At 43.1% G+C, this 279,045-nt stretch overlaps 5 protein-coding genes and 1 long non-coding RNA gene across 9 annotated transcripts; 2 read left to right on the top strand and 4 right to left on the bottom strand.

Moving 5' to 3' along the window:
* Nucleotides 1–24,996: 24,996 nt before the first annotated feature.
* Nucleotides 24,997–34,389, bottom strand: LOC144481935 (interleukin-23 subunit alpha-like). The gene is made up of 4 exons (XM_078201104.1): nucleotides 34,237–34,389; nucleotides 28,704–28,805; nucleotides 26,701–26,853; nucleotides 24,997–25,212 (listed from the first exon to the last, which is right to left on the bottom strand). The coding sequence occupies exons 1-4, from the start codon at nucleotides 34,387–34,389 to the stop codon at nucleotides 24,997–24,999; spliced, it is 624 nt and encodes a 207-aa protein (XP_078057230.1).
* Nucleotides 34,390–74,801: 40,412 nt separating this feature from the next.
* pan2 (poly(A) specific ribonuclease subunit PAN2) lies at nucleotides 74,802–190,570 on the top strand. Of its 2 annotated transcripts, none has more exons than XM_078201177.1 (26): nucleotides 74,802–74,911; nucleotides 77,817–78,136; nucleotides 79,278–79,447; nucleotides 82,552–82,672; nucleotides 83,625–83,702; nucleotides 88,564–88,831; nucleotides 90,146–90,488; nucleotides 91,769–91,865; nucleotides 99,804–99,923; nucleotides 101,335–101,454; nucleotides 103,145–103,273; nucleotides 108,550–108,749; nucleotides 109,318–109,466; nucleotides 112,352–112,458; nucleotides 114,755–114,853; nucleotides 118,099–118,172; nucleotides 122,858–122,999; nucleotides 127,867–128,004; nucleotides 128,737–128,796; nucleotides 130,228–130,318; nucleotides 133,935–134,092; nucleotides 139,350–139,493; nucleotides 146,185–146,364; nucleotides 149,960–150,053; nucleotides 150,872–151,075; nucleotides 153,438–154,830. In XM_078201177.1, the coding sequence occupies exons 2-26, from the start codon at nucleotides 77,825–77,827 to the stop codon at nucleotides 153,458–153,460; spliced, it is 3,621 nt and encodes a 1,206-aa protein (XP_078057303.1). In that variant the 5' UTR covers nucleotides 74,802–74,911; nucleotides 77,817–77,824; the 3' UTR covers nucleotides 153,461–154,830. The 2 variants fall into 2 exon arrangements, with proteins under 2 accessions (XP_078057303.1, XP_078057304.1); XM_078201178.1 differs by lacking the exon at nucleotides 153,438–154,830 and adding an exon at nucleotides 190,441–190,570 and having other exon boundaries at nucleotides 74,815–74,911.
* Nucleotides 108,780–122,212, bottom strand: LOC144481974 (uncharacterized). Its single transcript, XR_013495818.1, has 3 exons — nucleotides 122,047–122,212; nucleotides 114,783–114,855; nucleotides 108,780–110,086 (listed from the first exon to the last, which is right to left on the bottom strand). It is a non-coding gene; the product is annotated as an uncharacterized LOC144481974 (long non-coding RNA).
* inpp1 (inositol polyphosphate-1-phosphatase) lies at nucleotides 160,603–176,182 on the bottom strand. 2 transcript variants are annotated; one of them, XM_078201182.1, is made up of 6 exons: nucleotides 175,798–176,182; nucleotides 169,459–169,689; nucleotides 168,539–168,599; nucleotides 167,423–167,623; nucleotides 164,950–165,121; nucleotides 160,603–162,120 (listed from the first exon to the last, which is right to left on the bottom strand). In XM_078201182.1, the coding sequence occupies exons 2-6, from the start codon at nucleotides 169,660–169,662 to the stop codon at nucleotides 161,625–161,627; spliced, it is 1,134 nt and encodes a 377-aa protein (XP_078057308.1). In that variant the 5' UTR covers nucleotides 169,663–169,689; nucleotides 175,798–176,182; the 3' UTR covers nucleotides 160,603–161,624. The 2 variants fall into 2 exon arrangements, with proteins under 2 accessions (XP_078057308.1, XP_078057309.1); XM_078201183.1 differs by having other exon boundaries at nucleotides 169,459–169,692; nucleotides 175,798–176,032.
* sarnp (SAP domain containing ribonucleoprotein) lies at nucleotides 190,466–222,261 on the top strand. Its single transcript, XM_078201184.1, has 11 exons — nucleotides 190,466–190,596; nucleotides 191,690–191,789; nucleotides 195,730–195,776; nucleotides 202,005–202,096; nucleotides 202,976–203,027; nucleotides 207,513–207,586; nucleotides 208,923–208,948; nucleotides 211,111–211,136; nucleotides 211,933–212,001; nucleotides 221,082–221,165; nucleotides 221,882–222,261. The coding sequence occupies exons 1-11, from the start codon at nucleotides 190,558–190,560 to the stop codon at nucleotides 221,921–221,923; spliced, it is 651 nt and encodes a 216-aa protein (XP_078057310.1). The 5' UTR covers nucleotides 190,466–190,557; the 3' UTR covers nucleotides 221,924–222,261.
* Nucleotides 222,262–240,521: 18,260 nt separating this feature from the next.
* On the bottom strand, nucleotides 240,522–272,081 carry LOC144481959 (growth/differentiation factor 11-like). 2 transcript variants are annotated; one of them, XM_078201154.1, is made up of 4 exons: nucleotides 272,061–272,081; nucleotides 269,405–269,786; nucleotides 243,965–244,338; nucleotides 240,522–240,902 (listed from the first exon to the last, which is right to left on the bottom strand). In XM_078201154.1, the coding sequence occupies exons 1-4, from the start codon at nucleotides 272,079–272,081 to the stop codon at nucleotides 240,522–240,524; spliced, it is 1,158 nt and encodes a 385-aa protein (XP_078057280.1). The 2 variants fall into 2 exon arrangements, with proteins under 2 accessions (XP_078057280.1, XP_078057281.1); XM_078201155.1 differs by lacking the exon at nucleotides 272,061–272,081 and having other exon boundaries at nucleotides 269,405–269,801.
* Between the last annotated feature and the right edge of the window lie 6,964 nt (nucleotides 272,082–279,045).

The following is a 279,045-nucleotide window of genomic DNA, read 5'->3' as shown; positions in this document are numbered from 1 at the left end:
TTTTTCATCCTGATGCCCACATACGCACATTTCCCATTGGCAGTCTGAGGACAGCAATCAGGAATGTGAACTCTAGCTGATTGTATCCCAGGAACACTGAGACTAGTTGAAATGTTCCAACTGTGAACAACTAATAGAGTTTAGACACAGGAACTTATATTTCTTTAACTTAATGCAGTACTGAGTAGTGTCTTTGCCCGGCAGGCAATTTCGATATAGGGAGAGAATTGGTCAGTTTTTCAGCTTTTCACTGTAAACAAGAGTTTCACTCTGTCTTGAACTCAGCAGGTTTCACTGCTTTTGTATATTGTATCATCAAAGGAAAAAGTTAATGACTTTTCAGTTTGCGTTCAATGGACAGGAATGAGATAGAGAATCTGGTGAAATGGTGCGGCAACAATAATCTCTCCCTCAATGTCAACAAAACGAAGGAGATTGTCATCGACATCAGGAAGCGTAAAGAAGAACATGCCCCTGTCTACATCAACGGGGACGAAGTAGAAAGGGTCGAGAGCTTTAAGTTTTTAGGTGTCAGATCACCAACAACCTGTCCTGGTCTCCCCATACCAACACTATAGTTAAGAAAGCCCATCAACGCCTCTACTTTCTCAGAAGACTAAGGAAATTTAGCATGTCAGCTATGACTCTCACCAACCTCTACAGATGCACCATAGAAAGCATTCTTTCTGATTGTATCACAGCTTGGTATGGCTCCTGCTCTGCCCAAGACCGCAAGGAACTACAAAAGGTCGTGAATGTAGCCCAATCCGTCACGCAAATCAGCCTCCCATCCATTGACTTGCCTACACTTCTCGCTGCCTCGGCAAAGCAGCCAGCATAATTAAGGACCCCACGCACCCCAGACATTCTCTCTTCCACCTTCTTCCTTCAGGAAAAAGATACAAAAGTCTGAGGTTATGTACCAACCGACTCAAGAACAGTTTCTTCCCTGCTGCCATCAGACTTTTGAATGGACTTACCTTGCATTAAGTTGATCTTTCTCTACACCTGTGACTGTAATAGTACATTCTGCACTTTCTCGTTTCCTTCTCTATGAACGGTATGTTTTGTCTGTATAGCGCACAAGAAACAATACTTTTCACTGTATGTTAATACATGTGACAATAATAAATCAAATCGAGATAGTTAAGTATGGGTTAGACTAGATACATTCCAGAAGAGTTGCTATGTGTCAAAAAGGTTTTTTGCCGAAACCTCAGGAAAACACTTCCCACTGCACCAACCTGACCTGTTCCTCATTATAGCCCCATTACCATTTTTGATTCTGACCATGAGGTGAGGGAAGTTTGTGTTGATTGTGACTTCATGTTGACTGGGAGCTGAGAACATCTGAACTCATGTAATTGAGGAATCTCAAGAATCACCAAAGAGAAGAGACCTTAAACCCATTCTTCTGGGATTGAGTCTGAATGAAATTCAAGAAAGCATAGAGGGGAAAAAGCAAGGAAGTCAGATGGTTTAGTTCTTTCAAAGAATCAACACTGGTACAATGGACCAAATGGCCTCCTGTGTTGTATGATTTTATGAAAGGGCAATGGCCATGGAAATTTCACCATCATCACTTACTTAGCGGATGCTTTTAGGAAGTATACTCTGCATTATTACCCCCAACCATCAGAAATTAGCAGGCCAAACTAGTATGTAGAGTAATTTGTTTGGGTGCACAATCACAATGCAAAGCACAAACCAAGAAATTACTTGTGTGCACAATGTTCAGCACAATTCGCAACTCCTCAGATACTGAAGCAGTCCATGTTCAAATGCAGTAAGATCTGGACAATATCCAGGCTTGGGCTGACAAGTGGCAAGTAATATTCGTGCCACACAAATGCCAGGCAATGACCATCACCAATAAGAGAAACTCTAACCACCGCCCCTTAACATTCAATGGTGTTACCATCACTGAATCCCCCACTGTCAACATCCTTGGGGTTACCATTGACCAGAAACTCAACTGGACTCACCACATAAACACAGTGGCTACTAGACCAGGTCAGAGGCTAGGAATACTGCAGTGAGTAACTCACTTCTTGACCCCCAAAGTTTGTCCACCATCTACAAGGCACAAGCCAGGAGTGTGATGGAATACTTCCCACTTGCCTGGATGGGTGCAGCTCCAACAACACTCAAGAAGCTTGACACCATCCAGGACAAGGCAGCCCACTTGATTGGCACCACATCTACAAACATTCAATCCCTCCACCACTGACGCTCTATTTACAAGATGCACTGCAGCAATTCACCAAAGATCCTGAGACAGCGCCTTCCAAACCCATGACCACTTCCACCTAGTAGGACAAGGGCAGCAGATACATGGGAACACCACCACCTGCAAGTTCCCCTTCAAGCCACTCACCATCCTGACTGAGGGAGGAATTAAACTGTATTTAGGATCTGGGAAAGAATGAGTTAGTGAAGGAAACAATGCAAGGGGTCTTCATTTCAATACAGTGAGAATGCAGGGACTTTCATCTTTAATATAATCAAATTACCCAAGCCTCTGTAATGACTTCAATAAGGCCATTGAGGTTGGCCTCTTAGAATATGAACTCCCTGATTGAGCTCTTGACTGTCTGTCCCTCTACTGTGGCTATATTCGCGGCCGGATGTCCCTGAAGAGGGAGCATGCGGTGTCCGAGGGCACTGTTAATACCTTCCATGCCTGCTGGGCACTGCAGGGACTGGGGTGTATTATTGACCCCCTTAATCACATTATAATTTGATAGAAACATAGAAAAGCTACAGCACAAACAGAAGTTGCGCCGAACAATTTCCTTACCTTCTAGGCTCATCTATAACCCTCTATCTTACTAACCTCCATGAACCTATCCAAAAGTCTCTTAAAAGACTCAATCGAATCTGCTTCCACCACCACTAGCGGCAGCCGATTCCACGCACCCACCACCCTCTGAGTGAAAAACCTACCCCTAACATCTCCTCTACACCTATCCCCCCCAGCACCCTAAACCTGTGACCTCTTGTGACAACCATTTCAGCCCTGGGTAAAAGCCTCTGAGAATCCACTCTATCAATACCTCTCAACGTCTTATACACCTCTATCAGGTCACCTCTCATCCTTCGCCTCTCCAAGGAGAATAGACCTAGCTCTCTCAACCTATCCTCATAAGGCATACCACTTAATCCCGGCAACATCCTCGTAAATCTCCTCTGCACCCGTTCTAATGTTCTGATGTTTTAAGTTTCCTTTCCACTTTGTTTTTTGTTTCAGACGGTTTCCCTCCTTTTAGGGAGCTGCCCCTTTTGAGTTGTCCCTAAATTAATTTGGTTTCATTTATTTGGTTCAACAGGAAAAGAGGTCCCTGATTGCTCCTCCCAAAAACAAAGGTCCCTGATTGAGCTCTTCATTGCTCGTCCAATCAGGGAGCCTTTGCTGTGTGTATAACTGGAAGTGTCAGGTCTCTTGGCACTCCAAATGCTGACTCAGAGCTTTAACACTCTATGATCTTAAATAGAGCTTGTAAATAAAAGGGAATCTAGTAAAGGGATACTGGCCTCCGCTGACGTATTTCAGCCTCTTCACAGGAATATTGTCAAACAAAATTTGACACCAAGCCACAAAAGGAGATATTTGAACAGATGGCCAAAAAGGGGTATCCTAAAGGACAATGGGTAGAGAGGCAGAAAAGTTCCAGAGCTTAGGGTACAGTTGGCCAATAGTGGAACAATGGAAGTTGAGAATGCACAATGTTAGAGGAAATTAAGATAACCTGGTACTATATCAGGGTAGACTAATTTAGAAATGAATATCGTACAGAAAAGTACAAAGTGCCTAGGATTACAAAGGTACAGTTGCATAGAAACACGATCACTGTTAGAGATTTTAAATATGTATTTTTGAAAATATTCTGTACAATCTTGGCCAAATACAGACTGCCACAAGGCATAATGGGATGAAAGCTAAGTGAGATGAACCACATTCTTTAAGAACAATACGGCCACAGAGCATAGTTTTTATCAGTATAGGTTACAAGTTCCCAGACACTAAATGAATGGGGCAATTCAATTTCTACTGATAAGAAATGCTTAGCAGACTGTGAGTACGGGAACTCTTGAACTCTACGATCTATGTAATTGAGAGATAGTGGGAAAGGTTCCTTTGAACTCTATTGCCTACGTAATTGAAGTTGCTACAAGACAAGAAGGTGGGAGCTTCTGGATTCTACCCACCAATGAATTCTCATGCTGCCAGAGGGTAGGATGTAATTGGCCAAGGTAAGTAATCCATATTAACATCATTGGTCCATCCTATTAAGATGGACAGAGTAAGCGAGCAGATGATTTCTGAAAAAGTATAATTACAGAACATTTTTAGAATGTAATTAGAGTAATTTGAGCTATCTTAAATTGCTCTTCCTCACATGGTGGAACCAGGCCTGGGCAATAAAGTAAATCTTCAACCAGAATTTACTGTCTCAGTGAGTTCTTTGCATTTGCTGAGCTGTATTAATAAAGAGAAATTTCCTGCATGAAGCCAGAAAAATTCATAGGTCTCTAAAAAACTCCTGCACACAAGGAGCATGAATTGGAAGAGTGCAGAGATCCCAGATGATGTTAGGGGTGGAGGTGGTGGAGAAGGGGCGAAGGAGGAGGCAGGAATTTGAAAACAAGGATGAGAATTTTAAAATTGAGGCATTGCCAGAGTGGGAGTTAATGTAGGTCAGGGAACACAGGAGAGAAAGGTGAATGGGACTTCTGCTTCAGAACTAGCTGTGCCCCTCGCCAAATTGTTTCAGTACAACTACATTACTGGAATCTACTCGACAATGTGGAAGATTGCCCAGATGTCCACAAAAAGCAAGACAAATCCAACCCAGACATTTACTGCCCCATCAGTCTACTCTCAATTATCAGCAAAGTGATGAAAGGTGATGTCGACAGTGCTGCCCAATGGTACTTAAAATGGTAAATAACCTGCTCACTGATGCTCAGTTTGGGTTCCTCCAGGGCTACTCGGCTCTTGAAGTTATTACAGCCTTCATCCAAACATGGACAAAAAACTGATTTCAAGTGAGCATGACTGCCCTTGACATCAAAGCAGCATTTGACCGAGCGTGGCATCAAGGAGCCCTAGCAAAACTGGAATCAATAGGAATCAGGGGGAAATCTCTCCATTAGTTGGAGTCATACCTGACACAAAGGAAGATGGATGTGCTTCTTGGAGGCCAATCACCTCACCCTCAGTTCATTGCTGTGCAGTTCAAGGATCTGAGCACCACATTTCTCCACTCCTATCTTTTCCTTTCCACTATCCTCCCCTGATAATATCGTTAATGCTACTGAGATAAAGACAAAACCTCACCTCAGACCCAAATATTGAATAACTTTGTCTGGTGCATGCCATCTTTAAGCTATGGGGAAACAGGAGGCACAAGTTTCCTGTGCACCACTAACTTAATTTTGAAGGTAGGATTAAATGTGGGTGTTTCACCTTGCCCGAAGGACGTCTGTGCAGCAGACCATCCGAGTTTGGTCAGGGCTCCCTCGGAGAAAGGTGGTGCTGACTTCCTGGCAGCTATCCCATTTAATGGAGCTCCCCACTGATTGCATAGATTAAATTGACCCAGGGCAAGCGATTCAGAGGGACATATAAGATTATGAAGGGAATAGATAAGATAGAGGCAGGGAGGTTGTTTCCACTGACAGGTGAAACCAGAACTAGGGGGCATACCCTCAAAGTAAGGGGAGCAGATTTAGGACTAAGTTGAGGAGGAACTTCTTCACCCAAAGGGTTGTGAATCTGTGGAATTCCCTGCCCAGTGAAGCAGTTGAGGCTACTTCATTGAATGTTTTTAAGGCATAGATAGGTTAGGTTGATTGACCATGCTAAAATTGCCCTTAGTGTCCTGGGATGCGTAGGTTAGAGGGATTAGTGGGTAAATATGTAGGGATATGGGGGTAGGGCCTGGGTGGGATTGTGGTTGGTGCAGACTCGATGGGCCGAATGGCCTCTTTCTGTGCTGGAGGGTTTCTAAGGTTTCTAAGATTTCTAAGAGATAGATTTTTGAACAGTAAAGGAATTAAGGGTTATGGTAAGTGGAGCTGAGTCCACAAAAAGATCAGCCATGATCTTATTGAATGGCGGAGCAGGCTCGAGGGGCCAAATGGCCTTCTCCTGCTTCTAGTTCATATGTTTTTATGAGAATGGCATGAATCATGTCTGAAAGAAAATTGTTAATGAGTCTCAAAATTCTGGGACCGGCAGAATTCGCACTGTTTTTTTCACTGGAACTGACACTTTTCCCCTCACTGTTTTTCCTATTGATCTTCCCTTATTTGAACTAACCTTCTCAGAAGTAACTCTTAATTACCTTTATTACATGAGTTTACCTTTTAGAATGTAAGTGTGAAATTCACCCCCCATCTTCTCTTTTGAACTTTTATCATCTTTGCTTTAATTTATAATACTTTATTCTCTATTGTTACCAATTTGCTTCAGGTAAACATTTGTTTATTGTGTTGCTCGGCTAATCAGCATTTCAAAACATTAGTTACCCCAAACCAGCCAACCTGTTTTTACCACAATTTCCATTTCAACACAGTTTACATACAACTACTAGAATACATTTCCAATTACAGAATTCCTTGCTTTTTTCATTTTATCACAATTTTCAACTCCTCCACCCATTTTTTAGAAATGAAGCATCAAAATTGAAAAGACTATTTCATTTCCCAATCATTTCCTACTATTTCTATCCGATCTACAATTACAACATCAAAATGCATGCATTAACATCAAAATATACCCCAAAGTTCCAATACAGCCCATGACAGTCCTTTCACACAGATTTAAATGTCCAGTTTCTTTACACTTTACATCCTTGACAGTGCATCTTCAATTATGTTTTCTCTTCCAATCACACATGAATAATTTTTAAGTTGAGTGGTTGAAGTAACAGACTCCATCAAAACAATCTGATATTCTGATCTCAAAAGTTTTTCCAGAAACCTTAGTGGGTTATGGTCCATACAGACAATTAAAGTTTATTTATTAGTCACAAGAAGGCTTACATTAACACTGCAATGAAGTTACTGTGAAAATCCCCTAGTTGTCACACTCCGGCACCTGTTCGCATGGCCAATGCATCCAACCAGCACGTCTTTCAGACTGTGGGTGGAAACCGGAGCACCCGGAGAAAACCCATGCAGATGCAGGGAGAATGTGCAGACTCCGCACAGACAGTGACCCAAGCTGGGGATCGAACCTGGGTCCCTAGTACTGTGAGGCAGCAGTGCTAATCACTGTGCCACCCTATTGTTAGCAACATAAACTTCAAAATGCTGCAATGCCAAAACCAAACTTATCATTTCCTTCTTGATAATAGAATACTTCTGTTGATGATTATTTAACTTTCTTGAAAAAAACTCCCACAAGCATGTGCCATTCTCCTGCAGTAACACAGCACCAATGCCAAATAAAACCATAAAATCCCTACTTTGCAGAAGGAGGCCATTGGCATTTTATTCTTTAGTCTCTGGAATGTTGCGGGTGTATTTTTCATTCCAAACAGCGTAACTTTAAACTGACAAAGTCCATTTGGAATTACAAATGCTGAAATCTCCTTTGCCCTTTTCAATAAAGGTACTTACCAACATCCTTTTCGCAAGTCTATTTTCGTAGTGAACTTTGACTGTCCACTTTTTCAATACAGTCCTCCAACTGTGGAATAGGAAATTAGTCCCTCTGGTGATGGAATTCACTTTCTTGTAGTCTACATACAGTCTCTAAGTTCCATTCAGCTTTGGTACCATCACAATAGGTGAACTCCAATGACGAGAGCTCAATTCAATAATATCATTTTGGGGCATAAATTCAACTTCATTTTGCACCTGTAATAACCTTATTGGATTCAGCCTGTAAGGATGTAGTTTAATTGGAACCATATTTCCCACATCTACATCATGCATAACTACCTCCATTTTACCTAATTTGTCCCCACAAATAGATTTATATGACTGCAATAGCTATTTCAATTCAGCTCGGTTCTTATCTGGAAGATAACTTCCAAATTTGTATAAATCTTTAAGTATTCCCTCATTATCCAATTTAATTCAAGGAAAGTCACTTTCAGAATCTTTTAACTTTTCTTCCTTTCCCTGATTCATCACTACCAATACTTCTTCTTGTGTTTTGTCATCCATCTGATCAAAATATGTCACATACCCTGTGGGATTTTCTTCTATCCGGAGTTCTTACTAGATCATTCACTTCACTAAGTTTCTTCTCAATGTGGTATGGTCCGCGAAACCTGGCTTTTAACGATTCACCCGATACCGGCAACAAAACAATACTTTCCCCCCTTCTACAAAATGTCAAGTTTTCTTGTTTCTATCTGCTTCTGTTTTCATCACCTGCTGTGATATTTTTAAATACTCTCTCACCAATTCACATGTCCTATTTAACTTTTCCCTGAATTTTGATACATAGTCCAAGGGTGCAGTTTTTGAATTCTTGCTCAATAACTTCTCCTGAATTATTTTGAGTGGTCCTTCCAGCTCATGACCATATACCAATGCAAAGGGACGAAATTTCATAGAATCATTTGTTGTTTAAAGTTTATTTTATTAGTGTCACAGGTAAGCTTACATTAATACTGCAATGAAGTTACTGTGAAAATCCCCTAGTCACCACACTCCAGCGCCTGTTCGGGTACACTGAGGGAGAATTTAGCATGGCCAATGCACCTAACCGGCACGTCTTTTGGACTGTGGGAGGAAACCCATGTAGACACGAAGAGAAAGTGCGGACTCTGCATAGACAGTGACCCAAGCCGGGAATCGAACCCAGGTCCCTGGCGCTGTGAGGTAACAGTGCTAACCACTGTGCCACCGTGCCGCCCTTGGTGCATCCCTAATGACCAATAATAAGAATAGAATTCCTTTATCCAAATCTTCTGACAATACATTGTTTTCAAAGTCTGATCCCACCTTGCCTTCTTTTGGTAAGCTATATCGAGTAAAAGATTTGGTCAATTCTTCTACAACCCTATTTGCTGTAATTTTTTAAATGGTATGACTCTGGAAACCTATTGGACACATCCATAACTGTCAGCAAGTACTGATTTCCACTTTTTGTCTTAGGAAGGGCTCCCACACAATCTACCAGAACTCTCGTGAAAGGCTCCTCAAAGGCTGGAACAAGAGTTAAAGGCACCTGTTTTATTGCAGTTTGTGGTTTTCCTATCACTTGACAAGTATGACAAAACCTAACTTCATCTTTGTGTAGCCCAGGCCAGTAGAACTGTTTCTGTATCTTAGTCTGAGTTTTCCTTATCCTTAAATGCCTCACGAATGGAATCTCATGAACTATTCGCAGAATTTCATTCCTGTATCTAGGCGGTATGATGTAGTTCTGCCCATTTCTCATCTGTTTGAACAAGAGAAGGTCCCCACTTTCTCATTAATATAGTATTCTTCAAATAATAACATTCAGGAATACACTGTACTTCTAATTCTGAATATGCTGTTTCATATATCTGTTTTAATTTTGCATCTCCTTTCTGCAACTCTATCAATTTCTCTGAACTAAACACTTCACCACCCCTTAAGTTCCTCCATTTCATCTTGAACCATCTCATTAAAGATAGTATCAGCTAATTGTACTTCACTCTTCCTATCCTGTTTTCTTGACTCCTCCTGTTCATCTTATGTGCCTGTGATCTCATTATCACACAGCCAGGAAACAATCTAAGCTTCTCTATCTGTAATACTTCTGTAGATTGGCTTTCTATGGGCTGTTCGACCACAGTAAGCATCACTATCAGCTGTGACCCAGCTATATCATTCTCCAAGATAAATTGACTCCCTGCAATAGGTGATTTATCTACTATTCTGATAATCGCTTCTCCTGCTTTCAAACTACTTTTCAAGTTTACTTTAACAAGTGGAATTTTCTTTGCTTCCTCGTGAATACCACTTACTAAAACTTCCTCTTGCATCCATATCCCACAACATTAATGATTGGCTTGCTGCAGTATCTCTTAAAATTTTAACATCTTTACCCATTCCACTTTGTAAACATGAAAAGACTTTTCCCTCGCAAACAACATCCTTCAACATATCTGTTCCCTGCTATTCACCCTGAAGGCAACTGGAATGCTGGCTTTTATTTCAAGGGGACATTGCTGCAATTGTACAAGGTAAGAGTGAGGCCACATTTAGAATATTGCGTACAGTTTTGGTCCCCTCATTTAGGAAAGATATATTAGCCGCCAATCTCCCATCCCGCTACGCTAATTTTTTAGCGCAGTGGGCCGGAAGAATCCTGCGGCGGCCAATTCGCGGGGTTGGCACGAGCGTTCACGCCCCACTTGCGTCTTCCAGTGCTGGATTTCCGGCGGCATCTGCTCCGCGCCGGAAATTGATGGGGAGACACGGAAATGATTTAAATAATCATTTTCATGTAATTTAAATGAGATTAGCGGGCCTGGGACTGAAGTCTCCGGGCCCGCCAGAGTGTTTCACTCCAGCGGGGATTACAGTAGCTCTCCACTTTCAGGGAGCTGGTGGCCCAACCCCGCTGGAGTGAAAGGGAGGCAATCGGGGCCTCCCTAGAGGGTCGGGCAGCAAGGGGTTGCCCCCTGGGTATTGGTGCCCTGGCAGTGCCAGCCTGGGCCCCCTGACACTGCCCAAGGGGCAAAGTGCCAATGCTCAGGGAGCACTTTGGCACTGCCCATTGGGCATGGGGCAGCACCAAGGGCGCGGGACCTATTGGGAGGGACCTCGGGGTGGGGCCTGATGGGGGCAGGGCCTTGGTAGTGATCAGTGGGGGTGGGGGGGTCCCGCTGCCACTCTGCATGTCTGCGATCGGTGGGGGAGGTGGGTCAGCCGGGAAGGGGTGGGGGGGGGGGCGGTGTCGATACTGCAGGGGGTGGGTCGGGACTGCATGGGGGAGGTTACTGTCAGAGGGGTTAATCGGAAGGGGGGGCTGGAGATCGTGGCAGGCCATGATGAGGGGGTCAGGGCTGGGCCCAGGAATGATCGAAAAACTCGATCAAGTTCGTGAGACACGACCTTCCCTTCACAAAACCATGTTGCCTCTCACTAATACGTCTACTCATTTCCATGTGGGAATAAATCCTGTCTCGAAGAATCCTCTCCAATAATTTCCCTACCAAGGCTCACCGGCCTGTAATTACCTGGATTATTCTTGCTACCCGTCTTAAACAAAGGAACAACGTTGGCTATTCTCCAATCCTCTGGGACCTCCCCTGTAGCCAGTGAGGAGGCAAAGATTTATTTCAAGGCCCCAGCAATTCCCTCCCTTGCCTCTCTCAGTATTCTGGGGTATATCCCATCAGGCCCTGGGGACTTGTCTACCTTAATGTTTCTCAAGAACCCTAATACGTCCTCCTTTTTGATCTCAACATGACTCAAACTATTTACACATCATCATCCACCAAGTCCTTCTCTTTGGTGAATACTGATACAAAGTACTCATTTAATACCTCGCCCATTTCCTCTGGCTCCACACATAGATTCCCTCCCTTGTCCTTGAGTGGGCCAACCCTCTCCCTGGCTACCCTCTTGCTCTTTATGTATGTATAAAAAGCCTTGGGATTTTCCTTAATCCTGCTGGCCAATGCTTTTTCGTGACCCCCTTTAGCCCTCCTTAGTCCTTGCTTAAGTTTCTTTCTACTTTCCTTGTATTCCACACTTGCTTCATGTGTTCCGAGCCTCCTAGCTTTGACAAATGTCTCATTTTTCTCTTTGACTAGTCTCACAATATTTCTAATTATCCAAGGTTCCCAAAACTTGCCGTACTTATCCTTCATCCTTACAGGAATGTGCCGGTCCTGAATCCCTATCAACTTACACTTGAAAGCCTCCCACGTGCCTGATGTTGATTTGCCCTCAAACACCTGCCCCCAATCTACATTCTTCAGTTCCTGCCTAATATTGTTGTAATTAGCTTTCCCCCAATTTAGCACCTTAACTTGAGGACTACACTTTTCTTTATCCATCAGTACCTTAAAGCTTACTGAATTATGGTCACTGTTCCAGAACTGCTCCCCAAAGGTTGGTGGATTTGCGGATAGCGATGAGGACCATCAGAGGAAACAGCAGGATATAGATCGGTTGGAGACTTGAGCGGAGAGATGGCAGATGGAATTTAATCCGGACAAATGTGAGGTAATGCATTTTGGGAGGTCTAATACAGATAGGAAATATACAGTAAATGGCAGATCCCTTAAGAATATTGATAGGCAAAGGGATCTGGGTGTACAGGTACACAGGTCATTGAAAGTGGCAATGCAGGTGGAGAAGGTAGTCAAGAAGGCATACGGCATGCTTGCCTTCATCGGCCGGGGCATTGACTTTAAAAATTAGCAAGTCATGTTGCAGCTTTATAGAACCTTAGTTAGGCCACACTTGGAATATAGTGTTCAATTCTGGTCGCCACACTACCAGAAGGATGTGGAGGCTTTGGAGAGGGTACAGAAAAGATTTATCAGGATGTTGCCTGGTATAGAGGGCATTAGCTATGAGGAGAGGTTGGAGAAATTTGGTTTGTTCTCACTGGAACGATGGAGGTTGAAGGGCGACCTGATGGAAGTCTACAAGATTATGAGAGGCATGGACAGAGTGGATAGTCAGAAGCTTTTTCCCAGGGTGGAAGAGTCAATTACTAGGGGACACAGGTTTAAGGTACGAGGGGCAAGGTTTAAAAGAGATGTATGAGGCATGTTTTTTTACACAGAGGGTGGTGGGTGCCTGGAACTCATTGCTGGGGGAGGTAGTGGAAGTGGATATGGTAGTGACTTTTAAGGGGCATCTTGACAAGTACATGAATAGGATGGGAATAGAGGGATATGGTCCCCGGAAGGGTAGGGGGTTTTAGATAAGTCGGGCAGCATGGTCGGTGCAGGCATGGAGGGCTGAAGGACCTGTTCCTGTGCTGTAATTTTCTTTGTTCTTTGACTGGAGGATAGCCAATGTTGTTCCTTTGTTTAAGAAGGGCAGCAGGGATAATCCAGGAAATTATAGGCTAGTGAGCCTTACATCAGTGGTAGGGAAATTATTGGAAAAAATTCTTAGGGACAGGATTTACTCACATTTGGAAACAAATGGACTTATTAGTGATAGAAAGCATGGTTTTGTGAAGGGGAGGTCGTGCCTCACCAACTTGATCGAGTTTTTCGAGGAAGTGACGAAGATGATAGATGAGGGAAAGGCAGTGGATGGTCAATGCATGGACTTCAGTAAAGCCTTTGACAAGGTACCTCATGGTAGTCTGGTACAAAAGGTGAAGTCACATGGGATCAGAGGAGAGCTGGCAAGATGGATACAGAATTGGCTTGGCCATAGAAGACAGAAGGTAGCAGTAGAGGGGTGTTTTTCTGAATGGAAGGCTGTGACTAGCGGTGTTCCACAGGGTTCAGTTCTGGGACCTTTGTTGTTCGTAGTATATATAAATGATTTGGAGGAAAATGTAGTTAGTCTCATTAGTAAGTTTGCAGGCCACACAAGAATTGGTGGAGTTGCGGTAGTGAAGAGGATTGTCAGAGTATACAGCAAGATATAGACTGATTGGAGACTTGGGCGGAGGAATGGCAAATGGAGTTTAATCCGGACAAGTGTGAGCTAATGCATTTTGGAAGGTCCAATGCATGTAGGAATTATACAGTAAATGGTAGAACCCTTAGGAATATTGACAGACAGAGAGATTTAGGGGTACATGTCCACCGATCACTGAATGTGGCAACGCAGGTGGATAAGGTAGTCAAGAAAGCATACGGCATGCTTGCCTTCATCGGTCAGGGCATTGAGTTTAAAAATTGGCGGGTTATGCTGCAGCTGTACAGAACCTTAGTTAGGCCTCATTTAGAATATTGTGTACAATTCTGGTCGCCACATTACCAGAAGGATGTGGATGCTTTGGAGAGAGTATAGAAGAGGTTTACCAGGATGTTGCCTGGTCTGGAGGGTATTAGCTATGAGGAGAGGTTAGATAAACTCGGTTGTTCTCACTGGAACGACGGAGGTTGAAGGGTGACCTGATAGAGGTCTGCAAGATTATGAGTGGCATGGACAGAGTGGATAGTCAGATGCTCTTTCCTAGGGTAGAAAAATCAAATACTAGGGGACATAAGTTTAAGGTGCGTGGGGGCAAGTTTAGAGGAGATGTGCGAGGCAAGTGTTTTACACAGAGGGTGGTGAATGTCTGGAATGCGCTGCCCGGGGAGGTGGTGGGAGCAGGTACGATAGGGGCATTTAAGGGGCAACTAGATGAATACATGAATAAGATGGAAATGGAAGGATACGGACTCCATAAGTGCATATGGTTTTAGTTTAGGCAGGCATCATGATCGGTGCAGGTGTGGAGGGCTGAAGGGCCTGTTCCTGTGCTGTACTTTTCTTTGTTCTCTTTGTTTTTAAATAGTCTGGGTCTGTATTCCTTGGAGTTTAGAAGAGTGAGGGGGTGACCTTATTCAATCATATCAGATCCTGAGGGGGCTTGGCAGGTTAGATGGTGAGATGTTTTTACTAGTGGGAGAATCTCAAACAAGGGGACATAACTACAAGATAAAGGTCTGGTCATTTATAACTGAGGTGTGTAGAAATGTCTTCTCGCAGTAGTGAAGCTCTGGAATTCTCTGCCCCAAAGAGTAGTGGAGACTGGATCATTAGAAGTATTTAAAATGGAGGTGGATAAAAATATGATAGATCGATGAATAGAGGGCTGTGGAGAAATGGCACAGAAACAGAGTTGAGGCCATCATAGATCAGCCATGATCTTATTGAATGGTGGGGAAGACTTAAAGGGTCTTGTGCCCTACTCCTGCTTCTATTTCTTGTATATGTTCCTGTTACTTGATCGCCATCCAGTGTCTTCTACTAGAAAGTGCATGTGTTTTGGACTGAGGACAGATTTGGACTCAGCTGTGGTAGTCAGCCATGAGAAGAAAGGGTGATGAAAGCAGATTCAATAGTAATTTTCAAAAATGAATTGGATAGATACCCAGAGAAAATAGCAATGCTCTGGGGAAAGAACAGAGAAGTGAAACTAATTGGATAGTTCTTTCAAGGAGGCTTCCTTCTGTGCAGTATGATTCTATAAAAGAACATAATTTATATGGCACCTTTTGCAACCACAGGACCTTCCAAAATGCATTACAGCCAATTAAGTACTTTTGCAATGTTGACACTGTTATACTATAGGAAAACGCGGCAGCTAATTTGTGCACAGCAATTTGATGATAACCGGATCATCTGTTTCAATGATGTTTGCTGAGATATGACTATTGCGGAGATTTCCCCTGCTCTTCTTCAAAAAGTGCTGTAGGATCTTTTCCATCCACTTCAGGGTCTCAGATGATTTTTCATTTGTTCCAAGAGATTACGTAGCTCTGGATAGGCTGGGAAATGTTTGCATTGTAGACACAAGTCAGGAGTGTGATGGAATACCATGTTAATGGAGCTCCAAAAAACACTCAAGAAGTTCAAAATCTGACAAAGCACTGTATTCACCACCACTCCATTACTTCCACCATTAGTGCCATGTGGCTGCAGTGTGTACTTCCTTCAAGTAGCACTGCAGCAACTTGTCAAGGGGTTCTTTGGCAAGATGTCCCATGCCTGAAACCTCCATCACCAACAACAAGGGCAGCAGACACATATGAGAACACCACCACCTGCAAGCTCCCCAACTCCAAGTTACATATCATCCTGATTTGGAACTATATCACTGCTCCTGAATTGTTGCTGGTCAAAATCCTGGAACACCCTCTGTAACAACACTGTTGGCCTTTTGGCTAAGATCAAGCATCAGATTAAGCCCAAGATAGAGTGCAATGTCTTATCTTGTCAGCTTGGATCTTGTTTGTCTCTCTTGCCGGGACCCTCAGTTGGATTTTAAATTTGGTTCTGGAGCAAGCAAGGAATGGATTTGGGCTTGCCTGGTCCACGCTGAGCATTGGCTTGTAACTTTAAGGATGGGGTTAAAAGCTTTTTTAAAACAGCACTGTGGGCGTACCTACTCCACATGGACTGCAGCAATTCATCAGCACCTTCTCAAGGGCAACTAGGGATGGGCAATAAATTCCAGCTTTGCCAGCAATGTCCATATCCTGTGAATGAAATTAAAAAGCGCATTATGATTATATGGAACAGGCTGGATGGATCAGTTGGTTCATACTATGATCTGTCAGCAAACAAGGAGGAAAGTTTTATTTAATTTATGTTACTGACAGCTGGCCACTTTCCAGATATGAGCAGCCAAAACAAGCAATGCAGTCATGTTTTTATTGAAAGCTGGATGTTAGTCTCATACATCCAGCTCTCCTCAAACATACAAGCATGATGTGATAAAGATGGGATAAAGAGAACAGCAGTGACTTGAATTCAGCCTCATTGTGCTCTCACATTCTGCCTCTCCCTTTCCCTGTCTTCTGCTCCCCGCCCCCTGTCCCCCTCCCTTTCTCTGCTGCCTTTCCAGAATGAAGCATTACCTCGAGTGGGCCTCCAACTGAAGCCAGGACTTGGAGTTGCGCTGCTGCCCAGTATGTGGGGGTGGAGCCTCAAGTGATCTTTTGTAAATCATATGACTGTCTAACTCAGTGGTTCCCAAAGGGTGCGGCGCGCCACACTGGTGCGGCGAGAGGATGGCAAGTGTGGTGGGAAGATTCAAGGACAACCAAAGAAACATTTAAACATGGATAGATATTTTTCCAAAGTGATTGTTTTATACTTTCTGGATGTCCCATGATCATATTATAAAGTAGTTGTGTTCTATGTTATGAATCAAGCACAGCTAGGAGTTGTTTTTTTTAATTTTTGAATGTATTTCTTATCAATAAAACATTCAGTGTGGCGCGAGCAAATTTTTATTCCGAAAGTGCGACCCAGTGAAAAAAGTTTGGGAACCACTGGTCTAACTAAAGTAAATAACAACTGGCGCTCTGAATTTAAAGATTTTGAAAGACTGCGCCACCCTGTCCCATGACATGGTACCCTACGGTCAACTCAGGAAAGGCTATGAACCAAGAATTTTGATAATTTTTCACAAATCTCAAGAGGTAGAAAATGCAAACAGATTATTTGTGATTCAAGCTACTCTGAAGAATTCTACCCCATCAAAAATGAGTTAATGAAAGCAAAAAGTTGGGGGAAACCCATTTTTACTTACTCGAGTCATTACTGAGAAACTGTACTGTTTAATCACAAAGTGAGCATTTAATTGAGTCCTGGTTTTAATGAATCTAACAAAAGGGCAAGGTTTGGAGTGATCAGCATGGCAGTGTCGTGAATAGTACAGAGGGATTTGAGTCAGCATAGATCCATGGAATGCTTACTGTTGCCATGATGCTGGAGGAGAAAGAAAGAGGAATTAGGAATGCAGAGGGGCATATGAAGCACCCAGGCCCAAGAATTCTTAATCTGGCTCTGACCAGGGGCCTCCTTTGCTGGAGATGCTGAGGGCTTTAAAGATAGAGCCTACTGCTGCTGTAAATAAAGAGTCCTTGCGGGCTCTTTATTTACAACAATACCATCCCAATAGCTGTATTTTCCTCTGCTTCAAATGTTTATACACTTGAGAACATATGCTCCCAATCCTTATTTTTCCTCCCAAAAAGTATTACTCGCACTACCTCACATCAAACTGCATATGTTGCCTGTCTACTAATCCTCCCAACTGATCTGCCTATCCCTCTAACCTGTCTTCCCATTCCTTGCACATGTCTGCTTGTCCCCCAACCCATCTGTGTCCTGATGAAGTCTCTTACAATCCTCTCCTGCCTATCACTCTAATTTTGCAATGTTAAAAATTCCAGTTATAATTCCATTATAGGAGGGATGTGATAGCTTTGGAGAGGGTGCAGAAGAGATTTACCAGGATGTTGCCTGGGCTGGAGAGTTTTAGTAATGAGAGATTGGATAGACTGGGATTGTTTTCCTTGGAGCAGAGGAGATTGAGGGGGACATAGAAATCATACAGTACAGAAAGAGACCATTCGGCCCATCGAGTCTGCACCGACCACAATCCCACCCAGGCCCTACCCCCATATCCCTACAGATTTACCCACTAATCCCTCTAACCTACGCATCTCAGGACACTAAAGGCAATTTTTTTTTAGCATGGTCAATCAACCTAACCCGCACATCTTTGGACTGTGGGAGGAAACCGGAGCACCTGGAGGAAACCCACACAGACACGAGGAGAATGTGCAAACTCCACACAGACAGTGACCCAAGCCGGGAATCGAACCCAGGTCCCTGGAGCTGTGAAGCAGCAGTGCTAACCACCGTGCTACCGTGCCGCCCCTGATTGAGATGTATAAAATTATGAGGGGCATAGATAGAGTAGACAGGAAGAAACTTTTCCCCTTGATGGAGGGATCAATGACTTCGGGGCATAGATTTAAGGTAAGGGGACGGAGGTTCAGAGGGGACATGAGGAACAACTTTTTCACTCGGGTGGAGGAAGTCTGGAATTCACTGCCTGAAATGGTGGTGGCAGAGACCCTCATAACATTTAAGAAGCATTTAGATGTGCACTTGCAATACCAAGGCATACAAGGCTATGAACCAAGTGCTGGGAAATGGGATTACAATAGTTAGGCGATTTGTCTTTAACTGGCACAGACATAATGGGCTGAAGGGCCTTCTCTGTGCTGTATACCTCTATACCGCTATGACTCTATGTTCTCTGTGCCCAAGCCTAAATTATGGCCTGAATTTCACACTCCCTTGCGAGGGGGATTTTAGGCAGGGGGCGAGTGTGAAATAGCATGAATGAGATTATCGTTGGGTTTCCACCCACCCTGACCTCTCAGCAATTTTACACTGGTTGCCCCAATTGAGACCCTTAAGTGACCAATTATTGACCACTTAAGGACCGTTCCCCACCCATGCTCACTTTTTAGGCTGGCGGGAGGATTTCCCAGGTATGGGGGAAGCCTGAAAGTAATTGAGTTTAGGCTTCAGGTGGGAAGATGGAGGCATGCCTCCATCAAAAGATCCCTTCTAACTTCAGGGCTCCCCTTCAGGTCTAGTGGTAACTGGGTCTTCCTCCCTGCCGCCCCTGGCTTCTCTCCCAACGCACTCATCCCCTACCATACAAACCTCCCACCCCCACCCCAAGGCCTTCCCTCCCCACCCTGAGATCCTGAAAACATAGTTTTTTTCTGCATTACCAGGATTTACGTTCCGTCGACTGCATGATGTTCAACTTCTGGCGCTGCAGGGCCCAGAAAACTGCCGATCAATCAGCTCTTATATTGCTGTTTATGGGAGCTTTCTATGCCCAAGTTGTCTACCAATGTTTCTCTAAGTTACAACAGGAACTACATTTCTCAAGTAGCTGGCAATAAAGCTCTGTGGTGGAGTGGCAAGATCTGGTGAAAATAACATAAGTCTGAAGACAAAAGAAATAGGAGTTGAGAGTAAAGGTCAGATCAAGGGAAGGGACAGTCAGGGAACCAATACAGTAATGAAACAGATGTTAAAAAGGAATACTAAAAATCAATTATAAGGAGCAACTGTAAAAGACAAATAAGATTACCTCATAGAATCATAGAAACCCGACAGTGCAGAAAGAGGCCATTCGGCCCATCGAGTCTGCACCGACCACAATCCCACCGAGGCCCTACCCCCATATCCCTACATATTTACCCGCTAATCCCTCTAACCTACGCATTACCTGTATAGCACTTTACATAGTAGCCAAAATAAAACGGAGGAACTGGAGGCAATAATCTGTACCGAGGAACTAGATGGAGTAGGCATATGTGAAACATAGCTACAAAAAGAACAGGACTGACAATTAAATGTTGCAGGATATAATTTGATTTGATTTATTATTGTCACATGCATTAGTATACAGTGAAAAGTATTGTTTCTTGCACACTATACAGACGTTCATAGAGAAGGAAAGGAGAGAGTGCAGAATGTAGTGTTACAATCGTAGCTAGGGTGTAGAGAAAGATCAACTTAATATGAGGTGGGTCCATTCAAAAGTCTGGTGGCAGCAGGGAAGAAGCTGTTCTTGAGTCGGTTGGTATGTGACCTCAGACTTTTGTATCTTTTTCCTGACGGAAGAAGATGGAAGAGAGAATGTCTGGGATGCATGGGGTCCTTGATTATGCTGGCTGCTTTTCCAAGGCAGCGGGAAGTGTAGACAGAGTCAATGGATGGGAGGCTGGTTCATCTGCTGCCCTTGTCCTTCTAGATGGAAGTGGTCGTGGATTTGGAAAGGTGCTGGCTAAGGATCTTTGGTGAATTGCTGCAGTGCATCTTGTAGATAGTACACACTGCTGCTACTGAGCGTCGGTGGTGGAGGGATTGTAGATGTGGTGCCAATCAAGCCGGCTGCTTTGTCCTGGATGGTGTTGAGCTTCTTGAGTGTTGTTGGAGCTGCACCCATCCAGGCAAGTGGGGAGTATTCCATCACACTCCTGACTTGTGCCCTTGTAGATGGTGGATAGGCTCTGGGGAGTCAGGAGGTGAGTTACTCGCTGCAGTATTCCTGGCCTCTGACCTGCTCTTGTGGCCACTGTGTTTATGTGGTGAGTCCAGTTGAGTTTCTGGTCAATGGTAACCCCAAGGATGTTGACAGTGGGGGATTCAGTGATGGTCACACCATTGAATGTGAAGGGGCGGTGCTTAGAGTGTCTCTTATTGGTGATGGTCATTGCCTGGCATTTGTGTGGCACGAATATTACTTGCCATTTGTCAGCCCCAGCCTGGATATTGTCCAGATCTTGTTGTATTTGAACATGGACTGCTTCAGTTCTAAGGAGTCACGAATGGTGTTGAACATTGTGCAATCATTGGCGAACATCCCCACTTCTGACCTTATGTCGGAGGGAAGGTCATTGATGAAGCAGCTGAAGATTGTTGGGCCTAGGACACTTCCCTGAGGGACTCCTGCAGTGATGTCCTGGGGCTGAGATGACTGACCCTCCACAACCACAACCATCTTCCTATATACAAGGTATGACTCCAACCAGCGGAGAGTTTGCCCCCTGATACCCATTGATTCCAGTTTCGCCAGGGCTCCTTGATGCCACACTCAGTCGAATGTGGCCTTGGTGTCAAGGGCTGTCACTCTCACCTCAGCTCTGGAATTCAGCTCTTTTGTCCATGTTTGAACCAAGGCTGTAATGAGGTCAGGAGCTGAGTGATCCTGGCGAAATGCAAACTGGGCGTTACTGAGCAGGTTATTGCTGAGCAGGTGCTGCTTGATAGCTCTGTTGATGACCCCTTTCATCACTTTACTGATGATCGAGAGTAGACTGATTGGGCGGTAAATGGCCTGCTTTTTGTGTACAGGACATACCTGGGCAATTTTCCACATTGTTGGGTAGATGCCAGTGTTGTAACTGTACTGGAAGAGCTTGGCTAGGGGAGCGGCAAGTTCTGGAGCACAAGTCTTCAGTACTATTGCCGGAATGTTATCAGGGCCCATTGCCTTGGCAGTATCCAGTGCCTCCAACCGTTTCTTGATATCACATGGAGTGAATCGAATTAGCTGGAGACTGGCATCTGAGATGCTGGGGACCACTGGAGGAGGTTGAGATGGATCATCCACTCGGCACCTCTGGCTGGAGATTGCTACGAATACTTCAGCCTTATCTTTTGCACTGATGTGCTGGGCTCCTCCATCATTGAGGATGGGGATATTTGTGGAACCTCCTCCTCCAGTGAGTTGTTTAATTGTCCATCACCATTCCCGACTGGATGTGGAAGGACTGCAGAGCTTAGATCTGATCCGTTGGTTGTGGGATTGCTTAGCTCTGTCTATCACTTGCTGTTTTTGACATTTGGCATACAAGTAGTCCTGTTTGGTAGCTTCACCAGGTTAACACCTCATTTTTAGGTATGCCTGGTGCTGCTCCTGGCATGCCCTCCTGCATTCTCCATTGAACCAGGGTTGATCTCCTGGCTTGATGGTAATGGTTGACTGGGGGATATGCCAGGGCCATGAGGTTGCATATTGTGCTGGAGTACAATTCCAGATGGTCCACAGTGCCTCATGGATGCCCAGTCTTGAGTTGCTAGATCGGTTTGACGTCTGTCCCATTTAGCACGGTGATAGTGCCACACAACATGATGGAGGTTATTTTCAATGTCAAGGTGGGACTTTGTCTCTACAAGGACTGTGCGGTGGTCACTCTTCCCGATTCTGTCATGGATAGATGCATCTGCAGCCGGCAGATTGGTAAGGATGAGGTTAAGTATGTTATTTCCTCTTGTTGGTTCCTTCACCACCTGCTGCAGACCCAGTCTAGCGGGTGGTGAAGGAAGGTGGTTTGTTAGCTGTAAAGGACTTTGGGACATTCTGAGGTCATGAATATAAATGCAGGACTTTTCTTAATGATTAATCCATTTTTATGTAGAACACTGGGTTATGAATTGTTGTGGAGAAGGATTGTGTGTACAGGCACAGGCTGAAAACCCCAGTGTTAGTAAATCTTCTTTCCAGGGACAGTGCAGGTAAAACTTTGATCTACCCACAAGAGGAAGCAGGAGTCTTTTGCTCTACTCTGACTCATCTAACTAAAGAAAAAAATTTCCCTTTAGGCCACAATGTGGTAATGTGGATTTCATCCGAAAATTGCACGTGCTTATACTAATCGAAGGAAGCAGGAACTCCCACTGACATAACACCTTGTCACGTCTCTGAGCACTTCACAAGCAATGAGGTACTTTTAAAATGCAGTCACTGGTGTAATGTAGGAAAATGCAGAAGCTAATCTGTGCCACAAACAGCAGATCAGTGAATGAGCAGATCAGCTGTTGTGGGGATGCTAGTTGAGGGAGCGTTGTTGACCCAGGACTCTAGAAAAGTCTGATAGTGCCGTATGGGACCTCAAAATGTCTCTGGATATGCTCTTGAGACAGGGAGAGGAATCCTTCATCTCACCAGTCTGAGCTGGACACAAACACAGCTTCTAGAGGTGTGTGGATAATCTGTTCATCCAGTGTGCCATTCTACACTTTTTCTACCCAATTGAACCCATTCTTAGAAACAGTTAGTACTATGAGCCTTCCAATTCTTGATCAGATACTTGACAGATGGCATGTAATGTGAGCTTTATTATAATTTGTTCATCACAAATTTGCCTTTTACAAACTTTTAAAGTAATTCTTAAGTATTTTAAAATGTTGAACAGTACAGTTGTAGTCCAAAAATATACCAATGGAACATAAGCATGAGCAGGATAAAAGTTTGAAATAAATAGGTATGAAATAGTATAAATACATAAATGCAAATGGAATATTTTGTACCAAATAGTTAAAAATACTCGGTTGTTTCTACTGTATGTTGAATTGATCAACTTCATTTGTTAAAGGGACTAAATAAACAAAGTAAGAATGCACAGGCCTTGAGGCTCTGATAACAAAGCATGGGGAAGTGTCATGTTCCCAGAGGTCAAAGCAGAATTTCTTTCAACTTAAAAAAGACTCTTTAATCAATTACCTTCCAACATTGTTAGTAAGTTAAACCACGGATGGTGGTGGTAAGGATTAGAAAACAGTGAGGACAAAAATAATTATTTGACAAGGTCTTCAATCAGAACTTTTCCAGAATGATAGTAGAAACATTGTTGATTTAGAAATAACTATTGTGCTAGTCATTGGTGTTGGTGCAATACCACTTTAAGAAGGGATGTTTCATTTTGTCCAGCTAGGGTTCAAACCTGCTTCAGAAAACAGCCTCACAAAAACATTAAGCTCTGGAATTGTAGGATCACGTTGGGGCGCAATCTTTCTGGCGCGCCCCCCGCTGCATTGGTCAATCGTCGCAGTGGGCCAGGAAGATCGCGTGCGAGGCTTTTGCACCAGGCGCGGACTGGTCTTGCACCAAAAGCCATCTTTGCGGCCCTGTTTTGTCAGTGCGATTGGCTTCACGCCCATTCTGGGCGCAAAGCCAATTCAAATGTTCATGTCATGCTTTGCAGAACACGTCCGGCACGGCCGTTTCTGGCCTCTGGAGCGTTTCCCCCCCTCGTCGGCAAGAGGCCTCGCCAACGAGAACCACTCATGGTCCCCACCAACAGGACCTGACATGACGACCACGCCGGGGAGATCGGAGGCCATTGAAGTCCTCGGATGGTTGGGGGCATGGCCGGGCAGTGCCCATCAGGCATTGCCAGCTTGGCGCTGCCCACCAGGCACCATAACTATGCCAGAGGCAGTGCCAAGGGGGTGGGGCCTGTGGGGGAGGGAAGGGAGAGCTCTGCGGGGGGTAGGCAAGGGGGGAGCTCTGCGGGGGGCGAGGGGGAGGTGTGAATCTCCCAACGGCCAAAAAGAATTGACAGGGTGTGGGAAGATTGTGCGGGGTGAAACATTCTGGTTTTTATGACACTTAGAGTGCGATCTTACCAGTTTGTCCTGCCAATCGATTGGCGAGGTGAGCCAGTAAAATTGGGCAAGAGGTGAAAAATCAGGTTCGGGCCTGGTTTTTCACCTCTCGTGATCTTACTAGCCCCGTTTTGCCGGCGAAATCGGCTTCGCGCTCGGAAAGGGTGCAAAGCCAATTTTAATATTCATCACATGATTACCATGTCATTAGTGAGTTCTGGACATTATTACCCAGGCTCACTTGTCCTTACCTGCTCACCAGTCGAGGTGCTCACTGGATAGGATCACGTGTAGTCCTCACCAACGGAGACCAGATGTGATGGCTTCGCTGGTGGGAATAGAGCCCATTGAAGCCTCCCCGCCCGGGTGGGCAGTGCTCACTTGGACAGTGCCAAGGGGTCAGGACCTGATGGGGGGGGGGGTGGAGCCATGACGGGGGAGGTGGGAGGGCGCTCCATGGGGGGGGGAGGGAAGGGGGAACTCTGCAAGGTGGGGGGTGTGGGTTGATCCAGTTGGCTGCATTTTAAAGCATTTTGTTGTGAAGTGGACCACAGTGTTCTACACAAACTGGACATTGTCTTTCCAAAGATAATTAAGTACAACCGTTTTCTGGATTGTGCTTTGTTCCTTGCCAGGCAGCCCCCTGAATTATACCTCACAATTCCCTGTGTTTTGGTGCTCCGAAGGGTTTCCTGAAGGATGTCCAAAGACACGGGCGACCAGAGATGAGAAGGATTGAAATCTCTCAAGAGTTCTAAACAATGTACAATTCAGCGTCCAATCTATGATCTTGTTTTTCTTTATGGGCCTGTTGTCTGCAGCCACATTGTTTGCGGTTCTGTCATCTGTGATGCTGTCTGAGCTCTAAAATATAAAAAGTACAGAGTATTGACAAGACAGCAAAAATTGTACATGTAGCACAGTCAATGTGAGATCTTACATAATTATATCACACAGTAAATGTCATTAATGAGTTCACCAGCTAGATAGTGAAAGGCTTGCATCTAATCCTGCTGCACTTCGGGGATCTGGGCTTAAATGCAGACCCGGTTGAAGGGATGAAGTATCTCCTCGTTGTCAGATTAAAGAGTTCTCTATTTGGGCAGTGCATGGAGGTCACAGTCTAAAAATGTTTCAAAAGCATTGACATTGAAATGGTTTCTTTTAGCATTCAACCTCCCTCCTCCTCTGGTTCACAGCCACACATTTTGAGTAAGTATGAGGCACTTGGTTATGGAGTATATGGAACAGAATCTATTGATGTCAAACTTGAGTGAGAGTCTTAACTAGACATAAGAATATGGCTTTCAGTTTCTGTATCTTTCAATCTCTCCAAAGATCTCCTGGTGGAAAACCAGGTTTCCTTATACACCACATTTTACCTACATTGAAGCTACATGTCACAGACAAGTGTGCATGATGTATCCATTCCCAAATCCTTTGAGCCTATTCATGTGAATAGTTCTGTTTGTCTACCCCAAACTACTTCTCTTGAGTCAGACTTCCTGACTCAACTGTTCTTAATCTTTTTGAATAAGTAGGCTTTATTAACTATTATCTTTCTATGCAATAGTTAATGGATTATTAGGTTTATTACATTGCTGACTTCCTTGCTGTCACTTATTTTCTTGCATAAGCGGTTTTCATACAGAACAATCAGCCACTAAAAGCAGAAGGCAAGTTATACTTTCTTTTCACAGCATTTCAAAGTCAATCTGTTTATATTAGAAAACCTTTGAAAGCTCTAAGATAAAAAAGAAGTTTGATTATTCGTATTTAACAAGATGTCTAACCTATAACTCCCAATATCCAACAGTTCCCTCCCTTAAGCTACTGTTCCTCATCCCTTTCAAGCCTGCCATCATCACTTCCCACCTCTAACAAAAACCCTGAATCCTCCAGCAATATTTCCTTTAATATGTTGTCGTGGGCGGCAGGTTTATTTTTCAGTGCATGGTCCCTTTAAACTTTGCACACACATGAAATGTCATGATGTGGAAATGCCGGTGTTGGACTGGGATGGACGAGATGAGAGGTCACACACACCAGGTTATAGTCCGACAGGTTTATTTGAAATCACAAGCTTTCGGAGCGCTGCTCCTTCGTCAGGTGACTGACTTCACCTGACAAAGGAGCAACGCTCTGAAAGCTTGTGATTTCAACTAAACCTGTTGGATTATAACCTGGTGTCTGTGACCTCTCATCATGAAATGTCACAGTGCAGGGCCTGTGCGGTACTCTGCAGGCTGCTTGGTGGCCACGCACCTGGACAGTTTAGCAGGAACATTGTCCTCCAGCCTTGTGAATTATTGCTTCATCTCCAACCTCCCAATTTATAGAAATTAATATTACCTTGATTGACTGGAGGAGATCCAGGATGATTTTTGAAAGATTTTGTGAAAATTTCCGAATGTCACTGTTGTGCTTCGACTCTATCACGTTTCCCAGTTGTCTGAACTGATTGTGGTAATAGGAAAGACCTTCCTTAATCTTCTTAAGGCACGTCTAAAAGAGTCAAAGGGTAAAGATACTTCAAGTGATACCACTGTTTGTGTTGTATACTTGTCTCATTGATACTGTACATTCCTAATCAAGTCCCAACTATCCACAGTCCGTGGACCTATTCATAACTGGCATTCCTCTGATAGGTCGGCGTAGGATGACACGGATGAATGGCCCAGACCTTCATGAAGCTGTAAGGATCTTTTCTCCTTAATAGTCTTAATCATATTTGGGTTCAATTTCGCGGGCATCACAAACTTGCTGATAACTCACCCAAGTGGCCACAGTATGTGTGCGAGGCGAGGCAGTGAATATTGGCAGACAATTTGACTGTCAACAGCACCATAGCCATGTGAAGCCAAGATGAGATGTTTTTCTCTTTTTCCTTCCTCCCAAACCCTCCCCCCACGGAACCAGCATGTAATTTGTTGCAGAGAGCACTGACCATCTTTCTGCTATGAACACATTCTGCCATCTGACCTTTAGGCCACTATTAACACCTTATTTAGTCTTCAACACTATCACTAACACTCCTTTTGCCTTGTTTATCAAATCTCCCCTGAGTTCCCACCTATCCCTGACCTTCTATTTTGCTCCACACCACTTCCACAGTATAAAATCCATCACATTTCTATCTCTCCATCTCTGAGGAAGGGGCATGCAGACTTGAAACATTAACTATATTTTCTCTCTCAACACAGATGCTGCCAGACCTGCTGAGTTTTTCCAGCATTTTCTGTTTTCATCTCAGATTTATCTTCGTAGCCCAATTGCACTGAGACAAATTGCAGCACCCCTGACACTATCCTGGCTGAGATTTTAAAAATGTTCTCGCAACGTGGGCATGTTAGGATTTATAGCTCATCCCTAGTCATCCTGAGAAGGTGATTGTGGGCCTTCTCCTTGAACTGATGATAGCAGTTTGATGCAACAAAGTGGCTATCTAAACTGTTTGAGGGGGAAATTAGACCTGGGATAGAAGCTGGGAATCTTAGTTTGTATGGTTCATTACAAGTAGCTGTAGTCATTTCTGCTGGGGCAGAGCTGGCCATGTCAATTTTTCTCCCTTGCACATTAAACTCAATCTCCACACAGAGCTCCCCACATGTGAGACTAGACCAAGAAATAGCAACGGTCACCAAATTAGAGGAATATCACTCAAAGGCTTAAAGTTCAGTATTGAGTTTCACAGTGAGAAGTTTGCACAACAAAGGAAGAGGGGTTAGAGCATTGGAGAAAGGAAGGAGAGGGTTATGATATCATGCCAGGTTGAAATAGAATCCTTTCCTTCTGTTGTGTCAGTCAAGAAACAGCATTCGGCGTCTCCACAAGCTCTGTGGGCTTAGCTATACTCAGGAGGTGGAGAAATGCCAACCGTTGTGAAGGTTAATTTGGGGATACAAATTAAATACTTGCAAGAAAGTAAAATTACTGTGTTTTTAAATCAAGGGATAAAGTGCAGTTAAATCGGAAAGTGAAACAATGGGACTAACCAACAAACAAGCAGGAATATCTCATCATCACCCAGTATGCAGTGGTTTTTAAATAAATTATCTGGCTTCTGGCAAATTTGGCATTTATGTCGACCGCTAATTACCCTCGTACAACTGAGAGACGTGCTTGGCTACTTTAGAGAACAGTTACAAGTCAACCACATTGGTGTGGGCCTGGTAAAGACGGCAGGTTTCCTTCCTTAAAGCACATTAGTGAACCAGTTGGGTTTTAACGACAAGCTTCATATTGCTTTTATCAGGTTCTCAAACTGCGACAGTGGATTTTATGGCACATTCTGATGGATTGTTAGTCCAGCAGCATAACTACTACACTGTTGTACATTGCCAGCTAATGCTTACCTCTGGAACGGTCCTGAGTGTGATTGGGTCACAGTTGTCATTGACTTCTATGCGTGGGATATCCTCACTGTCATTCAGTTTAAGAGAACTCGGGCAGTGCTCCTGTTGAGAAAATTATGGTGTGATCATATTAATAGCTTTAATGTATCATTAATTGCACATTGTCATATTATTTTAACTTCACTATTTGCCATTAATAGACATTTTATGCAATGCTTCACTGTCCTGATGCTCTCGTTACTCATTGCCATTAAATCTGTCCACAATTCCAAAGCTAATTTGCTTCAATAATAATAGGAAGCACTGTACGCAGCCTCCACGATTTTTCCCGAGCCCAATTGGAGCATCCGCCTAACACCATCCCAGCAGAACTCAGTATATTATATTGAACCTGGAACTTTGCTGTGCAAAGCCGGTTGAGAAATCAGACGATGGCTGGAAGTCGAGGAACGGGTCCCACTTTATCAGTCATGGCACATCAAGGGTTTAAATTCTTTGCTGGTCTACATCCGTGTAATAATTTTGCCAGAGGCTAATAGAATATGAGGTGAAATTCAAAAGCCATATATTTACATACATATATCATTTATTTCCTGTGTGTAAATATATTTTGATGCAACAGATTCTACCCTAGCGATTTATCTGCACCTTCTGTACGAACTCTAATTTACTTTGTGTCTACATTCTCCTGGATGATAACAAGTTCAGCAGTTTGCTTCTGGGGGCAATAAGCTTTTCACAATTGAATTGTGAAATTGAAAAGTTTTTTAAAAAAAAATTTTACTACCTCTGTGAATTTCTGACCTCTGTATTTACGGCTGGTAGTTCGACTGCGTTATGTCAGATTCATCGCCTGACATGGCCATAGAAGTTTAAGCTCACGCTCCACTAGAACATGCAGCCTATTAGCGGTCAAGCACCTCGAGCCACGATTTATTCTTTCGTCTGCTGGAGAATTTGCGGACAACGGACTCGAACAGCTGCTTGGGAGATCACAGAGCTCGGGGGGACAGAATGGAATTGGATCTTAAACTACTAAAACTGTGCACTTGTAATAGTAGTTTGCACAGCCCCAATATAAATTGTTGACCACAACCATCCAAACTTGGGAGGTGTGTGGGACAGGACAGCTGCTGTGTCGAATGTATCTATCTAACCAAAATCTATAATGAGTTGCAGAGGTGCCTTTTACCAGTAGAACGATACATCGTCACCAAATGGGCATAAATGGAATAAGAGGGACAGGAACAAAGTCAGAAAACAGAATAGTGATCAGCAACGAAGCAACTCACCACCACCTTCTCAAGGGCAATTAGAAAGAATAAAAAAAGTTAGGTGATGAGACGACTTTAAATCCTGCAGATCACGACTCTAAATTCCATTTATCATTAATCTTAAGGTGAGTCAAGGTGCATGAGTGAAAGGAAATACAAACAAAAGGCTGGAAATACTTAGATCATGCAGCATCAGCAATGATGAAATGCCATCGACTTGATATGTTAACTTTTTTTCTCCATAGATGCTACCTAATCTGCTAACTCCCATAACTAGCTAAGAAATATACAATTTCCCCTCCCCACACTGAAAGTTTCCATATATTGGGAATTTACTCATCCATTGTTCTTAACAGTGTGATGGCATGTGGGGATGCGTGAATTCTAAGCCACGGGCAGAATTTTCCCAAAATGTTTCTAAGTGTCATAACGGCGAGAAAACAGGAGTCCTCCATGCCGGTGTTTACGGCAAGCTCGGCACGGCAATCCTCCAGCACTCTTGTCAATTTTTTTGACAGCGAGCAGTTTTGTGCCAATACAATGGGTTGGAACCTAAATATGCAGATGAAGCCAGATTCAGAGCGCCGTTTCGCAGTGCGCCCCTATCGGCTGGTGAACCGGGAGACCTCCTATCCCCCCCACCCAGACATCAGACTCCTTCTCCCCCCCCATTGGTGGCATTGTTACCTCCCCGCCCCCAAACCGACACGGGTTGCTGGCATCAGGGCATCAGGACCCTCCCGCTGAGTTCTCTGGCTGACCCCCGACATGCCCCCCCCATCATGATCCCCTCCGCGACCCACCCCCGCATGAGCCCGTACCTGCATAGCCCCCGCACCCCCCTCCCCATCATTGTGCATAGGCCCCCTGTCATGGTGCATAGCACATCTGTCATATCCCCACCCCCACTTAGGCCCCACCCCATTGGCACTGCCCTGGCACACTTACAATGCCCAATTGGCAATGCCAAGGTGTCAGGTGGCACTGCGACGGTGTCATGTGGGTGCTGCCAAGCTCCTGATCACCTGGAGGGTTAAATGGCCTCCTATTCCCTTCCCCACCCTCACGTGGCCATGGTGCCTGGTCTCCCGCTGGTGGAGACCAAAGAACAAAGAACAATACAGCACAGGAACAGGCCCTTCGGCCCTCCAAGCCCGTGCCACTCCCTGGTCCAAACTAGACCATTCTTTTGTATCCCTCCATTCCCACTCCAGTAGTGATTCTCGCCAGTGTGACATATCGCCCACGAGATGGGAAGCATCCGGGAGGGGGGGAAGCTGGACTCACTAATGACATGGAGATGCAGGTAATCTTACGCTAATGAGCTTAAAGTCGTCTTGCCAGTAAAATGGGGCGCGTATCAGACTTTTAGCCTCTCACACTATGGGCCCGATTTTACCATTTAGAGACTGAGTGCCGGGTGCGGGCGTCAAATAGATCCGAGTCCGGAGGCCGCGCTCCAGCGTGCCCGTACGCGCATGCGCAGTTCGGAAAGAATCTGACAGAACGCGCCCGGGTGCGGAAAAAAAAGCAGAGCGAGGAGAGAGCCTCTCTGCCGTTCATCCTCTGGTCGGGGGCGGGGGGAGGGGGGGGTGGGAGGAAAGGAGGGGGTGTGACTTATCATCCCCTGGGGGGGTGGGAGGGGAGAGGGTGTGACGTCTCATTCCTGGGAGGGGGAGAGGGGGTGCAACTTATCATTCCCTGGGGGGGGGGAGAGGGGGTGTGACGGATCATCCCTGGGGGGGTGGGGGTGGAGAGGGGGCGTGACGTCTCATTCCCTGGGGAGAGGGGGTGTGACGTCTCATTCCCTGGGGGGGAGGTGGGGGGGAGAGGGGGTGTGATGTCTCATTCCCTGGGGGGCGGGGGGGGGGGGGGAGAGGGGATGTGACGTCTCATCCTCTGGCCAGGGGGGTTCCACTGCGTGTGTGCGGCCGATCCCTCCTGGCACCATCACTGGTACACTACCAGCCACAGATTCCTCTTCCCTGCAGGTGCGAGAGAGCGGGAGAGATGGCTGTGGCTGGTAGTGTCCCAGTGAATGATCCGTCACATCCCCCCCTCCCCCCCCACCGACCCCCAGGGGATGAGACATCACACCCCCTCTCCTCCGCCCCCCAGGGGATGATACGTCACATCCCCTCCCCTCCCACCCCCCCCCCCCCCCCCCAAGAGGACGATGTGGGCCCGCCCCCTCTCCTCATCCCCCCCTCCCCCCTCTCCTCATCCCCCCCCCCCCCTCTCCTCATCCCCCCCCCCCCCACCCACCAGAGTTGCAACTGGGCCCGCCCCGCCCCCTCCTCCGGCAGACGCCAGCGGACCCTTGTGAAGCCCGGTCACTTCAGCCGTGGCTCGAAGTCAGTGTCCAGGAACGTGCTGCAGGCTGTCGAAGGACTGAAGGTGAACGGGAAGGATGGTGGAGGGAGACCATGATCGAGGTAGGTTAGGGGTGTACCTGCCTCCCAGAGGGGTCCGATCCCAGGGGGGGGGGGGCCTGCCTCCCAGAGGGGTCCGATCCTGGGTGGGGGGGGGTGGGGTGGTCCGCCGGGGTGGTTAGAGGGGGTGTCCGCAAAGAGTGGGCCTCGGTGATTCCCCCGCCGAATAAAAGTACAAGTTGGACTTTTATTTATCAGGTCGGTAAAGGCGCGGACGTGAATTGGGCCGAACGCTGGTAAAGGGGGAATTGATGGTAAAGTTGGGCGCGCGCTTCATTAAGTCGATTTAAATGCATGCAAATGCATTAAATCGTCGCGTCAGCCAATTTGGGCGTGCACCGGAACGGCGCCCGAATCGGCCATTGGTAAAGGCACGATCCGCTAGGAATCGGGTGTGGATCGCGGCATGGGCCCGACGCCCAACTTTACCGCCATTTCGTGCCCAATAACGGGCGCAAAGTTTTGGTAAAATCGGGCCCTATGTTTCCGGCTCGCCACGCTGATGGACAGGCTGGCGAGCTGGTAAGATCACACCGATGCATGTTTTTAAAGGGACTTTAAAAGGACTAATGACCTTTAATTTAAAATGTTTGGCTGAGCTCTGTTGATAGCTGATGTACAGGAGTACCTGAGTCCTCCTCATAATGACTGGAAGTGAGTAGCATATCTGACACCAGCTAACTCAACACAGGCTGGCGAGGGAACCTGCTGTGTCTTGGACTCTACTACACCATTGTCATACTTCTCCATGGGTCTCATCATTTGAAGATTTAAGAATTAAAATTTGAAGCTGTTTGCCTCAGTATTTAATATTTATTTTCTAATCTGTCATTTCATATCAATCTGTAGGGTTCATATATAAATTATTATATTGCGCATTCTGTTCTTAACATAATAGCTGAAACTGGATACAAATACAGTTAGTTAGGGCCTGTGTTTGCTGGAAATTATTTCCGAAAATATATTGTTTTTAATGGTACAGTTACCACCTACATAAGAAACAGCTTATTTCATAACAAACATTGGAGGAAGATGTTTTCCCTAACCCTCCCATTAATAATAGTGTTTATTGGATATTTATTATAAGAATGTTGCCGAAGGTTTTGGTCCTGCATTCATCGGGGCAATGGCAAGAATGTCAAAATTGATACCGTCCCGACAATTAATATTACAGGACAAAAGGGTGCTGATTAAGGTGGTTTGAAATTTGCCTTTCTTGGCTTGTCCTGAGAAGTGCAAGACGAGCAGCTTCGGCGTTATGTCTCTTTTCAGCAATATTCAAGTTCGAATTTCCTTCCCTCGTGCTGGGTAAAGGTGTAGATGATCACAGTGTCTCTGATGAACAACTATCGGCTCCCTCGCACATATCAATTTTTAAAAAAAGAATGAGAGTCTCTGCCTCTGATGTTTCTCATTTTCTTGAAACAGACAATTCCGATCTGCTTTTATTTTGATGTTAGTTTGATCTATTTTCAAAACATTTCAACCGGGAATCTCTCATGTGAGATTTACTTCGTTAATATTTACTCTAAGAATAAATCACTGCACATAAAGTAGAGATAAATTGTACTGAATCAATTATTCCTAAGATTTAATCGCTTTTATAAATTTATTCTGTCCCAAACAATTCAACGATTTAAAATACAGTGTAGACTTTTTATAACAGTTTTATAAAATTTAATTATTATAATGTAAATATTTTACTTGGAGCTACCCAATGTGAAATTGAAAATTATTTCCCCTTTGGTTTGTTATAATTGTTTGTTGATACAACTTCAAATATATTGGAGGAGAGCTTCTTAAATAATAAACTTTGCAGTAACTCACCGGTCTATGTGTGTAGTTAAAAGTCTTGGAAGTGAGATTCCTGGAAAGAATTCGACACGATGTCCAACTTGATAGGTGATCCGGGACTGAGCCCATGATCCTGGCCACGTTGAGCAGCAAGATGAGCGCCAGTAATTCGCCGGATCTCTTCATCGCTCACTGAGAATGTTACACACCGTTCAACAATGAGCCACAGCAGATTGTCAAGCACAACCGACTCCAAGGCACAACATGCCTTTCCTTTATATAGGACTCGGTATTACAGCGGGATTTCCCACTTAAGACCAAAGCTAGAGGAAGAGCGTGATTCTATGCAAATAAAATACCTCGACCCGATTACCTTTCCAATGTCCACCGCCCACCTGAATACTCCACACAGGGCTCGCTTTTCAAATACAAATAAAAGTTCCCACTCGGGTATCATCGGGTCCAAACAGTTTAACTTCAGTGGTGGGAAAAAAATTAAAAAACCATAATCCAGGACAGATTTAACAAGTCACTTGGACAAATATGGATTAATTAGAAAGATCCAGCACAGATATGTTAAGAACAAGTCTGTTTAACTCATTTGATTGAGCTTTTGGATGAAGCAACAGAGAGGGTTGATGAGGGACATATGGGGCGAGATTCTCCGGCCTCCCAGCCGCGCGTTTCCCGCCAGCAGGAGGTGGCGCGGTTTGCTCGCGGCAGGATTCTCTGGTCCCGCCGCTCTCAATGGGAATTCCCATTGACATCACCCCACACCAGCGGGAAACCCCGTGGGCGGGATGCGCTGCCAGTGGGACCAGAGAATCCTGCTGGCATGAGCGGCTGGAGAATTCCGGCCATGGACTTCGACAAGGTGTTTGATATAATGCTTCATAACACACTTGTCAGCAAAGTTGAATCCCATGGAATAATTGTGGAATAAGCATGGATACAAATATTAGCTGGATCGCAGAAAACAATACGGATGAATGATTAATTTTTAGACTGGAGTGTGGTATACTTTGATTTGATTTATTATTGTCACATGAATTGGTATACAGTGAAAAGTATTGTTTCTTGTGCACTGTACAGACAAAGCATACCGTACATTGAGGAGTTCATAGAGTACATAGTGGAGAAGGAAAGGAGAGGGTGCAAAATATAGTGTTACAGTTATAGCTAGGGTGTGGAGAAAGATCAGCTTAATATAAGGTAGAGGGAGGCAATGGCCTAACGGTATTATCGGTAGACTATTAATCCAGAAACTCAGCTAATGTTCTGGGGACCGGGGTTCAAATCCTGCCACGGCTGATGATGGCATTTGAAACATTAACTCTGTTTCTCTCTCAACAGATGCTACCAGACCTGCTGAGATTTTCTAGCACTTTCTATTTTATATCAGATCTCCAGCATCCACAGTATTTTGCTTTTGTTTGAGACTAATTTAGATAGCTTACCAACATTACATAGCCAGACTCTAATTTATCCAGTAATTTATGTGCTGGTATAGGTCATAGAGTCATACAGTGTAGAAAAGGCACTTCTGCCCATCGAGTCTGCACCAACAATAACTACCACTAAAGGCAGGCTAATCCCATTTTAGGTAGTTAGCGATTTTCCAGAACTTATACAATCTTGCATTTACGAGCTGAGTGGTTGAGTATTTGTCTCTCATGTTAACTTCTGGGATGTGGAACGATAAACTTTATTCTGGAGAGGTATTGTCTATTCTTCTCATTCTTTGCTCTGGCTGAATCCACGTTACACACCAGTAACTGTCTCTATAGACTGTTGGCTTCAATCTCACCTTCTTTGATCTCAGGAATACAAATACATTTAAGTGATACACTTATCTCAATAGTTAAACTTCTACAACCTCTTCCCCTTTGTCCGGGGAAAGGGGCCTCTGTGGAGACATCCTTTGACATACACTACGTGAAGTCTACTACAAGGGAAAAAATAAAGAGGATGGAAGAAACAAAAAGAATCTTCAGAGCTTTGACAAAGGGTCAGCTGGACTCGAAACGTCAGCTCTTTTCTCGCCTTACAGATGCTGCCAGACCTGTTGAGATTTTCCAGCATTTTCTCTTTTGGTTTCAGAATCTTCAGAGAGATGTGCCAAGCACTATATTATATACTTTACACATCAAAAATACCTTTGCATTATTTGATTAAACCTGAATGATGTCAAAAAAGTACAATGACAAGAATTGTCAAATTAAATCAATTGATGCATTCACACCAGGAAACATCTACCTTATCTCGAAAATACTGAAGAAAATAAATCTTCACAGAAGACAGCATCCAAGTATGCCACAGAAAATTTGTTCATCAGAAAATACAGTTTTTTGAAGCTGCCCCTTAGCAGTTTATTTGTTATATAAATTGTCTTTGGGAACAAACATGCTTGTTATTGAAATGCTCAGGAACCAACCCCTTATTTTAAATGTTTCTATCTCAAGTTTGTGCACAATACACTATTGGAAAACTGACTGCAGTCCCACCTTTTAAAATATCTGGTGCTGACTGGCTCCAGATGATTTGGTTGGTTGATATTGACAGCTTCCAATGTCAGTGATATAGTTGATGATCCTTGTGACATGCTGACAACCTGAGACATGGGTTGTAAGTTTATGGCTGGGATAGTTAAGGAAGAATTTATTGTAGTCTGCACTTTCCTTTGCCCTAAGTGTGTTTTGTTTGTCTTGCTGTTTAGTTCTAAAAGATATTTTTAAAAAATTAATTTCCAAACATTGTGCATGGGGGAAATCACCTAAAAATATTGTCACACTGTCAATGCAAATGAAAATCAGGAGGAATGTATGACAGGCAACTGATCTAATATCGCCTGTTATACACTATTTCCCCAAATCAAAATTAACCCTGGTTGTGAATAACAACATTTGGAATAGCCACCAATTAGCAGTTCAAGGGTTCCTCGAGCACTGTTTGAAAATCAGGGAGCTTCTGCAGAGCTCAGGGCCAACATTCCTCCCTCAAACAACAGAAACAAAATAAATTAACTTCTCATTCATCTAATTTGCTGTTCATGGGATCTTGTTGTGTACAGATTGGCTGCCATGTTTGCCAACAGTGACTACACTTTAAGAACAGTTAGTTGGCTGTGAAGCACTTTGGGATACCCAGCAGATGTGAAGGGTGCTATCTATATGTAAGGTGGTTCTTCGTCAATGAGATAAATCATATCAATGCGCACCACTTATGGAAGAGACAGAAATGACAGAAGGATAAGTTCATCAGTACATTCTCCCAGCAGACAACCTTGCTGAAAGGGACATTTGTGCTGCAATGTTGTAATTCCATTGCCGACCTATTCAGTCTTTGAGTACAGCTCTGCTGGGAGTGCAGGTCTGCTCAGTTTACCCTCGACCTCTTCTCAGTCCCCAGTCAAAATTAAGTTTGCAAGCCACTTTTATGAGGAAAACAATGCCCCTTTAAATAAACATGCTGGGCAGACCAGTCAGCAAGAGAATAGGTTGGGCAGTTCAGATTGCTGCCTGTAAAGAGGAAGTGATGAGTGTCTTGATGAGTCCTCTGGCGAATGCTGAGACTTCGAAAGCTAGTGCTGCCAAATAAACCTGTTGGACTTTAACCTGGTGTTGTGAGACTTACAATGTTGAAAGACACAGTGGAATGTTGTGTGTTTATCCAAGAGGGAATCAAATCTGGGATGGTGACAGGAATGAAGGATGGCTGAAGACTAGTGGTGAATTGGATGGTGGGAGGTGCAAAGTACTCAAGAGGGGAGAAATAAAAGGTGCCATGACTGGAGAAGGGAAGGAGAAAGGAGATAATGGCCCAAAAATTGCCAATTAAAAAAAGATAGAAATTTTAAGCTCAAATCAGTAACTAAAATGTGCATATGTGTGAACACTGGATGAGTAATTCATTTATTTAAGATACAGAGATTGACAACTTGACTGTGTTTACCTGCATTTTTATAAAACTTAACCCAAGTGCAAACTTTTTTAGCAACTGTACCCACCTATTTCAATTGGGTCAAGAAGGGTGGCATTGGGTAACCCAGTGTCACCGGGTCCACAATCAGCAATACAAATGCCCCCTCATTAATGAACATGTGCTGGCTCACATCTGTCATTCTTTCATCTTAATCTTCACTTTGTCAGTGAGTTAAAAGCAAAGGTTTTCTATTTCTCTCTCTGTTACCATTTTCATTTATTCTGTCTCCTTTCTCCCTGTCTTCTTTCTACATTCCTCTTACTAATTTTTAATTCTTTCCCTTGATGCAGCTCCTTTTTCTTCCTCTCCTACGTTTCTTTCAAATACTTTTATTTTCCTTTCTTCGTTCTCTCTTTCTCTTATCTCTCCAATTTCTCCCTTTTCTCTGTCTCTTTCTATCTGCTTATGTTGAATCTATGACAATACTGCTTCTGTCAAGTTGAAACCTGAACATGCTATATAGAAAAATACATAGAAAATAGAAGCAGGAGCAGACCATTCGGCCCCTCGAGCCTGCTCTGCCATTCATTATGATCATGGCTGATCATCGAGTTCAATACCCTGACCCCGCCTTCTCCCCATATCCCTTGATCCCTTTAGCCCCAAGAGCTATATCTAATTCTTTCTTGAAATCACATATCTACTTTCTGTGGTTGTGAATTTCACAGATTCACCACTCTATGGGTGAAGAAATTTCTCCTCACTTCAGTCCTAAAAGGTATCCCTTATCCTCAAATGATGACCCCTGGTTTTGGACTCCTCGCCATCGGGAACATTCTTTCTGAATCTACCCTGTCTAATCCTGTTAGAATTTTATAAGTTTCTATGAGATCCCCTCTCACTCTTCTAAACTCCAGTGAATATAATCCTAACCAGAGTGGGAATGGAGGGATACAAAAGAGTGGTCTAGTTTGGACCAGGGAGCGGCGCGGGCTAATTGTTCTTTGTTTCTCGTTTCAAGGCTTCATCCTATGATCATCTTGCTGGTGCCAGTACAGAGCGAGACTGCGGATAGTTGGGAACCTGTCTCGGGGGCAGGGAATTCAGATGGTGTTCGTAAAGCAGAAGTGGAAATGAATAGGGTTGGGAAGCATTTTCTGATCAGGGCCAGTGTGATCTCCTGGACTCGTTTCGATCGCCACAGGGGGTCGGAGAGGAATTTCCCAGATTTTCTTTTTCCCCATATTGGCCCTGGGGTTTTCACTCTGGGTTTTCGCCTCTCCCTGGAGATCACATGGTCTGGAATGGGGGGGTGGGGGTGAGTAAATAGGTTGTGATGAACAAAGCATCGTAGCTGTGAGGGACAGCTCGGTGGAAAGGATATTAGGATGTAGATAGGCTGGAAAATTGGGCGGGGATCCTGGATTCAGGATTCAATCCTGGACCGGGGAGCGGCGCGGGCTTGGAGGGCCGAAGGGCCTGTTCCTGTGCTGTATTGTTCTTTGTTCTTTGTTGTTCTAACCGACTTAGTCTCTCCTCATATGACAGACCTGCCATCCCAGGGATCAGCCTGATAAACCTTCACTGCACTCCCTCTATAGCAAGGACATCCTTCCTCAGATAAGGACACCAAAACCGCACACAATACTCCAGGTGCGGCCTCACCAACGTCCTATATAATTGCAGTAATACATCACTATTCCTAAATTCAAATCATCTTGCTATAAAGGCCAACATACCATTTGCCTTCTTTACCGTCTGCTGTACTTGCGCACTTACTTTTAGTGACTGATGCACGAGGACACCCAGGTCTCACTGAGTATCTCATAGAAACTTATAAAATTCTCACAGGGTTAGGCAGGGTAGATTCAGAAAGAATGTTCCCGATGGTGGGGGAGTCCAGAACTAGGGGGTCATAGTTTGAGGATAAAGGGTAAAGGGGATAAGGGCGGAGGTGAGGAGGAATTTCCTCTCCCAGAGAGTGGTGAATGTTTGGAATTCATTACCACAGAACGTAGCTGAGGCCAAAACGTTGTGTGATTTCAAGAAGAAATTAGATATCGCTCTTGGGGCTAAAGGGATCAAGGGATATGGGAGAAAGAGGGGATCAGGGTATTGAATTTGATGATCAACCATGATCATAATGAATGGCGGAGCAGGCTCGAAGGGTCGGATGGCCCTACTCCTACCTCTAGTTTCTATGTTTCTATGAATCCACGTCTCTCAGTTTGCACCCATTCAAATAATAATCTGCCTTCCTATTTCTGCTACTTAAGTGGATAACCTCACATTTATCCACATTATGCTGCTTCTGCCATGCCGATGCCCCCACACTCAGCCTGTCCAAATCACGCTAAAGCATCGCTGCATCCTCCTCACAGCTCACCCTCCCACCCAATTGTGTATAATCTGCAAATTTGGCGATAACACATTTAGTTCCCTTGTCCAAATCATTAATATATAATGTGAACAGTTGGGGTCCTAGCACAGATCCCTACGGTACCCCAGTTACTGCCTGTCAATCGGAAAAAGACCTATTTATTCCAACTCTTTGCTTCCTATCTGCTAACCAGCTTTCTAACCATCTCAAGACACTACCCACAATCCCATGTGCTTTAACTTTACATAGTAATCTGCTATGTGAGACCTTGTCAAAAGCCTTCTGAAAGTCTAAATAAACCATATCCACTGGTTCTCCCTGGTCAACTACTTTCATCCTCAAAGAATTCCAGTAGATTCGTCAAGCATGATATCTCTTTTCTAAATCCATGCTGACTTTGTCAGTTTATATCACTGCTTTCCAAATGCTGTGTGATGAAATCCTTGATAGTAGACTCGAGCACCTTCCCCAGTACTGACATCAGGCTCACTGGCCTATAGTTCCCTGTTTTCTCTCTACCTCCCTTTTTGAATAGTGGACTAACATTAGCTACCCTCCAATCTGTCGGAACCAGTCCAGAGTCCAAAGAATTTTGGAATATGACCACCCAATGGATCTTTTCTTTCGAGGGCCACTTCCTTAAGTACTCTGGGATGAAGATTATCAGGCCCTGGAGATTTATCCGCCTTCAATCCCTTTAATTTCCCCCAAACCATTTCTCTACTAATACTGATTTCCTTCAGCTCCTCACTTTTGGAACAGAGAAAGTTTAGTTAGCTGAAGAACATGAAATATGGGAATAGTATCATGTTACTTTCTCGATAGATGTTCAGTGTCACATAACATGAGTAACCTGTTTCAGGACCTAATTTGTTATCTATGACTTTTGAAAATTATACTTGGTAATCTGACAGTTTTTAGTTGGACCAGATCTCATGTTCAAACTCTATTGTAAGGTCATTTCTCTGATTGTCATGACCAAAAGGCCGTCTCATCTGTGTTGGCCCATTGACATATTGCATCTGTTAGTTTATAATATCAGAGGCAAGAAACATATAGGGTGGGATTCTCCAGCCACGCTCGCCCCAGTGCTGGAAAATCCTGCCCAAGGTCAACAGACCTTTGCATGGTACGTGCTCCACCCGCTACGCTTCCCATGGTGGGTGAGAAGGGAAAATTTGTCCCATAGGGTGTGATTTTCCCAAAATAATGTGCCGAACGAGAGTGAAATAGGGAGAGAATCGTGCTCATTTTTTGGGCGAGCTCCCAGCTGCAATTGTATGGCACTTAGAAAATAAAATGAGGCAAAATGTGATTCTCGCCAGTAGGGGGAGTGGGTGGAGCCTATTCACACTGGAAGCCAGCTGCTGAACTCTAGGGGTGTCATCCCAATCTCCAAGTGCACTGGGAGATCTGCCACCCTCTCCCCAATTATACCCCTCCCCCGGACTTCGCTTCTCCCCTGATCGCACCCCCCCCTCGGATATCAACCCCCACCTATCGCCGCTCCCGGTTTTCTGACCATTTTTTTCTGCAAGGTCCGCGATTTTTCAGCACTCTGTGCCAAACAGGAGCCATCATGCGATTCTCGCCAGGAATGAGTTGTGGTGGGGGGGGAGCCTGAGCTCACTGGTGAAGGTGGCTGCTGAGCTCTTGGTGTGCCATTGCACAGGCGCCCCGATCTCCCAGTATACTGGGAAATCTGCTGCTAACCCTCGCTGGCACCGCACTCTCACCCCCACCCTGGACGTCTATAGAATCCATAGAATCCCTACAGTGCAGAAGGAGGCTATTCGGCCCATTGATTCTGTACCGACCACAATCCCACCTAGCCCCTATCCCCATAATCCTACCTATTAACCCTACTAACCTCCTGATGCTGGGGGCAATTTTTTTTAGCATGGCCAATCAACCTAACTCACACATCTTTGGAGTGTGGTAGGAAACCAGAGCACCCAGAGGAAACCCACGCAGACACGGGGAGAATGTGCAAACTCCGCACAGACAGTGACTCAAGCTGGGAATCGAACCCGGGTCCCTGGCACTATGAGGCAGCAATGCTAACCACTGTGCCACCGTGCTGCCCTCTGTCACCTCCACCCCACAGACATTGGGCCCCCCCACCCCCTCCTGCCGATCGCGAACTCTGCAGAGTTCTCCCCTTCATCCCCTCCCCGCCATCAGCACCCCTGCAGAGTTGCTCTTGCCTCCCCCCTCTACGTTATCCTCACTGGAATGGACCCAACGGGCACGTGACTTACCCACACTGTCTGCAGCTGAACTCCCTTAACAGGGGAGAGCTCCATATAAGCGCTAAGGATAAGTGCACAAGCAGTCACGACAGGAAGATGACACTAAAAAGGAGTGCCCCACGATTCAATGACGCAGAGCTGGGCTGTCTGCTGGACACAATGGAGGAGAGGCAGGCAATAACCTACCCCCCAGATGGGCGATGACCCAGGGATCGGGCCGGCAATGCGGCCTGGGAGGATGTGGTAGCAACCATCAGTGTCCGTGCACTGGCATGGAGGACCAACAACCAGTGCCGGAAAAAGATGAACAACTGCCCTTGGACAGGAAGGGTGAGTGTCCATCCTCTCCTGACACTGATCCCATCTGTCGTGCTTGCACTGTCACCCCATGGCCTCCCAGCACCTGCCCCCCCCCCCCCCCCCCCATATTCCTCCAACCCCTCTGGCCACCTCTGTCACAACCCCAGACTGCCACTCATGGTTATCATGACATTAAGAAGTCTCACAACACCAGGTTAAAGTCCAACAGGTTTATTTGGTAGCAAATACCATAAGCTTTCGGAGCAATGCTCCTTCGTCAGATGGAGTGGTCTCTGTTCTCAAACAGGGCACAGACACAGAAATCAAATTACAGAATACTGATTAGAATGCAAATCTCTACAGCCAGCCAGGTCTTAAATGTACAGACAATGTGGGTGGAGGGAGTATTAAACACAGGTTAAAGAGATGTGTATTGTCTCCAGACAGTACAGCTTGTGAAATTGTGCAAGTCCAGGAGGCAAGCTGTGGGGGTTACTGATAATGTGACATAAATCCAACATCCCGGTTTAGACCGTCCTCATGTGTGCGGAACTTGGCTATCAGTTTCTGCTCAGCGACTCTGCGCTGTCGTGTGTCGTGAAGGCCGCCTTGGAGAACGCTTACCTGAAGATCCAAGGCTGAATGCCCGTGACTGCTGAAGTGCTCCCCCACAGGAAGAGAACAGTCTTGCCTGGTGATTGTCGAGCGGTGTTCATTCATAGAACATAGAACATAGAACATTACAGCGCAGAACAGGCCCTTCGGCCCACGATGTTGCACCGACCAGTTAAAAAAAAAAAAAACTGTGACCCTCCAACCTAAACCAATTTCTTTTCGTCCATGAACCTATCTACGGATCTCTTAAACGCCCCCAAACTAGGCGCATTTACTACTGATGCTGGCAGGGCATTCCAATCCCTCACCACCCTCTGGGTAAAGAACCTACCCCTGACATCGGTTCTATAACTACCCCCCCTCAATTTAAAGCCATGCCCCCTCGTGCTGGATTTCTCCATCAGAGGAAAAAGGCTATCACTATCCACCCTATCTAAACCTCTAATCATCTTATATGTTTCAATAAGATCCCCTCTTAGCCGCCGCCTTTCCAGCGAAAACAATCCCAAATCCCTCAGCCTCTCCTCATAGGATCTCCCCTCCATACCAGGCAACATCCTGGTAAACCTCCTCTGCACCCTCTCCAAAGCCTCCACATCCTTCCTGTAATGTGGGGACCAGAACTGCACACAGTACTCCAAGTGCGGCCGCACCAGAGTTGTGTACAGTTGCAACATAACGCTACGACTCCTAAATTCAATCCCCCTACCAATAAACGCCAAGACACCATATGCCTTCTTAACAACCTTATCTACTTGATTCCCAACTTTCAGGGATCTATGCACACATACACCTAGATCCCTCTGCTCCTCCACACTATTCAAAGTCCTCCCGTTAGCCCTATACTCAACACATCTGTTATTCCTACCAAAGTGAATTACCTCACACTTCTCCGCATTAAACTCCATCCGCCACCTCTCGGCCCAACTTTGCAACCTGTCTAAGTCTTCCTGCAAACTACGACACCCTTCCTCACTGTCTACCACACCACCGACTTTGGTGTCATCAGCAAATTTGCTAATCCACCCAACTATACCCTCATCCAGATCATTAATAAATATTACAAACAGCAGTGGCCCCAAAACAGATCCCTGAGGTACACCACTTGTAACCGCACTCCATGATGAATATTTACTATCAACCACCACCCTCTGTTTCCTATCCGCTAGCCAATTCCTGATCCAATTTCCTAGATCACCCCCAATCCCATACATCTGCATTTTCTGCAGAAGCCTACCATGGTGAACCTTATCAAACGCCTTACTAAAATCCATATATACCACGTCCACTGCCTTGCCCCCATCCACCTCCTTGGTCACTTTCTCAAAAAACTCAATAAGGTTAGTAAGGCACGACCTACCTGCCACAAAACCATGCTGACTATCACCTATCAATTCATTACTCTCCAAATAACTATAAATCCTATCCCTTATAATTTTTTCCAACATCTTGCCGACAACAGAAGTGAGACTCACCGGTCTATAATTCCCGGGGAAGTCTCTGTTCCCCTTCTTAAACAATGGGACAACATTCGCTAACCTCCAATCTTCTGGTACTATACCAGAGGCCAACGACGACCTGAAGATCAGAGCCAGAGGCTCTGCAATCACTTCTCTTGCCTCCCAGAGAATCCTTGGATAAATCCCATCCGGACCAGGGGATTTATCTATTTTCAGACCCTCCAGAATATCCTGCACATCCTCCTTATCAACTGTAATACTGTCTATTCTACTCCCTTGCAACCCAGTGTCCTCCTCAGCTATATTCATGTCCCCTTGCGTGAACACCGAAGAGAAATATTGGTTCAATGCTTCACCAATCTCCTCCGGTTCCACACATAACTTCCCTCTGCCATCTATAACTGGCCCTAAACTTGCCCTAACCAACCTTCTGTTCTTGACATACCTATAGAACGCCTTAGGATTCTCTTTAACCCTATCCGCCAAAGTCTTCTCATGTCCCCTTTTAGCCCTTCTAAGCTCGCTCTTCAACTCCCTCTTAGCCAATCTAAAGCTTTCTAGTGCACTACCCGAGTGCTCACGTCTCATCCGAACATAAGCCTCCTTTTTCTTTTTAACCAACAAAGAAACTTTTTTGGTGCACCACGGTTCCCTAGCCCTACCAATTCCTCCTTGCCTGACAGGGACATACCTATCACAGACTCGCAGTAGCTGCTCCTTGAAAAAACTCCACATGTCGGACGTTCCCAGTCCCTGTAATCTCCTAGTCCAACCTATGTTTCCTAATTCTCTCCTAATAGCCTCATAATTACCCTTCCCCCAGCTAAAACCATTGGCCCGAGGTTCATGCCTATCCCTTTCCATCACTAAGGTGAACGTAACCGAATTGTGGTCACTATCACCAAAATGCACACCAACTTCCAAGTCTAGCACCTGGTCTGGCTCATTTCCCAGCACCAGATCCAATATAGCCTCACCTCTAGTTGGCCTGTCTACATACTGAGTCAAAAAACCTTCCTGCACGCTTTGAACAAAAACTGACCCCTCTAACGAGCTAGAGCTATAACAATTCCAGTCAATATTAGTCAAGTTAAAATCCCCCATAACAATTGCCCTATTACTTTCACTCCTAAGCAGGATTGACTCCGCAATCCTTTCCTCAACCTCTCTAGAACTTTTAGGAGGTCTATAAAAGACTCCCAACAGGGTGACCTCTCCTCTCCTATTTCTAATCTCCGCCCATACTACCTCAACAGATAAGTCCTCATCAAACCTCCTCTCTGACACTGTGATACAATCTCTGACCAATAATGCTACCCCTCCCCCTCTTCTACCTCCTTCCCTACTTCGACTAAAACATTTGAACCCCGGGACCTGCAGCATCCATTCCTGCCCCTGCTCTATCCATGTCTCTGAAATAGCCACAACATCGAAGTCCCAGGTACTGATCCACGCTGCAAGTTCACCCACTTTATTGCGAATACTCCTGGCATTGAAGTATACACATTTCAAACCCTGCTCCACCCCACCTCTGCAATGCCGTGCATTGCAGTCCCCATCCATGCATCCCTCACTTTCAGCCCCACTACTCAGGATCCCTCCCCCCCCCCGAATCAGTTTAAACCTCCCTGCATGGCCTTAGCAAATTTACCCCCCAGGATATTGGTCCCCTTCTGATTAAGGTGTAGACCATCCTTCTCATAGAGGTCACACCTTCCCCAGTACGAGCCCCAATTGCTTAAGTACCTGAACCCCTCCCTCCTGCACCATCCCCTCAGCCATGAATTCAAACCTTCCCTCTCCCTATTCCTCTCTAAACTATCCCGTGGTACAGGCAAGAGTCCAGAGATAACCACTCTGTCAGTCTTGGCCTTTAGTTTCCACCCCAACTCCATAAATCCCTGCCTAATATCCCCTTCCCCTATCCTCCCTATGTCGTGTGTCCCCACATGTACAATAACTTGTGGTTTATCTCCCTCCCCCCTAAGAGTCCTGAATACCCTGTCAGACACATCCCGGACCCCAGCCCCTGGTAGGCAACACACCAACCCTGAGTCCCTACCTTTAGTTCCGACCCTCCTATCTGTCTCCTTAATTGTGGAGTCCCCAATCACAAGGCCCAGTCTTTTACAGCCCCTAACCACCTGAGCTTTCTCACTCGGCTCACCCCCAGAGATCTGCTCTCTATGCTCAGTTGATTCCTCCTCAACTGTAGCCTCCAGCACCGAAAACCTATTATGGAGGGGAACCGCCCCAGGGGATTGTCTTCCCGATTGCTTCTTACCCCTCCTCCTGGCATTGACCCAAGCCTCATTTCTAGGAGTTACTATTTCTCTATAACTCCTATCAACTTCCACCTCCGCCTCCCGAATTATGCGGAGTTCCTCTACCTCCCCCTCCAGCTCCTTTACACGCTCCTCCAGAAGCTGCAATCTAATGCACTTCTTACAACTAAAATCTCCTGAAACACTACTGGATTTCCTCACCACATACATCCCACAGGAGATGCAGCATACTGCCTGAACTGCCATCCCTGAAGCCATTACCAGCAAGAAAAAAAGAAAACAAAAAACTTCCCCACACTTCCCCAACTGTCACTCTCCACTGCAGCCCGAGCAACACTCCCCATTCGTCCGTTGTCGTAGCGTCTGCATGGTTTCCCCAATGTACCTGCAATGCATCTCCACATCATGACTATCATGACATTAGCAGGGCCAGTATGGCCATTTCCGGCCTCCCAGACACGAGAGGTCTCATCGAGAATCACTCATGCTCCCCACCAGCAGTGACCAGGCACCATGGCATACCAGGGGAATTGGAGGCTATTGAAGCTCCTGGGTGGTCGGAGGTATGGCTGGGCAGTGCCCATCGGGCATTGCCAGCCTGGCAGTGCCCATCTGACACTCTGGCAGTGCCCCCCCATCCTGGCACTTGTATTACACTAAATGCCAAACGATTGCAGCTCGCAACTTGCTGAAAGAAACTGCACAGATAATTTGCTTGTTCGGCACTTAGAATGTTTTTTCATAAGATGAAGCCCTAAGTGTCAAATGAGCGAGAAAACTGGAGTCATTTGCGTGTTTTTTTCAGCGAGCTGTGCATTGCAATCTTATAACACAGTGCAATGAAAGAACCTCAACGCGATTCTCCCCAGCATGGACCCTACAGGCACGTGACTCGCTGGAATTGGCCGCTGCTGTACAGCATTAACAAGGGAGAACTGTATATAAGCACTAATGATGGACTCACAGGCAGTCACGCTAGGAAGATGGCACCTTGTAGAGTAGCCCCAAGGTTCACCAAGGGAGAGCTGGGCCATCTGTTGGATGCTATGGAGGGGAGGGGGGTACATTTTCTTCCCCCGGGACAACCCAGGGCCGGGTTGGCAGCGAGGTCTGGGAGGCAGTGGCAGTGAGTGCCGAGGCAGTGGCACGGAGGACCAGCTGCCAGTGCCAGAAGAAAGTAAATGACTTTGTTCAGGCAGCAAGGGTGAGTGTCCATCCCCTCTTGGCATCAGTCCCATCTGTCGCGCCTGCAAATGTCAATCCACCCCCTGACACCCCGCAGCCTTCCAGCACTCGACCCCCTAGCACCTGCCTCCAACACCTCTGGCACCCCCCGTCATAGCCTCTGCCTGCTAAGGCACAGCCCCAACCGACCCCACCCAACCGACCCCACCACTGACACCCCCGACACCCCATGCCATTCCTTCCAGCCATCAGGCTTTCAGTACCCCCACCTGTCCCCACAGGAGAAGATGGTCCATAACTGCCAGGAGCGGGAGAAGAAAGGTGGCCAGGGCCCTCCAGATCCCGGCTCTCCAGGGGACGCCCACCAAGGGCATCACAGGCTATGGGGTGCGGAATGCAGCTGATCACCTCCACCTCTGATGTGCATCCTGGGGGGCACCTAGATGTAGTGGTAGGCCTCCTAAATGGATGACCGCACCCCAACCATACCCAGAGGGGCTCAGGGCATCCTTCTGTGTGGGAGGCTCCCTTTGGCCCACTGGCGATGCGATTCCCATTTCCCAGTGCCTGTGCCAGACCCCTGACTGGCATGGGACTTCAAGCGCTCATCCCAAGCAGACTCAGCAGTGGGTGCCCTGTCGTGTCACACAGCCTGGCATGGCATCCCCAGCACCCATCAAACCCTGGGACAACCTCCCACACCCATCAGCTCCCCACTCCCGGGGCATTGTACCAGATAGTGCCGCCCCTGACCCTCACTCAGACATGGGCCCAGGCGCCAATGTGCGGTCAGAGAACAGGTAGGAGTCAGACTTGTATTGCACCAGGGCAGCATCACAGTGTGCCGCAGAGTGAGGCATCCTGCTGCCCCCCCCCCCCCCCCCCCCCACCAGACCCTTGCCACCTCCTGGTTCCTCTTCAACTTCAGGGTCTCCGCATCCGCCTGGTCCCCCTCCTCCTCCAGGATGTTTCTCTGCTGCTGCGCCAGGTTATCATAGAAATCATAGAAACCCTACAGTGCAGAAGGAGGCCATTCGGCCCATCGAGTCTGCACCGACCACAATCCCACCCAGGCCCTACCCCCACATATTTACCCACTAATCCCTCTAACCTACGCAGGTTGTGGAGCGCACAGCAGACCACGATAATACGGTGACCCTCAGGGGCTGTACTGGAGGGCATCGCCAGGCAGCGGAGCTGCATCTTCAGGATCCCGACGTACCGCTGAACAATGGACCAGGTGGCAGCTTGGGCCTCATTGTATTGGGGCTCCGCCTCGGTCCCTGGCTCCTGCACTGGTGTGATCAGCCAAGCCCTCAGCTGGTGGCCTGGAAGGACCCGATTGTGTAAAGGTTTAGGAACAGTGACCCTCACCGCCACCAGGAGCGGGTGTCCCCCTGCCCCTCAAAGTGTCAGGTCCACGAGGACCTGACACAGGTGCTGCATCATCTCCTTACTGATCCGCAGCAACCTGTGGCGGCGCCACATGGCATCCAGCAGCTCGGTGCAGGACATGCGTGTCCTGAAGAACTGGGGTCTCTGTCTCCTCTGTGCCCTGGCCCCCCCTCCCCCTCCTCAGGCCAATGGGCACACACCTCCCTCCCCCGACCAGTGCCCCCCTCATCTCCTGCTGCAGCCTCTGGCCCAGACTGGCCTTGGAGTGCGTAGACATCTCCTCCTCCTCCTCAACAGCTATCTTTGCTCTAGTCTGGGCAACCCAACACCACCCCCAGTGCCATGCGCCATCTCGATGGGTTGCCGACTGTCACTCTACCCTCGCCATGGGGGCACGAAGTGTGGCTGTGCAGTGTCCCCATTGGGAATCTTTGAAGTATAGACATAGGTCCACCCACCTGGACGTCTGGTGCAGTAGCTTCCAGGAATGGCTTGCAGTTCAGACATATGGGGGAAAGGCACACTCGTCACTAGCATGGGATGAGTTCCCATCGAGGGCAGCACTGCAGAGTCCATGCAGTGTGCGGAGCCATGTTAACATCAGCAGATCTCCCCTGATTGGGGCAACAGCTGCCAGGCCTGGTTCTTGTTACTCTTAGTGGGGCCTGGGTTGGGATGTCAGCTGTCAGCCACAGATGGATGGCAGGGTAACCATGGTGACGTCAGTGGGATTGGCAGTCAACCTCATATGCAACCCTTTGCGGGTTGTTCAGTGGGCAGGGGGAATGCACACAACATGAGACCCCAAACCAGCGGTGACCCCCAACAGCAGGACTCCCAGACTGGCACGAGCTCCCCACAAGCCCCTGCCCCCATGCAAGCCCCCACTCTATCCCGAACCATGGCAGCGGCTGAGACCACCCCTCCTGTCACCCCTGAGGTTGGTGCACAGTGGTACTCACCTCCTCGCTTGCCTTTGTCACGACTGTGTCTGAACCACCCCTATATAGAGCAGCTGTGATTGTTGCCAGCTTTTGGTCATCTGCCCTAATATCTCCTTGTATTATTGGTGTCAAATTTTGCCTGATTACCCTCCTGTGAAGCATCTTGGGATGTTTTACTATGTTAAATATGTAGTACATGTAGTATAAGTCAGTGAGACTGGTAATGTTACTGGACTAATAATCCAGAGGCCTAGGCTAATGCTCTGGGACGCAGAATCAAAGCCCTTCACTGCAGCTGGTGGAATTTAAATTCAACGAATAAAATCTAAAATGAAAGTGAGGCTCAGTACAGGTAACATCATCATCATCAATTGTCATAAAAACCCACCTGGTTCACCTTTAGGGAAGGAAATCTGCCATCTTTATTTGGTCTGGCCTACATGTGATTCCAGACCCATAACAATGTGGTTGACTCTTAACTGCCTTCTGAAGTGGCCTAATGAGCAACAAACGCTGACCTACACCCCACAAAAATAATTCTTAAAAAGTCAAAGGGAGACTTGGATTTTTATAGCGCCTTTCGGGACCTCAGGACATCCTAAAATGCTTCACAGCAAGTATTTTTGCAGCGTAGTCACTGTTGTAATGTAGAAAATGTGGCACAGAAGGCTCCCACAAACAGCAATGAGATGATGGCTAGATAATCTGCTTTTAGTGATGCTGGTTGAGCGATAAATGTTGGCCACAGGACACCGGGGAGAACTCTCCAGCTTTTCTTCAAAGTAATGTCAGAGGGTATTTTATGTTTATCTGAAAGGACTTTGGTTTAATGTCTCATCTGAAACATAGCACCTCAGCAAAATATTCCACTGTAAGAGGCATGACAACTGAATTCAATCCTGTCCTTACGTTACATGATGTGGAGATGCCGGCGTTGGACTGGGGTAAACACAGTAAGAAATTTAACAACACCAGGTTAAAGTCCAACAGGTTTATTTGGTAGCAAAAGCCACACAAGCTTTCGGAGCTGCAAGCCCCTTCTTCAAAGGTGGCTTGCAGCTCCGAAGGCTTGTGTGGCTTTTGCTACCAAATAAACCTGTTGGACTTTAACCTGGTGTTGTTAAACTTCTTACTGTCCTTACGTTACACACACATACACACAACTCACTTTCCAACAGGAGTCATTGGGGAAAGTCATATAACTGGAAATCAACTGGAAATTCCTCCTGACTCTGTACCCTCTCCTTCAATCACAAAAATTTTGAAGTTTTAACTACGTGTTGGTTTCTTGTTCCCACACACTTAAGCACATAAGGAAGGAGACAAGGACCGCACTTGAACAAAGATTCATGGCCTGTTTTTTTGAGGAAGTGGTTGCTGAGTCTGACTTAGCTGGAAATAAATTTCAACAATGCAATAAAAGAGTGAGTGAGCTCATTCCCCATTGCACTAACCTCTCAACAGGGAATCTGAAATTCTTTTCTCTGATGTAAGGACTAAATACACAATTTTCCAAATGATATAATTAATGTGATGATCTGTCCCTTGCTGAAGTACATATACCACATGGACTGCAGCAGTTTAAAAGGCTGCTCATCACAACCTTCTCAAGAGCAAGTAGTGATGGGCAACAAATGTTGGCCTAGGCAGTGATACGCTGATCCTATGAACTAAAATAGGTAGGAACTAAGAACAAAGAACAAAGAAAATTACAGCACAGGAACAGGCCCTTCGGCCTTCCAGGCCTGCACCGACCATGCTGCCCGACTTAACTAAAACCCCCTACCCTTCCGGGGACCATATCCCTCTATTCCCATTCTATTCATGTGATGTGCGATATAACACACGAGAGGCGTGATGTACTCGGGAAATAAAGGCTTTTATTGCCAACAATAACAGAGCTACCATATACAGTACACGATCCCAGACTAAAGGGTCACCAGGCAGAGCAGTGACCTTTATACCTCTCCCAGGAGGCGGAGCCGACTGGGGTGTACCATAACAACTATATTAACAGGTAGAACAGCCCAACCCTAACCCCAACAGTAACATATATACAGACTCATAGTACTGGCCAGACCATGGCTCAGCACTACCTAGTGGGAACCAACAATGGTTCACCACATCATGTACTTGTCAAGACGCCCCTTAAAACTCACTACCGTATCCGCTTCCACTACCTCCCCCGGCAACGAGTTCCAGGCACCCACTACTCTGTGTAAAAAATATGCCTCGTACATCTGCTTTAAACCTTGCCCCTCGCACCTTAAACCTATGCCCTGAGTTCATCATAACAATTATGATGAACTCAGCATACAGTTTCTTGCCTTTTGAGATTTATCAGAATTTGATTGTGCGGGACAAATCCCTACACTTGTCATGTGTAGTCCAATTTGCTGCTTATGTACTGTGATTTTGCATAGCGACCCCCTGAGACAATGAAAGCACTAGGCTGGCATTTTCAATTGCCCATGGAGGCAAGATTGATGTTAGTGGACTTTAAAACTAGCACTCCAGGATGATGTGGCAGTGTCCCAACGCCTCCAGGATGCACTGGAATTTTGAAAGTGAGGGAGGTGGGGGGAGGGGGGTGGGGAGAAGTCGGGAACCTGCTCACTTCCAACTTACCGTCCATTAAGCTCCTTGAGGAGCTTGTTAACAGGCTGGAGGTGGGGCAGAAGATGATTTTCAAATTACAGTCTGTTGCACAGTAACTTTTGGCCACACAAGTGTTAGACAATGTCCATCTCCGGCAAAAGGGAATCTAACCATCTTCTCTTGTCATTCAGTGGCACTGCCATTGCTGAACTCCCACTACCAACATCCTGGGGGGGGTTACCATTGACCAGAAACTAAACTGGACTAGCCATGTAAATACAGTGGATATCATAGGCAGATGGGTGGCACGGCATGGTGGCACAGTGGTTAGCATTGCTGCCTCACAGCACCAGGGACCCGGGTTCATTTCCCGGCTTGCGTCATTGTCTGTGTGGCATCTGCGTGGGTTTCCACTGGGTGCTCCGGTTTCCTCCCACAGTCCGAAAGATGTGCTGGTTAGATGCATTGGCCATTCTAAATTCTCCCTCAGTGTACCCAAACAGGCGCTGGAGTGTGGCGACGAGGGGATTTTCTCAGTAACTTCATTGCAGTGTTAGTGTAAGCCTACTTGTGACAATAATACTTAATCTTCAAAAACTAGGTGTGGTAAACCACTGTTAGCTTATTGCCTGTGTGTGTGTGACATGCCTGGACACGTCCCTGCTGGCCCTACCCGAGACTCCTCCCCCCCTCCCCTGGTCCAGATATAAAGGCGACTGCTCCCCACCCCCCTGCCTCAGTCTGGACCAGTTCATCGGCATGGGTGTGCTCCAAGTCTTTTGCTAATAAAAGCCTATTTGTTCTTGCATACAAACTAGTCTTTGCTTGATTGATGGTGCATCACTAGGAAGCCTGCAGCCAGCAACTCACCTCCTGACTTCCCAAAGCTTGTCCACCATCTACAGGGCACAAGTCAGAAGTGTGACGGAATACTCCCCACTTGCCTGGATGGGTGCAGCTCCAACAACACTCAACAATCTTGATACCATCCAGGACAAAGCAGCCCGCTTGATTGGCATCCTTTCTACAAACATTCACTCCCTCCACCACTGACGAACAGTTGCAACAGTGTGTACTATCCACAAGATGCATTGCAGGAACTCACCAAGGCTCCTTCGGCAGCACCTTCTAAGCCCATGACCTCTACAATCTAGAAGGACAAGGGCAACGGACACATGGGAACACCACTACCTGGAAACTCCCCTCCAAGTCACTCACCATCCTGACTTGGAACTATATCCTGTTCCTTCACTGTTTCTGGGTCAAAATCCTGGAACTCCCTCCCTAACAGCACTGATTGTACCGACACCACACAGACTGCAGCAACTCAAGAAGGCGGCTCACCACCACCTTCTCAAGGGCCATTAGGGATGGGCAATAATTGCTGGCCTAGCCAGTGATGTCCAAATCCCGTAAATGAAAAAAAAATTGCACAGCTGTCAGGTTCAATGCTGGAACAATTAATTTATTTTTTATGATGAAACATTTTTGCCACTGAGGATTTTTGTCCTGGCAATACATTTCAGTTGGCTGTTTGGCCACTTTTGGGTGTGGTGAAATTGCTAGCCCTCTGATGTGCTGTCTCCTGTCCTCCGAGAGGCAGCAGCAGAGGCCCTGTCATTGTTGCCACCTGTCTTTAAGGAAGCTCAAGCTTCTTGGCAGAACTCAGTGTTGCTGGTTAGGCGCTGAGCTTGCTATCTGTCCAATGAAGGTATTTACATTGAAAGATTGCATTGCATGAGCAATAGTTGGGACCTAGAAATTATCCCAATGTCAGGTTCATGACCCTGGATTAAAAATCAAACCCCTGGTATCTGAGGGGATCCAAACAGTCGGAAATAATTCCCCCCACTCACAATCTAAAAGGAAAAGGTGGAACTGATTTGCGGGGCCTTTGTATGAAGAAATACACATCTTTGATTTTGCTTTGTGGAGAAACTATTAGGCGAGTGAAAGAAAGTTGGAACCTAGAATCATAGAGATTACATGAAAGATTACACCCATTGGGCTCATCCCAGTACTAGCTGTCAGTTTATTCTCTCTACTCTAATCCCAATTCCACCTATTCATTTATACTATTTTCCAGGAATGAGAGGCTTGATATATGAAGAGCAGTTGAGGACTCTGGGTCTGTACTCGATGGAGTTTAGAAGGGTATGGGGAGATCTCATTGATACTTACAGAATACGGGAAGGCCTGGATAGAGTGGACGTGGGGAAGATGTTTCCATTAGTTGGAGAGACTAGGATCCGAGGGCACAGCCTCAGAGTAAAGGGACGACCCTTTAGAACCGAGATGAGGAGGAATTTCTTCAGCCAGAGGGTGGTTAATCTGTGGAATTCATTACCACAGAAGGCCAAATCATTGAGTATATTTAAGACAAAGATAGATAAGTTCTTGATTGGTAAGGGGATCAAAGGTTACGGGAAAAGGCGGGAGAAAGGGGTTGAGAAACTTATTAGCCATGATCAAAGGGTGGAGCAGTCTCGATGGACCGAATGGCCTAATTCTGCTCCTATATCTTATGGTCTATTTTCAAATACACAATAATCACAACGAGAGAGGAAGTGTTAGAGGAGTTGGAAATCGTTGAAAGTGGATAAGTCGCCAGGGCCGGATGGATTGTTCCCTAGGATGTTGAAGGAAGTCAGGGAGGAAATAGCAGATGCTTTGAGGATTATTTTCCAATCTTCACTAGACACATGGGAGGTGCCGGAGGATTGGAGGAATGCAAATGTGATTCCGTTGTTTCGAAAGGGTACAAAGGAAATGTCAAACAATTATAGGCCGGTTAGTCTTACTTCGGTGGTGGGCAGTGGAGCGTAACGGTGGGTGTTTTTCAGAATGGAGATCTGTAGCTAGTGGCATTCCACAGGGATCAGTGCTGGGACCTCTGTTGTTTGTAGCATTTATAAATGATCTGGAGGAAAATGTGGGTGGTCTGGTTAGTAAGTTTGTGGATGACACGAAGATTGGTGGAGTTGCTGATAGTGCCAGGGATTGTCAGAGGATACAACAGGGTATAGATAGATTGGAGGCCTGGGCATAGAAATGGCAGATGGACTTTAATCCGGACAAATACGAGGTGATGCATTTTGGAGGATCAAATTTAGGTATGAATTAATGGTAGAACCCTTAGGAACATTAACATACAGAGGGATCTGGGCATGCATAAGAACATAAGAATGAGGAGCAGGAGTAGGCCATCTGGCCCCTCGAGCCTGCTCCGCCATTCAATAAGATCATGGCTGATCTTTTCGTGGACTCAGCTCCACTTACCCACCCGCTCACCATAACCCTTAATTCCTTCACTGTTCAAAAATCGATCTATCCTTGCCTTAAAAACATTCAATGAGGTAGCCTCAACTGCTTCATTGGACAGGGAATTCCATAGATTCACAACCTTTTGTGTGAAGAAGTTCCTCCTCAACTCAGTCCTAAATCTGCTCCCCCTTATTTTGAGGCCATGCCCCCTAGTTCTAGTTTCACCTGCCAGTGAAAACAACTTCCCTGCTTCTATCTTATCTATTCCCTTCATAATCTTATATGTTTCTATAAGATCTCCCCTCATTCTTCTGAATTCCAATGAATATAGCCTCAGTCTACTCAGTCTCTCCTCATTAGCCAATACTCTCAACTCCGGAATCAACCCAGTGAATCTCCTCTGCATCCCCTCCACTGCCAATATATCCTTTCTCAAGTAAGGAGACCAAAACTATATACAGGACTCCAGGTGTGGCCTCACCAACACTTTATTCCATTTGCCTTCTTAATTACCTGCTGCACCTGCAAACCAACTCCTTGCAATTCTTGCACAAGGACACCCAGGTCCCTCTGCACAGCAGCATGCTGCAATTTTTTACCATTTAAATAATAGTCCATTTTGCTGTTATTCCTACCAAAATGGATGACCTCACATTTACCAACATTGTACTCCATCTGCCAGACCCTCGCCCACTCACTTAGACTATCTATATCCCTTTGCAGACTTTCAGTGTCCTCTGCACACTTTGCTCTGCCACTCATCTTAGTGTCATCTGCGAATTTTGACACACTACACTTGGCCCCCAACTCCAAATCACCTATGTAAATCGTAAACAATTGCGGTCCCAACACTGATCCCTGAGGCACACCACTAGTCACTGATCGTCAACCAGAAAAACACCCATTTATCCCCACTCTTTGCTTCCTGTTAGTTAACCAATCCTCTATCCATGCTAATACATTACACGTAACACCGTGCACCTTTATCTTATGCAGCAGTCTTTGGTGCGGCACCTTGTCAAATGCTTTCTGGAAATCCAGATACACCACATCCATAGGTTCCCCATTGTCCACTGCGCATGTAATGTTCTCAAAGAATTCCGCCAAATTGTTCAAACATGACCTGCCCTTCATGAACCAATGCTGAGTCTTACCAATGGGACAATTTATATCCAGATGTCTCGCTATTTCTTCCTTGATGATAGATGCAAACATTTTCCCGACGACAGAAGTTAAGCTAACCGGCGTATAGTTACCCGTCTTTTGTCTACCTCCTTTTTTAAACCGTGGCGTCACATTTGCTGTTTTCCGATCTGTGGGAACCACCCCAGAGTCCAGCGAATTTTGGTAAATTACCACTAGTGCATTTGCTATTTCCCCCTCCATCTCATTTAGTACCCTGGGATGCATTCCATCAGGGCCAGGAGACTTGTCTACCTTTAGCTCCAGTAGCTTGCCCAACATTACCTCTTTTGTGATAATGATAGTTTTTAGGTCCTCACCTGCCATAGTCTTCCTGTCATCAATTTTTGGTAAGAAGTCTAACAACACCAGGTTAAAGTCCAACAGGTTTATTTGGTAGCAAAAGCCACTTTTGCTACCAAATAAACCTGTTGGACTTTAACCTGGTGTTGTTAGACTTCTTACTCTGTTTACCCCAGTCCAACACCGGCATCTCCACATCAATTTTTGGCACATTATTTGTGTCTTCCACTGTGAAGACCGACACAAAATACCTGTTCAATGCCTCAGCCATTTTCTCATTTCCAGTTATTACATCCCCCTTCTCATCCTCTAAAGGACCAATGTTTACTTTAGCCACTCTTTTTCACTTTATATATTTGTAGAAACTTTTGCTATCTGTTTTTATATTCTGAGCTAGTTTACTCTCATAATCCATCTTACTTTTCTTTATAGCTTTTTTCGTGGCTTTCTGTTGACCTTTAAAGATTTACCAATCCTCGAGTTTCCCACTAATCTTTGCCAGGTGCAGGTCCACAGTTCCCTAAAAGTGCCAATACAGGTGGCCAAGGTGATTAAGAAGGTATATGACATGCTTGCCTTCATTGGCCAGGGCACTGAGTACAAGAGTTGGCAAATCATGTTGCAGTAATAAAACCTTGGTTAGGCCGCATTTCGAGTAACGTGTGCAGTTCTGGTCACCACACTATCAGAAGGACGTGGAAGCTTTGGAGAGACTGCAAAGAAGGTTCACCAGGATGTTGCCTGGTCTCAAGGGTGTCGGCTATGAGGAGAGGTTGAATAAACTAGGATTATTTTCACTGGAAAGACGGAGGCTGAGGGGAGACCTGATAAAGGTCTACAAAATTATGAGAGGCGTAGACAGGGTGGATAATCAGAGGCTTTTTCCCAGGGTGGAAATGCCAATTACAAGGGGGCACAGGTTCAAGGTGAGAGGGGGAAGTTTAAGGGAGATGTGTGGGTGAGGTTTTTCGCACAGAGAGTGGTGGGTGTCTGGAACGCGCTGCCAGAGGTGATGGTGGGAGCAAGCTCATTAGCAACATTTAAGAGGAATCTGGATGGGTCCATGAATAGGGAGGGAATAGAGGGATACGGACCGAGTAAGGGCAGTAGGTTTTTTTTAGTTAAGGCATCATGATCGGCATGGGCTTGGAGAGCCAAAGGGCCGGTTCCTGTGCTGTACTTTTCTTTGTTCTCTTTGTTCAAATTGTTAGAATCAATCCTGAGAGATTGGATAAACTATCACTGAGGAAGGCATGGATTAGTCAGTGATAACATGATTTTGTTAAGGGAAGGCCTTGACTTACAAATTTGATTGAATTCTTTGAGCAAGTGACAAGGAGGATCAATGAGGGGAGTGCAGTGGATTTTGTCGACATGGATTTTAGTAAGGCATTTGACAAAGTCTCACATTGCAGACTGGTCAAAAAAGTAAAAGTCCATTGGATACAGGGTCATGTGGCAAATTGGATCTAAAGTTGGCTTCGTAACAGGAAACAAAAGGTAGTCCATGGCTGCCCATGTGAAAGGAAAGCTGTTTCAAGTGGTGTTCTGCAGGTCTCAGTGTTGGGACCTTTGCTGCTTGTTATATATATTAACGATTTGGACTTGAATGTTAAAGTTTATTTATTAGTGTCACAAGTAGGCTTCCATTAACACTGCAATTAAGTTACTGTGAAAATCCCCTAGTCGCCACACTCCGGCACCTGTTCGGGTACACTGAGGAAGAATTTAGCATGGGCAATGCACCTAACCAGCACGTCTTTCAGACTGTGGGGGCACAATGGAGAAATTTGCAGATGACACAAAAATTGGCTATGCACTGGATAGTGTAGAGAATAGAGTAAGCTCCAAAATGATATAGATGGGTTGGTGGAGTGGGCAGGAAAGTGGCAGATGGAGTTCAACTCTGATAAGTGTGAGGTAATGTATTTAGGGAATACACAATTAAATGGGAATATACTGCGAGGGGTGGATGAAGTGTGGGGTAGCACGGTGGCACAATGGTTTGCACTGCTACCTCACAGCTCCAGGGACCCGGATTCAATTCTGGCCTTGGGTAACTGTCTGTCTGTGTGGAGTTTGCACGTTCTCTCCATGTCTGTGTGGGTTTCCTCTGGGTGCTCCAGTTTCCTCCCACAGGCCAAAGACATGCAAATTAGGTGGATTGGCCATGCTAAATTGCCCCTTAGTATCTCAAAATGTGTAGGTTAGATGGATTGGCCATGGGAAATGTGTGGGTTACAGGGATAGGGCAGGTGAGAGGGCCTGGGTAAGTTACTCTGTCAGAGAGTTGGTGCAGATTCGATGGGCCGAATGGCCCTTTCTGCACTGTAGGGATTCTATGATTCTAAGCAAGAGATCTTGGCGTGCAAGTGTACGGGTTGTATGAGGAACGGTTGAGGACTCTGGGTCTGTACTCGTTGGAGTTTAGAAGGATGAGGGGGGGGATCTTATTGAAACTTACAGGATACTGTGAGGCCTGGATAGAGTGGACGTGGAGAGGATATTTCCACTAGTAGGAAAAACTAGAACCAGAGGGCACAACCTCAGGCTAAAGGGACGATCCTTTAAAACAGAGATGAGGAGGAATCTCTTCAGCCAGAGAGTGGTGAATCTGTGGAACTCTTTGCCGCAGAAGGCTGTGGAGGCCGGGTCATTGAGTGTCTTTAAGACAGAGATAGATAGGTTCTTGATTGATAAAGGGATCAGTGGTTATGGGGAAAAGGCAGGAGAATGGGGATGAGAAAAATATCAGCCATGATTGAATGGCGGAGCAGACTCGATGGGCCAAGTGGCCTAATTCTGCTCCTATGTCTTATGGGTCCCTAAAGGTAGCAGTACAGGTCGATAAGGTTGTAAAGAAAGCACATGGAATGCTCTCCTTCATTGGCAGAGGTATAGAATATACAAGTAGGGATATAATGATGGAATCATATAAGATACTGGTGAGGCCACAACTGGAGTATTGTGTACAGTTCTGGTCACCACGGCACAGGAAGGACATAATTGCTCTGGAGAGAATGCAGAGAAGATTTACCAGAATGTTGTCAGGGCTGGAGAATTGTAAGTTTTTTAAAGTTTATTTATCAGTGTCACAAGTAGGCTTACATTAACACTGCAATGAAGTGTTAATCCCCTAGTCGCCACACTCCAGCAGCTGGTGGGTACACTAAGGGAGAATTTAGCATGGCCAACGCACCTAACCAGCACGTCTTTCGGACTGTGGGAGGAAACCAGAGCACCAGGAGGAAACCCACGCAGACACGGGGAGAACACAGTGATCCAAGCCAGGAATCGAACTCAAGTGGCCGAAGAATTAGAGGGGACATGAGGAAAAACGTTTTTACACAGAGGGTGGTAGGTGTCTGGAATTTGCCGCCTGAGTGATGGTGGAGGCAGAGACCCTAAACTCTTTTATCAAGTATCTGGATCTGCACCTTAAATGCTGTAAATTGCAAAGCTGTGGGCCATGTGCAGGAAGATGGGATTAGAAAGGTCATCTGGGTGTCTTCGGATCAGCATGGACAAGATGGGTCGAATGGCCCCCTTCTGTGCTGTATCATTTCTGTGGTTCTATACCCAATTCATTTTAAATCTCTGGCTCGAGAGAATGATAATGTAGTGATTACCTTACTTGGCTAGTAATTCAAAGCTGAAGTTCTGAAGAAAAGTCATATTCAAAGCATTTACTGTTTATCTCTCCAGATGCTGCCAGACCTGCTCAGTTTTTCCAGCACTTGCTGTTTCTATTTCAGATTTCCAGCATCCACAGTATTTTGCTTTTATGATAGCAATGTAAAGCTTGGATTAATAATCCAGTCTGAACATGAGATCAAATCATGGCAGTTTGAGATTTTGAATTAAGAATTTAAAAATCTGGAAATAAAAAATAAAAGTGATTATGAAAGCTGTTGAATTGCTGTTAAAAACCCAACTGCTTCACAAATGTCCTTTGGGGAAAGAAACCCACCACGCTTACCTGATTTGGATCTACATTTGACTCCAACCCCACACCAAAGTAGAACTTAACTGCCCTTTGCAATGGGTTTAGCAAATCAGTCACCACTCAATTAAAATATTTTTTTTAACAATGAAAAAAATGACCTAGTTCCTTTTTTAAAGTTACTGTAGATTCTGCTGCCTTCACTGTTTCTGGATTAGCTTCCTAAAAACTTTCATCATCTAAAACAAATCCCCTAACTTCTCCCTTTGTTCTTTTGGTGATGATATTAGCCTATGCTCTCTAGTCACTGACTCACCGACCAATGGGGATAGTTTGTTTTCCCAATTTACCTTATTAAAGTCCCTTATAATTTTTATTCTATACTTACCACAACCTTTTGAACCTAAGTCTGATATGATCATTCTTCAATATCAAAGAAACAATCGTCAAAATATAGTCCATGATCGCCAGTAGGCCCTTTCCTTCACATGTGAGCCCCTGGGTGATCTCTCAGGAAATTCCTGCACAGAATGCTCAATTTATGTCTGGGCGTACTCCGGTACAGGTAAATTGTCAGGGAATTCCGCCTTACAGTAATTCCCCACAATATTTGAGGCAATTAATCGAGCTTGTTGCTTGTGGTCATTATCCAGTAACCCTACATGTGTGGACCTGATTAGAAGGATTGGACCGTGCTATCTTGCTTATCCAAGCATTGTGTTGCTGATAGAAAAATATACATTTCTTCAGTGCCTTTCATGACCTTGAATGTCCCAAATAAAAGCCAATGAACTACTTTTATAGTGTCGTAGTCATTGTTGTACTGTGGGAAATGCAGCAGTCAATTTCACACAGCAAGTTCTCACAATGAGATATATAATCAGATAATCTGTTTTTAGGCGTTGGTTGAGGGATAAATTATGGTCACGACACCAGGAAGAACTCCACGACTCACCTTCGGATAGTGTCTTGGGATCTTTCTTGTCCAGCCAAAAGGGTAGGTTTAATACCTCACCCAAAAGACAACCCCTCTAACAGTCCAGCACTGCCTCGGTATGACTAAATTATATGCTCAAATTCTCTGGAGTGGGATTTGAACCCACAACCTTGGACTCAGACAAGAGTCAGAGTTATTCACCATTTAGACTCAAATATAAGGAATAGCAACAGGGGGAGGGGAAGAGTTTGGGGGATGGTGGTGGTGGAGTACTGGAGGACAAGTCGGTGCCTGGAAATTGTAGCAAATAGCCAGCACCTTCGGAAGAGAAAGTGGATAATTTGGGCAGGAGGAAAGAATTACAAAAAGAAAAATCAAAGTTAAAATGTTACAAATCAACAAGCAATTCCCACCACCTGACAGTTCTTCCAAGCTTGCATCACACCTCCATGGGATGATTCCACAATTCACTCGCTGACATTCGAGTCTTAAATATTTCGATGACTTTTCAAAATGTAATAAATAAATGGTCCAGGCAATGTCATTTCTAGTAACTCTGCGCCAGATGTGAGACAGGTTATGTCATGAAAATATTTAATCACAAATCACTGTGAGAGGGTGCTTGTCTTGCTGTGCTAATTTTTTGCTAAGTTCCATGGGGCATGTAACGTAGTAGCATGGGATCTTTAACACACATCTGACTCATGTAATTCCAAAGTAACCTTCACCAGTGAGTGAAACAAGTTTCATCATTGACTCTGATTTATTGTTTCTTGTTGTGAAACCAGTTCTGACTTTATGATGTTGACCAAGGTATGGTAAAAAGCAGGCGGGGTTCTGTGCCTGACTATATGCTGGAAAATGTGTGTATGTAGGTGTCAGAATCAAGCTTACACAATATAATTTCTCTCTCATTACCAGCCTGTTGATATTTACTACTGAGACTGACAAGTGAAGAATGTGCTATTTGGTGAGGCTGTGAAAGGTGCTCGTGCTAAAGATAAGCACTTCTAGGAGAAATAATCAGGAAATAAAATTATCCCACACAATCAGCTCTTTCTTTATATCCCCCGGAAGGATTTATTTTATTTTTCCTCACAAAATTCCTCTCCTCTGAAAACATTACTGAGGTACAATCCTACAGGTACCACATGATCATATGTGAACCTTGACGTTGAGTGGTACAGCAGTCAGTTTTTCCACAGTGAGGCATAGTAACAGGAATTCCTGGATCAAAGAAAATGTAGATCCTGAGCCAAAGAAAGATTTGACACTGAGTTGCATGTATTAATTGAGTTCCTGCCAATTTATCACAGCCGCTTGTGGGATATTTCATGCGCAGAGTGACTGAATCATTCTGCTGTATTAACTAAAATTAATGGGACGATTTTAACCCACCCATGGTTTACATGGACGATGGTTTGTGAGGCCAGTGTCTGCCTACGTGCATGTGCTTTTAGAGGAAGCACATATCGAGGCTTGAGTTCCTTGCTAGTTTTGCTTTCATTGTTTACAGTATCTGTCCTGGACTGACATAATGCCATATGCTTTTCTACAAAGCATTATGTAATTCCTCCATTGGAATTTACTCTGACAGCAGCTTGAACCCCTGAAGCTCCAGTTGGTTCAGATAAGATTCCAAGAATGCTTATATGTCAGCCTTCTGGGTCCTGACTTTATGACACTTTTGTCCCATTACGCAGCCTGACTCAGTGAACTTCCTTCACTAAAAATTTCTGAAGTTCCTGTCCAGCTTGCATTGAATCATAAAAAAAACCACTAGATGCTTTATTTCAGCATCCTGGAACTCCTGAATTACCACACATTTGTAGTTAAGATGCTGAGTAGGAAAATCTGGAACAGGTTCACTTTTTCCAAGGAGAATCAAATTAATTTGGTCGAAATTAGCCTTCCCTGTTTTCAAATTGTATTTATAAACAACTGCTACAAAAGCCATTTCAAAATTGACCCTCTGACCTCTGCCTCTGATTTCCTTGTAATATGCATCTCATGTAACAGAAGTGTGTGCATACAACAACAACTTACATTTATATAGTGCCTTCAATGTAATAATCCATCCCAAACTGTTTCACAGTAACAATATAAAGCAAAATATGACACCAAGCCACACAGGGCACAGTGAGGTGTCACGGTGGCACAGTGGTTGGCATTGCTGCCTCACAGCACCAGGGACTTGGGTTCGATTCTGGCCTTGGGTGACTGTCTGTGTGGAGTTTGCATGTGCTTCCCGTGTCTGTGTGGGCTTCCTCCAGGTGTTCCGGTTTCCTCCCACAATCCAAAGATGTGCAGGTTAGGTGGATTGGGCATTCTAAATTGCCCCTTAGTGTCCAAAGATGTCTAGATTAGATGGATTAGCCATGGTAAATATGTGGGGTTGCAGTGATAGTGTGGAGGAGAGGGCCTATTTGTCAGAGATTGGCCATACTAAATCGTCCCTTAGTGTCCAAAGATGTGCAGGTTAGGTGGATTAGGCATGCTCAGTTGCCCCTTAGTGTCCAAAGATGTGCAGCTTAGGTGGATTGGCCATGCTAAGTTGCCCCTTAGTGTCCAAAGGTTCGATTCTGGCCTTGGGTGACTGTCTGTGTGGAGTTTGCATGTGCTTCACGTGTCTGTGTGCAGGTTAGGTGGATTAGCTATGGTAAATGTGCAGGATTACGGCGGTAGGGCAGGGTGTGGGCCTGGGTAAGATGCTCTTTCAGAAAATCGGTGTAGACTTGATGGACTGAATGGCCTCCTTCTGCACTGTAGGGGTTCTATGATAAGGAGTTATTAGGTCAGATGAGCAAAAGCTTGGTGAAAGACGTGTTAAGAGAGATGATGTGGAGTTGTCGGCGTTGGACTGGGGTAGGCACAGTAAGTAGTCTCACAACACCAGGTTAAAGTCCAACTGGTTTATCTGGTAGCACTAGCTTTCGGAGCGCTGCTCCTTCATCAGGTGAGTGCAGGATTTGTCCTGCATTCACCTGATGAAGGAGCGGCGCTCTGAAAACTCGTGTTCAGAGAGAAAAGCAAAGTAGAGAGGTGATGAGATGTAAGGAGGGTATTCCAGAGTTTAAAGCTTAAGCAACTGAAAGCGTAGTCACTAATGGTGCAGCGATTAAAATCAGGGAAACTCAAGAGGCCAGATTTAGAGGAGTGCAGATAACTTGGAGGGTTGTGAGGCTGGAAGAGATAACAGAGATAGGGAGGGATGAGGAGATGGTGGGATTTGAAAATGAGGATGAGAATTTTAAAATCAAGATGTTTTGACCATGAACCAATATAGTTCAGCGAGTATGGGGTGATAGTCAACAGAACTTGGTACGAGTTAAGATATGGGCAGCAGAATGAGCTGAAATTTATGGAATGTGGGAGACCAGCCATGCGTGCGTTGGAATAGTCAAGCCTCAGGGTAACAAAGGAATGGACGAGGGTTTCAGCAGCAGATAAGCTGAGAAATGGGTGAAGTTGGGCACGTTAAGAAAGTGAAAATAGGCGATCTTAGTAATGGCGTGAATATGAGGTTGGAAGCTTATCTCAGAGGTAAATATGATACCAAGGTTGTGAAAAGGCTGGCTTAATCTCAGACTGTTGTTAGGGAGAAGGATGAACGTGGTTTTTATAAGTTTATAGTTTATTTATTTATTAGTCACAAGTAAGTCCTACATTAACACTGCAATGAATAACTGTGAAATTCCCCTAATCGCCACACTCCGGCGCCTGTTTGGGTCAATGCACCGAACCAGCACATCTTTTAGAATGTGGGAGGAAACCAGAGCACCCGGAGGAAACCCACACAGACACGGGGAGAACGTGCAAACTTCACACAGACAGTGATAGTGGTAGGGAACAAAGTTTGAGCTCTTATATATACACTCTTCTCTAATCAGAGCTGGGCACCTGATATAAAGTGCAATTCTTGTTTCTCTTATTTTGAAATACTCACTGGAAATCCCACTAATTCGAGTCAATGTTATTTTATTGTATTTTACATATTCACATTGGGAGGGGAAGTTTCCCTTCTGTTGGGCCAGTCTCTCTGTTCCCCCCATTGGTGAGGCTTCACTTGTGGAATGTTTACTTCTGACACTTATTAAAAGGTCTAATGATGACTAGAAAATCATTGACAATTGTCGTAAAAACCATTCAATAATGCCCTTTAGAACATAGAACATAGAACATTACAGCGCAGAACAGGCCCTTCGGCCCACGATGTTGCACCGACCAGTTAAAAAAAAACTGTGACCCTCCAACCTAAACCAATTTCTTTTCGTCCATGAACCTATCTACGGATCTCTTAAACGCCCCCAAACTAGGCGCATTTACTACTGATGCTGGCAGGGCATTCCAATCCCTCACCACCCTCTGGGTAAAGAACCTACCCCTGACATCGGTTCTATAACTACCCCCCCTCAATTTAAAGCCATGCCCCCTCGTGTTGGATTTCTCCATCAGAGGAAAAAGGCTATCACTATCCACCCTATCTAAACCTCTAATCATCTTATATGTTTCAATAAGATCCCCTCTTAGCCGCCGCCTTTCCAGCGAAAACAATCCCAAATCCCTCAGCCTCTCCTCATAGGATCTCCCCTCCATACCAGGCAACATCCTGGTAAACCTCCTCTGCACCCTCTCCAAAGCCTCCACATCCTTCCTGTAATGTGGGGACCAGAACTGCACACAGTACTCCAAGTGCGGCCGCACCAGAGTTGTGTACAGTTGCAACATAACGCTACGACTCCTAAATTCAATCCCCCTACCAATAAACGCCAAGACACCATATGCCTTCTTAACAACCTTATCTACTTGATTCCCAACTTTCAGGGATCTATGCACACATACACCTAGATCCCTCTGCTCCTCCACACTATTCAAAGTCCTCCCGTTAGCCCTTTAAGGAAAGAAATCTTCTGTCCTTACCTGGTCTGGCCTACACATGACTCCAGACCTACAGCAATGTGGTTGATGCTTAAATGCCCTTTGAAATAGCCTAGCAAGCCATTTAGTTGTTTCCAACTGCTACAAAGCCTACTAAAAGGAATGAAACCAGAGGGACCACCCTGCTGATCCTGCAAAGTTATCCTTGCTAACATCTGGAGCTTGTGCCAAAATTGGGAGAGCTAACATAGTCAAACTGATGGAACCATATCTTAGACAATGTCCCAGATACCACCACCACCATCCCCATCCCACCGACAGGACAGAGGTGGCTGCACAGTGGTATACAGTGGGGAGGGAGTTGCCCTGGGATTCCTCAACATCGTCTCTGATCCCTACGAAGTCTCATGGCACCAGGTCAAACATGACAAGGAAACCTTCTGCTGAGCACCACATATCCCTCCTCAGCTGATGAATCAGTACTCCTCCATGTTGAACACCAGTTGGATGAAGCATTGAGGGTGGCAAGGGCACAGAATTTACTCGGGGTGGGGACTTCAATGTCATCACCAAGAGTGGGTCGGGTCCTAGAAGATATAGCTGCTAGACTGGGCCTGCGACAGGTGGTGAGGGGGCCAACAAGGGGAAACACATACTTAACATCATCCTCACCTGTTGTAGATACATCTGTCCATGAGAGTATTGATAGGAGTGACCACCGCACAGTTCTTGTGGATATAAAGTCCCACATTCACATTGAGGATACCCACCATTGTGTTGTATGGCATGACTACTGTGTTGAATGGGATAGATTTCGAACAGATCTAGCAACTCGAGACTGGGCATCTTTGAGGCACTATGGACCATCAGCAACAGTAGAACTGTACTGAAACATAATCTGTAACTTCACAGCCTGGCATATCCCTCACTCTACCATTACCACCAAGCCAAGGCATCAACCCTGGTTCAATGACGAGTGCAGGAGGCCATGCCACAAGCAACATCAGGCAAACATAAAAATGAGGTGTCACTCTGGTGAAGCTACAACACAGGACTACTTGTGTGGCAAACAGCATAACCAGCAAGTGATAGACAGAGATAAGTGATCCCACCACTAATGGATGAGATCTAAGTTCTGCAGTCCTGCCACATCCAGTTGTGAATGGTGGTGGACAATTAAACAACTCACTGGAGGAGGAAGCTCCACAAATATCCCCATCCTCAGTGATGGAGGAGCCCAGCACATCAGTGCAAAAGATAAGGCTGAAGTATTTGCTACAATCTTCAATCAGAAGTGCCCAGTGGATGACCAATGAACCTGGACAGGTGTCAGATCTCTCAGTGGGAGAGCATCTTGGGGATAGCGATCATAACTCTATCTCCTTTATGCTTGCATTGGAAAAAGAGAGGATCAGGCAAGCTAGGAAAGCGTTTATATGGAATAAGGGGAAATATGAAGACATAAGGCAGCAAATTAGAGGAGTAAATTGGAAGGAGGTATTCTCGGGGAAATGTACTGAAGAGAGGTGGCAGTTTTTCAAGGAATGTCTGTCTAGAGTTCTACAGGACAACGTTCTGAGCAGACAGGGAGGAGTTGGTAGGTTAAAGGAACCGTGGTGCACAAAAGCTGTGCGGGACCTAGTCGAGAAGAAAAGGAAAGCGTACAAAAGGTTCAGAGAGCATGGCGAAGATAGGGATCTAGATGAGTATACGGCTTGTGGGAAAGGACTAGAGAAGGAAATTAGGAGAGCCAGAAGGGGTCACGAGAAGGCCTTGGCAGGTAGGATTAAGGAAAACCCGAAGGCATTCTATAAATATGTGAAGAGTAAAAGGATGAGACGTGAAGGAATAGGGCCTATAAAAGGTGAAGGCGGGAAAATCTGTACGGAACCAGTAGAAATGGCAGAGGTGCTTAATGAGTATTTTGCCTCGGTTTTCACAGAGGAGAAGGACATGGGTGGATGTACTGCGGGCTTGCGGTGGACTGAAAAGACTGAGTATGTGGACTTTAACAAAGAGGTTGTGCTGGAATCTTTGAATGGCATCAAGATAGATAAGTCGCCGGGTCTGGATGGGATGTACCCCAGGTTACTGTGGGAGGCGAGGGAAGAGATTGCAGAGCCTCTGGCGATGATCTTTGCATCGTCGATGGAGACGGGAGAGGTGCCGGAGGATTGCAGGATTGCGGATGTGGTTCCTATTTTCAAGAAGGGGAATAGGGATAGCCCAGGAAATTACCGACCGGTGAGTCTAACCTCAGTGATTGGTAACCTGATGGAGAAGATCCTGAGGGACAAGATTTATGAGCATTTAGAGAAGTTTAGTATGCTCAAGAATACTCAGCATGGCTTTGTCAAAGGCAGATCGTGCCTTACGAGCCTGATGGAGTTCTTCGAAAATGTGACTAAACACATTGACAAAGGGAAAGCGGTAGATGTGGTTTATATGGATTTTAGCAAGGCGTTCGATAAGGTCCCCCATGCAAGGCTTCTAGAAAAAGTGAGAGGGCATGGGATCCAAGGGGCTGCTGCCCTGTGGATCCAGAACTGGCTTGCCCAAAGAAGGCAGAGAGTGTGTATAGATGGGTCTTTTTCTAAATGGAGGTTGGTCACCAGTGGTGTGCCCCAGGGATCTGTTATGGGATCCTTGCTGTTTGTCATTTTCATAAATGACCTGGATGAGGAAGTGGAGGGATGGGTTGGTAAGTTTGCCGACGACACAAAGGTTGGTGGGGTTGTGGATAGTCTGGAGGGATGTCAGAAGTTACAGAGGGACATAGATAGGATGCAAGACTGGGCGGAGAAGTGGCAGATGGACCTCAACCCAGATAAATGCGTAGTGGTCCATTTTGGCAGGTCAAATGGGATGAAGGAGTACAATATAAAGGGAAAGACTCTTAGTACTGTAGAGGATCAGAAGGACCTTGGGGTCCGGGTCCATAGGACTCTTAAATCGGCCCCGCAGGTGGAGGAGGTGGTTAAGAAGGCGTATGGTGTGCTGGCCTTTATCAATTGAGGGATTGAGTTTAGGAGTCCGGGGATAATGATGCAGCTATATAAGACCCTCGTCAGACCCCACTTGGAGTATTGTGCTCAGTTCTGGTCGCCTCATTACAGGAAGGATGTGGAAAAGATTGAAAGGGTGCAGAGGAGATTTACAAGGATGTTGCCTGGATTGAGTGGCATGCCTTATGAGGATAGGCTGAGGGAGCTCGGTGTTTTCTCCTTGGAGAGATGTAGGATGAGAGGAGACCTAATAGAGGTATACAAGATGTTGAGAGGCATAGATCGGGTGGACTCTCAGAGGCTTTTTCCCAGGGTGGAAATGTCTGCTACGAGAGGACACAGGTTTAAGGTGCTGGGGGGTAGGTACAGGGGAGATGTTAGGGGGAAGTTTTTCACACAGAGGGTGGTGGGCGAGTGGAATCGGCTGCCGTCAGTGGTGGTGGAGGCAAACTCAATAGGGTCTTTTAAGAGACTCCTGGATGAGTACATGGGACTTAATAGGATGGAGGGTTATAGGTAGGCCTAAAAGGTCGGGATATGTTCGGCACAACTTGTGGGGCCAAAGGGCCTGTTTTGTGCTGTAGTTTTTCTATGTTTCTATGATCCATCTCGGCCTCCTCTGGAGCTCCCCAGCATCACAGATACAATTCGATTCACTCCAAATGATATCAATAAATAACTGAAGGTACAGGATACCTCAAAGGCTATGGGCCCTGGCAATATTCTGGCAACAGTACTGAAAACTTGTGCTCCAGAACTTTTTGCACCCCAGGCAAGCTGTTCCAGTACAGCTACAACACCGGCATCTACCCAGCAATGTGGAAAAGTGCCAGACAGGTCCTGTGCACAAAAAGCAAAGCAAATCCAAATCGGCCAATTACTACCACATCAGTCTACTCTCGATCACCAGTAAAGTGATGAAAGGGGTCATCAACACTACAATCAAGTGGCATTTGCTTAGCAATAACATGCTGACTGACCCTCAGTTTTGGATCCGCCAGGGTCACTTAGCTCCTGACCTCATTATAGCCTTGGTTCAAACACGGACAAAAGAGCTGAACACCAGGGGTGAGGTGAGAGTGACTGCCGCTGATATCAAGGTCGCATTTGATCAAGTGTGTCATGAAGGATCCCAAGCAAAACTGGAATCAATGGGAATCAGGGGGAAAACTCTCCACTGTAAAATTAGATCAGCCATGATCTTATGAAATAGTGGAGCAGACTCATGGGGCTGAGTGGCCTACTCCCAATTTGTATGTTGACAAATTTATATGTCCAAAGACAGCACTTCAGAAAATGCAGCACTCTCTCAGTACTGCAATCGTCTGTCAGTCTAGATTATGTATGGAATCTGAGATGTGGGACTTAGACTAATGACCTTCTGATCAGAGGGGGGAATGCTACACACTGAGAGTGAAAGTGTGAGGAGCTGGATAGGATACAGTAGGCAGAACCTTCCCAATTCCACAGAGGCAAATTTTCAGATTGGTGGCTGACTCGTTACCACCTCTGGGCAATCTTGGCAAAGTAAGAAGCCTCACAACACCAGGTTAAAGTCCAACAGGTTTATTTGGTAGCAAATACCATAAGCTTTCGGAGCGCTGCTCCTTCGTCAGATGGAGTGGAAATCTGCTCTCAAACAGTGCAAACAGACACAAAATCAAGTTGCAGAATACTGATTAGAATGTGAATCCTACAGCCAGCCAGGTCTTAAAGGTACAGACAATGTGGGTGGAGGGAACATTAAACACAGGTTAAAGAGATGTGTTTTGTCTCCAGACAGAACAGCTAGTGAGATTCTGCAAGCCCAGGAGGCAAGCTGTGGGGGTTACTGATAATGTGACATAAATCCAACATCCCGGTTTAGGCCGTCCTCATGTGTGCAGAACTTGGCTATCAGTTTCTGCTCAACGACTCTGCGCTGTCGTGTGTCGTGAAGGCCACCTTGGAGAATGCTTACCTGAAGATCCAAGGCTGAATGCCCGTAACTGCTGAAGTGCTCCCCCACAGGAAGAGAACAGTCTTGCCTGGTGATTGTCGAGCGGTGTTCAGTCATCCGTTGTCGTAGCGTCTGCATGGTTTCCCCAATGTACCATGCCTCGGGACATCCTTTCCTGCAGCGTATCAGGTAGACAATGTTGGCCGAGTTGCAAGAGTAGATACCGTGTACCTGGTAGATGGTGTTCTCACGTGAGATGATGGCATCCGTGTCGATGATCCGGCACGTCTTGCTGAGGTTGCTGTGGCAGGGTTGTGTGGTGTCGTGGTCACTGTTCTCCTGAAGGCTGGGTAGTTTGCTGCGGACAATGGTCTGTTTGAGGTTGTGTGGTTGTTTGAAGGCAAGAAGTGGGGGTGTGGGGATGGCCACAATCTTGGCAAAGGCAGGTGAATTAAGTTCATTCAAAATGTGAAGTCTAAATTACTTAAAATAAACCAGAGTGCATCGTCTTTAACAATAAAAACAGAAAATACTGAAAAAACTCAATGGGTCTGTCTGGCAGCACCTGTGGAGGGAGAAGCAGAGTTAATGCTTCAAGTCTGTATCAAGTCATATGGACTCAAAATATTAACTCTGCTTCTCTCTCCACAGATGCTGCCAGACCTATTCAGGTTTTCCAGTATTTTCTGTTTTTTTATTTCAGATTTCCAGTATGCGCAATATTTTACTTTTATTTTATTGCATCATCTTTAAAACTAATTTCTTAGGGGTGTATTTCTGAGTCCCAGAAATCCAGAACCTATTTTGTGTCAAATTCCCCTTCAGGTTTTCATGTCTTTGAGAAGTTTGTTAATTAGTAACCTATCATAACTTCAGGGCATTCCAAAGTGCTTTTACAGTCAATTAAGAAGTTTTGAAGTGTAGTCATTATGGCAAAATAAGAAATGCTGTAACCAGTTTGTGCACAGCAAGCTCCTACAAACAACAATGAAGTAATGACTAGATAATCTGTTTTATTTGATTTGATTTATTATTGTCACATGTATTAATATACAGGGTAAAGTATTGTTTCTTGCGCATTATACAGACAAAGCATACTGTACATAAGGAAGGAGAGAGTGCAGAATGTAGTGTCACAGTCATAGCTAGGGTGTAGAGAAAGATCAATTTAATATGAGGTAAGTCCATTCAAAAGTCTGACAGCAGCAGGGAAGAAGCTGTTTTTGAGTTGGTTGGTACGTGACCTCAGACTTTTGTATCTTTTTCCTGACGGAAGAAGGTTTTAGTGATATGGATTGTGCGATAAATATTGCTCGGGAAGAATTTCCCTGCTCTTCTTGAAATAGTGCCCCAGAGACATGCCAACTTTGGTTGGACATACTGCTGGAGGTTTCATCATGAGTCCTGCCTCCAACTGCTCCAGTCCTTTCCACCCGCTCCCAAACAACTGATACTGTAAAGTGTTCAAGGAAAAGGATTTTTCCAATGATCAGGACCCCTGAGATGTGTAAATGCTCCATCATGAATCACTGTGCTCAGGAGAAGCAGGACAATAGTGAGGGTGGGGAACTTGTAATAAATAGTTACTTTCTTATCAACCTATCTCAAAACCGAGCTGCACCAAAAAGGAATGATGAGAATTTGCATTGAAATCCCCCGACTTTCTTTGCCCCTTCTTTTATATCCCTCAAGCTCATTTTGATTTTGAGGCGGAGCCATCATCATTCTCCAAGCGGCATCCGTACAAGGCCCAATTTTAAAATCCCGCCTTCACATGCCTTTGATTGGGTGGAGTGCATGTCAGTCAACCTTATAGCTGCGGCAGAGGGTCTGCCTGGAAAGCTGTTGTGAGCTTTGTGTTAGTTGCTTATGTTTGTATTTGTGTTCAGTGCGATACGATAAATGGTAAAGAGGAAGCGTTGGTAGGTTTGATATTAATGCGCAATAAACGGGCCGCGGAACTAAAATTGAATAAACCGGAAAGGCTACCCTGAGGTACTGGCTGGGCCTGGCTGACATTTTCCATCGAACCCCCCCCCCACACACCTCAGCCACCGTCCGATGGCTGCTGTATCTCGTTGGAATGATGACCCTGACAACGATTGCTTGCGATTAAAAGTAAAGGAAAACGACACAGGAATTTGCAGCAAACTGGCAGTAATATCGCGCAGGGGACCTTCCTCCACCTGAACCACTTCTATAGAAAATTACAGCTCAGAAACAGGCCTTTTGGCCCTTCTTGTCTGTGCCGAACCATTTTATGCCGAGTCCCACTGACCTGCACTTGGACCATATCCCTCCACACCCCTCTCATCCATCAACCCGTCCAAGTTTTTCTTAAATGTTAAAAGCGACCCCGCATTTACCACTTTATCCGGCAGCTCATTCCACACTCCCACCACTCTCTGCCTGAAGAAGCCCCCCCTAATATTCCCCTTAAACTTTTCTCCTTTCACCCTTAACCCATGCCCTCTGGTTTTTTTCTCCCCTAGCCTCAGTGGGAAAAGCCTGCTTGCATTCACTCTATCTATACCCATCAAAATCTTATACACCTCTATCAAATCTCCCCTCAATCTTCTACGCTCCAGGGAATAAAGTCCCAACCTATTCAATCTCTCTCTGTAACTCAGCTTCTCAAGTCCTGGCAACATCCTTGTGAACCTTCTCTGCACTCTTTCAACCTTATTTACATCCTCCCTGTAACTAGGTGACCAAAACTGTACACAATACTCCAAATTCGGCCTCACCAATGCCTTATATAACCTTGTAAGAAGTTTAACAACACCAAGTTAAAGTCCAACAGGTTTATTTGGTAGCAAAAGCCACACTTTTGCTACCAAATAAACCTGTTGGACTTTAACCTGGTGTTGTTAAACTTCTTACTGTGTTTACCCCAGTCCAACGCCGGCATCTCCACATCATTATATAACCTTACCATAACACTCCCAACTTTTATACTCGATTCTATGTGAAGTGAATTGTTGGAAAAATTAATAAAAGCATCGGGGGATCAGTAAAAAGTTTCCATTTGCTTGTCTCAGTGAGTTGACTAGGTTACCGTTTGTTTTGTCACCTAGTAGCCCGCTCTTAGCAAATGCACAAATTAGCCTGATTTGCTGCGCACAGGACTTTGGGCTTGTATGTTTGATCTTCCTAATACTACACCATTCATACATCAGAAAGTCGTGATTTCTTTGAGTTCAATGATAAGGCATGTTATGGGGGTCCTGGATAAGGAGATGTTCTGCTTAATTCACAACCTTTCTTTCCCCTTCTTTAGAATTTGTCCTTGATTCAGAAGGCCATTTTGATTTCCTGTTGTAAAGATGAGGGGGAGACAGTAGATGTGGTTTATTTGGACTTTCAGAAGGCTTTTGACAAAGCCCCACATAAGAGATTAACGTGTAAAATTGAAGCGCATGGGATTGGGAGTAGTGTATTGAGATGGATAGAGAACTGGTTAACAGACAGGAAACAGAGTAGGAATAAATGGGTCTTTTTCTAAATGGCAGGCAGTGATTGGTGGAGTACTGCAGGGATCAGTACTAGGACTTCAGCTATTCACAATATATATTAATTTAGATGAGGGAACTAAATGTCACATCTCCAAATTTGCAGATGTTACAAAGCTGGGTGGGAGGATGAGCCACGAGGAGGATGCAGAGAAGCTTCATTGTGATGTGGACAAATGCACAGTAGATGCAGTACAATGTGGATAAATGTGAGGTTATCCACTTTGTTAGCAAAAACAGGAAGGCAAATTATTATCTGAATGACGATAGATTGAGAAAGGGGATTGTGCAATGAGACCTGGGTGTCCTTGTACACCAATCGTTGAGAGGAAGCATGCAGGTGAAGAAGGCAAATGGTATGTTGACCTTCATAGCGAGAGAATTTGAGTACAGGAGCAGGGATGTCTTGCTGCCATTATACAAGGCCTTGGTGAGATCACACCTGGATTATTGTGTGCTGCTTTGGTCTCCTTATCTCGCTATAGAGGGAGTGCAGCAAAGGTTTACTCGACCGATTCCTGTGATGGAGGGACTGATGTATGAGGAGAATTTGAGTTGGTTTGGATTATATTCACTGGATGAGGGGGATCTCATAGAAACCTATAAAATTCTAACAGGACTGGACAGGGTAGATGCAGGAAGGATGTTCCCAATGAGGGGTCATAGTCTACAGACGTGGAGTAAAACCTTTAGGACTGAGATGAGGAGAAATTTCTTCACCCAGAGAGTAGTGAGCCTGTGGAATTCGCTACCACAGAAAGTAGTTTACGGAAAACCATTGTATATATTCAAGAAGGAGTTCGATATAGCTTTTGAGGTTAAAGGGATTAAAGGATATTGGGGGAAGATGGGAGCAGGTTACTGAGTTGGATGATCAGCCATAATCATAAAGAATGGCAGAGCAGGCTTGAAGGGCTGAATGGCCTCCTCCTATTTTCTGTGTTTCTATATTCTGCATTGCAATTTATGCTTTGATATGGAATTTTATTTTTGATACACATTATAGTGCAGCAACCGCTTGTGTTCATATATGTGACTTTTTGAAGTATAAAAATGTCTCTGGCTCCTTGGCAGAGGTATGAGTGGAATCATATACTCTTTCATGGTGTGTGTATAATGTAGTAAAGGAATTTCTTAGCTATGGAATTGGGCGGAGGTGGGAAGTACAGGATATTGTTGAATGAAAAAACTGGAAGTGATTTTTATCCTTGTATACACATCCTAGACTGACGGTCAATTGTAATAGTGGTCTAAGTAACAGTTCTCTGGATTGGAATTTCCTTCTTTCCTATCTGCCTTTTTTTTTCATCCTTAGAATAAACCATGAATTTTGATGGCCTTGATTCTGGCCTTGGGGAATATTCATCGTCCCTGCACCCTGGCATTGACCCATCCCTGGACAGTTCAATTGAGCATTCGCTAGACCCAAGGCTTGACCCAAACTTGCTGCAGAATGTTGAACTGGAAGCAGATGGTGTCCAGCTGGATGGCATGTCGGTTTCAGTACCTGAATCTGTCCACCTTGTGGAGGGAATGTATTCAGAGCTGCACAGAGTTGTCGCAGAAGTTGGAGTCCCTGTAACTGCATCACATTTTGACCTTCAAGATGAACTACTCTGGGTGGGAAATCATGGGGTAAGTGCAGCACATTAATCTGTTCCTCCATCCAATTACATTAATGGCTCTCTTGGTGTGCACAGTTAAATAAGGGATTGGCATGTTGTACTTGCATGGCCTGCAAGTTTCTCGATTAGCTGGTTTGATTCAGGGTCTCCTGAATGAGTCCTGGTCCACCGTGTTGAAACTTGACTCGTAAAGATGGAATTTGAAAAGAAACAGGTGCTTTTGTTGAATATACAGAGTATGCTGAGATTAAAGAGTGCTAAATTATTTATCACCTGTTCAGAGTCTGGAATTTTCTTTTTCAAGTGAATGCTTTATGCAGTTGAATGTAAACCAACAGACCCAAACATCACATCATAATACAAGCATACAGAATTCTAAAAATGTGTTTTGAATGCTCAGAAATGTGCTGATGGTCGATGTGGGATCAGAAGCTGCTGCTTTCCAGGTTGCTGCAATGTTGATGCAAAAATGACTGCCGGGATATCTTTAGAAAACCTATTTTTCCTTCACAACTTTCCCTTACGTAGTGAGGAAATCCCAAAATCCCACTCGGCTGATCCTCACAGCAGCTTGTCTGAGATGAGGAAGTTACCAGCTTTGCTCAGGCAATGACTTATAAATCCATATGGTGCTGGTTGACTCAAAGTCATCCCACATGTATGGTTTTGCTTTATATGCGTCATTTCTTCACTTTTATTGTTGAAATTGGGATTCAAAAGAAATGTTTGACATGTCCTTTTCTTAATCAGTTCGTGTTGTTTGATAAGTCTTAAACTAATTTATAGATTTGTCTAAGCATGTTGCTTCTTTAATGTTGGAAGTTGATTTGTGATATAGAATTGAGGTGAAATCATTGAGAGGTGATGCTGTGTACAGTGAAAAAATCCTCCCAATTTTCTTGTAATTTTTTTGATTAAGGAGATGCTTAAAACTTGTGTAGGTATCAGAAATGGAATTCTAGATCCTCTTGAATTGTCCTCAGTAAAATAAAACATTGTGGTTTCTGCTAAATAATTGATTTATATTTGCTGCTGCTATGTAATATATTGGGAATATTCAAGTTTGCTTTGTGTGGAGGTGGGTGGGTGCATGAGCTCTTTTGTCTTCAAAGGAGCACGACTAAATTTGTCTTTGAAATTTCTTTGTCTAGGGCCATGCAACCTCCTTCTTCGGCCCCACTATGGAGCGATACTCATCCTTTCAAGTTAACGCCACTGATGATATACGTCACATACAAAGCATAGAAAGCGGAGTTCTCTTTTTAAATAAAAATAACCTCAAGTGCTTTACTCGAGGGGGACTTATAATGTTTGACTATGTGTAAGTTTTCTTTTAAGTTCAGATTGCTGTAGAGTAAAGGCAAACTATTAAAAGCAAGTGAAAAGCAGAGGTAAAGAGCACTGGAGTTTTTTAATTCATCCTTGGGTTGTGAAGATCGCTGGCAAGGTTAGCATTTATTGCCCAAACATAATTGTCCTTGAGAAGATGATGGTGAATTCCCTTATTGAACTGCCGCAATCCATGTGCCGGATTTGTCCCAGAGTGCTGTTGGGAGGGAACTTGAGGATTTTGACCTTGTGACAGTGAACAGCAATTATAGTTCCAACTCAGAATGGTGAGTGACTTGGAGGGGTAATTGCAGGCAGTGGTCTTCCCATGCATCTGCTGCTCTTGTCCTTCAAGGTGATAGAGGTCACAGCCTTGGAAGGTGCTGTCAAAGGAGCCTTAGTGAGTTTTTGCAGTATATCTTGTAGATGGTAATACTGCTGCCATTATGTGTCACTGGTAGAGGGAGTGAATGATTAAATTTATTGGATGGGGTGTTGATCGAACACGCTGCTCTGTCTTGGATGATGTTGAGTTTTTGTAATAATATTGGAGCTGCACTCATCCAGGGAAGTGTGAGTCCATCACACTCATGACTTATGCCTTGTAGATAGTGGACCGACTTGGGGAAGAGTTACTTATGAGAATTCCCAGCCTCTGACCTCTTGTGGCCATGGTATTCAAGTTATGATGGTGCATGGTGGTACAATGGTCAGCTCTGCTGCCTCACAGCACTCCGGGTTCGATTCCCACTTAGGTCAGTGTCTGTGCGGAGTCTGCACGTTCTCTCCGTGTCTGCGTGAGTTTCCTCCCACAGTCTGAAAGACGTGCTGGTTAGGTGCATTGACCCGAACAGGCGCCGGGTTGTGGCGACCAGGGGAATTTCACAGTAACTTCGTTGCAGTGTTGACGTAAGCCTTACTTGTGACTAATAAATAAAACTTTTAACTTTTTATGTTTACACACCTGCAATCTTATTCCCCTCTCTTTCTCTGCCCCCCCCGCTCCAGCCCTCCCGTCCCCTTATTTTCACCCCCTCCCTTCTCTCCTTGTGAAGGTGTTGGTTCATCCAATATCGCTAGGCAGCTGCTGTGTATATACTGACATAAAGGGGATGTACGAGGCAAGTTCATTTTACACAAAGAGTGGTGGGTGCCTGGAACTCGCTGCCAGGGGAGGTAGTGAAAGTGATTTTTAAGGGGCGTCTGGACAAAAACATGAATAGGATGGGAATTGAGGGATGTGGTCCCCTGAAGGGGTTTTAGTTCGGTCAGGCAGCATGCACGGTGCAGGCTTGGAGGGCCGAAGAGCCTCTTCCTGTGCTATAATTTACTTTGTTCATTGTATCTGGTGAGAGTTTTGCTGGACTTAGCATCTCTCCCATACCAATTGAATTGCATGCCACTGTCAATGTCCAAAGTCATGTGAAGAATGGTAACTTGGCAAGGTTTCAGAGGGCTGTTGGAACTTGTGGAGAATGAGCCAGCACCCTCGTGAAGAAAAAGAAAATTAGAAGAAAAAAATTGGATCTTGAAAATTCTGACCTATCATGCTTATTTGTTCCATGTGATTGTGTTTAACAGCTACTGAGGGAGCCTCTAATTTTATAAGATTCCATGCAATTTATATGCTTAAAAGTTTGTGTCATGATAAAAAGTTACTTTTAGATAACCTTCAGACTCCAGGGAGGTAAATTCTTCCTGGCTCCTTGGGCAGATTTGGTTTTCAGCTCACACACTAACTATAAACACAGCAATTATCGACTTAAAAGTCAGAACTAGATTTATCATTGGAATAATCACACTAAATGAATTACTTAAAACACAAATTTTGGTTCAAACGTTTTAATTTTGCATATCCTGAACTTTTTTCCCCCCATTCCTTATTTTAATTTTCATTTTGCTTTTCCTTAATATGCTCTTGCCTATTTTAGCTTTCATTTTCTGTTTTTAAAAAGTTAGACAATTTGCTATTTCAGTCCTCCTGGTTTCCACTGTCCGTTTTGAAGGGTTGTGCAACTTCAGAAAAAAAAGAAATTGCTCATTTTATTATCTGAGAGACTCTAAAGACTCAAAATTGACAGTCAGATTGCAGTAGCAGCGGTTTTCCAGGGTTGAAGCAGGAGAAGCACACAGCAGAAGAGAAGATTAGTTTGTGGAGATTAATGCAGTGTTTTGGTCATCAGGCACAGAGTCAAAACCACTTTTCAGGGCTGTCGCCGAGTATCACCTCTTTCTCTGAAACATATACATAAGGACAATGACATAAATGTCCTGGTGATAGTGTTGCTTTATTTTTAAAACCCCTTTCTGTCAAATGGACATTGCACATCACTTGAATCTGCAGTATTTGTGAGTAGTTAGGTTCAGAATTGTTTGATTTACCATGTACCATTGTATCCCTACAGTGCAGAAAGAGGCCAACCGGCCCATCGAATCTGCACCAACTCTCCGAAAGAGCATCCTACTCGGGCCCTTCCCTCTGCTCTATCCCTATAACCTCGCACATATACCATGGCCAATCCACCTAACCTACACATCTTTAGACTGTGGGAGAAAACCGGAGCACCCGGAGGTAACCCCCGTAGACACAGTGACAATGTGCAAACTCCGCACAGTCACCCAGGCCAGAATCGAACCCGGTCCCTGGCACTGTGAAGCAGCAGTGTTAATAATCACTGTGCCACCGTGGTGCCCGAAGCTCCCCATTGTCTGTCACAGATATTGAATGTCTCCAATATGTCTTAAAATCGAGCAAACTTACAATTTTGGGATTTACAATATAATATTGGCTGTTGTGGGAGCAGTGGCAGAACATTCTATTACATTTCTGACTTTATATGCCTTTACCTTTATAGAAGATTGCAGGCACTTAGTGAAAGCTTAGTCGTATTTCATTAAGATAGAAGTTCATTTAGTATGAGAAGCATTACTAAACCAGACATTGTAACTAAATAGTAAAGGGTTATGTAGAAATTTTGTCTTAATCTATCCAAATGTCAAATCATGTTTTTATCAAATCTGTGTGTTGGCACAATGCTAAACATGGATGTGCAGTGTCTGTGCAGATACTCACACTGCATGTTTTAAAATTTCTAGTATGGATGAAGCTGAGGACATGCACAGTCTTCTTCTCACTGACAACAACTCTGTTCTTTTGGGGGGGCTTCAGAATCACGTCATAGAAGTGGACTTAAATGCAGTACAAGAAAACGAAAAGGTAAAGTTCAAAATTATATAATTTTTTCATGTCATTGGTTTTAAATTATTTGATTCATGTTTTAAAGGTACTTTTCTCCTTAAGTGCTGTGATGATCTATGTCAGTGGTTCTTAGATTGAGGACTGCGGAATATTGTGAAAGGAACCTGTTGCTGTGATGTGACAGGTCAGGTGTGTGCTGTTGGCTGTCGTAAGGATTTCACATAATCAATCGCATCCACAGCCCTGGCAAAATTTCATGCAAGGCAGAGTGCTAAGTCTAATTATTATAATTTAGATGGTGGGTGGGTTGCGATTACTAATCTAGATCCACCAAAAACTTTGAGAACTGCTCCAAGTATGGTATTGTTGATACAGAGGTCCCTTTGTGCTACCTCAAGACCCCTCCTTGTACAATTTGTTGGGACTACAGTTGAGAATCAGGCATTGGAAATGCTTGAGAGAATGCTCCGTGATCAGTTGTGAGTGATTGTAGTTTTTTTCGTCAATGCAGATACTTGATTAGTATTAAATGGTTGATTGTGGCATCTATTCCATTTCTAATAACTTGAAGGGAGTTTTTAATGGAAGATGTTGCATTTTTTTCTGTTTCTTAGCACCTTGAGATAATGCTGAGTAATTTGTAGATTTGCTGATTTATTGTCCTCTTGCTTTTTCTCTGTTTCCCCCCCACTCCTCCAATTCTTTGGGGATCTCTATTTGCTTTTTGTGCCCCTTTTCCAAACTAATCATTCTTTGTGGTTTTCTTCACTGCAGGCCTCAGAAGTTAAAAGGCAGTGTAATTAATCCACTGCTGCATCTGTATCCAGCTCTTGTTTCTTTCGCACCTAAATAATAGATGATTTTTGGCTCAGACACAAATCAATGAAAGATTAGTGGAAAATATTTTTAATATGTTCTGAATAATTGGTCATATTCTTGTCCAGTGCTTGATTTTTCTGTCTCTTTCCAGTTCACAGTTGAAGTTCCAGGAGTCACAATCATGCGACAGTCCAACCGCTTCTTCTTTTGTGGCCATACATCAGGAAAGGTATTTATCCTGAATGTACTGAATATAACACAAGAATTTGTAGGAACAGGAAAAGGACATTAGACTTGAACAGAGTGCTTCCCTTTCCATCATCTTGGCATTTCCCTCAGTCCCTTATTCCAGAAATAAATTCAGCCTTTTGATACTGTCTGTTTAGCAGTTTTTGCGAGTAATTAATTCCTTGCTCTGTTAGCCTCTGGGTGGAAGTATTCAATGGTGACTTCGCTTCTTACTGCTAACTCACTTAGTTTCCAGTTTGCATAGCGAGCAGGGGAGATCAGGGAGTGACGTCAAGGCAACAATCTTATCTAGTAGTTTTTAATCATAATTTGAACCCTGCCATGAGATTAAGCCCTGCAGTTTGTAGATTTTCTGGCATTCATTTTTTTAAAAGTTCCACTTTGGAGTTCTTGGGGATGGATTTGTTTAAGTAGTTGATTACCAAGTGATAAATTAGTATATAGGAAAGGCTTTCTTGCCAATTCTATATTTATTTTGTCATCCAGAATATTGAATGCTTTATGAAATGTGTAATTCCTGTAGATATCCTGCCCGATTTCTTTCACTTTGAAGAAAGAATCAACATTTTCAAAATGTTTCTTTTTGGAAAACTTTGGAAAACCCTAAGAGATTACTATCCTTACATTTGGAAACTGCACTTTACTCAGCAGCATGGGGATTACCTATTACTATTGAGTTGCGAGTAAAATCGGATGACCTATACAAGGCGTGGACTGTCCTCAAATAATTTCCAAGTAAATTTTACTGGAAAGTCAGAATGATTACTGTATTTTTTTTATTAATTCATGGGACATGGGAGTCGCTGGCTGGCCAGCATTTATTGCCCATCCCTAGTTGCCCTTGGAGGGCAGTTGAGAGTCAACCACACTGTTGTGGCTCTGGAGTCACATGTAGGCCAGAGCAGGTAAGGACAGCAGATTTCCTTCCCTAAAGGACATTAGTGAATCAGATAGGTTTTTCCAACAATTGACAATGGTTTCATGGTCATCAGTAGATTCTTCATGAGAACGAGGGGCAGGAGTAGGCCATCTGGCCCCTTGAGCCTGCTCCGCCATTCAATAAGATCATGGCTGATCTTTTTGTGGACTCAGCTCCACTTACCCGCCCGCTCACCATAACCCTTACTTCCTTTACTGTTTAAAAATGTATCTTTCCTTGCCTTAAAACATTCAATGAGGTCGCCTCAACTGCTTCACTGGGCAGAGAATTCCACAGATTCACAATCCTTTGTGTGAAGAAGTTCCTCCTCAACTCAGTCGTAAATCTGCTTCTCCTTATTTTGAGGCCATGCCCCCTAGTTCTCATTTCACCTGCCAGTGGAAACAACTTCCCTGCTTCTATCTTATCTATTCCCTTCATAATCTTATGTTTCTATAAGATCTCCCCTCATTCTTCTGAATTCCAATGAGTATAGCCCCAGTCTACTCAGTCTCTCCTCATAAGCCAACCCTCTCAACTCCGGAATCAACCTAGTGAATGTCCTCTGCACCCCCTCCAGTGCCAGTATATCCTTTCTCAAGTAAGGAGACCAAAACTGTACACAGTACTCCTGGTGTGGCCTCACCAGCACCTTATACAGCTGCAACATAACCTTGCTGTTTTTAAACTCCATCCCTCTAGCAATGAAGGACAAAATTCCATTTGCCGCCTTAATTACCTGCTGCACCTGCAAACCAACTCCTTGTGATTCTTGCACAAGGACACTCGGGTCCCTCTGCACAGCAGCAGGCTGCAATTTTTTTACCATTTAAATAGTAGTCCATTTTGCTGTTATTCCTACCAAAATGGATGACCTCACATTTACCAACATTGTACTCCATCTGCCAGATCCTCGCCCACTCACTTAGACAATCTATATCCCTTTGCAGACTTTCAGCATCTCTGCACACTTTTCTCTGCCACTCATCTTAGAATCATAGAACCCTACAGTGCAGAAACAGGCCATTCGGCCCATCGAGTCTGCACCGACCACAATCCCACCCAGGCCCTACCCCCATATCCCTACATATTTTATCCACTAATCCCTCTAACCTACACATCTCAGGAAACTAAGGGGCAATTTTATCACGGCCAATCAACCTAACCTGCACATCTTTGGACTGTGGGAGGAAACCAGAGCACCCGGAGGAAACCCACGCAGACACGAGGAGAATGTGCAAACTCCACACAGACAGTGACCTGAGCCAGGAATCGAACCCAGGTCCCTGGAGCTGTGAAGCAGCAGTGCTAACCACTGTGCTACCGTGCCGCTCTTAGTGTCATCTGCGAACTTTGACACACTACACTTGGTCCCCAACTCCAAATCATCTATGTAAATCGTAAACAATTGCGGTCCCAACACTGACCCCTGAGGCACACCACTAGTCACTGATCGCCAACCACTCTTTGCTTTCTGATAGTTAACCAATCCTCTATCCATGCTAATACATTACCTGTAACACTGTGCACCTTTATCTTATGTAGCAGTCTTTGGTGTGGCATCTTGTCAAATGGAAATCCAGATACACCACATCCACACGTTCCCCATTGTCACTGCACATGTAATGTTCTCAAAGAATTCATTCCAGATTTTTTTTATTGATTCAAATTCCACCGTCTGCCGTGCGAGATTCGAACCCAGGTCCCCAGAACATTAGCTGAGTTTCTGGATTAATAGCCTAGCGATAATACCACTCGGCCATCGCCTCCCTGGATATTATAGATATAAAAATTAATATTTTGCTGAGCTAGGAAAACGTTTTTTTATAAAGCACAAATTGACCAGGTCATAGACTTGAAGGTTTTGTAGTGAGATTTTTACCTATCCTGACCTGAGGCTTAAAAGTTCCACGTGTTAACAACTGGGGGCACATTACTGCCCAGCTTTGAGTTGAAAAGCAAAGTAACTCGCGACCAAGTGAGAAAGAAAATGAAAAGGACTTGTATTTATATAGTGTGTTTCATGACCTCTGGATGTGCCAAATTGCTTTTCAACCAGTGAAGTATTCTTGAAGTGTAGTCACTGTTAAAATGTGGCAGCTAAGTTTGCACATAATAAGGTCCCACAAACAGAAATGAGCTAATGACCAGATTGTCTATGTCATTTCGTACTGGCCAGAACATATGCCCATTAAAGCACCATTGGTGTGTGCTTATGCAACTCTCCATCTCTGGTGCTTGTTTCCTTTTTTGCTGTAAAGTATGTCATACACATTGTATTCTGCTGCAACTCTCTGCTTCCCAATGCTCGCCTTAAGTGCAGTAAAGGGCATTACCATCAATGAATCCCCCACTATCAACATCCTGGGAGTTACTATTGACCAGAAGCTGAATTGGACTAGCCATATAAATACTGTGGCTGCCATGGCAGGTCACAGGCTAGGAATCCTGCGGCGAGTAACTCACCACCTGACCCCACAAAGACTGTCCACCATCTACAATGCCCAAGTCAGGCGTGTAATGGAACACTCTCCACTTGCCTGGATGAGTGCAGCTCCAACAACACTCAAGAATCTTGTCACCATTTAGGACAAAGCAGCCGCCTTAATTACTACCCCTTCCATAAACATACAATCCCTCCAGCACAGACAAACAGTGGCAGCCATGTGGACCGTCTCCAAGATGTACTGCATGAACTCACTAAGGTTCCTTAGGCAGCAGCTTCCAAACCCATGACCACTACCATCTAGAAATATAAGAGCAGCAGATACTTGGGAACACCACCACCTGAATGTTTCCCTCCAAGTCCACACGATCCTGCCTCGGAAATATATTTCCATTCTTTCACTGTCGCTGGGTTAAAATCTTGCAATTCCCTCCCTTTACAGTACTGTGGGTGAACCTGTACCACAGAGACTGCAGTGGTTCAACAAGGCAGCTCATCACCACCTTCTGAAGGGCAACTAGAGATAGGTAATAAATGCTGGCCTAGCCTGCAAAGCCCACATCCCGTAAATTAAAAATGAACTTGTCCACACCTGACATTTAAATATGCATATTCACCAGGAGTTATTGACTAATGATCAGGCATTCAAGCCCTGCCAGATTCTTCTCCAACACCACCCCAACAACACATCCTTCCCATAGTGCTTGTATGAAACACTTCTTCGAGAGCAATTGTATTTTAATATTTTTAGAACTTAGCTTCATTTAATTTTATAATTTTATGTTTGAAATATTCAGTGAGGTAGTAGCTCCAAAATCACCAGTACATTCAGGGTAAGTGGTTGCAACCACCCAATGGAGAAGTGAGGCTTTTTTAGAAATTTACAGCAGAAGCGGAACTGAAATAGTCTTAAGAAAATAGGAAGAACAAATTAGCAGTGTCAACTGTTGGAATTGGTAACTAATCTCCCACAAAGACCATAATGGCTGATCAGGTTTGACTTGTTTTCTTACCAAATTTCCCATTTTTCTCCCCTTCTCAAGGTGGTTTAAATGATGTGGGCGTCCCACCTGAGATCATTCTTCGTGTTTGAGCTGAAGCACTGAGTGTTGGCAGACTGATGGGAAGGAGGCATTACAGCTGAGCCTAATTTTGTCTTCTGCATATTTTCAGCAGAATTTACTGCATAGTTATCAGGAGTGGGCACCCTGGTTGCGTCACCTACTCCTCCACTTCCTTCTCCTCCTCCCCCTCCTTCTCCTCCTCCCCCTTCTCTCTCTCTCTCTCATCCATACACACGTACGCACACATGGTGAGCTTAATTTGTGGCTAGTCCATTGCTGTGCGGCTGAGATTGAACTGGGAATCTTCCAAGACTGTGGCAGCAGTACTACAGTGACAGTGTGTTCACCAACAGTACCATTGAAGAGTATGCAACTTGCTTTTACTGTAATTGTATTGGACTTGTGTTTTTAGGTATCCCTTCGAGATTTGAGAAATTTTAAATTGGAGCATGAATTTGATGCTTACTCTGGAAGCCTCTCTGATTTTGATGTACACGGAAACCTGCTGGTGACATGTGGCTTCTCAAATCGAATGAATGGTCTGTCATGTGATAGATTCTTGATGGTGTATGATCTCCGTATGATGCGGGCTATCAGCCCATTGCAAGTTCACGTGGATCCTCTTTTCCTGAGATTTATTCCTACATACACATCCAGACTAGCAATCATCTCTCAATCAGGTACCTTTCAAAAGGCCAGAATTATAATAGAGCATTTATATCGGGAGAACTCTTTTAGCAGTAAGATGGATGATAAATGTCCTAAAAAGTGACAGAAATAATGCACTGGTTTTTACTTCATAGAAATCATAGAAACCCTACAGTACAGAAAGAGGCCATTCGGCCCATCGAGTCTGCACCGACCACAAACCCACCCAGGCCCTACCCCCATATCCCCACATATTTACCCACTAATCCCTCTAACCTACGCATCTCGGTACACTAAGGGCAATTTTTAGCATGGCCAATCAACCTAACCCGCACATCTTTGGACTGTGGAAGGAAACCGGAGCACCCGGAGGAAACCCACACAGACACGAGGAGAATGTGCAAACTCCACACAGACAGTGACCCAAGCCGGGAATCGAACCCAGGTCCCTGGAGCTGTGAAGCAGCAGTGCTAACCACTGTGCTACCGTGCCGCCCTTAAGGGGAATGTCTGTAATTTGCCTATGAAGGTCAGTTAGAAGTTAATTATTGGGAAACTTTATTTTGGTTTGCAACCCTTGTAAATCCCCAGTTTCTCCCCAAAATGAAAAAAAATCATCAGGAAAGGAATAAATTTCCTTATTATCGACTTTAAAAATAAGCAAGGCACTAATTTGCATACATGATGGGCTGATCTAAGAGATTTTGCATACAGATTCATATTTCTGTTACTTCAAATTATTGCTTCAAATACTGTGAATAATTTAACATCAAACATAAATGGCTGAAGACTCCAAACAGTTTTTAATGTTTACATATTTTTGTTCAGCTTTTTTTTCTTGCGAGTCCTATTTTTGGTAAAATCTCCTCAGTTTCAACTCTTATAATTCTGCCTGGGATTACTTTGAAATGAATTCCTGACACTTAGTGAATTGTGGATCCTCCATAATGGTGATAATCCGGCAACATTGAGGGAACAAAATTAGAAAGGACAAGGTGTTTGCATTGTAAACTGGAGATATTTAGGAATATATACTTGAGATTTAGAATCATAGATTTATAATGGGCTGAAGCTCTCCTGTTAGGACTTGACATTGTGAATGGCTTGTAATATGCTCTTAGCCATTTGTCAAGTTTTAAGGTTGCTTCTTAGTTACTGCATCCTCATACAAATCACTTCTGACAATTGTACTGCAGTGGTAACTAGTTATGAGATATGTAGTGTATAGTAGATGAAATGTGAGTTTTAAATACCAGGTGTGCAGCACACCATTTTATCTGATAAAATATTTTGTTTAAACCATGGCTTGTTGCAGTGATCACAGTTTTCCATTTGTTGTTTTGCAGGGCAGTGTCAGTTTTGTGAACCAACAGGTCTTGCAAGCCCAGCAGATATTTTCCACATTAACACTGTAGGACAGCTAGTCATGACATTTGACGTGTCTTCTAGCAAGCAAGCTTTGGTGTTTGGAGATTCTGGAGGATGTGTGCATCTTTGGGCAGACTCACCAGATGCTACGTTTAATGCCTACTCCCGTGAGACTGAGTTTCCGATGCCGTGCATGGTAGATACCCTACCACACCTAGACTGGAACGATGATCTCTTGCCTTTATCACTCATTCCTGTGCCTCTTATCACTGAGTCTTTATTGTCTGACTGGCCTACTGCAAACTGCAGTGTTACACCCAGGTAACTGAAAGTTTATAGTTCGACACTAAAGCACACAAATGCAAGTTTTTAACTTAAACTGACTGAATTTGCTTGCTGTCTAATATGTTGTTTTCCCAGCATATTGAGGTTTTGCTGTTCACTGTCTCCCTTTTTCAGCAGTTTTTCATTTTAATAACTTCTAACCAAAGTCTTATTACTTTAATTGGTAATATTCTCCTTTTTCTCCCAAGGGATAAAAAAGCACACTCGAAAATATGATTTCACCTAAGACACTTGGTTTTACTTTGTCTCCTGCATTTACTTCTATTTCTTGGGTTTCACCATTTATGCCAGTTCGTAGAATCATAGAATCCCTACAGTGCAGAAGAGACCCATTGAATCTGCACCGACTCTCTGAAAAACCATCTTACCCAGGCCCCCTCCCCGCACTATTCCTGTAACCCCAGACATTTACCATGGCTAACCCATCTAACCTACACATCTTTGGACACTAAGGGGCAATTTACCATGGCCAATCCACCTAACCCACACATCTTTGGACACTAAGGGACAATTTAGCATGGCCAATCCACCTAACCTGTTCCTCTGGGAGGAAACCAGAGCACCCGGAGGAAACTCACGCAGACATGGGGAGAACGTGCAAACTCCACACACAGTCACCCCAGGCCAGAATTGAACCCGGGTCCCTGGAGCTGTGAGGCAGCAGTGCTAACCACTGTGCCATCCAATGTTTAGGCAATAACATCAAAAACCATCAAATGTAATGGGAAATTCGCAAACAATTGACCTACCATTGGATTGATTTTGCATAGGATGTGTGAGAGGTTTAAGTATATTGGAATTGATTTGGTTCTGGTAAAGCCATTTTACTGTGGTTTGTGCCAACAGTGTAATAGAGACGCACAAAAGATCTGGATTTCCCATTTGAAACGCTTAAAATTTTACTGTGGCCAGCACAGTATCAGACCATATTACTTCTTTCCCTTTTATTTTCCTGACTGCTTGTTCATGTATTACATTTTAATGACCGTAAAGTTGAGGAAAAGTTGCATATTCTTTGTGACATAATATTGCCACTGTGCATTAGAATTAGTGTACAATTTATGACAAGGTTCCTGGAAAGGAGAGGAAAGCAAACAAAAATATAATCACATTTCTCGTATTACAGAATGCCCAATGTCCTCTATCTTCTTGGAGATGCACAGTTCACTTTGAGGGTCTTGTAATTCCCCAGTAACTAAAAATGGCCAGCTAGTCTCTATTTTAGATTAAATACACTGGTGGTTACTTGCTTTCAGACGAGCTCCACCTGTTGATCTCGAAATACTGCGCACCATGAAGAAAGTTGGGTTTATTGGATATGCTCCAAATCCCAAAACAAAGCTGAGAAATCAGGTAAGAGTAAAGAAAATGCATAATTCTGTACTAGTAATTAAATGAGGCAAAATAGTGGCCTTAATGAATAACTGTTTTGGTACGGGGTGGAACACACATTATGCAGGGAGTTATTGTTTAGTTGGAAAGGTGCTGGCTGAATGAACTATTTTTCATTAAAAAAATCTTTTGAAGAAGAATATTATCAAGCTCCCCTAATAATTCATTTCATTCATGGAGCGCGCGGGCTTAGCTGGCTAGGCCAGCATTTATTGCCCATTTTTATTGCCTATGAGAAGGTGGTGGTGAACTGCCTTCTTGAACCACTGCAGTACATGTGGTGTAGGTGCACCCACAGTGCTGTTGGGGAGGGAGCTCCAGGACTTTGACCCAGCAGCATTGAAGGAATAGTGATCTAGTTCCAAGTTAGAATCGCGAGTGGCTTGGGGGGAGCTTCCAGGTGGGGGTGTTCCCATGTATCTGCTGCCCTTGTCCTTCTAGATGGAAGTGGTTGTGGGTTTGGCAGGTGCTGTCTAAGGAGCCTTGATGAGTTCCTGCAGTGCATCTTGTAGATGGTACACACTGCTGCCACTGTGCGTCGGTAGTGGAGGGAGTGAATGTTTGTGGAAGGGATGCAAGTCAAGTGGGCTGCTTTGTCCTGGATGGAGTTTCTTGAGTGTTGTTGGAGCTCTACTCATCCAGAAAAGTGGGGAATATTCCATCACACTCCTGACTGTCCCTTGTAGATGGTGGACAGGAGGTGAGTTACTTGCCGCAGGATTCCTAGCCTCTGACCTGCTCTTTTGATAGTGGAGGATTCAATGATGATAATACCATTGAATGTCAAGGGACGATGTTTAGATTCTCTCTGTTGGAGATGGTCATTGCCTGGCACTTGTGTGGCATGAGTGTTACTCGCCACTTGTCAGCCCGAGCCTGGATATTGTCCAGGTCTTGCTGCATTTGGACATGGATTGCTTCAGTATGTGAAGAATCGCAAATGGTGTTGAACATTGTGCAATCATCAACAAACACCTCCACTTTTGATCTTATTCTGAAAGAAAGGTCATTGATGCAGCAGCTGAAGATGCTTGGGTCCCAGGACACTACCATGAGAAATTCCTGCAGAGATATCCTGGAGCTGAAATGAATGACCTGCAATCACCACAGCCAGCTCCCTTGGTCCGAGGTATGGCCCCAACCAGAAAAGATTTTTCCCCCGATTCTGATTGACCCCAGTGTTGTTCGGACTCCTTGATGTCACACTCAGTCAAATGTGGCCTAGACATCAAGGGCAGTCACTTGCATCTCAACTCTGGAATTCAGCTCTTTTGTCCATAGAATAGAATCATAGAATAGAATCCCTACAGTACAGAAGGAGGCCATTTGGCCCATCGAGTCTACCGACCACAATCCCACCCAGGTCCTATCCCCGTAAACCCATCTATTTGCGCTGCTAATCCCCCTGACACTAAGGTAAATTTTGCATGGCCAATCCACCTAACCTGCACATCTTTGGACTGTGGGAAGAAACCCACACAGACACGGGGAGAAAGTGCAAACTCTGCACAGACAGTGACCCAAGGCCAGAATTTTGAACCAAATCTGTAATGACATCAGGAGCTGAGTGACCCTGGTGGAACTCAAACTGAGTGTCAGTGAGCAGGTTTTTGCTGAGAAAGTGCCACTTGACAGCGCTGTTAATGACCTCTTCCATCATCACTGATGATAGAGAGTAAACTGATGGGCGGTAATTGGTTGGGTTGGACTTGTCCTGCTTTTTGTGTACAGGACATACCTGGATAATTTTCCACATGACCAGTGTTCTAGCTGTGCTGGAACAGCTTGGCTAGGTGTGCAGCAAGTTCTGGAGTGCAAGTCTTCAGTGCTATTGCTGGAATATCGTCAAGGCCTATATCCTTTGCCGGATCCAGTGCCTTCAGCCATTTCTTGATGTCAAATTGACTGAAGACTGACATCTGTGATGCTGGGAACTTGCTGAGGAGACTGAGTAGGGTCATCCACTTAGCATTTCTGGCTGAAGATTGTAGCAAATGCTTCAGCCTCATCTTTTACACTGATGTCAAATATGTTTTTTTCCCTCCTGTTAGTTCTCTCACCACCTGACGCAGGACTTGACCAACTCAGTTTGTAGTGATGCAAGCCACTTTTGGTGATGACATTGAAGTCCCCCACCCAGAGTACATTCTGCGCTCTTGCCAGCCTCAATGCTTCCTCCAAGTGATGCTCAACATGGAGGAGTACTGATTCATCAGCTGAGCCGGGAGCATGTGGTGATCAGGAGGTTTTCTTGCCCATGTTTGACCTGACGCCACGTGACTTCATGGGAACCAGAGTCGGTTTTGAGGACTCCCAGGGCAACTCCCTCCAGACTGTACTATTGTGCTGCCACCTCTGTCCTATTGGTGGGACTTCATGGGGTCCGGCATCGATGTTGAGGAATCCCAGGGCAGCTCCCTCCCGACTGTCCACCACTGTGTAGCCACCTCTGCTGTGACTTCCTGCTCATTGAACAGGACATATCCAAGGATGGTGATGGTGGCGTCTGAGAAATATCTGTAAGGTATCATTTGGTGAGTATGATTATGTCAGGCTCGACTAGTCTGTGAGACAGCTCTCCCAATTTTGGCACAAGCCCCCAGATGTTAGTAAGCAGGATTTTGCAGGGTCGATAGGGCTGGGTTTTCCACTGTTGTTACTGGTGCCTCGGTTGATGCTGGATGGTCTGTCCGGTTTTATTTCTTTGAGACTTTTTAGCATTTGAATGCAACTGAGCGGCTCGCTAGATCATTTTGGAGGGTATTTAAGAGTCAACTGCATTGTTGTGGGCCTGCAGTTAACACGTAGGCCAGACCAGGTAAGGACATCAGATTTCCATCCCTAAAGAACATTAGTGAACCAGATGGGTTCAATAAAGGTCATCATTACCTTTAATTCCCGATTACTTTTTTATTGAATTCAAATTCCAGGGGATTTGAACCCTGGGTTTCTGGATTACTAGTCCAGCGACAATACCACTACACCACTGCCTCCCCTCAGTCATTTCTCAGTCATGTAGAAAAGATTCTTGATTCATTTTGTGGTCTATGTTGAGGTACCTGGGATGGCAGTGGAGACTGCAGTTGGCCTCAGTTCCCTTGGGCAAGAGACCAGAAGACCTTCAATGGTTCTCATGCCTACTTGCTGTCCAGCAAATGCTGCCGAAATGTAAGTGGAGTTCAGATGAATACAATAGGCCTCAGTTGTGATGTCCCTTATGGTTAAAAAAACCTGTTGTAATTCACGGTTTAGGTTTACATATGAAGAATGGTTATTGAAGGGGAGTTGACATGCATGGTACTGAATCTTGCCCGCAATGGAGGCATGCTGTGCCATTCTCTTAATATTCAGGCACAGTAAGAGTTTTAACAACACCAGGTTAAAGTTACTTTAACCTGGTGTTGTTAAAACTCTTACTGTGTTTACCCCAGTTCAACGCCGGCATCTCCACATCAATATTCAGGCAGGCAGAGATGGGCAATTTAGAGGTCATAGAGGTTTACAGCATGGAAACAGGCCCTTCGGCCCAACTTGTCCATGCCGCCCTTTTTTTTAAAAACCCCTAAGCTAATCGCAATTGCCCGCATTTGGCCCATATCCCTCTATACCCATCGTACCCATGTAACTGTCTAAATGCTTTTTAAAAGACAAAATTGTACCCGCCTCTACTACTACCTCTGGCAGTTTGTTCCAGACACTCACCACCCTCTGTGTGAAAGAATTTCCCCTCTGGACACTTTTGTATCTCTCCCCTCTCACCTTAAACCTATGTCCTCTAATTTTAGACTCCCCTACCTTTGGGAAAAGATATTGACTATCTAGCTGATCTGTGCCCCTCATTATTTTATAGACCTCTATAAGGTCACCCCTCAGCCTCCTACGCTCCAGAGAAAAAAGTCCCAGTCTATCCAGCCTCTCCTTATAACTCAATCCATCAAGTCCCGGTAGCATCCTAGTAAATCTTTTCTGCACTCTTTCTAGTTTAATAATATCCTTTCTATAATAGGGTGACCAGAATTGCACACAGTATTCCAAGTGTGGCCTTACCAATGTCTTGTACAACTTCAACAAGACATTCCAACTCCTGTAAATTCAATGTTCTGACCGATGAAACCAAGCATGCCGAATGCCTTCTTCACCACTCTGTCCACCTGGGACTCCACTTTCAAGGAGCTATGAACATGTACCCCTAGATCTCTTTGTTCTGTAGCTCTCCCCAACGCCCTACCATTAACTGAGTAAGTCCTGCACTGGTTCAATCTACCAAAATGCGTCACCTCGCATTTGTCTAAATTAAACTCCATCTGCCATTCATCAGCCCACTGGCCCAATTGATCAAGATCCCGTTGCAATTGGAGATAACTTTCTTCACTGTCCACTATGCCACCAATCTTAGTGTCATCTTCAAACTTACTAACCATGCCTACTATATTCTCATCCAAACCATTAATATAAATGACAAATAACAGTGGGCCCAGCACTGATCCCTGAGGCACACCGCGGTTCACAGACCTCCAGTTTGAAAAACAATTCTCTACAACCACCCTCTGGCTTCTGTCAGGAAGCCAATTTTGTATCTTAGCTACTGTCTTCATCTTTAACTTGTTTTTCTTTGGCACTTGAAGCAATTTTATAATCTGCCACTTCAGGATACTTTTTAAATTGCCATTTTTATAGAGAAAACAAGTTTAAATTAATTTAACAGTTCTTGGTGGAGTTTTTTGAAGAAGTGACCAAAATGGTTGACGAAGGAAGGGCCGTGGATGTCGTCTATATGGACTTTAGTAAAGCGTTTGACAAAGTCCCTCATGGTAGGCTGGTGAAAAAGGTTGGATCTCATGGGATAAAGGGGGAGGTGGCTAGATGGGTGGAGAACTGGCTTGGTCACAGAAGACAGAGGGTGGTAGTGGAAGGGTCTTTTTCCGGCATGCAGGCCTGTGACTAGTGGTGTTCCGCAGGGCTCTGTATTGGGACCTCTGCTGTTTGTGATTTATATAAATGATCTGGAAGAAGGTGTAACTGGGGTGATCAGTAAGTTTGCGGACGACACAAAATTGGCAGGACTTGCAGATAGTTAGGAGCATTGTCAGAAGCTACAGAAGGATATAGATCGGCTGGAAATTTGGGCAAAGAAATGGCAGATGGAGTTCAATCCTGATAAATGCGAAGTGATGCATTTTGGTAGAAATAATGTAGGGAGGAGCTATATGATAAATGGCAGAACCATAAACGGTGTAGATACGCAGAGGGACCTGGGTGTGCAAGTCCACAGATCCTTGAAAGTGACGTCACAGGTGGAGAAGGTGGTGAAGAAGGCATATGGCATGCTTGCCTTTATAGGACGGGGCATAGAGTATAAAAGTTGGGGTCTGATGTTGCAGATGTATAGAACGTTGGTTCGGCCGCATTTGGAATACTGCGTCCAGTTCTGGTCGCCACACTACCAGAAGGACGTGGAGGCTTTGGAGAGAGTACAGAGGAGGTTTACCAGGATGTTACCTGGTATGGAGGGGCTTGGTTATGAGGAGAGATTGGGTAAACTGGGGTTGTTCTCCCTGGAAAGACGGAGGATGAGGGGAGACTTAATGGAGGTGTATAAAATTATGAAAGGCATAGATAGGGTGAATGGTGGGAAGCTTTTCCCCAGGTCGGTGGTGACATTCACGAGGGGTCATAGGTTCAAGGTGAAGGGGGGGAGGTTTAACACAGATATCAGACGGACATATTTTACACAGAGGGTGGTGGGGGCCTGGAATGCGCTGCCAGGCAAGGTGGTGGAGGCGGACACACTGGGAACGTTTAAGACTTATCTAGACAGCCATATGAACGGAGTGGGAATGCAGGGATACAAAAGAATGGTCTAGTTTGGATCAGGGAGTGGCGCGGGCTTGGAGGGCCGAAGGGCCTGTTCCTGGGCTGTATTGTTCTTTGTTCTTTGTTCTGGATTGTTTGACCTCTGAAGGGGTCGCAGAGATGGTGTTTGGGGTCACAAGCTCAGCCTCCTCCAAGGCAGCAATGACAGTTGGAGGGGAGACTCGGACTGGACTGCCCTGGGCTCGCTGGCTGCTTGCTAAGAAGCAGTGGGGTAGACGGTGATTCCAAAGCACCCTTCGACTTTGGGAAATGTTTTGAGTGGCGAGTGCTTAGCAGGCCTGGGATGTTTGTGCACTGATTGGTGCCGGCTTGGGCTGGTAAGTGTAATTCAGTGACTGTACGGTATAAACCAGTGGGTCATACGGCTAATGAGAGTTCAGCTTTAAACTACTGTGTTTTTGCTTCTGTCTGCCTGCTGTACACCAAAGGCTGGTTAGAATATAAAATGCATTATTTCAAGAAGTTATGGCTATTTAAGAAGAATTTAGATGGACAACTCAAATATTGTAGGTTGGGTGGATTAGCCATGGTAAATGTGTGGGGTCACAGGGAAAGGGCAGAGGGAAGGGCCCGGGTGGAATGCTCTTTTGGAGAGTTGGTGCTGACTCGATGGGCTGGATTGCCTCTTTCTGCACTGTAGGGATTCTATGGTTCTATTGAAGGGAAAGAGCAGAGAGGTGGCAGGGGATGGTGGAGGAATTGGATTAGTGCAGTTAGATCAAATGTAGTACCAACACAGGCTGATATGCTGAATGGCCTTAGCTACTGTAGATACGATATTCTCGATGCTGTTCTGTCTCTCGAGCAATATCAATCACCAGTGAACTCTCTCCATTGCTACCCATGAAGCGGAAACTATATTGGTGGACCAAGTAACATCAGTGTGCAAATAACTAATGTGAAGCGGTGACTTGCATTGATAAACTTGAGGAGATTTCAACTCTGTGATCAATCATGCGATAGCAATCTAACTCGGTAACTCCAATTTGCGGGCGCGTGGGTATGTGGTTTTGTTGTTGCTGACATCTGGGGCCACGTTAATTTCAAGTATTAAAAGGGGGTCACATCGGAAAATAATTTGGGAAGCACTTGTGTTATTAATGATATTCTTCTCCTCTTCTGGGTCTTTTCCATTTTGTTCAGCAGCTGCAGACCATCTGATCTCAGACTTCTAATTAAAGATATTATGCAGTTCTGAGTTATGACAGAATGATCCAGGGTAACAACTATGAATTTCCCTGCAAGGAAGCCCCAAACGTATGGTCAGGCTGAGATGGGAACTCTGTGCAGTTGTGGGCATGAGCCTGAGTGCCACAGCGCATTTGTGTCGCAACATGCCATGCTATAACCTCTTGTAACCTTGTGGCAGAAACGGCATGTGGGGAAAGTCCAATTTTATTTGTTTTGAATTCCTAAGCATTTGCTGGAGTGGTGTGTTTGGATTAAGTGGACCAGTTTGTTTCATAGGGAATTAAGTGCAAAGCTTTCGTTGTGGCACATCCACATTGATACAAGCTAAATCAATATTTGTGGTTTAAAAAGTGGCAGCTTTTAAATTTGCGAAATTAGAGGTCTTATGATTTTACCTGTTTATGCCTTTTTTTGGTCCAAGAACTGACTTTATGGGTGTATGGGAACCAGCAGCCCTCTAGTACTGCTCCCAAGTGGCCACTGTCCATGTATGCACCTAGACAGTAAGTGTCAGCAAACATTTGACCACAGAAGCATAACTGCCAAGCTTAATTCTGCGCACATGCATTTTCTGGCCGATTTCACTGGGTAAGGAATCCTGACATTACTTTTCCTTCCTTTCCTTGGTTAATGCTAATTGTAGTTCTCCTCCGACTGCTGTCCAAGCTAAGGTCAGCTAACTTGACACAGCCCAGGAAAAAAACGATGTATGCTGTTCAGTGCCTTCCAGTTTAGTCATACAATGGGTTCACTGTTAACCACTGCGCCATTAGCAGAACTCATTGTGCTTTTGGTATGTCTAATTATTCATTGAAGTAAGTTACCTGTTTATAGGTTCCATATAAACTGAAGGAAATGGATGCAGAATTTGACAGCTACAATCAAATCCCTGAGTCTCCTATTGGAAGGGAGGAAGAGCCTCATCTATACATGGTACCAAAGAAATATCGAAAGGTCTGACTCAAATAAATTATAATAGTTGCTTGGTAGTATAGAACTTGAATATTGCTGAAAAGAGAGACATGTTGCTGAAGCTTTTTGTCTTGCACACATCCAGACAAACGGAAGAATGCCCTAATTTCAAACAATCACACCAATTTATACTATAGAAAGAAAGGTGCTGGCTGGTTGGCAGGTTGACTCTGGCTAATACGTTGCCACAGAGAAAGCAATGGGGAAATATAAGCTCCCCAAGCTCCTGGGTAATTAAAAAAATGTTGCAGGGCTTGAACATATTACTTTTGCTTGCAGAGAACGGGGATCCCTGCATATGAATGTGTGTTGCTTCCAGCAAGCGTAAATAACCAACGTTAAGAACTCGACTGTTCGTTAGTGCAGCTATTAGTGCACTCAGGATTGTTCACCAAGTGCTGCCTAATCACAGAATCACATCTAACAGTAGATGTTTTTTGAGTTTTGCAAATGGAGCCTAGTTGAATGCGGTTTGTATACCGCCTATTGTGGACAGCCCAAGGAACATGCTGTTTAATTTGATTAGGGGCATACCTGGCATTGCACTGGCGCTGAAACTCATGGACAACATTGCTCAGTTGTGTGGTAGGCTGAAAGTCTTTTGGACTCATGGCAGCATCCTGTTAGTGGAAATTACCACTCACGTAGCTACAACTTGTCAACCAATCAACACTCTTTTCTCTTGCAATATTAATTGTTGTAATTGTTTGGCCTGATGAGTGGAAGACGAAAACTTTGGCCAACATGTCTCTCTTTTCAGCAATATTCAAGAGATCATACTGTAGACTATATAGTTTGCCGCTAACTGTTTGGATGTCTCTTGTACTATATTGAAATTTAGGGCTATATTATTACAGGAATTACATTAAAGAAATCTAAGGGGATGTGATAGAGTATTTCTAAATGATTAGCTAACTGTCATGACCTCTTCCCCAAATCTCAGTCATTGCGTTTGTCGACTCTCTGTCCTGGAACAAGACGATGATACCGTCATGGGATGGTCTTGAACAGAAACTCACGTTAGGGGGAATGGAACATTGAGGGAGCTTGTCCTGAATTTTGAGTTTTGTCAGGGAGATAATGTGACTGGAAGTGATGGGTGTACCCCTGAGTTAAACTAGCACTTTGGTGCTTCCATCAACCTTGTGATTTGTGTCAGACCTTTCACCTTGACCAGCAGCCCCTCATTCCTTATGTTACAGTGGTGTCCAGATTGATCTATATTCCCCCTGCTTTGGGGATTTAATAATGGGTCTGCACTATTAAGACTAAGTAGGAGCAGTTACTTATGTGTTTTTTGCTTAAAGTATCAGTTTGATTATGAAGAAATCTTTTGAATGTATGACATCTGCCTAAATTATTTAGCAGTTTACTTGTATATGTATTTGTTTAGGTTACTATAAAATACTCAAAACTTGGTTTGGAAGACTTTGATTTCAAACACTACAACAAGACGCTGTTTGCAGGTCTGGAGCCACATATTCCCAATGCTTACTGCAACTGCATGATTCAGGTCAGGGATGCTCTTCCAATCTCTCATTGCCTTATAAATTGTCGACACTTTTATATAGAAAATAGAAAGAACACAATTCCGGTTGTAACTTCATCAAAACTAACGTTATTAGCAAATGTAATGTAGATAGAGGTTGTGATTTTAGCCAGTAAGACACTGAGCGTTTTCTCCCCATTCTATGGTACCATATGTTGGTACTCTTTGTGTCATTCAATAAATATAATTTTAAGAATGTTGTGTAATTTGTGACCATGCAAGTGCTAGTTCATTTTGCTTTAATGTGCAGAGTGGGGGATCATAGAAATCATAGAAACCCTACAGTGCAGAAGGAGGCCATTCGGCCCATCGAGTCTGCACCGACCACAATCCCACCCAGGCCCTACCCCCACATCCCTACACACTTACCTGCCAATCCCTCCAACCCACACATCTCAGGACACTAAGGGGCAATTTTAGCATGGCCAATCAACCTAACCCGCACATCTTTGGACTGTGGGAGGAAACCAGAGCACCCAGAGGAAACCCACGCAGACACGAGGAGAATGTGCAAACTCCACACAGACAGTGACCCAAGCCGGGAATCGAACCCAGGTCCCTGGAGCTGTGAAGCAGCAGTGCTAACCACTGTGCTACCGTGCCGCCCGGATATTCAAAATCAAACTATAGTTACTTCTAACTCTAGTGTTTTTGAAGTTAATTTAATTTGCATGCCTTTGGACAGAAGAGTGCATCATTCTTCACTGGTGTTAATGAATGTTACGACTGGCGCAGTTGTACTTTCACCTTGCTGTGCATATATTAGTAAAATATGGATTTGTTCCCACAGCAACTTTCTCATCTAGACTGTGCAATTTGCAAGAATGAAGAAATGTTTTGAGTGGAAACCAAATATTTTCTCATGGGGTAGTAGGAAAATTGCCAAGTAAATCACTTAACAGCTCACGAGATTGGGATAAGCAAAGGGACTGCAGTTTAACATGTCATTGTTTTATTGCATTAGATACTGAATGCAGTTTTTAAAACATTTTACATGCCGTTTATTCACTGTGAATTGATGATCTGGTTCTATGGTACTGTTGTGCCAAGCCACAAAGGTCAGATGTGGTATTGTGCCCACAGTTTCCTATTTCTTAGTTCCCAGTGGGCAGCCTGAGCTGATTCGGGAGTAGACAAAGTCCAGGTGTTTCCCCACAAGCTGAAGAAAAGGGGGAAATTGGTAGGTGAATCGCCTTGAATCACACCAGCACACACCCTAGTAGTTGGCTGCACAGACAGGCAGGCCAGAGATCAGGATGACTGATCAATTCTGGGAGCAGATAAGACCAATAATGTGTTTGTAATTTAAATTTTTGGTCTACTGGCTGTGAGTGATCTAAGTAAACTGATTTTGTCCCGTCTCAGTCCACTTTCTTATATCCAGACCCTCAACATTAAATGCCCCAAATTTTGTATTTATTGGCATTAGATTGTCAATCTCATTCTGAAAGGCCAGTGAGGAAGATGGAGAAATTGCCATACTAATGCAGTGGAAGGTGTTCTTCTGAGTTGGGGCTGCACCATATTGCTTGGGCAGGGTAGAGGGAGCTTTTCTCTTTTTCTTGTTTGGGTGTACGTAATGGAACAGTAAGTACCCGATATGGAAGTTTCAACCTGTTTTCTGTTTTCCTCTGTCACTCTTCTTCTGTTACAGGTGCTGTATCTGCTGGAGCCCATTCGTTGCCATGTTCAAAATCATCTGTGTCAGAAGGAGTTTTGCTTGGGTTGTGAGCTCGGATTTCTGTTTCACATGCTTGATCTTTCAAGAGGCGACCCATGCCAGGTAAATAATTACTGAGTCAGTCCAGTAAGATGAACTTGGCCTGTGTGCAATATCCCCTATATTTTTTTCCTGGAGTGCACAGGCAACTTGTTTTAAGTGGGCAACTGCCTTATTTTTTTTGCCTGGATGCACAGGCACAGTAATTAAAGGAGGCGATTTGTGCAGCGGGTGCTGAGACTTTGAAGTCGCCATGCAGTTTAGAGGAAACATTACTTGTGTCCACTTAGGCTAGATCTTTGAGCACGCCACCTATGGCGTGGGTTGTTCTAATTGTTCCTTATTAACCAGAGTTGCTGCCCACCTTTTGTATACTTTGAACAAACAAACAAAAAACTACAAATGCTGGAAATGGAAACGGAAAATACTGGAAACACTTTGAAGTTGTTATTGGAAACAACAGACAAGTACATGTTTACATTTTTTTGTCTGTTCGCAAGAAGATTTGCAATCGAAACAAAAAGTGAAATCTGATCGAAAGCTTTTTCTTCTCTTAAATCTCTCATTCCCCTCCTCAGAAATTAGCCCTCTTTAAAATGATTTTTAAAATATTAATGATTAAAATGTTGAAAGTTTAAGGATTAAATTCAACCAAGAATGTATTGGTTAGCTGTAGTTTAATATTGTATGGGAAGTATAGTTCTGAAAAACATGATTTAATTGTCATAGGAAAATGAATTTGAAACAAGGTTTGTTCATGACATCGAGTAACAGAAACCCACAAACAAGCAGTGAAAGTAATAATCCGGAAGTGTAGACATGGGCTGTGATACTTTTGTTATTGTTTTTCACACTGGATGTTGGTGAATTTAGCAAATATATTAATGGCATTAAAGTGAAATATTTAACTACAGTTCAATTCTGCAATTAAAACACACAATACAAAGCTGGTTAATCAATAGTTGAAAGATAAAAGTAGCCTGATGTTCTACATTTTGATGAAGGGTCCCTCCCAAAAAATGTTAGTGTTTCAGATGCTAAGTGGTATGCTTAATATTTTGAGTTTTAAACAGATTTCCACATTCTCTGCAATTTGCAATTAAATTTCATTCTAGGACCATGTGAGCCTCTTATTTTCTTACCCTCTTGTCTCTCTGAGCCACACACCACCTGCAGGTCATAGGATGGCTCAACAGCTTGTAAGCCACAACTGTCAAGCTTGTTCTGAACAGACACAGAAACCAGTAGAAAAATGATTCTGGTTTTCCTTCTGTCCCCGTGGTGAAATGCCAAACCTGTCAACTTGATACAGCAACTTTATTGAGATTGGGAGTAGCAGTTTAGGCCATCAGTCTCGTATCCTGCTACTTTGCTAAATATAGCTATTCTGTATTGCACATTCTGTATTGTTGTTATCATTTAAAGCTTTTATTGCAAATGTAAAGCATTCTAGGTTAAACGGAATCTTGTGTGTGTAACTGCCATTTCTTTTTTCTTATTGGACAAGGAGGTTGCCTGAACTGGAGGGTTTTAGATATGAGGAGAGGTTGGACAAACTCGGATTGTTTTCACTGGAAAGACGGAGGCTGAGGGGCAACTTGATCATAGAATCTCTACAGTGCAGAAGGAAGCCATTCGGCCCATCGAACCTGCACCGACAACAATCCCACCCAGGCCCTATCCCCGCAACCCCACATATTTAACCTACTAATCTCCCTGACGCACCCCCCCCCCCCCAAAAAAAAACACTAAGGGTTAATTTAGCATGGCCAATCAACCTAACCCGTGTATTTTTGGACTGTGGGAGGAAACCGGAGCACCCGGAGGAAACCCACACAGACACAGGGAGAACGTGCAAACTCCACACAGACAGTGACCCAAGCTGGGAATTAAACCCGGGTCCCTGGCACCGTGCCATCTACAAAATTATGAGAGGCATAGACAGGGGTGGATAGTCAGAGGCTTTTTCCCAGGGTGGAAGGGTCAACTACAAGAGGGCACAGGTTTAAGGTGAGAGGTGGTAAGTTTAAGGGAGAGTTGCAGGGTAAGTTTTTCACACGGGGTGATGGGTGTCTGGAACGCGCTGCCAGTGGAGGTGGTGGAAGCAGGCACATTAGCAACATTCAAGATGTATCTTGAAAGGCACATGAACGGGAGGTGAACAGAGGGATAGAAACCATGTATCAGCGCAGGCTTATTTCACATTACAATTGCAGTAGTTGTTCATTCTAATAACCACTTCTCAAACAGTGACGGGACCACTTAGTGCAACTGAATTTGCTATTAATCTCAACAGCACCACCTACTGTTTTGTCATGGGATTATTGTGCATTGGTAGGCAGCAGTTTTCCCTAAATCCATTGGATTTTGTATGCTGTTTATTTTTCAGAGTCATTGTTGGCTCCAAAGTGACATTTCCAACAATGGAAGATCAGAACCTCAGTGGACCTACCTTGACAATGTTGATGATCTGATACCCGAGTCTGAAGGGCCTCCAGTGCACTTGGGTGCTGCCCATGATTAGCCAGCCATACTGGCTCATTAATAGAGGGGTGGATTTAGGTTGGGATCCTCCTCCTTGCTCAAGATAACACAGAAACCCAATGCTCTGATGTAGTGGTAGACTTCTCGTTGTTCGAGTATGTCCAAGCTGTAAGCGATTTCATCATCTTCAGTGGGTCCTTTCATGACTGGAGAGTCCAATGTGTGAATTGTATGGGCGTCCACAAAGCTGGTAGTTCATGTTGTCATTGTTGGTGCTTGGGGCACTTCTGCAGCTGTGCCTACCTCTGGGCACATTGAATGTTGCGAGTTTGGTGTAGATGGTCCTCAAAATATGATGAACCAAGGGTTGCAGTATTTTCCCAAAAGAGGTCATCTGCAATGCAGGAATTCATAAGGCTCTCCAAATGATGCAAGGATACCTGCAAAAACAGAGCCTAGCAAGAACCTAATGCAGCTCTGGTGGGAAACACGTACTCCCCGTAATCCCACGCATTTACCATGGCGAATCTGTAAGAATTAGGCCACTCGGCCCATCGAGTCTGCTCCGCCATTCAATCATGGCTGATATTTTTCTCATCCCCATTCTCCTGCCTTTTCCCCATAACCCCTGATCCCCTTATTAATCAAGAACCTATCTATGGCCTGGTCTCCACAGCCTTCTGCGGCAGAGTTCCACAGATTCACCACTCTCTGGCTGGTGGAATTCCTCCTCATCTCTGTTTTAAAGGATCGTCCCTTTAGTCTGAGGTTGTGCCCTCTGGTTCTAGTTTTTCCCACTAGTGAAAACATCCTCTCCATGTCCTCTCTATCCAGGCCTCGCAGTATCCTGTAAATTTCAATAAGATCCCCCCATATCCTTCTAAACCCCAATGAGTACAGACCCAGAGTCCTCAACTGTTCCTCATACGAAAAGCTCTTCATTCAAGGGATCATTCTTGTGAACCTCCTTTGGACCCTTTCCAAGGCCAGCACATCCTTCCTTAGATACGGGGCCCAAAACAGCTCACAATACTCCAAATGGGGTCTGACTAGAGCCTTATACAACCTCAGAAGTACATCCCTGCTCTTGTATTCTAGCCCTCTCGACATGAACGCTAACATTGCATTTGCCTTCCTAACTGCCAACTGAACCTGCATGTTAATCTTAAGAGAATCTTGAATAAGGACCCCCAAGTCCCTTTGTGCTTCTGATTTCCTAAGCATTTCCCCATTTAGAAAATAGTCTGTGCCTCCATTCCTCCTTCCAAAGTGCATAAGCTCACACTTTTCCACATTGTATTCCATCTGCCACTTCTTTGCCCACTCTCCTAGTCTGCCCAAGTCCTTCTGCAGCCCCCCTGCTTCCTCAATACTACCTGTCCCTCTACATATCTTTGTATCATCTGCAAACTTAGCAACAGTGCCTTCAATTCCTTCTTCCAAATTGTTAATGTATATTGTGAAAAGTTGTGGTCCCAGCACCGACCCCTGAGGCACACCACTAGTTACCGGCTGCCATCCTGAAAAAGACCCCTTTATCCCCACTCTCTGCCTTCTGCCAGTCAGCCAATCCTCTATCCATGCCAGGATCTTGCCCTTAACACCATGAACTCTTAAACTTACTTAACAGTCTCCTATGCGGCACCTTGTCAAAGGCCTTCTGGGAATCTAAATAAATCATGTCCACTGGTTCTCCTTTATCTAGCTTCCTTGTTACCTTCTCAAAGAACTCTAACAGATTTGTCAGACATGACCTCCCCTTGACGAAGCCGTGCTGACTCAGTCCTATTTTATCATGCACTTCCAACTACTCCGCGATCTCATCTTTAATAATGGATTCTAAAATCTTGCCAATCCACCTAATGTACACATCTTTGGACACTAAGGGGCAATTTAGCATGGTCAATTCACCACCTAACCTGTACATCTTAGGACTGTGGGAGGAAACCAAAGCACCCGGAGGAAACCCACACAGACATGGGGAGGATGTGCAAACTCCACACAGACAGTGACCCAAGGCTGGAATCGAACCTGGGTCCCTGTGGGGCAGCAGTGCTAACTGTGTTGCATTATGTGGTAAAATGAAAAATCTTTAATTAAAAACTATCTCTATTTCCTAGCAAATAGCTTTGGAAATGCCAAATACGTATTTAATACATTTCATCAGGGAAAAAATGTTATTTAAAGGATTAAGAAAGGAAATTATGGACATGTTTTTTTAAAAATGACGTGTTAACTGCTAACACAAAAGCAGCTTTAGTATAAAATCACAAGGAAGGTACAGATCAGGAAAGCCTTTCATTCCACCAGAATACATCCATCCACAAACTCTTATAGTCCCTCTATCATGGCATCCAATAGGCTTTTGAACAAATTCACAAACCTACCCAGATAGGGGATTTTCACAGTAACTTCATTGCAGTGTTAATGTAAGCCTACTCTTGACAATAAATAAACTTTAACTTTAAACTTTAGATAAAGTACTGGAAATGTACAACAGGTCTGTTGCATCTGTAAAGAGAAACAACAGATACATCTTTTGGATGTAGACATCTCGGACTATAAGATAATTGAGCCCTTTAATAGAACTGAAAGGAAGAGGGAAGAGAACAATTTTGCCTTTTCGCAGTTTGAGCCTATTTCCCTTTGTGTTACTGTCATGATTTACCTTGAAGTAGAAGTAAATGTGGAAGTAAATGATAATGGTATCCTTTCCAAACTCTTGAACCTCACATACATATATGAAGTAACCTGTTTCTTTTGAGGCTAACAGGTTCTAGTTTTAAGTTATGGATGGATGCAAAATTGGGAGGAAAGCAAAATCCCTATTTTTTTTGTTCCCTTTACTCTGCTAGGCCAGCAACTTTCTTCGTGCTTTCCGAACTATTCCAGAGGCGTCAGCTTTGGGATTGATCTTGGCTGATTCCGATGAAGCAACTGGGAAGGTGAACCTGGGCCGACTGATACAGAGCTGGAATCGATTTATATTGACACAACTACACCAGGAGACACAGGAGCAGGAGGGTCCACAGGCCTATCGGAGTGTCATGGGAAGGTGAGACAGCACTTGTAGTGTGGACTGAACCAGAGGTTGTAAGGATTTATTAATTCTGGTACACTGGAAATATGCAACAACGTGCTATTAAATGAAAGATCGTCACACTTGAAGGGAATCTGCTCATCAATATCCTCACAATTGTGACATCACAGAGCTACTTCTGAACAAAAATACTCTTTAATCTGTTTTATCCAGTGGGCAGTTGACACTGCCCACTGGATAAAAGATTATTAAAGAGTATTTAAAGGATTAAGAAAGGAAATTATGATAAATGATATGAATTTGGGAACTTGTAGTGCAGGTGACAGCCTCTCCTGAAGAAGCACGATATCTCTGGGTTTCATTCTATTACTTTTACCCTTCACTCTTTGTTTTAAATCTCAACCCCATTACTGCAGAGAGGAGGGATGGCAAATGGAGAAAGAAGAGACTAGGTCATTTGTGATGCCACCTGATCCTTTTATGCGGTTAACAGTAAAAATGAACACGAACCTAATTTTTACCAGAGTACAATATCCTATTTAAATATACTACTCTCTCAAACTCTACCACTTTTTAATTTCAGTACATTTGGATCCTCTGGTGAATCTGTAATTGGGAAGCTGTTTGGTTGTGAAGTAGAGAACTGTAGCACTTGTCGTTGTGGGAAGGAAACTGTTCGGGTTTCTTCGAGTCTGCTTTTCACTTTGCAGTATCCTGATATGAATAGTGCTGGTGAGTAATGCACAGAGAATACATTTTTTTTTCAGGAATGCAATGTATTGCCCTGAGCTGCACTTCAGCGGCTAATTAACTTGACTTGTCCCTTTAAGGCTGCAATTTTTAAATGTTATATCTCGGCACATCCTGAAGTCAGTTATAAACGTATTCCCATCGAGTCCATCCTGAGCTCGAATCATAGACTAGTACAGCACAATGGCCATTTGGCCTGCACCAGGACAATTGTCTGGATAGATTAGTAACCATTTCTAAAATCTCCAGAAACTCCTTAAGGTTGAAGATATCAACAGTAAATGACTCGTACTGTTCTTTGTACTTTTTAAGGGTGATATAAATTTGGATGGATGACAGGGTAAACCCTGAAGTGTTCATCTATATTAAAAAACAATCTTGTTTGCATGTGCTTCCTGTCAACTTTTCCCATTTTATAAATTCCTATGCCTATATTTAAAGTTAAAACTCAATGTAATTACACGTTCCCCCCCCCCACCTATGGCCACATTGTAGCACCTCAGTTCAGTGTCTCCCATCGCCTCAGCCTGTACTGTAGAGAAAATCCGAGGTATCAACCACTTGTGCATCTTTCTCAAATTGCCGTACTTTTCACAATGTACCTATAAGTAATGAGAAATCAAAGTATTATATAAAAATGACAATGTATTATTTTAAGATGGAAACTAAGTTACACCTATGCTTCCTGCTCCAATTACCCCAACCTTTATCCCTATTGCACCTGAATATTGTATTTCCGTTGTTAGGGACCAAATCAGAAACCTCAAGGTATATTGTGAAGTTAGACTAGACCCCAACTATTTTTTTATTTTGGCATTAGTTTTTTTTTATTCCTGGGAAATAGGCGCCACTGGCTGGCCAGCATTTATAGTCCATCCCTAATTGCCTTTGAGAAGGTGGTGATGAGCTGCCTTCTTGAAACGCTGCAGTCCACATGCTATGGGCTGACCCACAATGCCATTGTTGGGGGGGTGAATTCCAGGATTTTGGCCCAGCAAAGGAACAGCAATACATTTTCAAGTCAGGATGGTGAGTGGCTTGAAGGAGAACTTGCAGATGGTGGTGTTCCCATTTATCTGCTGCCCTTGTCCTTCTAGATGGAAGTGGTCGTGGATTTGGAAAGGTGCTGGCTAAGGATCTTTGGTGAATTGCTGCAGTGCATCTTGTAGATAGTACACACTGTTGTTACTGAGTGTCGGTGGTGGAGGGATTGAATGTTTGTAGATGTGGTGCCAATCAAGCGGGGCTGCTTTGTCCTGGATGGTGTCGAGCTTCTTGAGTGTTGTTGGAGCTGCACCCATTCAGGCAAGTGGGGAGTATTCCATCACACTCCTGACTTGTGCCTTGTAGATGGTGGACAGGCTTTGGGGAGTCAGGAGGTGAGTTATTTGCTGCAGGATTCCCAGCCTCTGACCTGCTCTTGTAGCCACTGTGTTTATGTGGTGAATCCAGCTGAGTTTCTGGTCAATGGTAACCCCAAGGATGTTGACAGTGGGGGATTCAGTGATGGTAACACCATTGAATGTCATGGGGCGGTGGTTAGATTGTCTTTTATTGGTGATGGTCATTGCCTGGTATTTGTGTTGCGTGAATGTTACTTGCCACTTGTTAGCCCAAGCCTGAATATTAGTGTGAGGATAAGATGTTTCACTCCAGGCATGATTCTATTGACACACTAGGAAGTTTTTATCAAAACAAACTTTATTTTTAACAATACAGTTTAGATATAACAAATGAATTAGCTTAACTTTTACCAAATGAAATACCTAAACATGACCAGATACAATTCTTAACTGTTAACCTATCTTTATTAGTTCCAATTTAAACAATATTCCTCATAGAGTTAAACCCCTCTTCAAAATCAGTTAGCAAACAACACAGGCCGACACGCTTTGACTTGTTAACAGTCCTAAAGCATTTTCACAACTCTGGAGAGAGATACAGAGAAACACTTGTCTTTGACACCCAAACAGCAGCCTCCAGAGAGAGAGAGAGTTACATACAGAGAGAGAAACCTCTTGCTTTATTCAGGATCAAGGAGCAACTTACTGTTTTTCCCTGTAATCTTAGCTCCGCCAATTCATGAGACACTATCTCTTGTTAATCAACCTAATTAAGTCCTATTTTTGAAACCCCAGGGGAAAAAACAAAAAATAAACAAAAATGCATTAACTTGGATTAAAGCAAATACCCCATTATCTCAAAGCAATTATTCTCCTGCATTCTCAGCATGTGGACTGCCTGGTGCAGACAAATCGGCACCTTATAAACAGCTGACTTCTAAACATGCCCTTCACAAGAAACATGATATCAATACATTTCTTAAAGGCACAGTATCATCACACCACTTTCAACGCTATGGGAAATCAACTATAATATGGTTGGCATTTCCTATTTGTCACTTGTTTCTTGTAATGCATTTCCCTTTACCTTTGTTGATTTAACTCCCAGTAAAGCAATAATAAATTGGAGTCAAAGAATTACAGAGCATCTAAATCAAAAGCAAAGATAGTAGCCAGTTAGATAAACTACAAGGATGTGTGAAAATAACGAATCCTAAATGATTAGTCAGCAGAACCTATCAATAATCATTTTAAAATACACTCAGGTTTTGAAATAGAAATCATTCCTTGTGTTTTATGAAAATTTTAATAACACAAGTAAGACTTTGAACAAGATTAAAAACAGAAAATTATGTTTTGCAAAAAAGTGGCTAAACTTACAACTGAGCAGGAGCTAATCTTGTGAAAAGGGAAATCTATCTGCTTTGTACGTATGCTGTGAATGCAGAGCTACCTGAAAAATGACATGTTTATTGACCCCAGTTCTTTACTGAATAAATTCATTAAATGTCTTTTTGACTTTAGACAAAACTATTCGACAGTATGAGTTTGCTGAAGTACTGAAGAGAAGTATTTGTCTTGAACAGAACACCCAGGCCTGGTGTGAAAACTGTGAAAAGTACCAGCCTACGGTTAGTATATTTGGACTGAGAGAAAACCAGTAAAGGGTTGGTATATTTGCCGAGAGTTGTGTATAAAATGAGAATTACACCATGACCTGATGTAATGTGTGATGTATAGGGAATGATGGATCAAATTGGAAGAGTCTGAGCTATTTGAGGGGGTTTGTCCAATTGATTAGAATTTTCTAACTGTACTTTTGTATTGAGGCTGTTTAATCTAGTAACTTGGTAATTTTAGATTCTGGCTTTGTTATGTTTGCATATATTTGTATATAGAATCATAGAAATGATTACAGCACAGAAGAAAGTTATTCAGCCTGTCATGTCTGTGCTGGCTCATTCATCCAGTGCCATTCCCCTGCCTTCTCTCAGTAGGCCTGCACATTCTTCCTTTTCAGCCATGTATTCCATGGTATAATGGTGAGCACTTTGTGTAAGTTCGGTGAACATCCACCTGGTGAAGGAAGAAGCTGGAGCTAGCTTGTCTTCAACACAGGTTTATTCACAAAATTCAGTATAACATAAATGCTGATTATTTTTCCCTTGCACTTCATTCTCCACACAGGTGGAAGTTGGTTCTTGTATATGTGTCCTAACCTTTCCCCGACTGAGCAGTATCAGCTGCACTTAATCACAACTAGAGCATGCGCTCGATTGTCACAGTATTTGCAACATTAACACTGTGGACTCTAAATCCAGTAACTCTTCAGGAGCATTTTTTAAGGAAACATTTCCTTAAGTCAGGGGAGTAGCACTAGGCGAATTGCTCCCTCAGAAGGCCAGCACAGAAATGACAGATTGCATGGCCCCCCTCCTGTGCTGTAACCATTCTACGATAATACAACTTGAATTTGAATGCCTCGATTGAATCTGCCACCATCACACTCGGGAATTGCATTCCAGATCCTCACCACTGGCTATGTAAAAACATTTTTCAATGTATTCTAGTACAATTCTGTGGCTCTTGCATCATGATGTCTGCAGTTAATAGGCTGTTGTACAGCAAGACATGACTGTGGAGATGTTCAAAACTTTCCTGCCAGAGATTGCCCTGTGAAGCATGCATTGCTTTAGAGTCCTGGACAATTTCTATAACCCAATCTTTTGATTGGTAGGTTTACAATGCAACATTAAATTTTCAATGACATAGTGAACATTTTCTTAGAATGCTTCTAAGATACGCTCACTGATGTCATGTCACAAGAATCTTGGGATAACTATCATCATCAAACTTATAAAAGTTTAATTTTTAATTCGGTAAAAAAATGAAAAGCAGCACTCCAATCTTGAGGAGCATATGCCATCTATCTCAGCTAACACTCCAAGGTCTGTACTGAGGTACAGTTCTGTTGTCAGAGATGCCATCCTTTGGATAAGATATTGAACTAAGGCCCTGTTTGCCTGTTCTGCTCCTTGCTGTGGAACTGGTGAAAATGTGTAAATTAGGTTGTATTAGCCAAAAAGTACAGGGAAATGTTGACTTCCCATTTATGTACACAATGGAAAGATTTGGGGTATTTAAATTGGGATCTTGCAGAAATGAAAACAAACATCCAGCATTGTTACAGTTTTAAAGATTCTTCACTCTCAAAAGTCCAAATTGCTTGATTGATTAATTTACAATTTGTGAAGACATCTGAGAATATCTTTCGCATTTGAATGTAGCAGGGACATATGCAGAAATTGATAGTTGGTTCCAAAAAGGTCTTTTTCTAAAAAACTGCCTTGTTCACGAGCCATGCTATGAAGTAACAGGCTGTACCTTAGATTACATGTGCAGGATCTTTCTGGCCTTTGAACTAATTGGAAACTGGTGATTTTCATATCACTATTGTGCTTTGTTTTGTTTCTTTTCCCACACCTAGTGGTGCACAAGGCAAACTTTCATCTGCTCCCAAAGCAAGGTTTTTCCTGGAACATCTCTAGGCTGCCACTAGCGGCTTACAGCTTATGGGGCACCACTCCGCATCAAGCAGGGCTGACCAGGAATCTCTCCTTCACTTAACGCCTGCCACTGGTGTTTTGAAAGGATTTTGCAGATTAATACTCAAACCTGTTTGCTCTGTTAACAAAAAACCTTCCTTGGTGCTATCTAATGGCACTATATCAAAATATGTCTTGTGTACATTGTCACAAATGATCACAAATCAACATTTCCAGAAATAAAAACAGAAAATGCTGGAAATATTCAGCAGATCTGGCAGCATCTGTGGAGAGAAAAACAGAGTTATGTTTCAGCTTGATGACTTTTCATCAGAACTGAATGAAACTTCCAATGATGATTAGATATTGTATTTTGTTCCAGGTTCAAACCAGAAATATCCGATGCTTACCCGACGTTCTTGTTATTAATTGTGAAGTTAACAGCAGAAAGGAAGCCGAATTCTGGAAATGCCAAGCTGAGGTCTGTAAAGAGGAATTAATTGTTGTTATTTCAAAATTACCTACTTTATACATCTGCTAAAATTATTTTAAATGTTTATATCCCAGTCTGGAAAGTAGGAAGTAGTGTTCTCTCTTTTGAGATTCTGGAATTAACAAAAACAAAAATGGAAGGAGTAAAAGAAAATAAATGTCCTGCATTTATATAGCACCTTTCACGGTCGCAGGTGTCCCAAAGTGCTTTAAAACCAATAAAGTACTCTTTGTAGTTTAGTCACTTGCAATGTTGTGCTTAATTTGTGCAGACTTTGGTGATGAAGAAAGGCGATGACTTCAACATTTCTCCGGTTGAAGAGAAAGTCAAATTTGGAGCACCTCTTTAAGAGGCTAATTGGAATGGTAGAACAGGTTGCCCGAAGGAATGTGCTGCAGTGGCAAGCTGCTCAACAAAGGCCAGGCACTCTCCCACAATAAATGAGAGGAAAACAGAATTAATCATTCCAGGCCACTTTGTTGCATCTCTTCGTGGCCAGATTCAAAGCAGTATGCTGATGCTTAAGAGCTGATGGACTGTATCATGGGAAGGCTAAGAAGGGCTGAGCAAGCTAAAAGTTAACGTTTTGACATTTCCTTCCAAAAGGACAGTAAATTGCCAAAACTAATCAATGCCATGTGCACTAGCTGAATAGTGAGGGAATTTCTTTTAATACTCATCTCATTCTGATAACTGGCCCAAGATGATGAGGACTTTTCAATCCCCAATTTTATTGACATCATCTGTTATATTTGCATCTTCAGATACAACTTTCATCAGTCAGCTTTGCTGCTTCAGTGTACCTTGTATTGGACAATATGTTGTGGCGATGCTGAATTCAAGGATGATAGTTCTGTGAGAGAAATACTTGGTTCATTTCAGTAGCGGTTGTTTATATGTATAAAATATCTGGTCCTGTCAAACGGGAGTACTGACAATGCTGTATCAGATCAAATTATTGTGTTAATCAATTGGTATTTTAAAGACCAAATACTGGGCATATCTTCCAGTTAAATTAAATAGGAACAGGTGCAGGCAATGCTCTGTTAGATCATGGCTGATCTATACCTATATGTACGTATGTGTGTGTGTATACATCACCGAATTGTTAGAATCACGGAATTGTTACAGGGCAGAAGGAGGCCATTTGGCCCATCATGTCTGCACCGGCTCGCCTAATGCCATTTCCCCACCTTCTCCTTGTAACCTTGCCTATTCTTTTCAGATAACAGTCTAATTCCCTTTTGAACACTTCAACTGAACTTGCCTCCACTACACTCTCAGGCACTGCATTCCAAATCCTATCCACTCACTGTGTAAAAAAAGGTTTCTCCTCTGATCATTTTTGCTTCTTTTACTAATTATTTTAAATCTGTGCCCTCTCGTTTTCAATCCTTTCACGAGTGGGAATAGTTTCTCCCTATCGACTCTGTCCAAACAACCCATGATTTTGAATACCTCTATCAAATCTCCTCTCAGTCTTTTCTCGAAGGAAAACAGTCCTAACGTCTCCAGTCTGTCTTCACAGCCAAAGATTCTCCTCCCTGGAACCATTCTCCTGATTCTTTTTTGAAACCTCTAATGCCTTCAAGTCCTTCCTCAAGCACAGCACCCAGAACTGGTCACAGTATTCCATATGAGGTTGATCTTGTAATTTATACAAGTTCAACACAACCTGTTTGTTCTTAGAGCCATAGAAAAGTGACGGTGCCGTTACGAAGCCATTCAGCCCATCATGTCTGCACTGGCCATAAAAGAGAAAAAGGAAACTAGCCGCTCATTTTAATCCCACTTTTCAGCACCTGGTCCGTAGCCTTACAGGTTACCCTCATGTACTCTCTGTCCCTATTAATAAAGTCCGTGATGCTGTATGTTTTATTAACTGCTCTCTCAGCCTGTCCTGATTTATGCACATATACACCCAGGTCCCTCTGCTCCTGCACCGCTTTAGAGTTGTACACTTTATATTGTCCCTCCATGTTTTTCCAAGCAAAATGAATCGCTTCACATTTCTCTGCATTGAACTTCATCTGCCACCCATTCCACCAACATGTCTACGTTTCTTTGAAGTTCTACACTATCCTTCTTACAGTTCACAATGCTTCCAAGTTTTGTAGCAATCTATTAAAACGTTCTACAGGGAATTCAGAAAAGTTTCTTTACCCAAAGAGTGGTGAGAATGTGGAATTTGCTGCCAAAGGTTGAAACAATATAGTATAGATGCATTTAAGGGGAAACTGGACAAGCATATGAGGGAGAAAGGAAAAGATGATTACTGTGGTAGAATTAAGTGAGAAAAGTTGGGAGGAGGATAGGAGTGGAGCGTGAACACTCTCATGGACTGGTTGGGCTGAATGGCCTGTTTTTGTGTTGCATTTCAAATTTCAACTGTCCCAGCAGTCTTGGAGGAAAGAATTACAAATTTTTACTACCCTTTGTCTGAAAAAGTGCTTCTTGATTTCGAGGTAAAACAGCCTGGCTCTATTTTAAGATTCCGTCCCCCTTTTCTAGATTCCCCAATGAGAGGAAATAGTTTCTCTGAGGTATTCACCCGAACACATCTCTTCATTTCAAATGCCTTGATTATATCTTCACTCAACTTTCTATACTTGAGGAAATATAAGGCCAGTTCAAGTAACCTACCCTCATTATTTAATCCTTCTAAGCACTAATGTCATGAGGTTGACTCTGCACTGTACCCTTTCAGAGTTCAATATATTTTTCCTGAGATTCATTGCTACGAGATGTGTACCGGTATCTACAGACCAGGAAGGTTCTGATTTGACCTGATATGTGCTAAGTCAGTTTATCTTCGGCAGGGAAGTAGTGGGGGGCACCATAATTTTTTTTCTGCTACCTACCCTAGCTCAGGGGTACCATCAGCCAGGGCTCTGAGTCACAATGCAGTGATTGCTGCTTGAAAATTCATGGGAATGGCTGTCAGGTGAGGAGTATCCTTAATGGCAAGTGCTTGTAGTGAGCTATTGGATGAGAACAATACAGGATTTGGCTGTGATGCCTTCTCTGTCCAAATAGCATACTAACTCACATATAGGGTCACATGAATAATGACTACTTAAATGAGATAGTGTACCAGGCACTCTGCATAAGTCAACGTTTTCACAATAGGAGAAAAGTGAGGATGGGGACAGTTTAAATCCAAATTTACGCTGGCAGCTTAAAGTTTTTGTGAATTTTAATATACTGGAGTGATGTGCTTTATTTTGTGACAGTATGAATTGCACAACAAGATGAGAAAGGAAGATTTGGAGGCAATGAAAATGAAAGAAAATAACCCAACAGAATGGTAGGTTTGCTTCTTTTAGCCCTTTCCTTCAACATGAGTGATTAGCTTGTTTATAATGTGCTTAGTTCAAATGCTTCTATTCAATAATCTTGGGAAAACTATGCACATGCACAATTTTCCTTTAATTGATTCATAGGATGTGAGCATCACTGGCTATGCCAGTATTTATTGCCCATCCCTAATTGTTCTTGAGAAGGTGGTGGTGAGCCACTGTCTTGAGTACAACTGAGCAGTTCATTAGGCCACTTCATAGAACCGTAGAATCCCTACAGCGTAGAAAGAGGCCATTCGGCCCATCGAGCCTGCACCGACCACAATCCCACCCAGGCCCTATCCCCTTAACCATACATGTTTACTCTGCTAATTCCCCTGACACTAGGGGGCAATTTAGCATGGCCAATCAACCTAATCTACACATCTTTGGACTGTGGGAGGAAACCGGAGCACCCGGAGGAAACCTACGCAGACACGGGGAGAACGTGCAAATTCCCCACACACACACTGGCCCGAGGCCGGAATTGAACCCGGGTCCCTGGCGCTGTGTGGCAGCAGGGCTAAGCACTTCAGAGGGCAGTTAAGAATCAACCATGTTGCTGTGGGTCTGACATCAATATAGGCCAGACTGGGAAAGCACAGCAGGCTTCCTTCTCTAAAGAACATTAGTGAAATAGGTGGGTTTCAGCAACAATCCAGTAGTTAAATGATCACCATTACAGCACTAGTTTTTTTATCCCAGATTTATTCAATTAAATAAATTTAAATTCCCCAGCCACCGCTGTGGGATTTGAACTCCCGTCTCTGGAATACTTGTCCAGGCTAGTCGAGTGACATAACCACAACATTATTGTCTCCTAAAAGGCCAATAACAGAAGTGCAACTACCTTCCCTTGAGTTCAGTTCAAGAATCAGGATTTTCCTTGCAGTCTCTAGGATCGCACTATCAGACTCAAGTAGGTGTCAGAAGCCTGCACTGTGTGGGGAACAGTTACTCACCCATGATTTCCCCTGAATGGAACCAGTTAATTGTCAGAGGGAGGGCTCGCCATCTAATAAACATCTGCGAGAGCCTGGAGGCCGACTGGAAAAGCCTCTTTTGGGGGGGAGGGGGGGGGGGGGGGCGCCCACGCCAGTTTGAGGCTAGAAATTCTACCTGTTGTCTGTGTCACTTGATCATATGAAGCAAGAATTCCTACCCCAAATAATATATTTAAAAAACAGTGCGTAGAAACATATGAATTAAGAGTGTGAGCAAACCCCTATCACTCATCCCTTCAAGCGTGCTCCACCATTCAGTAAGATCCTGGCTGATCTGATTGTAACCTCAACCCCACGTTCCTGCCTAACTCCCAATAACCTTTCCCCCCTTGTTAACCAATCTATTAAGTTCTGCCTTAAAAATATTCAAAAGATTCTGCTTCTACTGCCTTTTGAGCGCTTAGAAATTGGGTGTAACATCAAAGATTTATACCTAAGGGTAAACCTTTGTGCCTATGATCACTTTGATCTGTGCTCAGAGTGAGCCAGATATCTCAATAAAGACAAGAACTAGGGAAGTGTTTTGAAAGAGCATTGAATCACTGGTGTATAATCAGTCTGTCGTCACAACCCACATTCTCATTAGTTTATTATACTGTAAATAAATGATCCAGTGAATGGGAAATGATGTGCACAAAACCTCACATTTTCCCTTCATGCCATGGTGAATGAATATGCTACCAGCCGGCCCCTAATTATTTTTATTTTGTTACCAAAATCTATCGTATATGGAGCTTGTTAGACCTTACAAAGGTGTTTAGTTTAAAAACTATACATAAAAGCTTTCAGAAGATTTAGTGTAAATCGTGGATAGGAAACATTTAACAAAATAGTAATGGTATCGCAATCAAGAATTCTAGTCAATAGTGTTTGAGGATTAGTATGTGTGGATCCATAAGAGGTGGGTGAGATCCTAAATGAATATTTCTCATCAGTATTTACTGTTGAGAAAAGCATGGATGTTAGGGAACTTGGGGAAATAAATATTGATGTCTTGAGGGGTGTACATATTACAGAGAAGGAGGTGCTGGAAGTCTTAAAGCGCATCAAGGTAGATAAATCTGCGGGACCTGATGAGGTATATCCCATCAGGGGAGGCTAGGGAGGAAATTGCAGGTCCCCGAGCCGAGATATTTGAATCATCGATAGTCACGGGTGAGGTGCCTGAAGATTGGAGGGTGGCAAATGTTGTGTCTCTGTTTAAAAAGAGCTGCAGGGAAAAGCCTGGGAACTACAGGCCAGTGAGCCTCACATCTGTGGTGGGTAAATTGTTGGAAGGTATTTTGAGAGACAGGATCTACAGGCATTTAGAGATGCAAGGACTGATTAGGGACAGTCAGCATGGCTTTGTGAGTGGAAAATCATGTCTCACAAATTTGATTGAGTCTTTTGAAGGCGTAACCAAGAAGGTAGATGAGGGTAGTGCAGTTGATGTTGTCTACATGGACTTTAGCAAGGCCTTTGACAAGGTACCGCATGGTAGGTTGTTGCACAAAGTTAAATCTCACGGGATCCAGGGTGAGGTAGCCAATTGGATACAAAATTGGCTTCTTGACAGAAGCCAGAGGGTGGTTATAGAGAATTGTTTTTCAAACTGGAGGCCTGTGACCAGCGGTGTGCCTCAGGGATCAGTGCTGGGCCCACTGTTATTTGTCATTTATATTAATGATTTGGATGAGAATATAGGGGACATGGTTAGTAAGTTTGCAGATGACACCAAGATTGGTGGCATGGTGGACAGTGGGAAAGGTTATCTCCAATTGCAGCGGGATCTTGATCAATTGGGCCAGTGGGCTGATGAATGGCAGATGGAGTTTAATTTAGTCAAATGCGAGGTAATGCATTTTGGTAGATTGAACCAGGACAGGACTTGCTCAGTTAATGGTAGGGCGTTGGGGAGAGTTACAGAACAAAGAGGTCTGGGGGTACATGTTCATAACTCCTTGAAAGTGGAGTCCCAGGTGGACAGAGTGGTGAAGAAGGCATTCGGCATGCTTGGTTTCATCGGTCAGAACATTGAATACAGGAGTTGGGACGTCTTGTTAAAGTTGTACAAGACATTGGTAAGGCCACACTATACTGTGTGCAAATCTGGTCACCCTATTATAGAAAGGATATTATTAAACTAGAAAGAGTGCAGAAAAGATTTACTAGGATGCTACCGGGACTTGATGGATTGAGTTATAAGGAGAGGCTGGATAGACTGGGACTTTTTTCTCTGGAGCGTAGGAGACTGAGGGGTGACCTTATAGAGGTCTATAAAATAATGAGGGGCATAGACAAGGTGGATAGTCAATATCTTTTCCCAAAGGTAGGGGAGTCTAAAACTAGAGGGCATAGGTTTAAGGTGAGAGGGGAGAGATACAAAAGTGTCCAGAGGGGCAATTTTTTCACACAGAGGGTGGTGAGTGTCTGGAACAAGCTGCCAGCGGTAGTAGTAGAGGCGGGTACAATTTTATCTTTTAAAAAGCATTTAGATAGTTACATGGGTACGATGGGTATAGAGGGATATGGGCAATTGGGATTAGTTTAGGGTTTTTTTAAAAATTAAGGGCGGCGTGAACAAGTTGGGCTGAAGGGCCTGTTTCCATGCTGTAAACCTCTATGACTCTATTATGGAGCAATGTTTACATAGGATAGACAGCACAGAAACTGGTCATTCGGTCCAACCCGTCCGTGCTGGTGTTCCACTTGAGCCTCCTCCCATCTTTTCTCATCTAAATCTACCATCATAAGCATCTATTCCCTTCGCCCTCAAAAGCTTGTTTAGCTTTCCCTTAAATACATCTGTACTATTTGCTTCAAGCCCTCCCTGTGACAGAGAGTTCTATTTTCTTACCGCTCCTCTTGCACTCTGTTGCAGTTCTCGGTATCCTCCCACCAATTTGGTGTTATCCACAAATTTAGAAATTATATTTGATTGCAAAGCCTAAATCGCTAATGTAAATTGTGAGCAGCAGTGGTCCCAGCACTGAACCTTGTGGAACACCACCTTCTGCCACTCTGATAACACACCCTCAAGTAACTGGTTTATTATCTGAAGATTTCAACTGCAACAGCAGACTGTTGATTGGTGTTCTGGTTATCACTTTACTCCAGAGAGCACAGCGCCTTTTGAGAAAAACCAGCCAGCAATTCTCTTCAGAAGTGAGAACTCTGCTCCTTCTGAACAGAACCACCGAGTATCTCTCTCAAAGAATTGAGCGAATCTATTAAACCATATCCGAATGAAGTTTTGAAAAATAAATTTCAGTTTATTTTATTGTCTCATATAAAGTTGTATCATTCTCTTTTAATTTATCAGATAAGCACGCTTTTTCAAAAGGAAGAAAAGATAGTTACTTTTCCAACTATTACATCTGAAACTTCACAACTATGGTACAAATAAAATAGCTCATAATTACCTTTACTTGTATGGTATTTATATAATTTGCAAAGCTGATGAAAAACTGTATCTGTCAATACAAACACTAACTAGCGTATCCCACATGTTTCCTAGAATAATCTATCTCCTTGGAATTTTTTTCATTTAATTTCAAAGGATTTCCCAAATATCCCAACACCTGAAGGAAAAAAGTGCTGAATTTCATGTAACTGTTGACAGTAATATAAAGTTCCATTTACAAGTCGAGACATTCATTTTTTTTCAGGGAAGCACTTTGTAATGCAGAAGGCCTGAGCTTCTATACATCAATTGAGGAACTGAAAAATATATGGATCCCATGTTCTATCAAGATGAAGCTCACTAAAAATAAAGAGCTGGAAGTCACAAACTGGACTGAAAATGAAGGCGTATGTAACTATTTCTAGGTTTTGATTGCTTGTTATGTCTTTTCAAACCTTGAAAGATTGATTCTGATATCTAAATTTTTAGTGCAGATCTGAAAGGTAATCAAAAATTAAATCGTGTGGTGGTACACTTCATAGAATCTCAGAATTGTTATGGCGAAAGGAGACCAATCGTACACAGATTTCAAGGATAACGCCTCATTCAGAAACCAACTGGCAGATGCCACTCACTCGATCTTTTGTGGATTTCTCCTCCAATTCCCCCAGATAATTGTCACAAGTGTTTCCAAACTCCACTCTCCGAAAGATGCACTTTAAAATCTTCTTTCAAACAATGCTTTCCATCAGCTGTTTTCATCAAGCATTCACTTCCAGGTTTTCCAACTATCCTTTCAAATAAAGCTTTATCCCCACGGTTTTAACAAGGATCTTCCTCCAGGTTTTCCAACTCTCCCTCAGGTTTCTTTTGTCTTGAATGCTTTTACACAAGCCCTGAGATCCAGCAACCATTTGCCTGACAATTATTTAATCTAATGTTTCTCAAACTGTAGTAAGATATCACAAACCTTATAATCACTTCAGATATCTTTCTGGCTTCTGGCCAGGTAATTTCTTTTCAGCTGTCTGTCTTCACTGAACCATATTTTAGTCCAGTCCCATTTCCTCTGTTTCTCTAACTTCAGGCTTCCTAGCTGTCCTTTAGATTTCTGGCACTGACCTTTCCTCTAGCAATGCTGAGAGATGTTCCCTCTTTCGCTGCCTGTCAACAGCTGCTATGAATTCAGTTAAAAAGAATCACAAAAAGCCTTCCTACCCCAAGCTTTAATTTCCTTTTCACGCTGTAACCCTGAGCACAATTTGAATTGACCAAAACCTCCACACATGCAAACACATTTGTCTAACATGAATCTGACTATAGTTTTACTCTGCTTACACAGAACCACTAAATTAAACCTACTTAAATCAAACCTTATTTCTAATATTTAACAATACAAATATAGATCACTTAAAACTGGCTCTGTCTCCTGACATCTTGAATGCCTTGATTGAACTTGCCACCACCACACTTACAGGCAGTGCATACCAGACCCGAACTACTAGCTGTGTGGAAACGTTTTTTCTCGCATCACATTTGCTTCTTTTGAAAATTACTTTAAATCTGTGCCCTCTTATTCTTGATCCTTTTACAAGTGGGAACATTTTCTCCCTATCTAATCTGTCCAGCCCCTTCATGATTTTGAACACCTCTATCAAATCTTCTCTTAGCCCTCTTGCCTCCCAAGTAGAACAGTCCCAACTTCTCCAATCTATCCTCATAATTTAAGTTTCTCATCCCTGGAACCATTCTTGTAAACCTCTTCTGCTCTCTCTCCAATGTGTTCACACCCTTCCTATAATGTGGCGTCCAGAACTGTACACAGTACTCCAGCTGAGGTCTGACTATTGTCTTATATAAGTTCAGCATAACCTCCTTGCTGTTATGCTCAATGCCCCTATTAATAAAGCCCAGGATACTATATGCTTTTTTAACTGCTCTCTCCACCTGTTCTGCTACCTTCAATGATCTATGCACATATGCACCCTTTGCTCCCGCACCCGCTTAAGAATTTTAACCCAAATTTTATGTTGTCTTTCTATGTTCTTCCTACCAAAATGCATCACCTCACACTTCTCCGCATTGAACTTCATCTGCCACCTATCTGCCCACTCCACCAACTTGTCTATGTCCTTTTGACATTCTGCGCTGTCCTCTTCACAGTTTGCAATGCTCCCAAGTTTTGTATCATCCACAAACTTTGAAATTGACCCCGCACACCAAGATCTAGATAATCAATATATACCAGGAAAAGCAAGGGACCCAATACAGCACCTGGGGAACTCAACTACAAGCCATCCTACAGCCTGAAAAATATCATTTGACCATTACTCACTGTTTCCTATCACTCGGCCAATTTTGTATCCATGTTGCTGCTATGCCCTTTGTTCCATAAGCAATAACATTTCTCAGAAGTCTGTTAAGACACAGCAGGGCAGCTCGGTCGAGTGGACTGCGTATCCTGTAATGTGTGGGAAGTTATGAACGCTGCTAGTGTTCAAGACGAGCATATGTGCAGGAAGTGCTGCAGAAACTTGAGCTCTGGGTTTCAGAGCTCGTGAGGCAGCTGGAGTCACTGTGGCGCATCCGCAAGGCTGAGAGCTACATGGATAGCGCGTTTAGGGAGGTGGTTACACCACAGCTTAGAAGCCATGAGTCAGAGAGGAATGGGTGACTGCCAAGCTGTCCAAGAGAATCCGGCAGGTAGTGCAGGAGTTCCCTGGGGTGCAGCTCAGAAATTGTTTTTCTGTTTTGGAAGCTGGTGGGGATGCTGCTTCCTGAGAGAAGTGCAGTCAGAGCCAAGTTTGTGGCAGTCTGAGCAGCTTGGCTGCAGAGAAGTGGAGGAAGAGAAAAGGAAGAGCAATGGTGATAGAGATTTGTTATTTCGGGGAACAGTCAGGCATTTCTGTGGCTGTAGACACGACTTAAGCATGGTATGTTGCCCCCCCTTGCTGCCAGGATCGAGGATGTCACTGAGTGGCTGCAAGATATTCTTCTGGGGGAGGATGAACAGCTAGAGGTCGTGGTGCACATTGGTACCAATAACTTGAGTAGGAAGGAGGATGTGGTCCTGCAATCAGAATTTAAGGAGCTAGGTACCCAACAATACTGAAGGAGGTGAGTGTGGAAATTACAGGGGCGCTGGCCATAATCTTTCAGTCTTCCCTAAACTCAGAGGAGGTGCCAGAGGACTGGAGAATTGCAGACATTGTGCCCTTATTCGAAAATGGTTGTAAGGATAAGTCCAGCAATTACAGAGCGGTCAGTTTAACTTCAGTGGTGGGGAAGCTTTGAGAAACAATTATTTGGGATAGAATTAGTAGTCACATGGAAAAATGTAGGTTGATTGGAAGAGTCAGCATGGATTTCTAAAGGGGAAATCGTGTTTAACCAACTTGCTAGATTTTTTTTGTAGCGGTAACAGCAAAGGTTGATGAGGTTAATGTTGTTGCTGTGGTGTACATGGACTTTCATTTTGCGTTATGAAAGCTTATATAACCAGGTTATAATCTCAATTGATGGAATTAGAAAGCAGGTGCTGCGAGGAGGTTCCTTGCTTAATTGGAAAAAATTGACAGTGAGCTGCCGTGCATGATTTAATGGTTAGTTACACAGCAGCTTGGGTTGAGAAGTGGAACTAGATTATGTGCAAATATTTTTCTCAAGGTGAAGTGGTTAGTGTCTTTTCCACAACGCATGGAAAATGTGTATATTTGAGAACAAAACCTGCAGGAAAGACCGTTTAAACAGAAAATTGTCTTGAATGTTAAGTTTGCAGTTGGTGCCCTGGTTAATTTCTCTAGTTACAGAAGTGTCCGTAGCATTTCCTTTCTCTAAGGAATTATTATACAGTTGTAGGAAATTTGAGGAGTAAAACCATTAGCAATCCATTGCAGTTATGCAAGTAACTCACTTTTGCAAGTGAAGTTTATTTAAAGAGTGTTGACTGAACAAACACTACAGTACCTGCTATAGCTACTAGAGGGAGCACTGCTACTTACACAGCTCTCAGTGAGCCCTTGTGGCAGAAGCCTGGTATCAGTGTGACTGTAATGTGGGTCCTTATACTATACTGGAAGATTGGAATATTTTGTTCTCAACCGCTGTTCCTTTCTCCATCATGGCTGATATCTAATGCAACCCAGCTTCAGTTTAATTATAATTGGGTTCAAAAATATTTTTCGTTAATTGTATTTACTGCGCCCTATTGCATCCTGTTTAGAAATATGTTTTCCTGTACTCCCTCCCAGAGTTTCTTTAAAGGAAATGAAAGTACTTATGTTTACTCCCTAGATAATGTATGTTTTGCATGTACTCCTGTGTTTTACGTAGAAGTTAGTAACACGGTGGCACAGTGGTTAGCACTGCTGCCCCACAGCGCCAGGGACCCAGTTTCAATTCCCGACTTGGGTCACTGTTTGTGTGGAGTTTGCACGTTCTCCCTGTGTCTGCATGGGTTTCCTCCGGGTGCTCCGGTTTCCTCCCCGGTTGGGTGCATTGGCCATGCTAAATTCTCCCTCAGCGTGCCTGAACAGGTGCCGGAGTGTGGGCGGCTAGGGGATTTTCACAGTAACTTCATTGCAGTGTTGATGTAAGCCTGCTTGTGATGAATAAATAAACTTTAACAATGCAGCTTAGAAATTAATTAGTTTATAATCAGGCGACTGGAAATGAAGACTTTTCAATGTATCATTTTTGTAATTATGATTTTCCATCTTTTAACGCTAATTTAAAATGATTAAAATCCTTTTTGAAACAATAGCCAGACCAGACAAAGATAATATATTGGATTTCAGACTCAATCGTGCTGTTGTGCAGATCTGCATCTCTGCAAAGAGGACAGGGAGGGAAGTACTCTCACTGTGAGTTTGAGATCAAAACCCGAGGACTGTGCTGAATAACTCACTGAGTGTTGGGAGAGAAGGAGGGAAGGGAAAAGATCTGGGAAACATTAATTTTAAAGATATGTTGGAAACTACACATCGTTTCCAACATTCCAACTTTATAGTTTAACTTGAACAGTGAAGTTTTATGTTAACAACATAAATCTACTTTGAAGAAATTTGTTTTTTGATGTGTTTAAATAATCAGCATCACAAGAAGCTGCTTTTACTTTTTAGGTTTATTTTTTTTTAAGTCAAATGCACCTATATTCAGGATAGTGTGTATTCAGTATATTAAGATCCGGTACTTTCAAACTATAACTGATTTGTTATGTGGAAGTCATTGAGCAGCCTACGGTGGCTTACTGTTTACTTTGGCCCTGTTCTGTAGCTGAGCCCTTCAGAAGATGAAGAGAACACTTACTTGTATGATCTAGTGGTGACAGTGGCGCACATTTTAGATCCTCGGACTGGTGGTAATCTTGTGGCACATATTAAGGTTGGGGAAACATATCATCAGCGGAAGGAGGTACAGTATGATTTGCTGCCAGATACTTTCTACACTTGTAATGAGAGTGGTCAGTTCTAAGCTACTGTAAGTGATGCTGTTAGCTCAACTATTTCATTAGAGGGAGAAAAATCCAAGTTTACAAAATGTAAAGCATTTAAGTACTGTAAGATGTATCATTCCTAGGATCTTGTCAGATTATCAGTTGACCTTGTTGCAGCTGCTTTGAAACAGCTGTCCACTGTCCTTCCAAAATGCTGGACAATTAAAGAATCTCAAAACCTTATCATGTGAGATTTCAATAAGCAGGGATGGGGATTTGCCAAATGGCAGTTGCCAATTGTAAAATGTGAGAGAACCTTTCCATTTTTAGAAGTCATAGGTTGGTATTTGGTAAGGTTTTAGCAATGAACCCCCACCACCACTTAAGACCAATAATTTTTCCTTTAATTAATTTTTTTCGAATTAATTTTTTCCTTGGACTCAAGTATGCATCAAAGCATCACTGAGGGCATCCGATTCCTGTATTCATTGGCATACTAGCATAGCCTTTCTGTTGTATATCAATAGTAACATTTTCATATTTGCACTGTTTTCCTTTGGGTAATTAACACTGCCTTTTGGATTGAGTACAAGAGTCTCTGGAAAGGTGTTGATATTTGTCAGGGTTTCCCCAATTCAGTAATGTTTGAAAACCGCTGCCTTAATCTAGCATTTAACATGTGTATCTCACACCGTACTTTTATGTTTCAGGGTGTCACTCACAAACAGTGGTATCTGTTTAATGACTTTCTCATAGAACCAGTTGACAAGGTAATAAATGTTGGTAACTTTATCTTTTTGGTATTGAAACCATGTTGAGGGAGAAGGAAAAGGAAGGAGGAAGGGTAGCAACATTTGAAATGCATTCTTTGTTTATGTTTTGTGATTTTGCCCTAAGAATAGATCAAAAATCTTTTTCCGTGACAGCTTATGTAAATACAGGTTATACTTAATTATTTCTCCCTCCCCTCTCCCACACGCAAAGTATGTTGATAATCCAGTCTAGAGGAAGCAACAACTGACTATATCAGTATTGCTGCTAAGTGCCACTACAGTAATGTGTGACCCATGACTCCACATGGTGCTGAGTTTCAGCTTGTGGTCACTGCAGAGAAATGTGAGCGTAGCCAGCAACTTCAACATGCAGAGAAAAGATCACTCTTGCACAATTTCTAGCGATTTAGAATATGTAACTGGGAGGTGGGCGAGGACAAAAGTGAACAACTAAGTGTAACAGTATATAGGCATCCTAGTGAATTTTACCAGACTAATAGGATGCAGGTTTGTGCCCTGGTTCCATGTATAACAAGCTCCCACCGTTAGCTGACTGGAAGTAGAAGGGGGAAGGCTCTTAAACCGTGGAAGATTCCACGGTTTAAGAGCCGTGGGGTTATGCTGCAACTGTACAGGACCTTGGTGAGACCACATTTGGAATATTGTGTGCAGTTCTGGTCACCTCACTATAAGAAGGATGTGGAAGCGCTGGAAAGAGTGCAGAGGAGATTTACCAGGATGCTGCCTGGTTTGGAGGATAGGTCTTATGAGGAAAGGTTGAGGGAGCTAGGGCTGTTCTCTCTGGAGCGGAGGAGGCTGAGGGGAGACTTAATAGAGGTTTATAAAATGATGAAGGGGATAGATAGAGTGAACGTTCAAAGACTATTTCCTCGGGTGGATGGAGCTCTTACAAGGGGGCATAACTATAGGGTTTGTGGTGGGAGATACAGGAAGGATATCAGAGGTAGGTTCTTTACGCAGAGAGTGGTTGGGGTGTGGAATGGACTGCCTGCAGTGATAGTGGAGTCAGACACTTTAGGAACATTTAAGCGGTTATTGGATAGGCACATGGAGCACACCAGGATGATAGGGAGTGGGATAGCTTGATCTTGGTTTCAGATAAAGCTCGGCACAACATCGTGTGCCGAAGGGCCTGTTCTGTGCTGTACTGTTCTATGTTCTAAGGAGCTAAGATTCAAAACTGAAGCTAACAGCTTCACAGATGTGGAGAATCATTGTTAGACATCATCTAACAGAAGGTTACAGAATAACGTTGGCCTGTTGAGAAGCTCACCCGATGAACCACTTAGACAAGAGTAAGAGCACCTGTCACATGGGAATCTAAAGAGAAAATTCTCTTCAATGGGAGGCCAGTGAGAATTTTGTTGAAATAGGGATTTATTTAAAATTGGCATTTTATTTTTGCAGTGTGAAGCTGTGCAGTTTGATTTGAGTTGGAAGATTCCCTGTATTCTATACTACGCTAGACGGAATCTGAATTCCAAATACGACTTGACCAGTAGGTAACATTTATTGAATTATCAAATCATGAATTGCTGACTGGAGAAGCGTAGGATTATCTGGAAGAAACCCAAATTTACCCCACCCTCACTACAATATTATTTGGGTAATGTTCTGCATACTGCCTTTAGCTGGTTGACCCCTAACAATATATGTATCAATATGGCAAGAGAAAGTGGTTAATTGCACTGTACAATGTAATACTGAATTGCATAGACCAAAAATATTCCAAGTTTGATGACCAGTCTCTGCTGAGTTTGCTGACATCAACTGGGGAAGCAGAAGGGATTGCTACAAATAGCTGCAGAACCTATGGGCCAAAGTACTGGAAAACCATCCAGGGTCCTTGCTGCTGTTCACTAATCACTCATAAAAAAAATGGATGAGGTACAGGAGGACAACCAGCCCACATACAAATGTGGTTCAGAATGAGTTAGTGTCTTCAATGGGAAGGAGTGAAAACTGATGGATGGAGGGTGGGTGGTGAACAGAGACTTCATAGCACATGCCAGCGAGGTAGCGGCACAGTGGTATACAGTCAGGAAGAAGTTACCATGGGAGACCTCAACATCAACTCTGGACCCCATGAAGTTTAAAGTTTAAAAGTTTATTTATTATTGTCACAAGTAGGCTTACATTAACACTGCAATAAAGTTACTGTGAAAATCCCCTAGTTGCCATACTCCGCGCCTGTTTGGCTATGCTAAATTCTTCCTCCGTGTACCCAATGTACCTAACCAGCATGTCTTTCAGACTGTGGGAGGAAACCGGAGCACCCGGAGGAAACCCACATAGACACGGGGAGAACGTGCAGACTCCGCACAGACAGTGATCCAAGCTGGGAATCGAACTAAGGTCCCTGGCGCTGTGAGGCAGCAGTGCTTGCCACTGTGCCATGGCATCAGTTCAAGCATTGACAAGGAAATCTTCTGCTGGTTAACACATACTCCCTCACCCCTCATGAATTAGTACTCCTCCACATTGAACACCACTTGGATGGAAACATTGAGGGGGTGACAACGACGTAAAATGTGTTCTGGGTGGGGGACTTCAATGTCCATCATGAAGAGTGGCTCAGTAGCACCATCGCAGACCAAACTGGCCAAACCTTAAAGGACATTGCTGCTGGTTGGGCCTGTGCCAGGAGGTGGGGGAACCAACAAGAGGGAAAAACATACTTGACCTCATCCTCACCAACCTGCGTGCCCCAGATGCATTTGTTCATGGCAATATTGGTTGGAGTAACCACTGCATAGTCCTCATTGAGACAAAGTCCTATCTTTGCATTGAGAGTACTTGCCATCATGTTGTATGGCACTAGCATTGTGCTAAATGGGATAGACTTTGAACAGATCTCGCAACTCAAGAATGGGCAACCGTGAGGCACTGTGAGCAGCAGCAGAATTGTACTCGAGCACAATCTGTAACCTCATGTCCTGGCATATCCCTGACGCGTCGAGTCCAGATGACTCTTTGTCAAAGCTTTGTCACAGCTTTGACAAAGGGTCATCTGGACTCGAAACGTCAGCTCTTTTCTCTCCTTACAGATGCTGCCAGACCTGCTGAGATTTTCCAGCATTTTCCCTTTTGTTTTCAGTATTCCAGCATCCGCAGTAATTTGCTTTTATCCAGTGTGATGGAATACTCTCCACTTGCCTGGATGAGTGCAGTTCCAACAACATTCAAGAAGCTTGACACCATCCAGGACAAGCATCCCATTTGATTAAGACCCCTTCCACAAACATTGATTTCCTCCACCACTGACAAACTGTGGCAAGATGCACTGTTGGAACTCACCGATGCTCCTTAGGCATCACCTTTCAAACCCACAACCTGCTACCATCTAGATGGACATGGGCAACAGACACACTGGCAACACCATCACCTGGATGTTGCCCTCCAAGTCACTCACCTTCCTTCACTGTCACTGGGTCAAATTCCTGGAACTCCCTCCCTAAGAGCACTGTGGGCTTTCCTACACCAAAGGGACTGCAGTGTTTGAAGAAGGTAGCTCACTATCACCGTTTCAAGGCCAATTAGGGATGGGCAATAAATGCTGGCCTAGCCAGTGATGCCCACATCCCATAAATGAACTTTTAAAAATGCTTTAAATTAAGATGCCACCACCACCTTATTTTTTAAAGAGAAATTTTGGCGATTAAAATGTATTTTTTAGTAGAAATAGAATCATGGACTTAATTGCAAACAATGACCACTGAAAACTATCTGCAGTGTCTGCTGAACTATGAAGTAATTCAGTTTATGGTGTTTCTTGTGGTATGTTGTTGGTAGGGCAGCGTAACTCACAGTTTGTGCCCTGTTTTTCCACTGTATATTTGGTTCATTCAACTTGCCACAGAATAACACCTAAAACAGATGAGCATCGGGCAATCAGATGTGTTGCATAAAGGAAATGTAACTTTTTATGTTGCTAGTTGCTTAAAAAGTTGCTGTTAGTTGATGTTCTCGGCTATCACAGAAGGTTTTGAACACTTATTGGAGGATTTTGTTTGTAAACTATTTAAAAGGGACTGTTTCATTCATTTAAATGAAAAGTCTTTTATCTTCACTGTGGTTAGCACTGCTGCCTCACAGCGCCAGGGACTTGGGTTCAATTCCGGCTTTGGGTAACTCTCTGTGCGGAGTTTGCACGTTCTCCCCGTGTCTGTGTGGGTTACCTCCCACAGTCCAAACATGTGCAGGTTAGGTGGATTGGTCGTGGTAAATTGTCCCTTAATGTCAGGGAGATTCGCAGGGTAAATACGTTGGGTTACAGGGATAGGGCCTGGGTGGGATTGTGGTTGGTATAGCCTAGATGGGCCAAATGGTCTCTTTCTGCACTGTAGGGATTCTATGATTCTTCACACTGACTTTTTTAATCCTTCCTTTACTAATATTACATATAATTTACATCAGCGAAACAGGCCCCTCAGCCCAACAGCTCTATGCTGATGACCTGTTTAATACAGGTGGTTGTTTTTTCTGTTGAAACAATCAAATGGGTCTCTTGTCTCTCTGCCTAACTCATTCCATGTATTTCTCAAAATTTGTTTTAAATGAAATACACCAGTAATAATTTCAGTATTTTGCTAAATAATAGCTATCTATTAATTGTGTCTCAACCACTTAATATATCAGTGATAAAGGCAAAATACTGTGGATGCTGGAATCTGAAACAAAAACAGAAAATGCTGCAAAAACGCAGCAGGTCTGACAGCATCTGTGGAGAGAGAATCGAGCCAACGTCTCGAGAGTGGATAAGAAATGGGCTCGATTCTCTCTTCACAGATGCTGTCAGACCTGCTGAGATTTTGCAGCATTTTCTGTTTTTAAATCAGCAGTGATGTCATTGGAGCAGCGCACACAACATTCTGCTCTGTTCCTGATGTGAGAAGTACGAGGGAGTCATTCTGTAAGTGGCCAGAATCCTAGAGCCCAAAACCTCGCTGATTTGGTGGTACTGTTATTTTTGCAACCCTGCTTCCAATTAGGGGATAGTTTACTCATTTGACTGAGTTCAGTTACCAATATTTTCTAATCTCCAGTGCATATACTGGCCTGCTAATTACAAGTCTGTTTTATCAGTAATTAATGAAATTATTTTCCCCCTTCAGTAAAGAATCCAATTGAAGCTAGTGTTTTGCTGGCAGAGGCGTCCCTTGCTAGAAAGCAGCGAAAATGTCATGCAACTTTCATCCCACTAATGCTGAATGAAATGCCCCAACCCAGTGATTTAGTGGGCTTGGATGCAGAGTTTGTTACATTGAATCAGGTATGTATCAAACAACTTGAAAAAGGAGTCAATTTTGCAAACCTGCCTGGGGAAGGTGTCTCTGTTTAAGTTTAATTTTTTTAACATAATACTCCAATTTTACCAAGAATTTTTGGACAATAAATTGACCAGTTATCTGCCTTCCCTCATTCCCCTTTGCCAAGTCAAGAAAGTGAGATAGTGCAGGCAATTAATGAACCAATCTCCGATTGGTGTATGACCAACATGCATGGTTCAATAATATGGTCCTTGTGGAAATGTTGTACTGGTGTAATAGGAATACCCTTTTTTGTGGTTAAGGTACATTATTTGGCCAGAGTACAAGAGTTTTAGTCCACATTTAGCCCATGTGATACCTGACCTGGATCTGCTTGATGGCATTGGGTGTCAAATATTCAATTTCTGAACACTAACTATGATAATCCATGTGCTGGGCAAGCCAATATTTTCATTTTTGTGTGATGTCCCCTTTCAGACTGAAGTGGGAGTATTCTGAAAGAGGGTTAATTGGTTTCCTGATTATGACATCATTGCGTTCCAAAAAATGCCCATGGCTGTCTGATCAAAGACAGAGGGTGGTGGACGATGGAAAATTTTCGGATTGGAGGCAGGTTGCTAGCGGAGTGCCACAGGGATCAGTGCTTGGTCCTCTGCTCTTTGTGATTTTTATTAATGACTTAGAGGAGGGGGCTGAAGGGTGGATCAGTAAATTTGCTGATGACACCAAGATTGGTGGATGAGGTGGAGGGCTGTTGTAGACTGCAAAGAGACATAGATAGGATGCAAAGCTGGGCTGAAAAATGGCAGATGGAGTTTAACCCTGATAAATGTGAGGTGATTCATTTTGGTAGAACAAATTTAAATGTGGATTACAGGGTCAAAGGTAGGGTTCTGAAGACTGTGGAGGAACAGAGATATCTTGGGGTCCATATCCACAGATCTCTGAAGGTTGCCACTCAAGTGGATAGAGCTGTGAAGAAGGCCTATAGTGTGTTAGCTTTTATTAACAGGGGGTTGGAGTTTAAGAGCTGTGGGGTTATGCTGCAACTGTACAGGACCTTGGTGAGACTACATTTGGAGTATTGTGTGCAGTTCTGGTCACCTCACTATAGGAAGGATGTGGAAGCGCTGGAAAGAGTGCAGAGGAGATTTACCAGGATGCTGCCTGGTTTGGAGGGTAGGTCTTATGAGGAAAGGTTGAGGGAGCTAGGGCTGTTCTCTCTGGAGCGGAGGAGGCTGAGGGGAGACTTAATAGAGGTTTATAAAATGATGAAGGGGATAGATAGAGTGAACGTTCAAAGACTATTTCCTCGGGTGGATGGAGCTATTACAAGGGGGCATAACTATAGGGTTCGTGGTGGGAGATACAGGAAGGATATCAGAGGTAGGTTCTTTATGCAGAGAGTGTTCACAGTTGAACAGAGGGATCTGGGAATACAGGTACAGAATTCCCTAAAAGTGACGTCACAGGTGGATAGGGTCGTAAAGAGTGCCTTTGGTACATTGGCCTTTATAAATCGGAGTATCGAGTATAAAAGTTGGAGTGTTATGGTAAGGTTATATAAGGCATTGGTGAGGATGAATTTGGAGTATTGTGTACAGTTTTGGTCACCTAGTTACAGGAAGGATGTAAATAAGATTGAAAGAGTGCAGAGAAGGTTCACAAGGATGTTGCTGGGACTTGAGAAGCTGAGTTACAGAGAGAGATTGAATAGGTTGGGACTTTATTCCCTGGAGCGTAGAAGATTGAGGGGAGATTTGATAGAGGTGTATAAGATTTTGATGGGTATAGATAGAGTGAATGCAAGCAGGCTTTTCCCACTGAGGCTAGGGGAGAAAAAAACCAGAGGGCATGGGTTAAGGGTGAAAGGAGAAAAGTTTAAAGGGAATATTAGGGGGGGCTTCTTCACGCAGAGAGTGGTGGGAGTGTGGAATGAGCTGCCAGATAAAGTGGTAAATGCGGGGTCACTTTTAACATTTAAGAAAAACTTGGACGGGTTCATGGATGAGAGGGGTGTGGAGGGATATGGTCCAAGTGCAGGTCAGTGGGACTAGGCATAAAATGGTTCGGCACAAACAAGAAGGGCCAAAAGGCCTGTTTCTGAGCTGTAATTTTCTATGGTTCTAGTGGTTGGGGTGTGGAATGGACTGCCTGCAGTGATAGTGGAGTCAGACACTTTAGGAACATTTAAGCGGTTATTGGATAGGCACATGGAGCACACCAGGATGATAGGGAGTGGGATAGCTTGATCTTGGTCTCAGATAAAGCTCGGCACAACATCGTGGGCTGAAGGGCCTGTTCTGTGCTGTACTGTTCTATGTCTGTGTTCTTACCTGAGGTTGCCATGGAGATGAACAGCTAAGAAGCAACGGGTAAATAGAAAGCCAATTACAGTGGAATTGGCTCAGCCTGTGTTTTCTGTTTGGCAGTTCAGAACACACTGAGAATTTGTGCAAAGAGCAAACAGGTAAGGTTCTCTCCTAATGGAGTAGCTTTCAGTTTGGTAGTCATCGAACAGATCCTGATGTTAAAATTGGTCTTTGAGAATAGGGCAGATAGAGACTGCGTGTGATATACAGTTGGAAAGAGCAGAGAGCTGAAGACAGGAAGGCCAACAGGTTGTGGATTGGACGAGACCCATTACTGCTGTTTGTATTGCTAAAGCCCATCAGATGGTTTGAAGGCGTGGTAGAGGGGAGTCTCTGGGGATTCTATGCTATCAGGACTGCAGTGACCCAAGTGAGAGAGGGTTCGTAGGCAAGAGCCTTGTTGATGGTAACTGCGTTCAGGGATATCAGATGGAACATAGAAGCTGGTGATTGCAACTCGAGGGCCAAAACGATTGAATGGAAAGTGAGAGACCCTATATAGCAGAGGCCAAGTTGGAAAGACTGAGAGATTGAAGATGGTGCCACATTTGTGTGAGAAGTGATGCAAGTACTTTTACTTATGGGGACAGCGTTTATATTCCCTAGAGTTTTGAAGAATGAGGGTGACCAGAGAAAAGATGCTGATTGGTCAAGCTGTTGCCATGGTGAATGCACCAGGGAACTATTAATCCCCCATGCTTTTGTTTATTCAAAAAATGCATTATCTCGTTATATTTCTTTTGCCGGCAAAGGACAAGTCCCTGCATATGAATGTATAAAGCAAACGTAAATGAGCTACATTGCAAACCCGACTGATAATCTTAGGAATGTTTGAACAGGAGTAAACCATTCAGCCTGTCAAGCATGTTCTGTTCGATCATGCCTGATCATCCACCTCAATCCACTTCCTCACACTGTCCCCGTATCCATTAGTCTCCAGAAATCTATGGATCTCTGTCTTGAACGTGCTCAATGATTAAGCTTCCACAACCCTCTGGGGTAGAGAATTAACCACCCCCTAAGTGAAGAAATTCCTCTTTATCTCAGTCTGAAATGGTCTACCCGTTTTCCTGAAATTATGTCCCCTGGCTTTGAGCTCACCAGCCTGTCATGCTCTGTAAGAATTTTGTAAATTTCAATGAGGTCACCCTCATTCTTCAAAACTCTAGGGAATATAAACGCTGTCCCCTCATAAAACAATTCCATCATCCCAGAGATTAATCTGGTGAACGTCTGTTGCCACTCCTCCTATGGCAAGTATATCTTTCTTTAGCTAAGTGGACCAAAACTACAGACTACTCCGGGTGAGGTCTCTCCTAAGCTCTACATAATTGCAGACATCCTTACTCTTGTACTCAAATCCCCCCTCAATGAAGGCCAAAATATGATTTGCCTTCCTAATTGCTTACTATACCTGCATGCTCGCTTTTAGTGACTCAGGAACAAGAACACCCAGGTCCCATTGGACGCCTGCACTTCCCAACTTCTCACTATTTAAGAAATACTCTGCCGCCTTGTTTTTCGACCAAAGTGAATAACTTTGAACTTATTCACATAGCCATCTGCTATGTTCTAGCCCATTCGTTTAGCCTAAGTCCTCCAAAGCCTCCTTGCATCCTCCTCACAACATGCATCCCCACAGTTTAGTGTCATCAGCAAATTTGGAAATATTACAATTGGACCTCACATCCAGATCATTTATATAGATTGTGAACAGCTGTGGACCGAGTATGGCTCCTTGCAGTACCCCACTAGTAAACAGCCTGCCACCCTGAGAATGACCCTGTTTATTCCTAATCTCTGCTTTCTGTCTGCTAACCAATTCTCAATCCAGAAGTGTTCTGCCTATTGTGGACAGCCACTGGGATGTACCGTTTGATACAATCCACCAATTGTTGGGACGTACAGCCTACATATCAGGCATCACACTGGCACTGAAATTTATATACCACATTAATCTGGTGTGGTAAGCAGAGAACATCTTTTTGACTTGACGGCAGCATCCTGTTGGTGGAAAAATCACTTGTGTTGCCACTGCATAGTTGCAGCGTGAAACGAATAGCTTCACCTGTTGCTCAAAATTTTGAGCTACTTTACCCTTTCAGGGTAACTTGAGGTAGACTGGGCAATTTTCAAGTCTGAAGGTGGCAGCCTTGGGCTCATTCGTGAATATGCACAGAGATACACAACGATCAATTATCAGATTGGGGTAGCATATACAGCAACCTATCTTCTGCAGGCAAAAGGAATATGTCCAGACATTGCATCTTTTTTGAATAAAAAAAGATATGGGGAACTATAGTTCCCTGGAGCATTCACCAAGGCAACGTCTTAACCAATCAGAGCTGACTTGCCAACCAATCGGCCCCCATTTTCTCATTGTTGTTCCCTTTGAAATTTGGTATTCTTGTGTCTGTCCTGATGAGTACAAAATGCTTCGACAGCGTGCCTCATCTTTCAACAATACTATGTTGATTTTGGTTGGTTTCTTACAGTAAGAGTTTTAAAAAGTGAAACCTTGTCCAGTGATTTTCTTTTTATTGATGTCATGGGGATTCCTTTTTTTAAAAAGTAATCCGTTTGTATGGGGACCGCAACATGAGTTTCATTGTTTTCTAGTGAATGTTTTCTAGTGAAGTCAAATAAGATATTTAAACATTTTTACGATAGTCTATTATTTGGCTTTTAAGATCATTCCTATTAGTCAAGCCACTGCAGATTGTGTATAACTTTGAAAGAAAATTCAAAATAGAACAATCTGCTTTAAGTATATAAATCTTGTGGTGATCTCTGATTCCCGCCCAAAGTTAGATGAGACAGTTTTATTTGCTGAAGTCACATTTGGTTTTTTTTGTTTGTGATGTTTTATACTACTTGATACTTGCAGGAAGAGGCAGAGCTGCGTAGTGATGGAACAAAATCCACCATAAAACCGAGCCAAATGTCAGTTGCCAGAATCACATGTGTGCGAGGCCAGGGACCGAATGAAGGTGTTCCCTTCATTGACGATTACATCTCCACACAGGAGCAGGTAATGTGATGGAGCCCATGCTGGTCCTGATGTGACTGTCTAATTTGGATGACCTGTGTTTTCAAGTTGATGTATAGAAGCATGCTGTTTATATTACTAACATAAATTCTTAGAGCATTCAAATTAATCGATTGTCTGACACACTATTTTCAGTAATAAAAACAGTCAGTGCTGGAAAAACTCAGCATGTCTGGCAGCATTTGTGAAGACTGAAACAGAGTTGATCTTTGAGTCCAAAGTGACTCCTCTTTGGACTCGAAACATTAACTCTGTTTCTCTCTTCACAGATGCTGCCAGACATTCTGAGTTTTTCCAGCATTTTCAGTTATTTCAAATTTCCAGCATCTGTAGCATTTTGCTTTTATTTTACTGTATTCTGAGTTTTCAACCACTGTGCTGGTATTATTTCTTTGGGCTAAGCAGAGAGGCACCAGAAATCAAGCATCTTTGCAAGAAGGGAAACCATGCCAGCTCATTGTGCCACCAGCATAGTACGAGTAGCGTGTTGGCCACCCTCCTTTTCAGCTCCATGATCTGCAGTTGGTAGAAAGAAGAAAGTATATTTTCTGTACATTAAATGTTACAGCACAGGAGACCATTTGGTCCATCGTGTCCATGCCAGCTCTCTGAAAGAGCAACTCAGCTCGTCCAGTTCTCTTGCCTTTTCCTTTTGTTCCCTCAAATCTTTTCAGATAATTAACCAATTCCCCTTTCAAAGCCACAATGTGAACCTGCCTCCACCACACTCTCAGGAAATGCATTCCACATCCTAACTGCTCACTGCGTGAGAAATGTTTTTCCTCATGTCACCTTTGGTTATTTTGCCGTTCACCTTAAATCGGTTTTCTCTGGTCTTGACCATTCTGCTGCTGGGAGAAATTTCTCCCTTTCTATTTTGTCCAGACTGCTCACGATTTTGAACACATCGATCAAATCTCCTCTCAACCTTCCCTTTTTTAAGGCAAACAGCCACAGCTCCTCTAATCTACCTTGTAATTGATCCCTAATCTCTGGAACCATTCTTGTAAATCTATTCTCCACCCTCTTGAATGCCACTTCATCCTTTCTAAAATGTGGTGCCCAGAATTGGATACAGAACTTCATTTGAGGCCAAACCGGTGCTTTGCAACGGTTCAACACAATCTACTTGCTTTTGTACTCTCTGCCTCTACACTAAGTCCCCACTTACTGCTGACTCACTTTACACCATTTCACTTTAACATTGTTAATAACATAATGATTCATTTAACATCAACAGTTTCACTTCAACATTGTTTGCTACAGACCTCCTGTCCTGTGGGTTGCCTGCTCACATGCCTTGCCCCCCCCCCCCCCCCCCCCCCAAGACTTGTATCCCATCTCCTGCCCTTATCCTATTCTGGGGTTCGTTCTTCAGCTGTTCCCTTCTGGCTCCTGTCTGAACTCGCACTAAAGTCCTGTTCTGGCCTCCAGCTAGTGGAGAGGTCGGTTGGTGCAGGTAGTCCTGGGGCCTCAGCTGCTATCTGCACCAACCAACCTTTGCTGGGTCTGGTCAGCCTAAAAGTACTGTTCAGTAGGTGAGTGTAATTTTTTCAAACAATATACAATAAATGTAAAATGTATTTCTTTTACTGTATATTTAGTGATGTATTTTGTTTTGTAAGTTATTTCAACTAGGAATGCATAGGGGTGGCACAGTGGTTAGCACTGCTGCTTCACAGCGCCAGGGACCCGAGTTTGATCCCCGGCTTGGGTCACTGTCTGTGTGGAGTTTACATGTTCTCCCCGTGTCTGTGTGGGTTTCCTCCGGGTGCTCCGGTTTCCTCCCACAGTCTGAAAGACGTGCTGGTTAGGTGCATTGACCCGAACGAGTGCCAGACTGTGGTGACTAGGGGAATTTCACAGTAACTTCATTGGAGTGTTAATGCAAGCCTTACTTGTGACTAATAAATAAACTACTTATAGTGGTGCACATGTATGGTACAGTATTTCAACTTGTACATTGTTCTTTGCGGGCAAGAAATGTCTGAACGAATCTAACTCTGGCTTTAAATTGATTCCTATGGGAGCCGATGATTTACTAAAAGTTGTTTCACTTAAAGTTGCGAATTTCAAGAGCACAACCACAACTTAAGTGAGGATTCCCTCTATAAAACCCAGGATCTAATATGCCTTATTAACCATTTTCTCACCCTACACTGCTTTCTTCAATGATTTGTGAACATATGCCCACAGATCCACTTGCTTCTGCTCCCCCGTTAGAATTGTATTCTTCATTTTGCTTTGTTGCCTCTTGTTCTTCCTCCCAAAATGTAGCACTTGTTACATCTCTGCATTAAATGTTATCTGCTGCACATTTGCCCTTGGCCCTCTCGCTCTCTCTCGGTCTCGCTCGCACTCTCTCTGTCTCTCTCGCTCCCTCTTGCTTTCTCTCTGTCTGGCGCTCTCGCTCTCGCTGGCGCTCTCGCTCTATCTGGCGCTCTCGCTCTATCTGGCGCTCTCGCTCTATCTGGCGCTCTCGCTCTCTCTGGCGCTCTCGCTCTCTCTGGCGCTCTCGCTCTCTCTGGCGCTCTCGCTCTCTCTGGCGCTCTCGCTCTCTCTGGCGCTCTCGCTCTCTCTGGCGCTCTCGCTCTCTCTGGCGCTCTCGCTCTCTCTGGCGCTCTCGCTCTCTCTGGCGCTCTCGCTCTCTCTGGCGCTCTCGCTCTCTCTGGCGCTCTCGCTCTCTCTGGCGCTCTCGCTCTCTCTGGCGCTCTCGCTCTCTCTGGCGCTCTCGCTCTCTCTGGCGCTCTCGCTCTCTCTGGCGCTCTCGCTCTCTCTGGCGCTCTCGCTCTCTCTGGCGCTCTCGCTCTCTCTGGCGCTCTCGCTCTCTCTGGCGCTCTCGCTCTCTCTGGCGCTCTCGCTCTCGCTGGCGCTCTCGCTCTCGCTGGCGCTCTCGCTCTATCTGGCGCTCTCGCTCTCGCTGGCGCTCTCGCTCTCGCTGGCGCTCTCGCTCTCTCTGGCGCTCTCGCTCTCTCTGGCGCTCTCGCTCTCTCTGGCGCTCTCGCTCTCTCTGGCGCTCTCGCTCTCTCTGGCGCTCTCGCTCTCTCTGGCGCTCTCGCTCTCTCTGGCGCTCTCGCTCTCTCTGGCGCTCTCGCTCTCTCTGTGAAAATCCCCTTGTAGCCCCCTCTCGCCCCCTCTCTGAAAATCCGCTAGTCGCCACACTCTGGCGCCTGTTCCGGTATGCTGAGGGAGTTTTCTATTACTATTTCTTTCAGATCCTCAATCTCACTAGTTCATTAGCTCCTCAGTATTTCAGATAGATGTTTTGTGTCTTCCCCCATGAAGGTAGACAAAAAGTATTTGTTTAGTTTCTTTGACATTTCCTTTTTACCCATTATACAATCTCCATTCGCCACCTGTAATACGCCCACATTTGTCTTTAACTTTTTCTTTTTGCATGCCTATAATAAGCTTTTTCAGTCCATTTTTATGTTCCTTGCTAGTTTATTTTCATGTTATATTTTCTCTTTCTTTACCAGTGCTTTGGTTCTTCTTCACTGAATTGCAAATCATGAGGCTTACTTTTTTGGCAACTTTATATGCCTCTTTTGGTCTGATAGAATCCTTAATTTCTCTTGTTAGCCATGGTTAGATCACTTTTCCTGCTGGTTTTTTGCTCCTTAAAGGAATGTAAATTTGTAATAATTATTTTAATGTTAACCATTGCCTGTCTACCATTATATCTTTTTAATGTAGTTCCCCAATCGACCTCAGCCAACTTACTCCTCATATCTTCATAGTTTCCTTGTTTAGATTGAAGACCCTAGTTTTGGATTGAACTACATCATTTTCAAACTTCATGTAAAATTCTCATCATCAACTTTCAGTACAGCCAACCTTTCAAGTGCATCATCTTGATGAATTTTTAACCGATCCAGTGCCACTCTACCTCCACCTGATTTTGAAATCAGAACCTTCTTTGGTGAAGATTGATGCAAAGTACTCTTTTAGTACCTAAGCCATGTCCTTTGCCTCCATACATAAATCTCCTTTTTGGTCTGGAACTGACTCCACTCCTTTTTAGTATTGACATGCCAATAGGAGACTTTTGGATTCCCTTTTCCATTAGCTGCTCATAGTCTTCTCATAGTCACTCTCTGTTTTTTTTTTCACTTCCCCTCTGAACTTTATACCTTCAGCCTGTTTCTCACTTGTATTATCAACCTAACATTTGTATTTTTTCTGCTTCATTTTACTCTATCATTTTTAAATTGTGGGGAGCTTTGGTTTTGTTTGTGCCGCCCTTGTGGAAATGTACCATAGAAACCCTACAGTGCAGAAGGAGGCCATTCAGCCCATCGAGTCTGCACCGACCACAATCCTACCCAGGCCCTACCCGCACATATTTACCCACTAATCCCTCTAACCTACGCATCTCAGGACTCTAAGGGGCAATTTTTTTAACCTGGCCAATCAACCTAACCTGCACATCTTTGGACTGTGGGAGGAAACCGGAGCACCCGGAGGAAACCCACGCAGACACGAGGAGAATGTGCAAACTCCACACAGACAGCGACCCAAGCCGGGAATCGAACCCAGGACCCTGGAGCTGTGAAGCAGCAGTGCTAACCACTGTGCTACCGTGCCGCCCCCTTGTACCTCGACTGTACCTGTACTATCTCCCCTTGAAAGGCAGCTGATGGTTCAATTTTTGATTCTCGTTTACCTGGGCCAGCTCTGTTCTTGCCCCATTAAAATTGGCCTCCCCCAGTTAATCCCTCTGGATTGCTTCTTGTTCTTTGCCATAGCTAACCTAAACCTTGTGATAGTATGATCACTGTTTCTTTAATGGGCACATCACCCATTTGCTAGAACTAGATCCAGCAATGTCTCCTTCCCCGTTGGACTGATCAAAGAAGTTCTCCTGAATGTTCTTCAGAAACTCTTCCCCTCTCTGCCCTTTTGCACTAATACTATCCCAATCTATATTTGGATAATTAAAAGTCCCCCATATTAACTACACTACAGTTTTTGCACCCCTCTGTAATTTCTTTGCAGATTTGTACCTCTAACTTTCCCACTAATTGGAGGCCTATAGAAAATATCCAGTTGTGTAATTCGTAGCTCTATTGTTTCTTAGCACTAACTAAATAGATCTTTGATCGCTCTAAGACACCCTCTCTCTCCAGCACTGTATTTGCTTTCATCATTACTGCCTCACCTCCTCAGTTCTTTCGTAGCCTATTTTTCCTTTTCTAACTTTCCTGAAAACTTTGTATCCAGGAATATTTAGTACCATGTCCTGCCCATTTTTGAGCCAGGTCTCTGCTATCACCACATCATATTCTCACAAGGTTACCTGTGCCTGTAGCTCACCAGCCTTTTCACCAGACTATGTGTGTTTACATGCATGCACAGTAAACCTAATTTAGATCTAATTGCAGAAAATGCTGGAAAATCTAAGCAGGTCTGGCAGCATCTGTGGCAAAAGAAACTAAGTTAATGTTTCGAGTCCGTATCTGTCTCTTTCAGAGCTGAAGAGAGGTCGAAATGTGATGGATTTTATACAGTTGAAGAGAGGGAATGGAGCAAAAAGGTCAGGAATAGGTAGGAGCTCAGGATAGGTGTGACAAAGATGTGCTGGACACAAAACAAAGGGAGTGTTAATGGTAGTGTTAGGCTAACCTTGTTCTGCTATTAACACGTCCTGCTATTAACAGATTCTGCTGTCTTACCTTTATACTACTATTGGCATCTCCTTTAGTCTTTAACACTGTCATTAACATTCCCTTTGCCTTGTGTCCAGGACATATTTGTCAAATCTATCCTTAGTTCCCACCAATACCTAACCTTCTATTTTACTCCACCCCCTTTCTTCAACTGTTTAAAATCATTCACATTTCTACCTCTCTCCATCTCTGATGAGGAATTCTAAGGGCTCAAAACATTAACTCTGTTTCTTTCTCCACAGATGCTGCTGGACCTGCTCAGTTTTTCCAGCACTTTCAGTTTTTTATTTCAGATTTCCAGCATCTGCCATATTTGCTATTTTTTAAAGACCTAATTGCATTCGCTCTTACTCGGACCTCACTTCATGCCTTACTATTCTTTTTGCACCCTGTGGTCCTCTCTAATATTACCTCCAGGTTCCCATCCCCCTGCCAAGTTAGTTCAAACCCTTCCCATCATCACTAGCAAACCAGCTCACAAGGGCATTGGTTCCAGCTCAGTTCAGGTGCAACGCTTCTGGCTGTTTGGGACCCATTTCCCCAGAACCAATCCCAGTGTCCCAGGAATCTAAAGCTCTTCCTCCTGTACTATCTCTCCAGCCATGCATTCATGTGCCCTTACCTCCTATTTCTAGATTCGCTAGCAAGTAACACTGGGAGTAATCCAAAACTGCGACATCCTGCCTGCTAGTTTATTTTGTAGCTCCCTAAAATCTGCCTGTAGGATCTCATCCCTTTTATTGAGGTTGTTAATACCTATATGGACCATGACCTCTGGCTGTTTACCCCCTTCCCTCAGGGTACTCTGCAGCCTCTCAGTGACATCCTTGATCCTGACACCAGGAAGGCAACATACCATCCTGGATTCACATCTGCAGCTGCAGAAAGGCTCATCTGTTTCCTTAACTATAGAATCCCTATCACCATTGCTTTCCTAATTCCAGTCTTCTATCTGAAAATGATCTTGTTCCACTTATTCGTCAAGTTTGTCTTTTTCAAAATAGGTTGTGGACTACCTGACTCAGTATTCTGGAATCAAACCTGGGGACCTTGATGCCAAAATTTCATCCAAGCACCTAACCACCTTGAAATCAACATACCTGAAACTGAGATTCCTTATTGATGTTGGAGTGAAGTTTGTGGGACACGGGCTGCAGAAGGACTTCAGAGTCATAAATCTTATGGTTGGTTTAAAACATTCTTTAATCTTAAACAGAATACTTTAGGATAAACCAACTGTAATAATAACCTGTACTAATTGGTACACTTACATTGCTTTCCTTCAAATCTTCTTAGCTGGCCCCCGGTTGTCCTCACCATCTTTATGGCACTACCAAAGAGAGAAAACAATGTTAAAGATAGAGGTTCAGTGAGGAAATGTTGTATTTCATTTCAATACAGAATATTTTGTTATAGATACTTACTCTTGAGGTGGGAGAAACCTGAGGCGATGATGTTTTAAAAAACGCTCAAACGACAGCACAAAAACTGGCCACTAAGCTCATCAGTTCTGTACTGATAGTTTTTCTCCACAAACCACCTTAGTCTATTCTGCTTTTTCTTTCAACCCATATCCTCTTTTCCTAGCAACTGTCTCATTCCATTTTTTAAAAAGAAAAACAACGGACTCTGCTTTAGCCGCTGTTTAGGACCGAGAATTCCACATTCAAAGATGTTTTTTGTACTATTTAAAATTAGTTTTGTGATCACAAGTTGACGCTGCCTGTTACAATTTTGTCAGTTTGTTCAACTATACAGTGAAGTTCGCTTATATCTTGCTACGTGACATCCAATGATTTTGTGTTCTTTATAATTTGGAGATTAACTAGTATGTAGAAGTGTTTCCGAAATTTACTTCACTGAAAGGTCTGACTCTATTTTTTAGATTATGCCCTCTAGTCCTTGACTCCACAGCCAGCGGAATGAGTTCCTCTCTATCTGTTCCCCTTGGTATTTTGATAACTTTGATCAAATCACCCCTTAATCATCTAAATTGCAACCCTAGTTAGTGTATTTTCTCCTTGAGTCCAGGTAGTGGGGGTTTGTTGGTTCAGTTCACTAGATGACTAGAGTGTGGTGCAGAATGACACCAACAGTGTGGGTTTAATCCCTGTACCGGCTGTGGTAGTTCATGGAGAGCTGCTCCTTGCCTTGCCCCCATGCTTGATGGGGAATGGTGCCCCACAAGCTATATAACCACTCCTGTCTCAAGAGATGCCTATGGTCCTTCATGGACGATGGCTATTTATTGCCATTATCAGTCCAGGTTTCATTCTAGTAAATCTATATTGTACTTCATTCAAGGTTAATATATTCTTCCTACAGTCGAGTACCCAGAACTGCTCACTACACCAAGTGTGTTCTAGCCAGGATTAAATCACTACCAAATCACTAATTAATGCAGCTTTGATTTGTTTCCAACAAGGTGGTTGATATTTATTGCCCATTCTTAGTTGCCCTGAGGGTTTTAAGAGTCAACCACGTAGAGTCTCAGGTAGGCTGGTGTGGAAGGTGCCGTTTCCTGGTGGACACTAGCGAACCAGTTGGGTTTCCCATAATCTGGCAGTTTTCATGGCCATTTTCTGGTACTGATGCACAAATTGCAGATTTATTGAATTCTGCTTCACACCTTGCCATGGTGGGATTTGAATTCACAACCTCTGGGTTGCGAGTCCAGAACCAGAAACACTAAACCACAATAACTCCAAGACTGGAGTTACTTGAGCTGGATTCTCTGGTTGTTTCTTTTTTTGATGCACCACTAAGTATCATTGTTGTTCTTATTGGGGGTATTTTTTTCCTCTTTCTGCCTCTTTTGAAGGTGCTGCCTCATGTCTTGGGATGAATTATTGTAGGTGCTGACATGGTACAAGTTGTCATTTTTCATGAGTGTCCACCATAAGTGTTCACAACCTAATTGACTGGAGGACAAATCGAAAAATGAGGCTGATCTTGACTGGAGCTGTAATATTTGGGAGCAGGCGCCCTGACTTCTAACCTACACTGGCTCATGGGTGCTAAGGATAACTGTAATGTCCTTTATTGTGAACCCAGCTGAATTTGTCTACCACACATTGCATTTAACAACTGAGCCATTATCTTTTTAAAAAGAGATGAAAACGTGATGAGGCTAATTTCCAAGTGAGCATTGCTAGTGGGTGAAGTTCCCTGTTGGCTGCATCTATTTGAAAATGAACCCTAATGGCTTTATTCTGTGGAACTTAATGTGGCAGGAGGTTGTCATGATCTCTTTGAATAGATTTACTGTTTGTAATGTCAGTTCCATGTGAGAAGTTTAACAACACCAGGTTAAAGTCCAACAGGTTTATTTGGTAGCAAAAGCCACACAAGCTTTCGAGGCTCTGAGCCCCTTCTTCAGGTGAGTGGGAATTTTGTTCACAAACAGAACTTATAAAGACACAGACTCAATTTACATGAATAATGGTTGGAATGCGAATACTTACAACTAATCCAGTCTTTAAGAAACAAAACAATGTGAGTGGAGAGAGCATCAAGACAGGCTAAAAAGATGTGTATTGTCTCCAGACAAGACAGCCAGTGAAACTCTGCAGGTCCACGCAACTGTGGGAGACCATTGTCCGCAACAGACCATTGTCCGCAGCAAACTACCCAGCCTTCAGGAGAACAGTGACCAAGACACCACACAACCCTGCCACAGCAACCTCTGCAAGACGTGCCGGATCATCGACACAGATGCCATCATCTCACGTGAGAACACCATCCACCAGGTACACGGTACATACTCTTGCAACTCGGCCAACGTTGTCTACCTGATACGCTGCAAGAAAGGATGTCCCGAGGCATGGTACATTGGGGAAACTATGCAGACGCTGCGACAACGGATGAATGAACACCGCTCGACAATCACCAGGCAAGACTGTTCTCTTCCTGTTGGGGAGCACTTCAGCGGTCACGGGCATTCGGCCTCTGATATTCGGGTAAGCGTTCTCCAAGGCGGCCTTCGCGACACACGACAGCGCAGAGTCGCTGAGCAGAAACTGATAGCCAAGTTCCGCACACACAAGGACGGCCTCAACCGGGATATTGGGTTTATGTCACACTATTTGTAACTCCCACAGTTGCGTGGACCTGCAGAGTTTCACTGGCTGTCTTGTCTGGAGACAATACACATCTTTTTAGCCTGTCTTGATGCTCTCTCCACTCCCATTGTTTTGTTTCTTAAAGACTGGATTAGTTGTAAGTATTCGCATTCCAACCATTATTCATGTAAATTGAGTCTGTGTCTTTATAAGTTCTGTTTGTGAACAGAATTCCCACTCACCTGAAGAAGGGGCTCAGAGCCTCGAAAGCTTGTGTGGCTTTTGCTACCAAATAAACCTGTTGGACTTTAACCTGGTGTTGTTAAACTTCTTCCTGTGTTTACCCCAGTCCAACGCCGGCATCTCCACATCATGAGTTCCATGTGATGCAGGTTGGCTGCAGTACATCTTGTAGAGATTAGCAGACAAATTTGTATTAATATAGTAATAATCAGAACCTTCAAAAAACACTGCTGTAAGCAAAGATTAAGCATAACAGTATGAATTTCTAGCCTGAGAGAAGACTGGTCTAACAGGTTGCCATTACCAGGTTAATGTATGATTTCAGGAGTGAAAAGGCAAGTTTCAGAAATATTTCACCACCTCAGCTCAGTGTGGCATAAATGTGAATGCTGCTCCAGCTAAAGATGTTTAGTGAGTTGGTTTTACGACTTTCCGTCTTTGGCTAATCCACTTTTTTCCCCATTTCTACCTTCAGATTCCGAAGGAGCAGGTGATAGACACTGTGTATTTGTTTCACATGCCTCGGAAGAGGATGATTTCGTTGCGTTTTCTTGCGTGGTATTTTCTAGGTTTGTATTGGTTGCTGTTTAAAATTTTTAGCTTTTGTAATGTCAGCTGATGTACGCAATTCCAAACTCCCTTGTCATGGCTCCCATCGCTTGCTGTGAAAAATAAGATTTCTACCAGCATTGAGATCTCTGTAATTACAAGAAATTCATTCTACCATTCCATGAAGCACACATGGGAAAATTATACTTTGCAGTGTTTCACCTCTTTCAGTCTGTGATTTTTGCTGTCTGCTTTGTAGTAGCTGAGCCCCTTTGACCTGCAAGGTCCCATCCTTGGTCTGTGTTGTGTTCGTTGATCTCAGCTGGGTCAGAAATGGGAGAACCACAATTGGCCTTGGTGCACCTGGAGTATTGGAGGAAAGCAACCAGGGTTCCAATTCCTGATCAAAGACCAGCATTCCATCCTGGAAAGTGCACATTTAGGGAGGACTTGTACTTGAGAAACAGGACAAGACCAGGTTCAGCTGTGATGTTCTCCACAGTCAAGTAGCTTGCTGATAGTGGCCAGTTAGGCTCATGTGGAAAATTACCACTTGATTAATGGGAACTAATGCCAGAGCCTAACAAGGAGTCAGTGCTAGGAGAAGTGGAGGGGAAACATTAGGCAAGAAAATATGTGAGGAACTGATATTGAGCAGTGAGCAAGTCCTTCTAAACCTTTATAAATATCTGGCCGGACCTCAGTTGGAATATCGTGCCCAATTCTCGGCTTTGCACTTTATGAAGGATGTTAAGAGCTAGGAGAGGTCGCAGAGGAGAATTTACTTAAAATCTGGTGAGACTGATTGGCTTCTTGTACTGTTTCACATCTCTGACAGAACTCAAGATTCAGGGTGAAACGCATGACAGTATAGAGGATGCTCGGACAGCCCTGCAGCTATATCGCAAGTATCTTAAATTGACCAAACACGGTATTGATGTGGATGAATTCCGGAAAATACTAAAAGGTCTATATGAGAAAGGCAGAAAGATGGACTGGAAAGTACCAGAGCCAGAAGGAGAGGTGCCGAATAGTCCAAAAAGTAAAGTACCTTTTTTATTTCCTTTTTTTTCTGTGACAGTGTTTCATTGCTTAAAGTTGAAATCAAAGAATGTATCCTTATCAAAATATTAATGTATTGTACCAAAATTCAGCCTTGAAAAATCAAACTGTTGGGGAACAGGCTGGATACTGGCTTTCCCCTCTGGCCCAGCTTGATGAAATGAAATCAGTGTCTGCTAGCTGTGGAAATCCTACGAGGTGAATTTGGTACTCTGAATCCAGTTCCCAGTTGACATGTTGGGCCCACAGTTCAAAACTGTCCCTAATGCAGTATGAGTTGACAATCTGAGTCCACAAGGCGGATGATGTGAGAAATGGAAAAATGGCGCACTGGTCTACTAGGGGTTGCTTTTGTGGTTGAGAGATATTTATTTAGTGAATCATGCTATACCGTACCCCAGAGCCTTCACTTTACCTCTGCTCCTTTACCATTAGTCTATTCCTTATTCTCTGCCACTTTTGAGCTGCTATTTAGCTATCATGTAAACCCTTCAAGATATCTTTTTGTACTCTAGAAAAATGTAATTTGTTCGTGCTGGTACTGGTTACCCAAAATGGAAAATGTTTCCTTTCCCGGCACTAACATCCCTTGATGAGCACAAAAAAATGAAAGCATAGTATTTCAGAACTGGATCTTCATTTGAACATCTATTTCAAATCTAATTGGCTTGATCGGTGAGCGCAAAGATTTCTGCAAACCCAACAATTGAACTGTGCTGCAAAGAATTTATGTAGTTGCTGATGCCTGGATTCATATTATCTGATGGGATTAACCCAGCCACCTGGCCCTGCCAGACTCTGTAACTGCTCGGAATTAGTTCCTTCATCAAGACAAAAGAGTGCAATCATATAGCACTGAAGGAAACTGATTATTCAGCCTGTGATGGCTCTTTGGTGGAGCTATCCAATTAATCCCAGTCCTGGGCTCTTACCCATAGTTCTCTCATTTTTTTTCCCTTCAAGTATTTATCCTGTGGTACTCATTGAAATGTAAGTATTCAGTTTCTTTAAAGGATTAAGATACTGAGATTCTGTCTTTTTAACTCTCACCTTTAAAGTGTAATTCTGTGTTGTACAATTTCAAAAAATGCTCATCTATCTGCCATGGTAAATATAACCTGCACAATGAGCATATATCAGTTCTAAAGATGAGCCAAGAATATCAGTCTGTGTCACTCTTGGTTTCCACCCATAATTCATTCCTTACCAAACAATCATATCAAATGTGTTTGTTACTTCTTTTCGTTGAGGAACTTTTTGCACCTGATACTCTTCTCCCCATCACCCTCTCCCACCACGCAAGTTGGAAGCAAAACACTTTGAGATTTGATAATGTGCTAATTGGGGCATTTATTACCTGAACAGTAGTTTATACTGTGGTTTAATCCATCTGGAGTAATCTTTTTGATATGTTATTTCTGAGCAGGTTTGGTCATTGAGGCTGTTTGCAAGCATAGTGTTTTTCCTTCATTCTCAAATTTCCTGGTTATTCATCGGTAATGTTATTAATGCAACCTTATGGTGCGCAAATCATCTGCTGCATTTGTCTGCATAACAGTGTTTCAAAAGAAAACTTTAGAACTTCCTGAGGATGTGAAATGGCATTTCTCATTCTTTAGATAAGCATCGTTTCTTTTCAAAATTTAGAAACAGGACTGTTTCTTACAAAATTGTTTTATTTGTGAAGTGCCCCCATGCCAGCACTGTATGTAGCTGAGAATGCTGGCTGCTTGGCCTACACTAACATTTGCTGTGTGCAGCCAATCTACTCAGATGTCTAGGAATGCTTGGAGTGATTCCCTCACTTCCCATAGGAAAGCAACTGGCCTGTTCTCCAGGTTTCAGAGTTGTAATATGATTCATTTCTGGAATGTTACATGCAATGAATCACTGGTTACGTCTGGATCTGGCTTTGAATCCACCCTCAAACTGATGGAATGAAAGTCTCCACTGTGATAGCTGCAGTGAAATAGCTTTGGGCTTTATCAACTTGCCACCTTTTGTGTTAGGTGCAAGCCCACAGGATAGAGCTAGCTACAGTTGGTACTAAATTACCAATTGTACACAGAGGCACTGATAGCTAGTATGGGCAATGGAAATGTCATAGTTAGAATTTTGTGCAAAGTGGAGGAAGCTCTACGCTGCCTCTGCTGTTGCGTGTACTTAATGCTGACCCTGCGTGTTAAAAAGCGGAAAATGTCCCGGAATATCTCTCACCCTGATGCGCAAATCATTGGAATCTGCTTTCCGTGCTTCTCATTACCCAAAATCAGTTGATGGGACTTATTCTTGATGAGTTTTTAATGCAGCATCTTCAAGCTTCTTTTTTTGTCTTAAATTAGGCAACCAGTTTTCTCACCTCTGATGGGTTTATATTGTGAAGACATATGAATGAACTATCTAACCTAATGAGGAGCGAATCCTGCAGCATTTGAGAGGGAAAGAGTTTATATTTTTAACAGATTCTGGAAGAAACCAGTTTCTAAACGGAGACTGTGTGGAGAGTGCTTGACCTGTCTGTGTTAAATTATACCACCAAAGAAAACTAATCTGACTGGCTTAAAAATGGGAGTGAATTGTTTGGAAGAAGGACAATAATCAGTCACTTGCAGTAAAATGGAAACAGAGATGTGAAGTGAGAAAGAAACAGGAAATACTGGAAACACTCGGCAAGCCAGACAACATCTGAAGAGAAAGAAACGGAAAGTTCACATTTTAGGTTGATGACCTTTGCTGTGATTGTACTCGCCATTGTCAAAAATCAGCATTCTGCCAAGCCTCCCAGCTCTCCAGAGGTTTCTCTGCAAACATTCCGTGCTTTTTTAAAAATCCATGTTTTTCGTAACTGTTTCCTTACTCTGTTCCTGTGCTTCTTGCTCCCTCTCCTTTAAAAATGAATGTCTGCCTGGAGCTGTACTCTTCGGACAGAATAACCTCCCAGTGATGATGAAGGCAAAATACTTAATCCAACAGCTCTGATGTGGCTGACAGACTTTGAGGTTTTGGCAGCTGATATTAAGCAAAAATCTATATTCAAAAAGTGTTTGCATGTTGCAGGAAGAAAGGGAAGAAAATAGGTAGGGATCACAAACAAGGTGAAGGTAACATTGTCACACACTGCCATCAGATTGCACCTACATCTCTTATTGAGTAAAATCACTGCTTTGTGAGAAACAGTAGCCTTCCCTGCTGTAGAGATCGTGTTTTTAATACTGTCACATTAAATAAGGTACTTCACAGTGATTTTAACAGTTCAACAAAATCTTTTAGATTGTTTTATGAAACAAACATGGGAATGATGCCATGATAGCATCCTCCCCATGGTAACAGTCCATACGATTTAGAGATTGTATTTATGGTTCCCAAGGCCCCACAACCACCACCATCTGCTTGCCCCGTTAGCCAGCAGGATAACGTAAGATCTTCAGCCGCTACATTGCCAAGGTTACTGAACTTTCAGGGCTTTTGAAATTCTAAATGTAGCCTTTTTGAGCCTACAAATGATCTCCAAATAGATAACAATCTTTAGTACAATATTTTGCATATACCTGTAAATATGGTGAGAGACACTATCAATTTTCAGTATTAAGTTACATCTGCATAGTTCACCTGCATTGGAAAAAACAACATTTTGCACTTCCTGTCATACAATTGGAAGCTCTTTTTAAAAGTTTGGTTGCAAAAGCTCTGCTGTACCTTTGTTCTCTGAATAAAAGAATAAAAACTTTATTTTTTAAACAAATTCCTGGTCTGGTTCTTTACTTAATAATTTCTTCGCTCATGTCAGTTTTTCATCATTCTGCATTCTGCTGTAAGTAAAAACATTTACTGTGCTTGAGTTAAGGTTACACTTGCATGCAAAAATCAATGTTTCTAGTTTGCTGATTGATATTTTTAGCCCAATTCATGTTACCTCTGAAAAATAAATAACTGGACTATTCAAAGCAAATGCAGACAGGTGTGTACATAAACTGCTCCGTGTCTTGAATCAGGATTCTCAGCATAACTGCAAGCTACTTTTGAGAGCGGGAATTGTCAAAATATTTGACAAGATTAAGAATTGCTTGTAATAATACTGAAAATTGTTCAATTATGCATTGGCACTCTAAATATGTATGGGATTTAATGTAAACTGAAGTATTTTAAAGCAGGCATAGACCTTTAACTCAGTCCTTTTATCAACGCAATCTTTGGAAACCAGAAAGTGGCCGGTAAAAGAAATAAAAATAGAAAATGTACATGTATTGATAATTTAGGGAACTCATACTTCACAACTCACTGGACTGGGAGGTGCTAGATGGGAGCCAACCATTTCTGTAGGAAGAAAACAAAGAAAAAATGTATCTTGAAAAGTGTGTAATGTTTATGGAATGGTCTTGGAGTAAGCCTCGAACCAGGTGATCATACACATCCTTTTGGTCATCAGAAATATTGCAAGGAGAAAAGAAAAACAGCCTAATATAGAGTAGGGAAAAATTGTTAAATATTTTAAAAATTGAATTGATTCCAAGGTTTAAGAATTAATTTACTTGAGTATTGTTGAAAAGAGGAGACATACTGTCAAAGCTTTTCATCTTGCACTTATTAGACATACCAATTGTAAAGGGAACAACCATTTATACTGCAGGAGAAGAGAGCACTGATTGGTTGGCAAGTGAACTCTGATTGATAGAGGCATTGCCATGGAAAATGCACCAGGGAACAGTTAACTGCCAAGCTTTTGTTTAAATTCAAATGAGGCAGGTTGGCTTCAATTGGTCAAAGCATTGCCATGGGGAATGAACCAGGGAATGGCTGTCCCCCAAGCTTCCGTTTAGTTGAAAAAGACGCAATGCATGGACATGCTCCTGTCTACAAAGGACAGGAATATATGTTGCTTCTGGCATGGGTGAATTAGCTACGCTACAAGCCCAACAGATCATCTTAAATTGGTTGTCAGTGTAATTCTTAGTACAATCAAGATTGGTTAGCGCTGACCAAATCAGAGAATCACATCTAATGTGGGACATTATTGAGCTTTGAAAACATGGGCTGGTTGGGTACAGTCAGTACTTTGCCTGTTGCGAACAGCTGAATTCCGCAATTATTGTGATTGACTATTGGTGCCGTGTGGTGCTACATATAGCAGCAAACCTCCAGTGGCAATTTTTCATGAGAGTGTTTAGGCACTGAACTTTAACTGGCCATTCAATATTTTTAAAAAATATTCTAAATGTGGGTGACGTTGGCAATGTTGGCATTATTAGGCATTTGGGAAGTTAACAGTTGAACTTGACATGAAAACAAAATAAGAGACAAGTAACAAGATTAGCAGGTGTCTAGAGGAATAATGAGATGCGATTTACCCAGTAACAAGATTAGCAGGTGTCTGGAGATATTGAGGTGCAAATTGCCATATCAAAAAAACTGGATGAATGTGAGGTGATGCACTTGGGCAGGACAAACAAGGCAAGGGAATACATGATGAACGACAGGTCCCTGGGAAGCACTGAGGATCAGACTGACCTTGGTGTGCATGTACACCAGTCCCTTAAGGTAGTAGGACAGGTGGATAAAGTGGTTAAGAAGGCATACTTGCCTTTATTAGCTGAGACATATAGTTTAAGAGCAGGGAGGTTATGCTAGAACTATATAAAATGTTGGTTAGGCCACAGCTAGAGTATTGTGTGCAGTTCTGGAATCCGCATTATAGGTGGGATGTGATACCATTGGAAAGGGTGCAGAGGAGATTCACCAGGATGTTTCCTGTTTAGTTTTGAAGTGGAATTGGATAGACTGGGGCTGTTTTCCTTGGAGCAGAGGAGACTGAGGGGAGACATGATTGAGATGTTTCCAATTATGAGGGGCATAGATTGAGTAGCCAGGAAAAAACTTTTCCCCTTGGTTGATAGATCAATGACTAAGGGTTATACATTTAAGGTAAGGTGCAGGAGGTTTAGAGGGGACATGAGGAAAAACGTTTTCACCCAGAGGGTGGTGGTTGTCTGGAACTCACTGCCTGAAAGGGTGGTGGAGGCAGAGATCCTCATAACATTTAAGAAGTATTTAGATGTGTGATGCCCAGGCATACAAGGCTATGAACCAGTGCTCGAAAATGGGGTTAGACTAGTTGGGTGGTTGTCTTTGACCGGCACAAATGCAACAGAACGAAGGGCCTTTTTCTGGGTGTAGACCGTTATGACTCTAAAAGCTGTTTACCATAGATCGGTGAGACTATACAAGTGATAACTTCTAAAGGCAAGGACTTTGAGAAATGTAGAGCCGAATGCACAGGGTGGAATATCAAAGAGATGAACGGTATAACTGCTACCACCCTCATTGAAGAAGGGGACTTGTTTTTCATGCAACAGTTAAACAGACCATCTCCATCTAAACTTCAGAGAGGCCAGTTCCATCTATGATCAGAGTCATGGGGGCATGTTCCATCTAACATTTAGAGCCACGGCAGATTGAAGATATTCTCCTCTAAAAGACGCAGGCCGGAATGTTACCGTCATGGGAATCGGAGCAGGCGAGGGGCGGATAATGGGAAGGTCTGTTGACCTCAGGTGGGACTTTACGGTTTCGGAACGAGCAATACCAGAAAATCCCGCCCGCAGCTTCCATATCTTCACTGAACCAGGAAAATATACTTTCCCGGACTTGATCATCTAAGCTGTATTGTGTGGTAACTATGAACTGGATTTGACTAGTTACTAAATTGGATGTTGTTTGAGAAGAGGATGGTCTCAGTGAGTTCAGGCATCGGGGGTATCTTTTGGGAACAAGAGGTAATTTCAGATAAAACTGTAGCTACTAATAAGTCATGCTGTATATTAGTCTTGTCGTGCAATTTTCTTTTACTTTAATAATAAATACCCTTTTTATTAATTGTTTACACAATGATTGAACTGTTTCCTCACTGGGTTGTACATTGTTTCTTGCATTATTACAAACAAATATACAACATTAAGAACCAGTGTTTCAAGTTATCCTTTGGGGTTTTGAGACACTCTTGCAGGTAACATCGGCAGGGTTTTTAATAGCATTTATTGTTTTATCTCTTGCTGCCCTGAGAAGGTGGTGATGGGCCTTCTGCTTGAACCCTTGCAGTCCGTGATAACGTTGCTTCCACACTGGTCCGAGAGAGGGAATTCTAGAACATTGATCCTGTACCAAACCAGAAACTTGCTACTTATATCATGAAGTGTGCTTCAGTTTCAAACTAGCCTAACTTGCGCACTGGCCAGCATGATCTTGAATCTAGAACTTTTCTGGAGATCGTCCAATTCGCTCGTCCAGAAAACTTTTGTTCAATGTGCTTCTTGCAGAAATACAATTTGAATCCTGTTGACATCGGAAGAGATGCAATCTAGTTCCGACGCGCTGCATTGTTTTATCAATATTAAATGTTTTGCCTGTCTTTGACAAAGGACATTTGAAATTTGTGGCCAATTATCCTAATCACTGTATTCTTCATACACTTTCCCCAACAAATGACAGCTTATGAAGGCTATTGCAGCCAACATGTCTGGGCTTCTGAGTTCATCGCTTTTCCTTAGAGGAAGTACCCTGCAAGCCCCAGGTTTATTAACCCTCAAACACTGTTTCGAACAATTAAAAAGAACACTTTTTTTGGTCACGGAGCAGTATGCAATTTTCAGAAAAGGCTTGGGTTTAAAAGTTAAGCGGTGATGGGGGCGCAATAACTGCTTGACATAAAAGTAGAAATTGAAATCCTCAGAGGGTGGTGAGGGTCTGGAATGCGCTGCCTGGGAGGGTGGATGAGTACTTGGCACGCCATAACATTCAAGGCTGTGGGCCAAGTGCTGTGGCAAGTGGGATTAGGTGGGCAAGTCAGGGCATTTCATGTATCGGTGCAGACTCGATGGGCCGAAGGGCCTCTTCTGCACTGAAGTATTCTGTGATTCTGAGGTAGATTTAGCTGTGGTATTTGGAAGTGCTAGCTGAATTCCATTACAACATACGGAAAATGCCAAAGCTGCCTCCTTTGTTCTTGGAATACCTGGATAGAGTAAAAGTAGAAAATTCCTAATTCTGTCAATTTATTACAATGAAAGCAACATATGGTTTTGTACAAAGAGCACATATTGCTTAGTTCAAAGGCTTCTTCACTGCTTGGTGTATGAAATGTTTCCATCCCAGTTTCATTATTTTAGGTCTTTTTTTCCAGAGAGTTGCTGTTGCTATTCTGTTGCATTTAGTTGCTGGAGTTGATGGAAAAAATATTTAGTACCATTGATCTCATAACTGTATGATGGATTATAATTCATCCCAAATCATTATGAATTGTTGAGAAAAGAAACGTGCTGGCACTTTCCCAAATTTCCTTAACCATGTTTTATGGAATCTCAGTTTCAGTAGCAATCTCCATTTGAAAGTAAAATCTAGGAATTTTCAGGACTGAATTATAAAACCTGTTTTGCCCTTTGGGTTTAAAGGTTATTTATTAGTGTCACAAGTAGGCTTGCATTCACACTGCAATGAAGTTACTGTGAAAATCCCCTAGTCGCCCACACTCTGGCGCCTGTTCGGGTACACTGAGGGAGAATTTAGCGTGGCCAATGCATCTAACCAGCACGTCTTTTGGACTGTGGGATGAAACCGGAGCACCCGGAGGAAACCCACGCAGACACGAGGAGAACGTGCAAACTTGGCACAGATAGTGACCCAAACCAGGAATCGAACCCAGGCCTTTGGCACTGAGGCAGCACTGCTAACCACTGTTTGAGATCAAATTATTACAAAAGCCCACCTTAAAATCAATTTTGCCTGCTTTCAAAGATTTGAAATATTACCAAAAACAATATTTGACCCCCCCCCCCACAACACACAAGTTTTCCAAAGTAACAACAACCACTGACACTGTAATGTGACACCATATGGAACACCATACAGCAAATGATGTTTAACCTATGCCGAGGCAAGACCATTTGCATGCTCATTGAAAGTATCAGTTCATAATCTTAGAAAATGCACAACCCAATTTTTAAAATTCATTTATGGGATGTGGGCATTGCTGGTTAGGCCATTTATTGCCCAACCCTAATTGCCCTTAAGGGCAATTGTGTTCTAAAAATCCAGCTAAAGAATAGGAGTGGCAAAAATCCCAAACTCTGGGAACTCCAGGGGTCCACCTGTCGCATCAACCCATTTTGTTCTATTTAACCTATCTTGTGTCTCTGTTTGAATACTACAGCAGTCATGGCCATTCCTCTCGTTCCTATTATGTTGCACGTATGTTCTTCACGGATGTTCTGTTCCCCATATTTTCTCTGTTGAAATGAAGACTGGTTACATTTTTTATTTTGCAGGCCCTCCCACACTGCGATATTTCTGCCTTCCATCTGTTCTACAATCTTAAGGCACCTACAATCTATAAAATCTAAACTTTGTGTGTGTTAATTTATTTCCTTTTCTCTGCTTCCAACCTTGGTCTTCACCTAGGTTTCTCAATTTCAATTATTTATGACATACTTTAAAATAATTCTAAAAATAAAAAACAATAGGAATGAAGACAGTATTTATTGGCAACTATTACATATCTAATCTTTAATTTCATAAAATGGCAGTACAACAGTTAAATCTGTTTTGATAAATTGGCTAATGTTCATAAGTCAGTTTGACAGCAAACGATCCTTGCAACTGATCCAAGTTTTTTGGTTATATTATTTAGGCTCCATTTCAGAGTTTTGCCATGGCTATTGCATGAACACACCATGTAGATATTTCATTTTCACCACTGATTGACACTGACTTAAAAGGAACAAAGAGATTGTTGAGAATATACCCCATCCCATAAAATAAAGCATAGACACAGCAGTTGACCTCGTTGTCTATGCATTCGGAGAAATTAGCTGGGGTCCAACTCCTAATCGCTATTTACTGTTTCCCTACTCTAGATGTGTGCATGTCTACATATGGGACACATGAAGCATAGTATATTTTACAGGCTCTGTGATCTCGTGGTTAATAAACTGCCAACGGTCACATGTAAAACGGCCACTTAGGTAATCAGGAGAGATGGGGAGAAAATTGGAAACCAAAATATATATGTGAATTCATTGCACAGGCATACAGATGATACATTGTTTGTATATGGGAAACTCTTAACTATTTTGCCCAGGTATAACTGCATTGACAGATCTATAGCTAAGAGACCAAAGAGGGCATTTTTGATTTGTTGGAATGAGTAAAGCCAGAGTGTCCAGATTTTCACTTTACATGAGAACTTCTCATTATTCTGTTGGTGATTTGAAAAATGAAATCATATACAAATAATTTTATTTCAAAATAGCAATAGACTGATTAGCTATACAATAACTTATTTCTCATGTCCAAGAGTTTAAGATGATGGATCAAGGAAACCATGTACACATTTCCTATATATCATTTGTATTCTAAAATAATTTGGTATATCAAATCTAATTACCTTGTGAAAAAATGGGATAGGGACAGTACAAGTTTTTTAAAAAGGCATTTGAAGAGATTAGTTCCTCCTTAGTTGTAGTGTGAAGTAAAAGGTCACCCTAAGTGTCTACAGTTAAACTGAGTGCATTGATAATGGCCTCTAAGTGCTCTCTGGACCTATAAGCTACAAGGCCACCTGTATTGGCCCATTTCTCAGTTTCCTTTGCTCCTTCATCAGGTTTCTTGTACAGGAGCTCTGGAAAGCTGCTAGGGCCTCCATTGTTTAGCTCAATCAGAGCTTTGGTGAAGTTGACAATCCCCCCTCCCATAGATTTCAAGATGGCATGAGGAGCACAAGTATCCCATTTAAATGTAGTGTCTTCTGTGAAGACATAGGCATCTACTAAACCAAGGATGGTGCACAAGCCCTTGTATCCTGCCCCACAGGCATAGTACATTCTTTCACCGCAGAGAGGAGCTAATGCCTTCTTGATGCTTTCCTTCTCACTTGAGCTCATGACAATTGAGATTTTGTTGCGTGCAGGTATCTGTTTTGATATGGAGTGGATATTGATGTCCTTGTAGGAAATGCCCCAGTAATATTTCCCCTGCCACCTGCAAAATAATTTTATATGTTATCATAGCAAATGAGAACTACTTTCTTAAAGAGATTATCTTGTCTTCCACTCCCTGGGATCTTGCTTCTATTAAGTAGTCCTGGAATTGTTTTGAATTTTTTTTATTCAGGCAAGGGATGTGGGTTTTGCTGGCTAGGCGAGCATTTATTGCTCATTTCTAATTGCCCTTGACAAAGTGGTGGTGAGCTACCACCTTGAGTTCACATGGTGTACATACACCAAAAGTGCTGTTACTGAGGGAGTTCCAGGATTTTGACCCAGCAATAATGAAGGAACAGTGATATAGTTCCAAGTCAGGATGATGAATAGCTTGGAAGGGAACTTGCAGGCAATATTGTTCCTGTGTGTCTGCTGTTCTTGTTCCTTTAGAAGATGATGGTCATGGGTTTGGAAGGTGCTATGTAAGGAGCCTTGGTGAGTTCCTGCAGTGCATCTTGTAAACGGTACATATTGCGTTAGTGGTGGAGGGAGTGGATGTTTGTGGATAGGGTGCCAGTCAAGCAGGCTGTTTTGTCCTGGATGGTGTCAAGCTGTCCAGGACAAGCCATCCAGGTTGAGAAACTGCTGGAGAAGATTCTGAAGGAGAGAATCTATCTCCATTTGGAGAGGCGAGATTTGATCAGGGATAGTCAGCATGGTTTTTTCAGAGGGAGGTCATGCCTAACAAATTTGATTGAATTTTTTGAGCATGTAACCAAGTGTGTGGATGAGGGTTGTGTGGTTGATGTGGTTTATATGGATTTCAGCAAAGCCTTTGACAAAGTCCCACATGGGAGACTTATTAAGAAGGCTAATGCACATGGGATACAGGGTGATCTGAGAAGGTGGATTCATAATTGGCTTAGCGGTAGGAGACAGAGTGTGGTGACAGACGGCTGCTTTAGTGACTGGAGGCCAGTGACCAGTGGCGTACCACAGGGCTCCGTACTGGGCCCCCTATTGTTCGTCATTTATATAAATGACATAGATGACTGTGAGGGGTAGGATCAGTAAGTTTGTCGATGACACAAAGATTGGCCGGGTGGTTAACAGTGAGGTTGAGTGTCTTGGGCTACAGGAAGATATAGACGAGATGGTCAAATGGGCGGATAAGTGGCAGATGGAATTTAACCCTGAAAAGTGTGAGGTGATGCACTTTGGAAGGAGTAATCTGACAAGGAAGTATACTATGAAATGTCTGACACTGGGAAGTTCTGAAGAACAACGGGACCTTGGCATGTTTGTCCATAGATCTCTGAAGGCGGAAAGGCGGGTAAATAGGGTGGTGAAAAAGGCATATGGCACACTCGCCTTTATCAATCGGGGTATGGATTACAAAAGCAGTGAGGTCATGATGCAGTTGTATAGAACTTTGGTGAGGTCACAGCTGGAGCACTGTGTGTAGTTCTGGTCGCCACATTATAGGAAGGACGTGAACACACTGGAGGGGATGCAGAGGAGATTCACCAGGATGCTGTCTGGGATGGAACATTTAAGTTATAAAGAGAGGTTGGATAGGCTTGGATTGTTTTCGTTGGAGCAGAGAAGACAGAGGGGTGACCTGATCGAGGTGAACAAGATTATGAGGGGCATGGACAGGGTGGATAGGGAGCAGCTGTTCCCCTTAGTTGAAGGGTCAGTTACGAGGGGACACAAGTTAAAAGTGAGAGGTAGGAGGTTTAGGGGGGATTTGAGGAAAAACTTTTTTATTCAGAGGGTGGTGATGGTCTGGAATGCACTGCCTGCGGGGGTGGTGGAGGTGGCATACCTCATATCATTTTAAAAATACCCGGATGAGTACTTGGCACGCCATAACGTTCAGGGCTATGGGCCAAGTATTGGTAAATGGGATTAGGTGGGCAGGTCACGACAATTCATGCGTCGGTACAGACTCAATGGGCCGAAGGGCCTCTTTTGCTCTGTAGTATTCTGTGAAGCCTCTTTAGTGTTGTTGGAGCTGTACTCACCAAGACAAGTGGAGAGTATTCCATCATACTCTTGACTTGTGCCTTGTTGATGGTGGACAGGCTTTGGGGAGTCAGAAGACAAGTTACTTGCCCCAAGATTCCGAGCCATTGACCAGCTCTTATAGCCACAGTATTGTATGACTTGTCCAAGTTAAGTTTCTGGGACATACCTATGGATGGCGATAGCAGTGTCTGGGACATTGTCTATGAGGTATGATTCCGTGAATATGACTATGTCAGGCTTTTGCTTGACTAGTCTGTGAGACAGCTCTCCAAATTCTGGCACAAGCCCCCAGATATTAATAAGGAGGATTTTGCAGGGCTGAGTTTGCTGTTGTCATTCCCGGTGCCTCAGTTGAGGCCGGGTGGTCCATCCGGTTCCATTCCTGTGTCAGCTAACTGTGATCTGGATATGCAGTTAAGCGGACAGATGGCCTTCTATAACATGAGCAAAAAGGAGTTGAAAGTTTGCTGAATGTAAAGGTCAAGTCACTGCACTAAAAGAAAGGGACAATTGTCTTTCGTTCAAAAACAGAAAATGCTGGAAAATCTCAGCAGGTCTGACAGCATCTGTGGAGAGAGAATAGAGCTAACATTTCAAGTTTGGATGACCCTTCGTCAGAGCTCAGAGCTGACAAAGGGTCACCCAGACTCTAAAAGTTCTACTCTCTCTCCACATGCTGTCAGACCTGCTGAGATTTTCCAGCATTTTCTGTTTTTGTTTCAGATTCCAGCATGTTGGTTTTGATATGTTTCTCTCAACATCTATTGCTACAGGCGCTTGCTAATCAAAATACTATTCCATTGGCCATGTGCCATTGCTGGCACTCTTTGGAAGCAAATGCCGAAAAGCAATTTACCTTAAATTGGGGTCCATTTCATGAAATGGTATATTAATGACTCCCATGATTGGCTGTCCTGAGTTTCTGTCGAAGACCCCAATAAGTACAGCAGCAGATTTCAGACCGTGTGTGTGGATACCATCTTTGAATTTCTCTTCAAGTTGTCCCTTGATGTACTGATTAGTTGAATCTGTAAACAGAAATATGGCAGTTTTTTACAAATGATTACATTGTTTAAAATAAAAAATCCTTCAGACAGCATGGCTTTGTCAGAGGGTGGTCATGCCTAACAAATTTGATTGAATTTTTTGAGGAGGTGATCGGGTGTGTCAATGAGGGTAGTGCAGTTTATATGGATTTCAGTAAAGCCTTTGGCAAGGTCCCACATAGGAGTCTGATAAAGAAGGTAAAAGCACGTGATCCAGGGAAACTGAGCAAGCTGGATCCAAAACTGTCTTAGTGGTAGGAGACAGAGGGTGGTGGTAGAAGGCTGTTTGTGTGACTGGAGGCTGTTGTCCAGTAGCATACCACAGGGATCAGTGCCAGGTCCCTTTATTGTTTGTGATATATATATATAAACAATATAGATGAAAATGACGGGCAAATTGATAAGTAAGTTGTGGATGACAAAGTTTGGCAAGGTGGTTAATAGTGAGGATGAAGGTCTTGCATGTAGGAAGATATAGATGGGTTAGTCAAATGGGCAGATCAGTGGCAGATGGAATTTAACGCTGCAAATTACTAAGTGATGCACTTTGTAAGGAGTAATAAGACAAGGGAATACTCAATGAATGGCAGGACACTAGGAAGCTCAGAGGGACCATGGGGAGCTTGTCCACAGATCCCTGAAGGTCTTCAAGTTAATAGGGTAGTTAAGAAGGCATACTGAACATTTGCCTTTATCAGTCATGGCATAGACTATAAGAGCAGGAAGGTTATTTTGGAGTTGTACAAAACTTTGGTGAGGCCACAGCTGGAGCACTGTGTGCAGTTGTGGTAGCCTCACTATAGGAAGGATGTGACTGCACTGCAGAGGGTATAGAGGAGATTCACCAGGATGTTGCTTGGGATGCAACATTTGAACTATGAAGTGAGGCTGGATAAGCTTGGGTTGTTTTCTTTAGAGCAGTGAAGGCTGAGGGGGGACCCGATTGAGGTGTATAAGATTGAGGTGTATGGATAGGGTGGATAGGAAGTAGCTGTCCCCCTTCGTTGAAGGATCAATAACGAGCGGGCATAATTTTAAGATGAGGGGCGGGGTGTTTAGAGGAAAAGAATTTTCACCCAGAGGGTGGTGGGAGTCTGGAATGTACTGTCTGGTGGGGTAGTAGAGGCGGGATGCCTCAAAACCGTTAAAACGTACATGGATGAGCACTTGAAATGTCATCACATTCAAGGCTATGGACTAAGTGCTGGTAAGTGGGATTATAATGTAGACTTCGTGTAGTTTTGTTGGTGCAGACTCAATGGGCTGAAGGGCCTCTTCTGCATTGTATGACTCTATGACACCAAGTATAATTAACTAAATTTAAATGACAGTGCAGCTTGCCATTCCAACTTCATTCAGTTCTTTGAAATATACAGTCCCAGTAAGTCTCAGTCAGTTGTGTTTTTTTCTCTTGCTTTTATTTTCTTCCATTAAAATTCCATTAAAAAAAAGAGGGTAGAGGAAGCTATTTTGAACTTAAATTACAGGCTGCTTTGTAAGCCCATGAATAACACAGAAGGCAGTTTTATCTTATGCAATCTGCAGCCATTTGAGAGGTAGGGAAAATGTGATAGAAGTACCAGGCCTGCACTTTAAGCAGAGAAATTGCTCTATCGTTCACCACACAGAACGTGGGTAGGAGCTCGCGCTCTCATTGAAGACTGAATTTGTGAGGATTTAAAGGAAGATTTGCCTAGCTTAGAGCTAGGGGAATGATCTACAGTATAACTCTCATACCAAAAGGCAGTTCTGGGATTAGAAGTTAAACAGCTGGGAAAACGAAAAAGAAACAAGCCATCAGGAGTTGAGAATAGTGCTAGACTAGGTCCTGGAGGATGGATTGTCCACTTAAGGGACAGTGTAATGCACGCCACAGCGAGAGATTTTTGGTTAAGCTAAAGTTTATATGGGAAATCTCTTCTATATTGAAAATACAAGTTACATAGAAGATGGAGGATGAGGCCATTTGGTCCTTCGAGGCTGCTCCGCCATTCATTACGATCATGGCTGATCGTCCAACTCAACAGCCTAATCCTGCTTTTTCCCCATAACCTTTGATCCCATTTGCCCCAACTTGCCTATGAAAAGAAAATAGTTTTAGTCAAGTAGTGTCTTTTAGTCGTATTTTAAGTGTTAAACGTGAAATCTTGACCTGATTGTTTCAGCTGTTAACTTGAAGTTTGAATATCTCTTTAAAAGTTACCAGTCTCTACAGAGACTGAACATTACAGAGGGCTTAACTACAGGATGAGGATTTTTTTTTTCGCTGAAGGCTTCACTTACCAATAGGATCAACCCAGATCCCTAGGGTATCAGTAGGGATATCTATTGTTAGTTTTTGCAAGTCTGGAACATCAATGTGAACATCTTCATGAATACACTTGGCCAAAAGACCAGCAGCTTTCAGATTCCCCTCTAACACTTTACTCAGCAATTCTGCTGTCCCTTGCTCTGTTTTGCAGACTTTCACAGTTATGGTTTCACCTGTAATGGGAATAAGGGAACAGGTATGACTTTTGCTGGACTGTAGTTCATCAGAGTTATCCAAAGAATTCAAGTGGTGATGTCAGTTCAAAAAGATCAGAATAGCCCAGGTATGCCAGCCTTCCTTGTTACATTTAACTTTTTTGTAGGTGGCAGTGGACAAAAGGGACACACACGGGTTCCATTCAAAAACAAGCACAGTGTGATTAAAACACAACAGTTATGTTGTGATCCCCAGTGTCTCACCCCTGGCAGAAGACATGTAACCTTCTGGGTATAGGCAAAATCAAACAGATTCCAAAACCTTGTGCCAATTCAAGAGGAACAAAACCTGGAAAATACCACTCTTAAGGTGATTTAATGAGTTTAGGAGATCACAGTAACTATGAGATTCAGGTTGTTGTCCTAAGACTGTTGTTGGAAAGTGTTTTTAATGTTCCTATGATCCCAATCTGGGCTCATGCATGAAAAATGGCTATCTGTAGGAGGCCGTGGGATACCTGCAGCCATTTGGAACTATATCCCATTTTTAAAAATTCCTTCTCTTCCTAAGGTACTGACTTGAGGGAAAAAGTTTACAAACGACCTAACAAGAAAACACAAATAATGTCTTGCCAGCAACTTCACTTTAAAAGTAAAAAAAAGGCTAAGAATTATGATTGATATCAACATCCCTTCATTTTGTTTTCCCCATTTCTGTGAACTTTGTGAAGTTTTCATTAAAGCAAAAAGGAATGTGTTAGGAATACCAAAATAAAGAAGTTGCTGAAACTGTCAATATGAGGGAGCTGAATTAATGTCAGTGAATACAATCATTCACTTACAACTGATTCAGCATTATTTTAGCTCTCTCACATTTGGAAACTTGATTATGTTCTACATGATTGTGGAATAACTACGTATCTTATAACATACCCAAACCATTTTCAAACTTATTGGATTCTTCTCCAGCGATGTGAGGGGCAAGTTCTGGAAACTGATTTGACAGACACATAATGACAAAAGTATCTGGAAGTTATGAAGATAATTTAAACATACAATCAATAAAACACAAGATAGCCAAGCAATTAGCAGCCAGAAAAATCCAATTTAAAAAAGAATAATAAGTATGTGTGGGACGTCAACCAGTCATCTCTGCAGGCCAGCCCCAAATTGAATCATTGAGGGCAAAATGAAAACTGAGTTCTTCCAGTCCTCTTTTTCCCAATATAGCATAATTCAGCACACATCCCCTGATCAAATGAAATATTATTCCAACAGTTAAAATAAATTGATGAATGTCGCATGACATTTTTACTTAAAATTACAATGTGTGATTGTTAATACCACTAAAAGAAACTCTTTTTGAAAAGATTTTTACACAGCAAATTACAGCACCATAAAGAGAACTTGTTCTGAAGGGATTCCTTTTCATCTTTCCCCCCCCCCCCCGTCTGTTTTTATTTAAGCTCTTGGAGCAACCTTCTTGCTCATTAAGTTGAGATACCAAAACCTGGTAAGCCAACCCTCAGAAGAAGTGGAATATTCTTCAAATGCCAGCCTTGGATTCTAACTCACATCAGATAAACTGAGTCAGAGACAATGTCATGTTTCCATTGCATCACTCTGGAAATGCCTCAACCCTTGACTCTCCATCATGATGGTTCCATTTAACACTGCACCTGAGCAAGATAAATGAGTGGAACATTTGAATGCAGTTTTGGAATAAGTGTTCATGTGACTTGGGGACTGCATTGATATTACTGATTACAGAAAGGGGATCTCTTATTTGAAACCGGACAAAATGGTTCTTGTGCAGTGTTTCACCCAGCCTGCTGTTCGAGTACAGCCAGTACCTTTTCTGCAATGTCATTCTTAATGACTTCTTGAATGATGACATCTGCCAGAGTCTTGAAATCTTGTACAAACTTCTTATTTTTATCTGGTCCTTTCTTCTCTTCAATCAGAAGCTGGAACAGTGCCTCCTCGCGTTTACAAGCTCGAGCAATATTTGCTGATTTCTCAGAAGCACAAATCAACGCAGTTAGGATACTGGCCATTGCTGCAAAGTGGGAACCTTTTAAGCACTGCTTAAAAAAACAAAACAGAAATGTTAAGGCAGGTGATAGGTTCCTATTGTCCAAGAGGTTTTCTAAATTGCACAAAATAAATAGGATATTGCAGCTGGGTAGACACCCAATCCCTATTATAACAGGCAAAATTAGGGAAATAATTTTTCCATATCTCAAAAAATAAAATTTGATAGCCTGATCCTAGCTTTTTAAAAAAAAATTATTGATGGGATGTGGGTGTCGCTGACTGGCCCAGCACCTACTGCCCATCCCTAATTGCCCTTAAACTGAGAGGCTTGCTCGGTCATTTCAGAGGTAATTTAATAGTCAACCACATTGCTGTGGATCTGGGGTCACATGTAGGCCAGACCAGGTAAGGATGGCAGATTTTTTTCCCCTCAAGGACATTAGTGAATCAGTTGGGTTAAGGTTTCATGGTCATCATCATACCTTTAATTCCAGATTTTTATTGAATTCAAATTTCACCATCTGCCATGATGGGATTCAAACTGGATCCCTGGGGGATTACCCTTGGGTGTCTGGATTATTAGTTCAGTGACCTGTGTCGACAATTACAATTTTATTATACATAAAACAACCTCACACAAACCGCCAGATTCAAAGGTTATATAAAGTTTATTTATTAGTTACAAGTAGGCTTACATTAACACTGCAATGAAGTTACTATGAAAATCCCCTAGTCACCACACTCCAGCGCCTGTTCGGGTACACTGAGGGAGAATTTAGCACGGCCAATGCACCTAACCAGCACGTCTTTGGATATTAAGGTTTCATTGTCGTTTTTTCCTTTCTGTCTGACTGCGCACACAATTTGGCAGTACTGAGCAGTCTTTCTTTTATCACTGATTGAAAATGTAACAGCAGGCCAATTCTCAGCAGTCAGAGGACAATTTTGTCAGTTAACCAATAGAGAAATTGTTTTCTGAGTTTCTTGAAAAGCACATTCTTTCTGAAAGAGTTTCTGTGGTTTCCCCACGTGTGAAATCTTTTGCTTGATGAAAATGGAGCAAACTGAAGACAGCAAAGGATTTGCAGGTCACCACACAAATCTCCCCTCCTCTAACCAGGCTGTTGATATTTTAATTCAGTACCAGATTGTCCTGCTTCAGATGGTGTGTACAATATGTGGAAAAAAAACACACGAGGTTTACTTCCAGCCTGTCACTAATCAGCTAATTTAAAGAAAGATGTGTATTAATAAAGCAGCTTATCACATTTCTCAAACATCTCAAAGCACTTCAGGTACAATGCCCAATTTTGAATTGAGGTGACTGACTATGTAGGAAGATGTAACAGCCATCTTATGCACAGTATGATCACACAAGCAGCAATGTGGTAAATGACTTTTGAGGGGAGGGCGTCAGAGAAGAATGTTGGCCAGGACACACAACTCCCTGCTAAAAAGATACAAAAGTCTGAGGACATGTACCAACTGACTCGAGGACATGTACCAACTGACTCAAGAACATCCTCTTCCCGACTGCCACCAGACTTTTGAATGGACCTACCCCGTATTAAGTTGATCTTTCTTTACACCCTAGCTATGACTGTAACACTACATTCTGCACTCTCTCCTTTGCTTCACTATGTATGGTATGCTTTGTCTGCATAGCGCATGAAACAATACTTTTCACTGTATACTAATACGTGACAATAATAAATCAAATCAAAAACATAATATCAAAAGAGAAACACTGCCTCCACCCCCCCACCCGAAGTAAATGTACAGTTGTCTCCCCTCAGGCAGCAATCTAGATTCAGCAAGATTTGCACTAAATGCATTATTGAACGATTCAAACCCAACCATATAGCTTACTACTTCCTAGTCTCATAAAGCAATACTTTACTTGCCTTTAGGCCTTAATATGGAGCATAATAAATATATCAGGCTACCTAATATCAATATCCTTCATTCTAACATTTTCAAGCCTCTCTGAAAATGTTGACAATGCACAGTAGGTTAGTCAGCAACTGAAAGACAAAGTTCGCTGTCACTCTTTATGCTATTGAAAATTGGTGAACTTGGTTAAGTGTTAAGTGTTGTGATTTTGGTTCACTAACATCTGGTGTACTGCAGGCTCAGTGTGATTGAGTTATATCTGATAAGAGTCCTACATAGAAAAATCTAAACAAGGATTACAAATATATCAAACTCAATTTTCTGTAGAACACATAAGACAGGACATGGGGCGCCAGTAAGGATTATATACTGTACATACCACAGTGATATTCCTCAAATAGCTGCCAGACCGGTAGTGTGTCCTGACCAGAAACCACTACAGGTATTCCAGTACAACCACAGGAAAAATGCCTCCACTGAAAGACTTTCCATCATGGTTTTTTTTCCCCTCAAATGTTATCATATAATTTTCCAAGTTAAAACAGTATAAAGGGGACTGAGTATTCACCATAATAACATTATGATCATATCTCCAAGTGGAATTTAAAAAAAACTTTCACCTCAAGAACATTGCAGTTAAGCAAGGGCTCATTTGAGTGATAATGGGAGAGTCACATACATTTAATCTGTAAAGTACCATTACACTAAACATCAATTAACCTGACTCATTCTAATCTATCTATTTTCTAGGCAGAATTGAACTCCGGTCTTGTGTTATGTATTTTTGTGGTCAGACATCTGCACATTGGAATTTATTTGTTTTACTTCATTAGAGATTTCAGATTAAACTACAATTAACAGACAAGGTCACCTATAGGAATCCCTCTCACTGTGCTGCACTTCACAGTATCATAGAGCAAAGGAGGCTATTTGGCCCATCACGCCTCTGGCAACAAGCAAGGAAATTTAAATTGAGACCTCATATTTTGTTTCAGAACTGCAGGTTTATAGGCATATATTATCCACATCTATCTCAATTGATTTATCTAACTAGACTCATCAATGCTCTTCATTTTAAAAACTTCATTCACAACCCCTCTAATTCTGCACTTATCTGAAGTAAATAAACCCAAATTTTGGGGTCTGTCTACATAAATACTAAAGCTCAATGTCATCCATGTCACCCTCCTCGGCACCCTCTCTAAAATCCCTGTATTAGTCACCATATTCAGGGACCAAATGGCTGTGGAACATTCTTTAGAAACCTTACTTCCTGGTAAAAGAACAGCAGGGTGGGCCTGGTGTAATATACAAGATGTTTTAGGAGTTTCATCTAGAATTTGAGTGGGTAGCATTATTGTCTGGCTTTCAGGCATACAAATTGCTGTCCCCAAAATTGGACTAACGTACTCAGCACCTGAATATCTAAACACTTTTTTGATTCAGTCAGACCCAAACCAAATGAAACCCAATAAACGTTGTTGAGTGGAAAATCTTAGTTCAACAGGACGTCATTGACAGACACTACAGCCAACACAAGCAATTGACTCTGAACGGCCTTTGTGCAATTCCAAAATGCAGTCGGGGCAAGGGGGGCAGGCGGGGGGGGGGGGGGGGGGGGGCGGTGGGTGGGAGAAGAAGAGAGAGAGAGAGTAAGTAGAGGAGTTATGACAGAATGCAAGAGGAAAAGCTTCACAGCATGGTGGCAGAGTGGTTAGCACTGCTGCCTCACAGTGCCAGGGACCCACTATCTGTGCGGAGTCTAGGGGCAGCACAGTAGTTAGCACTGCTGCTTCACAGCTCCAGGGACCTGAGTTCGATTCCCGGCTTGGGTCACTGTCTGTGTGGAGTTTGCACATTCTCCTTGTGTCTGCGTGGGTTTCCTCCGGGTGCTCCGGTTTCCTCCCACAGTCCAAAGATGTGCAGGTTAAGTTGATTGGCCATGCTAAATTGCCCTTAGTGTCCTGGGATTCGTAGGTTAGAGGGATTAGTTGGTTAAATATGTAGGGACATGGGGGTAGAGCCTGGGTGGGATTGTGGTCGGTGCAGACTCGATGGGCCGAATGGCCTCTTTCTGTGCTGTAGGGTTTCTAAGATTCTTTCTAAGTCTGCACATTCCCCGTGTCTGCCTAGATTTCCTCCAGGTGCTTTGGTTTCCTCCCACAGTCTGGAAGACATGCTGGTTAGGTGCATTGGCCATGCTAAATTCTCCCTCAATGTACCCGAACAGGCGCCGGAGTGTGGCGACTAGGGGATTTTCACAGTAACTTCATTGCAGTGTTAATGTAAGCCTACTCCTGACACTAATAAACTTTAACATTTATTCCAACATGTCATCAACTTCAGGAAGTGTAAAAGAAAACATGCCCCTGTCTACATCAATGGGGACGAAGTAGAAAGGGTCGAGAGCTTCAGGTTTTTAGGTGTCTAGATCACCAACAACCTGTCCTAGTCCCCCATGCCGGCACTATAGTTAAGAAAGCCCCACCAATGCCTCTACTTTCTCAGAAGACTAAGGAAATTTGGTATGTCAGCTACGACTCTCACCAACTTTTACAATGCGCCATAGAAAGCATTCTTTCTGGTTGTATCACAGCTTGGTATGGCTCCTGCTCTGCCCAAAACCGCGAGGAACTACAAAAGGTCGTGAATGTAGCCCAATCCATCACGCAAACCAGCCTCCCATCCATTGACACTGTCTACACTTCCCGCTGCCTCGTCAAAGCCGCCGGCATAATTAAGGACCCCAGCACCCCGGACATTCTCTCTTCAACCTTCTTCTGTCGGGAAAAAGATACAAAAGTCTGAGGTCACATACCATCCGACTCGAGAACAGCTTCTTCCCTGCTGCTGTCAGACTTTTGAATAGACTTACCTTGCATTAAGTTGATCTCTCTCTACACCCCAGCTATGACTGTAACACTACATTCTGCACTCTCTCCTTTCCTTCTCTATGAACGGTATGCTTTGTCTGTATAGCGCGCAAGAAACAATACTTTTCACTGTATGTTAATACATGTGACAATTATAAATCAAATCAAACAACATGTAAAAGTACATTACAGCCCAAGTATTCTACTGTATTCTGGAGCTTGGTTCTCAGACAAGCAGATCTGATGAACATAATCTGAACATTAACAGAGACATCATGTCAGTTTGGTATGTCTGAAATATGGGTTCAAGCGGCCACAAAACAAGGGCACATGATTTGGACTGACACTTCAATGGAGTGCTGCTTTATCAGAGGTATTGCCTTTCAATGAAATGTCAAACAAAGGTCACATCTCCCTGTTTAGTTGGACTTTAAATATTCCCCAGTACTATTTGAAGAGAAAGCTTGTCCAGCACCCTGGCCAGTGTTCCAGCTTCACCCAATACCTCCCAAAAAAGATAAACTGATCATCCATTTTATTGGTATTTATGGGATGTTGTTGCTGCAGAATTGGTTTCTGAATTTCTCTACACAACAAGCCAAAACAACTGTGTAATATATATCAAGATTACTCGAAAACGTGGGAGAGTTTAATAATCCAAGTATTATTCCTGAAGCTATATGTTCACTTCAGGCACTTCTTTATTGATGACCTTTTAATTAGAGGGATGTGAGGTAGCTCCTCGAATCTTTGCTCTGTTAAACCCAGGAAAAACTGCATTAGAAATGTGGCACCGATGTATGGAACCCCAATTTAACAACATAAACACGGAGTCAACTCATGGTGCTGGGTTCACAGAATCCAAATCTAATAGTGCTCCTTCTGTGCATTAGAACTGTTTGAGATAGCCTCCAAACCAACATTCTGTACAGAGTACTTCCTAATGTGCTACATTCATAAATTCACATTTACCTCTTGAACCCTGAGAGCCAGTCCAACAACACTGACCACCACTTCTCAGAGTCGTTGCTGCTTGAGACAGCATCATGATCAGTCATAGAAAAACTGCTCCGAATATTTCATTGTTCAACCACCTTGCTTCTGATAGAAGATTGGTGACAAAAATATTTTTTATAAAGTGGAACTACGTGTTAAAAGATGTGGGTGTCACTAGCAAGACCAGCATTTATTGTCTATCCCCAGTTGCCCTAACTGACTTGCTGGACCACTTCAGTTAAGTGCAATGTTGAAGTGGAACTGGGATGATATATTGGATAGACATTAATCCAGGCCTCTGGACTTTTACTCCAGGAACATTACACGGCGCTATTAATACTGCACTACGTGGAGTCCACCGATAGAAGCATAATACACGAGCTGAACACTTACACCAGTTGGCCCAGAGAGACCGGGATTTCCTGGAGGCTGTCAGTTCAGGGGGTTAAAGCCGTCCAATGCACTCTTTGGCCCGAGCACGTTAGCGGCGCGTCTGCAACCCGTTCCCTGTATATCAGCTGCAGGCCTCCGCTCCACACAAAGCCGTCGGGAGATCGGCACTTGGAACTGCTCCTTGTGGAAATATGCAGGGGCGGAAGAAGCTTAACCCGGTGTGTTTATTTTCTCTCTCCCCACCCACATCTGTCACAATCCTCCCCGCCCCGGGCTTCAGATCCTGGACTTTTGACCGTGAGGGCGACTCCTGGAGGCCCAGGCACTGCATTAGCGGAGTCCAGCGCCTGTGAATTACTCGAGAAATTGACAAGATTTTTAAAGTGGAGATGCCAGCGTTGGACTGGGGTAAACACAGTAAGAAGTTTAACAACACCAGGTTAAAGTCCAACAGGTTTATTTGGTAGCAAATAAACCTGTTGGACTTTAACTTTTGTGGCTTTTGCTACCAAATAAACCTGTTGGACTTTAACCTGGTGTTGTTAAACTTCTTACTAAGATTTTTAAAGACATGGAAGCGATTGCTAGCACAAAATTAGGACCATCAAGTATCAAAATAAAGCATCCCCTTTTGAAGGGATACAAACAATAAATTTAAAATCGCAAGTAAAAATGTACTTTTGATATATAAATGTAAGTTCATGAGTTTTGATGTTTTATTAAAGATATTAATTTACAGCGATAAAGTGCAGTTGCAGCGTGTTACCCAGCATCATGCTAATCTGACTTTCAACAACAATTTGCATTTATCCAGCACTTTTAGTAGACGCTTCACAGCAGCATAGTCAATCAAAAATTGGCACCAGGTCAAAGAAGATGTTAGGACAAGTGACTAAAAGTTTGATCAAAGAAATAGTTTTCATGGAACGTGTTAAAGGAGGAAAGAGAAGTTTCGGAAGAAATTTCTGAGGTTAGGGCCGACACAGCTGAAGGCACAGTCACTGGTGGGTGAGGCTAAGCCTTTTGGCTAAGGCTAAGATCAAGTGTAGTTTTGGCATCCTGCACTTGGTTGAAGTCATGAGGTTACACTGCGGCTTCACCTGAAGCAATTTTTTAAAGCGGCATCTAGGCCTTTTGGCTAAGATGCAAATGAGATCAAGCCTTGGAGAAGGTGCACTGCCTGCTCCAATCAGCTTGGATCATGTAGATCAAGCCCAAGACAGGGAGTGGGAAGCCTGTCTTGTCAGCTTGGATCGGGAATGTCTTTAACCTGGTGTTGTGAGACTTCTTGCTGTGCTTACCCCAGTCCAACGCCGGCATCTCCACATCATGTCTCACTTGCTCAGACTTTGAATTGGACTTTGATTGGATTGAATTGGATATAAACAAAAAAGAAGCCTTTTGGCTAAGATCAAGTGTAGAATCTGATTCTGCACTTGATAGAAGTCAATGAGGTTACACTGAGTCTTCACCTGAAGCAATTTTTTAAAGCCATCTCGGCCTTTTGGCTAAGATGAAACTCAGATCAAGATCGGGAGGGGATGCAATGCCTCCTCCTATCAGCTTTGATCTTGTTTGATCGAGCCTAAGACATGAGGAATGGGCTGTCTTGTCAGCTTGGATTTGTAACGTCTCTCTTGTAGGGACTCTGATTGGGCCAAATTGGATTTTTGATTGGGAATAAATATTTTTTAAAAGCCTTTTGGCTCAGATCAAACATCAGATCAAGCCCAAGATGGGATGCAATGCCTTATCTTGTCAGCTTGGATCTTGTTTGTGTCTCTTGTGGGGACCATGAATTGGATTCAATTTGAATTTGATTTTTGGAGCAAACAAGAAGATGGATTTGTGTTTTCCTGGTCCACATTGAAGCGACTTTCTAACTTTAAGAGTGGAGTAATTTTTTTTAAAACTCAAGATGCAAAAGAGGCCAGAGTCAGAAACGGTAGCACAGTGGTTAGCATTGCTGCTTCACAGCTCCAGGGTCCCGGGTTCGATTCCCGGCTCGGGTCACTGTCTGTGTGGAGTTTGCACATTCTCCTCGTGTCTGCGTGGGTTTCCTCCGGGTGCTCCGGTTTCCTCCCACAGTCCAAAGATGCGCGGGTTAGGTTGATTGGCCAGGTTAAAAAAAATTGACTTGATGGGCCGAATGGCCTCCTTCTGCACTGTAGGGATTCTATGATATTCTATGATTTGATAGAGGGTTGTGAGGCTGGAAAAGATTACAGACAGCAAAGTCATTCGAAAAGAAAAATGTGAATTTAAGTTTGAGGTATTACTGGATCTGGAGCCAGTGTAGGTCAGTGAGCTCAGAGAGAAGGGTGAGCAGGTGTGAATTTCACCTTTAAAGTTGTTTCATCGTCAAGGCTGCTTTATAAGGAAATGAAACTTATTGAGGCCAATTGTAGAACCCTACTATTGCCACAACTGAGATCAGCTAATTCAGCACAGATTGAACCAGGGATTTTCTGTTAAAACAATGCCTTCTCTCACTAATGATGTCTGAAATCAGGAAGTCACCATGTGGGAATGTTGACTTGTGGCCAACCTGTGTCTTATTATGGGGATATATTGCTTTCAAACATACTTGTAACATCCTGCATCATTTATTCTTCTAGCAAACAGAGTTGCACACCAGAAAGGCTTGTTGCCAGGTTCAGTAATGATGTTAAAACGTTCATCTTCTGATTGAAATTAAATACATAGAAGTTGCAAAACAGAAAGAGACCATTTAGAATGGAATCATAGAATCCCTACAGTGCAGAAGAGGCGATTCAGCCTATTGAGTCTGCACTGACTCTCTGAAAAAGTATCATACCCAGGCCCTCTCCCCTGCTCTATCCCTGTAACCCCACACATTTACCATGGTCAATCAATCTAACCTATGCATCTTGGGACACTAAGGGGCAATTTAGCATGGCCACTGCCCCCTAACCTGCACATCTTTAGACATTAAGGGGCAATTTAGCATGGCCAATCCACCTAACCTACACATCTTTGGAACGTGGGAGGAAACATTCTCCCCGTGTCTGCATGGGTTTCCTCACACACTCCAAAGATGTGCAGGTTAGGTTGATTGGCCATGCTGAATTGTCCCTTAGTATCAGGGTAAATATGTAGGGTTATGGAGATAGGGCCTGGGTGGGCTTGTTGTCGGTGCAGGCTCGATGGGCTGAATGGCCTTCTGCACTGTAGGGATTCTATGATTCGAATCCGTGTAAGTGTTAACCCTTCACATGGGCAAATAATTCTGTCACATCAGTGTCTCTTGAAATTCAGTGTTGCTTTGTGCTGAGTTACAGAGTTCTGCTAGACAATTCCTAGGTGATCCTTTCCGCAAAGCCTAATGCATAATCCCAATTTTTCAACATTTCTACATTGTGTTCACAAGTTTAGCCTTTGATCAAATTGGCTAGTTTCAGTTCAAGTTTCATAAAGATTAACCTGCTCTCAGGATTTCGTGTCTATCTATGTTGCACAGGTGTTGCTGAGCAATGCAGACCAGAAAGAAATTGGACCTTGGGCCTGAAATGAGTGCAATGAGAACCAACTATGGGAGCTAATGTTCAAAGGATGCTTGAAAAACTTCTGACATTTTTTGAAGCATTTGACAGGCATCACCAATGGCTGCCTAAAAAGGAAGGGTATAACGTCTATTTCAGCCCTCTGGCCTAAGCGGTGGCTGCCACCAAATGATAAAAGCAAAGAAAAATTTATTTAGTGCCAGATGGAGCATTTCTAGCTGATAATGTTACCCAAACACGCTTTAATTTTTGGCATCTAGGTAACACCTTCCCAGATGGGCCAAAGGCCTCCTTCTGTACTGTAGGAATTCTATGATTCTATATAAAAACAGAAACTGCTGGATAAACTTAGCAGGCCTGGCAGCAGCTGTGAAGACAGAAACAGAATTAATGTTTCGAGTCCATATGACTTCTTCAGAGCTGAAGGGAGCATGATCTTTGATCTCCTAGTAACACATTCTGCTATCTTACCGTTATGCCACTGTCAGCACCTTCTTTAGTCCTTAATGCTGCCATTAACACCTCTTTTGTCTTGTGTCCATTACATCTTTGTCAATCTCTCCTTAGCTCCGACCTATCCCTGACCTTTTATTCTGCTCCAGCTTCTCCAACACCCCTCTCCAATTATTCATTTCTACTCCTCTTTAGCTCTGAAGAAGAGTCACATGGACTCAAAACGTTAACTCTGTTTCTGTCTCCACAGATGCTGTGGAGATGCCGGCGTTGGACTGGGGTAAGCACAGTAAGAAGTCTCACAACACCAGGTTAAAGTCCAACAGGTTTATTTGGTAGCAAATACCATAAGCTTTCGGAGCACTGCTCCTTCTGAAGGAGCAGTGCTCCGAAAGCTTATGGTATTTGCTACCAAATAAACCTGTTGGACTTTAACCTGGTGTTGTGAGACTCCTTACTCCACAGATGCTGCCAGACCTGCTGAGTTTATCCAGCACTTTCTGTTTTTAGATCAGTGTTATGTATTTGTATTTATTCCCACTGGCTCATGCAAAGCTCTGCTGTATTAATGGATGCACTGGAAATTATGTAATAGACCTAGTGCAAGAAACAGAAAGAGAAGAGGAAAAGGTCACACAGCATTAATAAAGCTCCATTCATTTTTAACCAAAGTCTACCCAGCATATCACGTATCCAATACACAATAAAAACTGGCAATGAGGACTATGGACGTGCACTTACTCGCCAGTTGGAAAGAAGAAAATTAACCAAATTAAAAAAGAAAACTTTCACATGTCCTATGAAGACTAATGGGTGGACGTGAGTAGACGATACTCTGCAAGCAAATTATATTGGCTGTGATAAATAAGAGGCTGAAACTCGATTAGATACCTTGTGTGTAAGGGAATTGAGGTAGCTGCTGGAAACGCCGGTGCGAAGTGTGCATATGGGAAACCTGCTTAGGTAAAGTAAATGGCAGAAGTTCTCAGCATTGTGGGACCATTTGGATGAAAATGTGGAGTGATGGAGCTCTTATACCAAGTGTTTTGATTATTTTGCACAGGCAAACAAAAAGCTGAAGGCATATGGTGCCCACCTTCCTGAGCGTGGTGGGGGCGGAGGGGGGGAATCGTTTCATCTCTTCCGTAGCTTAGTCCAACCTGACAAACCCGGCACTAAAATGTACAAACAGATTGTGGAGATTCTGCAAGCATCGAAACCTCTGGTGATTGCAGTGTACTTTAGATTCAATAAAAGAAACCAAGAGGAGGGGGAGTCAATTATGCAATTAATGGCAGTGCTTAAAAGACTTAGAACATCGAACATAGAAAAGCTACAGCACAAACAGGCCCTTCGGCCCACAAGTTGCGCCGAACAATTTCCTTACCTTCTAGGCTCATCTATAACCCTCTATCTTACTAACCTCCATGAACCTATCCAAAAGTCTCTTAAAAGACTCAATCGAATCCGCTTCCACCACCACTACCAGCAGCCAATTCTACGCACCCACCACCCTCTGAGTGAAAAACTTACCCCTCACATCTCCTCTATACCTACTCCCCAGCACCCTAAACCTGTGGCCTCTCGTGACAACCATTTCAGCCCTGGGTAAAAGCCTCTGAGAATCCACTCGATCAATACCTCTCAACATCTTATACACCTCTATCAGGTCACCTCTCATCCTTCGCCTCTCCAAGGAGAATAGACCGAGCTCTCTCAACCTATCCTCATAAGGCATACCACTTAATCCCGGCAACATCCTCGTAAATCTCCTCTGCACCCGTTCTATGGCTTCCACATCCTTTCTGTAATGAGGCGACCAGAACTGGGCACAGTACTCCAGGTGGGGTCTGACCAGGGTCCTATACAGCTGCAGCATTATCTCCCGATTTCTAAACTCAATTCCTCTATTGATGAAGGCCAGTATTCCATACGCCTCCTTAACCACAGCCTCTACCTGCGACGCCGCTTTGAGCGTCCTATGAACCCGGACCCTAAGATCCCTCTGTTCTTCCACACTGCCAAGCGTCTTACCCGTAATATTATATCCTTCCATCCTATTCGACCTGCCAAAATGAACCACCACACACTTATCTGGGTTGAAGTCCATCTGCCACTTCTCCGCCCAGTCTTGCATCTTATCTATGTCTTGTTGCAACTGCTGACATCCCTCTACACTATCCACAATACCTTCAACCTTTGTGTCATCAGCACACTTGCCAACCCATCCTTCCACTTCCTCATCCAGGTCATTTATAAAAATCACAAAGAGCAACGGTCCCAGAACAGATCCCTGGGGCACCCCACTGGTGACCAACCTCCGCTCTGAAAAAGACCCATCTACAACCACTCTTTGCCTTCTGTGGGCAAGCCAGTTCTGAATCCACAAAGCAACGTCCCCTTGTATCCCATGACCCTTCACTTTCTCCATAAGCCTTGCATGGGGCACCTTATCAAACGCCTTACTGAAATCCATATAAACCAAATCTACCGCTCTTCCCCCGTCTAAGTGTCTAGTCACATCTTCAAAAAGCTCAATCAGACTTGTAAGGCATGATCTGCCTCGGACAAAGCCGTGCTGGCTACTTCTGATCATACTATTCCTTTCCAAATGTTCATAAATCCTGCCTCTCAGGATCTTCTCCATCAACTTACCTACCACTGAGGTTAGACTCACCGGTCTATAATTTCCTGGGCTAACTCTTCTCCCTTTCTTGAATAACAGAACCACATCCGCCATCCTCCAATCCTCTCCCGTCTCCATTGACGACGCAAAGATCATCGCCAGAGGATCAGCAATCTCTTCCTTCGCCTCCCACAGTAACCTGGGGTACATCCCATCCGGTCCCGGCGATTTATCTAACTTGATGCTTTTCAACAGCTCCAACACATCCTCTTTCCCAATGCCCACATGCTCAATCTTCTCAGTCCACTTCAAGTCTGCACTGCAACTACCAAGATCCTTTTCCACTGTGAATACTGAAGCAAATTATTCATTGAGTACCTCTGCTATTTCAACCGGTTCAATACAGACTTTCCCACCGTCACATTTGATAGGTCCGACTCCTTCACATCTTATCCTCTTGCTCTTCACATACTTGTAGAATGCCTTGGGGTTTTCCTTTATCCTGTCTGCCAAGGCCTTCTCATGTCCCCTCCTGGCTCTTCTAATTTCCCTCTTTAGTTCCTTCCTACTAGTCATATACTCTTCTAGATTTCTAACATTACCTAGCTCCCTGAACCTTTTGTAGGCTTTTCTTTTCTTCCTGACTAAATCCGTTACAGCTTTCGTGCACCACGGTTCCTGTAACCTACCATAACTCCCCTGTCGCACCGGAACATTGCCGTGCAGAGCTCCAGACAAATTTTCCTTGAAAACTTGCCACATTTCTTCCGTACATTTCCCTGAGAAAACCTCCTTCCAATTTATGCCTCTAATTTCCTGCCTAATAGCATCATAGTTGCTCTTACTCCAGATAAACCCTTTCCTAGCTTGACTGATCCTATCTCTCTGCAATGCTAATGTAAAGGAGATAGAGTTATGATCACTATCCCCAAAATGCTCTCCCACTGAGAGATCTGACACCTGCCCAGGTTCATTCCCTAATACCAAATCAAGCACAGCCTCTCCTCTTGTAGGCTTATCCACATACTGTGTCAGGAAGCTCTCCTGAACACACCTAACAAATTCCTCTCCATCTAAACCCCTTACCCTAGGGATATTCCAATCGATATTTGGGAAATTAAAATCTCCCATCACGACCACTCTGTTATTCTCACATCTCTCCAGAATCTGCTTCCCAGTCTGCTCCTCCACATCCCTGCTACTATTGGGCGGCCTGTAGAAAACACCCAGTCAAGTTACCGACCCCTTCCTGTTCCTAATCTCCACCACAGAGATTCCGTAGACAATCCTTCCGTGGCATCCATCTTTTCTACAGCTGTGACACTATCCCTGATCAACAGTGCCACTCCCCCACCTCTTTCGCCTCCTTCCCTGTCCCTCCTGAAACATCTGAAACCCGGCACTTGAACTCCCAGCCTTGACCCTGAGATAACCAAGTCTCTGTAATGGCCACCACATCACACTTCCAAGTAGTGATCCATGCTCTAAGCTCATCCATTTTGTTCACTATACTCCTTGCGTTAAAATAAACACACCTCAACCCTTCGGTCTGAGAGTTCCCCTTCCCCTTCACCTGCCTATCCTCCCTCTCACACTGCCGACCAGCCCCTCTTATTTTTACTCTAACCTCCTCTCTCCCAGTCACCACATTTTGATTCCCACCCCCCCATTTGCAGAATATTGTGAGTTTGAACAAGTGCTGAATGACACTATTCAGGACAGAATCATTTGTGATCTACGCAGTGAAGTGATACAAAAACACCTGTTACCTGAAAGTAATTTTACTCTCCCGAAGGCCATTGAAATTGCTGAAATTGCTGAATTGCATGGTAGCACAGTGGGGCGGCACGGTAGCACAGTGGTTAGCACTGCTGCTTCACAGCTCCAGGGACCTGGGTTCAATTCCCGGCTTGGGTCACTGTCTGTGTGGAGTTTGCACATTCTCCTCGTGTCTGCGTGGGTTTCCTCCGGGTGCTCCGGTTTCCTCCCACAGTCCAAAGATGTGCGGGTTAGGTTGATTGGCCATGCTACAAATTGCCCCTTAGTGTCCTGGGATGCGTAGATTAGTGGGTAAAATGTGTGGGGATATGGGGGTAGGGCCTGGGTGAGATTGTGGTCGGTGCAGACTTGATGGGCCGAATGGCCTCTTTCTGTACTGTAGGGTTTCTATGGAACTCGCTGCAAAGGAAGCCCAGCAATTGATATTGTGTACTTGATTACACAAAATGTCCATTGAATTAACACCCAAAGGTATCAAGGCTCATAGATGTTACTGGTGTGCAATGCCAGGGCATTCTGCTCCTGAATGCTGGTGTAAATATATGGAATGTCAAAGCTGTGGGGAAAAAAAGGACACATAGAGTGTGCCTGCAGGAAGAAAAAAATGAGCTATGAATAAAAATAAGAAGCAAGAACAAACCAAGACAGCATTTAAACAAAATAAAAGGAGAATTGTCCATGCTGTACAACAGGGTCGAAAGAAGCAAAGAGACTCACAGTCATGTGAGGAGTTATCACTAAATGTGTTAACCATTGCTGGTAATACACACTGATACTGGGTCACTCCACTGCTGGATGGACAGCCAATAAGGATGGAAGTTGACACAGGGCAGCAGTATCACTGGTGCCAGAGACTATTAACAATGAGAAACTCAAACACATTCCCTTAGGGCCATCAAAGGTAGGTGTTGAAGAGGAAGACCAGGTGAAGTGATTCCACTGAAGGGCCACATTGAAGTGGCTGTGCCACTCAATGGGCAAACAGCAGATTTGTCACTACACGTAGTGAAGGGAAACTATCCAGCATTGATGGATCGTACATGGCTGGAGAAGATTCGACTGAACTGGGCTGAAGTCAACATAATGACCAATGGAGAATCAGGCCTCATGAAAATTCTAACTGTTGTTTTCGATGGAGAATTAGGGAGCATGAAGGACATTACAGTCAAACTGAAAATAAAAGACAGAAGCCAAGTGAAATTCTTGAAGGCAAGGACTTTACCATGTGCTATTGGGCTAAAGGTGGAGGCTGACTTGGAGCGACTGGTAAAAACTGGAGTTCTGGAACCTGTCAGCATCAGTGAATGAGCCACGCCTATTGTTCCAGTCATCAAGAAAGATGGATCCGTAAGGATTTGCGGAGACTTCAAGGTTACCATAAATCCAGTGTTGTGTGCTGAATAGTACCCATTCCCTCACATTGAAGGCCTGTTTGCAGGATTGGCAGGAGGCCCAAAGTTTAGCAAAATTGACCTGAGCCAGGCCTATTTGCAGATGAGTGTGGACAAAAAGTCACAAGAGCTTCTGACAATTGTGACACACAAAGGCTTGTTCCAGTACCAAAGATTGATGTTTGGTATCACATCTGCCTCTGCATTTTGTCAAAGGGCAATGGATCAGATACTGAGTGGACTGAGCAGAGTCCAGTGCCATCTGGATGATATACTAGTCACTGGAAAAGATGAAGAGGAACACCATTAGAACTTGGATGCCACTCTCCAGAGATTGGAACACTATGGACTGAGAGTCTGTGAGAAGAAGTGTGAGTTTTTCCAATCCTCCATTGAGTATTTGGGACACGTGATCGATGCCACTGACCTTCACAAATCTCCTTCTAAGTTAAGGCCATTACAGGGGTACCTGCACCTCAGAATATTAACCAGTTAAGTTGTTTCCTGGTATTGTTGAATTAATATGGAAGATTTGTCCCAAACTTAGCACCAATTCCGAAACCATTACATAACCTCCTGTGCCAGAACAAGACATGAAAGTGGTCAAATCAATGCAATAACACCTTCACACAAGCCAAAGAAGCATTGCTTAAGTCTGAAGCTCTCACGCGCTTTGATCCTACTTTACCCATACAGTTAGCTTGTGATGCATTCCTCTATGGTGTGCAAGAAGTAGTCTCCCACATCATGCCACTGTGTGAAGAAAGACCCATTCCTTTTGCTTCTCGAACCTTGAGCAAAGCTGAAAGTAACTATGCCCAGATTGAATGGCAAGTATTAGGGATCATCATTAGGGGGCTGGATAGGGTGGAGGCGGAGAGATTCTTTCCACTTAGTAAGGAAGTTAAAACTAGAGGACACAGCCTCAAAATAAAGGGGGGTCGGTTTAAGACAGAGTTGAGGAGGAACTTCTTCTCCCAGAGGGTGGTGAATCTCTGGAATTCTCTGCCCACTGAGGTGGTGGAGGCTACCTCGCTGAATATGTTTAAAGCGCGGATGGATGGATTCCTGATCGGTAAGGGAATTAAGGGTTATGGGGATCAGGCGGGTAAGTGGTACTGATCCACGTCAGATCAGCCATGATCTTATTGAATGGCGGGGCAGGCTCGAGGGGCTAGATGGCCTACTCCTGCTCCTATTTCTTATGTTCTTATGTTCTTATCTCTGGAGTAAAGAAATTCCAACAGTTCCTGTATGGGAGATAGTTTACATTGCTGATGGACCCTCATCCGCTCATTACCATTTTTGGACCACACACGGGAATTCCGTAAATTGCAGCAATTAGAATGCAAATATGGGCATTGCTTTTATTTGCACATACTTACACCATTAAATACCGAGAGTCAAGTCTACATTGTAACACAGATGGACTTTCAAGATTGCCACTACCAGGCAGTTTGTCAGACTGCTCGAAGGGGAATATCTTCTACTTTGCACAAGTAAACAACACACCTGTCACTTCTAGGTAAGTGAAAAGACACACTTGGAGCGATCCTCTGCTCTCAGAAGTGATGGATATGGTTTTATGAGGAAAACCTTCAGAACTAATACCTAACCTGAAACCCTACTACTGCAGGAGAATGGAGCTATCAGTACAGTCAGGATGTTTTCTATGGGGCTCAGAGTGACTATTCCGCCACCATTGAGGAAGCAGGTGTTAGAAAAACTACATGAGGGCCATTGCGGAGTCAAATGCATGAAGGAAATAGCAAGAAGTTATTTCCGGTGGCCTGGACTTGATGCGAAAATTGAAGAGAAAGCTAAAACATGCTCTTCCTGTGCCAAGGTAAGAAACCTGCTGCCCTTAGCACCGCTGCATCCATGGGAATGACCTGAAGAGGCTTGGCAATGGATGTTGTGAATTTTGCAGGACCTTTTGAAGGACATATGTTCTTAGTAGAATCATAGAATAGAATCCCTACAGTGCAGAAAGAAGCCATTTGTCCCATCGAGTCTGCACCGACCACAATCCCACCCAGGCCCTACCCCCACATATTTTACCCGCTAATCCCTCTAACCTACGCATCTCAGGACTCTAAGGGGCAATTTTTAACCTGGCCAATCAACCTAACCTGCACATCTTTGGACTGTGGGAGGAAACCGGAGCACCCGGAGGAAACCCACGCAGACACGAGGAGAATGTGCAAACTCCACACAGACAGTGACCGAGCCGGGAATGGTAATGGTTGATGCTCACACCAAGTGGCCAGAGGTCGCTGTGACGACATCTACCTCATCTGAGAAGACTATTGAGAAGCTAGAAGAAGTATTTAGTCACTTTGGATTTCCTGAACAGCTGGTAAGCGACAACAGACTTGCATTCGTCTCACAGGAATTTGAGCACATCCTACAAAAAAGCAGTATTCAACACCTAACTTCTGCACCATACCACCTAGCTACTAATGGACTCGCAGAACATTTGTCCAAACCCCTGAAACACACCTTGAAAGCAACCAAAAAACAAGGTTTGCTTATCAAAAGCCTTAACAAATTCCTACTGGTCTACTGGGAAACCACATATTCCACGACCAAGACCTCTCCTGCCTTGCTCATGAGGCAGCCGTGCTCTGCATGCAATCTCGCAAAAGTTTAACCTCCAAAAACTAAGGAGATTGTGCAACAGTGACAACAACCACAAATGGAATGGCAGGAAGGCAAGGTGAAACACAGAGTTTTCCACCAAGGACAAGGTGTTTTGGCTCGGAACTACCCCACAGAGGAGAAATGGGTTCCTGCCACAGTCCTTGCGCAGACTGGAGCTGTCTCTTACATTGTCCAGATCAGAGATGACATTATTTGGAAGAGACATGCAGACTGGTTTTTGGCTGGAAGAACAGATCCATGGAATCTGGAGCCTGTTGAAAATTCAGGATCAGATTTACAAAGTCTTGACCTGAGCCTTTCTACAACCCCTACACTACCAGACACCATTGAGGAAAGCAACACCTCACCTTCTGTTCAGACGCAGAGACAACCTCTAGTTCCTACATCAATGCCAGTTAAACCAATAACCAATGATGTCAGCGCAAAGACAAAGACGTCAGAGGCTCCCATCAGTGTGAAGAAGATGCCAGAGGTTTGCTGTGGATGTTCCGAGATTGTCGGACTTATTCATAGTGACTGACTTATTAACTATTGTTCATGTTCAACTTGTTTTGAACTTGTTTGGGGACGTTCAATTTAAGGGAGGAGGAAATGTAATGTATTTGTATTCATTCTTATTGGCTTACTGAGCTCTGCTGTATTAATGCACTGGAAAAGATGCAATAGACCTAACTTTGGAAACAGAAAGAGAAGAAGCAGCTATGGAAGAGATCACACACTCTTAATAAAACTCTGTTTTTAACCAAAGTCTGTCCTGCATATCACGTCTCCAATACACTACAATCAGATTTCCAGCATGTACAGTATTTTGCTTTTATAACAACTTCCCAGGCATCATTTATTACAAGTGATATTTTATTCTAAATTATAGGCATGTTTGTCCTGGTATGGGAACGTATATTTATAAACATTTACAAAGAGAACGCTTTAAAAATCTCACAATATCTTCAATGTAAAAATGTGTAGCTGTCTGGTAAAAATCAATAACACATCAGCTTCTAAAGGGACTACATTATTTGTGCAGTGAACCATTCAGAGAAGGTTAATGATCATTTATAAGTTTTCTAGATACTCCTGGCACAAAGAGTACAATTAGGACGAATTAACAGACATTTTAGCTATTATCTTGCACAATTAATCCTAATCCCTCTCTCAAACTCCTGGGACACTAGAGTCCAAAGAAATTAAATAAAACAATAATAATCTCTTGTAAAGTTACAAGATATTTTTGCCCTTCGAATAAATTTGAAATAAAGTGGTACAATGTTGAAGGGCCCATGTAGCGTTTCATGGAGTGGTAGGACAAGACAATCAGGCAAAGGTTCCTGTGATAGATCACTACCTAGTGACCCCTGTAGAAAAGTACACATTGAGTGGGTACAGAATGGACTCAGTCACTAACGTGTAACTCATTGAACCTCACTATCTGTGCTCACAGGTGAAGAATGATCACGTGTGCAAGCTACCTGTAGGTGCCTGACAGCCATGAAACTGTACCCCTCAGCAAGAGTATAAGGAAGAAAAGTAGGGGAATATGGTGGCACAGTGGTTAGCACTGCTGCCTTACAATGCCAGGGACCCAGGTTCAATTCTGGTTTTGGGTGACTGTACGGAGTTTGCACATTCTCCCTGTGTCTGCATGGGTTTCCTCCCACACTCCAAAGGCTAAATTGCCCCTTAGTGTCCCAAGTTGTGCAGGTAAGGTATTTGGTCCACTAGACGTTTCTATTTTGGAGCTTGCCTGTTCACAATTTTCTCCTCATCAAAATGAATGGACAAGAAAAAAATGAACTGGTGTAGAAGCAGAAAATTTCAGCCATCCTGCCTGATGAAAATTTCCAGGTGACTATCCCCGAACCCAGATTATCTGATGGTCACCCCAATGAAAAATGACCACGGCAAGAGTCATATGTAAGTGATATATGTTATCACATGACATGGAGCTTAAGTATGCCCATAAAAAAAGGGAACGATAAGACACAAGGTTAGCATTATTTCATGGTTGCAGGGCAATACATCTTTACATAAATGCTTCTGCAGCTAAAATAAAAGAGCTTCAAACTGTTGCTATATTGCCAAAATTCTGTATAATCTTAAAATTCCAACCCTACTGTTATTTGTTGGGAAATGTTATTCTAGGCTTTTGCCCTATTCTCTAAACCCGAGATATGTATCCATTTCTCCCTCCCCTCTCAGATCTCTATAGCAACAGAAGATTGAGCTGCCCACCGCCTCCTCTGAGCCAATAGCGGGGAGGCTTGTTGAGCACTGAGTAAAGTGGTTGACGATTGGACACGCGACGAGCGGGGGAGAGCCTGGCAAGATGGCGGACAGGACGGCGGTGGATATCAGCAAATTGAAGGTAAAGGGAGTTGAAGGGGATGGTGGTGGTGTAGGGTGAGCTGTGTCCGCGGTTAGAGTGAAGGCTTTATGATTTAGTAACCAGCCGGCGCTTCAGCTTCTGATTCCACCCCGGGAATTCTTCTCTGGAGACCCGCGGGTTGGATTTTTTTCTCCCTCCGTTTGAAAGGTGGGGTTACTTTTTTTTTTCCCGCTGGTCTAAAATTCCCTGATTCTTTTAAGCAACTTAACTGTGTGGGAAACGTTCCGAGAGCTCCATTGTGAAGAAACACATGGCTTCCCACAATGGCCGAGTGGCTGAATGCACCACCCAGGGAAGTCAGACGCCACCTTTGAGCAGGAAGCCGTCTCCTGCTCTGTGCCATGTTATTTGGTCACAGCTTAGGCTACACTGCTATGTACTACTACAGTTATTTGAAAATGGGATGTCATCACCTGGACGTGTGAGAGCAGGTGGATGGTACAGGAGAGCAGGGGGATGGTACAGGAGCAAAGATAAGCACGTGTAAGCTGTTGGTTAAGCCACATCTAAAGTACTATGCAGTTTTTGGATTTAAAAATCCCATTTAAAAAAGAAAATTGAAGCCTTGGAGTTGTAGGCTTACTCAGCTAAAGGGGATGGGAAATTTATCTGGTGGCTCAGATACTGGGACTGTCTGAACTGGAACAGAGAAGTTGAGACAATTTAATCAAAGTTTTTACAATCTGAATGATGAGTAGAAAAAGATTACCTTGTGGTTATGGAGTTGGTGAGTCATCAATTTTAAATTTCTTGGATGAGTAGGAAAGTTAGAAATTTCTTTAGAGTTGGAGTGTAAAATGCTTTGGTTTGGGAGTGGCAGAGACCATTTGAGGGAAACGTTGGATCAGTGTTATAAGCTAAGGAAGAGAGGACTTTAGGGAGTGAATTAGTTTTGGATTGCTCTTGGGAGAAGTGTTGGGATTAGTTTTGGGTTCATGCATGGTTATGGGAAGAGAGCAGTGTGTATAAGTGGTTTTGGATTGATTTTGCCAAGAGCCAGCACAAACATGAATGATTTGCTGCCTTTCCTCTAAACCTCTGTGGTTCTGACTCTGTTTTCATTGTACTTTAGTTGACTGAACTGAGACAAGAATGTGCTTCAAGAGAGCTGGACACTAAAGGAAACAAGCAGGATCTCATCCAGAGACTGCAGGCTTACCTGGAAGAACATGGTAAAATCATGTCTGCTATTTAATCCCAAACAATATTTTTAAAATAAATATTAATCTGAGTTTATGAATAATTATGATTTTAGTTATTCAAAGAATGTTGAACTTGCAAAGCATATCATTGAGGCCCTATGTTGGACATTACACTGAATTCAAAATCATAAATTGGCTGCTCTCTGGATAAAAGGGGATTGTTGAGAGTCATTGCAGATAGTTGTTTTGTTGGGGTCAGTTGATCAAAGTGCTTGAGTTGCATCCTTCGAGATTATAATGTTATTTGATTTCCACTTGTGACTATTTTGTTGGAATTCTGTCTTAATTTAATCACTGTAATTTCAAACATTAGTATTAAATGAATTGTGTTTTCCTTTAATAGGAATATAAGACCCGGAGTAAGCCATTTGACCCATTGAGCCTGCTTTACCATCCAAACAGATCATAATTCATCATCTACCTCTGTGCCATTTTTCCCACGATCCTCATATCTGTTTATGTCAATTGTATCCAGAAATGTATCGATTTCTGTCTTGAAAATGCTCATTAATTAAGCTTACCTAGCTTTCTAGGGTAGAGAATTCCAAAGATTCATTACCCTCTTTAAGTTAACTTTCAGATAGAATATGTATCCCATTGTTTCTCGTGCAACGGGTCCTCTATCTGGGTCAGGTTTGCTGAACATAATGGGTGTGTGTGCAGAAGAAGTAAATCTACTTCAAGATGTTCCATGGAAGTAGAACAAAGAGAACTTTCAAACCAGGCAAATTTAGGACTTCACACTAATAATCAACATTAGAAATGGGCTTTCACTTAGGATAGCGAAGCCAAAAGTTCTGAAATTACTTGTGGGATGCTTTGTCAGGACTGTAGGTGTTTTAAATGAATATGCTAAAAGGGGCCAAAAGGCTTTTCTGTACTGTATTTACCTTGTTACGTGTCCTTATACTGTGAACTGCCAGGGATTTTGGGTTAGACTGCATTCTTGTAGCCCAACCTTGTTGAAAGTGACCACTTTAGAGGAGTCAGTTTGGGAAAGAATATTTTGGTTTAACCGTTAGTTTGCTAGATGTGGATTTTTATTGTGTATTTTTTTTAGTGCATTAGTGTACGCTACGTTCATGTAAATTGCTAGTTCCAGATAATTGTTAGAGTTCAATTACTGTAATCACAATTCATGGTTTAAAGCCAAATACTGCAGATTCTGAAAAGTTGAAATAAAGCAGAAAATGTTCGAAACACTTGGCAGGTCAGGCAGCATTTGTGGAGTGAGAAATAGAACTAACATTTCTTTCATCAGAGCTGGTGCTACCTGAGTATTTCCAGCATTTTCTGTTTTTATTCCTTTTAGCTAAATCCTGTCTGCTCATCAGGGTATGTTGCCATTTACATAAAATCTGAACATTGCTCCATTCCAAGTGTTTCATTGATTTGGACTAAATAGGCTTCATAACAAAGGATGGAAAGAAAAGCTATAAATGCAGTAACCCGTTTTCTTTCAGATCTTGACTGATCTGTGCACTTACTTTATTGATGATGGCAACCATGACCAGCTATGCTACCCAGCCATTAAGTAATCTTTCAATCATAAAACATCTAGGGTGTGAATACCTACAACAGTCAAAGCAGTTATTTGCAGAATAAGCTTCCTCTTTATTCTTCAGAATAGATGCATAAACCGAATTGTGTCCTCATTTGTGTGTTTTGCTTTTAGAAGGAACTATGGAACAAATATTTGTGTAGAGGTTCAAATTCCATGACACTCTGGTACCTAGAGTTATAAATCCATGTTAATTCTTAAAAGGAAATGACTAGTCTACTAGTTGAAAAGATGTCTGATAGAGTTGCTGTCCCTTTGAACTAATGTTCTTAAACTTGATCCTAATCAGGCAATTGTTATGTTTTAAAGCAACACATCAGAAAAGGTTAGAATTAGCTCCTCTCTCATTAAATGTTACTATTTAAATTGTGTCCTGATAGAAACATAGAAAAGCTACAGCACAAACAGGCCCTTCGGCCCACAAGTTGCGCCGAACAATTTCCTTACCTTCTAGGCTCATCTATAACCTTTTATCTTACTAACCTCCATGAACTTACCCAAAAGTCTCTTAAAAGACTCAATCGAATCCGCTTCCACCACCACTACCGGCAGCCGATTCCACGCACCCACCTCTGAGTGAAAAACTTACCCCCCACATCTCCTCTATACCTACTCCCCAGCACCCTAAATCTGTGGCCTCTCATGACAACCATTTCAGCCCTGGGTAAAAGCCTCTGAGAATCCACTCGATCAATACCTCTCAACATCTTATACACCTCTATCAGGTCACCTCTCCTCCTTCGCCTCTCCAAGGAGAATAGACCGAGCTCTCTCAACCTATCCTCATAAGGCATACCACTTAATCCTGGCAACATCCTCGTAAATCTCCTCTGCACCCGTTCTATGGCTTCCACATCCTTTCTGTAATGAGGCGACCAGAACTGAGCACAGTACTCCAGGTGGGGTCTGACCAGTGTCCTGTACAGCTGCAGCATTATCTCCCGATTTCTAAACTCAATTCCTCTATTGATGAAGGCCAGTAATCCATACGCCTTCTTAACCACAGCCTCTACCTGTGACGCCGCTTTGAGTGTCCTATGAACCCGGACCCCAAGATCCCTCTGTTCTTCCACACTGCCAAGCGTCTTACCCGTAATATTATATTCTTCCATCCTATTCGACCTGCCGAAATGAACCACCGCACACTTATCTGGGTTGAAGTCCATCTGCCACTTCTCCGCCCAGTCTTGCATCTTATCTATGTCTTGTTGCAACTGCTGACATCCCTCTACACTATCCACAACACCTCCAACCTTTGTGTCATCAGCAAACTTGCCAACCCATCCTTCCACTTCCTCATCCAGGTCATTTATGATATTGGGGTACTGGTGTTTAGGATTTACTCATTCCACCAATAATTCAAAGGGATGTTAAAATTAGTTAATGTGGACTGAGAATCTAATGTTGAGATTCTATTTTAAAACCATATGGCAAGTGCATTTTCATATACGCATTTAAGGGTGTTTTGTAACTGCACAAGATGTTTTGTGCTCAGTAACAATTCAGTGAGCTTGTTTTGAAATGCATTTGTTTACAACGTGGTACTTCATTCCCCCAAAAAATTAATGTGGGTACCCCAGTGACTCGTGTTTACCCAGTTGAACCCTGCATATCAGGACGAACCCAGGTTTCTTCTTCAATCTACTGATTTAAGTGACATCAGCTAGAGACAGCTGGATATTGTGACAGAAGCTGAAAGTACTGGAAGCACTCGGGTCAGATAGCATCTTTGGAGAGAAGAAAAAAGTTAACATTTTGAGGACCCATTGGCTTTAGCATCTGAGTTAGAAGGGAAAATTGGCCTTGTTCCTGAGTGCTCATTAAGCTCTGCATTTGTTTGGATGTTGAGTTAGGATTGGATCAGGCTTGGTTGTAATGTCTCCTTTTGGTTGATGGGTCCACTAAGATTGATCATGAATAATGGGCAGGTAGATGAGATAATGGAGTGTGACTGTTGTTGATGCTTAGGAGAAGGAAGCTAGTAGAGCAGATCATTAGTGATAAACCATGGATCTGCATGGAAGATCTGACATTGCACTCGAAACACAGGCTTGCTATGCATGTTATTCAAGGGTGCAATGTACTTGCCTGATGTCATCACTTTCTGTATTGTGGGGCAATGACTTTTGATGTGGACTCTTAATATAAACATTTTTTTAAAAAACCCCCTTGGAGAATTTTTTATATTACTGTCTTGTACTGGACTTCCCTTTCTTTGCCACTATTCTAGTATTTCACTAAGCATGAAATATATCGATAAATCATTGTTAAATCCAAGTCCTTGCTCCTTTGTTATCAGTTCCAGACTAGCTGAGGTCCAGTATCAATTCACTCTTATTTATCTTGCAGCTGAGGAAGAAGTGAATGAAGAGGATGTTCTAGCTGAAGATACAGAGGTAGAATTCTTCTTGTTACTTTCTTGAATTTTCTGACATTGTCATCAGAAATGTGTTTGTCACTCTTAGCTGGGTGAACGTGCGGTAGCTCCCTTCTGAGATTCTGCCAAAGTCACTCATTTCACTGGCAGTACTCAGTGAAGATGGGTGACTTGATATTTCTGCACTTATGGCCATTACACATTTGAATTTCGCACACTGTTTCATTTTCTTCTCTACAAAGTTTGTGATTTTCTTTTTTGTTTATTATTGAAATATATGAAATTCAGAGAGGCCTTAGCAGGGTAGACGTTGCAAGACTGTTTTCTTGTTGCTGAAGAGTCCAGGACTAGGCGTCACAGTCTTGGGATTCATCATTTAGGACTAAGATTAGGAAAAGTTTCTTTGCTCAGAAGGTTGTGAATCTCTGGAATTCTTGATCTCAGAGGACTGTGAATGCTCTGTCGTGGAGTATATTCAAAACTGTAATCAATTTTTGGGGATGTATAGTTGAAGTAGGTCAGATATGATCTCATTGAATGGAGGAGCAGGCTCAAGAGGCCATTTGGCCTAATCGTGCTTCTATTCTTGTTTGTGTGTAACATCTAGTCAGTACCAGGGAAAGATTGCACGACAGTAACCAAATCCTCACTTGAACCCTGAAGTTACATGTTACATTGCTCACTTGAAGTGACCTGTCTGAATAATGTACAGTTTTAGAGCTCACCTTTGTTTTCCAGTCTGTGCTGTGGTCGATGCACAATACCAAAGTACTGAAGCTTATCAAGTTTACTTTAATACTGGAAACTTATGGTTGAAAGGGTTTCTCTTTTGCTATTAGAAAGTATTCCTTTTTTTTGAATGAGTTAGCCAAGCTCCACCCATTGGGTAGAATTGCCTGCTTTAGTTATGAGTCAGTTATGTAACATAAGTGTCCCAAGGCATGGAAATAACAAGCTATGTACTGGGATAATTCGATGTTTTAAACTTGTTTTTGGTTTGTAATACATGATATGTTCAGTGAATGTTTCAGATATTGTGGATTATGGAAGTTATTTGAGTGAAAGAGTAAATTGCAACACTTCAACTAGATATGGCTGTAAAAGAACTCCAATACTGGGCCAGAACTTATAGAATATAGAAGTATACTGATAGAAATCCATAGGAAGACGACTACTGTTTTCTTCATTGTTTTAGTTGTTCCATCCAGTCGGGGATTTCTGCAGATATTTCCTGGTGTCCTTGGAACAAAACATCTTTATCAAATAACCATGTCAAAGATTTATTTATTTTTCAGTGATTTTTGTGTTTAAAATCGGAGGTTTTTTCCGAAACCGGAAGTGGGCCCTGGAGAGGCCTGGGAAGGTTTTTTGGTGGGTTTAAAAGCAGGCCGCACTTTTGAGCGGGCAGCGGAGTGAGCAGGGAGCAGAGTGAGAGCTGTAAGGGCTTTGGCTCCAAGGGCTTAGGCGGAAAGGGTGAGGCGGGGTAAGTTTAATTCGTTTTGTTGTCTCTTCAATTGCAAATCGTAAGTTCAGTCCGTGTGGATTCCGAGGAAAAGGGGAGGAAAATAGCTCATTATTCCATTGGAGCAACTCTATCTGCTAGTGGTATTGGCAAGGTATCTAGAGGGGATGGGTGTGAAGGCAGTGCAATGTTCCTCTTGCAGTATGTTTGAGGTGAGGGACGCCGTCAGTGTCCCTGCTGATTACACCTGTGGGAAGTGCTCCCATCTGCAGCTCCTCCAAAACTGTGTTAGGGAACTAGAGCTGGAGTTGGATGAACTTAGGATCATTAGGGAGGCAGAGGTGGCCATAGACAGAAGCTTCATGGATATAGTTACTCCAGGAAAGGAAAATAGATGGGTGACAGTAAGAGGGGCTGGGAGGAAGCAGTCAGTGCAGGGATCCCCTGTGGTCGTTCCCCTTAGCAACAAGTATTCCGCTTTGGCTACAGTTGAGGGGGACGACATACCAGTGGTGAGCCGCAGTGAGTGGATCTCCAGCACTGAGTCCGTCCCTGTGGCTCGGGAGGGTAAGGGGGAGAGCGGGAGGGCAATAGTTATTGGGGACTCGTTAGTTAGAGGGATAGATAGGAGGTTCTGTGGCAGCAAAAGAGACTCACGGATGGTATGTTGCCTACCGGATGCCAGGGTCCATGACGTCTCGGACCATGTTTTCCAGATTCTTGAGGGGGAGGGGGAACAGTCACAAGTCGTGGTACACATTGGTACCAACGACATAGGTAAGAGAAGGGATGGGGATTTAAAACAGGAATTTAGGGAGCTGGGCTGGAAGCTGAGAGCCAAGACAAAACATGTGGTCATCTCTGGTACGTTGCTGGTGCCACGTGATAGCGAGTTGAGGAACAGGGAGAAAGTGCAGTTAAACATGTGGTTGCAGGGATGGTGTAGGAGGGAGGGCTTCAGCTACGTGGACAATTGGAACACATTCTGGGGAAGGTGGGACCTGTACAAACAGGATGGGGTGCACCTGAACCAGAGGGGCACCAATATCCTGGGAGGGAAATTTGCTACGGCTCTTCAGGGGGGTTTAAACTAATTTGTCAGGGGAGTGGGAAAAGGAGTTGTAGTCCAGAAGTCAGTGAGGGTGGTGAGGTATTGGGGAAGGTATCAAGGTCAAGGGTGGATACCGGTAGACAGGAAGGTGGGTTGAAGTGTGTCTACTTCAATGCAAGGAGCATCCGGAACAAGGTAGATGAACTTGGGGTGTGGATTGGTACTTGGGACTACGATGTTGTGGCCATTACGGAGACGTGGGTAGAACAAGGACAGGAATGGTTGTTGGACGTTCCGGGGTATAGATGTTTCAGTAAGTGCAGGGAAGCTGGTAAAAGAGGTGGAGGAGTAGCATTGTTAATCAAGGATAGTTTAACGGCTGTGGAAAGGCACTTCGAGGGGGATCTGCACACTGAGGTAATATGGGCTGAAGTTAGAAATAGGAAAGGAGCGGTCACGTTGTTAGGAGTTTACTATAGGCCCCCAAATAGTAATAGAGATGTGGAGGAAGAAATTGCTAAGCAGATTATGGATAGGTGTGGGGGGTCACAGGGTAGTTGTCATGGGGGACTTTAACTTTCCAAATATTGATTGGAACCTTTGTAGGTCAAATAGTTCGGATGGGGCAGTTTTTGTGCAGTGTGTGCAGGAGGGTTTCCTGACACAATATGTGGATAGGCCGACAAGAGGTGGGGCCACATTGGATTTGGTAATGGGAAATGAACCGGGCCAAGTGTTAGATTTGGTTGTGGGAGAGCACTTTGGAGATAGTGACCACAATTCAGTGTCTTTTGTTATTGCAATGGAGAGGGATAGGGCCGTACAAGGGATAGGGATAGGGCAAGGTTTATAATTGGGGGAGAGGTAATTATGATGCAATTGGGCAAGAATTAGGGGGCATAAGATGGGAACAGAAACTGTCAGGGAAAGGAACTAATGAAAAGTGGAACTTTTTCAAGGAACAAATACTGTGTGTCCTTGATAGGTATGTCCCTGTCAGGCAGGGAGGAAATGGCCGAGTGAGGGAACCATGGTTCACAAAAGAGGTGGAATGTCTTGCAAAAAGGAAGAGGGAAGCTTATGTAGGGATGAGGAAACAAGGTTCAGATGGCTCGATTGAGGGTTACAAGTTAGCAAGGAATGAGCTGAAAAAGGGGCTTAGGAGAGCTAGGAGGGGGCATGAGAAGTCCTTGGCGGGTCGGATCAAGGAAAACCCCAAGGCTTTTTACTCTTATGTGAGGAATAAAAGAATGACCAGGGTGAGGTTAGGGCCGGTCAAGGATAGTAGTGGGAACTTGTGTATGGAGTCAGTAGAGATAGGAGAGGTGATGAATGAATACTTTTCTTCAGTGTTCGCCAAGGAGAGGGGCCATGTTTTTGAGGAAGAGAAGGTGTTACAGGCTAATAGGCTGGAGGAAATAGATGTTCGGAGGGAGGATGTACTAGCAGTTTTGAATAAACTGAAGGTTGATAATTCCCCTGGGCCTGATGAAATATATCCTAGGATTCTTTGGGAGGCAAGGGATGAGATTGCAGAGCCTTTGGCTTTGATCTTTGGGTCCTCACTGTCCACGGGGATGGTGCCAGAGGACTGGAGAGTGGCAAATGTTGTTCCTCTGTTTAAGAAAGGGAATAGAAATGACCCTGGTAGTTATAGGCCGGTTAGTCTTTCTTCGGTGGTTGGTAAATTGATGGAAAAGGTCCTTAGAGATGGGATTTACGACCATTTAGAAAGATGCGGATTAATCTGGGATAGTCAGCACGGATTCGTGAAGGGCAAGTCGTGCCTCACAAATTTGATTGAATTTTTTGAGGAGGTAACTAAGTGTATTGATGAAGGTAGGGCAGTTGATGTCATATACATGGATTTTAGTAAGGCGTTTGATAAGGTCCCCCATGGTCGGCTTATGATGAAAGTAAGGAGGTGTGGGATAGAGGGAAAGTTGGCCGATTGGATAGGTAACTGGCTGTCTGATCGAAGACAGAGGGTGGTGGTGGATGGAAAATTTTCGGGTTGGAGGCAGGTTGCTTGCGGAGTGCCACAGGGATCAGTGCTTGGTCCTCTGCTATTTGTGATTTTTATTAATGACTTAGAGGAGGGGGCTGAAGGGTGGATCAGTAAATTTGCTGATGACACCAAGATTGGTGGAGTAGTGGATGAGGTGGAGGGCTGTTGTAGACTGCAAAGAGACGTAGATGGGATGCAGAGCTGGGCCGAAAAATGGCAAATGGAGTTTAACCCTGATAAATGTGAGGTGATTCATTTTGGTAGGACAAATTTAAATGTGGATTACAGGGTCAAAGGTAGGGTTCTGAAGACTGAGAGGAACAGAGAGATCTTGGGGTCCATATCCACAGATCTCTAAAGGTTGCCACTCAAGTGGATAGAGCTGTGAAGAAGGCCTATAGTGTGTTAGCTTTTATTAATAGGGGGTTGGAGTTTAAGAGCCGTGGGGTTACGCTGCAACTGTACAGGACCTTGGTGAGACCAGATTTGGAATATTGTGTGCAGTTCTGGTCACCTCACTATAAGAAGGATGTGGAAGCGCTGGAAAGAGTGCAGAGGAGATTTACCAGGATGCTGCCTGGTTTGGAGGGTAGGTCTTATGAGGAAAGGTTGAGGGAGCGAGGGCTGTTCTCTCTGGAGCGGAGGAGGTTGAGGGGAGACTTAATAGAGGTTTATAAAATGATGAAGGGGATAGATAGAGTGAACGTTCAAAGACTATTTCCTCGGGTGGATGGAGCTATTACAAGGGGGCATAACTATAGGGTTCGTGGTGGGAGATATAGGAAGGATATCAGAGGTAGGTTCTTTACGCAGAGAGTGGTTGGGGTGTGGAATGGACTGCCTGCAGTGATAGTGGAGTCAGACACTTTAGGAACATTTAAGCGGTTATTGGATAGGCACATGGAGCGCACCAGGATGGTAGGGAGTGGGATAGCTTGATCCTGGTTTCAGATAAAGCTCGGCACAACATCGTGGGCCGAAGGGCCTGTTCTGTGCTGTACTGTTCTATGTTCTTAAGATGGGGTTGTGGAAGCAGTGTTGCTAAGTGTTGACTCCCATTGCTGACACTGCTCATTGACAGAAATCAAAGTACTGGGAGCTCTAGTTCTGTGATAGAACGTCATGTCTCCGTGCCTCAGACTAGGCATTGGAAATAGAATCCTAGAATAGAATAGTACAGCACAGAAGGAAACTAGTCAGCTCATTGAGTCCGTGCTGGCTCTTTCAAAGAGCAATGCTGTTAGACCCGTCCCCTGACTCTTTCCCCATATCCCTGCATTTTTATTTCTCTCAGTACTTCTCCAATTCCCCTTTGAAGGCTGCTATTGAATTTGTATCTGGTATCTTATCAGAGCATTCCAAATTCAGAAACCCTTTCGGCCATAAGTTTCCAGTTTTAAGTAAGCTTTATAAACTTTGTACTGAAGGGAAGTAATAGCCTTCAAATGAGAATTGGATAAATACTTGGAGGAAAAAAGGGATATGGGAAAAGAACTCGGGACTCTTTTAAAAAGAGTCAACGTCGACTCAATGGGCTAAACAGCTCCCTTCTGTACTGTTCTTTGATTCTATGGAAAACAGGTTCCTTGTGCTGCAATAAAGTTATGGAAAATGAACATCTGTGTATTTCAGCGAGTAACTGAGGATAAAGTATTTTAACTATACGTTCTGTCAAAAGTATGGACACTGCATTCTTGAGCATTCGTATTTTTCATTTTATATACAGGAGGAGGAGCAGCAGCAGCAGCAACAACAACAGCAGCAGAAGGTTGAGCCAGAAGTTCAAAATGAAACTGTTGCTGTCAAAGAACCAGAGGAGTAAATATCAACCAATTCCAGTTTAAATGATTTTGCATTGCATTTTGCTGTCTGTTTCCAGAGAACTACAGCGGTAGAGACTCGTAGTCTACATGTCCAAGTGCTGATTTTTCCAGCATGTGCTGGGAAAAATTCTACTTTAAGCAGGGCTACTTAACCTTCTGACTCTGCACTATATATCGTCAATGAACATAGCTTTGTGCAAGAACCTGGCTAGTAATGTATTTTTACAGTGTTTAAAGTCAAGAGTCTGCACTATTCATGCATCAAAATGATGAGAAGATCTGTGGTGTCACAGATGACTTGAGCTGCCAATCCAAGTCAGGAATTATTTTTATAGGCTAGGGTTAATTAAATGCTCAATAATGTTTAACGCTGTGATCATGAACTTAGTCTATCATTCAATTATTTTTCCCTTCAGCTGCCCCACCACCCTCCAGCCAGTCTTAATTTTGATCTGAAATGCTACCTTCCTAGTTAGGAAGAGGAGATGAACTGAGCATTGTCCTCAATGTTGCTCTCTACTGGTTGATTAAAAACAGTCAGTGCAGTTGTTCGTTCTTTTGCTCTTGAACAAAGTACTCCCTTATTATGTGATCTGTTACTCTACTACTGCCTCAAGCAACCTGTTGAAGCTTTGTTGGGATCAAATGATTATCCAGTGTGAATTTCAAAACCCTCCCTTCTGAATGAGAGTCGCTGTTCCATTCCTAGATCCCCTGCTGTCTTGACTTGATATTTCTGGACATGATGCAAGTGTTTTGTGGTTCCTAACTCAAAATTATGAAACAGTTTTTAACACTCATTAACTATTTAAGCTGACCTTAAAATGATGTTCCGCTCCTTCCGTCATAAATTCTGAAAGTATTTCTTTTTCAGAACTGCAGCAAAGAAGCTGGTTAAAATAATGGCACCAATGACAGAGAGTGAGGTGGGTATCGGCGGACCTCTGCAAAATAATCCTGATCCAGCATTTTACTATCGTCATTTTTATAAACGAAGCAGATTATGTGTTAGTGTTCTGTAGACAATTGATTGAATCTTAACTGATAAACCACTCAACATCTGTTAAATGGTTTGATCTTTTAGATGTTCACTTGCTTAATGTGCTGGATTTCCCACAAGTTTTCTATTCTGCATTCGGTAAATACTATTAAATGTATTATCTAACTAATCCTAACATATCTCTTGCACTACAATGTGCTTGCTTTTTCTTTGTCTTCTCCCTTTTCCATTCACTAGGACATGCACCTCTGGTAGGTGAGGGTGGTTGATGCTGATAGCAGGCATGTTCAAATGAATGTGATTTGTCATTACACGTAATGGCTGATGTAACAAGCAGTCTGGATCGTCTTACTGGCTCAATACTTCTGGGCTTATTGCTCGTGTGTGATATCAGTCAACCCTGGTTCTCTCCTTCACTCAGCTGCCCCAGTGTCCCTCCAGCAGAGTTCAATTGTGCAGTGTATGTAGAATCCATCTTATTCTTTGCTTGTTCCCATCATTCATCATTAAAGCTTGAATAGGAAGTATCGACACTGGTTGCAGGTTATAAAATCACTAAAAGCTTCCTGTGACCAGTGGATTGTGAGCGCGCTAAAAGCTGGGCAGCGGGCGGTCAGAGCGCTAAAAGCTGGGCAGCAGATTGTGAGAACGCTAAAAGCTGGGCAGCGAATTGTGAGAACGCTAAAAGCTGGGCAGCGAATTGTGAGAACGCTAAAAGCTGGGCAGCGAATTGTGAGAACGCTAAAAGCTGGGCAGCGAATTGTGAGAACGCTAAAAGCTGGGCAGCGAATTGTGAGAACGCTAAAAGCTGGGCAGCGAATTGTGAGAACGCTAAAAGCTGGGCAGCGAATTGTGAGAACGCTAAAAGCTGGGCAGCGAATTGTGAGAACGCTAAAAGCTGGGCAGCGAATTGTGAGAACGCTAAAAGCTGGGCAGCGAATTGTGAGAACGCTAAAAGCTGGGCAGCGAATTGTGAGAACGCTAAAAGCTGGGCAGCGAATTGTGAGAACGCTAAAAGCTGGGCAGCGGGCAGTCGGAGCGCTAAAAGCTGGGCAGCGGGCAGTCGGAGCGCTAAAAGCTGGGCAGCGGGCAGTCGGAGCGCTAAAAGCTGCCCTCCACCAGCAGATTGTGACAGCGCTAAAAGCTGGGCAGCGGGCAGTCGGAGCGCTAAAAGCTGGGCAGCGGGCAGTCGGAGTGCTAAAAGCTGCCCTCCACCAGCAGATTGTGACAGCGCTAAAAGCTGGGCAGCAGATTGTCAATGCTAAAAGCTGCCCTCCACCAGCGGACAGTCAGCGCATTAAAAGCTGCCCTCCACCAGCAGATTGTGACAATGCTAAAAGCTGGGCAGTAGATTGTCAAAACGCTATAAGCTGCCCTCCACCAGTAGATTGTGACAGCACTAAAAGCTGGGCAGTAGATTGTGAGAACACTAAAAGCTAGGCAGCAGGCGGTCGGAGCGCTAAAAGCTGGGCAGTGGATTGTGAGCGCTAAAAGCTGGGCAGCGGACAGTCAGAGCGCTAAAAGCTTCGAATAATACATCGCCTGATCTATTTCTCGGAGCTGTTTAAAATTGAATATGAATATAATCTTTGAAAACATGTCAGGTTGTAATCATGTATGCTTGTATGACATCACAGCTGTTTCTGTCCGAAGCAAATGGTGCATTTTAGAGGCCATAAACTTTGCGATTGATGTGTATCCAAATAGATGATCACTTTTTTTTTGATGAGACTGTCCTCTAAACTTTTTTTCTATTTGTGGCTGTTCCAAGTTTCCACGAGTAATTCTTCTGGGGTCTACCTGAGACTTGCTACTCATTGAAAAATGAAAGTATCGAGTCCTGAGGTGGTGATGCGAGTTTTGGATGTTAACCTTGAACATTCTGTTGGGTACATTAATGCTAATCACTTCTATAAATGACAGGGTCTTGGAGTTATGGTTGTGCCTGTGCTGTTCAGTAACTAATTATAAGATGGTGTAACAACAGTACAACTCTTGTGATGGAACAGAGATTTGTCTTTCACGTGTGTGTGTGTGACCTCCAATCTTTTTGAAGACAGACTGTCAATATTTGATGAGGCCAGGCCATCTACAAATGGTTAAATTGCTTTATTTCACAGCATGTTAACTTAGAGCAACTATCATGATCAGATATCAGTGCAACTCTCCTCTTGTAATACTAAATAATGAGCACATCACTCAAGTGGATTGCCTTGCTTGAAAATCTTGCACCTTAGCCCTAACTGAACAAAAGCTTGCTCTCTTGGCTTTAAGAAATCAACCTAGGGTGAGTATCTGGTTTTGCTGTTCCCTGTCAAGCCCCAGGACAAGGGACTTTCCCAATATAATGGCTTAATTCCTGAAGTATGCTAATGATTGTGTATTTTGAGGAGCAACATCAAGACTTAGCCTATTAAAATTTTCACTACCTGATGTCATGTCATCCTTAAACTTGTATGAATGCATTTTTGTTTTGAAAAAACAATTAAATGTATCTGGGAGAAAATTGGTTTAAAATTCCAAAATGTGACTGTTGTATTGATGCATGTTGGGATGTGCCTTTAAACAAACTATGGGCTGATTTGACTTTGAATGATCAACCACTGAAGAACAACCAACAGATGGATAAAATTTCTATTTTGCTTGCTTTCTAAATGTTCCTTTAAAGGGGAATGTATCTGTGTACGTTGCTTTAAGAAGCAATGTGCATTCCCCAAATGATTGGAATGTGTGGAGAATGATGTGACACAAGGGGGCGCCATCATGCCTTTCAGATAGCCACAACTTGATGTTTCTTAATTTTCATGTCACCTCCAACTCTTTTGCCATTAACCATTAATCTACATAATCAACTTCTGCATCAAACTATTCATGATTTTGAACATCCCTATCAAATTCCCTCTTGACCTTTTTTGCTCTCGGGACTCCCAGCTTCTCCAGTGTAAGATGTTTCTCATCACCAATGCCATTCTATTAAATCTCTTCTTCGCTCTCCAAGGCCATGACATCCTGCAGTGTGGTGGCCAGAATTGAACGCAGTACGGCAGCTGAGACCTGACCAACATTTTATAATAGTTTAGCATAACTTTTGTACTCCTGTTTTTACTTTTTAAAAAGCCATATGAGATTCTTGGCTTTAATAATAGCTTTCTCAGCTTGTCCTGTCACCTTAACAGATTTCTGTATGAACACCCCCTTAAATTGTATATTACCTCTCCTCATCCTTCCTACAAATTAATTTGCCATGTGTTTGCCCATTTTTGTCAGTCTTTGTATCCTCTGTTTATTTCCCTCCAGTCTGAGAAATGACCATTCACCACTATCCTAGCCAAATCCATTTTCCCCAGATGAGCCCAAGGCTAAAATATTTTTCAAGGCTATTTTTATTGCTAAAATATGTAAATTCCACACATGGTAACTTGATATTCAATTATTTTGGAATCATTTGAACAGAGATAACATTGAGGTTGTGGCATTCTTCCCATTATCGATGTCAAGTGGCACTGGCACCAGCTATCCCACAGGCCACGCAATCCCATATTTCTGACTGAACTCGATGCTACATTAGAATACAATGGGAAGCCTGATTGGATAAAATAAAGGAAAGCACTTGACCACATCCCTAGATTTTGAGTGAAATGTTCTGATGTGGTTTAGTGCTCAGTCTTGAGGTGCTTTTACATTTAAAATGTAGCTGATGGTGCAAATAACCTTATTATGCTGTTAATTACAAGTTTTGTTTTACTTCCGAGGAGCTCACTTTTTTGTGAGCTTTTCAAAGTGTTACTATGTTTACTAACAGCTGATGCAGTGGGATGCTGTGCAAAAAAAAATGTAAGTGGGCAAAGGGGCACCAAGTGGCCAATATAGCTCTACTCTTTGTGCAGTGTAAAAATGCCCTTGGCCAGTGCTGTATGCGTAAGTACAATGCAGTGTGAAGTACAATGCAGTATTTGCCCATGCCCAGGAACGGAAATGTGGCTGATGTTCTCCAGGTGAAATTGGAAGAGGCTCGCTTGCTGATCCTCTTGGTCAGACAATGATGTGTGGGACAGGAGGCCATGGAGTGGGAAGAAAAATCTTTAAAACATCAAAATTGTTTTATTTGCAACTAAATGTTGTGTCAGTGGTGGAGGAGAATGAGAAAAAGAAGGAACTTTGAACACTGATATTGACCTGTCTTGACTCTTAAGGGTAGTGACTCTTCTCTGGGTACATCCTGACACCAAGGTATCCTGTTCCTTCCACTGCCTTGGTTAAGTTTTTAATTCTGCACATACTGGGAGGTCAGATCCAGGACGTGTGTCTCCTACTGCATCATGCGCACCTACTGCTGTTAGGGATCTTTAAAATGTAAGATATGATTCAGCTTGTTGCATGAATTTGATGTCCCTTCTTTATTTCTCTACAGAGGCTAAAGAAAAGAGCAGAACGGTTCAATGTACCAGGAACAGCAGAGAGTAAGAAAGCTGCTCGTGCTGCACGGTAAATTATTGAACAAAAAGAGTTGGAAGTGGCATTCAGAATGTAAACTTGCTGTTAAATCTTAAATTCTATCTCAGTGCAGTATGCATTTTATTTGGGAGGGGGGGGTCGAATTAAGTTTTCAGGCAAATAGAGTTGAGCTGTCATGCATTGTATGTTAATACAAAGATCTCCAAAGATTATGGTGTTAGGGGCTTTTGTATAGAAATTATAATACAAAAAACAGGTCAGCTGGCCCAGCTAGTCTTTGTCGGTATTTAGCTTCCAACAGAGCAATAATCCTTATCACGTGTCTGCAATGTTCCCCTATCCCTTTAACCTACTTTCCTTCAAACAACTATTTAAGCAATTCTTAAATGTTGACATGGACTTTCCTGTATCCTAGAGGGAAGCAAATCAATTCCTGAATGCTGTCCAATGACTGCTGCAAGTTTTATATATGGATGTTTTGATGTAAACTCAATTTGTCTCAGCTGTGAGAGGGAAGAAAACCCGAGAGCAGAGGAAGAAAACACTTTACAAACTTTTGGTGTGGATTAACTGCAGTTAAACGTGAAGTGCTGTCCTTTTATGGTGTAAACTGAAGCTCACATGGTGAACACTTAACCATCAGCAAATCAATCCAAAATTGAGTCCAGTTCACAGGTAGCTGAATGAGCTTAACTGTTGAGTTAATCTGCTGAGCCATGCACCTGGTGTTCCATTCTGTTTTGTCCTTCTGCAATTCATGTTCGTAGAATCGTAGCCTCCCTACAGTGCAGAAGGAGGCCATTTGGCCCACCGAGCCTGCACTGGCAACAATCCCACCCAGGCCGTATCCCCGTAACCCCATGGATTTACCTTGCTAATCCCCCTGACACTAAGGGACAATTTAGCATGGCCAGTCAACCTAATCTGCACATCTTGGACTGTGGGAGGAAACTGGAGCATCTGGAAGAAACCCACGCAAACACAGCGAACATGCGAACTCCACACAGTCACCGAGGCCGGAGTTGAACCCGGATCCCTGGCGCTGTGAGGCAGCAGTGCTGACCACTGTGCCACCGTGAAGTTGTTTTTCTTAAATCTTTAATTGGCTGAGAAATAAAAATACTGGTGCTTGCAAATCAATTGAGCTTTGTTCTTCCCACTCTTAACAACCTTGTTCAAGTATCTGTATTAAATCCTGTCCAGAAGGTGGCAGTATTGGTGCAGTAATTGCTACCATTTTTATAAATGGCTCTCTGAAACTAAGTCCAAAAGTAAGATTGTCGGTGGTCTCTGCTACAGTATTGTTTCTGATTTTTTAATATAGATTTTCAGAGAATCTAACAGTTTATTATTCTGTCCAAAATAGGTTTGGTTTGCCTGTTGCAGCAAAAGGTAAGAACAATATCATCCTTGTTTGATCCAACATTGTTTCCAATATTATAGATATGATTTTATAAAAATATAAACTGAGAAAGAAAAGGAAGTGCACCAATATTATCCCATCCCATGTAATTATATATTCTAGCACTCCATAAACAATTTGTGCAAGTGAACTTTAAAATTGCAGTACCTGTGATTCTGGAACTGATGGGATGAAGCCTGTATTTTTCTCTTTCCCAGAGCACTCCTGTCCATCTCCAGCAAAAAGAATTTGCTTCAATAAGTATTATTTTTAACACCTGTTCTTAGAATCTTTATTCCATTCCACATCCCTTCACCAACCTCCACCACCGCCCCTATTCCAAAAGCCAGTTCCTTGGCTCAAGAGCCAAGTTATTTGAATTATTGCGATAAGCCAGTAACCTGCAACAAATATTTTGTTCTGATTTTTTTTTAATGCTGTTCTTTCCCCCTTTTAAACATGTACATGTCTACCTGACTGCCCACAGTCCCCATGTTCCTGGCCTGACCAGAGTGAAGCAGTGCTCAACACAGGCTAGGGCTATTATTCACGGTGCATGTGAATTTGAAGTGGACAGTGTGTGCATACCTCTAGGTGACTGTACTTGAATTAATTCCATTATTAATGCACTTCATCTATACCCAGAATTAATTTAGTGGTGATGGTGGTTAATAATCTTGGGCCGCTAGATTAAAGAATTCTATTTCAGTTTGGATTTTGCCAGGATCACTCTGCTCTTGACCTCATTACAGTCTCAGTCCAAACATTGACAAAAGAGACTGCCACTGTGGGCAGCCCTGTTGCCTCTCAGCGCTAGGTACCCAGGTTCAATTCCGGCCTCAGGTCACTGTCTGTGTTGAGTTTGTACATTCTCCCCGTGTCTGCGTGGATTTCCTCCGGGTGCTCCGGTTTCCTCCTACAGTCTGAAAGATGTGTGGGTTAGATTTGATTGGCCACGCTAAATTGACCCTAGTGTCGGGATTAGCAGGGTAAATATGTGGGGTTATGGGAAAAGGGCGTGGGTGGAATTGTGGCCGGTACAGACTCACCGGGGGGGGGACTCTCCCGGTTGAAGGTATGCCTAGCAAAAAGGAAAATAGTTGTGGTTGTTGGAAACAGTTATATCAACCCTAGGACATTGCATCAGGCTTTCCTTAAGATAGTTGGACCTAGGACATTGTCTTTGGCTACTTCATCAATGACCCACTCTCCACCATGAACTTTTGCACTCCCTCCACCACTGATGCACAGTGACAGCAGTACGTATCTTTTTTTTACAAACGGCAAGCCACCTTCCAAATCTGATGTGCCCGTGTCCTTCTAATCTAGATGCTAGACATCACCTGCAAGTTCCCCTCCAAGTCATATATCATCCTGACTTGGAAACTATATTACTGTCCCTTCATTGTTGTTGGTCAAAAACCTGGAATGCCTTCCTAACAGCATTCAGAATCCCTACAGTGCAGAAGGCAGCCATTTGGCCCATTGAGTCTGCACCGACTCTCCAACAGAGCATCTTTCCCCGGGCCCACAACCCTTGCCCTATCCCTGTAACCCCATGCATTTACCATGGCTAATCCACCTAACCTACAAATCTTGGGACACTAAGGAGCAACTTATCACGGACCCGGGTCCCTAGTGCTGTGAGGCAGCAGTGCTAACCACTGTACTGCCCACTGAGTGAACCTATGCCCCACAGACTGCAGTGGTTCAATAAGGCAGCTCACCACCACCCTCCTGACAGCAATTAGGGAAGGGCAACTAATGCTAGCCTTGCCAGCAATGCTCACATCCCATGAAAGAATTAAAAAAGCATGTCAAGAGTTATACTGACGTTTGTGCCAGTCCAGAAAGATTGCGCAGTAGTTTTGGCAGCTTGCAAATTGGTTTCTCATAATCTCTAAAAATGTATTATTATATGAAGTCTTCATTGAGGTACTTGTGTCATATTGTTCTGCATTGTTACATTTTTGATATCCAGTATCCCAGAGACAACATTTGTATTGTGCAATAATCAGCCCTGATTATTATCAGCGCTGTACATATTTATATACAGTGATTATCGAACCCTATTTCCAATATTTGTCTTTGGTGTTCCTGTACTTTGAACTATTAACCAGGCTGAGTGTGAACTGCATTCTTTCCAATACAGGTACTCCTGGGACTATCAAAACTATGGTAAGTTTTTAAAAAAATCTCAACTTTTTTTTTCTCTCACCATAATTTGAGAGGCTATTTCTTTTTTCTAAACTTGTAAGTATTTACATGTAATCCCATGCAATCATGAGTGAATTAATTAGTTTGTAAAATAACTTGACAATGCTGCAGGTTCAGAATGTGTTACTTAAAATTACTTTCAACTAGAATACCTTCCAATCTGTGCACTAGAAATGGATTCAATCATATGCAATGATGCAAGTTCCAACCTAAATTGGGCCCTCAAATTTGATGTATGAATAAAGATATTTGATGTTTAAAAAAAAAACTGCTTCATGTTTAGTAAAATCAGGCTGACAGTCTCAATTTTAAAATGTTTGTCCTTGTTTCCAGATACTTCCGTGGCCTCTCCCCTCCCTATCTTTAAATTCCGACAGTGTCAGATTTCAACACTTCTATGAAATGCCTTGGGAGGTCTTACTACTTTAATGTTATATAAATGCATGTATTCTCCACAGTGCCCAAGTTCTGACCTCTTGCACGTCCCTGATTTTTTTTTAAATCACCTCACTATTGGCAGCTGTGCCATCAACTGCCTGGTTGCTGAATTTCCCCCTCAGACAGTCAGACGCGCACACACACACACACACACGCCTCCCCCGATCTAATATCTTGTGTGGCTTGGTGTTAAATTTTGTTCAATGACTGAGGTACTGTTGGGCATTTTACTGTATTAAAAATGAAAGTTCTGACTGTATCACAGAGAGAAGCACCTAGTTTGACAGTAATTTACTCGTACTTTGATCCTAACTTTCAGATCAGTGCTGAAAAATTGCGAGAGAGAGCTGAAAGATTTGGTATGAATGTGTCATCACTTTCAAAAAAGGTAAAAGTTATTTGTTTTAAAGTGCCAACTTTTTTTTGTTGTCCGATTTATTTATTTTTAAACTTGTTATGCTTTTGGGTGGGGGGGTTGTAATAGTTTTTGAGGTTGGCATGAAAATCCAAACAAGTGTAATGATCCGTGGTGGGGAAGTTGTTGGAGAAGATTCTTAGAGATAGGATGTATGCGCATTTAGAAAGGAATAAACTCATTAACGATAGTCAGCATGGTTTTGTGAGAGGGAGGTCATGCCTCACTAACCTGGTGGTGTTTTTTGAAGAAGTGACCAAAATGGTTGACGAAGGAAGGGCCGTGGATGTTGTCTATATGGACTTTAGTAAAGCGTTTGACAAAGTCCCTCATGGTAGGCTAGTGAAAAAGGTTGGATCTCATGGGATAAAGGGGGAGGTGGCTAGATGGGTGGAGAACTGGCTTGGTCATAGAAGACAGAGGGTGGTAGTGGAAGGGTCTTTTTCCGGCTGGAGGCCTGTGACTAGTGGTGTACCGCAGGGCTCTGTATTGGGACCTCTGCTTTTTGTGATTTATATAAATGATCTGGAAGAAGGAGTAACTGGGGTGATCAGTAAGTTTGCGGACGACACAAAACTGGCAGGACTTGCAGATAGTGAGGAACATTGTCAGAGGCTACAGAAGGATATAGATAGGCTGGAATTTTGGGCAAAGAAATGGCAGATGGAGTTCAATCCTGATAAATGCGAAGTAATGCATTTTGGTGGGAATAATGTAGGGAGGAGCTACACGATAAATGGAAGAACCATAAAGGGTGGAGAGACGCAGAGGGACCTGGGTGTGCAAGTCCACAGATCTTTGAAGGTGACGTCACAGGTGGAGAAGGTGGTGAAGAAGGCATATGGCATGCTTGCCTTTATAGGACGTGGCATAGAGTATAAAAGTTGGGGTCTGATGTTGCAGATGTATAGAACGTTGGTTCGGCCGCATTTGGAATACTGCGTCCAGTTCTGGTCGCCACACTACCAGAAGGACGTGGAGGCTTTGGAGAGAGTACAGAGGAGGTTTACCAGGATGTTGCCTGGTATGGAGGGGCTTGGTTATGAGGAGAGATTGGGGAAACTGGGGTTGTTCTCCTTGGAAAGACGGAGGATGAGGGGAGACTTAATAGAGGTGTATAAAATTATGAAAGGCATAGATAGGGTGAACGGTGGGAAGCTTTTCAAGGCTTCATTCTATGATCATCTTGCTGGTGCCAGTACAGAGCGAGACTGCGGATAGTTGGGAACCTGTCTCAGGGGCAGGGAATTCATATGGTGTTCGTGAAAGTGGAAATGAATAGGGTTGGGAAGCATTTTCAGATCAGGGCCAGTGTGATCTCCTGGACTCGTTTCGATCGCCTCAGGGGGTCGGAGAGGAATTTCCCAGATTTTGTTTTCCCCATATTGGCCCTGGGGTTTTCACTCTGGGTTTTCGCCTCTCCCTGGAGATCACATGGTCTGGAATGGGGGGGTAGGGGTGAGTTAATAGGTTGTGATGAACAAAGCATCATAGCTGTGAGGGACATCTCGGGGATAGGATATTAGTATGTAGATAGGCTGGAAAATTGGGCGGGGATCCTGGATTCAGGATTCAATCCTGGACCGGGGAGCGGCGCGGGCTTGGAGGGCCGAAGGGCCTGTTCCTGTGCTGTATTGTTCTTTGTTCTTTGTTCTTGATTAAATTTGATCTATATTATCTGTCCCTTTTCTCCTGCCTTGCTGATTGGCTCCGAGGGTTTTTCTGACAAAGGAAGTAGAGGATGTCTTTGGTTAATTTAATGTTTTACATGCAGTATCCAGTAACCACGGTCTTGATGTATTCACTGGATCAAAAGTACGTTGTCTGTCTTTACAGTAGAAGACACAAATTGCATTCCAGAAATGGAGGGTAACCAAGGTGTGGAGAGTAACTTTTTATTGGAGAAACTTGAGGGGCTAAAAGCTGACGAATCCCCTGTCCTGCTGCATACATCCTCGGTCTGGAAGAGATAGCTATTGAGAGAGCTTGTGCTCTGGTTATGGTTCTCCAAAATTCCTTAGATTCTAGAAGTGTCGAAGCAGTTTGAAAGTTAGCAAGTGTAACTCCACTACTTGCGAAAAGAGGAAGCAAGAAAAGTGGGGAATCATAGGCGGAGTTAGCATGGTTTTGGAAAGGGGCAGCAATGTATTGTTTTTCTCTTTGAGGATGTAACTAGTAGGTTAGGTGAAGGGGAGCCAGGACTGAGATGAGAAATTTCTTCATTCAAAAGGTTGTGAATCTTTGAAATTTTCTTTCTCCATAGGGTTATGGATGCTCCATCATTGAGTACATTTAAGACCAGGAGAGATATTTTTGGCATTGTGGGGTATCAAGGGATATGGGAAGCAATTGGGAAAGTGTAATTAAGGCAGAAGATCAGCCGTGGTCATATTGAATGGTGAAGCAGTCTCAAGGGGCCTACGGTCATTTGCTATTTGTTCTATTTTTATGCTCTTAAAATGTCTAAATGTAACGCTAACCAGGACCCCTATGGTAACCTGTTCATATAAGGAAGCAGTTTCAGTTTTCTTTTAAATATGCATTTTAGTGTCTTGTTTGACCCTGAGATGAACTTGTAACTACACACCCACTTCACCCTATTTCCACTTTGAATGTTGGCCAACTCTGCCTCTACCTCTACTGCTGCTGAAACCCTCATTCATACATTTGTTACCTTTGGTTGTGAGTGTTCCAGCGCAATCCAGACAAGCTTCCTATATTCTACCCTCCATAAGCTTGAGGTTGTCCTTGCACAGTCATGTTTACCTATTATCCAGGTGCTCTCTGACCTAAATTGACTCCCGGTGAGGCAATGCCTTTCTTTTAAATAAGAATTCTCATCTTTGTCTTCAGGACCCTGTCTCTCTCTAATCTCCGATAACACTCTGATCTCTGCTCTCCTCTGATTCTAGCCTCTTGTGCATCCACAGTTTTAATCACACTTGGTGCCTTTGTTCAGCTACCAAGGCCCTAAGCTCTGGAATTCCCCCTCTAACCTCTCTACTTCTCTTTCTTCCTTTAAATGCTCCTTAAGATATATCTCTTTGACCAAGCTTTTGACCATCTGCCCAAATGTCACTTTGTGACATGGTGTCAAATTTTGCTTTGTGACACTTCTTGGGGTGTTTTATTACATTGAAGGCACTATATAAATGCAAGTTGCAATAGGATGTGCATTCTATTCCATTGATTATGCTGAGTTGTGGGATTCTGGGAGGTGAGTTTATTAATTAAACAGCTGCTTTTAATTTTATGTATTTGTCTTTTAGTCTAATGAGATTTTGGGGAATTGTAAATGACGTGACATTCTACAGGATACATTTAAATTTTCTGAGAAAATGGTATCAAATGTTACTACATTACTGTTCATTTAATTAAGCTTTAAGGAACTAATGGAAGAATAAAAGAACAGTAGACCCTGTTTTCTTTATGTACTATAGTTGCATAAAACTACATTCACTTCCTTCTTCCAGTGTATCGACTCTGGATCCTAACCCAACTCTACACAATCATTCCTTTTTGCTCTTCTTCAAACCTCAATTATTCTATTGAACTCCTCAATTAACTTTGTGTTACACTCTCTTTCCTTCTATTGATTTTTGCTAGTGTGCCTAGTTATTACAATATTTTACAGCATGATGACCTCAGGTGACCAAAAAAATGGCGAATACTTCAGTGGCAGTTGAGTAAAGGCAGGTGACAAATTTCAAGCAATTATTTAAAGTATTACTAGTTGCGATGGCAGGTAGTCCCAGTTTATTTGGGGGTAGGGGAGGAGACAGAAGGAAGGTCTGGCTTCTAGGTTGGAAAGCACTGGTGTATTCCATGGTCGACTGGTTAATCACTTAAGATTCAACTGTACTTGGCTTGTGATCAGTACAGAAAACATTATTGTAGTTGGTAATAGATTTGGCACACTGCACACTTGCAGGAAATGTGCACATGGAGCGAATTATAATGACCTCCATTAGGTGGTAAATGTTTTGACTGCACCAAGGATAGAAAATTTAATTATCACAGGGTGCTTGGGAAGTTTTTGTACACAGTTAGAAGCGGGCTCATTGCAGCATGCTGTGAAATAATGACCCTCTTGCATAACACTGAAGCAACAATACAGCTCTGTATTAAATATCCAGTTTGCCATTTCTTCAAAACTGCATAAAGATTTCTGCCAACATCCCACTACATTTTTATAGCAAGTGTAAACTTTTATTACGTAGCACACTTCAGCGGGCTCCATCTGTCACCTGGGTTTTTGCTGTGTTTGAGTCCACAAACAAATTGGCTTTGTGTTGAGAGTGCTGCCTGGGTGAGCCTCTTAAGGTGACAATGTGTGCTTTCTACCCCCTCTGAGTTCTTGTAGAGCTCTCAATCAAGCCACGCTAGATGGTATAATGAGTGTTGACGGCAGGGAGAATGTGGCTGGCAGCTACAAAAAAATTGCAGCACAGTGAAGTTGTCATTGCCGTTGGCCCCTTGCTGTGAGAAGGGACTTGTGATTGATGTGTACACCATCTCTTTGTATGTCTGCAACACTGGAGTGATCTGCTAGGCCCCATTCCTGTACTGCAGACTGGTAACAACACAATTAAAAACATGAGAATCTGGGAGATTACAATATCTGAATCTCGGCCAATGGCCAACAAAAATAGCCACAAGGCTGGATTTGTAAGGATTTGTGTAGTTTTCTTTTCTAAGTTTATTTTCCTTCCTGCCTTTCAGATGAGGTGAGCGCAAATGGTCTTTGCTTACTGAGCCATTTAAAGAAAAAAAAGCTTCCTCATTGAACTAGGTCACACTTATTCCACCCCCCCCCCCCCCCCCCCCCCCCCCCCAGCCGCCCCAGTACCCTGCCTGAACCAGAGTTGTCCTACATGATGTGCATTGGTGCTGAACACAAGTAGCAAAGTGCAGTTGTGTAATTGAGGAAGTGCTCTCTTCAGTAAACCTGGTAATACAATAATACTTGAATAGGAATCCTTTGTTTATCTGCATGTAACTGCAAGCTAATGTCATAAGGAACATTCTCCAAAGAGAAGCTTTCAGTATTTGAACAGGCGTAGAAAAAGAAATATTGGTGCAGGAAAATCACAACTCTTTGTGTTGCTTTTTAAAGGTTATTACTTTGCTTCTATTTTCCCCTGTGAGTGAATCCTGGCACTTTTCATAAGATGCAATCAAAAATACTTTGGAGCTGGCATTTTGTTACTTATTGTAAATATTTGAATAGATGGTGATTCTATTAAAAGCTGTCCAAATTATTAAACAGTTCTAACTGTTATGTGTTTAATGACTAATCATTGGGCTGAAATGCCTGCCACTCTTGACTGCATAGGAAATGTTTACAATGTGGAATTGACTACTGTGTAGAAGTTTATTGGACCTCCTGAATGTTTCCTGCTGATGTAAGCGATATTTCCCCCTTCAGAGCTGTTTTGGTTTAATTGCTTGGAAGCAGGAGACATTTGCTGTTTACAGGCTGTTGCTGATGGGGAGTTGTTTTTTAAACTTGGGTGTCCTACACTATAGGGGCCTGAATCCTTCATATTAGTTGTTCAGTTTAAAATAAACTGAGAGGAGTGCACAGAAGAGGGGCAGTTTATTTTGTGCTTTCACAAAAAGAAAGTCTCTTAGCGCCATTGTAATTTAGCTAGTGACTTTAAACTGCACTTTGAGCATGTTCTCTCAGAGCTTTTGAAATTATTACTGAAATTATTTCCATGCTATTTTTGATGGTTTGAATCAGTCTTTGTTTGTATAGCATGCAAGTTATAGCAAGAACTTTGGCTGTGACTTCTGCTGAGGTATGGTTCCCTGTGCACCAGCAGCCCTTTCTTTATTGCTGCCTATTTGGCGAGTGTCAGTTGGTTGGTTGGTTAGCTGGCAGGGAAACTTCTCTTCTTACCTGATCCATGCAAGCACTCTTCAGCAGGGGGTCACTTGACAGCAATTAGGAATGGGAACCTTTTTTTCTCCTGTTCCACGACCCAGGGGTCTGAAAGGAATGGAGTGTTGTAATCACAGCCCTGTTGCATAATAATTTTAAGTACTGTATTCTTACCTGATCCTTTGACATCACTTGTGTTCACTGCTTTTCAAATTCAATTAGTTAGATATTTTGAAAATAACAATTTTATGCCACTTTGAGCTGTGGCAGAGGCGACTATGCCATTTTGTAACTTGGAACAGGGTTTTACAGAAACTAAAGCACTGCACTTCTCCTGGCATAGTTTTTCTAAGCTGCTTTATACAAGAATTTTAACTTGTGATATGAAGGGGAAAGGAAATATACTGAATTATAACAAAGAAAAGTACAGCACAGGAACAGGCCCTTTGGCCCTCCAAGCCCGTGCCGATCATGATGCCCCAACTAAACTAAAACCTTCTGCCCTCACTCGGTCCGTATCCCTCTATTCCCTCCCTATTCATGGACCCATCTAGGTGCCTCTTAAATGTTGCTAATGTACCTGCTTCCACCACCTCCTCTGGCAGCACGTTCCAGGCACCCACCACTCTGCATGAAAAACATCTCCCTAAACTTTCCCCCTCTCTCCTTGAACCTGTGCCCCCTTGTAATTTACACTTCCACCCTCGGAAAAAGCCTCTGACTATCCACCCTGTCTATGTCCCTCATAATTTTGTAGAGCTCTGAGGCTCCCTTCAGCCCCCGTCTTTCCAGTGAAAACAATCCTAGTTTATTCAACCTCTTCTCATAGCCAACACCCTCGAGACTAGGCAACATCCTGGTGAACCACCTTTGCACTCTCTCCAAAGCTTCCGCATCCTTCTGATAATGCAATGACCAGAACTGCATGCAATACTCCAAATGCGGCCTAACCAAGGTTTTATATAGCTGCAACATGATTTTCCAACTCTTGTACTCAGTGCCCCAGCTGATGAAGGCAAGCGTGCCATATACCTTCTTAATCATCTTGGCCACCTGTGTTACCTTTTTAGGGAACTGTGGACCTGCACGCCCAGATCCCTCTGTATGTTAATGTTCCTAAGGGTTCTGCCATTTACAGCATAATTCACACCTAAATTTGATCCTCCAAAATGCATCACCTCGCATTTGTCCAGATTAAACTCCATCTGCCATTTCTGTGCCCAAGTCTCCAATGTATCTATATCCTGTTGTATCCTCTGACAATCCCTGGCACTATCAGCAACTCCATCAATCTTTGTGTCATCTGCAAACTTACTACCCACCTTTTCCTGCAGATCATTTATATATACTACAAACAAACATGTTTATGTTTGTCTTTTTATTCGCTTTTGAAATGTGGGCATTGCTGGCTGGGCCGGCATTTTTATTGCCCATCCCTAAATGCACTTGAACTGAGTGACTTGCTAGACCATTTCGGGGTGCATTGAAGAATCAACCACGGTGCTGTGGATCTGGAGTCACGTAGGCCAAACCAGGTTGAGGATGCCAGATTTCCTTCCCTAAAGGACATTAGTGAACCAAATTGGCTTTAATGACAATTAACAATGGTTTCATGGTCATTAGACTTTTAATTCCAGATTTTTATTGAATTCAAATTTCACCACCTGCCACAGTGGGATTTGCAATACCCTGGGTCTCTGGATTACTAGTCCAGTGACTATACCACTACACCACCATCTCCCCCATAAACCTGCATTTTGTTCCAGTTTATGTTCTTATACTTGTGCAATTATTTATTTTGTAAAGCTTGCCATAAGTGACTGTGATGTGTATTTATGTAGCACCTTTGCAGAGTTAAATGTTCCAAAGCACTTCACAGGTGCAATTATGTAACAACAATTTAACACCAAGCCACTTTAGGTATTAGGACCAGTTGTCAAAAGCTTGACGAGGTTGGTGTTGAGGAGGGCTTTGAGGAGAGAGAGCGAGCGATCGAGGTTTGTGGCTGGCCAAGAAGGCTTGTAATCATGTCTAGAGATAAAAGCATAGATCGGGGGTACAGCAGCCAATGAACGGAAGTGGGGGTGAATATGGGCAATGTTACAGAGGTGGGGTGGTCTTGCTGATAGTGGATTTGAGGTTGGAAGCTTGTCTGAATCAAATAGGACAGCAAGTATCTGTAGAGAGAGGATTTACAGTTGAATATGTTCAAGAGCCCTATTCAACTCTATGTTCACTGTTTCTCTCCACATGCTGCCAGACCTGAGTGTTTGCAGCGTGTCTATTTTTAATTAAAGAAAATGCTTTCTGTTTCATCCTCCCGTTGTTCTAACCTATTGGATATTATTTTAATATATAAACTGCTTTAACCAAACTCTCTTTTGGGGAATCTGGTTCTAATCCAACAAGTCAACCTCTGCTGCTGCTGTTTCGTTCAACACCAAATCAATTGTCAGCAATAAAAACCTCTTGTTCTCTTCAAAGTGCTACACAACCAAGTCATGTCTGTTCTCTTTGTTCAGGTCTTTTAATAATAGGGCAGAACCTCACTGAATGTCAGCAAATTGCCTTGCTTGATTCAGCATGGTACATTTAACATTCACTATTTGAAATTCTTTCAAGTTGCACAGAGAAGTGTAATTCTCAAAATGGCAAGAGGTGGATGATTGAATTTCCAGAGGTGCTTTTTCTTTCTTTGGCAACAGCACAAAAGATGCACATGTCTAATAAACATTTAAAGAGTGTTTACAGTTTTTCAGCCAAACAATGAAGTGCATTCTAACCCTGTTGTATCTGTTTTCTTTTCCTGGCTCTGCTGTGAGACGGGACACTTTTTGTACTCAAATGTTTGGTACACTGCTATCTGACCAACCAATGTTGTCATTGTACTTGCTCAGTTTAGCCAAAAAAATGCTAATGCTCTCTTAACTCTTGCTACCCAGAGCGTATTGTGACTTAGTGCAGTACGTGAACTGCTGGGACATAATGAGAAACTTTTTTAATTCATTTCAAATTTTTAATGATGTCTGGCTGCAGTACAATACCAGCTCTCTGGAATGTTACCCAGGTGCCCGTTCTACATGTATTCTATGTGGCTCAGTACCTTACCTTAAATTGCTATATTAAATAAATTCTGACACCTGCTTTAATGTATGTTTACTTGTAGACTGAAGATGATGAGAAAATGAAAAAGAGAAAGGAACGGTTTGGAATTGTGACCAGTTCAGCAGGAGGTGGAGATGATGTTGAGGTAATCAAATTTAACATAAATTACCAGTACCAACTATGAACTCTAGCCTTTTTTAAGGCTGGTTCTAATGAGCAATGCATGAATGTAGGTAAATGATCTTTTAGCTTGACTATGAATCATTGCATTGGTTAAATATCAGCTTTCTGTGGTTGGAGCTGGCAGAGCCTTATTTCAGTAATTTGAATCTGAGATTGATGGACTTTTGCTAAACTGGGTTATAAAGGGATATGGAACCAAATACAGACAGATACGGGGAGAATAGAGTCATAGAGGTTTACAGCATGGAAGCAGGCCCTTCGGCCCAACTTGTCCATGCCACCCTTTTTTAAACCCCTAAGCTAATCCCAATTGCCCGCATTTGGCCCATATCCCTCTCTGGATGGATGGAGTCAAGATACAGATAAGCCATAAATGACCACCTCCTGTTCCTGTATATTCCAAGCCAATTAATCAATATTGAATGTAATTACCTTGTGTTTTGAGTGGTCACATGGATATGGTATTGAATGCATTATATAATCCTTCCATATCATGTACAATCAGTTCCACCACGAACAGAATGATGGTTGTCATGTTGGGTGTGAGTGGCCTGATGACTCATTGTTCTGTGCGTCCTTGTGATGTAATCATTTAACAATTAATTATAATTACGGTCAGTCTATACTATAAGAAAATTATAAATTGATGGACTTTCTGATATTGAGTTTCTTTTTTAGGCAAAGAAGAGGAAAAGAGCAGAACGTTTTGGAATTGTCTGATAACACCTTGATTTTTTTTTACCAAGAATATTTTAAATGTGTATCAAGTAGATTTTTTTTAGGATACTTTTTAAACTGAAAATGTGCTTTATTTCCCTATTGTGTATCAGTTTGCAGTAATGGTGTTTGCAAGGTGTCAGAAATTAGATGATTTATTTAATTACAATTGCTAGAATGTACAGCTGCTTCAGCAATAAGGAATAAGATGCTGAGATACCAAGGAGCGCAAGTCACTGCTGCAGGCTGGAGATAATCTTAGTGGAACTTTATGCAGGTACTGTACAACCAAGTGAAACTTGATTAAATAATTAAAGAAGGTTGTGTCTTTGTTAAACATCGCAAGCTGCAAAAGTCTTAATTTGTAAATGCGAGTGCATGTGACTGTCGTGATATTGTTGCATCACCTTGGTCTTTAAACATTTTCAGTCAGTAAAACCTTGATGGATGGAGCAGTGGGCAAATTGCAACACGAGTTTATCTTTAACACAGATAATGCCAGAGATTTGGTGCAGGCTGCTCAAAAAAAGCACAAACTATTCCCTATCCAATGTCAAGCCTTTAATTGAATATGGGCGATGTTTCCTTCAGAAAGGACTTTTATGATTTTTTTTGATGAGTAAGGTGGATTATGTTTTGTGTTTGTTACAATTAAGGCAAAATGAGCTGGGAGAAATTGACAATCATAGATATTATCAACCATCTACCTGATCACCAATGAATAATTCATACTGCACACCACAGTCATTCTTCATTCTCCCTTCATTCAAAATGGTGAAATACAGATGACTAGCCACTTAAATGTCTACTTTCCGAAATCATTGCATCCAAGATTTGACCCAATCTTGTTGTGCACTACCATCTATACTATGATAATCATCTACAGAAATACTCTTAAGAAATTGAGACTCAAAACTTGTGTTGGCTGTTGAAATGAGGTTGATTTGAATCTTTTGCACCTTTGTTTGAGAGCAGGTTTACATTTATCACAGGGGACGCGAATCAGTGTAAAGTACATTTTCAGCTGTTTAGTGAAAGAAAAGCTGAAAGATCCCACTGGATTTTGTATGCTCTGCTAAAGAATAAAAAAAAATCTTGGTAAGTTAATGGATCCATTTATAAAGAAAAAGGGCAGCTAATCGGCGGGGGAGGAAGATTGATATTGGATGGTGTCTGGTGTGCCACATACAAGTGTGAATCATCCTGTTATCCCATTTATTAAATTCGTGTACAAGAATTTACTTTTAAAATTTCAGGTGGCCCAAAGCATTTGTGTGTGTGCTTTTTTTAAACTTGTGGCATTACATTCTCTCTCGCTCTCGCCCTCCCCCTCCCCACAATCTTGTGATATAGCTGCAGTGGCTTAGTTTACTGGAACAATAAATGTTTGATCATAAACCACCGATTATGTGTGATATAAAACAGGTTTCCCAGCAGCCTAACTAGCAGGTGGTGTGATGCAATAAAATGTAAAACCCTTGTCCAAGTGTCATTTCACATCTAACAACTTTGCTTTATAAACTTACATTTCCTGCCAAGTAGGTGTGTCCACACACGTTGGATGGTTTAGAATGAATTTGTTTAGAACCTGTTGTAATTTTTTTTAAATAAAGCTTTCCCCACACACTCCCCACCACACACACACATACACAAATGTACATAGCAGTTCTCTATATTTAAAAAAATATATATCTTTGCTTTGATGTTTGGTGTCTCTGTTTGGTATCTTCAGTAAAATGGGTACAAATCAGATATTTCACTTTATCTCCATCTTCTCCCTTTCCTGGAAGTACCAACTCTTGTTACAACAGTGCCTTGTTTAAGTGATTATTCCTCATGGATGACCATAAGTGTCAGCAGACTTGCATTATAGAGACATCACAGCAAGCGTGCTCTTCTGACTTCCTCACATACTTCCACTAGCAATTATTGGATAGCAATCAAAAGCAGAAATACTTTCCCTCTTCCTCTTCCCCTCCTTGTTGTCCTGTCACCTGATGCCTACGTGTGTTGACTGAGTACAGCACCAAACTACTTTCTTTGACATCAGCAAACTCTACCTGGTCTGCATAGTTCAGTAGGCTCTACCCACTTAGGTCATTAGGAGCTGACATTAATTTTGCCCTAGCTGTCCACCCAAAATATCTATTCACTCATGCAATCTGGTGGTATGTGTTAGTTTAGTTAACTATGGCAACAACATATAGTTAACCATAGCGACAACGTAGCTTGGCCTGATCCTGTAATCTCACACTTGCAGCAGGGATCACTGACTAGAAATCTAGAGCAGGAACATGAGAGATGCTGAGGCTAAATGGAGCAGCTGCAAGCTCAAAATAAAGCAGCAATTTGAACTGGAGAGCTTCCTAGTTGGTATGCCTCAGCTGTACAATGGGGGAACTGAATCACTGGTGGGTTCCCTGTTGCTGAGTTCTTGTCTTGATAGAGCATTAACATGTTTAGTAGAAAATACCTTTTAAAAAAAAATTAACCATTCATTTCTGCACTGGCTCAAATTTAAAAGTATCTACTGTTTTTTTTTGTTATTCGTTTATGGGATGTGGGTATCACTGGCTGGGCCTGCATTTATTGCCCATCCCCGAGGACATTTAAGAGTCAACCACATTGCTGTGTATCTGGAGTCACATGTAGGCCAGACCAGGTGAGGGCAACAGATTTCCTTCCCTAAAATATATTAGTGAGTCAGATGGGTTTTTACAACAATTGATAATGGTTTTCTGGCCATTGTTATCCTTTTAATTTCAGGTTTATATTGAATTAAAACTTCACCATCTGCCATGGTGAGATTTGAACAGAGGTTGCCAGAACATTGCCCTGGGTCTCTAGATTACAGTAACAATACCACTCTGCCATTGCCTCCTGTCAACATCTATAGGGAAGTTAGTTTGGATGTTCTCAATCCAGTTCCTTGTGGGGGTTGACCTCCAGTTTCTGACTGTCTATATTTAGTGCTATTTAGTAACATTTGTCCAAAGACCACACGGTGGCTTATGAGGCAAATATAAAATATCAGATTGCAGCAGAGTACTCTTCTGAAATTAGAGTGGAGTTTTATCCCCTCTAACTGGTGTATCTGACTTGGAGCCATAAAAGTTTACAGCACAGAAATAACCCATTAAGCCTACTGTGGCTATGCTGGTTCATTGCTGGAACAATCCAAAATTAATTCCACTGCCCTAGTCTCCTTAAAGCTGTATGTTCCTCTTTTAAATATTTATTCACTTTTCCCTTAATAGACCCTGCTTCAAATACTCTTTGGACTTTGAAACTGGATGCATGAAAGAGGAAGTGTTTCATTTACTGTCCTTCATTCTCATTCTTCACTCTAGTACTAGTTTCCTTCATAATGACTTTGAAAAAAGATGAGCTGATCTATTCTGTAACTTTATTTTACTATGGAATGACTTTCAATTTTGATAATTGTCCTTCACTGGTAACAGTTGAGAAATATTTGATAGCAATTACCTGACTCTGTAAATAATTAAAAATATTTGCTATTTCCTCCTTTGTACTCTATCGTTCACAGGTGGGAATTCACACACCGACCTTTTCCAGTCTGTCCATAAAGTAACCTGGTGTCACTCATTTTTTGGAGGTGGTCTGTGCAGTTTAAGCATACAAAGAATAAATTTCAGGGTTTTACCATAGGAGTTGTTTGAAAGAAGGTATGAAGAATGTCATCACCTCTCTTGGGTGGGGATAGATTGCTAATCCAAAGTTTCTACCACGTGACAATTTTGTTTTGATCTCTCTGTACAGTGGAAGATACTAGTGAAAATTAACCCCATGGTCCTGCAAAACTAGCTGTGTTGCTATATATTTTTGGGATACAATTTTGCTTTTTAAGCTAAGACAGGAAAAGCACACATCACTAGAACTTACCAGTTTCTCATTGACAAATCACTTTTAACAGTCTCCTTGTCTACTTAGGTAAGAGAATAGTAACAAATTTTGGCATGTAGACATGTTTTAATTTATGTCGTGCTATGGCAGATTACTTGCCCTATCCATCACGTTCCTAAAAGTGTACTCCTCGCTGACTGAGGATGTAAACAGATAATAAACAGCTTGTCCTAATGATCAAAATCAAGCCCTCCCCTCTCTCCCACCACCAGAGCTGACCCTTTACCCTGTATTGTTCCCCTCTCTGCCACTGATCATCATATCGGGCAGCAATCCTGCATTATCACTCTTCAATGGAGAGGGACATAGCTCATTTCTTTCAGAAACCTAGCAATTATTTGATTAAAGACTGAAAACTGGAAGTTTGCAATTGAAGCCAAATTGCAGTATTAATCTTACTGATGTGCTTTAAACAAAAAAAATCTGTATACAATTTAAGTCTATCCAATTGAGAGTGTTGAAGGAAGCTGGAATCTGCAGGATGGCTTGTGTTGTCTCTTCACACATTCCTACTAGTTCCGCTTGCTCTATTAAATAGCTCCTTACAGGTAGACGACAGAACTAAACTGGTAGTTTCCTTTCTTGCAAGTTCGTTTACAACCAAGTGCTTAACCCTTTGAGGACAGCACTGGCTCTCCCTACTGATGGCTCTCAGCTTGACAGCTATTTTCATGGTCCTATTGGTGTTTTTGCTTTCTATTTCTTCCCCACCCTAACGGCTAATAAACTATTATGTTCTCAGTCCATCTCCCATTACTTGCTGTTTTAGATAATCTTGCTGTTTAATTCTAATCAGAATCTAATTCTTCAATCTGAACATCTTTTGTGATGTCAAGGGGGTTGGGAGAGACGCATCTAAGCCTCTAAAGGTCTTTTGATCAATAAACATATTGTAAAGGTTTATTCTGAAGATATTGCCACTTATCTGTGAAACCATTTGCAATAACTACTTGCCAAGCTCTCTTTCACACACCCAGTATATTGACTTCAAAGTTTTCATTTTCCAAATCCCTCCAATCTCGCCCACCTTGAGTGATTTTCTTTAGCTGTATGTACCCAATCCAATGTCATCTGTTCCTCTAACTTGCATGATTCTCTTTTTCCACACCCCAAACCATCAGAGGTCAGCCTTTCAACCACTGCTCTAATAACTACTTGCAAATTGGAGGGGAGGGTCAGAAACATGGGCAGCTGAGCCATTGCAGGCAGTTTTGCAATCCGGCCAAAGGTGAATTTTACCCCTGTTCAGTATGGAGCCAGCAGTCCTGCTGGGCCAGGCAACAGGCTAATCAGCCAGTGTTGATGCTGGTTCAGTCTCTACCTGATGTACACTTTCACACTGGTGGTCACTGCATAGCAGTCAGCTGTAGGAACAGACTTACTGTTGCTTTAATGCTGGAGGTAACCCACGGGCTAAAATATTGATTGGCATATTAGGCTGCTAAATATTGGCAGCGAGTTTCAGTTGATTTGAAAATGATGTAAATCAATGTTTCTTTAACAGCTCCCGTGGATGTTGAAGTAAGGATTCTGGGACAGTGAAGAAAAGGGGTTATGAAATGCTGAAAAGCAACAAGTAAAACAAAGTTCAAAGACTGTCTTTGGAGGCCTGGGTAGGTAAGGGTTAAAGATTTAGCCCTATTTTGTCACTGGAGAAAAAGCAAGTAATTACACTAGAATTCCTAAATGTGTTGTATTCCCATGTTGTAGTTGGTTTATAGAGAAGGTAGGGGGTCTTCCTCCTCACATCCGTTGCATGTGGGAAAACCTGGTCTTAAAACGGAAGAAATCTTAAAACGATTTGCATCTAAAGGGTGTAGGATCAAACCCTGCTCTGTTTCCTGCCCCTAGGTCCTTTGTGAAGATCTGAGCAGTGGTACAGTTTCATTTACTTGACTAGAAATCTTTTTCAGTTGAATCTGTTCTAAGTGTGTTTCCTCACATAATAGGAGGCAGAACCAGGGCAAATACTTTGAATGTGAAATGCTAACTTTATAACTTAGCATTCTTCTTCCCTTGCTGCCGCCTTCTCTTCCACCTCTGCCACCACTTAATTTACTCCTGTTACGGGGGTGTGCTACGGTACAAATATATGGTTCCCTCCACTACCTTGCCTGCATGACCATTCTTCTAAAATACTCAGCAGGTCAGGCAGCATCCGTGGAGAGAGGAACAGAGTTACGGTTTCAGCTCAATGACCTTTTGTCTGAACCAGAGCAAGATAGAGATGTTGCAGGTTTTAAGCAAGTAAAAGGTTGGGGAAGAATGAAAAGCAATGCCTGTGTGAGGGTGGAAGGCAGGAGTGATTATGGGACAAGTACAGAAACAAAAGATGTGTTTGGAGGAGGTGCAAATCATCACCAACAGCTGCTATCCAAAAGAATGGGGGCAGAGATTATAATCTGAAATTGTTGAATTTGATGTTGAGTCCAGAAAATACTTGATGGAAAGATGCAGTGCTATTTCTTGAGCTCACATTGAGACTTGAGCGTAGGAGACTGAATGCAAATGTGGTGAGTTAAAATAAGTAACCAGAAGCTCGGGTATTGTGTAGGGAATGGTCCTTTCAGAATGCTGAAAGGGGAATAAATGTATTTGCTGTCTTACTAAATGGAGGTGACAGAAATGGAAAATTTGTTGAGCAATGACCATCTTAAATTGCTAGTAAAGTATTTATTGTAGGGAGGCGGAGGTTGGGGAAGAACCTATCACATGCAATAACTCTGTTTTTGAACAAAATTAATAGCAGGGAGAAGAGTGGCTGTCCTAATGTCAGACATTGTTGACACTTTTCTCGAGCCAAAGATTGCTGAAGCCAATTATAGTACCCCCTCACTGCAAGCCAGACTCTTTTAAGGATCAGAGCAATTGTCGTAATACCTCACCGCAGATTGTTCCTGAGGAACCTCAGTTTAGGATCTTTCCTCCCATAAAAACCAATGAGCTACAACATTTTCATTTTTGCTCTGGACAGAGCTAGCTGGTTTTACTCTGAGCAGGTTCAGTACAATTGTGTTGTCAGTCCTTCAGTGAGGAAGGGTGGTAATGGGAAGCTTCCTATTCCTGATCACTGTCCAATCACCTGTATTGAAAGGCAAACTAGTGCAGGCATAGTTTGAGGACCAGATTGGACTCGGTTATCCAAAGGCTTACCCATGGAAAATGGTCAAGTGAATAGGAGAGGAGATTGTTTAAATTAGAAAAGAAATGAGGCATGAACTGTAGACCAATAACAGTGAACTTGTTAAACCATGCAGGTGGTGTCCATGGATTTATTGCCTGCTCTGTACAACTTTTTTTTCAAGAACTTTATGAAGTGGACTGAGTGAGCCTTGAATGCTGTTGTGACTTTGAGGGCCAGTAAAAGTGCTTAGTTTTCCAGAATAATTTGTGGAAAGAAGGGGTAAGTGGCAAAAGTTCCAGAATAGGCTTGTAATGCTTGAGGCAGAGGAAGGCCAGGTATGCAAGTGTGCTATATCACATCTCCATTGAGATTTACAGCACCATGAAGGTGGACGATCCTGACGTCACTGAGGGCAGGGATTGGGCATTCTTGTGCAGCCAGGAGGAATGTGGGATATGGAAGACTGCTCTCTAGCACCTCCCATTGAGAAAAATGGTGCAAAATACAAACCTAATTCTCTAAACTCAATGGTATACGGTGTGTTAAGATTTATACTTTCATAACTTTCATTGTTTCCCTGCTCTTCCCGCACCCAACACAAACTTAGACTGCTGGGGGAGAGGCTTCAACATTTCCCTTCCGCATAAAACTCGGCAGGTCTGGCAGCATCTGTGGCGAGAGACGTTTTGAATCCGTATGACTCTTCAGAGCTAAATTAGCAGACTCAAAATGTTAACTCTTATTTTCTGTCTCCACAGATGCTGAGAGTCTTGAGTTTTTCCAGAATTTTCTGTTTTTGTTTCATATTCCAGCATCTGCACCATTTTGCTTTTCTATTATTGACCCAGCGGCAGTTGTCCTGTTGGTGTTTAATATTATAATTTGTAACGAAAGGTCAGGTCAGAACTTCCTATATGATGTCTCAAAAACAATATTTGAACTCTCAATGGAATTTGCATTTATAATGATTCATTCTTAAGTTGCAGTGGTGCAGCCCAGAGTGCTGCTGCACGATCCCAGAGTGCTGCTGCACGATCCCAGAGTGCTGCTGCACGATCCCAGAGTGCTGCTGCACGATCCCAGAGTGCTGCTGCACGATCCCAGAGTGCTGCTGCACGATCCCAGAGTGCTGCTGCACGATCCCAGAGTGCTGCTGCACGATCCCACAGCAGCAGGTTTGCCTGGCCAGGCTGTTTCCGTATTGTAGTTTCTAAGAAATCTGCATCTTTGCGCTCCTTTAAGATGAATAGACTAAATAACTGAGTTGAGATGGTCCAAGCCCCCTCCACTTGCTGTACCCAGATAGATTTCTCTCTTAGGTTGGGCTGACTTCATAGCTAGGCCCATGTTCTTAATACAGATTTTCATTTTGTCATGAGCTCTTTCTAACATTCACCCCTCCATCGCTTTCTTCAAGGACTATGTGATTTTGCTTCATTTTTTTATAAGGCAAGGATGACACTGTGTTCGGTATAAATGTTTTATTGCTCCAACAACCACAAACTAAAGCAAAAAATCAAAGCAATATTTCAGCACTTGGCAGATAAGTTTTCTTTCTGAAATACTGAGATTTCAAGTACACAATTCATTTAATCTTTTAAACAAATCCCTTGCTACTTCTATGCAAATATTCCATTGTACCAAAAATACTGAAAACAACAAAATGGGACAGATTTCAAAGGAATAATATACATGACATGAACATAACTAACACAAGCAACTATATTAACTTTAGTTTATACAATATTGTATATGTAATGCATACGCAAGTTTACAGCTGATTTGATTTTATCTTCTGGAATGGTTTATGAAGATTATTGATGTCTAATCCATCATGCACTGATTACAATCAGTTGAATCAAGAATGCTGGCACTGGGCCACTTTGTGCATACTGTACACAATGCTGTTCTTGCTCATTTCCCCCTCTGCTGCGTGTTTAATACCATTCCGTTTTTTTAACGGTGGTAGTTATTGACCAAAGTGGCCTGCAGGTTATTCTGTGATCCCCTCAGCTCCCTATTCTCCCCCACACATTCTATCAACCCAAACACCATTACCTGCAATAACACGTTGATAAAAATGTATGCAGTCAAGTGACAACTGGGTTTCAAATTTAACATCAGTACACTGAAATGTTCAAACTGGTCCCTGAGGGAAGAAAGTTTAGCTGTCACCTGTCTCCAATGGTAATAGTGACCATGTTGGATCTTTGTCAAGATCAAGATGGCCATTATGCTTAAATATTCAACTTTTTCTCACAGCCTGGTCCAGTATGGTTAAAAGCACCCACCTAGAATGTAATACACCCATATCCACAATGTGTGACTACTAAAATAGCTTGTTTCATAAACCACTGCAGACAATAACTTCACATAGCCTCTGTCGTTATGTACTATATTCATTACATGCCCCATTTTAATATACTTACAAAATAAAACTTGCAAATGCAGAAGAAAAATGGCTTAACCCCTCTGTTTCAATTTAGCATGGTAACATTGTTTTTCCTGAAAGTCAAGACTTTTGGTACATGTTACAGTGGAGAGCTGAATAGACACAATTTTGTTTGTAGTGAAGTCTAGGCATCTCTAATAATGGTACTGAAATGGCACATTTCTGATGGTTGAGCATTGTGCCACTTTCCCACTGGTACAATAATAGAGACTAGGTAAAAGCTGGCATTAATGCTTATACTTTGTTTGCACAATGACGTGCAAACTTAGATTTGCATGTTTTTCATGAATTGTACACAATAGGGTTGTTTAATGTATGTCTATAATAAACATCTTGTTTCTTTGACTTCCCATAATGTAACAGTTAACATTTTCAGGACCAAATCGGACAAGGTTTTGTACATTTGGATATCTCTCTTTTTCTATCCATAGAATCCCTACAGTCCGGCCCATCAAGTCTGCACTGACTCTTAAAGAGCATCCCACCCAGGCCCTCACCTCCACTCTATCCCTGTAACCCTACACATTTACCATGGCTAATCCACCTAGCTAACCTACACATCTTTGGACACTAAGGGGCAATTTAGCATGACCTATCCACCAAACGCGGGGAGAACATGCAAACTGCACAACCACACCCAAGGTCAGAATTGAACCCGGGTCCCTGGTGCTGAGGCAGCAGTACTAACCACTGCCACCATGCTGCCCTCTTGTATTATCCTCTCAAATCTTGTTCAATGGCACAGTACTTCTGTTTTAGTCCAACTCTCCTAGTTACTTTCTGTTCCTCTGTTATTTAGGCTTCACTTGTTAGTTATGGAATTAGCTGATATACAAGGTCGGAATAGGGGAAGAAAACAGTGTGAATGTTCAGAACTGAGAGCAGACTTAGGAAATGGAATGATTCATACTTAGTTTCAGGCTGCAGTAACCCAATGGACTGAAAGACATTCTTTTCAATTTTAGAGGCCCTTCCTTTGAGTATGGAGGAAATGGTCATAAAGACCAGGGTGATCCAAAATTTAACCCCTACTGTTGTATGGGCTAGTCCCTCACCTCCCTATCCCTCCCCCTGCACAAACAATGCCTTTGCTGCATGATTCATTTAATTAGTGTGGCTATCAGTTCTTCAAGACCAGTTTTTGTTTTGAAGTAAACCTGAGAACAAGAGTGTTGCATTTCTAAAGCTTGTTTTATTTTGGATCTCTTAAGTACTTTGTACAGTGAGGACAGTCCAGATGTTTCACCTCATTGCCCTTTATATGTTGAGCAGGATCAATTTTAGTCCTGAACATTTTGGGCAATAACTTGGGAAATGAACACACCAAAAGAGAATGCAACCCATCCAATTGGAGTCACTCATCCTGCACATGTTGGCCCTGATTTGAACTTTCACCTAATGAGCATGGTGTTTGGGAGGAGTTATAATCATCTGAGGCCACACTGTTCCCATCCCTCTGGCTGGGTTCAGATGGCACTTGGAAAATTATTCAAAGGGGTCCTGATGATCAGATCAGCCTCCATATCTTGACGCTCACCAGTTTGGGGGTCTTGCACGCCATTCGTGCTGCTCCAGCATCCCCTGTTTTGTTTATCAATCAGAACCAGTAAATCAATAAACCATGCCTGAAACTCCACTTCATATTCTGTTAGACCCAACTATCACAGCAGATGTCACCACCTTTCAGTTAATTGGCAATCTGTGCAAGGTGATTAACTCCTCTTATGGATATGTACTCCCTTAGTATATGCAATATTTTCCTGTGAGCCACTGTTAAAAGATATGGCAAGATTGCATGCTTTGATACAGTCCTCTAAACATTCAGATCCTACATCGGTTCAGTGTATACACTCCATACAAATTCGGATTACTTTTAAAAAATAAATTTGAGATAAAATGGGCTATTTCCTCCAGTAGGTAAATATTTAATATCTGACATTTCTACAATGTGTAGATTGTTGGCTTGAATTCAGTCTTGGGGTTTGTATGACAAACTGCTTGAGCTTTGTTTTCATACTTTTGTAACATCACTTGAACTCCAAGGTGTGTACCCCTCACCTATTGATCAGCCTTTCTAGATTTTGCTTTCAAACAGAGACTGCTTACTGCTAGAATTGTGAGGCAGCCTCCCATCTAGGTTATAGGAAGCTTTCTGTACAAAACTGTCAAGTTTCCCCACCCCATCTCCTGTTTTAAAGCACAAGCAGTTGCGAAGAGTGACGCATGTACAGCAGGCAGTGCACAGATCTATGCCCTACCATGTTAAGAATTACGTAAGTGTTGGAGAGGAGACCCATGCACCCAATAAATTGTAATTAAGCACCCTAAGCCCATGGAGGTAAGTACTTTGTCCCTTCTAAACCGCAAATACCTATTCCTACACACTTCCTCTTCCCAACATCCTCACTGTGCTTAAATCGAGACTTGTTGCAACATTCCTATTCTCTCAGCAGGTCTGACAGCGTCTGTGGGGAGAAAATGGAGTTAACGTTTTAAATTGGTATGACTTCTTTGGAAGAGTCATATGGACTCCAAAAGTTAACTCTGTTGATTAACTCAGATGTTGCCAGACCTGCTGAGTGTTTCCAAATTTTCTGTTTGTTTCAGATTCGAACATCCACATTATTTTGCTTTAATTGCTGTTCTCTCCCTCCTTCCCAAGCCTTTAGAACTGTGGATCTCCTCACACCCTCAATCTTCCTTTTCCTTTTATCTTTATCAGCTTTTAAATTCCATTCTTGGTGTCAATCACTATTCCTGATTTCTCTTCCCTTTTTCCAACTCTTGGTAGTGTCTTATACCTTGGGTCTCAAACATTCACTTAATTTCTCTGTTTTAGAGAAAATGAAGAACCGATTGGCTCAGCAATTTTGTACTTGGCTGTTGAGATTATGAAGGCTATAGTAGTGGGCTGATTCATTCCGTATGCAGAATAGCCTGTAAGGAAATGTCAAACACTTTCACTTGCGTTTTTAACAGAATTCCCTGATCTACCCTGTTGAATTCACTGCTGATCCTCATAGGATAGTGATGCACAGAAGGAGGCCAGCCAGCCCATTATACCTGTGTCAGCACTTTGAAAAAGCTGTTTAATTAGTCCCACCATTCCTACTCTTTCCCCATAGTGTTGCAAGTTTTTCCTTTTTAATCTGTGACCAATGGTGTTCAGTAAGGTCTAATGCAGGGGGGAAAGTGTACAGTAAATGGCAGAACCTTCAGAAGCATTAACATAGAGGGATCTGGGCGTATAAATCCACAGTTCCCTGAAAATGGCAACACAAGTGGATAAGGTGGTCAAGAAGGCATATGGCATGCTTGCCTTCATCAGTTGAGACATAGAGTATAAAAGTTGGCAAGTCATGTTGCAGCTGTATCGAACTTTAGTTAGGCCACATTTGGAATATTGTGTACAGTTTAAGTTTTTATTCATGTCTCAAGTAGGCTTACATTAGCACTGCAATGAAATTACTGTGAAAATCCCCCCGTTGCCACACTCCGGTGCCTGCTTGGGTACACTGAGGGAGAATTCAGCATGGCCAATGCACCTAACCCACACGTCTTTCGGACTGTGGGAGGAAACCGGAGCACCCAGAGGAAACACACGCAGACACAGGGAGAACATGCAGACTCTGCACAGGCAGTGACCCAAGCTGGGAATTGAACCCAGGTCCCTGGCGCTGTAAGGCAGCAGTGCTAATCACTGTGCCACCCTATAGCCACCACACTACCAGAAGGATGTGGAGACTTTGGAGAGGGTACAGAAAAGGCTTACCAGGATGTTGCTTGGCTTGGAGGATATTAGCTACGAGGAGAGATTGAACAAACTTAGTTTGTTTTCACTTGAACATTGGAGGCTGAGGACGACCTGGTAGAAGTTTACAAAATTGAGGGATGTGGATAGAAAGGCTAATCTGAGTCTTTTTTCCAGAAATGTCAATTACTAGGGTACGTAGGTTTAAGGTTAAAAGGGGGAAAGTCTAAAGGAGATGAGAGGCAAGTTTTCTTTTTGCAGAGGGTGGTAATTACCTGGAATGCGCTGCCCGAGGAGGTGGTAGAAGCAAATACAATAGCAACGTTTAAGAGGCCCCTTTACAGATGCATGAATAGAGGGATATGGACCGTGTGGAGCCAAAAGGTCTTAGTTTGGAAAGGCGTCGTGCTGGTGCAGGCTAGGTAGGCTGAAGGGCCTGTTCTTGTGCTTTTTGTTTTAGAGATCCAATTCCCTTTGGAAAGTTACGATTGAATCAGCCTCCCCTGCTGTTTCAAGCACTGCATTTGAGATCATATCTCCCTGCAATTTTTCAAAAAAATCCTCTCCCTGGCTTTTTTTGCCTGCCTTAAATCAGTGTCCTCTGGCTACTGATCCTCTTCATGTAAACAGTTTCTCCCCATCTACTTGCAGACTTGGTTGAGGCTGTATATAGCTAAGGTCACTTTGGGCTATTTGGACAAAAGTGGCCTATTATTTTCTCTGCCAATTTTGCATTTTTTCTTGTCCACTCTTTGGGTTCTCTCCACTCCAGCATACTGAGTAGAAAATGAGCTGGCAATCTGTTCAAAGAGCTCTGCCAGTTTTGTTCTTAATCTGACTGCTGGGGCACACATCCATGACAGCAGCCTAATCTTTTTCTTCTCTGGTTGAGAGTGTCCCATTGTGGGGTAAGATGGTCACTCTTGCTGCATTTATATTGTGCCTTTACTGTAATAAAACATTTTCAAGTATTCACAGTAATATACAGTGTAGGGTACAGGCGTAGTAGTTACTGAACTAATAATCTAGAAACCTGGATGAAGATCTCAATAATAGTTCAAATCTCATTGTGGCAGCTAGGGAATTTAATTTGTTAATTAAATAAAAATCCATGTGATTCACTAATTCCCTTTAAGGAAGGAAATCTGCTGTCCTCACTCGGTCTGGCCTGTATGAGACTGCAGACCCACAGAAGTGTGGTTGACCATTAACTGCCCCCTGAACTGGTCTAGCAAGCCACCCTAGTTGTATTCAAGAAGCCAGCTCACTGCCACATTTCTTGAAAAATTGTGAATGGGCAATAAATGCTAACCTCACCAGCCAATGTCTGAATATATATTTTTCAAAAAGGGAACATTATTAAATACTGAACTTGAGTAGGAGCTAGTCAGATAGGTGACCAAGAATGTACTCAAAGAAATAGGTTTTAGAGGTCTTAATGGCAGAGATGTTTAGGGAAGGAATTCCAGAGCTTGGGGCCTAGGTGGTATGACTACCAATGATGAAAATTAGATGTGCTCAAAAAGCCAGATTTGGTTTTTAAAGCGGGAATCCTTAATCTTATGAAACTAATCACAGTAACTGATGAGAGAGAGAGAGAGAGAGACACAGAGACTAGCCTACTGCTGCTTATAAATATTCACAAGCTGAATTAATATGCACGGTGATGCTGACCCCAAAAGATCTTGTTATTATTCCAACATTTGTAGTATCGTCCAAAAATGACTCTTGAGAAATGTGCCACAATTTGCTACAGTCTAACTTATTTACATATTCCTTCTATCTTTGGAGTTTAATGAAACTGCTTGTTTCTCAACGCAACTGTTTGTAATTGATTGCAACATCTGTCAACTCTCTTTCTGTCCATTTCCAGCCACTACACTGATCAGCATATTCATGAGCTGTTTTGCAGGTCAGCATCATGGTATGCATATTAAAGAGAAATACTCATGAATATTGATGAGCCTAAGAAGAACACTACAGTTCAACAGTGAATCCTATCTCAAATACTTAGAATATTTTTTAAAGTGCTAGTCATGGTGTTCCCATGGATGTGATCCCCTTATGGACTTCCTGTCCACCTGAGTATGTGATAGTGTGACCACAGCACAAGGTGAGGTCAACATTTGATCAGATGACTTCATTGATGGGTAAATAATTAGATTGCAACAACCTGCTAGAAATTCTTAGATAGGGATGTGACTTTGGTCAATGCTCTTTTAAACTTGCCTCTTTCTTCTTATCTCCAACTATCTTGTCTTACATATTTTATCCCCCCTGCATCTTCATGCTGAAATGAAGACTCATCAAAGTAGTACTTGGTATTTTCCTGGGGTTAGTTAGTAAAAGGTCCACTGCTTTCCTTGATCTATATTAATGACTTAGACTTTGGTGTACATGGCACAATTTCAAAATTTGGAAGTATAGTAAATTGAGGAGGATGGTGATAGAGGGCATAGACTGTTGGAATGTGTAGACAGGTGGTTGATGAAGTGATACATTCTGGAAAAAAGAATGAGAAAAGGCATAAACTAAAAGGTACAATTCCAACAGGTGTAGGAACAGAGACACCTAGGGAATATGTGCACCTGTTTTTGGAAGGTGGCAGGGCAGGTTGAGAAAGTGACAAGATTGATCATAATTTTCAGTGTACTTAGCTCAATCAGGATCGTCTAGCAAGTGTTACCCAATCACAATCCCGTTGGGCTGTTCCCGTCAGCTGTTTGCAGCAGGCAAAGTACAGATTACCCAACCAACCTGTGCTTGCAAAACTCAAAACATAGCATCTAAGATTATCAGTCAGGCTCACAATGTACTTGCACCTTATGCAAGCTAGAAGCTACATATGTTCACACACAGGCCTGCCCTTTGCAGACAGAAGGACTATGTTAATGTATTGTGTCTTTACAGCTAACAGCTATTCCTTGGTTCATTCCCCATGGCAATACCTCTGCAGGAGTTCACATGCCAACCAGTCAGTACTCTTATGCAGTATAAATTGTTGTTCCTTTACAATTGGAATTCTTGTGAACTGTCCTGATGAGTACAAGATGAAACATTTTGACAGTATGTCTTTTTTCAGCACCACTCCCAAGCGGCTATGAAAAGACTTGCATTTATAGTACTCCTTTCACAACCATCAGACATCTCAAAGCACTTTATAGTCAATGAAGTATCTTTTGAAGTGCAGTCACTGTTGTACTGCAGGGAAGAGTTTAATCTTGAACTGCTTTTATGCATTGTGCTACTGAAAAGCAATTAACAGCAGAAGGACAAATTGATAAAGCTGCAATAATAGTCTATGGGTTCCTATGTTTTAGAAACAGTACAGAGTAAAAAAGCAGAGGAAATAAATGTTGAACTTGTACCAGTCATCAGTTAGACTGTAATTCCAGTCTGAGTTCCAATTGACTGAGATTTGGCTCAAATTCTCATCAGCCTATCATATTGCCCCCATTTGGTTTAATGAACAGGAAAATTTTGATTGGTAAGTCAGGAAAGAATCCTTAGTACTGACTGGTGCAGAGAGGAGGGAGCTTTCTGCTGACCTGAACTGTTTAATGTCCTTGCTGTCTGCTAGAACTGAAAACATGCTCCATTCTCAGTGCTGAGATCACTCTTGGATTAAGTCACCCCTAACCAAAACTTAAGTGACTTCAGTCTGGAAAACTCCATCTGATTCCCAAGTTCAACAGCTTTTTGTGGGAGAAAGTTCTAAATGTCTCTCTCCCTAATGTGAAGAAGTGCTTCCTGACCTCTCGCATGAATGGCCTGACTCGATCATAGAATTCGTACAGTGCAGAAAGAGGCCCTTCAGCCCATTGTGTCTGCACTGGCAACAGTCCCTCCCAGGCCCTATTTCTGTAACCTCGCGTATTTGCCCTGACACTAAGGTGCAATTTAGCATGGCCAATTAACCTAACCAGCACATCTTTGGAGATATTAAGACAATGTCCCCTTGTTCTGTGCACCCCCCCCCCCACTCTCCCCTGAAAATGTTTCTCTCAATCCTATCAACTCCTTTTATTATTTTTAACATCTCAATTACATCACACTCAATTTTCTATACTCGAGGGAATACAAACTTACTCTATGCAACCTGTCCTCATCATTTAACTCTTATGCCGAGTATAATTATGGCAAGTCTGTGCTGCACCCTCTGCAAGGATAATATATCCTTCCTGAGGTGTGGTGCCAAGAACTGAACACAATTACTTCAGATATTGTTTGATATATGCAACTGAAACATTGCCTCCTTCCTGTTCTATTCCTTCCTCCTTGAGGTAAAGGCTATGATAGGGGATGATCACAATCCTGTCCCCATAGAGTGTACCAACTTAAAGTCAAAGAAGCTAAAAGGTTTCCGGGCCAAAGACTCTTGTTTGGTACTACTAGTGAGATTCCCAGTATTTTGCATGCAATGGTAAAGGGAAAATACAAATACTGGAAGTCTGAAATAAAACCACAATGCTGGAAATGCACAGCAGGTCAGGTGGATTCTGTAGTGAGAAGGGATAGATTAATGTTTGGGGTGAAATTCGTCATTGGAACTATTCTGTGTCTTGCCCAAACTTTCTCTGCCTTTCCAGCATTCCTTGGTTTTACCTTTTCAGGTGCATGAATTCTGCTATGAATACAAATGGAAAAGAAATTCTCTCCAGGGCCCTCTTCATCGATCTACAGCTCACTGAAGTCTTCATTTTAAACATTTTTGAGGAAGAATTTGTAAACTTGAGCATCCCTGCTTCATATTTTGACATTGTTTTCGTTTTAAAGAGCCTCGCTGTTTAAAAAAAAATCAAACTGCTGTAGAGAATCATTATAAACATCAACACCCGTTTGAACTTTCTCTACTTCTGTTAGTTTTTAACTTATTTTTGTTTAAACAGTGAGGTTTGATGACATCACAGACTCTCTTTTGGATGGTTACTGATTTGAAGATTGTGTGGAAACAAAATTTAGGTCAGTTGATATTGTTTACCTAGGTGCTTCGCCTTCACCTTTGAATATGTTAATTTATTTTACACATCATGTTGGCCTTAGTAACTCCTCCAAAACAATTTGCGCTGATATTGCCACCATCAGTCACTGGGACGGGGGTGGAGGAGGGGGGGGGGGGGGGGGGGGAGAGAAAACAGAAATCTGGAATCAAAGTTAATTCTAGTTATTAACCGGTTGGGTTTTAAAATAAAATGTTTCCTGATGATGAGACTCCACCTTGAGGCCCAGTTTTTTTTTTTCTTTCTCTGCTATTGCACAGTACATGGCGTAAATTTGACATAACATTCAAGATCAATGAACGTTCCAGGTCCCAATGGCAGGGGAAAGGAAGTTTGGTTGATTCTATTTTTTAAGAGCAGCCACACCGATCGACCACCATGCCTGGAATTTGCCCGTTGATGATCTGTTGCTTGTCATTGAAGTAAAGCATGTTGATGGGTGACATTTTGGTTGGTGTACAGCAGGGGCCTGCTGAGCCCCGTGCATTGGCATGGTGCACCAAGTGGGTATGTGGGTATTTCTGCATGAACATGTATTCGCATTGGCCGGAACAGTAGTTGGCTTTGTATCGCTTGGGAGCAATAATCCAGTCCCAGCCAAAGGCTTCAAAATCAACTGTTAACGGGTAGCGGCAGCAGCGTGACTCTGTGGAGTGCTCATCACAGTCTAGCCCCAAGTTTCGTCGGGTACGTTTGTTGGTTTCTGCCACTTTGACTTCCAGGAATGGTTGCTGTTAAAGAAAAAAGAAATTTTTTATTGGTGTTTATTGATGACCCTTCCCAATGCCCCCATAATTCTAAATCTGCTCTGCTGCAGTGGGACAAAAGAGCAAAATATAAATTCCAATACAAAATGCTTCAATTTTCTCCTCTGTTAGTTGCACTATTCTTTCCACGTGCAGTGCAGGAAACGAACATTGTTAAAATTTCAATACTCTTAACGGCCATTTCAAATACACAGTTAGGTTTAGGAGAGTAACAATCATTTTTAATAGATTGCCAATATTCACAAACTCAGCAGTTGCGATAAACGTTGAAATTTGCGTACTCCTCGCTGCCATCTTAAATGCATTGTTAAAATTCACATTCCTAGAAGTCAGTTTAAATACAAATAGCAATTGGAATGTACAAAGCAAGTTGCTGCAGATTTGAAGCCAAAATAGAAATGCGCAGCAGGTCAGTCAGCGGGGAGGACTGTCGACCTTGTTTCCATGCCGCCCCTTAGAACAGAATATCGTGAATGTGCAGTTCGATTTTATTTGATCCTAGCAATTGTTGTTAAAATTCACATTTCTATTGACATTTTGTGCGCTTTAGTATGATTTATTATTGTCACATGTATTAACATAGTGAAAAGTATTGTTTCTTGCGCGCTATACAGACAAAGCATACCGTTCATAGAGAAGGAAAGGAGAGAGTGCAGAATGTAGTGTTACAGTCATAGCTAGGGTGTAGAGAAAGATCAATTCAATGCAAGGTAAGTCCATTCAAAAGTCTGACGGCAGCAGGGAAGATGCTGTTCTTGAGTTGGTTGGTACGTGATCTCAGACTTTTGTATCTTTTTCCTGAAGGTGGAAGAGAGAATGTCCGGGGTGCGTGGGGTCCTTAATTATGCTGGCTGTTTTGCCGAGGCAGTGGGAAGTGTAGACTGAGCCAATGGATGGGAGGCTGGTTTGCGTGATGGATTGGGCTACATTCACAACCTTTTGTAGTTTCTTGCGGTCTTGGGCAGAGCAGGAGCCCCATACCAAGCTGTGATACAACCAGAAAGAATGCTTTCTATGGTGCATCTGTAAAAGGTGGTGAGAATTGTAGCTGACATGCCAAATTTCCTTAGTCTTCTGAGAAAGTAGAGGCATTGGTGGGGCTTTCTTAACTATAGTGCCGGCATGGGGGGACCAGGACAGGTTGTATAATTCACATAGCCCAGCAGCCATTTTAAATGCATTACTGAAATTCGCATGTGCTTAATGGAAATTTTTAATTTATTTGAACTCATATCCTCGTACATCCAACAGTCGGATTCAATATGTTGTTATACAGCTCGTAGCCATTTAAGATATAATGTTAAAAATATGATCAGTACTTACCATCTCAGGCTGGGACGAATGCAGCTCTCAGCCTGCCTGATGTTGAAACTTCAATTTGATTTTCCCATTCTGTTTTCATGCTAAATGACTAAAGTAAATTGTAGTGGTGCACCTAGCTGGATTCCCACTGGTGTACCTCCTATGAGTATTTGCATTTGCTCTCCATGTAGATTAATGAATAGGACTATCAGGTAAGACCAGGTTTGCAAAATGGTATGGGCGAACTGTAAATATTGTCATTCACTTAGATGAGCTAAGTTAGGTGCGACAAGTCAATATTAGGCACATGGAGACATCAAGTATCAACATTGATGTAATGTAAAAAAACGCAGCAACCAATTTGCGCACAGCAAGGTCCCACAAACAGTTGTGATAAATGGCCAGGTCACCTTTTTTAGTGATGTTGGATTTATTCAGGAAGCCATCATGAGAGCTCATTTTAAACCTCCTGCTATGTTGCCACAACCTTAGAATGGTGCTTTCCTATTGCATCATATGTGACGATTCCATTTCCTATGACAATCATCATTGTAGCCTGACAAAGTGAGATTGCTAAATGCAGATGTTTTCTGCAGTTAACATTTTATTTGAAATTGGCAGGAATCATTTTTCCCTTTGCACTACTCAGTTCAAGAAAAGGTGTAACATTTGAAACCACTCGTATCCTGAGATATCTGCATCCCTCCCCCACAGAACTGTGGGCGTATTTCCATCACATGGACAGCAGCAGTTCAAGAAGGCAGCTCACCACCACTTTTTTTCTCAAGGGAAATTGGGGATGGGCAATAAATGCTGGCCTTGTATTTATCCCATGAAGGGACAAAAAAAATGCCTGTGAAGGTCTGTTCATGCCGCCCTAGCTCAGTGGGGTAATTAAAATGATCTGGTAGGAATTAACCAAACCACGGTTTGGTTAATTCAACAGTGGAGCAACTAAACTCTTTGGCAGAGTGTCTGTTCAAAATAAATTCCGCTGTTGCCACATTGTTCCAGGAGCTTGAGGCTTGAACTGTGCTACACTCACCAGCACTTAAATCAGCTGATTTTCCTCTAGAATACTTCAAACAGACATTACAACAGTAAACTATTAAAAGCTCAGTATGCTGTTCAGCCTCTCCCTCTTCAATCTCCTTTTCAGGAACTATATTCCAGTTCCTGACTATATTGCACGAATATTTCTTACCTCCTATCCCCTCTGGTTCTTTTGCCAATTATCTTACTTTTGTGTCCGTTGGTGGCACGGTGGTTAGCATTGCTGCCTCTCAGCACCAGGTACCTGGGTTCAATTCGGACCTTGGGTGACTCTGTGTGGAGTCTGCACGTTCTCCCCGTGTCTGCGTGGGTTTCCTCCGGGTGCTCCGGTTTCCTCCCACACTCCAAAGATGTGCAGGTTAAGTTGATTGGCCATGCTAAATTGCCCCTTAGTCTCCAGGGTAAATAGTGGGGTTATAGGGATAGAGCCTGGGTGGGATTGTTGTCGGTGCAGTCTCAACAGGCCGAATGGCCTCTTTCTGCACTGCAGTTATTCTATAGTTACCAACCCTTCTACAACAAAAAACATTCTTTTATTTTGGCATTGATGATCAGGAAGATGCTGGCGCCTTCAGTCACCAATCACATACTCTTATTTGTGTGTGATGCTGTTGAAACTTGATAAACCTGTATCTCCTTGATACAGAGGACTTAAAGTGAACAGTACTCACCAGTCCCTTCTCTCCATTTCCTGGAGATGTGACAGCCAGGTCGTTGCCATTCATATCAAAGGCGTTGATCTCAATGCCCCAGTTGGTGTGAGGTTGCTTGAACCAGTTCTGCAGCACGTGCTTAAAGTCGATACTTTGCCAGCGCCCATTGCGGGAGTTCAAGTCTATTTTTAAGGATCGGATCCGCGAGTGCCTGCTGCCCTTCTCCGTCACAGGTTTCAGCCTGAGGATCTGCAGATACACGGTGGAGGTGTGTAGAACTGGACGCAGGTAAACCCACAGGTGAGCTCGCACCACATTTGTAAATGTTATTTTGGGGCTAAATTTAAAAAAGCAACATTTTGGGCTCCCATCCACTTGGACACAGGGTTCAGCTACAAAAAGAAAATCAAAGAAGTAATCATAGCTAACTAATACATATCTTATTGGCTATTACTCAGATCCAAGCATAGAATTTTACGCAGTTTTATTATGTAAAGGAGAGCACTCCTCAGCTTAAAGAAAATGCCATCTTCAGTAGAAGTATCAGGAAACAAGCTGATTGCAAGGATTTCATCCTACCTAAAATACAGCATTACATTCAAGGCAAAGAAAGCAATTGTTATACATTTGTTTCCTTGTGAACTTGTGGAATACAGTCAGAAAATTGAATTTCCAAAGTTTAAAATTAAAACCGTTCCTTCTGCTGCTGTGTATTATGGTAGGCTAGTTTGGTTGCTGCTTCTGTGCTTGATGGTAGAAAGTTTGCTCATAGATCAAATAGATACTTGTATGAAAAGTGGATTCAATAATTTGTGATCCACGGTGGCATGGAAAGATGTACAGTACAGAATGACAATTCATTAGGGTTATTCTGGGTGGCCTGATTTTATAAAACCCATCTGGAGAAATGCAAGTGAAATACAAAATGATTGGCGTGACATTGTAAGGTAGCTTCAGTATGAGTCACAAAATATTCCAGTTTTTCTGCAATACCTGTTAGTGACAACAGTACAATATATGCACTGTCCAGCAATATGACTGGCTTGTATTAGCTGATCAGCCTCATTTATGGAGACATTAATCGGAGATGCACAGCTTTTCCACATTGCTCTAAAGAGTTCACATCAAGATAGTTTTGGGCTCAGGTTCCATGCCTGCCGTGGAGCTAAGCCACACAGACCAGGAAGGTCCTAAATTTTGATCCCTGGTCTATGTTGAGTTAACTTATCTCAGCCAGGTTCACGGTAGTGTAAGTGTGATCCTTAACCATTGTACTGACGTGCTACAGAGTTCGGTTCCTGCTCCTGACTCTAGTGAGTCCCAGTGGAAAACACATGCATAGATGTATCTAAAAGTAGGTTCCATGATGTCCTCCATGTATAAATTTGTTAACACTCACTGGTTATGCACATGGACAATAACCTCTTGGCAAGTTATCAAAGAATTTTTGGTGCACCAGGAAGCCCCCAACTAAGAGTTGCACCTTCAGGAGGGAAGAGAAAAGGTGAGAGTAGGAAATTGTTCCCCATCAAGTCCCATTACGTAGAGCTTGTGAAGCAGGACAAGCCTTGTTTCCTTATGTTCAATGTCTCATTCTGCAATCAGATTATTGCTGAGTTCCACCTAAAGACAAGTTCAGATTCTAACATTGACACTGACATAATCGCAAAAGGATATTCTATCTTGATTTTTTTTATAAAAGGGAAAAACCAGGTAATTACAGGCCAGTGAGTCTTAACATCAGTGGTAGGGAAGTTAGTGGAAAAAATCCTGAGGGACAAAATTAATCTTCACTTGGAGAGGCAAGGATTAACCAAGGATAGTCAGCATGGCTTTGTCAAGGGGAGATCATGTTTAACAAATTTGATTGATTATTTTGAGGTTGCCAGGTGTGTAGATGAGGGCAGTGCAGTTGATGTAATCTACATGGGCTTCAGCAAGGCTTTTGATAAACGGTAAGATAAGTGCCAGTGGGATCTGAGGCAATTTGGATCCAAAATTGGCTTAGTGGCAGGAGGCAGAGGGTAATAGCCGAAGGTTGTTTTTGTGACTGGAAGAATGGTGTACCCAGGGATCGTTGCTGGGTCCCTTGTTTGTAATGTACATTAATGATCTAGATGTGAATGTGGGGGCGATATGATCAGTAAGTGTGTAGATGACAAGAAAATTGGTGGTGTGGTAAATAGTGAGGAGGAAAGCCTTCGATTACAGGACAATGTAGACGGGCTGGTCAGATGGGCAGAACAGTGGCAAATGGCATTTAACCCTGAAATGTGTGAGGTGATGCATTTTGGGAGAATTAACAAAGCGAGGGAGTATACAATGAATGGTAGGATGCTAGGAAGTACAAAGGGCCAGAGGCACTTTGGGGTGTATGTCTAAAGATCTCAAGGCAGCAGGACAGGTAGCTAAGGTGGTTAAGAAGACATATGGATACTTTATTAGCTGAGGCATAGATTATAAGTAAGAAGTTTATCAACGCCAGGTTAAAGTCCAACAGTTTTATTTGGTAGCAAAAGCCACACAAGCTTTCGGAGCTCCAAGCCCCTTCTTCAGGTGAATGGGAATTCTATTCACAAACATAATATGTGAACAGAATTCCCACTCGCCTGAAGAAGGGGCTTGGAGCTCCGAAAGCTTGTGTGGCTTTTGCTACCAAATAAACCTGTTGGACTTTAACCTGGTGTTGTTAAACTTCTTACTGTGTTTACCCCAGTCCAACGCCGGCATCTCCACATCATAGATTATAAGAGCAGGGAGGTTATGATGGAGGTGTATATGCTTGTAAGGCCACAGCTAGAGTACTGTAGGAAGGAAGTGATTGCACTGGCGAGGGTGCAGAGGAGATTCACCAGGATGCTGCCTGGGCTGAAGCATTTCAGCTATGAAAAGAGGCTGAATAGAGTGGGATCATTTTCCTTCAAGCAAAGAAGGCTGAGGGGGGGGACCTCGAGGTGTGAAAAATTATAACGAGCATACATAGGGTAGCTGGGAAGAAACTTTCCCCATAGTAGCAGCGTCCATAATCGGGGGTGCAGATTTAAGGTAAGGAGCGAGAAATGTAGAGAGGATTTGAGGAGAAACCTTTTCACCCAGAGGGTGGTGGGAATCTGGAACTCTCTGCCTGAAAGGGTGGTTGAGGCAGGAACTGTCTCAACATTTAAGAAGCATTTAGATGAGCACTTGAAATGCCATAGCACACAAGGCTACGGACCAAGTGCTGGAAATGGGATTGGAATAGATAGGTGTTTGACAACAGCTGGCACAGGCAATGGGCTGAATGGTCTCTATGTGCTGTATTGTAACGAACTATTCTGATGGCTTTTTGCTGAGCCAGTCAAACAAAATTATGGTCAACCCTTGATCAGAAAGCATCCCACTCATTTCTATCATTTCAATATAATCTCCAACTCGGTGTAAGCAATGCCACAAATGAGCAAGCCATATGCATATGAGTAGAAATATTGTCTGGCTGCACTTCCAGTCAACTTTTTCCATTAATAAGTTCCCATGTCTCAACTTATAAAAAGAGACCAAAACTGGATATATTACTGGAGATGCTGTCTAGCCAAGACTGCAATCGTTGCAAGAGTTCTTTACTCCTGATCTCTCATCCTCTATAATAAAGGCCAAAGTACCATTTGCCTCCCTGGTTGCTTGTTGCACCTGCATGTTGGCTTTCAGTAACTTATGAACAAAAGCACCCAGGACCCTTTGTTCATCAACACTTCCCAATCTCTCTCCATTTAAGAAATTCTCTGCATTTGTTTTCCTACCAAGTGGCTAACTTCACATTTTTCCACATTATATTCCATCTGTCATGCTCTTGCCCATCTGCTTAGCCTGTCTAAATCTCCTTGAAGCCTCTTTGAATCCTCCTCACAACTCACATTCCTAACTCTTTTTGTGTCATCAGCAAACTTGGAAATATATATTTTGTCCACAGTCAAATCATTGTGAATAGCTGGGGCTCAAGCTCTGATTCTTGTGGTGCCCCATTAGTCACAGCCTGCCAACCTGAGAATGACTCGTTCATTCCTAGTCTGTTTTGTGTTTGTTAACCAATTCATAACCCATGCCAGTATATTATCCCCAATTCCAAGTGCTCTAATTTTTCTTACTAATCTCTTGTGTGGGTCCTTATCAAAAGCCTTCTGAAAACTCATGTCACATCCACTGGTTCCCCTTAACCTATCCAGCTAGCAACATCCTCAAAACACTCCACCAGATTTGTCAAACATGATTTCCCTTTCATAAATCTATGTTGCCTATGTCCAATCCTACCATTATTTTCTAAGTGTTCAGTTATCACATGCTTTATAATAGATTCCAGCATTTCCCCTACTATTGAGGTCAGGCGAACAGGTCTGTAGTTCCCTGTTTTCTCTCCCCATCTTAAATAGTGGTTTGCATTTGCTACCTTCCAATCAACAGGCACTGTTCCAGAATCTGCAGAATTTTGAAATGATCACCAAAGCATCCATATCTCTGCAGCCACCTCTTTCAACACTGGGATGTAGATCATCAGGTCCAGGGGATTTATCAAACTTCAGTTTCATTAATTTCTCCACTACTTTTTTTACTAATACTTATTTTTTCAGATCCTAAACCTTGCTAATCCCTTAGTTCCCTAGTTTTCCTGTGAGGTATTTTGCATTTTCTGTTAAGACACATTATTTGTTTAGTTTGTCTGCCATTTCCTTATTCCCCATTATAATTTTCTTTCTGCCTGTAATGGGCCCACATTTGTCTTTGCTAATCTTTTCCTTTTAACATACTTTTAAAACTTTTACAACTCTTTGTTTCTCATTGTTTAATTTCTTATATTTTCTCTATCAGCTTCTTGGTCCACCTTTGCTGAATTCTAAAATGCTCCCAATCCTTAGGCTTACTACTTTTTTTGGCAATTTTAAACAGTGTTTGAATTACCTCCTCCTTCACCATGTCTTGGTTAGCATCTTCTTTCTTGGTAAAGACAGATGCAAAGTATTCATTTAATATCTTAGCTATGCCCTCTGCCTCCATGTGTAAATTTCCTTTTCAGTCCCTATACAGTCCCACTCCTTTTACCACCTATTTCTATTTTTATGTCTAGAAGACATTTGGATTCCCCATTATATTAGCTGCTAGTCTCTTCAATATTTGCTTTTTCAGTTCCTCGCTGAACATTCAATATTCAGCCTGGTTCTCAGTTGCATTATCAACCTGACACCTGTTAATCACTATCTCTCTTGTCATCCAGGGAGCTCTGGATGTGTTTGTCCTGCCTTTCCACTTGATGGGAATATTCCTCGTCTATGTCTGAATTATCTCTTCTCTAAAGGCAGCCCATTGTTCAGATGCCTTTTTGTCTGCCAACCTTTGATTTTGGTTAATCTGGGCCAGATTCATTCTTACTCCATTGAAGTTGGTTTTCTCCCAGTTAATTGCCATTACTCTGGATTGTTCTTTTTCCTTTTCCACAGCCAACCTAAACCTTATCATTGATCATTGTCACCTAATATTTCTCCTACTGATATTTGATCCACTTGGCCCACCTCATTCCGAAGAACCAGGTCTAGCAGTGCCTTCCCTCTTGCTGGACTGAAAACATACTGCTGTAGAAAGTTTCCTGCACACTCTAGGAACTCTTGCCCCTCTCTGCCCTTTATACTATTACTGTTCCAGTTTATGTTTGGATAATTAAAGATTATAACTATTCTATAATTCTTGTACCTCTGTAATTTACTTGCAAATGTGTTCCTCTACATCCATCCCTTTCATTGGTGGCCTGCAGACCACACCAAGCAATGTAATTGCATCTTTCTTGTTCCTTAGCTTGAGCCAAATAGATTCTGTCTTTGACCCCCTCTAGGACGTTCTCTCTGTCCAGCACTGCAATTTTCTCCTTAATCAATGTGCTTTCCTTCCTTTCCTGAACACCTTGTATCCAGGGATATGTAATATCCAGTCCTGCCCTTCTCTGTTATCACCACAATATCATATTTCCACATGGCAGTCTGTGCCTATAACACTAATCTTAATTTCCATGCATTCACATACATGCACAAAAACCCCAATTTAGACTTTATTACTTTCTCCCATGCTCTGAACCCAACTAATAACTTAGTTTTTCAACTTAATCTGCTCCTATCTAATATGAAATTATTCCCTTCTCTAGTAATACCAATATTCTAACTTTATCCACCTTATTCAATGATCTTCCCTCCATCATAAGATTAGAAGTGGGGATGTTCGCTGATTGTTGCACAGTACTCAGTACCGGTCAAGAATGCTTAGGTACTGAAGAAGTCTGTGTCCAGATGCAGCAAGACCTGGACAACATTGAAGCTTGGGCTGTGAAGTAACAAGTAACATTCGAGCCCCATAAGTGCTAGGAAATAACCATCTCCAACAAAAGAGGGAATCTAACATCTCCCCTTGTCATTCAATGGCATTACCATTGCTGATTCCCCACCAACAACATCCCAGGGGTTACTTAATTGGACCAACTATGTAAATACGGTAGCTACAAGAGCAGGTCAGAGGCTGGGAAGTCTATGGTAACTCAACCTTCTGACTTGCTAAGGACTGTCTATCATCTACAAGGCACAAGTCAGGAGCAGAATACTCTCAACTTGCCTGGATGAGTGCAGTACCAGCAGCATTCCAAGAAGCTGAATACCATCCCAGGCCAAAGCACATCACTTGATTCACACTCCATCCACCGCTTTAAACGTTCACTCTCTTCACTACTGACGTACAGTGGCAGCAGTGTACTGTGAACAAGATACACTACAGCAACTCACCGAGGCTCCTTTGACACACCTTGCAAATCAGTGACTTCCAACACCTAGATGGATAAGGGCAGCAGACTCATAGAAACACCATCACCATCTGCAAGTTCCTTCCAAGTTGTACACTATCTTGACTTGGAAATATATTGCCATTCCTTCACTGTTACTGGGTCAAAATCCTGGAACTCATTTTCCAGCAGCAGTGTAGGTGACCTACACCAGATGGACTCCAGCAGTTCAACAAGGTGGTTCACCACCATCTTGTCGAGGACAATTAAGGGTGGCCAACAGATGCTGGGCACGGGTGAAAGTTTATTAGAGAGTAGGCAAGACTTTGGGGTTGAGGTTACAATCTGATCAGCTTTGGAGCAGTGGCCTCCTCAATTGTTATGTTCAAAAGAAAAAAATACAACCTCCCACCAATGGTGGTGCTATAGCATCTCTTAGCTTCTCAACCTGCAGAGAAACCCCTATCCTTCAACAAACTACCTCTCTACTTCCCAAAGATGTACGTAACTGTAAAGATAACGATATAGGATAAAAGTGATATACTGAAGAAGTGTATGACTTTAAAATGGGGATTGAATGATCGGTATGCTCTGTTCCAATGGCACTCTGCCCTTTAGCCCCACTTCATCTGACATTTCGTTTCAACTCCCTCGGGATAATTTTAACTTTGGTGATGTTGTGAAATGGGCAATTTGAAATTGGACACTGATTATAGACTCCACCCAATTTCCCTTTGGAAATGAGATGAGGTGCATAATGTGGCTAATTCAATATCACACATTTTCCATTACTTAATGTTAATGCCATTAGTGCAAAATCTAGAAAGGCAATGTGATCACTTGGCTTTTAAAAAAGTCTCGGTTCTGGATTCACAGCCTTCTGAATCAGAACCATAAAATTTCACGTTTGTAGGTATCATCGAGTGGGATACTGTAGGGTCTAGGATTCTGCAACAAGGAGTCTGTTTAGTGCCCAGTATTAAATTTAACAAGTCAAAGTGGAGGAAGAGTTTATTACTGTATGGTCATCTAACTATAGATAGCATTTTCAGGCTTTGGAAATATAGGGGGGATGTGGGTTGAATCCTCTGTCACAATTAGTGAGTGGGTTGCCTAAGCTACCGGCAGAATCATGAACAAAATACTATACATTTGCTGAAAGCTGCTGAGTAACTGTTTGTAATTTGACAGCCAACTCTCTAGAGACAATTCTTATTTCCCACTTTGAGTAATGTGAAATAAAAATGTCCTAGTGGTTAATGAGTTTGCTCTTGCATCCAAAAGCACTTCACTGGCCGTAAAGTGCTTTGAGATGTCCGGTGGTTGTGAAAACACTGAGTGTACATACAACACACAGACTGCAGCAGTTCAAGGAGACAGCTCGCCACCACCACCACCTTCTCCAGGGCAATTAGGGATGGGAAATAAATGCTGCCGAGCCAGCGACACCCACATCCCCTGAAAGAATAAAAAATAATACAAGTCTTCCTTTCTTGATCTGAATTCCAAGTGATTTGATTTTGCTAAATTCATATTTAGATAATCCCTCTGCAGGTGCTTTCTGGAGATAACGAGATTTTAGACCAGAAATGCACGTTAAAAATAACTTTGTTCCTTTGTTTTTGTTACCTCAGAATTATTTTTTACAACGACAGGACATGTGTTACTCACTTTCTCAATATTGTTTGTAATGTCTTTTTCAATGTGGGACAGAAATAAACAGGAGAGGACCCGAGAAACAGCGACCCACAAAGCGAAGGGGCAGGGACTGAGGGAATGGCAGGCATGGGAGGAACGTGGTAACTCTGGGAGCAGTGCCCAAGAGGCTGAAGGTGAAAAGAAACTTAGAGCAAAAATAATAAAGGAAATTGAGAATGCGGAGTAGAACAGGGCCAAGCTCGACACAAGAAACTTGTCTGCGTGATCGGGTAGAGAGAGGTGAATTTCAGGAACTCGGTATCTCTCAATTTTGAATTTCTTCCCCATTATTCTGTTGCGATTTAGTGTTTTGTTGTGCTGTTTAGACCATGGGTTTCATGGCAGCAGCTGCCGCTTAACCTGTCCAGTAACATGCTGAGTGAGGGTGACTGTTCTAATTTCCCCACAATAGCCTGGCTGGTGGTTTCATGATGTGGAGATGCCGGTGTTGGACTGGGGTAAACACAGTAAGAAGTTTAACAACACCAGGTTAACCTGGTGTTGTTAAACTTCTTACTGGTGGTTTCATGGCATTAATTGGCAGATTGGAGGCAATGTATGCCCACTTTTGTGCTATGGATAAAGGTCCACCATGACCTAGGTTGAGACTTCCCCTGTTGTGAAGAACCTTGCAGCCAGTGGAGAGAAAAGACTTTTAACCATCAGTCCAATCCAGTTCAGAGTAAGAGGAGCACAAGAAATAGGAGCAGGAGTAGACCACATGGTCCATCAAACCTGTACCCTCAATTTAATACGATCTTGGCTGATCTTGGGCTTCAACTCCATTTTCTTGCTTGCACCCCATATCCCTGAATTCCCCAAGATACCAAAAATCTATCTATCCCAGCCTTAAATGTGTTCAATGATGGAGCATCCACAGCCTCTGGGGTAGATAATTTCAAAGATTCACAACCCTTTGAGTGCAGCAAGTTCTCATCATTACAGTCCTAAAGCTATAACTTTATATATAACTATAACTCCGGTGGTTAGGGGCTGTAAAAGACTGGGCCTTGTGATTGGGGACTCCACAATTAAGGGGACAGATAGGAGGGTCGGAACTAAAGGTAGGGACTCAGGGTTGGTGTGTTGCCTACCAGGGGCTGGGGTCCGGGATGTGTCTGACAGGGTATTCAGGACTCTTAGGGGGGAGGGAGATAAACCACAAGTTATTGTACATGTGGGGACACACGACATAGGGAGGATAGGGGAAGGGGATATTAGGCAGGGATTTATGGAGTTGGGGTGGAAACTAAAGGCCAAGACTGACAGAGTGGTTATCTCTGGACTCTTGCCTGTACCACGGGATAGTTTAGAGAGGAATAGGGAGAGGGAAGGTTTGAATTCATGGCTGAGGGGATGGTGCAGGAGGGAGGGGTTCAGGTACTTAAGCAATTGGGGCTCGTACTGGGGAAGGTGTGACCTCTATGAGAAGGATGGTCTACACCTTAATCAGAAGGGGACCAATATCCTGGGGGGTAAATTTGCTAAGGCCATGCAGGGAGGTTTAAACTGATTCGGGGGGGGGGAGGGATCCTGAGTAGTGGGGCTGAAAGTGAGGGATGCATGGATGGGGACTGCAATGCACGGCATTGCAGAGGTGGGGTGGAGCAGGGTTTGAAATGTGTATACTTCAATGCCAGGAGTATTCGCAATAAAGTGGGTGAACTTGCAGCGTGGATCAGTACCTGGGACTTCGATGTTGTGGCTATTTCAGAGACATGGATAGAGCAGGGGCAGGAATGGATGCTGCAGGTCCCGGGGTTCAAATGTTTTAGTCGAAGTAGGGAAGGAGGTAGAAGAGGGGGAGGGGTAGCATTATTGGTCAGAGATTGTATCACAGTGTCAGAGAGGAGGTTTGATGAGGACTTATCTGTTGAGGTAGTATGGGCGGAGATTAGAAATAGGAGAGGAGAGGTCACCCTGTTGGGAGTCTTTTATAGACCTCCTAAAAGTTCTAGAGAGGTTGAGGAAAGGATTGCGGAGTCAATCCTGCTTAGGAGTGAAAGTAATAGGGCAATTGTTATGGGGGATTTTAACTTGACTAATATTGACTGGAATTGTTATAGCTCTAGCTCGTTAGAGGGGTCAGTTTTTGTTCAAAGCGTGCAGGAAGGTTTTTTGACTCAGTATGTAGACAGGCCAACTAGAGGTGAGGCTATATTGGATCTGGTGCTGGGAAATGAGCCAGACCAGGTGCTAGACTTGGAAGTTGGTGTGCATTTTGGTGATAGTGACCACAATTCGGTTACGTTCACCTTAGTGATGGAAAGGGATAGGCATGAACCTCGGGCCAATGGTTTTAGCTGGGGGAAGGGTAATTATGAGGCTATTAGGAGAGAATTAGGAAACATAGGTTGGACTAGGAGATTACAGGGACTGGGAACGTCCGACATGTGGAGTTTTTTCAAGGAGCAGCTACTGCGAGTCTGTGATAGGTATGTCCCTGTCAGGCAAGGAGGAATTGGTAGGGCTAGGGAACCGTGGTGCACCAAAAAAGTTTCTTTGTTGGTTAAAAAGAAAAAGGAGGCTTATGTTCGGATGAGACGTGAGCACTCGGGTAGTGCACTAGAAAGCTTTAGATTGGCTAAGAGGGAGTTGAAGAGCGAGCTTAGAAGGGCTAAAAGGGGACATGAGAAGACTTTGGCGGATAGGGTTAAAGAGAATCCTAAGGCGTTCTATAGGTATGTCAAGAACAGAAGGTTGGTTAGGGCAAGTTTAGGGCCAGTTATAGATGGCAGAGGGAAGTTATGTGTGGAACCGGAGGAGATTGGTGAAGCATTGAACCAATATTTCTCTTCGGTGTTCACGCAAGGGGACATGAATATAGCTGAGGAGGACACTGGGTTGCAAGGGAGTAGAATAGACAGTATTACAGTTGATAAGGAGGATGTGCAGGATATTCTGGAGGGTCTGAAAATAGATAAATCCCCTGGTCCGGATGGGATTTATCCAAGGATTCTCTGGGAGGCAAGAGAAGTGATTGCAGAGCCTCTGGCTCTGATCTTCAGGTCGTCGTTGGCCTCTGGTATAGTACCAGAAGATTGGAGGTTAGCGAATGTTGTCCCATTGTTTAAGAAGGGGAACAGAGACTTCCCCGGGAATTATAGACCGGTGAGTCTCACTTCTGTTGTCGGCAAGATGTTGGAAAAAATTATAAGGGATAGGATTTATAGTTATTTGGAGAGTAATGAATTGATAGGTGATAGTCAGCATGGTTTTGTGGCAGGTAGGTCGTGCCTTACTAACCTTATTGAGTTTTTTGAGAAAGTGACCAAGGAGGTGGATGGGGGCAAGGCAGTGGACGTGGTATATATGGATTTTAGTAAGGCGTTTGATAAGGTTCACCATGGTAGGCTTCTGCAGAAAATGCAGATGTATGGGATTGGGGGTGATCTAGGAAATTGGATCAGGAATTGGCTAGCGGATAGGAAACAGAGGGTGGTGGTTGATAGTAAATATTCATCATGGAGTGCGGTTACAAGTGGTGTACCTCAGGGATCTGTTTTGGGGCCACTGCTGTTTGTAATATTTATTAATGATCTGGATGAGGGTATAGTTGGGTGGATTAGCAAATTTGCTGATGACACCAAAGTCGGTGGTGTGGTAGACAGTGAGGAAGGGTGTCGTAGTTTGCAGGAAGACTTAGACAGGTTGCAAAGTTGGGCCGAGAGGTGGCGGATGGAGTTTAATGCGGAGAAGTGTGAGGTAATTCACTTTGGTAGGAATAACAGATGTGTTGAGTATAGGGCTAACGGGAGGACTTTGAATAGTGTGGAGGAGCAGAGGGATCTAGGTGTATGTGTGCATAGATCCCTGAAAGTTGGGAATCAAGTAGATAAGGTTGTTAAGAAGGCATATGGTGTCTTGGCGTTTATTGGTAGGGGGATTGAATTTAGGAGTCGTAGCGTTATGTTGCAACTGTACACAACTCTGGTGCGGCCGCACTTGGAGTACTGTGTGCAGTTCTGGTCCCCACATTACAGGAAGGATGTGGAGGCTTTGGAGAGGGTGCAGAGGAGGTTTACCAGGATGTTGCCTGGTATGGAGGGGAGATCCTATGAGGAGAGGCTGAGGGATTTGGGATTGTTTTCGCTGGAAAGGCGGCGGCTAAGAGGGGATCTTATTGAAACATATAAGATGATTAGAGGTTTAGATAGGGTGGATAGTGATAGCCTTTTTCCTCTGATGGAGAAATCCAGCACGAGGGGGCATGGCTTTAAATTGAGGGGGGGTAGTTATAGAACCGATGTCAGGGGTAGGTTCTTTACCCAGAGGGTGGTGAGGGATTGGAATGCCCTGCCAGCATCAGTAGTAAATGCGCCTAGTTTGGGGGCGTTTAAGAGATCCGTAGATAGGTTCATGGACGAAAAGAAATTGGTTTAGGTTGGAGGGTCACAGTTTTTTTTTTTTTTTAACTGGTCGGTGCAACATCGTGGGCCGAAGGGCCTGTTCTGCGCTGTAATGTTCTATGTTCTAAATGATCGGCTCCTTATCCCGAGACTGTGCTCCCGTGTTTTGGATTCCCTGACCAGCGGAAACAATCACTCAGCGCCCAGCCTATCAAGCCACTTCAGAATCTTGTAGGTTTCAATTCTTTGCATTTTTCTAAACTCCAGAGAATATCAATCCAATTTACTCAGCCTCTCATCATAGGATATAACTCCCTCATCCCAGGGTCCAATTTAGTGAACCTTCACTGTACCGCCTCCGATGCAAGTATATCCTTTCTTAAATGAGGAGACCAAAACTGCACGTTACAGCTGTGGTCTCACCAAAACCCTGTACAATTGTAGCAAGATTTCTTTATTCCTGTACTCCAATCCCCTGATGATAAAGGCCAGTGTGTCATTTGCCTTCCTAATGTCTTGCTACCCTCAATCTAATGCACCAACCAGTCATTCTTTCAGTGAACCTCTTTTTTAATCTTTGCATTTATCAACTTTCTAAAAAAATCATAGTCCCATTTCTGCCAGTTCCAAATTTCAACGGGTTCTTTCCAAAGATAAAGTATGATGGGAATTGTAATCTTTATAAAATGAATTGACAGAAGATCTCTCAGACCTTTTACACTTGAACTTTTTGAAATGTATTTTATCATGCGAAGCACTGTGCTGGGAGGTCTCATTCATAAAATTTATCCATTAGAAATTTTAGCACAGAAGAAGAGGTTTTTCTTTCTGTTGGATTCAGCATCTTTGAGGGTCTAATTTTACACAGTTCAATTTTCCTGCTTCTGGCCCAAGTCTTATATTCTTCATTCAGGAATGATCCAAGACCAATTTTAATGCTGTTATTAGCATTGATCAAATTGTGGCAAAGTATTGCAAAATTGTCTGTAAAAGTTATTCCTAACCTCCCCTTTCATGCATCCAGTGCTTATATTGAGAACTTGGCCCCTTGCTTTAATTTCTCCAGCAATGGAAATAATCTGGCAACCAGCAAACACTTAGATTTTAGTTATTCATTGTGCAGTGTTGTCGGGGATTGCTTCCGCTCAGGAACTGGTAAATGAGAAAATCTGAAGCACTAAGCAGAACAAGCTGGAGCAATGCCAATTTATGATCAGGTTGCAGGATGCCTAAGTCAATGATGTCACTGTTAGGTGAATACAATTAGAAAACTGTACCCAGAGTTAGAGAGAGTAGTGCAGTGAGAGAACAGGCCCAGGGGTTACACAGGGTGAGTGCAGAGAGAACCGGGCCCAGAGGTTACACAGGGTGAGTGCAGAGAGAGAACTCTGATCAAATGTGATTGAATGATTGAGGGATGTGTGAATGAGATTGACATATGACAGATGAGATGCATGCTTGAGAGGGGGGGGCAAAACTGGGGAAATTGATCTTAGTTAAAATTATTTAGAATTATTAGATGTGCAAGTCGCTCCTGGGTGTGTGCAATATATTGTTCTGCTCCATCGACTCCATTAAAGAGAGTGCTGTAGCATTACTGCTGGTTCACAGAGAAACAATTTGCAGTTCATTACAGGAAGCTATTCATCCCCAATTTAGTAAGAGGATAAAAGTATATTCTGTAAAAAGGGACAGGATTTTAAATGCTCTGCGTTAATTTGCACTGTTCAGCCTCTGAGTTAAACGAATCCAGAAACCAGGAGTGTCCAATATTGACTAATGGTCCTAAAAATCAAATTCACCGTTAACACGATTTTAATACCCAATATGTTCATTCTATGAAAGACTGATCTTGTCCCACTGACATCTGCAGAGAATTGCACTGGGATTTGTATTCCCCAGTATGTGCTGCTCTATTTAATAGTGTCCTGCGGCCATCGGGCAGTTAGTCAGCTGCAGTCCCAGCCCATTTGCAGTAAATGACCCTACCCTAACAGACAGGGGTCACGACCCCATATCTCTGGCCCCACATAATGTCACCTGGCTCTCAAAGTGTTTGCCCAGGATAGAACTGAAAACAAACAAGGTGGAAAGCATAAAATCCTTGTAAGCACTTCCAGTAGAATATTTGCCAGCTCTTTATTCTCACCTTCTTTATAGCAATCCTGTTGTGTAAATTCACCCTAAGTGAACTTTTACTGATGCCGTCTAAGTTCATTTACCCTTGTTCCCTTAAATGGGGATCTTAAACTCCCCATTGGGCAGATCAAGTGATTCAGTGGAAAGGTTGCCTTTTTTCAATTTAGTCTCAGGAGGGTGGGAATCACTGGCAGCGTTGGCATTTATTGCCAACCCTAGTTGCCCCTTTAAAACTGGTTTGCCTGGCCACTTCGGAGGCCAGCTGACCAGGTTGATTTGCAACTGGAGTTACATTTAAGCCAGACCAGTTAAGGATGTTCCCTTCTTGAAAGGACATTGGTGAACCATTCAGATTTTTGCAACAATCTGATAGCTTTGTGGTCACTTTTACTGATCTCAGCCTTTACAGATTAAAACTGAATTCAAATTCCCTAACGGTGGGACTTGAATTCCATTCTCCAGTAAGTAACATAACTGCTACACTGCTATACCCATTGTCACAGGCTGTGCAGTGGATGAAGCTGCTAGGTGATCGACAAAAGGTGGTAGTATTAACCACAAGCAAAGCAGGTTCTTATGGAACACATACTTTCCTCTTTGCACTCCAAGTGTATAGCCTGTTCTAGAGGACCCTGTGATTTTGTTATTCTCCTGATTCTATCTAAAGCACACTTTTTTTAAAAAAAACTCTTTATACATGAAGCTTTTGTGAAAGAAAAGAGAATTCAAGGGATGCACACACTGATTTGATGTGGTACCTTTAAACCAAACCAGGACAAGACTTCATATATGTGCCTCACAGCTTTTGAGACTCAAGAGGCCCTTAGCTAAAGGTTCATGGGGTCACAGAGGTTTGATAAATAGCTTTCCTAACTAATTAACCTCCACGATTTATTTTCCCACTGGACAAGGGGAGGCCTCGGATGAGACGTCACCCATAAAAAAAAAGCCATTTCCTCACTGTTGACTCAAGTAGGCGATTGGTGAGAGAAACGTCTTTTTTGTGTCAGTGTGCCAGATTTCTAAATGAATTTCTAAAGTGTGGAGAGAAAGAGAGAGATGTACGTTTTCCTTTTGTTCACCTTTTGGGTTTTTTTGGGGCAGGGGATCTCATCCCATTGGGTTATAATCTGGTTTACGCTGGTTCAAATGTTCAAAAGAGGGAGCGGGAGTGCTATAAACAGACATGGCAAACACTGCCAATTTCATGGGTAGTAACACTTCAAAGGTTCTTATACCACCCCCCCTGGATAAAATGGGAAGTGTACAATGCACTCGCTTTCTCTTTTATCTCTCTAGAATCTGACTATCTTCCCAATCTATTGTATTTTGCACACTTCTGCTCGCTCTGCCATTTTTGTGGTCAGAAGGCAAGAGAATGTGATTAGCGCACACATTCATATGTTGAAATAACTTCAAACATTCTAAAAATAACTAAAGCTAACATGGTCTGTCTCATGTCTCATGTTAATCGCGTCTTGTGTTAATCGAGTTATGCCAAAGATGTAATTTCTGTTTCATTTTAATATCAGTGTTTCAAACGTGCTGCTTTAGAACATGTTTCTACAACAGAAATGTGCTGAACAGCGCTATAAAGATGGACCTTAAAGGAAAATGTGTCCTTTAATATGGATTTCTAGCTTAAATTCCCCTTGCCTTGCACAAGTCATTACCTAAAATAAAAATTATAATATTCAAAGCAAAGACAAATGCTTTGTGTGTCTGCTGTACAGTGTTTCTGAACTATCATCCATTTTCCTTTTCATTCTTTGTTCACGGGATCAGGGTTTTAATGCCAAGGCCAGCATTTATTGCCCATCCTTAATAGCCCTTGAAAATGTGGTGGTGAGGCATGTTCTTGAACCGTTGCAGTCCATTTGGTGTAGGTGCAACTCCCTACTTAACAGCACTGAGTGTAAGATTTTGACCCAGCGACAGAGAAGGGCCTTCACTGTATAGTTCCAGTTGAGAATAGTGAGTTACATGGAGAGGAACTTGCAGTTGGTGGTGTTCCCATGCACCTGCTGCCCTTGTCCTTCTGAGTGGTAAAGATCGTGGGTTTGGAAGGTGCTGTCGAAGGAGCCTTGGTGAGTTGCTGCAGCACATCTTGTGGATGGTGCACACTGCTGCCACCGATGGTCTCAAGTTACATGACTAATTGTACAGGTTAACATTGGTACCTACTGACTCTGGGTGTTTTCATCAGCATGAAGCATTGAAATGGATCAGTCAGCGACTGAGGTGCTGAGCAGTTGATGGAAACTTTTGTACTTGAAATAAAATGAAAAATCAACACCAGCACAGATTTAGTTTGTTTAGGAATCAATGTGCTATTTGTCTAAGTTGACCATTTTATGTCTAGCAGGATACATAGTATGTATATGTTATGTATATCAGTATATGTTCTGTTCGGATGTCAAGGCACTGTCTCAATGAGAAGTCCTCAAGCACTATGTAATGAGGAATAACTTCACATGAACTGCAGGTGTTCAGAAAAGCCTATCACTACCACCTCGAGAGTTTCTAGAGATGGGTAATAAATAGTAACCTTCCCAGCAACACCCACATCATGAAACTTTTTTAAACTGATAATGGGTCCTCCAAGAAGCACAGGACTCTATTTTAAATAAATATTCCGCTCTATAAATAATGCTGGCATACATTCTCAGTCGTGTTTCAATTACCTAATATGGCAGGCAGCGCACTTCCTAGTTGCCATATTGGGACCATTGTAGGCTGGATTGCATCTTGGAAACAGGTGCACTATGGCCAAATTTCACAAATATAATAGTAATTTTATGCAAAAATGTCACAAACATTCTAAGCAAACACTAATCAGACATATTTCCTCTTGGGGGGAGTTTTTGTCAACCAAAATGTAACCGCTTTCTCCACTTTTCATAAAATCATTGAATTCCTGCAGTGCAGAAGGAGGCTATTTGGCCCATCGTGTCTGCACCAGCTCTCTAACAGGGTATCTTACCCATGTCTGTCCCCTGCCCCATCCCTGTAATCACACATATTTACCCTGCTAATTCCCCTAACCTACATATCTTGGGACACTAAGTAGGAATTTAGCATAGCCAATCCACCTAACCTGCACATCTTTGGAGTGTGGGAGGAAATTAGAGCACCTGGAGGAAACCCACGCAGATACGGGGAGAACGTGCAGACTCTGCACAGACAGTGACCCGAGGCCGGAATTGAACCCAGGTCCCTGGCACTGAGGCAGCAGCGCTAACCACTCTGCCACCATGCCATTTATTTGCGATTATTTTTGTAAAGTGATATTTTCCAGAGAATTCTTTTAGTTTCAGACTTGTTTGTGCCTTTTGAAACTCTTTCCAATTTGAGTGGTTACAACCTGGAAAAGAAAGTATGGATCATTTCTGAGAGAGAGAACACCTTTCAAGGAGTTAAAAGAATGTCTGTCTTCTGAGGATGAAAGCTGATGAAAACACCTTGTTGTTGAAACAATTAAATAGTACAGTTTCTGATCTCATTTACTTCTGTATTGCTAAAAAAGAGACATGCTATTGAAGCTTTTCATCTTGCACTCATCAGGACAGAATTATGGAATTACATGGAATATCATCTAATGTTGAACATTATGTTTTGAGTTTTTTAGTTGGGTACAGTCAGTACTTTGCCTGTTGTGAACAGCCAAACAGTGATTCTGCAACTGGACAACACTTGCTAAACAATCCTGATTGTGCTAAGAAGTACACTGACAACCAATTTAAGATTACCATTCAAGCTTGTAGTGTGGCTCACTTACATGCTAGAAGCTATATATATTTGCAAGCAGGGCCCTGACTTTTGCAGAAGGAGCATGTTCATACATAGTGCCTTTTTCAACTAAGCAAAAGTGTGAGGGACAGCCATTCCCTGGTTCATTCTCCATGGCAATGCCTTGACCAATCAGAGTCGACCTGCCTGGTTTGAATTTAAACAAAAGCTTGGTAGTTGAATGTTTCCTGGTGCATTCTCTATGGCAACATTTCTATCAATCGGAGTCCACTTGCCAACCAATCAGCACTCTTATGCAGTATACATTGTTATTTCCTTTACAATTGGTATTCTCACTAATTTTGTCCTGATGAGTACAAGACAACAAGCTTTGACAGCATTCTCTTTTATTCAGCTGTACTCAAGTTCTGTACTACCAAAAGACTAATTTATTTTTGTTTCAGTAAATAAGTTTTAAAAATTTATTTCACAATTGATTATCCTATCCCACTCAGAGTGATCTATCTAGAAATGTCTGTTTGTGATTGTGCAGGAATAATAATCCAGAAATGACCATTTATAATATTAGATTCTAAGCTGTTGCAATTTGAATACATGAACAATATCTCAATTACTGTATGATATCAACCAGTGAACCATAATATTGCAATTGCTGTTTGTAACATTAGCATACAAACTATAAGTCTAGAAACTGCTGATGGACAAATTACTGCATGAAAAACTGCCCAGAAATATTAATCGGATCTGAACTCTAGCTTCGAAATTACTGTTTACAACATTAACCAATTACAAAGTTAAGAACTGTAACATTAAAATTTTGAATTACAGAATAGGAAACAATGTTTGCAACACTTGCATATAGCACAAAATGACTGTTTACAACATACATATACAAAGTGTAGCTTGAAATGACTTTGCAACTTGCAAATGATAGCATAAAGTGACTTTGCGACTTACTCGGGACCTATGGCATAAAGTGACTTTGCGACTTACTCGGGACCTATGGCATAAAATGACTTTGCGACTTATGATCTATGGCATAGCCAAAAAGTAAGTTAACATACGATCTGTAGTATAATGTGATTTACACTTATGAGGTATAACTTAAAATGACCAATTGTGGCTTACAGGCACAATCTATAGCTCAAAATTACTCTTTGTATATACACCATAGTAAACTAACTTTTCAAGAGCATTTTGCTCTTTCTGCATCAAACATTTAACATTTTTATTTCCTCCTTTTTTCTCTGTGTACAAGCTGTTTATATGGCTAAAACAAACTTTGCAATTAATGCTGTATTGCAAGCTGGAGCTAACCAAGTGGAGAAGCTGAGAATTACTTTGGCTTTTGCTGCAAATTTTGAGGAAACTGGTTATATTCTTGTGATTTAAAAATTAATATTTTTCTCATGTTCAACACCTCAGGCCACTATAGGAGAACCTTCTCCTCTTGTCTCCATTAGATCTTTACCTGCCTGACAAGATAAATCACTCAAGTAAATATCTCTTTTGCTAAATTTTCCCCTCTCTCTAATAGCTTTGGACAAACTGCTTAATTTTGCCAGTCAGACTGAGGTTTTCAAAAATAATTTGACCAAAGCAGATTTAAATCTATGTCCATTAAATACACAAGCTACCAATTAAACATATTCCAACCCACAAAATGCTGCTGTTTGAATTGATTCGCTTCAGCCCTCTCTCCGACCCTGGCCTTTAACATCAAGTCATAATCTCGACCATTTCTGTGGCAACAGGAAGGGAGAAGAAAGGCATTTCTGTAATGTTTTTCACAACCTTGGGATGCCCCAAAATGTTTTGCAGCTGGTGCAGTGCTTTTGAAGTGAAGTCACTGTGGCAATGTAGAAATAAAGAAGGCTACTGCCAGGACATATTTAAATACAACAGCCCTGATTTTATAAGCCTGAGAAGTTGGGATTGTCACACCTGCTGGATATGGTGCTGGAAATCCTTGCATTAATTTGGATTGGATAATAAACAGGTAGAGCTCAGCCAGAGAACACTCTTGGCTGAGGAAGAGCACAGAATCCAGCAAAGCTGCAGCTTACTGTGAAAAGAAACTATTTTTTCACAGTGGCACAGTGGGGGAAGGTGACTAACACTGCTGTTGCGATGCTGAAGAGTTAGAGGTCCTGCAGCAGAAAGTGCACCAAGGGAGAGCAGTCTTATTTTGGGGTGAAGACCGCCGCTCCTCGGCACTGGCTAATGGCATAAAATTTGCTGCCCAGGTTTTCCAGGTCCCTTGGTTGCAAATGTTTGCTGACATAAGGTAAAATGTGGAGATGTGTGCTCTTGTGGGCTCCATCAAGTATGGCATAAATGTTAGTTCTATTCTCTGAAGTAACTTTTAAAACATTACTGAACAGCCTTTCATCATGTCTAAATTAGATGGTCCAATTTCCTAAAGATGGGGATAATAGCCCCAAACAGATGTTGAACTGTCCAGGTCAAGCTACTTGAGCTATTGGGCTTTCTCAAAGGTGTCCACAGCCATGGTTGTACAGTGTAGTCTTGTTCTCCTACAAATCATCCAGACAGTCTCTCCCCTCAAGCACTGGGGGGGCTGCACAATGAGGCTGCTTCTGGATAACAGCCACTGGCATACATGATACCTCTGGTCCGATGCCACCTGAAGAGTAATTGAGGTAAATCTCCTGGAAGGCCGTGGGTTGTCATGAAGGACCTTGTGTACTACATGTGACTGCACCCAAGAGAACCTAGCCACCAAATAAATGTTGTGTGCCCTATCTAGTTGGTGTCTGCTTCCCACAGGAAAACTGATGAGTGTCTCCTCTTCCCCCTCCCCACCTCAAACATAGTAGCTCTCATCCTGATGTGCCACTGAAGATTGCCTGATACAGTCACTGTCTCTTTGGATTGCTCAGGTGATTCAATAGCAGGAACATTTCCACCACTTGATTTCTCTGGATAAGGGTGACCCTTTATAGCTATAGTTGATGAACCCCAACACCAGATTGATGTTGCTGCAGCAATTCCAGTGTCTATCGGAACAGGTTCATGGAACTGAATGGTCTGTTCCTCATCCTGTGCATCACTCAGTACAGTGTTCTCCTACACCACAGCCAAAGTCTCCAGAAGCATTTACCATTTGCTTCATACTGCAAAATATTGGCCCCCAAAGAAGAATGAGCATGGGGAATAACAAGAAGCAGGTCCACAGGGGGAGGACACAGACTGACATGGGCGTCACTGATATACAGGCCGGAAGATTACTTTGGAACTCTGATCAAGAACTACATCCGATAATGGAAAGTCTACATATTGTCATCCCAAGGATTGCTGTACATTCCTTTAAAAGCATTTCCAATACAAGGGCAAGATGATATTGAGATATAACATTGTTTAAACTCTACACTTGTGTTTCCCCTTGGTGAACCCCATAAGGCGTGTTTGTCTTGGGCTGTTTTCAAATAATCCTTTTAATTTAAAGGAGCCACTGGGCTTGTTGGGATGGTTTTGACCTTGGACTCTGGATGTATGATGGAGTGACATGATGCTACAGCTGGAGCGACATCAAACAATGCCAATGCCAGCCCATTCTCGGGCACTTGCTCAAATATTTTGAGGTGCCTGGTTGGAATGGGAGGACGTGTGGACATGTTGAAAATAAACCACTCGATTGGACCATGCCAAGCACCATGACTGGGCAACCACTCTGGACACCCACTCTGGGCACCCATGTATGACCTGCATGAGTAGTCCATGGGTGTGTCAGATGTAGGTAAAACAGATTGTCACTCCTTTTCGAAACACTGCCAAATTGGAAAGACTGGGCAGTGTTGCTGAGAGAATACCATTCAGTGCTTGTTTTCTCAGTTTTTGGGGCTCTCCTGCTGATTTCTGAAGGTCACATGTGCTCCATGACATGCTGCTCAAGTCCTTCCCACATGACTCAGTGATGGCAGAAGTGCCGTTCTGTCCACTCTCTGTCAGAGACTGCAGGTTACTCATGTTGGCCTCAAAAGATGTAGCAAATGTCCTTTTTGCTGCAGCATCAACTCCCATATGAAAGCAGGCCCAGTAGAATATGAGCGCCTTGTCTGTATAATCACAGTGTGGCATTAGCTTGCAGCCTGGCAAGATTTTGCACCAATCTCTCCTGCCACCTCCATCTGCTCCTCCTCACTTGTGATTCACATGGTGTCCTCTTCCTCAAACTCATTAATTCCAGTCTTTAGGTTCTAGAATACACATACTGGGTGACGGAGGTGGGAAGAGTGCTTGTCACAAACTATTGTAATGTGCTAGGACCTGCTGGAACCAACTTGTCTTGCTTTATTTTGACAGGACTTTCCAGGGGAAAGGAATGGGGCTTACAATGCCTAAGTAAGATTATGCTTTTAAATAGACGTCAGATCATGTGGCGTCTCATACAACCACTTCACTCGTACATTCCTTGCCATGCAGATGATGAAAGGGAGTCACAAGTATGAAGGATACTTGTTCATTGGTGATACTAAGCCTGCGAATCCATCCAAGCCAATGGCCTCTGTTGCTTATCCTCCAAATCCTTAAGTGGTGTCAGTTGCTCTGACAACTGCAACCAAATGCTCACCACATTCCACTACCCCTGCACCCCCACCAATATATTCAATCTCCCACCCCTGCCAATATACTCCATCTCCCACTCCCACACTCCCAGCGAATGCCTGTCTTGGTCCTCTCCTTCTGATTGCACCTGCAAACAGAGGAAAGCAAAGAAGACAATAGGATTTTCCCTGGGTGTCCCCAAGTAGCACCCGTGCCCTGATCACTTCCCTCACTGGAGACATAACTCTGAGCTGGTGTGTTTCTGCTGGCAGTACTCTGTGAGCTGACCTGGTATCTGCTTTGTGCAAGGTATTGCTGTGCGCCACTGCAGTTTTTCCCTCCACCCTCTGTTCTACTCCAAAGTGCAGCAAAAGAAAAGGTGAATGCTCTTCATATGCTCTCTCCTCAAGTGTGCAGGAGGAAGACATTTCATTGGAACCACTTGTTCCATATCCAAGCAGTAAGCATGTATGCAAAAGATGGGGCACTTACCTTGGCACTTGTTTGCTTATGTACAATCTCTTATTTCCTCCCAGTTATGACTCTCATCAACCATCCTCCATGTAGCTTGCACCTGTCTCCACAACAGGGTTGACTTCAACTTCACAAAGACCAACCCTGCTTTGCCAAATCTCCTGCAGCGTGAACTCCAATGCTTTGCCAATGAGGCAGACAATTTGGCCCACACATCCTCGGACAACAAACAGGATGTTTAATTGAGTGGCATTAAAGAGTACCAAGGAGACCGTAGCCACGATGTTGCTTAACATTAGTGTTTTGTGATATTATTGTAAGAGATTTATTTTTGGAGATTCCCATTTGTGATATTTTATGAACTATAGCCTGAAAATTATCATTTGTGTCATTGTGTGGACTATAGAAATTACTGTTCATGGTATTTCATGAACTGTAGTCGAGAAATTGCCATCTGTTAGTTTATGAATTATACTCTAGAAATTAGGGTTTGCGATGTTTTATCAATGATAGTTGTGAAATTGCTATTTATAGTATTCTATGAATGATAGCCTATAAATTATTGGTTGTGATATTCTATGAATGTATTCTATGAACTTACTGTTGATATTTTGCAGCAATAATCTAGAAATTATGGTTTGTGATATTTCATGAAATGTCCTGAAATTCCTGGTTGCAATATTTCATAAATTATAGAAGTCATTGTTTGTGATACTTCATGAATTATAGACTAGAAATTTTATGAATGACACACTAGAAATTAAGGTTTGTGATTTTTTAAATCAATTTATCACCTAGAAATTATATTTTTAAGACTTTTTATTGACTAGAAATTACTGTATTTTAAATTATACTTTAGAAATTACTGTTTGATATGAATTATAGTCTAGAAATTATTTATATTTTAATTATAGATTCGAAATTGCTGTTTGTGACCATCTATGAATGATTGTCTAGAAATGTGATATTTTATGAACTATAGTTTAGAAATTAGTGTTTGTGATATTTCAAGAATTATAGTCTGGAAGTTACTGGTTTGATATTAACTATACTCTATAAACTGCTGTTTGTTAGTTTATGAACTACAGTTAGGAATTACTGTTACTTTATGAATTATAGTCTAGAATAAATCAAAATCTAGAAACTGTGATGTTATAAACTATAGTCTAAAAATTACTATTCCTGTGATTATTACTGTGATATTTTATGAAATATAGTTAATGATGTGTGAGCAATAGCCTATCAATTAGTATTTGTGATATCAGTTTATAACTATTTGTGTCATTGTAGTATGAGCTACAGTTTCGAAGTGGCTCTTAATGGTTGCGTGTATCATTTTGAATGTGATTTGGTGCGTGAACCGCAGGCTGAAAACATCACTGGGTATAATATTGGCACGTGGACTGTACCATGGAAGTTACTGTTTGGTGATATTTGCACGTGAAACCGGTAAGGGGTTGTTCCAAAAACAGTTTCCTCAATGTTAAAGCTACCGGAGGTGTCCGACACAGGAACACGAGGCTGTTAGCACTTGGATAGCGACATCATGTTTAACTCTCACTACAGCAACGGCCACAGTTAAAGATTAAAATCTACATTCGGAGATTGAATTCTCCAACATTTCCCTTTTAATTTCTGTTTGAGCCGATCGACATGCTTATCACAGTGTGTGGAAGATGAGACTGAGGTACTCACGTTCGGTGGCCATGGTAATGACAGTTTCTGTCGTGGCGTGATACTCGTCGTCTTCCAGAAGAGGCTCTTTGGCTAGGCAGTCATCCCCTTGGATATCATATCGGTCCAGCAGTTGCTGCAGAGGGGGAGCTTTGGGCAGGAGCTGATTGACAATATCTCGACTGATGTTGGGAGCTTGTTTCAGACGCAGCTTGCTCAGGATCTGAGATTTAATGGATTCCAATCTCAAAGCTTTGCTGTGCTCCCTCCATAAACAGGCAGAGCATTCTTGTCTCCCAGGTTCCGCCTGGTCTAAGACCCTCTCCCCAGTTTCTGAATCCTTCTCCAAGACCGGCTCGTCACTGACTGTCAATCCCAGGGAGATCAGAAGGCAAAGGAAAACCTGTGATCTATGCATGATCTGAACTTTGTGTGTGTGTGTGAGCGTGTGCTGTGCCCTGTTGAGAATGAAGAGAAAGTCCTGGATTCTAGACTAGCCGGGAGAGAGGAGAGGATAGTGGGTGAGTGACACGCTGTGGATGATAAGTGATCAACTGAGGCGCCCCTTTTTATATCACAACTTTGGCCACAACTATTGTGTCGTAAAAATCCAGGATTGGCTGAAGAGCCAAACAAAAGGCTTTCTGGCTGTCAGGAGGAGAGAGAGAGAAGAAATAAGAAATCGCCTTGTGTCAGTGCCAGTTAACATCCGTTCCTTAGCCCCGCTCTCAGTCTCACACTTACATACCTTCTCTCAGGCTGCCTTTCTGTTCCTCTCTCGCATTTATTGTGCTCTCAGGTGCGCAATCTGGAGTATTTCCTGCTTTTAGACACAATTCAGAATTCTTATTTTTATGGACAGACAGTATATACTTCCTGCACTTTATAATTCGTACGTAGAAATCACTCGTGTTTAATTAGTATAATTTCTTTTCAAATCTTTGATGTTTCATTGTATTTTTTTCGTAAATTCCGCTTTGAAATTAACCAAGAATGACGGTCAAGCATTCGCGCGCCTGTGAAACTGACCTGTAATAAACATTGTTGAAGTTTATTGCTATTTGTGGCCAGCGCTCGGGATTCGAGCTGTTATCCGAAATGTCTTCCTCGCATTTTCATTGCCTAATATTTTAACTCTTGTGCAATAATGGATTATCTTTGGGGTAGGGGATAGTTATGGGGTACATTCACAATTGCGGCATCGTTTCCTGAGAGACGGCGGGGGGGGTCTTTACAGTGTTTGGTTGTTGTATAATAAGGCTCCAGTTCCCCTCCCAGTTTGGATTCACTTCATATTAAATACAGGAATGTTTTTAAAGCATTAAACCACAAAGCACTGTTTTTATTAATCACTCGTTTATTCACCCGTTCGTCTCTGTCTATTTGCAATGTTGCGTTAAACCCCCTCGAAATGCCGGTTTCCAAGTCTGGCGAGCTCTGTGGTTGTTTCAGGAGTTGAAATTGTGCTGATTCTCAGCTTCACTTGAACCAAAACAACCGAGAAGGGGAGAGAGAGAGGTCAGGCAGTACCCAATGTTGCAATGCGAGATGTGGGATTCAGCAATTTAATGGAGAGGTGAAAACTTCAACCGAAACTTAAGTTCGCTTCGTTAGTTTCACATCCTCATTTGCAATTGCAAGATTATTATTGGGTATAGATTAAGGGGACAAAAATAGATTTCCGTCCAGGTAATGTAAAATCTCAATTTCAACAACAACCTGTATTTGTGTGGCGACTTTAAAGTAATAAAATGTCTCCCAGTAAACAAAATACAGAAGATAACATTTGTTGAGATTCGAAAAAAGAGGAAACAAGTTTCTTGTGATCAGGTTTATATATCCCAAGATTTCAACAGCACCAGATTGTGTATCATTCGATTTAATCAGCTAAAACTTAAGCCCCGTTATCTGTATACTCTCCGATTTCCCTTTAACTTGAGTTGCATTGGTAACCAGTTTTGTGTATAAAGTTGAAAGAACTGGACATTGGGTTGTGCTGATCCCAGATTTGTGCTCACAATAACATGGGTAAAATCACTCGCCAAAGCTTGCCCCATCTGTAGTTAGCAGATCGAATTATTGAAAGTATTATGTCGGATTTATTAATATTCGTTTTTTTCCTTGTACAGACCATTAAAAACATACTCCACTTTATTTTGTGTTGGGTGTGAGAAAGACCCCGACCGAGAGAGAGAGAGCGAAGAAGTTCTGATCTGTCTTTATCCACTTTTAACGGTGAGACAAACTGGACAAGTTTTCAATGTGTTCACTGTATCGGATACAATCTGAGATAACATTTTAAAACCAACGTTCTGCACAGCAGACATCACCTGGGTTCCTAACCCTCTCAGCTAAAATCTATAGATCTTAGGTTTGAAATTTCCACAACTTTTTGGGGAGAAAGGGGGCAGGATAGGGCGAGGCTTTAAACGAGAATTATTAACATCGGATAAGATTTTCAAACAGAATTTCCATCATGACTGTGTGGAAACAGAAGTGTTGGAGGGGATACTGGAAACCCGATTGCTACCAAGAGGTTTCCGCTCGATGAACATAAAACTTGTAATGCGTTCAAAAAATACTTCAAATGATTTAGTGATGCATTTTTCTCGCTTCTGGATTCTGTCTGAAGCAGCTTTCAGTCTGGGATTGTACAGTCACAATGGTGCCAACCTGCGACTGATTTGTACAAGGGCATTAATGATGTGGAAACATCTGTCCTGACAACCTCATCCTGAACAAGCAGACATCATAGTACAGAACAGGAATGGGAAAACCATGGCAATGCATTTTTGGCTTGGGAGATTGAAATAGGTAGAACGTCACACACGGGCAGGAGGAGGCCATTCAGCCCCTCCTCCTCAGCCTGTTCCACAGGAAGAGGCCATTCAGCCCCCCTCCTCCTAGAGCCTGATACACAGGGACAAGAGGAGGCCATTCAGCCCCTTCTCCTCCAGCCTGTTACGCAGGGGAGGAGCCATTCAGCCCCTCTTCCTCCTAGAGCCTGATACACAGGGACAGGAGGAGGCCATTCACCCCCCCTCCTCCTAGAGCCTGTTACACAGGAACAGGAGGAGGCCATTCAGCCCCTCCTCCTCCAACCTGTTACACAGGGACAGGAGGAGGCCATTCAGCCCCCCTCCTCCAGCCTGTTACACAGGAACAGGAGGAGGCCATTCAGCCCCCCTCCTCCAGCCTGTTACACAGGAACAGGAGGAGGCCATTCAGCCCCCCCTCCCCTCCTCCGAGAGCCTGATACACAGGGACAAGAGGAGGCCATTCAGCCCCTCCTCCTCCAACCTGTTACACAGGGACAGGAGGAGGCCATTCAGCCCCCCTCTTCCAGCCTGTTACACAGGGGAGGAGGACATTCAGCCCCTCCTCCAGCCTGTTACACAGGAACAGGAGGAGGCCATTCAGCCCCTCCTCCTCCAACCTGTTACACAGGAACAGGAGGAGGCCATTCAGCCCCTCCTCCTCCAGCCTGTTACACAGGAACAGGAGGAGGCCATTCAGCCCTCCTCCTCCTAGAGCCTGATACACAAGAACAGGGGGAGGACATTTAGCTCTTTTCTCGAGTCTGTTGCATAGGAACAGGAGGGGGCCATTCAGCCTATTTCTCGAGTTTGTTACACAGGAACAGGAAAAGGCCATTTAACCCCTCGAACCAGTTCAGCCATTAAATCAGATCATGGCTGATCTGTATATTAACCCCAACGACCCTCATTGGTTCCATAACCCTTCATCTCTTACCCAATAAAAATCTATCCATCTCAGTTTCGAAAATTTCAACTGACCCTTCCCAGCCCCGACAGTTTGGGTGGCGTGGGGGGGATAGTTCAGGATTGCAACACACACACTTTGTGTGAGGAAGCGCTCCCTGGCACCACCCCCTGAACACGGACTGGCTCCAATTTCAAGGTTCTACCCCCCCCCCCCCCCCTGCCCCCGCCCCCGCCTCATTCTTCCCCCTCTAACCCCAACCAGAGGGAGCAGTTTCTCTTCATGGACCTTAATCTTCGAGACTGGAGAGAAATACCAGCCCAGTGTGAGCTCAGAATTTAACCCTGTCAGTTCCGGGATGGTTCTGGGGAATATGGGCTGCCCCCGCCATCCCAGTCCTCCCGATAAGATCAACATATTCTTCCTGTGGTGGGATGTCCGGAGCTGAAGCAGTTCTTTAAATGGGGTCTCATCAGAGTTGTATACATATATTAAAACACTTGGGTAATATTCCATTTGTTTTGAGGCGTTCGTTCAGCACCAAAATTATGAAGTCATTTAACGATTCGGGTTTTTTTTTTGAAAGCCCGTTGGCTTTGACTTGGAGTGACCTTTGAATCAAGATAGATTCAGTCTGTCTCTGGGGGTGACTGGGGCTCAGATGATGGATGAGAAGCCCTGGGGCAGTAACCATCCATTTCAGAGTTCCCCTCCTCTCCGGGACCTTGTCCTTGCCCTGCGCGTCCATCCATGGGGTTGTAAGCTGTTGTGCAATGCGGGGGAAATCATCTTCACCGCAGCCTCTGGCCGAATTTAATTGTTGAACCGTTTCAAATGGAAGTCAAATTTACTTTTGGATTTTTTTCCTCATACAAAGCACCTTGCCTCGAACATGCCAGATAGACTGAGCTAAAGCTTGCGGTGGGGATGCAGGCAATTTATGTCGATTAACCAAACATGTACACTTATTAAAAAGGCCTTTTTATCTGAGGGGTTAAGTCTCACTACCCGCAATACAAGGAGGCTTATAAATCCTGCCCCTCTGTGTTTCTGATCACAGCTCGCCTTACCTCTCCAAAATAAAATCAATCTGGTTAGATATTTAAAAATAAATCTCAGGTGACACTTGCATGAACTCATGTGTTTAGAGACATGGCAGTTTCGAAATGATACATAACCACGGTTCTTTACAAAATCGCCCTACAGGTGCCCGATATGTTTCAGTCGACTTCACTTCCTCGAATTAAGTTCTTAAAGTACCCCCCCCCCCCCCCCCCTTTTCCAGACAGTATCGAAGTTCCGTCCTCATTCCAAAACCTAATTTGGTTGAATCTTGTGTGGGGGGCAGTTGATTTTTAAAAAAATACAGAATGTATTCAATTAATTACAGCTTTTCAATCTACGTTGTAGGATGGGGCATAATGTGGATGTCCAAGTGAACACTGCTTTCCTGTGTTACGCAGGTCGCTGAACCATGTAATGGTATTGAGGCGTAGAGTATTGTGTTGCAGAATGACTCTCTGAAAGCAGCGATTGATACCGTTTCTCGTCGCCTGACACTGTGCAGAGGCTGCCATCTACTGGACACCGCTGCAACTTCAAATCGACTGTTTCAGGTCTGCAGAATTGATTTTCGTTGAACCGAGAAATGTGGATTTGTATTTATATAGCGCCTTTCACAATTTAAAGTCGCCCTAAAGTTTTTTATAGTCAATGGAGTATTTTTGAAGTGTAGTTACTGTTCGTGTATAGGAAACGGAAACTTTTGTCACTGTGTTGAACTGATGACCCACTGCTAGCTACATTTCCCACTTTAAATTTGCACACAGCAAATTCCCACAAACAGCATTGTGACCATGACCAGATCATTCTTTTGTGATGTTGATAGAGAGATAAATATTGGCAAAAACACCCAGGAAAGCTCCACAGCTCTTCTTCCAATAGCGTCTCCAGCTCCAGCGTCAAAGCGTATTTTACAGCACTAGTTCTGGTAAAGCAGGTGAGTTTAAAGATCCCATTGAAAATAGCAGACCAGGGAGAAGGTCAATGAATGGGATGTGGGAGTTCGAACATGGGTGGGGAGTTGGACATGGTGGGGTAGGGGTGTGGGTCAGACATCACGGGGGGTGGGGGGGACCTGGTTCGGTCAGTGGGGGTCGGGTTGGTGGGGGCAGGGTCAGGTCGAGGGGGAATGCTGTGAGGGGTGAGGTGCTTAGTTGCGGGGGGGGTGGGGTGGGTGGGTGACAGGTTGGGAATGAGAGGTTGGGGACGAGAGGTGTATAGTGCTCGGTTTGGATATTTAAAATAGTTATACTAATGTTAGAAGTGCTTTTATTTCTTCTAACTCTCTCAGAGTAACTATTAGCGTATCACTGGCAGAACCATCCGAAGTTAGTGATTTAAATCACTTTGTCTGATGGTTCCCAGCACAGCGCAATTGTCCAGGGGAAGTTAGCACTTCTGGACAATTGCCGGGTAAACCCTTACCTGGGAACATTCAAGATGCTCTTTTGGAGAGTTGGTGCAGACTTGATGGGCCAAATGGCCTCCTTCTGCACTGTAGGGATTCTATGAACACATCTTTGAGGTACCCTCCAAATCCGATGCTGGGGAACCCTTGTCTCAAATATGGAACCTCTGACACTGCAACAATCCTCAATACTCAGGCTTCTATGTTACGATCTATGTTCTGGAATAGGTCTCGATTCCACAACTTCTGAGGTAAAAATGCTATCCACTAAGCCACAGCTGACATACAGGAGATGAAGCAAGGCCCATTTTACAGAGCACCACCCAACCAAGATTCGGAGAATAGAAAAGGTGATTAAATCCAGCGTGTGTTTTAAACACCTGTAGATTGGAGATGGAAGGGAAGACTTGTGTAGGCCAAGAGTTGCACAAGTTTAAGGCCCTGAGAAATAATGATTTTGAGTGGGAGTTGTGCGATAGGTTATCTGTTCAACAAAATGGGAATGCATGGAGAGGAGCACACAAGATGGAGTATCTCGGACTGAGAAAGGACAAGGAAAGGTCAATGGAGCAATATTGACAAAAAAATCAACAGAAAGAAAGAGAGGCTTGAGGTGAGAGAGAGGGAAGATCAGATGACAAGTTAATCATTTCATCAATGAAATGTATTTGAAAATTAATCAATGTTTTTCATTTAGTGAGAGTTGGCAGTGATTGATGTGGAAGCCAGTGACAGCATTAATTAAAGTATCTCTGTGCTGGAGCACATACCATTTATTATGTATGTCCTAAGTCTAAACTAATGGAGCTTTAAACAGTAAAGGAGCTGTGTGTGAAATTCTGCCATCTGCGTTCCTGTTTAATCGTTATTAATGCTCATCAAAAACATGTTTTATAGATATCAAAGATACTTTTGGTCTCATTATGTTTAATAGTGTTAATGAATTAAAGTGGTAACTTGCCAATTAAACCATTAATTACAGGTCAGAGAGGATGAAAATAAATGCAGAAATGATTTTACATCTCTTTTTTATGGAATTTACTATTAAGGCCTCATTTGAAATAGGCTTTAACACTCCTCAGTAAGAGAAACATTCAGTCAAACATCTGCCCACTGTATTCCACTATATCTGACGATGGAGTCATTTGTGGACCTTTTTTGTGCACTTGCCAACACTTTGAGATAAAGAATAAAAACAGGGAACACTAGAGATAGAAACAAAAACAATGGAAGTTGGAAATCTGAAATAAGAACTGCAAATTCTAGAACCACGTTATTTGTGGAGAGAACAAAGAGATTATTGCTTTTACTCAAGATCTTTCATCAGAACTGACCATGATATAAAGGCTTATTTTGTAGTATGTATCACTGTCAAATATGAGGGTTTCAGCTTTGCCTCAGTTGGTAGTGCTCTTATCTCAAGTCAGAAGCTTTGCATTCAGGTCCTACTCTGGAGATTTGAACATAGAATTCAGGTTGACAGCACCAGTACTGAGAGAACTTGCAATATTGCAGGGGCAGTACGAGGGAGCGCTGAACTGTCGGAGAGGCAGTACTGCGCTGTCAAAGGATCAATATTGAGGGAGTGCTGAACTACATAGAAACTAGAAGCAGGAGGAGGCCGTTCGTCCTTCGAACCTGCTCCACCATTCATTTTGATCATGGCTGATCATCAAATTCAATATCCTGATCCCTCCTTCCCTCCATATCCCTTGATCCCTTTCGAGTTATATCTAATTCTTTCTGGAAATCACTCAACGTTTTGGCCTCGGCTACTTTCTGTGGTAGTGAATTCCACACATTCACCACCCTCTAGGTGAAGAAATTTCTCCTCACCTCAATCCTAAAAGGTTTACCCCTTATCCTCAAACTATGACCCTAGTTCTGGACTCCCCCACCATCGGGAACATTCTTTCTGAATCTACCCTGTCTAACCCTGTTAGAATTTTATAAGTTTCTATGAGATCCCCTCACTCTTCTAAACTCCAGTGAATATAAAACAAAGAAAATTACAGCACAGAAACAGGCCCTTCAGCCCTCCAAGCCTGTACCGACCATGCTGCCCCTGTGAACTAAAACCCCCTACCCTTCTGGGGACCATATCTCTCTATTCCCATCCTATTCTTATATTTGTCAAGACGCCCCTTAAAAGTCACTATCGTATCTGCTTCCACTACCTTCCCTGGCAGCGAGTTCCAGGCACCCACCACCCTCTATGTAAAAAAAAAACCTGCCTCGTACATCTCCTTTAAACCTTGCCCCTCACACCTTAAACCTGTGCCCCCCAATAATTGACTCTTCCACCCTGGGGGAAAAAGCTTCTGACTATCCACTCTGTCCATGCCTCTCATAATCTTGTAGACTTCTATCAGGTGGCCCCCTCAACCTCCGTCGTTCCAGTGAGAACAAAACCAAGTTTCTCCAACCTCTCCTCATAGCTAATGCCCTCCACACCAGGCAACATCTTGCCATCCCAGGAATCAGCCTGGTAAACCTTCTCTGCACTCCCTCTATAGCAAGATCCTCCTTTCTCATATAAGGACACCACACTGCACACAATACTCCAGGTGTGGCCTCACCAACACCCTACACAATTGTAGTAAAACATCCTTATTTCTATATTCAAATCCTCTCGCTGTGATGGCAACGTATCATTTGCCTTCTTCACTGCCTGCTGTACCTGCACACTTACTTTCAATGACTGATGCACGAGAACACCAAGGTCTCGTTGGGTATCCACCTCTCTCAATTTACACCCATTCAATAATAATCAGTCTTCCTATTATTGCTACCAAAGTGGATAACCTCACATTTATCCACATTATGCTGCATCTGCCATGCACATGCCCACACTCAGCCTGTCCAAATCACGCTGAAACATCTCTGCATCCTCCTCACAGCTCACCCTCCCTGCAAATTTGGAGATAATACATTTAGAACTGTTGGAGGGTCAGTGCTGCACTGCCCATTGGCCAGTTCTGAGAGAATGTTGCATTGCCAGAGGGTCAGTACTGAGGGAGTGCTGCACTGTTGGAGGATCAATACTGAGGGAGTGCTGCATTGTTGGAGAGGCAGTACTGAGGGAGTGCTGCACTGTCGGAGGATCAATACTGAGGGAATACCGCATTGTGGGAGGGTCAGTACTGAGGGGAGCTGCACTGTTGGAGGATCTATACTGAGGGAATACCGCATTGTGGGAGGGTCAGTACTGAGGGGAGCTGCACTGTTGGAGGATCTATACTGAGGGAGTGCTGCCTTGTTGGAGAAGTAGTGAGGGGACACTGCACTGTTGGAGGATCAGTTCTGAGGGAGTGCTGCATTGTTGGAGGGTCAATACTGAGGGAGCGTTTCACTGTTGGAGGGTCAGTTCAGAGGGAATGTCACATTGTGGGAGGGTCAGTTCTGAGGGAACGTTGCATTGTTGGAGGGTCAGTACTGAGGGAGCGCTGCACTGTTGGAGGGTCAGTAC

Source organism: Mustelus asterias, chromosome X (genome assembly GCF_964213995.1).
Source record: "Mustelus asterias chromosome X, sMusAst1.hap1.1, whole genome shotgun sequence".
In the NCBI taxonomy this organism is placed as follows: Eukaryota; Metazoa; Chordata; class Chondrichthyes; order Carcharhiniformes; family Triakidae; genus Mustelus; species Mustelus asterias.
Note: the sequence above shows the minus strand (reverse complement) of the source record. Positions and strands in the feature narration are given on the sequence as shown.

Coding starts and splice junctions, on each gene's coding strand:
- inpp1 (XM_078201182.1), bottom strand. CDS start 169,662: ATGGCCAGTATCCTAACTGCGTTGATTTGTGCTTCTGAGAAATCAGCA. Junction 168,600..169,458: donor AGAATGACATTGCAGAAAAG/GTACTGGCTGTA, acceptor CTGTCAAATCAG/TTTCCAGAACTTGCCCCTCA. Junction 162,121..164,949: donor GAAATGGACCCCAATTTAAG/GTAAATTGCTTT, acceptor ATTATTTTGCAG/GTGGCAGGGGAAATATTACT.
- LOC144481959 (XM_078201154.1), bottom strand. CDS start 272,081: ATGCCCTTGTACAAATCAGTC. Junction 269,787..272,060: donor TGCCCTTGTACAAATCAGTC/GCAGGTTGGCAC, acceptor CATAGATCACAG/GTTTTCCTTTGCCTTCTGAT. Junction 240,903..243,964: donor GAAATGGAGAGAAGGGACTG/GTGAGTACTGTT, acceptor TTTCTTTAACAG/CAACCATTCCTGGAAGTCAA.
- pan2 (XM_078201177.1), top strand. CDS start 77,825: ATGAATTTTGATGGCCTTGATTCTGGCCTTGGGGAATATTCATCGTCC. Junction 112,459..114,754: donor GTGAAAAGTACCAGCCTACG/GTTAGTATATTT, acceptor ATTTTGTTCCAG/GTTCAAACCAGAAATATCCG. Junction 123,000..127,866: donor ACTGGACTGAAAATGAAGGC/GTATGTAACTAT, acceptor CCTGTTCTGTAG/CTGAGCCCTTCAGAAGATGA.
- sarnp (XM_078201184.1), top strand. CDS start 190,558: ATGGCGGACAGGACGGCGGTGGATATCAGCAAATTGAAG. Junction 190,597..191,689: donor TGGATATCAGCAAATTGAAG/GTAAAGGGAGTT, acceptor ATTGTACTTTAG/TTGACTGAACTGAGACAAGA. Junction 212,002..221,081: donor TGTCATCACTTTCAAAAAAG/GTAAAAGTTATT, acceptor GTTTACTTGTAG/ACTGAAGATGATGAGAAAAT.
- LOC144481935 (XM_078201104.1), bottom strand. CDS start 34,389: ATGAAGAGATCCGGCGAATTACTGGCGCTCATCTTGCTGCTCAACGTG. Junction 26,854..28,703: donor CACTCAGGACCGTTCCAGAG/GTAAGCATTAGC, acceptor TGACTCTTTTAG/ACGTGCCTTAAGAAGATTAA. Junction 25,213..26,700: donor ATCTCCTCCAGTCAATCAAG/GTAATATTAATT, acceptor TTTATATTTTAG/AGCTCAGACAGCATCACAGA.